Source organism: Sander lucioperca, chromosome 1 (genome assembly GCF_008315115.2).
Source record: "Sander lucioperca isolate FBNREF2018 chromosome 1, SLUC_FBN_1.2, whole genome shotgun sequence".
NCBI lineage: Eukaryota > Metazoa > Chordata > Actinopteri > Perciformes > Percidae > Sander > Sander lucioperca.
Window position 1 is genome coordinate 30,793,050 of NC_050173.1, and position 221,298 is coordinate 31,014,347.

Consider the following 221,298-nt stretch of genomic DNA (forward strand, 5'->3'; position numbering starts at 1 on the left):
TTTTTAAGCTAATTCATAAAGGCTGAGAGTCCAATACAAGTCTGATATATAATCTTCCTTTAGCTCTGTTTTTTGTTGTCTCCAACACCTCCTGAGAAAAATGTTCTCCCTCACAGCTCCATGCTCTACTTTGTTCACCAGTTAGTTGCTAACATTGTCTGCCATTTGATGCTGGTCAGGTACTATATAATGATTTTATCAAAAGCAAAAATAGCTGCCTGCTACACCTGGAAATGGGTTGTTGAGAGCAGTGAGAGTGAACCAAAACAGTAAAACTGCAGGCTATAAAATGAGCTAAAAGACACTAAAAATCTCTATATAGGGCTGAGCCGAACTGCAAAGAACTGCTGTATGGGTTCATCACTAAAATGAAAATGACTCATTTATTAAAAAATACTGTTTAAAAAAAGAGCATACAAAATCGAGTCAAATTGAGCTATATAAACAGAAAAACTGTAAGTTCATTATACATTAAATGGAGGAAAACTCTTGAAAAAAAACTGTGCATATGTTGATTTTCAGACCATCACGCCTGATTTTGCTCCTGATTATCTGATCTAACACCTTGATTTCTCTGTGACTCTCCCGTACCTGGTAGAAGGCTCTGATGTGTCGAGTTAATATCGAAAAGTTCTGGATTCTCAGCATGTGATCATCTCGCTTGCTGTCGTACAAGCGCTCCACCTTGGGGTTCGGGTCTCTGAACAGAACAGAAACAGAAAAGACATGACGATGTGTTTACTGCAGCTTGATCAAACAGTCCAGTACCACAACTCTCCAGATGAGAAATTCTCATGCAACAGTGCATTTAAGCAGAGTGGATCAAATTTTAATGAGCCCGAGAAGCAGGCTGTAAGAATCAACATGCAATTATTTGCTAAAATAACTTGGCTTAGGTCAGACCAAATTAATCAGCTGTTCGGCAAATACGATGAAGATCTTGTCTGGTGAGAGAGAAAAGGTTTTATTCTGCAGAAGAAGTAATTCAGCGGAGATGACTAAAAGGGTTGCAAGCCTCATTTAATTATTCACTGGAAATGGTTGGCAAATATAAATGGGTCCTACATTTATGCCATCCTGTCACACAGGTTGTAGAACAATGCCAGGTTACAAAAGGGAATGTGATGAATGTTACATCAAATCTTATGTGAAGAACAGAACTAAGAGGCTTTTAGCAGCTCTGTTAGGCTGTACTGGCTCAAGGCTAATGCTAACATACTGATGTTAAGAAGGTATAATGTTTGCTGATGAACAATAAACACAAAGTAAATGTTAGTTTTGAAGGTATTTGGTCATTAAACAAAGAATTGGACAAATAAAACGTTGACCTGATGATTACATGTCAGGGGATGACCAAAGTGATGTCTAGCAAACCATCCAATAGTTATCGAGACATTTCAGTAAAAAACACAAAAGTTAATCTCATAGTGGCGCTAGAGGAAAAATCAAGGTATCACCAAAGTCAGTAGGAACAAGGATGTCTGTAGGATGTAAGATTTCATGGCAATCTATCCAATAGACCTCAACAGTCCCGCCCACAGCCGACTCCGGAAGTAAAAATCCCATTGATTTTCTCCATAAGGATTTAGAATATTAGTCATAATGTCTAAACCATCCGAGGTAGACTGACCCCAAGCTACGTGGTTGTGAAACGAAGGTTTCTGCTCCTGTAGAAGCTAGAAGTCCGTATGAAATCAACCTTGTTTTAAGAAGTTTTAATTGAGAAAAACTACACTACCCACAATCTTAAGCGTAACAGCAACGTCTCTGATTGGTCCAACTCACTGTTACCATAGAAACGTTTACCGTACCCGCGAAACTCTCTAGTTGAAATATTTCAACATCCCTATCTAAACAGCAAGTCTTACTTCGTTATTTTAATTATGCAATAGTTAGTTCATGCAGGACACGGAAGTCATACGCCCGGTTTTCAGTGTCTTGCTTTGGGCCCACTCTTGTATACTGATTGGGGTTTTCTGCATTGCGCTCCCTGTTTCAGCTAAGCATGCTGCTTGGCTAATCCAGGGAGCATTATGAAGAGTGGAGCTATCAGCGCCAAGCATAACTGTATTTTCATCTGTTTCAATAAACGGTTAAATCTTAAATGGTGTTATGATCCTGTTTTTGGTTTTGTTGTTGGTTTTGTTGTGTTTGTTTTTCTCTTCTCTCCTTCTCCTCTGCAGAGCATGTGTGTGGCAGGGGGCGTGGCTGGCTTCTCCAGGCAGCAGACGAAGCACACCTGCTTCCATTCACCTCATCACCCACTCCATATAAGCCTGGTCTTCACTCCACCACTCTGCCAGATAATTCTGTCATGTTCAGTAGTGCGCGTCCTTCGCCTGATTTTCTACCAGCGAAAGGAATTTTTGCATCGGACCTCTGCCTTTTCCTGTCGACTTACTTGTAGTTGTTTTGTATACACAGCACTACAAGCGTGCCACGCTGTCGATCCTGTTCCTGTGTTTCCACACAGGTTTTTCCACTCTGCCTCCAAGAACATCTCCAGTCAGCCAGCTCCCTGCCACCTCTGCTCCTGCCAGCCAGGAGCAGAGGTGCCAACCAGCTCCCGTGCTCTGCTTTGTAGGGCTGTGTTCGATTGAAGAAATTCTTAGTCGACTAACACTCATTCAATTTTATCGACTAATCGATTAGTGATTTAATCGACAGATCTGTAAATCTGAGTTTCTCCGCAAAGAGTCATGCAAAAGCACCATTTTAATTCTTGTGTTTACCAGAGATGTGCTCGTATGTTTCTTGGAAATAAGTCATTCAGCATGAAAAAAGCATAAAACATGACTAATCGACTAAAGAAATCTTAGTTGACTAAGACCAAAACGATCGATTAGTCGACTAAGAGGGAGCAGCTCTACTGCTTTGGGGTCCAACACTTGTAACAAATGGTTCTTCACTGAAAATGTTTTTTAGTTTAATTGGAGGGGCCCATTTCTACATTTTTTTTTTAAACTTATTAAAAGCCAAGGCCAATTTCTGCAACTAACTGCAAGGTTACACACGTTTATTATTTCAGTTTTCTCCATTGGCTGGAATTTAGCACTGTTTTATTTTAATTTTACAATGAAGTTCAAATGGGCGTCTTGCGTTACAGATTGACTGGGAAATGTCCTCACATGTTCATCATATAAGTTCTTATTTTCCCTAGCAGTCTGCTTTATGGCTGCAAAGCAACGAAGCAAGAAAATCTTGATCAATCTTACATGACCCTCATGATCTCATTGAGGAAAATCCCATTGGTCAGCCTCATGTAACGATCCCGGACACTCTGGGAAATTGAGTTGACTTCCATGTACTGGCTGTAAAGCGGGAAGCCGTCCTCCCTCTCCACCATCTTTTCAAACAGCTGAACCTGTGAGAGACAGAGAGAGATTGTGTGTGTGTGTGTGTGTGTGTGTGTGTGTGTGTGTGTGTGTAGAATAGTGTGGAGAATAGTGTGGCCAATGAGTGTGTACCAGGACATGGACAAGGAAGACAGAAGCAGAGAGAGAGAGAGAGAGAGAGAGAGAGAAGGAGGGAGATGGAGAGGTGCAAACATTTTCACACAGGAAGCTGCTTGAGTCGGTGCACCTGTCTGGACAGGTGGGCTCTGTGCTCCCACACTGGGAAGCACTTCACAGTGACAGGCAGCCAAGCAGGATGGCAGCCAAGGTCTCTCTCTGCTAAGAAGAGCTGTGCCAATGCAAACTGCAATATAATGAGGTTTATTCCCACCTGCACCTTCTAAAAACTGCACTGTCGGTTAACAGAGTAACAAGCTCGAGTTGGATCAGCTGATAAGGTGAGGTAGAGCAGCTTGAGACGCTGTGCGACAGTGTGAACAGGGTGCGGATGTCCAACATATTGTGAAGCAGGGTGAAAGCTCAGTGATTAATCAACCTGCTGAAGTGCCCTTGAGCAAATAGTAAACCCCTGCCAGCTGCAGGCATCCTGATGAACCTGGCCACTGACTCCCTCTTTGGTGTAGGGCAACAACAAAGAAAATAACCCTTCAAGGTTCTGCACAGTATCACATTATATTGTAAATACTGTTCATTGACCAGAATGGGGGAAAATCTCCATGGGCTGATTGGTTTCCCATGTGGAAAACCCAGCTGGAAATTCAGTCTGTTACAAATACAACACATCTTCATCTGGATTTAGTGAGACTATATTCTCTTGAATACACAGTAGATAAAAGCCCAAGGACACGGAAGTATCAAGGCTTAGGAGAAGAAACAAAACTGGTCATTAAGAGGCAAGGGAAGCTGCCAAAAGGAGAAGTAGGGTGTTTGTTTTGCTGTAGCTACAAAACAGCCAGAAAGCAGTATCAAGGCTATGTTTTGCTGTTTATTCAACTCCTACTTTTACAGTTATTTGGGTGAATAGAAATGGAAAGCAGGCTTCTCTAAAAGATACAATGTCATAAGTATTTGTGACTGGAAATAATGTTTTATTGCATTGTCCAAAGCGGATTTCTACACAGTTTCCACAGAAGCCGCCTGTTTTATTCTCCTTTCTCTGCCTCTAGAAATGATGACCTTTTCTCTAACTGGAAGTGATAAATGATAAATGACGTACCCATTGCACCAACGCACTTTCCATGAATTCCTCTATTATCTCCATAATGTTAGAGTCCATTGTTATGTTACGAGAGCTGTGAAACACTACAGAAGACTAATTAAAAAGATGATCAACACTAAGTTCTAGAATCCATCTTGCTTCAAGTGAAGTAGGCTAGTTTGACGTTTCTGCGGCCCTTCCCCTCCCTCCACCTCGCTGTCTCTTCCTCTATGACTATGTGACAGTTTCATTGCAAAACCACACCGGAATTTTCAAAACGCACGTTGCTTCTTTTTTTCTTTTTCTTTTTTTGAGCCGACATCTTTACACGCCCTCCACACATTGGCTAACATACACAGATAATCTAATCTTGATTTGGACACTGGAGATTTAGGGCTCGTTTTATGTTGTATGCTTTAAAAACGATATGACAACATAACCAATTTTTCATATTTGACACATCTGAATGAATGCCATCTATTATTTCAAACGGCTATATGGTAATGTTGGCTTTTGTGTTATTTCTGCTCAATAACTTACAGGTTTTTCCGGTGAAAATGACGAAGGTTTTGACTGCAGTTAATACTTAAAGTTGTCAGAGCTGTAGTGTTGTCACTGTTGCTCCATGTCCACACAAATAACTTAAAAATGCAAGCCACATTTAAACACTGTGCAATAGCGAACCCTGGCGGTTTAAAATTAAAGTTCCTAATTGCCCATTTAAAAATGATGCATTACATCATTATTTCCATAACAAAATCGCTGGGAGGAAGTGTAACCAAGCAGCCCTACTTTTATTTAGGTGCTGCATTTCCTGTACTCTTCTTGCAGGTCTATGTCTGTATCTGCAGTAGCCTACAGTATGTGTCAATTTGCAGTGGTGGAATGTAACTAAGTACATTTGCTCAAGTATTTTACTTAAGTACACATTTGAGGTACTTGTACTTCACTTGAGTCTTTTCAGGCCACTTTCTACTTTCTACCCGAGGAAAATGCACTTTTTACTCCACTACATTAATCTGACAGCTTTTGTTAGCCTACTTGTTACTTTACAAATTAAGATTTTTGCATGTAAAACACATGTAGTTTATAAAATACAATGTTTTATTATATCCAACTGAAAGGCTTATCCGATTATACACTTAGTTGATTGACAGAACTGTTGTTGATTTTTCTGCATTAAGTACTTTTACTTTTAAAACTTTAAGTAGGCTACATTTTCCTGATGATACTTACTTTTACTTAAGTAATATTTTCAATTCAGGACTTTTACTTGTAACGGAGTATTTTTTACACTGTGGTATTAGGACTTTTCCTTAAGTAAAGGGTCTGAATACTTCTTCCACCACACTGTCAATTTGTAGAGACTCATTCTAGCTGTGATGTGGGTTTATTGTTGCCATGTAAACATCATTATGAATGTGGTATGTGTACACTTGTATGTTCTCCTTTGTATGTAGGCCTACACAAATGGTCCATAATATGTGTCATCTTTCACTTAATTACCCTCCTGGGAATTCTATTTTAATTTTATTTTTGGGGTTTTGTTTTCATTAATTCATTCACTTTGTTTTTTTCGTATTTGTCTAAGAAAACTACAGCAAGTAACCTTCTATCTCCCATTGTCCTGTACTGTAATGTTAATAGTTGGATTATTACAGGTAATATTTTTAAAAGATGTGACTAAGCCTGAAAACTTTCATCCGCACTCTTTTATCAGCTTCTGTTTTTTAATGAAAGAAATATGTATTTCTGCGACCACTTAAAGCATGTTTATCTGCTAAAATGAAACATTCATTAACCTTATTACGTGACAGTGTTTTATTTAAGAACACATTTGGATAGCTAGGGCAGATCACAATGTTATATTATTTGCAAAAAAAAAAAGCATTTACAAACGGTTTTGCTTTCAAAAATAACTTCCAACATGTTGCATCAGTGTGCTGTTTCTGTCCCTGTATGACAGAGTGTGTTCCTGTGTGCTGATGCTGCTTGTGCAGCAGTTTTGGGATTAACCACACCGGGATTATCAGATTGTTTCCGAGCTGTCACAATAGACAAGATGACAGTTTCATATAGGGCACCACACTCACACTCATGCACATATATACACACACACACACACACACACACTTAATCCAACTCTCCTTGCTGAACTCAGATAACCCATACTTAGGAAAAATTCCCTACTCTATTATATTACATGTAAAAAAGCCCACACTGCAAAACAGTTAAAACTTCTACCTTTAATATATAATTCATGTGCCATTTTAACAGCTTCCTAAGCATTTCATTGCAGTTCAGTACAAACACTACAGCCCTGGGATGAATATTACAGTGCACATGTGAGGACCTTAAGCATTGTGCGAATTGTGACTTTGCCAAATTAGAGCCAAATGTCAAAAAGTGTTAAATATGTGTCTGTTGGTGTGTGTGACAGCTACACCACTTTAAACTGAATGTTCTCTCTTCTAGTTACAACAAAAAGTAGCCTACTATCTCCTGAGCAGATTCTTTGATGGTTACACATTGATGAGGTCCTGCATAGAGGAGTTTGTTTTGGTGTCTGTGGAGGGCCTGATAAGATTCCCTATTTGTTGCCTTGTTTTGGCCATGTGCGAGACAGCTGTGGCTGCTGCATTGGTGAAGCGTAACTCAAACCTAACATGTCAAAACTCAACTGGTGTTGTACCTGCCACCTGCCAACTCACACAACTCACACAACTCACACAACCAAGAAATCTCAAACACATCCCCCCTGAATCCCTTTCACCACAGCTCTTATTTAAATAATGTCTCCCCTCTAACTGGCAGGAGTAGGGGACGCAGTCTTCTCAGCTTTCTCGGCATCTGCAGCCTCAGAGGACCCTTCGGCAGCGTTGGGGTCAACCTGCCCAAACTTTAGCATCTTCAGGGCATTGGCTTTGAGGTCCTCAATGGTTTCCTTCACACCCTTCTCCAGGAGATAACCCTCACTGTCGCCCTCTGGGTCCTCCAGAGCCATAGCTCCTTCCACGGCCGTCTGCAGGTACCGCAGGCTCAGACAAACGGACAGCTGGACAGAAAAAAAGCAATCAAGATCATGTAAAAGCTTCATTTCATTTGGTGTTTGTTACCTAATGAGATGGTCAAATGGTTTGATCGGATCACAAAAACTGATGTCCTAAGAATTAAAACGATCATATCAATGATTATGTTTTGCTGCAGGATTGCACGCATGAAGATTAGAATCAGTATTACAAACATTCACACTTTTATAGGATAATGGGTTAGGGACTGTACGAAAATTATTATTACTTTTATCTCATGCTTCCTCTTCCTTTTTGTTTGATCTTCCTTTTCACATGGCAGCCATCTACCCCTATCGTGTTGGACTAGAAAAATCCCATACTGAGCTGCTGCATTTAAAAGTATAGATTGTTTGGTTAGCTGTAGACGGTGTTTAATGATGCACTGTAAAACATGTGTATGGGTGTCCTGTTCCAGCCTGCAGTCTTGTTGGTTATTTGAAGAGAATGTGCCATCAATAAGCCTACTGTTATTTGGCAAAGGAGTGAAAGTACACGTTTGATTAAAAGACAGAAATCAATGTGTGTCAGAGTGGTGGATGTCATGGCAGTCACTGCGTTAAATAAAACCATTATTTAAAAATGTAGAGGAGCGTAGCATAACATTCTGGACAGCTTTCCACAGATAATCATTCTAGTATCTTTGTGTGTGTGTGTGTGTGTGTGTGTGTGTGTGTGTGTGTGTGTGTGTGTGTGTGTGTGTGCGTGTGTGTGTGTGTGTGTGTGTGTGTGTGTGTGTGTGTGTGTGTGCGTGTGTGTGTGTGTGTGTGTGTGTGTGCGTGTGTGTGTGTGTGTGTGTGTGTGTGTGTGTGTGTATGTAAATATTCAGTTAACGCTCTGTGCCTTGGTTAATTACTGTATTTCCTCTTTACCACAAATCACTGAATAATAGAAGTGTTTATGTTCATGCCATCATGTATCCTACCTGTATTAATACGACTGACAGCACACCAGGACCAGTTGAATTCATCAGCTCCATGAAGTAGTCAGTCAGAGCCTGCCTACAGCCGCGGCTGTACAGGTTGAGTTCCTCTGATTGGTACTCGTAGTTGTAGTGGGCGCTGTTATCGGTCAGTTGCAGCTGCAGGCAGGGGCGAGGGGAGGCGGGGTTACAGCAGCTGAAAGGAACGCCATCCAACAGGTAACGGCCGTCCACGTTACTCCGGATACGACTGGAGACAGAGAAGGGAGGGACAATGAGAAAACAGATGATGGAAACAGATTAAAAAAAAGACAGAAATGAGAGAAGAGGAGAGAGAAAGAAATGAGGTGAGGAAGTTAAAGGCCTGACTTTCAGGTCAATACATACTTAAAATTAGTGAGAAATGAGCAGTGCCTTTCTACAAGTCTTATCATGTCACAACCTTTCTATTTACTCATTCCTTTTCATTTATTTCATCTTTGACCCACGTTTCTATCCGTTTCTGTCATTTGCTTCAAAAGTAAAGGCCATATCTATTTTTAATACACTATTCTTCTACCTTCAAATCATTCCCTTTCTCCCTCCATCCCCTCTTTCTCCCCTCTAACAGTTTGTTTGACCTTTTTGGATGTGAAGTCTACTTATCTGCCATTCAACTAGATTTATCTGCTCTTTCCTGTATACCCCTCATCAGTCCAGTTTCTTCTCATTCATCCTCTCAATTCCCTGCATGGCATAACCTGCTGCTCCCTGTATTGTGATTCACTCACTCCTTGACGTCCTTGGAGGTGAAGTCTAGGTATCTGTTGTTGACCCACTGAACTTCAAACCAATCCTTGAAGTTGCTGTTCCCACAACAGCGAAACTCCATCTGCAGACGATCAATGGTCTCTTTCTGAAAACAGCGGCCTGGCACATCTGTGTCCTTGTAGAACCGAATACCATTCCTCAGGCCCACCTGACAGTGAAGACAGAAGAGTAAATGAGACAGAAGGGGGGGGGGGGGTTATCTGATGTTTTCGAGAATGGTTTTACCGTACTGTATGTCAAAGATGCAGCTGTTTTCTGTTTATGTCTGTTAAAAGATTTAACTAGGTCTAGGTATTTGAAACCTGTTTATATTAAATGCTGTCTGGTTTGTTGTTTAAATTCTTTCGCATTGCAACTTAATTAATTGACATCTCTTACAGATGTGAAAACTGTCTTTTTCTGGTCTCATTGCAACCTTTAACAAGAGTGAGACCTTTAATCATTCACTTTTTAATTGGTTTTAATTGATCAACTTGCAGGAATATGAGCCATTTTCTCTGTAGCCTTAACCCACTAAACTTTTCTTCTTCATCTTCACAGTTGGCAGTCTCTTTCAGACACAGCAGCTTAGGGGGGAGCAGGTTTGATTTTGTGTTTTGCTTGAGGATCAGAAAACACCATCCTGTTATGGGACCAATCGCTATAAGGCCATACTGACATCCAGGCCCACTGTCAGAGGGGGTCAAAGGGTACAGATGACCCCGGCCCCATGCCCAGGGGGGGCCCCATCTATGGTGCTGAAGTGGGTGTGGTTAAGGGGCCAAGTTTGGAATATGTTGCCTAACTGTCTATAATTCCTAATAGTTGGCATGCTAACACCTACTCTACCCCTTGACCTGTCACCCTCTGATCATTACTAGTGACCCCCACCTTCAGGGACTCCTCCAGGCTTCCCTGCAGGGCGTAGCTGAGCACCACAACAGCGATGAGCAAACAACAGAGCACTGCAGCTACAGCAAACCAAGCCAGCAGGAAAACTTTCCAACGTGGGAAGCGGGTTGCGTCCAAGGAGTCCTGACATGCGCGACTGGCAACCCAGTTGGTGCCGATGGAGGCCAGGCCCACCATCATCAGGATGTTGGGCACCACGTGGATCTCTGTGTTGTCCATCACCTCAAGAAAGGAAGAGCACAGTCAAAGATAATAGCAGCCACAAGAGCAGCAGCCAACTGTGGGTCACTTTGTCATTTCCTCTACACACTTTAGCAGGTAATAATCCTGCATTTGATTAGCCTTATCTATTCTAAAAATGACCTTGGCAGCCAAAAGATTCAATTAGCTGCTGATGTGCTGGATGCAAAGACTACTCTAGAAATATAATGACAAATTGAATTCATTGCCCTGGTCACAGCAAAAGTCAATTATAGACTGAGTTTACTATTGGCTGAGTTTTCAAAAGCCTGTCAGCCATAAAGCACCTCTGCCCCATTGTTGTATTAAAATTACCATTAATAAACTCAGCCCAGTACTGTCACCTTGTAAAATAATCATCCAATAATATCTATCCAGCCATATGTGAGTTTAGGACAAATGAGCTCAGCCTCTGGGTGTGGAATAACTAGTGTCTATTTGTCAATGATCTGTACACATTACGCAAGTTAAGTGCAAAACAAACTATAAAATAAAAAGACAAAATTTTGTCTAACAAGTATAAAAGAGGATTGCATTCTTGTGAAACTCATCTAAACCATATCGACACTAACTCAATAACACTTTGCTACAGAACTTAGAGGTTATGGAATCTCTCATTGGATATCAATAACTATCTGTAGGCATGTGTTCCTGGCCTATTCAAATCAATCAGCGATCAATCTAGCCCAATGACTACCTAGTAGAGCTCATAACCTTCGCCTGCTGGTCACGTTACCTAAATTCAACACACAGTGAACCCCAATTGCTTTGAATTTGTTTTTTGATACAGTGGTTTTAACATACAATGTCCTCACGACTTATCATGCATGAATGTGCCTGAGTGTCACTGTGTGCATGTTTACACTAGTATTGCATGTTTGTATTTGTGGATTAAACTGTAGAGCTAAGTTTAAATAAAGGTCCCCGATTAGCAGCAGCACAGCAGACTCGGTAAACAACCACGAGCAAAGGCAAAGGTCTATGTTTGTGTAACTTTGAATACATTCATGCCTGTGTTTTTAAACTTGGCCTTCTTGTCTTTAAGTTGACATTGAGCAACTCTCTCCCTACCTCGGCCCTACGGAGCAGCTCTGTCTTCAGGTAAACCCCCAGACAAAAGATGATGACCCCCCACATCACTGCCATCCAGGACAGCAGCCACAGGCCCTGGGCCAGGTGCACCCGCCGTTGCTGGGAGAACTTTATCTTCAACAGCATGGCTCACTACCATGCACCGATCAACGCAAAAGACAGGAGAGAAAAGTAAGAGAAGGGGAGCAGGAGAGAAGAGGAAGGAGTTCAGTCAATTCTGCTCAAAACTTGAGATCCAGAGAAGGCCAGCTGCATGTAAAGAGACAATCCCAACAGAGGTCACAAGATGGTGTTTTCAATGTTGCAGAAACACAGTGGCCAATACAGGCCTTGTGCTTGTTGTTTGATGAGTTATTAGCAGGTTGAGCTCATCTAAGTTATTCCAGGTAGAGGCGATAAGCAGGTAGATCCCTCAGATGATAAAGGACACAGTCGACCTCAGAGGATAATCCAAAAGCTTTCACTTGGATGCTGAAATTGTCCCAAAAAGATGATTTATAATCAAAATCAGTGCAGCAAAACTATGAAAAATATGAGATGATTGTCAAATAATGAATTGTGGAAGAAAAGATGTATTCCTTTCTCCTCAAGTTGATTGGTCACACCGCCGTAGCCCCCACTTCAAGCTGATTTCTTCCTCTTGATGTAATGTTGTCTTTTGATGGCGCCCCTCTGGGTCTGTGCATGTGCGGCGACCCCCTAAACCACTGTTCCCATGGTTGGAGAAAACAGAAACTGGCCAAAGTCGAGGGTTTGGAGCCGTAATCCTCCCAACAGAGTCCCTGGGATCCTATTAAAGTCCAGGGGCCAATGGGAAAGCAGGGCAGTGTCTGATCAGCAAACTTGTTCAGATAGACACTGATGGGAGGGACTATTATGACAGGTGGACTTACCTGAAACCCATCAGCACAACCTGGACACTATAGATGCCTCAGCGACAGAGTAGATATCATAGACGCAGTTAGCTGAGGCTAAATTGTAGCAATATCATGAGATGTGGGAGTGTGAGAAAATGAGCAGTCAAAATATTGAATGTTTTATTGTTTGATAAGGCAAAGATATGCATTCAGAGGAAAGAAGGATGAATTAAAAAGTCCCAGGTTTGACTTCAAACACTGGCAACTGTTTAGCGTTGGAAGAGTACAAGTACCAATACCACATTGTAAAAATACTCCAAGTAAATCAAAGTTCTACTTAAGTAAAAGTACAGAGGTTTTATCAGCTAAATGTTCCTAAAGTCTCACAAATAAAAGTATACCTTCTGCAGAAAAACGCCCCCTGGGACTGATTTATTATTATTTATGACATCATTAGATGTAAATACTGATGCATCAGTAAGCATCATGTTAATGGTGTAGCCATTGGTTGAGGTGAAGCTAGTTTTAACTACCTTATGTATAGTTAGGTATCTTAGTTCAGTGGTTCCCAACATGAGGGTCAGGCAGGCCCCTCCAAAGGGTCACAAGATAAAACTGAGGGGTTGTGAGATAAATAATGGGGTGGAGAATGTCAAATATGTGCAGTGGAGTTAAAAGTACAATATTTTCCTCTGAAATGTAGTGGAGTGGAAGTATAATGTAGCATAAGATGGAAATATTCAAAGCACTGTACAGATACCTCAAAATTGTACTTCAGTACTTCTTAGTTAATTTCCACTACTGCAAATGCTAGGTATTGTGAACTCCTTCACCCAATTAACTGACCTCAACCCAATTCCATTTGTTCCAAGTTAACAAAGGTGAAAACCTAAACTTACAGTATTTATGATGTGGCATTACAACGACACAAGACCCAACTGTATATAATGTATGAATAAATGGCAAAAAGAGAAAGACCAAATTAAGAACAATCAATTGAACAACTGAAATTAAGTGAATATTGATCCCAAAATGATCTTTGTGGAGGATGGTAACCGAGGCTCTTTCATGTAAAGTGAAAGTAAGACTATGGAGAGGAGACTTATGCTTGTATGGGATTATGTATACAGTGCAACACAGAGGGAGGTTAGTGGCGCTGAATCAATAGGATTAAACTGTTATTAAAAGTATTTATGACAGCTTGAGTCAGAGCTACAGTCAGGTTGAAGCCAGTCGTGTATTCCCCGCTCTTACAACACACCAAAACAGAAAACTAAATCAACCTCTCACATCATATCTATAACTTATCCATTAATATTCTTTAACCACATCTATCATTAATCAAATTTACAGTTAGTTAGTTAGTTAGTTAGTTAAGTAGTTAGTTAGTTCATACAGAAACATGTCATCAACAAATGTGAAAACTTGTTTTCACATGTGCTTTTTTCCTGTAAGAGTGTCTTTAAATAGTGAGTCTGCTGGTAATATATTGACATAATGAGGAAACTTGTGGAGCCCTCTAATGGTAGAGATGGCAAGAAGAGAAAAAAAAATCTAAACATTTTTTCTGGCACCAAATTAAGAACAAATATTACATATTTTTAGTACAGCAAGTATTAAAGGTCTAATAATAGCCAAGCTATCTCTGTGTTGTGTGTTATACAAAGAGAGATTGCTCCTTTACTAGTGATGTTTGAAGCTGACAAGAAGAAATTTAACAAGAAAGACGTCTGTAATCTGAGATGTTACATTCATTTAAGATGAGTATTTTTATTGGTAGAACAGCCATAATGACACAGTTACATATTTAATTGATGTAGACTAGCGGTATTCATAAATGCATGATTCAGAGGGTAAAGTGTACACTGATGAGAGATGGGGCTATACAGATTAAAATAAGATTAATATGTTGCTGCTGCACTCTATCTAAGTGATCTAAGTATCTACATTGTCACAATACTTCCACATAATTACTGTACAACGTTTCCATTTTTTTCTGCCCACCACATCAGCTTTAAACATCTACCACATATCATTTTAGATAGGAAGGGCCATCTCGTTTTATACACACAGTCAATGAATATATACAAATCTGTGCATGTACAGTAGTACATTTTTTTATTTCATACTAATTTAAAATTATATTTCACATAAATCAATGAATACATTTTAAAACTTTAACTTTGTATCAGTTTAACTGCAGTTTTCCTTAATCTGATCTTAATGTTACCAATCACCTTCCTAACAATGACTGAAATAACTGAACAATGGTAAGGAAACATGTGATTATTTCTGTGTTCAAGAGGTATTTCTGCCTGGTTGAATTATTATTAATACAATTGTACAACAGGCTTTTGTTGAAAATTACTATTCATCTCATCTGCTATATATAAAGCAGATGCTTTTCTTTAAGAGATAAGTGGGTTCATTCATCAGTCTTTGCCATTTATTCAGTTATATCAATTGATAGCATAGCCATCTTACATAAAATAAAAAAACTGATAAGAGGCTATAACACTGTTAACCTCAGACCTGTTACTCTTAAGAACAGATGTCCTTGATGTCTCTGACTTTTAAAAACCTTGTCTTCCATTGTACTAATAGGACAACTGTTAAGCTCACTACTGAAAGGAAGAGCTGCTTCTATCTAAAGGTATGGAGTATTTGTCTCTCTGTTAAATTTGGGGATTACAGGGCAACAGGCTAAGGGAAAACAGTACATTACATCTTATTAAATTAAGCACTTAAATTGAAATATATTTATAAAGCATACTTGTAAATAGTTTCCTATAATTGTATGTATTACTACATGTTCACATTTTTTAATATACATTTTGGTGTATATTAATTGCTCTGATGCTAATTTTTTTCAACGCCAAGCTTAAGAGTTTTTTATTTCTTTGAGTGCAAATTGGTTTCCCAATACAGTTCTTTTTGGTGTGTGTAGAAATCTTTGAATCTCCAAAATTGGCAACCATAAAATCCTAAGCCTAAAAGGACATTATATACAAGCCCAAAACAGATTTTCTGGTATTTTGGGGATACAATATACAATGCATTTGACAGCAATAACTTATATGAATAAATACACATTTCAATGCAATAAGATAAGAATGTACATTCATCCTGTCATGCTGTTGGATGACATTTTCATTCTGACATTTTCATTTGTTCCGCTCACCCCGCCCACTCCTGCCCGCCCTGCTGCTCCTTCCCTCCACCATGGGGCTGCAGCTGCTGCAGGAAATCATCCAGGATCTGCTGGGCTGACATGGAGGTCACATCCACAACGTCCTGCTCCAAAAGCGTTACCTTTACCCTGCCCTTACCACCCCAGCTGTCACCACCCACATCTGCCTGCTCAAGGTTTGGACGGGCGTCAGCGTGGTTAGTGCCCAGAGGAAGCTGCTGTTGGTTTTGGGGATAGAGAGGTTGTGGTCTGGCTGCATAACTGGCAGCCATTTTCTTATAGATAGAAGTGCTGATGTCAGTTGCAGAGAAAGGTGGGCTGTGGCTGGACTCATGCTGACCAGAGAGACTGCCTTCAGTTCCGATTGTTGGCACCCCCTGCTTAAAAGGTATGAAGGCTGTGACCCTCTGCGGACCGGCCTCTGATTTCGTCAACCAATCATGTGCTGCTTCCTCCACTTTAGGCATGTGGGATTGGCCTTCTGGTTGTGAAGAGGTGGAAGAATGGCTGATTGGGGCAGAGGTTGTCAGAAACTTCTGTATGGCCTCAGCTGAATCAAAGTGCTTCTCCAATAACTCCTTTATCAAGCACGGTACCTGAGGTTGAGACACACAAAAACAAACTCTGAATTCAATCCATGTAGCCATGTAAAAGAAGAAAAAACATCACTTTATAAATCTCTGAAAGCTTTCTATAATGGATATTCTCCTAATCTCTAGCTGAACAGTTTTGAATACTTGTTTGATCTATTTCAGTTGATTCAAGGGTGGAGTGTAATCTGAATTACAAAATTCAACACTGGACACAGGTTACACATTATGGGAAATATTTTCTTGCACACATGAACAGATTATGAGACAATGGACCCCTGGGTACAGAAATATGTAAGCCCCCCCTCCTACCTACCCCTGCCCTGCATCACTCCAGGTTGTCTTTCAGCATTTTGCAGGTTAACCATATGTAATGTTGTACTCAAGTACAATTTTGAGATACTTTACTTGGGTATTCCCATTTCATGCCATTTCATACTTCTACTTCACTTCATTTCAGAGGGAAATATTTTACTTTTTACTTCACTACATACAAAAATAGAGAAATAATAGCTTACATAAAAGGATTAGAGAATAAAACAGATTTTTGTTGCAGAACAGTTTTTTCTTCTTTCCTCTCAATTATAAAATATAGGGTAGAAACCATAGACTGTACAAAGGCAAAACCCCTTCAGATTGATCTTGTGAACCCCAGGTTCCTAAAATAAGCTACAGCTACAACAGTCACAGGGGACGTTTGACTGCAGAATGATCATGAGCAAAATAAATGTGATCAGGACATACCTTCTTTTGACTGCGCTCTTTGACTTTCCAATAAGAAATGTTAATAATTGCCTCTAAAAACAGCCACTGAAAATAGAATCTCTATTTTTGACTCACATTGCCCAATGGGCCCCTAGGCCCATTCAATGATTCATTTATGCTTTCACACACATTAGTAGAGAGTTGTGGCTGCACAAAAACATTTGATTTCATCGTGATTGCTACTTTATCATCTTAACTTGAGGCTCAAATTGAGATGAGGAGCAGAAGCAGGCTTAAACAAATGTGCTATTGCAAACATACATGTGTTTAAAACACAGGGTGATGTGGTCTTATAATATTACACTTCAAATGTTGGAATGACCCATCCAACCAAGGCTTAAAGAAGACTGATCCATCCCAATAATGTATTTAGTAAAATGGTTGCTATCTGAAGTGTGCATGGATGTCCAGTAGGGGACACTGTGCTTACATTAATGTTCTCCATGGCTGCAATGGTCTGGTGGGCATCCTCCAACTCTGAGCTCAGCTGTGACACACGGTTTTGCAGGTACTTCCTCTCACTGCTCAGGTTCTCTGACTGCACACACACACACACACACACACACACACACACACACACACACACACACACACCGTACAATACGGTGAGATTGACATGAAAGTTGCTCATGGTTTGTGAATGCAGTGAATCCCCTGGCTTCCCCAGTCTTTTCTCCTTGCAAGTTTTCTCACCGCTATATGCAGGTGTTCCCCCAGCAGGTTATTGGCCTGCTTGGTCCCAGTGTGTGTCTCTAAAAGGCTGCAAGACACAGAAAACCATAGAAAAAAGAAGAGAAGACAACCATTAAAAAATACCTATTATCAGTTTTATTTCTATACACACACACACACACACACACACACACACACACACACACACACACACACCACTTTATTACCATGTCATTATCTTCAGGCTAAAAGACAGTTGTTTGTCAGGCCAAATGGCAGCCACAAACTCTCCAAACAAATATCTAACAACTGACACCAAACTGGAGCCCAGTGTGAGGTGACCATTCACTCCAGTTGCTGCAGTCTGTTGAAGAATGTGTGGTATGTGCCTGGTAGGCCGCAGTGGTTGGTTGGTGATAGATACAGGCTCGACAGGGCTCGGGTCACAACAAGACTTTCACTGGTGAGTGTGAAGGGACATGACAGATGACTTGTGTCCCCCTGTCTCTGTTGGCTTTGGAAAACATGTCACTGCAGAACCAAAACACCCACAGAAATGCAAAGGGGTGAATGTATGTTCCATGGATCAATTCATCTATAAAAACTGTTATGTAAAGCTATAGGTTGGCCTGATGGATTTTGGCTCTGGAATCAATATGTGTGCCCTCATCACACCATTTCACTCTCATATGGAAACATGTTGTGCTTTATGTACTGCATCATCATACTACACATAGAAGAGATGTAATCTTATTTGTGCATTCAAATTATAGGGTATGCAATGTTAATTCATCATGCATGTTGAATTTTGTTCGGTTTATGATCGCAAACCTTTTATATTTTTCCTTGACGTGGCTGAGCTCGTCCCTGGTCCTCTGCAACTCCACCTCCAGGCTCTCAATGCAAACCACAGTCTGCAGCAAGTTCTGGTGAAGATCTGTATTCTCCTCCTGCAGTGCCCTGAACACAGAGGAATGAAGAATTAGAGGAGAGTGACTAGGCAAGGTGTGATTTCTGTTTCTGTTTATGCTTATTTGTTTGTTTTGGTTTCCTCGAGACCGCAGAGGGTGGGGGGTGGGAGAGGGTTTTTGATCTTGTTCAATTGTGTTTGTCTGTTCTGTATGTTTAAAAAAAAATTGATCTAAAAAAAAAAAGATCAATCTGTGCCTATTGTACAGTTTACACAAACTTCGAAATGATATGAGAGGAATAGTCAGGAACAGCCACAATGGAAATGTACATTATGTATTACATATAGGAGGGTGACATATTTTGGTATGAAAGCTAAGATTTTGTAGTTTAACTTTCATTTGGTGCTTTTGTTATTTTGTCCAACCTCTTTTAAACTTCTCTTTCACATATTCTTCTTTCTAACGACGTAGAGATGCATGGTTATATTAATCAGTTCCATAAATACCACGCCTCTTCCTCTTAAAACAGTGGAGGGAGAGAGGATGCTCATTAGTGTGATCAATAACCACTGACCCATCTCGAGATAGACAGAGAGAGAACAGTATTGGATAGAGAGAAATGTATGAAAAGCTGCACTCAAAGGTGAAGTGAGCAGACAGTAAGTATATTGCACACTTACTGGAGATGGTCGGCATCACACAGTGTGTCCTTGAAAAAGAATAAAAGAAGGATGAGAGAAAAAGATAAGATACAGGAGACATTAGGATGTAATACTAGCATAATTGACTTTTCCTTCGGTGGAAACATCCAAAACAATCCATAAGTGTTTGAACAGTCTTGTTTTGGCACTGTACTACAGCACATTGGATTGAAATGCAATTTGAGTGCTGTGTAACAACAGTAAACCTCTTTTGTACCTCAAAGAGCAAAATGGGTGACAAGTTCTTCACTGTTCACCCAATATCAATGTGAACACTCCATATGCACCCTTGCTGTAAGTCAGAACTTCAACCTCAACCTCAGTTATTGTTCATTTGAATTTCAGTGTGCTGGAGTAGAGCCAAAACAATGACAAACATATCACTGTCCAAATAAAACGTGCCCTGATATTTAAGCATGCAAACTGGAACTTTGGAAAAAAGCCATTTACAGGAAAAGATAAACAAATGAATAGATTCAAGTCCCTACGTCTGTAGGGCAACACGCAGTTCAGAACTGATTCCAGGCTATAGGTAAAAAAGCATAGGTAGCCTATATAAAGAAAAATAAGTAGTAAGAAAAATTACATCACATCCATCCATTCATTTTCTATATACACCAAGGGAGCTGGAGCCTGGCCCATGCACACATTGTGTTAAAGGCAGGAGGACACACCCGGGATGGGTCACCAGTCCATTACTGACTGTCATGTACAGATTGAATAAACTATTGAGTTATGGCAGACCTGCTCCCGGAAATGGAGCAGTAGAATTGATTTGTTCTTAGCCCCTTTGTATGGGTGTTTGTGTGAATTCACTGAACCTTAATTTGAAAAGACAAACTCAGTGAGACCAAATCCCACACAGCGACCAAATGGAAAATGTTATGTAATGTTGTGTGTGATTATCAGTACATAACAGTGTAAGCCTGCAGCAGATTCTAACATAAGAACAATGTGATCCTTTCTCTTATCCAACCAACCTCTCTCACATTTAACATAGTGCTAGCTGCTGCTATGTGAGCTAATGAGAGAGATTTGTCCCAGTGCATGTGTGATGTGTGTAATGTTACTTTCTATGCCTATACAGTCGATTCACAGAACATACAGTAGTTCAGGGCTGATCTTTGAAAACAAACAATTACACCATTTAAGGGCAGGAATGACGTGTAGGTATATTTATATGGACATGTACACAGTTAGAATCTTTAATAAACTTGTTTTTCTACTGTCGTTTGCCAATCTTTGAGGATCACAGTAGAGATAAATTATAATAAGTGACAAATAAGTAATGCGTTATCCCTAAGTAATATATCTCAGTCAGCTAATATAATTTATATATAATCATTTATATGACGTGGTAATTTTAAAACGTTCATTAAATAAAATCAATTTGAAAATCAAACAAAGGGATAGAGAAACCTTGGCATCACACCACAAATGGCCTTCAATTGGGGCATTTATGAGAAAATATATGAATCAAATTGTGTTATATTGTGTTGTCATGAGTCAGACTCCTGAAAAAGAAAGAAGAATCATGAGTCTGACTGTAAAACCAGTCAGCAATGAAGCTTCTGAAGGCATACTGCAATAAGGGGAGAATATATCTGCGTAGACAGAACAGAATGCAGTGTTGCTCCTCTCTTGCAGAGGCAGTATAGCTGAGTCACAGGCTGTGTAGGACGTGTCAAACACTACCGCACTGCAAGCTGAGTCATTCTTCAGCAATGCAGCAGATGCTAGTCTTGTACTTTCGGGGGAAACTCCATTTGATACTACCTGTTTTATCAATTTAAGAATGGCAAATGCCAGTATACAAGCTTATTTGTTAAAGAATGCAATTGTATAATATTATAATAATCACATATGCATATGTGTTATCAACCAAAATAAGTTTTCATTCATGTTTCCTTACTTTTCCAAACTGAAATAAGGTGTGTACACCATACAAGTAACATTTCACTTTAGATTCATGATCTGAGGGTTGAAATCTCCCTCCACTCCAGTCTCTCCTGTCTCATATTATTGTACCCTAATAAAAAGAGCAAAAATATTATCAAAATAAACTCACCCTGAGTTGTTTAGAATGCCCCATATGCTGTGACTGGTGTGGACCACTCTGCTCTGGGCTGTGGTTGGTACCTGTGGAGGCTGTGTCTCTGGCCCTGGGTGAATCAGATTTTGTGGATGAAGACTCAGATCCGAGGCCTGGCCCCACACACTTGGCTGAGGATGGAGGGGAGCTGGCGGGCCCTCTCTGCCCAGGGCCGGGGTGCACCTGTTGAGGCTGATGCTGAGGGAAGTGTTGGGTATGTTGACTGTGGGAGGCAGTGGGCTGCTGTTTGCGGTGGTGAAATTGTTTGGGTTGGCTGGGTTCTGGGCTGGTGCAATCTGTGAGCTGAGGGCCACCTCTACCATATCTGTCCCCTGACATGGAGGCCCCAGTGGGCAACGGCCTCCTGTCTTTACGGCTGCTTTCATGGTGAGTATTGTGGCTGGGAGAGTGGGGGTGGTGATGAGGCGGGGGGCTACCGTGATGCTTCCTAGCTGCATATGAGATCAGTTTGTCAGGATTGGAGGAGTCCGAGAGTTTCCGAGGGCTGCTGCAAGCTGCTTTCTCCTGTCTGCTGGGCTGTTTCAGGTGCTGCTCCCTGTCCTCCCCTGAGCTCTCTCTGTTCTTCTTTGGTGGGAGCTGAGGCTTGATTGGGCCAGGTGTTTGTGCTGGGGCATGTATCTTCCCAGTAGTTTTATTATTATTATTCACACCCAAGATGTTGAGAGCTGAGGGACTTATGACCTGTTTTGTAATCTCATCTAGAAAGGCTGAGAATTGCAACTTTCCCTGCACAAAATTTGCCCTGGTCTGCTCTATCTCAACTTGAGTTGCCCCTTTCCCTTTCTGTCCACTGGGATCTTGTCCTGAAACTCTTGGGGACAACACCTCCATCGACTTAGCCTTGCGGATGTCCGTATGAGGCTCCTTTTTTTTGAGGATGCCTTTGCTGGGTAGCTGAATGGAGGACACTGCTCTCTTGGGGGCCCTGGAGACCCCTAACAGAAAGTCCTCCTCATGGAAAGCCAGGCTTCGGTTCAAACTAGCTGCCTTATACAGCGGTCCATAGTTAATGTGCGGTACTCTGGATGGTTTTCCTCCAAGATCACTTTCATTGCCCTGCAGGAGGCCTTGTTCACTTCTGCTGTGACCTCGGTCAAGAGAAGCAAAACCACGCTTTCCCCTCTTTTGTGCACTCTTATGTATCTCATTACAAACACTGCCGTTCTTGTTGTGTTTGATGGTGGCAAGGACAATAGGCTCGCTGCTGTCATCCTCCTTGAAACCTCTGCGCACATCTGAGATGTTGGAGCAGGACAAGGAGTGCTGTGGCAGCTCAGCAAGACGAAGAGAAAACGGATCATTTGCACTTTCCTCTGTGTTCCATGAGGAAAAAGAGGAGGAGGAAGAGGATGAAGAGAGGGAAGAGGAAGAGGCCCGAGAGAGAGTAACAGGTGTATTGTGGTTGTAAAGTATCTCATCCTCTTCGCTGTGGTGAAATTGCTGTGTTTGATGGTGGGCATCGTGATGAGGGCAGTCATGGAGATAGCGACCATGTTGATGGTGACGGTGGTGTCCTTGGCTTTCATCTGTATTTCTGTCTGTGTCATTAAACGTTGTATACCTACAACACAAGGACACAGGAATATAAGCAACTTTAATGATGTCAGTTTTAGTTTGGCACATACATAAATGTATTGCATGATATAGTAATGATGCACAATTATAACTTAAAACTATTGCCAGAATATGTATATTTGATTCCAAAATGCAGATGCCTTCAAATGTAGCGTTTGCACTATAAAGGCAAATATGTAATTGTCTTTTTTCTTAATTCTCTTCCATTAGATGTAAATGTAAATCTGGCCGACTGGAATGAACCATCTTACCTGTGTGACTGAGGGTCTTGGTGATGGGGAAGGTGATGGTGGTGGTGGTGGTGCTTCCGCGGCTTGATCTCTTCCGGGCTAGAGGGGCTGTGAACAGGCTTAAAAAACTTCTCCATGACCCGTCTCTTCCCTGGTTGTAGGCTGTCGATGGTCCTGGTTGGGTTGACAAGGGGCACTGACGGTGATCTCTGTTGGTACTCAGCTGTTTCCACTAGTTTTTTTTTTCTTCTGACAAATCTCTGTCTCTATAAGACTATAGCTTGTCTGTCAATGTCAGCTGCAGAGATCATCACGTCAGACCATACAACAATCACAATTTTTGACAAAGTATTGTGAAAATTAAATCATATTCTAAACTAGCTAATAAGGAGTTCACTCCTCAAAAAGTAACTTTCTCAACACAGGATAATATCCAAGTGTTTCAGCAAAGCATCCAGTAGTGGGATTGTTTACCCATATGAATAAGTTTGTCTCCCTCAGCCGCTGGCTGCAGAATAATGAAATCACGCCTTGTGAACAGGAATGTATGAAATTCTGGATGGTGGCTTGATTTTGCTTCACGCCTGATGTAACAGCTGGGTGCTCATTGAACCAGCTGAAAGAGCAAGACCTTTGTCCTCATACAGGAGACAATCGAACCGAGCCCTGTGGAACAGGATCGATAACATGGTTCATTTAACCCACAGATATAACTTGCAGAAGCGCACTTAAACTTCATGTCTATATCCTATAATCTTGTGTGACATTTTTTTATTTTAATCTTTAATCTTTAAAGCTTTAATCTCTATTTCAAAAAAAACTTCTCAGTGATTATTACAATTGCAATACACTTCACAGCTTCTAACACAATCCCTGAGTCACTCAATGCAAATTGAGAACAACTCCTTCATAATGACTTTGATAAGCGAGTATCACACAAAGGTTTTGATGAGCCTACAGCTTTAAAGGCCTTGGTTATCACATGCAAGAAGATGCCTCTTTTTCTAACCTAACAACTATGAAAAAGATCAATTCATTGAGGTTGGGAGTGGCTGAAACTCATCCAGAGGATAACTCCCCACTGCTGCCGATCAATGTGATCCTTCACACTCTTTGAATTCACACTTTGAGCTTTTACTCATGAATAAGAGCAGTCAAAAAATACAATCATCTAGTCTTTCTTGCAAAATGCAATTATTATATATAATGAGTTTTCTGGTCAGGGTTTTATACAAAGTTACAGAAAGCAACAGAATATCAAAAGGCATTAATTCACAAAACTATCTGAGTACATTTACATAGACCCAATACTGTCTGCTCAAACTATTGAAAAGCGGTCCTTTGTTTAAATGAGGTGTGAACACACTGGAGTCAGTTTGGACGGTCCTTAATTTGAATAAGGTCGCACCAACAGTGACTTAAGTCAATGCTTTGTTTTAACACTAAGCTATTCAAAAGGCAGACAGACTTAAAAACTCTAAATTAATCCGAAATGTTGTTCAGAAAATAATAGGAACTTAATCAGTGATCAGGAAAGAGGATATGAAGATAAAATAAGACCAAAACTGTTAATTAATTGTATTCTACACAAGGAGGGAGTTGATCATACAAGGTACCCAATCTGGAAGTTGCTTATCACTCCCTCCCTCACAATATAGATTTGACATTTCTGAAAGTCTGCACCAATACATGTTGTTACATGCACAAATATTGTGTTTGAAAAGGAAGAAAACTTAGGGGCAACTAGGTAAATAATCCAAACAACTACAATATTTAAATTAATAAATGCTTGTGTTTTGACATTAATAATATTACAACGTTGTTTTCTGTAGAAAAAAAACTATTTGTCTCAAACTAAAGAAAATAAATTATGTTGGTATCTAAAAACGTCAATGACATGTATTTAGCCTACAGAGAGGTTGCCCAGACTTGTCCAAGAGAACTGTAATCATGTTGATAACGAGATTAGCAGAGACTGTACCCTCTGCTGGTGAACAAAAGTAACTCCCATCTTGGCCTTTCAGTACTGGTATTTTTCCACCCTGTCATAGCAACAAACCTGGCACTGGAAGTTTCTGGATATTTCTAGCTTTATCACGTACACTCTACAGCCAACATTAACGCTCTAAAATTGTATCACTAACGTTCAGGTTGAATTGGACATTAAAGCCTAGACTAGCACAAGTAAGGCTTTTACAAGTAGGTTTAAATGATACATGATACCACATCTGATGGAAAATACTGCAAGCTCCAACAGCTTTTAGGCAACTACTAAATCTACCACAAAGAAAAACACGTTATTGAACATAGGCCATCCAATAGAGGACATGAGTTAGCTGTTTTCTATTGTTCGTCAATCACAAATGGCATATCATTGCAGTAAAGGGGAAGGAGATCCGGCAATTCAACCATATTCCAGTTTGATCCGGTTTGTCGGACCGTTTTACACACAAATAAAGATTAATCCACGCAGACGTTCATGTGACGTCAGCTTTTTTGGCTGTAGTTATCATGGTGCAAAAGGTTTAAAAATGTGTCTTTGTTATTGTAAATTACTTCACTGTTTTGCGAATCTTGTTTTTCAAAAATACTGAATTCAACAGACAATCTTAACACAAACACATTATACTTTAGTGTTCAAGAATGCCCTATGTATCATTAATTTCCCCGCATTTATTCGTTTTCTTGATTGAACTTTCTGTTTTGAACTCGAATCTAAAGCCCCAGTGAACTTTTAAGCGTCTCTTTCGTGTGAATGTGGAACTACTTTTTTCACTGGATGAATACCTCCTCTTGTCGTAGCCGGATCACCCAAACAGTATAAATACGGTTAGTGACGCCTTCTCAATTCAGACTGCATTGATGCGAATTCGGCGTGGTTTGAGGCGTTGCAGGTTAAACCGATCTTGTTTATTTCCTTTTAATACTGAGTTTCGATCGTTAGAGATGGTAATATGTAGGTTTAATCTACCTTATTTGATATTTGTGTGTTTTGATTAGAGTCAGTAAGCGTTAGGTCCTGTCTAGAACGCTTAGCTAGCGAACATTAACATAGCTACGTTAACTTCAAGATTGAATTGTGCCTTCTAGTGTCTTTTTAAGCAAGCTTTCTGTTTGATTGTTACTATTCAGCGGGCAAAACTGTCAATGAAAATCCGCCATGATCCGAAACCTAAGCCTAATGTTTTTTGTCGACACTAGTAACGTTAACGTTAGCTATATATTGGCTAACGGCAGGCCTAGCGAGCCAAATATAGGCTGATTTCCATGCCAACGTTAGGGCGTTACTCTTTTCGTTTCTCGTCACGCTCGTCTTGTTGGCCTGACAAAATAACGTTAACTTTTTCCCAGTAACGTTAAATTTTTGTGAAAGGTTAACGTTAGTGTTTTTTTTCATTCGAATCCAAGTTAATGCTTTAATTGTAACGGTAGTTGGCTCAATATGGGAGCCGTGACGTAGCAGCCTGCAACGGCTATTGGTTGATTTGAATGACTCGTGACGCAACTAGAGATGGAAAGGGAGTGGTCTGGATTTTTACCAGCTGCGGGTCAGGGAATGTCCTCAAAGCTACAGAGAGACGAGTGACTTGTTTGTTAGCCGTAACAAAAGCCTTAAATAGTCATTTAATGATGGGCTGCGACGAGACTATTTTGAAAATACAAGACATTGAAGCGATATTAAGGGTTAAGACTTGCTCATAAACATATCTTGAAATAGAAAGTTATTGGATGGATAGAGAAGAAAAAAAAACTTAAAGCAGACTTCAACCTGTGAAGATTCCTTAAGAGTGCAGCTATAAATGGCAAGACTATCAAACATGCAAGTTATGGCATTATTTAAAAATTAGGTTACATCATATCTAAATATCAGTTAAGAACTTTTATAAGCTAAAATAGAAGAGGGCATTAATAATGAAATTGAGCCCAGTAAGCTTTCTGAATAGAATCAGATTTTTTTTTTTTCTTTCAAAGAACATGGTGGTTTTTAAACCAAAGAAGCATTTGAGACAATCACATTTATTTTTGTGTATTTAAAATGGGTAAAATGAGGCTGGGTCTCCAAGTCTGTGCCATTGTTTAGGCAATTATGCAGATTTTCTTTTTGATTCCTTAAGGTGCACTTTAGTGGCTCGGTCATTGCACTTTTCTTACAAGTGCTGTTTTTTTTTTTTTTTAAAGTTTGAAGTGATCGTTTGTATTTCACTTGACCAAAGAAATAACATGGGAAAATGGTTTTAAAGCAGCTTGCAAGGAATCAGAGCTTGTAAATCAAAGCTGTAGCTCAATGAATCTATATGGACTTTTTTTGAGTTGCCTAGAGAAGAAGATTTTTTTTTTTTTTTTTTTTTTTCCGGGGGAAAATGGACTGAGTTATCAAGGGGAGGAATGGACTTAGTTATTAAAGGAAGATCGCAGGACCAGCGCGGAGCGAGGCCACGGGGGACCAGAGTGTGGAGCCAGGCAGGACAGGACCAGGGGGCGTGGGAGGACCAGAGTGGTTCCAGGCAGGACTGTCAGGACAGGACCAGAGGGCATGGAGGGAAGAGCAGAGGGGTCCCGAGAGGGCAGGAAACAGCTGCTGCAGCTGTCGGCGAGTGTACACCAGAGGGAGCCAGAGGCGCAGTGCAGGGTAGCAGCAGCACAGAGGGGCCATCGCTGCAGCAGTTCCAGAGCAAGCCAGTGAGGGTGGGACAGGGCGCACAAGTGTCTTCTAGCTTCACAAGTTTAAAGCAAGGCGGTGGTTTGTATATTGGGTAGAGGTATCTCTGTAACATTCTCAGGCATTTAGTTTTATACTACTTTCCAGAAACGATTGTTGAACACAATTTCTCGCACAGATCTCTCTTCCTCTTTACAGGCAAGCTGTGTAAAGCGTTTTGTACCGTGGTCGTCCCTCCTGTTGTGCGCTGACATGAGTGTGGTGGTGTCTGCTGTGATGAATGCCTTGATAGTGTGCTGTCGAGAGGACCATCGTGTCGAACGTCTCTACCGCCTGCGATCACAAGTAGTTCCCCATGCCGGAGGGAGAGGCAGTCCTTTGTTGTTCAATAGGTCTTCCCCCAAAGAAGTTCTCATCATTGGAGTGTGAGAGTGGATGGTCTCCTGTGCGGCCGTTGAGTGTGTATACAGCAACCCTTCAGTGCTTCCCCTGCGCATCTTCAGTACAGATCAGCCGCATCTACCTCTTAACCTGAGCAGTGAGTTAATGCATGAAATGTACATGTGGGTGTAACTATCCTGTACATTAACTTATTGCCTATGCTGTCTAGTATACAGTCATTTTTTTTTTACATAAAGAAAAAAAAAAAGTATTTAAGTAGTTGATCCTGGTTAGTAAAGAAATATGGGTTAGGGGTAGCGTGGGGGGGGGTGTTTAAAACGTGTTTCGAGTTCTTCTTTTCACAGGCCTGGCCACCTAAAGCTGACCATCGACAGAATCCCCCTGTGTTAGCCGCTCGGTACAAGTTGAGCTCCTTATATACTATAGTGCTGTGGATCGGGATCATGCGCATCCACTGGGGTTTAAAGAGGTGTAGGAAGGTATTTGGTATTATTCAATAAATCCATTAGATTATTTATTCTACACTATTTCGACCGTGTTGTAAATTGGGTTTCATGCACATCTTTTGGGTAATGGGGAGGGTGGGGTTGTGGGGCGTTAATCAGTCTGTTCCCTAGACTTCACAGCTCCATGTTACCCAACGCAAAATGGCTTGACTAGGAAACATCCAGGTGCACCCAACAAGATTCAAGTGGACTCTTTGCCTCGCAGGATAGCAACTTCAAAACTAGTCTCCTGGTGTAGCAAGAATCTCCCTTTCCACAGGGAGTGCGGTAACAAGTTTCTTTACTAGAAGTCATTGTAATTCTGTACAGGCTTCAAGTTGCTTTGTGGGGTTTGGAGGGGCTTGTGTATTTGTGACTCTTGCAGATTAAGTTATATGGCCCGCCCTTCAAATCTACATTCAAGTCCACGTCTACAGTTCATAAGGAAGGAATCCCACGCGTTCAGGCCTGCGGTATTTAAATGTTCTTGTGGAAAATTGCTTCAATCTGTTTGTATTCATAGTCATACAGTTGTGTCCTTGCTAAGGGAGTACTGTAATGCTAGTAATTGTCTTGTAGTTCTGTACTGCATCATTGGAGGGGTATTGTGGGGAGAGAGGCTTTTTCCTTTTGCATTTTTCAGTGTGCAGTGTCCTGTGCGCTTTCCAATACCCGAGACCATCCGGATCTCTCCTAACTCATTGTTTGTACAAGTTTCCTTGCGCATCGAGCATCACGTAAGGTCACTAAATGTATTCACATTTCTCTTTAACATTCATTGTCTGGCTAAATGCCTCCATTGCAATTCCTTTGCAATTAGTTACTATGCCTTGTATTGACAATACAATGAGTGAACTATCTGTAAAGGATTTTCTTATTGCATAATAAATGCATAGCTTATTGTGATTGAATACAGTTTTGGTATGCATTTGTTCTTTTGGGGGGCTTGTGTGGGGGAGCTTTTCTTGTGCTTTTTCAGGTATGACTAAAGCTTGGAGTTTTGTAGAGCACGGATGTGACCTGGGCTCGAATGACATCCTTTTCAAAGTGGAAATTGAAGGCAGATAAGTTGAATCCATCAAATATTGATGTTGGAAAATTCTCAACCCTAGAGGTGTCACTTATCTTGACTGGGCTCAACTGCCCTCATTATTCTTGAAATGAAAGCAACTTGCTATACTTGACTGTAGAAATAGCACTGTTGTGCTTTCTTAACAAGAGTCGTGTGATAACGGGAAGATTTGATGTACCCTTATTGATTCTGACGTTATCTGCTGTAAAGCATTTGGGTAAGGATAACAATAGTCAGTTCTACGATACTGTGAGGGGGGCCATAGGGGTGTCTATTGTCTGCCTCTTTGATCTTACAGAACAGTCCAAAGGAAGAATGCAGTCTACCTAGGACGACACAGGAATCACCCTGCCCTTTGAAATCAACCGACACGCGGTTTGAACAAATGGAGTCAGGTTGTTTTCGATGTGTATAGATTTGAACGGTTAGTCCTCAGCTGCTGCCCTTGCGCAACTGTGCAAGTGGCAGGTTGGTCATAACATTATGCGCAACTGTGCAAGTTCTCAAAATTATAAGTAGCTGAGGAAAGCTGTGCGTTGTGCGGCTTTAATTTGGTCTAAAATGCAGCGCAAATGTGTTGCTTCAGTTTATATTGTGTTTTGGTTGGGTGTATCCCTACACTTCTCTTACAGAAATCAGAGTGCAAGACTGGTTCAAGCACGAGTGAAGTCCTCTAACCTGGAACATTAGTAAGATGTTGGCTTAACTTGTCAAAATAAACTTCTGCAATCTTGGAACTGGCTTTATGTTAACCTCAAATCATCAGTAACAATGCTTTACTAGCCTATTCCTCTTTGGCCACGGGGCCCTATTGCTTTGCATCTTAAACCATAAGATGAGTAGAACTCGAATCTTTGAGTATTGTGTGGTGGGTGTGTTGTGTAGATCACTCTTTGTTTCAGATCATTTTCGTCTGTCTGCTCCGATCTCGCCTGCCTCTGAATGCAAAGCCATCTGTGGAAGCTGTCGGCGAATATGAGTGTGGCCCCTGAATGAAGTACCAACCCCTTGTGCGCTTGAGCTTAAATCAGAACCCCCTCTGACGTCCTTCGCAGAAGCCCCGCTCTCTGTGTGTTTGTGTGTGCCTTTTTTCTTTTCCCTTTGGTTTCTCAGGTCAGATTGTCAGTCTTAATTTGTCATCTGGGATAGCCTAACCCGTGATGGAACACTGAGAATCCAGTCACTTTAAGATCAAGAGCTGCAAGTTTGTCTTCGCTAATACTGCATCACTTCAGTCTCATGGGTGTTAAGTTAAGTAATTTCGGTTCCCTTGATTTCTTTCTTTAACATGACCATGGCTTTAATGTGTAACTCAACATGTTGCATGCACATCAGCTCTGCATAACATTTTATTCCTAACACACAACATACTATTCATGAAGTCGTTGTCAAACATTGCAGTAGTGTCTGGTCAGGATTTGTTTGTTTTTTTTTTTTTTTGGCGGGGGGGGGTGGCAACATTCTTCTCTCCCTTTCAGATTTCTCGTTGAGTTTAACTTGAATCTGAGCCAGGTGACTTTAACCTCTGCTGGGAGTCGTGGGATGACTTGGTGCAGCCAGCCTCTAGGGTACAATCTTCAATACTTTAAGGAATTGAGCATCGCTGAGAGTATCTGTGGTAATTGCTGCTACGCCAGTCGCGGTAAACGATAACCGTATTGACAATTTGTCATATTGGATGAGGATTGGGAACAAGTGGGGTTTGTTTGTTTTGGGGGGGTGGGGGGCTTAAATTGTCTGTCTTTTTTTCCATTGCAGCTGTAAGCTTCACAGTACGTTGACCCGTGAGTCCAGCTGAATTGCAAAGGGGCAAATCGCTTTGAGTATCACCAGGGATGCTGGTATCGTGGCTTTGTTAATATGGAAATAAGGAATCATTCAACAATGCAGTGTTGTGGGGAATGCTGGGGATTGGGGAAACCAGTTGTCTTTCTTCTAGTTTCAGCTTCGTGACCAAGAGACATTCCTATGTGACAGGTGTTGAGGGGTTTTCTTTTACTGGAGGAACAAACTTCTTTGTTCCTCCAGGTTTTGCTTTTGCCTTTAATTACAGCAACAACAAAAAAGCAAAAGACTCCGGTGGTGGCACTCCTGACTCTGTCAGGACAGGGTTCAATCCCCTGCGGCGTCTTGCTCTTTTTAGTTTGCTGTGTGGGGGAAAACTTGGCCATTCAAGGATAACTTCACGTTGTATGGGTTTCTTGTAGGACAGTGACGATGCATTTGAGCAGAACAGTGAATGTTATTAAAACTGATTTTAAAAATGTTCTTGTGTCTCTGTGCAAGTATGTATATTTGAATGTCAAAGTAATTTTAAAAACATCTAAATGTGTGAATGAAACTGTCCTGTGTGTTACCCTGTGTTAATATTTTTTATTAAACTTATTTTTCAGTTTGAAATGTGAGATTTACTGTATTTGATCCTCTAGAGTCAAATAGGTTTGACATTTAGATTAGTTAGACTTAAAATTAGGCAGTCTGAAGTGTAGGAATGGAATAAATCAATTCTATTAAATAAAATTATCCTATTTCTATTGTCTGGAGTCTTGTTTATACATCAAGTGTTAAATTGTGTGCATAGTTTTATTTGAATATAACGGAGAGAAACTAATACAGCTTTTGTTTTTTGCGCTAGGAGATATTATGCCAGACAGTTTGTAATACTGCAAATGTACAAATATTCCAATACATCAATGGGTCATAGGCTCAATCACCATTGTTACCTCCTTCAACAGTAGTGACTTAACATTTATTTAGATGAAAATCTTTTACAGCTATTAGTCTTTCAAATTGAATCTACATATTTACCTGCTGCACTGTGAATGTCTAGAGTATTAAAAACAAACTAAGTGAGACTGGATTGCGCATAACATTAACTCAAGAGTTAATATAAACAACTAATAAAGGGAGCACATTTGTTGTCCTTGTCAACTTAGTATAAATATATACAGTCTATGGTTTTAATGGAACGTAGTTAAAGAGGTTTGGAGAAAACAACGTCCAGTACAGTGGTGTATTTTCCTGTCACAATACAATGTATGTAACTATTCCTGTTAGGTGTAACAGCAATTATGTACAAATGGCTGACAAGTAAAAAAACAAAATCAAGTTCCCTCCATGAGTCACTAGAACAGTTGGGTTTTACTGTTTTTTGTAAAGTTACAGAGTAAAGTAAACTATAAATACCATGAAATGCAAAACCATGACATGCAAATATGTTTTGCGTGTAACGGAAACAAACAATAAACGTTAACCTTATTCCCATGGTAGTTTTTTGATGTGCCAACGATGCATGAGAGATTACCAGTCAACAATAAAGGCCCATGCGTGTGATCCCCTGTTTGTGGTAATTTGGTTAAACACAAATTGTAGGTTTTATGATTCATGTATTTCTCCCTCTGAGTAAATATGACAGAAGGTTTTACCCATAGATAACTGTACAGTTGCATCCTCCCAAATAAATGTGTAATTAATCAAATCACCACACACCAGCCCAGGGACTGCTGATGAAATTTAGCGATTGAGCTAATTCTGGAACAGTCAATGTCCGTTGTCCCTGTTAAAAAAACAAATAAATAAAATCTTTGACTTGAACTTCCATAGTGTGTGGATATTTCTTGTGTTCATAAACACCATGACAAACACCCGTGTTCATTGCTACAAAGAAAAAATAATATTTATCTTAAAGAAACATTGGGTCATGTTAATTGGGATTCCAAAAAAAGAAGAAGCTTGGACAGAATTTCAGATTGTGACCAAGATATTGAGATGAATTTATCTAGGTTACAATGTATATATATGTTACTTATTATGTCATTTGTCATTAATATAAACAGGTGGACTGGCTGAGGCTGTCAAGCTATTGCGGAACCAATGTGCATAAACAAAGTTTACGCGGAGCCATTTTACTTCCGTGCCATTTGCTAGCTTCTAGCTAACATTAGCTGTTTAGTTCTGCTGTCGCCGTCTGTGTGTTTGATGAGGTGTGGAGGAAAGAGGAGATGTGGTCCTTTTTCGCTAGGGATCCTGTCAAAGACTTTGCTTATGAAATTCTGCCAGACAGCCAAGAGACGTCTGGAATATGGACTCTACATCGGGGGAAGCGAAAGGTAAAATACCTTTACCGATCCTTCGCTAGAGTTAGCTTCGTTATGGAGGCCTGTCACTTATATTAGCCGGCTAGCCACCGTTAGTGTCTGTTACTTTGATTTAGCCTTTAGATGCGCCCGGTGTTATGTTGGCGTGGTTACATGTCAGGTCTGTCCGTATCTTTTTCGCTGATTTAATGTCAGTGCTTATTTATTTTTAATGGTTGCTCTATGTATCTAACTTGGTGAGCTCAGGCTTTGTTTACTCCGAGAGACAGACACGTATTTCTCGCCACGTCACCCCGTTTTAGCCGAGTTAATAACTGTTACTGGAACCGTTTTCAAGCTAATGTTTTATCACAGAAATAAAGGTAGCGTCCCTCATCACTGACAGCACCTCACATAACCAAGTGTTCTCATTATTACCGTTGAGCAACTCAATCTGGACTGAGTGTCATCATCATCCCTGCAGGGCCAGATAATGACAACCAAGCACCTGCTTCCTGTGGTAGATAGATAGACACTATATTTTAAAAACGCAATCAAAAACAAAGTACTAAAATATGCCCTTTTAGACGTGCATGCATAGTGTGCAGATCGGATGTGCATTGCGTGTGCAAAATGAGGGTTATTAGAAATCATACTGTATGTACGAAAATATATATATTGCACTTTGTCAAAGTTGCAGATAATATAAATGGAAATGTGAGCCCAGTTACAGTGAGTGAGTCCAGAGCGACCTCAGCAGCCTCCCAGTCCACTGATGTCCATAATTTTCATCATGTTTATTGTAATTTATGTGGTGATATGATATACTGTATTTGATTTTTTTCCACTCCTGTTTGATGTGATGAGAAAGCATAATCTTGTAATGTTGTAAATATTACGTCAATTGTGTGAGTCATTTCACCCAACCTGTGTCCTCAGACCAATGGAGAGCCAGTGTCGGTGTTTCTGTACGAGGTAGCACAGGGAACAGAGCAGCAAACCCAGCTAGCCAAGGCTGCCTTCAAGCGTATGAAGACCCTGCGTCACCCTAACATCCTGGCTTATGTGGATGGATTGGAGGTATGTGTTTGTTTATTTTGCACCCATCTTTAGCTGTACACACAATGCCTTGTGTATGATGTTCAGAGGAAAATGTCATGCAGAATAGTGAGTGACCTTGTTTTGTGTATTGTAACTATCGTATGATCATCTCCACTATCTTGCTTTTCTCTGCATGTTAACGTTCAGACAGAGGTGAGTGAGAATATGCCACTTTAGGCCTTTTAATATTTGCACAATAGTTGTAGTGGACTACATAATAAAAGCAGATTCTTACTCCGTTTGATAAGTTTTGTCTGCTCAGCAAGGTCATAAAATATCCCAACTAATAGTTATGCTGTACTATTTCAACAATTACACACTTGAAATTGGTGCATCTGTTGGTGCATCTATTGCATGTCTTGCCAAAAGATGAATTGAAAATAAAATGTATCAAGGGAAATATACAGTTGATTGTCCAGGTTTGTTTGTTGCATAGTCATAATACTGAGGATTCTTACCACTCCTGAAATTGAGCAGCAACTGGAAAATTGCCAAACTCCTTAGCTTAGCTTAGTATAATTCCTACCATAACTTTCTTATAAGTGCTACTACTATATGTGTCCAAGGCTGTGCTGTGTTTCACGTACTCTAGTTTAGTAGGTCTGGGTAATAATTCAGTATTAACCTTTACTGCCTTTTAATAGAAATCTGTGGTGATGAAACAATAATGTTTATTATGAAACGTTGTTGTATAACATACAGTATATGGATAATAAACAGCAGAGTGCTTGTTAAAATATATCTAATCATTATTTTTTGTTATTGGGATAATATTTTTGCAGTGAACCTGGTGCAATAAAACATACACAATAGTTACATACACATAAAATAATGGTGGATTTTACTTGCGGTTGTTTTACAGACAGAGAAGAGCCTGTACCTGGTTACTGAGCAGGTGACACCCCTGGCAGTCCACCTGAAGGCCCAGGCAGAGAAGGGTGGATCTGGCGAACTGGAGGTCTCCTGGGGTCTGCACCAGATAGTTGTAAGGATAGGAGAGAGTGCCATGTGATACTTTTACGGGAGCCATTTCTCTGTAAGCCCTTACTCCACTTCTGCCATTTGCCTCTTCCCACAGAAAGCTCTGAGTTTCCTGGTAAACGACTGCCACCTACTTCATAACAACTTGGGGGTATCGGCTGTTTTTGTGGATCGAGCTGGGGAGTGGAAGCTGGGGGCCCTCGACCATGTGGCCCCTGAACAGGGTGACCCAAGTGGGGTCTCACTCCCTACCCCCAAGGCTGTTTACCCAGACATGGAGAGATATGACCCACCAGAGATGTCCAATAGCAGTGGGGAGAAATGGTAAGAGAGGTGTGGTTCAGAATAATAATAAAAACTAGGGCTGTTCGCTTGAGTGTCCTAGTTAACTCGCGATTAATCGTGAATTAATCGCACATTTTTTATCGGTTCTAAACGTACTTTAAAAGGGATATCTTTTTAAAGTTTTTTTTTAATGCTCAAGTGGTATTAAAGACTCGACTACTCCATTGGTAACTCAGTTCACATCAGCCGTACATGCAAATAACTTTAGTCTTGTGGAGAGGACCATCTGGAAGGGCTTTGAAACTCAACTTGCCATTCAAAAGACCCTTTTCTTTATACATTTCTGCTCAAGGAAATTTCTTTCTGCTTTTCCGCTTTTAAGACCCGCTCCCGTTTTGCGTCTCGTCTCATCTCCGCTGCATGCAGCCCACCCTTACTGACTGCCTGTGCTGTGCTGCTGCGCAAGAGATCAGTGGAGGAGAGACGTCAGCACTGTTTAGTGTTTAACCGAGGATCTGTGGACTGCATGCAATGAATGAATAGCATGAATAACACAACTTAACTTGTTATTAACGTGTTCATTTTGACAGCCTTAATAGTAACATGTTACACAGGAAGAAAAGGAGAGCAGCAATAAGAACATTTGGAGAGGACGATGTTCATAATTGAACTATTTAAAGATACCTGTAAAAGTGTTGATGAGATATTAAATCTGGTCTTGGGGGGTACTGCCTAATTTTCTGGAGAAACATTTGTATTGAACTGTGTGCCTGTTTGTTGCAGGGCAGGGGAGGTGTGGCGGCTAGGCTGCCTCATCTGGGAGGTGTTCAACGGGCCACTACCTCGCACATCCTCCCTTCGCTCGCTGGGAAAGGTAAGAGCTTTGTGTAATTACCACCCCATTGTAATTGATTCCATGGCATATTTACATTTTAATCTTCTACAGCAAAACATATTTTAGCCACCTTAAAAAAAGGACCAGCTAAAAAAATCCATTTAAGTTTACGCTAAGTTTTCATCGCTTTACCTTGTTGCAGACAGCTCTTTCTGACAGGGAACTGAAGTCGTTATGTCGCGCTCTTCAAATCCACCAGACTCTTTTGAGAAAAAACCTCGCAGAAAACAGTAGTTGCTGCTCGTCACTGCTGCCTAACGCGTCGTCCACAGTAGTATCAATACATTGCTTGGCTTCTGTGCCGTTATTCCGAAACTTAGCACAGCTAACATTGACTGAGCTAGTGCAAGCGTTCATATTATTTATAACCCTAGTGATTAGCTTACTGTGGTAACCAATGTCACTGCTTTTTGCTAAGGCTGAGTGGGTGAAAAACCTGGAAAGAAATGCAGATGGTCTCGGCCTTTAACCTACAATTGCTTCATGGTTTCAGTGACAGCTAAAAGGAATCTTTGTTTGTGACATGAAGAAGTGTTGTTCAGTCTTGTGTGTCTTCTTCGTGCCCACAGATCCCCAAGGCCCTGGTCCCTCATTACTGTGAGCTGGTGGGGGCCAACCCCCGAGCTCGGCCCAACCCAGCCAGCTTTCTCCAGAACTGTAGAGCCCCCGGGGGATTCCTCAGCAACAGCTTTGTTGAGAGCAACCTTTTCCTGGAGGAGATACAGGTCAGCAGAGTTGCATAAAGACATGTATAACAGTGGTGTTTGTGTTGGTGCTACAATCAAACCTCACTAGTAAACTCACAACGTAGACCATCAAGATAGAAACAGATCAAGTTCTAATGGACCTATCCTGTGGGGTGCATTGTTTGATTTTATTGAGCAATTACAAATGAGTAGCATTGGAAAGTGTATGATAGTATAATATTGAATAATAATAGGAAAAAGATTGTAATAATAGTGGAATTCAAACTTTCTCTCTCTCCAGATCAAGGAGCCAGCTGAGAAGCAGCAGTTCTTCCAGGATCTGAGTGACAATCTGGACTCCTTCCCGGAAGACTTCTGTAAACACAAGGTCCTGCCTCAGCTGCTCACCGCCTTCGAGTTTGGCAATGCAGGTGCCGTAGTCCTCACACCGCTTTTTAAGGTGAATCTTTTAACTTTCACACATTACTAAATATCACACAATATACAGAGCAGAACATAAACAAAACCTTCCGTCAAAGTAAGATATGGTTATACTAGTAATAATATATACTCATCTGGACGTTATACCTCTACTCACCTTTTTTATGTCCCTGATCTCATCTCCCTCTGTCTGTCTGCCAGGTGGGGAAGTTCCTGTCAGCAGAAGAGTACCAACAGAAGATCATCCCCGTTATAGTGAAGATGTTCTCCTCCACAGACAGAGCTATGAGGATACGACTGCTGCAGCAGGTATGTAAGGCCTGTTTTATTGAGCCACTGAGAATCTCTTGCAGTGATTCAGTGGACATGTGGGTTGTTTTTTTTATTTCATTTATTTTTTCTACGTAGCATCCAGCAAGAATGCTAAACTTTGCAGCTCTAGATCAAGGAATGAAAAGTTAAAAGTAGGATAAAATATTCTTTTTAAAAACAGCAGGAAATGATATCCCTGTTTGCTGTTTTTAAGGATAAAACATGTATTTGCTCTGAAATAGTTTCTTCTCTCTGTCTATGTCTCTTTGTCTCAGATGGAGCAGTTCATTCAGTATCTGAATGAGGCAGCAGTCAATTCCCAGATTTTCCCTCACGTTGTTCACGGCTTCACAGACACCAACCCTGCCATCAGAGAACAGACTGTTAAGGTAGTTTGCATGATTTAAACACAACCACAAACCAGGAGTTGTTATTCCATATTACTTGTGCACTGGATGTTGTCAGCCTCCTGTAGCTATAACTCTTCCACTCTATTCTATTTCTCCCTCTCACCCTCCAGTCTATGTTGCTGATGGCTCCCAAGCTAAATGAGACCAACCTGAACCAGGAGCTGATGCGTCACTTTGCCCGGCTGCAGGCCAGAGACGAACAAGGGCCAATCCGGTGCAACACCACCGTCTGCCTGGGCAAGATCGCCTCCTACCTCAATGCAGGGGTAAAGTACACCCACACCACTGTTCAACACTTAATTCATTTAATGCAACAAAAAAAAGAATCCGTTCGAATGCAAGAATTTGGTTATTACTCTCTTCACAGACTCGACAACGTGTTCTGATTTCTGCCTTCTCACGAGCAACTAAAGACCCCTTTCCAGCTTCACGCTCTGCCGGTGTACTTGGCTTTGCCGCCACACACAACTTCTACAGCTTAACAGAGATTGCTGCCCGCATCCTGCCCACCCTCTGTGCTGTTACTGTTGACCCTGATAAGAGCGTCAGGGACCAGGTACACATGACTAATGGGAATTTGTGACTACATGGTGTTTCTTATGACTTTTACACTTGACTGCTAAATCCTTGCTATGAAGATAACGAAACGGTTCGCCTCTGCCTTGCAATATAGCTACTCAAAATTGAATGTATTTATAGCAAGAGTATTTTGATTTTTATTTATCAGCAGCACATTGCCTCGTTGTCCTTATTAGATAGTAAAGATGGTAAGGAAATCAGACTCAGAAAAGATTTATTGCCATGTAAGTAACACTTACCACACCCCACAAATGTTGAGGGGTGTGCAAAAGTTTATCTCCTTGTCACATTTTTGCTATCATATATATATATATATATATATATATATATATATATCATACATTATTTAAAATAACATACATTATTTATATATATATATATATATAAATAAATAAATAAATAAATAAATAAATAAATAAATAAATAATGTATGTGTGCAGAGGACAGGATGGTGCTGAAGAGTATGCAACAGCCAGGCACAACTACAGTTATGTGTAGAAGCATCTGCCATCTTTTATGCTTTGAGTGGCAGAACAAGACAAGCCAGAATGAAAACAATGTTGGTTCTTTGAGATTCAGAGGCCAATTTATTCATTCTTCCTTCAGTGAGACAATCAGCAGTTGCTGCAGTCACATTGCAGAATAAGGGAGCACAGTGATGCCTGGGTCACTACGACCACAGCATATATTAGTGAAAATGTAGTCAAGATTATTTAAGAACAATATAATGGCAGATTCTTTGAACAAAAAGGCACACATATGTCAGCAACATGTCAACATTGTAGCTAAGAACATTAAGCTGGTTATTACTGACTCATGACTCAACAGCTAAGCAAGGTTTAGACATATCATCTCATATGACCCACACTGGTTTGACTATTTATTTTGAAACACAATGATCCCAGGTGAAATTGTTGGGTTAGGTGGAGACAAGATAGACTTGTAAACTTGTAAATGTTCTCTCCTGCCTGTCTCCCTCTGTCAGGCATTTAAAGCCATCAAGAGTTTCCTTTCCAAGCTGGAGACCGTGTCAGAAGACCCCACCAAGCTGGCTGATATGGGTATGTAACACTGCACTGAGCTTTAGAGTCTGCTGTCTAGTTTTATTTATCATTCAGCAATGAAACCATTTATTACATGTTACTATTTGTTTACATACTTTGCTCAATTTTCTGGGGAAAAGACAACAAATAATTCTGCTACTGGCTCAAATATCGGGAGCAGAATAAATAGACTAATTTCTTTCAGTTCTATATCTGAAATTGTAAAACTAAACACTTCCCTGTCCATCCTGCAGAAAAGGATGTAGCATCGTGTGCTCAGCCTGCAGGTGCCTCTTCCAGCTGGGCCGGCTGGGCCGTGACTGGCATGTCCACCATAACTTCTAAGCTGATCCGAAACGCTCCAGGGACAGAGGGGGGTGCAGCAGCCGATGGCAGCGAGCCTGCCAACACCCCCAGCCCTACCAGTGCCACTGACGGAGCACCTGCACCTGGTAGGGTTATCACAATTGATTTGCTTGACTCCTATTACATTGTTGGATTCACAATGGGCAGTTTTAAAAAGATGAAAATGGTTGCAGCACAATCAGAGATATTGTCTTTTTTATGCCAAACATTTGTTCCTTGTCAAAACCTGGCTCCTACATTACCCACAATGCAACTTGAGTGCCAACAGTTTGGTTTAGAGATTCAATTGAGTTATGCTGGTTGCAGCAAATGTAGTCTCTTTCTTTTCATTTTCAAACTTGTAGTCTTCAGCCCTAACCGACATTGAGTCAAGTCACATCACCTCAGCCAATTCATATCAGATTCTCTGCCACAAAAGGCTTCCTACAACCATTTTCACATATGCAGTACACCCTCAAGACACTTTGATTTGTGAAATCTGTTCCCCTTTTAAGAAGTCCTATGTATGCTCTCTGAACAATTTCTGCTGGGTTTTCTTTCTTTCGCAGGTTCTGAAGATAAAACTCCACAAGCCTCTGTGACTCGTCATGCTGCCACTAGTGGTGCCAACCAATCACAGACTCATGAAGTAACAAGCAACAATGATGAGCCAATAGGAGACCGCTGGGATGAGGAGGAGGACTGGGGAAGTTTGGAGGTAAGATATTACCACTTTAGACTAAGAGGAGAGGTTCCAAATAATAATTATTATTATTATTATTATTATTATTATTGAGATACACATGTCTATGTGAATTATGATTATGTTTAGTGTTATCTGTAATTGTTACTGTTGACTCTGTCTCATATAGGAGCCAGCGAAAGCTCACACTGAGCCAGATGACTGGAACACTGACTGGTCAGGAATGGCATCATCCAAAAAGAAGGCCAGTGGCCAGTGCATCCTTTAATTTGGATCTCTCCCTTTAGTGCTAATAACCTTACTTCTTATGCTACTAACACCACTGGTATTAGTATATAGTATAGTATATTGTATTGGTTTGATACTGGCCTGAAATAGTTTGAGGTAATGTTTTCTACACACCAAGAAAATTTTTTTTTATATATATATATATATATATATATATATATATATATATATATATATATTATTTTTTCTATGTGGATGTGAAAGAACCAAAACAATCCCCCACACTGTTGCTCACTTTTACTCACTTTATTAACCGTGTTTTGGTGCTCAGACCTTAATCATAAAAATTCATGAATTGTTCCAAATGTTTTTAATAAATTGAAAAAACATGAGCATCAGTGTACAGGATTTCTTTGGTTCTTTCACCGTCACAGTTTGTGATCTGACGCACCTGCCTGTAAGATTTTTAACTTTGTAGTCGGTGTTCTTTGTGTGGAAAAAATGTGAATGATACAAAGCTTTTTAATATTACTTCAAGGAGTCTCAATTTCAATCCACAATCTCTCCAATGTCTAGGTGGGCCGGTCGTCGTCCTCCATGGCAGTAAAGAAGCAGAGCGCTGACTGGAGCAGCTCAGGCTGGGATGCCGACGACAGCTGGTCCAACGACAAGGAGGGGCAGGGTCAGAGCTCGGCGGGCGAGGAAGGCTGGGGCAATGACTGGGGGGAGGAGGACACAGACACAACCTTGGCCAATACGACACTCCCCCTGCCCGAAGGGGTGCGGTTAGCCAGCGAGTACAACTGGGACAGCAGCAGCTCAGCCACCAAGGGGGCTAGTCAGAATGATCTGTTCGCCAGCGTGTCCCAGAGAAACCCAGCCGGCACTGCTGCCACCACGGTGAGGACGGAGGTAGAGCTGGGCAATATATCGATATTATATCGATATCGTGATATGAGACTAGATATCGTCTTAGATTTTGGAAATCGTAATATCGTATTATGGCATAAGTGTTGTCTTTTCCTGGTTTTAAAGGCTGCATTACAGTAAAGTGATGTCATTTTCTGAACTTACCAGACTGTTGTAACTGTTCTATTATTTGCCTTTACCTACTTAGTCATTATATCCACATTACTGATGATTATTTATCAAAAATCTAATTGTGTAAATATTTTCTGAAAGCACCAATAGTCAAAACTACAATATCGTTGCGGTATTGATATCGAGGTATTTGGTAAAAAATATCGTGATATTTGATTTTCTCCATATCGCCCAGCCCTAGACGGAAGGAGGGATGCAAAAACATAGGAGAGCAAGAGATAAACCGATTCAATTAGTGTCGATTAGATTTTGAATAATGTCAGAAATTGTGAGTTCTGAAAGTGATTAAACGGCACAAAATGCAACAAAACCTATTGTGCGTGCGTATGTGTCCTTTTGTCAGACTCGAGATGGCTGGACTGCAGAGGCAACAGGAGACTGGGGAGCTGAGGAGAGCTGGGAGTCAGTGGATGGGAACCAGGGTAAGTCTCAGTTGGCCCGCCCCTTATAAGAAATATGAACCTTTATCTGTCACATCACTGGAATGTTTTTACAAAATCTTCACTTAGTTGAACCTCTTCTTTATTCACACTAATGCTCAAGTATTCTTGTTAGATGACCATTAAGTCTCGCATTGCCAGGCCTTCCTCAGCGCTGCCGAGGAAGGTCTAGCTAGTCCTCACAGCATTCTGGGATGGGAGAAATGGGAGAAAAGCATTTCTTTATACCAATCCCACGTCATGGGCGGCGCTAAGCACCAGGAAAAGCCACGGTGCCGCTTGCAAAATAGCCTCGCGAAGGAGATTGATCTGGTGGAACATGTGTACGTTTAAAAGTTGTTTTCTTCATGCAACAGAAAACTCAGATTGGACAGATAGTCTATGGTCTGGATTTACCCTGCAGAGATCTGAGGAGCAGTTAACCATAGTCCTCATAAATCCACCGGAGTTTAAAATTCCAACACAAAGAAAGCCTAAGATAACAGACATCCAGGCAACAAAAATGGGTGAAATCCGGTGGAATTTCCGACGGCAACAGAGCAACACAGAAGTGGAACGTCTTGGATATAGACAAGATGACCATAAACTAACGTACTGTATGCCTGTGCATTAAACTTCTGGTCTTTATTGTCAACCAGGTCTCAGCAAGGCCGAGCTTTCCAAGAAAAAACGGGAAGAGAGGAGGAAAGAGCTGGAGGCAAAACGGGCGGAGCGCAAAGCTGCTAAAGGTCCTCTCAAACTGGGTGCACGCAAGCTGGACTGATGGGGATCTAAAGAAAGATTTGAGGGTGGGGATGTAGAGGGAGGAACCATGGACCACAGTGACTGGACCCAGAGCAGTAGATGGAGGCTTGACATTCCACAAACAAAGGACCAGAAAGAAGTTTCAGCAGTGAACGAAATACTGTGAACCGTAAGATGAAAACGTTACAGTTGGTCAGTAGATGACTCTCAACTTTGGGATTCTGTCTTTCTTCATTCTGGAACTGACAGATGGGTGAAAAGCCAACAATCTAGTGCTTTATGAATGCATTATTGTGGATGGCAGAGCTGAAACAAACACAGGGACAGGCAAGAGGAAGAGCAGCAGCAGCCCGAGTTGAACACACAAAATGCCCCCCCTTTTTTGTTTTTTTTCAACTCATTAAGTTGCAGTTGTAAAGTAAATGTATATAAACAGTGCATTTTGTCTTAAAATGACATGAGGAAATGACACTTTTTTTTTTAAGAATTGTTAAATATATATATATATATATATATATATATATATATATATATATAACAGAATTATCAGAATCAAACATGTATTATTAGACTGAATGTTTTTCAGTTCACACACACACACACACACATACAAGTGGATATGAATGTTTTAGTTCAGTTATCACTCATTTACAGATTTATGACATAACTCCATGCATGCACTTGTGTATTTGTGTGGCCTAACAAAAGTTTTCCTGGCCCAGAGTTTTCTTGGCACATTTAACACTGTATTTTACTGAACTGAACTGGACCGACAAGTGACACATTTGACTGATTTTAGATCTGTGAACGTGTCACATGCACTGCAGACACATGATGGCAATATAGTTAAATTGATGCTGGAGAACTGGTTGCAAGGGAAAATCAATGTATGTGTGTCCTAGTAGTGCTGTGGTGAAGGGTTTATGAAATCAAGAGGTATATTTTTCAAAATTCTTGATTACCTGAAGTTACCTGTGTAATCCTTCAGATCTCCCTAAACATTTATTTTACTCTTTTTATTTGTGCCTTTTATTCAATGAAAACAGAGCACTTCAACTTGAAATCTCTTTCCACCAGCAGATTTTGTGTTTTCATCAAACTTTACGGTGCAACCCCCATATCTTCTGCCTGTGTCGGATATGATATTGTTAGGTTTGGTGTTATTTATACAGGATGCTGTTTAGACACAATCAACAGCCGTCACCATTGGAGCTAATGTCCTGGTACTAAGCTGTGTTTAGTTGAGGCAGACTGGATGCAACCTTTTACTGAGAATCCAAATCATGTGGCATGTTAGCTGTTCTAAAAATAAATATAATTAAATATTAAGTAAAATAAATGTATGTTTCTTCTTTAAATTAATAGGCTGTAGTCATCTTCCTCCTCAGCTAATGTATGAGCCAAGAATTTAGTGAGTTGTCGTCATGAGGATGGGAGGGGTATCCATCTTTGAAATTCCTGCCTCCACCACAATACATGAGGTAAAAATGTCAACAGACCTCAATGTAGATTATTTCTTCGGTAGAAAATGTAGCTATAGGATTTATCGACATACTTCAGCTGATTATCCATTCACTTCCATTGTATTGGGCACTGAGTCTGGAGAGAGATACTGCTGCTGAAGCTTTTTTAATGATGTAAGCACCACAAATGAAATGTCATTGATTTGTATTAAGGTGCAGACCGGCCTCTCAGAGACCGATATCTTAAAGCCTGTACTAATAAAACCAAATCTATCTAGATAGATATAACTAGAGGGAACTGAGCAAGAAACACACCTCCAAAACACAATAGCCTATGCTGACAGTGGTATACTTTAAACTCAAGATAACCTGGACATGCATAATATGCTTATCCAACTTATGGTACAATAAAATGTGTTTTCATTGTGAGTACCTTTTGCCATATTTTCTGTAACGATTGGGGAGATTTCATGTAGTTTATGGAAACTCATCCATGCGCACAATAATGCCACCAATGCAATTGCATTTAAGCAGCAACACTAAAAGATCTCTGACATGATACACTTTATAAGATGGGGGAAAATATTTTGACCATCCAGAGGAAGCAAGAGCTCATGTACTGGATTAAGCCAGAAGATGAATTCAGTAAAATCACTAAAATCCACAGATGGTCTGGGATGAACAGCATGTAAAAATGTTAAAATATTTTAAATAAAAATTAGTATTCAGGCGTAAGATGAGGTGGCTTGTCTCTACAACACAGTAATATTGAAATAATACTGTACGCTGCTTCTAATTCAAATGCTTAGAGATTAAAATGAACAAAAGGCACCAAAGGAAATAAGCGAACAGGTAAAACCAAGATTAAATGCATTCAGGGCCCAGATGGTTTGGAGAACTGCGTGTGAGGGGACATCACGACACCATTCAGTATCACATCAATTATTTATTCAAAACAATTAAATGTAAGAGAAGACACTGTGTTATGAATTCTAGTTAACTTGTAGTGAACTCATTAGGAGATAGCATGTCATAAGAAAACTGCTGAATTAGATCCGTCCACATCCTCACTCCTTTCAGTTCATCAAGGTACTACTAGAATAAACAGTTGGCTGTAGTGAATTTGACATTACATGGTATTTTCTGTGAGATGTAACCACAATGTCATATTAGCTTAATTTTGATTATGTAAAATATTCTTGTATAAAGGCTTGACTTGGGTAGCTAATATTATTTCTTCATAAGCAACTACCACAACTTTGTTTTTATCAATAGAAAATACCCCCCTTCCCCCCATCTTATCCTTCACAATACAAACAATATATATATTGATCTGCTTAATCTTCAGTTCATATTAAAACATTGAAATATATTTTATCTTGGCAGCTTCATTAGTGGAAATTGTGCTTGATGTGCTGTCTGTAGAAATTTTAAAAAGTCCGAAAAATACAATCTTGATCCCGAACCCACCAGCTTTGCATTGTTATTCAAACCAACAAAGGCATGCGGGACATATGGAAGTAAAGTTGAGTAGAAATCAAATTTCTGGCTAAATCACAAATGTAAATTAACATTCTGTAAGCTAAAGCCTAGCTTATACACTAATCACGATCACACAGAAAACGTTGGTGATCTGTTCATCAAGTCCCTGAACAGGCGACCTGGTACTTGAATCACTGTGTGTTCTTGTTTTCTTTTTTGCTGCCTCCAAACAGAGCTCCTGCTAGAGCCACGATCCCCAGACCCACCATTGCAGCCACACCTGCAACCATGACTGTTTCTCCTGCCTTACGCACCTGCAGAGGGAAACAAACACCTTTTAGTTAGTTAGTTAGTGAGTTAGTGAGTCTTCTACACATTCAAAACTCCATTCAAATTGTCCACAACTCTGGGAAATATATCCCTCACATATTAAGACATTTTTCAGCTTATTGTTTTTTACCACTAAGATTCCTTTTACAATTATAATGTAATGGGTGGCAGAAATGTAGATTATGCTGTCAAATAGGTTTGAGAGGAATTTGTGGATGTAGTGATACTTTCTTTTGTCACTGACTGAAAATAGGTCTCTCTAAGGATCCATTGTAACTGACGTGATAACTTTTACCATGCCTGCTTACTGAAACTAAAATATAAATTGCTTATTATTATACATATGATTTGATTATTTTTTTCTTGAAATGTGTTTATAGCCCGAATATTGTTGTTTTTATCTCACCACTGGTGAGTCACCAGCACAAACTTTTTAACTCCTTTAATGAATTTTGTTTTTTTGTGTTTTGTCTTACAAAAAGGTACTTCTTTTCCGTTTTTCACCCCAGCCCCCAAAGAAAGTCTTGCATGCAACACGGGTCCACCGACCTGCCGGGACTCAGCTTTTCCGTAACGCAGCTCGTTTGCAAAGTGCTCACAGTTCCCCCTGAAGACGCAGTACGGCAGCTCATCGCCCACCTTCGCACAGGCCTCCCTCGCAATGACGTGAACTGGGCGGGGCTTGTACTCGTTGTCCAGGCTGTTGTTGATTTTCCACTTGTCGGTTCCCACCACGTCCCACAGCTCCTCTTTCTTCACAATGGCCTTCTCAGTTACGACAGACATTATGCTGCTGGCGCCTGCACCTGGGACCTCAGCTATGAATAAACAGAAATGACAGAAAGAGAGAGAAACAGACATAACTTGTGTGGGTTTATGCAAAATATTGCAACATATTTTGTGTTTTAGTTTATGAATTAGTTTGAAGGTATCTACATAAGAGTGACATGACACTAATGTCTGTTAAATACCAATAAACAGAACTTAAAAAAGAGTGATATGACAGTGTCATGAACACATGACACAGTCATGACACTTGAACCCTAATCCTAACCATAACCATAACTTGTCATGACAAAAACCGAATGACATGTCATAAACGCGTCATGTCATAAACGTTTATGACTTGTTTATAAACGTTTATGACACGTTCATGACAGTGTCATGTCACTCTTATGTAGATACCTTCAAGTAAAGTGTAACCCAAATTCTAAATCTGATATTCTGGTCTGAAGACCTTCATGTATGTGGGCAGTTTTATGTTCCAGAATGAGGTTTATTAGATTAGTATTTGGGAGAAGCTGTTGAGACAGTTGTGTATGGAAGGTGACTCACAGGGTGGTGCCAAGTGAACAATGAAGCCATCGCCAACATACACAGCCCAGTGCTGATAGGAGCCCCGGAAGATCTCAATCAAGTCCCCAAGCTCCGGTTTCTCATCATACTTGGATTAGAACACACAGGAACAAATGTTTCACTTTGCAACAGACTGTTTGGCAACAACTGCAATACTTTGACCTGACCGGACTCTCTGGGTTAAACACAGATAAGATAGGACTTGTAATGGGCTATATTAAAAAAAATAAAATAAATAAATACTTGACTTGAAAAGGTTTAAATTCAATTCAATGAAATGTTACATACAATAATACCTTGGACACAGGCTATAAAAGTTGCATAACAATATCATTGCTATAATAGAACACAAAAACAGCAACAACAAAAAAAACACTGGTATAATTTTCTATATTCTGATTAAGTGATAACTTCCTAACCAGTGTTGGGGCCATGTCAGGGTTTCTTTTGTCTGGTTTCGAATGGTTTGACTTTCCAGGTAACTTTCAGCACCTGAAGGAACAAAACATTTTATATACCAAATATTAGCACACAACATTGGATATGTAGAAAATTGAAAATAAAATACTAAAAATACAAAAACAAAATAGTGTACTATTTATTATTATCATCATCACTACTATTTACAACTGCCAAAACCCACATTGGGAGATACTGTCACTGCAGCTCATGCTTATTGATTATTGCTTATTGACCTTTCTTCATGAAGGTTAAAATCAGTTTTTGTTTAAACTGTTTTAGAGAGATGTTGATTCAACTTTATGATCATTTGAGGATGTAGGCTAGTACTGACTAAAAAGTAGAAAATCCTGTCAGTACAGCGCCATTCAATTCAACAGCACCACAAACTACAGCCTCCATGCAGTTTAATCAATACCTCTCTAAAGTGTATTATAGTATAACCTTCATGGAGGGAGGATTTATTGCAGGGCTGTTATACTGCAATATTTAATTGTCTTAATTGTCTTTTTATTCAGATAATTTACAGCACTTTTATACGTGGGTATGCTTTAATGAAGCTTCAATCATTTCAATTTCACGACCCGCTGCAATGTGGACAAAGTAGGTCATTCGGTTCAGTTTTAAAGTTAAACAATATTAAGCTACGTTCGATCGACGAAACTTGTAACGTTAGCCGGAAGCTAACGTTAGTGATTAGCTTGAACTGGTCCTTACATCACCAAATAGCCGCTGTTACAACAGCCATAAAACACTGAAACACCACGAAAACACGGCCCTCGGCTGACACACGGTCCAGTTTATGTAAATGTTTTACCCGTCTGTCCTCTTACCTTCAAAAGATAATGTCCACAGCTCTCTTTAATACCAGAGACGTCACCAAAGAGACCCACACCAAAACTCAGCTGTGAGCGATCAGCTGATTGTTGCTCTGTTTAGCCGGAGCACGTGACTGGCTGCTGTATCGAAATATTTGTAATAACGAAACTAAGACTAGCCTATCTGCCACTTTGACGAATACGTAGGCCTATGCATTAAATTATTTTGGTTAGATATGGAATATTTCTTAAAGATGTTGACTAGCTCAAATCTTCATTTAGAAAATAAAGCTGGGGTGGCAGTAGCTCAGTCAGTAGGGAGTTGGGTTGGTAACCACAGGGTTGTTGCTTCAAGTCCCCGGACCAAAGTATGGTGGTGGACTGGTAGCTGGAGAGGTGCTAGCTCACCTTCTGGGCACTGAACCCCCCCAATTGCTCGGCAGCTCCCTCACTCTGACTCTCCATTAGTGCATGTAGAGGTACTGAGCATGTGTGTGTAATTCAGGCCTGCCGCCTGTGTGTAATAACAACAGAGTGAAAACATTGTAATTTCCCCTTGTGGGATTAATAAAGTATAAATTATTATTTATTAAAAAAAGAGACATTATATGTTTTATGATAAGAATTATATTGATTTTAAAAGCTGTGTAACCTCTTTATTTTATATGGAAAATTCTACATTGACAAATGCAAAAGAAACACAGAAACACATACAATTCAAAATAGAAACCTGACACTGAAACATTACGCAGACTGAAGAATACTAAAGCAATGGAAACTGTAATGTGTAAATCCTTTGCGTAAAGTGCTGCAACCCAATTATGCTGTATTCTAAATTGAATTTGTATTTTGTCACTGATTTTTTTATTTATTTATTTATTCGTATTGTGCATGTGTGTGTGAAGCACTTTGTAACTGCAAGTGCTATATAAATAAAGTGTTACTTACTTACTTCTGTGTTTATATACTGTCTGTTTATATAATTGTGTTTATTGTTATTTATTGTTTTATTACTATTATTATTATAACTAATTCTATTTTTTCTATTTCTTATACTTTATGTATATTTTTTCTTCTATGTCTACTCAATATAATTGAATCGATTAAATATGACACGACCTTTACTATTTGTAACACAATCACATTCATTGTATCATCATAATCACTCTGCAGAATGATGGCATCACTGTGACAAATGTAAAAATTGATACCAGTGTTTGGTGATTGACACTCCTGCTCTGTTTGCCTGTATTTTTTCTTTACACTATCATTTTATTCACAGTGGTTTAAGAATAAACTGGAAGCCCTTACAGTCAGCCATAATATAGTGTACAACATTTGCACATTCTTTACTCAATATCTTCTTCATTTGAAAAACAACTTTACAGCTAGAATGTAAGCTATTTTATATATTTTAATTGTAAATGTCTTTTTTATATTATGACTATATTACGACTTGCGTTATGCACCACGACACCAAGGCAAACTGCTTGTGTGTGAAAACGTACTTGGCAATAAACCTGTTTTTTAATTGTAATTAATTTCACCTTTAGGTCATCAATAAAGTTTTATATTTTTTGTATATGATTTATGAGGAGACAGATCATGACATCAGCTAAAAAAAAAAAAAAAGAGGAAGAAAAAAACCGTTCACTACCACTAGGCGTCGCCAGTGACGTCAGCTCTCATTGTAACGATTTCCCTTTTTCTAACGACGAAGAAGTTCCAACTTCCGGTTTTTGGAGCGCCCTTCCGATGTATTTTTGTCCTGAAATTGGACAGGGAACACAACAAAAAGCTGCCATAATCGCTCACGTCGAAGCCCCGCAGCCGAGAGGAGGATTTGATGTGACGCTTTAATGTTAAAAGACCAAACGATGTCTGTGGTGTTGGACGGGAGTCCGCTGAAAGCGATGCAGAGCTCACACACTCACACACCGCAGCCTGCCCTTAGGTGAGTGGTGGTGGAGAGGAAGCGGCTGGTCTGACAGAACAAGTAGCCTACATTTAGCCTATAAAGTCAGTTTAGTACATTTTGTATTTAAGTTAACTGTACAAAGATTAGTGGTTCAGACCTTTTATATATTTTTACACTGTTCTATAGCGCCAGCTCATGGTGAAATTTACTGGATTAACAACACATAAGGGCTACATTGAATACTTCTCAGTTAATCGATTATGCATGTAACGTTACTCTATTAAAGGTGCAAAAAAGATACACATGAAAAGTTGTTGTAGCTCAAAATGTTGTTTTACAACGTTGATTTGTCCTGACCAACACCCCAAAATACTTGAAAACTAAAATACTAAAACTAAAATGATATCAGTTGGAGCAAAGCTAGTATTTGTAGAGCAGTATCCAGCAAATGTTGGATATATTTTTTATTTTCTACAAGATTTAAATAGTGCTGCAATGCAACTACAGATCATTTCCATTCGTAATAAGTTTGTTGTAGAGTGGATACGTCTAATAATCAATTAGTTGATCAAAAGAAAATTTATGTAACTTTTTTGATAATTGATGGATTTTTTTTTTTTTTTTTAAAGTCATGTAGACATCAATGGAAACAGTTTCAAGTTAGGCTACAGGTTCTTAATTATGAGGATTGCTGTTTCTATATGTGAAACATGCATTTGGACTAAGCAATTGATCATTACATTGGGAAATATATATATATATATATATATATATATATATATATATATATATATATATATATATATATATATATATATATATAGTTTTCTGTTGATTATTCTTCAATTCATTAATTAATCAGTCATTTAGTGTATCAGATGTGAAAAATGTCTACCACAACTTCCCATTGCCCAAAGTGACTTCCTTAAATTGCTTGCTTTTTCTGACTAACGACTAGTCAATCAAAAAGTTAATTGATAATGAAAATGATTGTTATTTTCAGCCTTAAAATATATCGTTCTCTTTCTTGTTATTAGAGATATATAGTTAGATTTGTATGGGTAGTCTGAAAGAACCTTCCCTTCTCACAAATACAGGCACACACCTCTTTTCATTCCCTTTCCTCATCACTTTCTGCTTGTGGATGCTAAACTCCCCACTTGGCCCATCATTTCATCATGTCCACTCTTCTCCTCTAGCGCCCAGGAACTCTCCCAGGAGATCAAGTCCTTCATCAGTGGCATTGACACCGTTCAAGGCCGAAAGCTCAGTGTCCGGGAACACGCCCGCTGTGCTGTGCGCCTGCTGCGCTCGGTCCCGGCCTGTCGAGGGGCGGTGCTGGAGCATCTGAGGGGCGTGTATGATGAGCACGTCTCTGCTTTCCTGCACAACCTGGAGACAGAGGGCGATGCCAGCTCCGGGGTCAGCTCCAACCTGGAGGACATTATACAGGTGCAGAAGGACACACATAGAACGTCTTAAAACTAGTAGCTTATCTTTCTTATATTGAGAGGTTTATTAAGATTACAACATAAAATTGGTTTTAGAGGCCCACAGGAGTAACGGATCCACACCCTGCCCAATCTCACTAGCCTAAATGTTTTCCTGCATTCATAAAAATATGACAATGGTTTGGGAAATTCCCCAGAAAATTAACTATTATTTCTGTTTGTCTGTAGGAGGTTCATGGCGTGCTGTCAGAGTTTATTCGTCTCAACCCCCGGGCCTGGGCCCCTCTGGTATCCGCCTGGGCTGTGGACCTGTTAGGCCAGCTGAGCAGCAAGCACGCCGGCCGCAGGGTGGCCCCCCACTCCTCCAGCCTCAACGAGCTGCTCCAGCTCTGGATGTCCTGTGCTGCCACCCGGTCCCTCATGGAGGCCTACTCCCAGTGTTTGGCTGCCATGCTGGCCTGGTGCCCTGATGCATGTGTGGATGCGCTGTTGGACACCTCAGTTCAGCACTCTCCGCATTTTGACTGGGTTGTGGCTCACATCGGCTCCGCCTTCCCGGGTACTATCATCAGCCGAGTCTTGGCATGTGGACTCAAGGACTTCTGCTCTCATGGCGCTAAGGAACAAGGGCTAATGGTGATGGGAGTGGATAAAGGCAGCAGAGTGCCAAAGATTGGCTCAGTGGTGGGAATCCTTGGACACCTTGCAGTGCACCACTCGGACAGCATCAGGAAGGAGCTTCTCAGGATGTTTCAGGAAAGCCTGAGTCCGTCAAGCCCTCTATCTCCCACTTCATCCTCAACATCTTGGGAGAGTTCCCCTCAACTCCGTCGTGCTGCAGTTCCATTTCTGTTGCAGCTGGCTGCAATGTCCCCCAACCTCTTTGGTGCGGTGTCTGCAGAGCTGGTGGAGCTGCTGCGCCCTCCTGTCCTGCTCCAGCTGCAGGCCTTGCTGCAGGGCCTCCCCAGAGAGGAACTGGATAACATGCTGGGGCTGGCTGTCCACCTTATTAGCCAGAGCCCATCAGGAGGGTCCAGGGTCCTCCGTTTTCTGGCAGACACAGCGACCCCGGCCTCAGTCATCATCTCCGGCCCTACACCCTCCCCTCATGAAGGTGTCAGAGAAGGTTGCGATCGCCTGCTCCAGATGCTGCTTCTGCATCTCCACAAACTGGTCTTCAACCGCTCAGATGGAGCTGAAGTCAACCCTCATCACCCTGCTTCCTCTCAACCCAAGAGGGTCATCCCCTTCTTGGAGGAGCTGCAGTCTCACGTAGGTGAGCTCTGTGCCGAGACACTGCGACTGGAAAGGAAGCGTCACCTCTGGCTGCATCAGCTGCTGTGTCTGCTGTCGGTGTATGGGGGTCCCAGCATTGCCACTGAGGCCCTCTGCCAGCTACTCACCCAGGCCCACAACCCAGAGGAGCTGGCTCTGGCCTGGCAGCTCCACACCACATTGTCCTCTTGCATGGTGGGACTCATTCATGCCGCTGTAGCTCGCTGTGTAGCCCAGATCCATGCACACACTCTGGGGCCCAAGCAGCTGAGGCAGCTGTTGCTTAACCTGGCTGCAGCCATCCAGAGTCAGGATGAGGAGAAAAGAGGAGCAGTAGGGGTTCAGTCCTCCATGGCCATCCAGGTGGGCTCAGCGGTCTCAGGACACCTCCATGATTTTGGCCCGCTCCTTCTCCACGGTGACCCTGCTGTATCTCATGCTACAGTGCGCCTCCTGTCCTGTAGCCCACTCCCTCGCACCTCCTCTCCAGCACACCTGCTCCTGCTCTCTCGTGCTGCCGTCACTCATTTCTTTCTAGCGCTGAGGAGAAGAGGAGAAAGTGGGAAGGTGGGGAGAGATGGGGGACAGGCAGTCGAGGCGGTGAACTGTTCAGTCCTGCTCCTGTCTCGTTTCGCAGCGTATTCTACGCTCACTCTCAAAGCGGTACTTCAGCAGCTGGTTGAGGGAGCACTACATAAAGGCAACGCTGGCCTGTTTGGAGGGCAGATCGCAGATATGTCTGGGGCCCCTTTGCCTTCCCCATCGGTGTCTCCTGACATTGGAGCCTCGTTGCTGGATATCAACTGTCGGTTCGGTACCACCGTCAATTTTTCTGGCAGCGTGTGGTCTGTGTTTCATGCCGGGGTGATTGGAAAGGGGCTGAAGGTCCGCACTGACACACAGCCGACTGACCCATTGGGGGTCATGCAGGTAATTTGCACAATTTAAGAAGTATAGTTTAGCACAGTTTCAAGCAAAATGTGGAGTAGATAAGCTAACGATAAGCTAATGTAAAACATTTGTTTACAAAAAATAAATCTTATTGGGTGGAGGTACATTTATGCGGGTGGCCCACCCTGGTAAATTTTGAATATTGCACACACTGCAAAGCTACAGAAATGGACACCTGAAAATCATTAAATATACTAGAATTGTACTTAACGTGTGTTTTGTGTTTGATGTGCTTCAGCAAAATGTGTCACCGTCACTTTCTTCTCTCTGTAGAACGTCCAGACTCTGCTGGCTGTGGTAATCCAGTGTTGCAGCTCCTCTGGTCTTAACGGCTCCATCACTGGCTCCCGACCACCATCTGACCCAGACGAGCCGCTGCCCATCAACGCAGAGGCAGCCAAGGTTGTTGCAGTTACTATGGTGGAAAACGTCTGTCCAGATGTGGCCAATGGTGAGCTGTCCTGGCCCCCAGAAGAGCACGCCCGCACCACGGTGGAGCGAGACATTCACATTCGACGTTGCTTTGAGGCCCACCCGGTGCTCTTCCCTCTGCTTCAGGTGGTGGCAGCTGGACGCCCGGCTCTCTGCTACTGCTCAGCTGTGCTCAGAGGCCTCCTGGCCACTCTGCTGGCCCACTGGGAGGCATCCCGCGAGGTGTTGTCCACAGACTCCCCGTGGCACCTCCAGGCCTCCTGCCTCCTGGTGTCCTGCATGGGAGAGGGCCAGCTCCTGCCTCCTGTGCTGGCCAATGTCCATGAAGCCTTCCCCCACCTCACTCCCTTCGAGGTGAGGCTGCTGCTCCTAGCGGTTTGGGAGTATGTGAGAGGCAATGGGCCAATGCCCCAGAAGTTTGTCTTTTGCTCAGAGAAGGGGCTGTTCTGCAGGGATTTCTCACGGGACGGTGACGTGGCAAGATACGTAGCACCGATTCACAGCGTCCTGCATAAAAACATTGATAGATTGGGACATCTGTGCTGGCGGTTCCAGCTTTAAAGGGTAATAGGGAACAAACAGTATAGAGCAGGTGACAAGGAATAAATAGAGACTGTAAAATAGATGGAATACTGTGTTACATTACTCTGAGAGTGGACTGCAAAGTTGCTTTTACTGTTCTTCAATTTCATACGTTTAGTATAGTATGTGTGTGTATCTTTTGTACAATATTATTGTTTCTGTGACAAAGACAAGGAGACAAGAGAAATGGCACACATGTATATTATTTTAATACAGAATTTGCTCCACACAAAACACAGCCTTAATGTGTCATTTTTGTTGGAAATTTATAGATTGTTTTGTATCATTTTCAGATTGTTAATGTTCTAAAATTGTGGCTACAAACATGCCTTGCATCTCTTGTTATATGCCAAAAGCTGTTGTTTCAACCACATTACAAAATAAATGATTTTGTCCTAGAATGTGTCATGAATTGATCGTCCTTGTTAATGCTAAAATGAGGGAATGAGTGAATGTTGTCACCCCTCAGATCTACCTTGGGGGATCCCCATGTTTGGAACCAGTGCTTGAATCAAAATTTAAACCAGGATTCATAAATTTAGGATTGGTTTTCAGGGGTGTTGTCGTGGATTAAATTAGACTGTACACGCGCGTTTCCACCACTTATACGTTGCATTGGTTGGAAATCAATCCAGCGCAAGCAGTGGGACAAATCCATGACAAGTGACTGTAGCCTGGAGATGACGTGTCTGTGCCTGAGAGGATGAATATGCAAACGAAGTTGACGTAACGATACATCCTCCTTTTATCGTCAGCCAGAAAAAAGATAAACTCCATAAAGTAAATATTGTAATATATACATTTAATTCGCATTATCTTTATTAGTTTAAAGAAGAAAAAGCATGAATATTTCAGTTATTGAGAATCGTACTTTTTAACGATCTTTGTTGCGGACTGGTGTGGGCGGAGTCAAGCGGAAGCAAAATCAAGATGGCCACCATCACTGAAAGGTAAGACAAAGCAGGTCCGCCGTTTCATCGTGAATTTATCATTCGTTCGATATATTATCAGCGCGCCGGAGGTCAGAAATTATCGCTGTGGGTGAACACTTTGTAGACGCGTGAGCAAACTACTAGTTACTACTGTTTTAGAGTTTAACGGCCGCCAGGGGAATTCATACGGGAAAAGGTCTCGATCCCATCAATTCAATAAGCGGATTGACCGGCTGTTAGCTGTTAGCAAGGTTAGCACGATATCCTGATCCAAAGTGATATTTAACGACAACACTGCTGTCAGACAACTAGGCGGTAGTCCGTCTGTAAAAGACCGATACAGTACTGTTGTCAAATTAGTATTTTGTGCCTGCTTTCTGATGTCTTTCTTTTCCATACAATCCGATTGAATGCTAGCTAAAATTAGCGCATTTTAGCTGATACGTTAGCTCATCATTTCAATCACATCACCCGGCTTTGACAGGAGTATGAGATTGAGAGGGCTGCAGGCTCAGGGTATAACATAAGAAACGGGATTTTGGATACTGTTATAAATGTAAATGTTTATGTATGTTAATGTGTAACTGTGTAGCTGCAGCAGGATGATGAAACGGGAAATGGGTTAGCTGCCTTTCACTTGAGGACACATTTTACCAGCACAGAGAGATCAAAGTCCGGGTGTGTGTGTTCTGTATAAGATCAACTCCGGTGTACGTACTGTAGTTTGGTTATGGTCATCATGGGTAGCTAATTACTTGGGCATTGTTCAACCACATGTATGTCAATGAATTTGTGAGGTGACCATCTAAAGTTTAGGTTGTCTCCTTGATTTTCTTTGAAGGATGGCGCCTGTCTTGGTGCTCTGGCTGGCCGTGTGCCTCAGTGTGACTTGGGCTGTGGACAGGGGCAACTTCAAGACCTGTGACCAGAGTGCCTTCTGCAAGTGAGTGCAAGATAGAACAATAATACATTTACTTACTTAAAGTTGCTTTAAGAAAAGCAGACAGATTCATCACCTGTGTCCACTCTTATTATTCAATTTTAAACAGGCGTCAGCGAGCGTTGAAGCCTGCTGAGTCTCCCTATCGAGCCCTGCTGGAGACCATGGAGCTGACCAACACCAGACTCACGCTGCAGCTCATCAATGATAACAATAAGGTAAATCACAAATTCAGATCCAGTTCACAATGTAGGAAATTATGGCTGCCAGAGGGAAAGGCACTAACTTTAATTCACGAGTGCCTCAGTTGAATTTTCCAGCACTTAACTAAAATGATAAATATGGCCATTTGTTAAAGCCGTTCTCAGATGGGGACATTTTCATGCTATTATGAAAGAACAATTCCCTTCTTTGTGGCATCAAAACCAAATGCCTAATAATGGCTAACTAAGTCTAATGCCGACTGAACCAGTTTGCCAACCTCTGCTGTAGTGTTTATGAAATGTTAATGCAATTTCTCTGTACCCTCTTTTGCTTCTCCTCTATCTCCCTCCTTCCCCTCTCAACCCCTCTATCTCTCTCTCTGCGTTTGTCTCTCAGGTGCGTCTGCTGCTTGAGCTCTACCGTCTCCAGGGAAACATGACAAGGGTGAAGATTAACGAGCTCAAGCCGCTTAAGCCTCGCTATGAGGTCCCAGATGTGCTCATCAGGGAGCCGCCTACTGAGCCGTAAGTCTTCCAAGGGTGTTACTGACTGTGTGGGGTGGGTGGTGCTTTTGATATGACAGAATCCAACTGAAAAAGCAAAATTGACACCTTTCTGTGTTCAGTCCTGCCATTGTCAATTTTATTAATTTAGCCCTAAATCTTAGTCTTACACGCTCTATTTTTCTATACAGAAATCTTACATCTTCCAGGATAGACAGTTACAATATAGATAAAGATAATGATAATATAGACCTTTTTGCACACAATGTCAGGGTAGGAAAAGCAAAGGTATAAATAATATTAATGATGGCTAAATTCCATTTTAGCTGCTTCAGCTTCAGGGTCCTGGTATTGTGCATGCTGGCTCACGTTTACACTGTCACGGCTAATAGGGATACTTGAATAGAACAGAGCCATTGTGAATGTTATGATTAACACCTGTACTTTTCAAAGTCAAACTACCTGCTGTGAAGAAAAAAAAAACAGTAAGTAAGTCTCCAAAGAAATGACTCATAGGTGTGTCTGATTTAAAAAAATAAAAATAAATAAATAAATAAATAAATAAATTAAAATATTAAGAACATTTTATTTGACTGCAAATATTTAAAGAATACAAAAACATCCTTGTGTTCTACTGTAGGTTGAGGCATTTTACCCATTGGCACAGACTCGATTAAAATTCTTCCAGGGAAACAAAAGAGCCCACTTGAGATAATTGCCTTCTGGCTTCATCTCTCATTCAGAATCTCATTTCAAATTTTCAACCTTGGAGTTTAGTTTTTTGCTTCACTAGCAAAGCAAATTAGGCAAACCTACAGCATTTAGATAGATGGTGAGTAGATAGTTAGGCTGTTGTGGCTCTGGTAGAGCGGTTGTCTACCAATTGGACTGTCGGTTGTTCAATCCCTGGCCCCTGCAGTCTACCTGTCAAAGTTTCCTTGGGCAAGACACTGAACCCTGAATTGCTCCTGATCGGTGTGTGTGAATGTGCATAAATGTTAAGCCCCCTGAGGCAAATTTGTGAAATTGGGTTATATAAATAAAATTGACTAGACTTTACTTTTCCTTTTTCTAAACCAAATCCTCTCTTTAACTTCACTTCCTCTCTCTCTCTCTCTCTCTCTCTCTCTCTCTCTCTCTCTCTCTCTCTCTCTCTCTCTCTCTCTCTCTGCCTCAGCCTGTCTCTCTTGTCTCAGGACGAGAATGGGGTCGTGCTGTCCCTGGGGGCGGAGTCTCAGAGGGTCATCGTCAGCGCCCGGCCCTTCCGATTGGACATCATGGAAGGGCGAGACGTGTTGATGTCGCTGAACTCGCGTGGCCTGCTGGCCTTTGAGCACCTGAGGATGCGCAAGGACACGTGAGAAACCCACGAATGCACACACATTTACAAATGCCAGCCCTCTTTTAATCCACGTCCTCACTCAGTGGATGATTTCGATTTTTGTTCCCATGAAATGGTTTTGTTTTTTGAGTATTGTCTCTGACTCGTTGTTCTGTCCTCTTTTCCCTATCATCCTAGTTTCTCCTATAAAGTAACTAGCACAGTGGCTAGCGTGTGGGATAATATCAAGAGGGTATTCTCTAGGTAAAGACCCTTAAGATTTGTAAGTGTGTATTCTGTTCCTTGTGCTAATGCTGCCAATAGTGACAAAAATCGTAGGGACTCCCATAACCGCAAGTACAGTGTGTTTACCCTCCAATAAATTTGACTGAGAGCGGTGTGGGTGAGTGTGTGCATGTCAGTGTTTAATTTTATCCATAATGTAGGGGTCAAACCAGCCCCCTGTTATCATTCTCCATATCTTTGAAGGATAATTAAAACTAATAATAACAATTGCCAGTTGTATATTGTTCTTCTCATTTCATGAAACAAAGAAAAATCATCCTAATCATGAAAAAGCACATTCACGTAAATGATGTAGGGTCTGACATGCCAACCAGTGATTTTACTGTCTTGTCAGATCAGTGTTCGATTAAATAAATCGTTTATGTAGAGTGTCACTTCAGCAGATCTAACGTTGTACCTGCATGACTGGCTGTGCAATGTTGACTGAAAGTAGTTTTCATGCTTGCTTAGCTCATGGTGAGAGCTAACTGTGATAGATGAGGTGTGGACCAGTTTAGAAGGCACATACAAGCACACACATGTAGTCTGAGTCACAACAGATAGTGTCTTATTTTCTGGTACCGCAGCCCAGTTCCCAAACCCAACAGCAACATCTCTCTTTGTGGTTATACTCTGAAGTTTGTATTTCAGTTAAAGGGGTTTCAAGTTCTCTTAATTGGGACATTTTCTGCAATTTTTTTTTTTCTGGCACAGTGCTTCTTTTGAGCTCTAAAGCCATACTCGCATTATTGCGGAAAAACAGCTTTTGTAGGCGCCTTCATCGTTGTTGTGTTTATGGTGTATTGTGAGGTCCAGCAGCGATGTATGAAGTGTGGTTGCAATTTAAGATGAAGATTAAGGAAAAAAAAAAAACTGAAAACGTTTGCAGGGTAAGATATCAGCCTTAAGATTTTGTTATCAGTTTTGTTACAAAAAATGCTGTTTAAGTCTCAGTACCGATCTAACTACGGTTAACGTTCACATTGTGACCTGATGGTCTTTCAGAAAGTCCATTTGCCTTGTATATTTGGAAACTAATGATGAATAGGAGCTCGGATTTTTACACATCAAAATCTGTTTGGGGAGAACTACTGCATATGTAAAAGAAACAAAAAACAATCCTTTTGTGGCTCCAGAGGGAGCTGTGTGAAGTCTGTTAAATGTTCTCACATGATGTCACTTGAGTCAGCATCAGTTGGGGTTGAAGACTACATGTTTGAAAATGAAATCTCAGGGTGTGGATTTAGAAAGAAGTGAGCTTAGCAGACCTCTGTAGCACACTCCTCATCACTGCTTAAGACTAGCAGCGCGAGGCTACATAAGCTGCTACTAGCATTACTCATCAGAATCACCATCTGTTGGCGGTTGAGTTGCATTGTGGGTAGGCGCCAGGTTCTCGGAGAGCCTTGCTTTTCCGCTGCAATGTGAATATGGCATAATAGGCTTTTAAGACACATTTTGGCAACACTGCCTCTGGCTTGTGCTGCAGATCATGCACATCAACAGCTGTGTGACTAACACATTTTTAGCAGTTCAGTTTTAGCCTTGTTTGATGGGGTCTTTAGGGCAATGCCATGGCCACGATCACACCATGGTAAACGGGGAATCCACTGGGTACCAGTTGGTTCTGTAAGGAGCCTTGTGGGTGATACATGCAGCAGCCTCTAGAGGTCCTGTCCCATAATGCTTAGCTTGAAATAGCCACAAGGTAGGGAGTTGCTCAGTCCCCTTTGCCATCAAAGTTAAGTCAATCAAGACCTTGAGTATGTTTTAGTTGTTATTGTGAAGTCAGGGCATTCACCAAACTCCCCAGTTTGTATGTCCTTTTCCTTTTTTATTATAGTTTAATTATGCTCTTATATATTGTCACTTGTCTCAAGATAGCATGATTTTGCCAAAGTGACACATTTTTCTTTTCCCTATATCCCCTTCCTCCACTCGTTGTGCCATGGAGCAGTCAGGTAGAGCCAGAGGCCGAGAAGAAAGAGGAGGGTGATCCGGCAAACCAGTCCGAGGTACTACACACTAAAATACACTTTATTTTCCGCTTCCTCTCTTTATTTTAAACGCACCATTTCTACACTGTATCTTCTCTTGTAAATTACATTACTGTTGTCCCTCTTTGCCGGCCAGACCACAAAAGAAGAGGAAGAGAAAGTAGAAGACGGGATGTGGGAGGAAACATTTAAATCACACTCAGACAGCAAACCAAATGGTAAGTTCTACTTGTATTTTCAGTTAGATAGTTAATTTAGCTTGATTATTATTGCCATACTATCTGCATGTACGTGTTATTGAGGGGGTTTCATGTTATATCTAAAATAAGTCTGGTGTATTGACTCTCCTCTAACTGATAATTGGTTGCTCTCGTCTCACAGGTCCATCTGCTGTTAGTTTAGACTTTTCGTTGCCGGGTGTGGAGCACGTCTACGGCATCCCAGAACACGCAGATACCCTCAGACTCAAAACAACGGAGTGAGTGTCAACAACAAGTCATATTTCAAACACAAAATTACAATGCAGTTTGAATTTTCTTTGATTTTGACTGGCACAGGCACAGTGGTCAGTGTAGTCTTCGCTGCATTGGATCAAGTCCGAGTGTGTGTTTTTTTTTTTTTGTTTTTTTTTCTGTTTCAGTAATGGAGATCCATATCGGCTTTATAACCTGGATGTGTTCCAGTACGAGCTGTATAACCCTATGGCCCTTTATGGCGCTGTCCCAGTCATGTTGGCCCACAACGCCCAGCGGACCACAGGCATCTTCTGGCTCAATGCCGCTGAGACCTGGGTGGATATTAGCTCCAACACAGCTGGAAAGGTATGTCCCTTTTTTATTTTTCCTTAGGTCCTGGGCCTGTTTTGGTCCAAAATAGCCAGTAATTAATGTCTGCTCCACCAAAGCCCAGTGCTTCACTTACTCACTTTTGTCTCTTTCCAGACTGTGTTTGGAAAAATGCTAGATTATGTTCAAGGCTCCAGTGAGACTCCACAGACAGACGTGCGTTGGATCTCTGAAAGCGGCATCATTGATGTCTTCATTATGCTTGGGCCAACACCCAACGATGTCTTCTCTCAGTATGCCTCCCTCACAGGTAAAGTAGGAAAATGAATGACTTGCATGAACTCTTACCGTACTACCTTATTTCCCATGTTTTCCCATGACTAAAGAGTGCTTCCTGTAGTTTATGCTGGGTGCACAAGTATCACTTTCAATACAGGTCCTGAATACTAAAATTAAAGAAACCGTTTTATCAGAAACAAGTCTACACTTTCCAGTTAGATCAACTACTTGATGCACAGATTAAAGAACGTTGACACTTTCGATAAAGAGACACAATTCATCGATTTAAACCATGCTGTTTCACTTAAACCAAGTTTGTAATTAATCATGAACAAAATTGAATTTTTCAATGGTTCAGACATTTAACACAAAGGCATTGGCTCAGTTTTTAGTCTCTGGAAAATCACCTTGTTATTTCACCTGGTATCCACTAACCCAAGATGACGTTTAGAGTTTGAAGTATGGGTGCCTGTGTTGCCAAATAAAAGATCTGACTGACCTCCTCAGTCTCAGTTCCCCTCCTCACATCTTCTAACTTCCTTCTCCTGTTGTTCATCAGGCACCCAGTCCTTCCCTCCCCTAGCTGCTGTGGGCTACCACCAGTGCCGCTGGAACTACAATGACCAGGAAGACGTGACTTCAGTGGATGCTGGCTTTGACGAGCACGACATCCCCTATGACTATATCTGGCTTGATATCGAGCACACGGATGGCAAGCGCTACTTCACCTGGGATCCACACAAGTTTGCGACACCAAAGGAAATGCTGCAGGGTCTCATGGACAAGAAACGCAAGGTACATACGACAAATAATCCAACATCACTGTACCAGCAGACGACGTTAGGATCCGTCTACTTTCCATCTAAAATAAATTATCTGCAGGCACTGTGATGACATGACTTACACATACACTTTCAAGACTTTGTGCTCAGTCTTCTTTAATTGTGTTTTTTATAGATGGTGGCCATTGTGGATCCTCATATCAAAGTAGACAGCAATTACAAGATCCATAATGAAATCCGCTCTCGGGGATTCTATATCAAGAATAAAGATGGTGGAGACTACGAGGGCTGGTGCTGGCCTGGTAAGAGATTGACAACTCTGCGTCAATCAGCAGAAAATGCATTTGTAAATATTCTTCATGAACTGAATCTTCACCGGGAAACATTGACATTTTATAGTGGCATGTTTCTCAGTGTGCAGATATTATTGCAATGAATATTTCTCACATTCTTTTCTGTATTTTGGCTGATGTCCTTTAGGTAGTGCCGGCTATCCAGATTTCACCCGTGCAGACATGAGAGAATGGTGGGCCAGCATGTTCGCCTACGATCAGTATGAGGTGAGTCTGAAGGACACTCGTCTCTCTGTCACTCAGTTAAAGACAAACCGTCAGTAATCTGCAACTAAGTGTGCAAGTGAGATACTAAAAATTTAGGCTGTTGCTGTGTGCTAGCTTTCTTTTTTTTTAGACCTTTATTTAACTGGGAAATTCTTCTGCAAAACCCAATGGCATATTCTCACATGGGAGCTGCCAATTACAACCTCATTTTTTTACTGTTGCTCACTGACTCTGAATATTTTTGGCATCTGAAAGGATTTTTCATTTTTTATTTCTGCGCCCAGGTTTATCGACTCCCACCTTTCCCATAATATGGTTTGTCTGTCCTCAAAACTTACATGCACAATCTCTGTTCACTCTCCAGGGTTCCATGGAGAATCTGTATACGTGGAACGACATGAATGAGCCGTCAGTCTTTAACGGGCCAGAGGTGACAATGCACAAGGACGCTGTGCACGGAGCCTGGGAGCACCGTGACGTGCACAACTTATATGGCTTCTATGTGGTGAGTGCACACAATTCGTCTTTAGCTTTTTGTGAAAGACTGAACCTTTCTGTTAAATATTTGATCCTCTTTATGTTTTTCAGTCTGGTTGAGTATTCATGCATTAATGTAACTACTGTTGCGTAGGCCACTGTAGTTGATTTATTGGAGAAAATGACAGTGGAACTTAATTTCCAGTGTGTGTCCAAGCAGGTAAAAAATGTCAGTACCACTCAGAAACCAGTGCTGAACACAAATCAGTGTTTTAGCTAAATAAAATAGCCATCAGACTTTGACAACATTGTGTGGGACATTATGATTTTAAAATAATTTTAGTGATACGACTTATACTATCATAGTTCACAAATCTGTTTGAAAAAGTACTAAATATAATGATGTTTTTGGGGGGGAAAAATAGCACTGATTATCCTGTGTACAACCTGCAGCAAATGGCCACAGCGGAGGGTCTGATCCAGAGGTCAGGAGGAGTTGAGCGACCCTTTGTTCTGACCAGAGCCTTCTTTGCCGGGTCGCAGCGCTACGGTAAGCCCTTTTTACTGCGTTTACTTTTCATTCTACCAGCTGGTGTTTATGATCCATACTGCTAACCTGTTTTTTGGCATTGCATATATTGTATATATTTTTGGATTTGCACCCAGGGCATGAAGTTAACTTTTTTGACCAGCCAGTTTTTTTTTTTTTTTTTGCCTCCATAAAGGTGAAAAACAGGAATTGCTGTGTCTCTATGATCCTATCCTGTCCTATTGATGGTAGCCTACTCGTGGACATTGCGCCGTCATCACGTGCTGTAGTAGGGGGGCCCGCCTTGATAATCCTGCATAGGGGCCCGCCGTTGGCTCGTTACGCCACTGCATATAAGAGATGAGATGATTGACAAAATCAGGAGTAGCCTACGCGCACCACAACAAAAAAAAACTGGTGAATGCGCACCATAACACATGTTGCAAAAAAGTTGCAATTTATTTTGTATAGTTCTTAAAAATAAAAAAATAAATAAAAAGAACTTGTTTTGGGGAGAATAATAATTATTACTATTAATTAATTACTCTGGGCTGAGATTTTCTAGGAACCTTACCAAAAAGGCTCAGGATGCTGCAAATGTTGGTATAATATGAAAACAGCTGGTGGATTTAAGACACAAAATAATAATTTATTGAATGAATCAAATATGAACATATCTGTCACTGTCAGTGGCTTGTTGATTTTACATTGTTAGTTAATTTCCTAACCTGGGCTGGGACACACATTCATACGGTTTGATAAAGTACTTATTGGACTTTAACTTATCATTGCGCTTACAGTAACGAGCGTAGCTGTCCTCAATTTAGGTCGTCTTGTACATCTCCTCTGCGTTTTTTTTCCTGCATCCACCATGTATGATTGTGTGTGTGTTTGCGCGTCAGTCGCGGGGGAAACGGAGCAACAGCCCCGCCCGCTGCAGAGAGCCGACAGGATTGAAACAGCAGCAGCTTTCAGCGACTTTAGAGTGTTAAAATGTGTACAGGTTGGCAGGACGGTCTGAAATGTTTTGCACGGTCTTTCGCTGTATGTTTTGTTGGTAATGTGAGATGTTCGAGTCACACACACGTCTCGTCTTCATATCAGATACTAGGAAATTAATTTTACCCGTTCTCACTCCCGCTTGGTCAGTGGCTGCACATGGGACTGCTGGGATTGTGTGAGTAATGAAAATGCGATAGAGGGCCCCGGCTATCAATCAATGTCTTCCAGTGATGCGGGCCCCTGATTGGACCAGGCCCATAAGCAACCGCGTACCCTGCTTACCGATAGTTACGCGTCTGAATCACTCAATTCTCATTGGCTACCTGCCAATGTGGCAGGTTGATTGACGGTGTTACCCGCCAATTGCAAAATTCGCCCGCATTTAGCGGGTGGTCGGGTGTTAATTCCATGCCCTGTTTGCACCTTATTTATCGTCATTTTAAATGTTTCTATTTGCACTCCTTCCTATTTTGTATTGCAACTGCTGCACAGCTGTTTTGCTCAATGATAAATAAAGTGCTGTCTTATCTAGAAACATGTTGTGTCGGGCTATTTTCGCACAGGACCTTGAGTGTTAAAGTGTGTTTGTTTCTGTAGGTGCTGTGTGGACAGGAGATAATGCTGCTGAGTGGGAGCATCTGAAGATCTCTATCCCCATGTGTCTGAGTCTGGGCCTGGTTGGAATCTCTTTCTGTGGTGGTAGGTATTATCAAGCTTCACAGTCTGCTGTTACACTGGTACTTTGTCCCGTTGGTCAGTGTAAAAAATAAAATACTTGGACTGCCTTCCAACATATTCAAAAGTATTCTGCATTTCTGCCCTTAAGAGTTTATATTTAACTATAATGAAGTGTTATAATAGACATGAGTCCCCTTATTAACAAAAGTTGCACACCACCCTAAAAGTCGGCTGCCACAGAGTCACCCACGGCTACAACAGTTATGCAGGATTGTGATACTAAAAAAAGAAATTACTTTAGTTAGAATCAGTTTTCTGAAGTAAATTTGACTTGGATTATCCTACAGTGTTTGTTAAAGTGCATGAGGCGTTACCATGGTGAGAGCACAGGTTCCCTGGGTAATCTAGCTGCAGTTATATATATATATATAGCAGTTGTGCTGGCTGTATGTATGAAGCTCGTATTTGTGATACGATCAGGTGTTTTATGTTATTGCACCTGTGTTAAAAAATAATTGATTTAGTACAAGAAAAACACACATACGGCTCCAGTTCCAGCCATAAGCTCCAAAAATAGAACATCTCTGGAGTCTTTGGACTGGAGTTTTGTTTCCCCAAGACACTTTATTTATATAATCCTCTGAACAGCCCAGATCCGACACTAACTCTGACCCCATCTGTCTCATAGCTGACGTTGGTGGTTTCTTCAAGTCTCCGAGCACTGAGCTGCTGGTGCGTTGGTACCAGACGGGGGCGTACCAGCCGTTCTTCAGGGCCCACGCCCACCTGGACACCCCCCGCCGCGAGCCCTGGCTGTTCGGTCCGGAAAACACGGCGCTGATCCGTGAAGCGGTGCGCCAGCGCTACGCCCTCCTGCCCTACTGGTACCAGCAGTTCTACCACGCACACCGCACTGGACAGCCCATCATGAGGTGAGGACAGGGCAGGAAGCATTGTTTGTGTTGGTGTCTGTTTCATGTCATCTTACCAGTAGTGGTGAGTTACAAAATAATCTCCAATCAGTTTATATTGGTACCTGCTTGTCCAGCTTGAGATCATCTCACTCTGGCTTTTACGAAACAAAAATGTGTCCCCTAATCTGAATTATAATTATGCATACAATCTCAATGCACAAAAATACATTGTATTGGGCGCCCGAGTAGCTCAGTTGGTAGAGCGGGCACCCATATATAGAGGTTTACTCCTCGACGCAGCGGGCCAGGGTTCAATTCCGCCCTGCGGCCCTTTGCTGCATGTCATTCCCCCCTCTCTCTCCCCTTTCATGTCTTCAGCTGTCCTGTCAAATAAAGGCCTAAAAATGTGGCTGGTTAGAGCGGGCGCACATATGCAGAGGTTTATTCCTCGATGCAGAAGGTCCAGGGTTCGAATCCGATCTGTGATGCTTTTCCTGCATGTCCCCCCCCCCTCTCTCCCCTTCCAAAAAATAATCTTAAAAAAAAAAATACATTGGTTTGAATTCACTGCAGATTTCAATAATATGCTTTGATGCAGATGAAAATCTTGAAATCACGTTACTCATCTCTATTTCAGACCACTTTGGGTGGAGTACCCTCAGGATCCAGCTACTTTCGCTCTGGATGACGAGTTCTTGATCGGTGAGACACAGAACACCAAATCTTCAATTTTCCTGTTAAAATACATCCATCAAAAGATCTCTTGATGATTTTAGTTTTCTTTCTTTTTTTTTTTAAATCGGTGTCTGATGTTCAAAGTTGTCTCCAATTATTGATCAATTTTAAATGCAGAATCTCTGCAGCTCAGTCCAAATCTGTACTGTTGTTATTGTGTTGAGTGTGGATCACTTCTGTTAAATACAGCCGAGGTACAAGAGGACAAAGTAGAATGAAAACTTGAAATCAATTCTAACAGTAAGGCAGACGTGGTTCAAAACAGTTATCAGATCCACTGATGTTACTTAACTCCGCTGCAGGTAGAGACCTGTTGGTGCACCCAGTTACTGAGGAGGGAGCCAGGGGAGTCACCGCCTACCTGCCTGGCAAAGGCGAGGTAAGAGGAAGAAGCACAGAGGCTTTAACACATCTTGCAGTTACTGTATGATTCTGGTGTCTTCAGGCTGAACTTTAGTGTTCCACTTGAGTGGTTCTCTCAAGAAAAGGTGATTCAGATTGAGGTGTTCTTGTTCCTCAGGTTTGGTTTGACGTTCAAACCTTCCAGAAGCACAACGGGGCCCAGAACCTTTACATCCCTGTCACCATGAGCTCTGTAAGATGCACAATTTCTACATTTCGAGGCCCTCCACATCCTTTAATAGTATTTTCCTCGTTTCCTCTGTAAATTGGAGCTTTCTGTCTTCTTTTCAGATTCCAGTGTTCCAGCGTGGCGGCTCCATTATTCCCAAGAAGATTCGAGTTCGCAGGGCCTCCTCATGCATGATGCACGATCCCTACACTTTATATGTGGCTCTTAACCCCCAGGTAACTCAGTTGCACATACCCTCAATGACAGCTGCCAACACACAACTGTTACCCACTGCTATTTTAAAACGTTGCATTGTCATACTTGATTTTTGACTTTTTCTTTGACAGAGAACTGCAGAGGGTAAGCTCTACATAGATGATGGCCACACCTTCAACTATGAAAAGAAGGAGTTCATCCACAGGAGGCTGTCCTTCACCAACAACATCCTCTCTTCTGTGTGAGTGATGAATATTCTCAGTTTCAGTCCGGTAGAAAACTGCTGAAAGCTTCTCTTTAAGCAAAAATCCACCTCAGATAGGCTCCTAGATATTTCAATTTAGATCTTTATTGTGTCCCAAACATACAATTATAAAACATTTATGATTTGTATTATAGGGGTTACTTTATAATTTTTGTGTTGTAAATATTAAATCCATGTCTCTGCTCGGTCAACAGTAACTTGGCTCCAGATGCCCAGTTTACCACCCAATCCTGGATTGAACGCATTGTCATACTGGGAGCCAGTAAGCCCAGCACGGTGACCCTGAAGACTGCTGGTGAGTGGCCATGATACAGCCGTTCTCCTGCGTGTTTATTCTCATTGGTTGATTCATTTAAAGTTATGGACTGTATGCTGACCAAAGGAATCAGCTGAAATGCCTCTCTTTCACAAGAGGCAGCGAAACATTTTTTTTAATAAGAGTTAGAGTAAGAGTTTAGTGATTAAAACCCAGTCCAGTACAGTGGTACAATCTTCCCACTAACCTTAAGTTAAATGAATGTGAACACCGTTTCCCTAAAGAGATGATCATTAAATAGTTTGCAACTTTCTCTCATAACTAAGGCATATGGCACTTAAAGAAATGAAGCCAAATGAAGAATTTGTTAATATAGGTGATTGAAAATTTGATTTGGAATTTTATGATTGATATTTATCAATATCATCTTGGCTAACCAGGTCTCTTATTTTTAGCTGTTAACTACTACAATACTCACTTCCTCAAATTATAATACCGAACGTTTTTCCTCAGTCTTGGAGCTCAAACACCATTTTGTGTGGACAACTTAATTTGTGTGCACTTGAACGTCTTCAGACAGAGGTCGGGAGAAGTTAGAGCTGTAATCAGGCCTTAAAAGTTAGGCCCGAAAAGGACCGAGCCCAACAAGTACATTTTGATTGACAGCTTTTTAAAAACCCGAACCCGTTTACAGCCCTACTGTACAAAAGGCCGTCTATCAGCAGTGATTAGAGTGCATGTCGGAGAATAGTGCGGACACGTGCTTCACACCGCGAGTGGGCACACGCACCACTCGGCGGAAAAGGGAGAGAAAGAAAAAAAGAGACTGCACCGCACGCACACAGCTCTTTTGTCTTTCATAAAGAATGAGTCATTTATACATTTGTTCATGACTAACGGAGGCTATAGGCCACTTGGAAGTTGGAACAAAGAAATAAAATAAGTCCTCCAGAGGCCAGCCTCCGTTTCACCTCCTCAGCATCCATTTTCACGCTAATCGAAACGCATCACCTGACCGCTCATTTACCACGCAACCCCATGGGCTGCCCATGTAAAATGGTAGAAATTATGACCGAATCTGACCCATCGGGTTTGGACAAAGATCTTCAGCTCTAGGAGAAGTGAAGTGTGAAAGTCTGTTAGAAAATGGCTGTAAAATGTTTTGCTGTGCTCACACTTCAGAACCGATTACACTCACTGAAACGGAGTGTGAAGGTTTTCAACTTGGGTGCAGTTTCCTGGAGCTGGGTGTTTTTTCAGCCAGTCATATTGCACCTCAGGATTACAAAGACTATTCGTTTGGCTCTGTGAGATTGACGTACCCTTTTCTCCCCAAAGTGTCTAATTAAACTTTCTTTTCTGTTTTGCAGATGGTAAGGAGAGCCAACTAGAGTTTGACTTTGACGCCTCCATGTCTGTGTTGACGCTCCGCAAGCCCGGCATGAACGCAGGGGTAGACTGGAACGTGATGCTTCAGTAACCATGGAGACAGGAAAGGAAGAGCAGGAGTAGAAAATGACTAAACTGGACTGAACAGGAGAGAGAGAGAGAGAGAGAGAGAGGGAGGAAGGAAAAGGCACAAGGCGCTGATGCTCATGACTAACTACAGCAAGACAACAGGATAGCCATCATGGAAAATAAAGGACGGACACACACACACACACACACACACACACACACACACACACGTAGACCTGTCAGTCAAACTGAGCCACGTAACATCGCTGCCATGTCCCTTATGTGTTCGGTCGCACTGTAATACCTAACAGAGGTTACTACTAGATAGATAATTGTTTGTCACATTTTTCAAATAGATAACAAATGAGAAAATGTTATCATTGTAATTAATATTTGGGCTAAAGAAAGAACACACTTTGTTGTCCATCCAGTCTGCTTCAGAAGAAAGATCACTATGGGGGGATTGTTTGCCATTTAAAATGAAGGTTCACACTTAAAGCACATGCTCTACCTGTTGGTGATTCCCTCTTATCTGTTTCTGACTCGATACTCAAATTCATTCCACCCCTCTTTTCAGCCAAGCACTTCAATCAGCTCAGAGTTCGACCTTCGTTACCCTTGCCACGTTTCATATATTTTGGGGAGGGCTTGCCAACAATCAGCTTTGTGGCTCTACACTTAAAGGTGGAGTCAACAGCCAAACAAATACATTCTTGTTCAATCTCTCCCTGAGCTTGTCCGTGATGAATTATTGTGTGTGCATGGAAATGATACATCATTGTCGCTTCATTACGGAAGTAATGGGGTCGTTCAACTGCTGCAGAGAGAGATTTTCAGCTGTTCTTTTGAACAAACTCAGCAGTGGGTATCGCTTCAGGGGGCTGAACCACTGATGTTTGCGGATCATCCTGTTGATGTGCTTTCTTTGTTTTATCGAGTTCTTTTCCCAGCGCTGTTTACGAAATTATTTTTAATGCACTTCAAGAAAAGTGAGAACTTTAAAGTTGTTTAGATTTTCATGTGGTACTAGGTGTCAGGACTGTCCAGGATTTCCAGTGTGTCATCTGGATCTTATTGAACAGGTCAAATCTAATCCTTGAAAGGTTTTACTAGCAAATGTTCATTTGATTCTCTGGAGACTCTAGATTGTATCCCGTCTAGTCAAATGATTGGACCATTTAGGAGTTTTGTTGTTCTATGAGTTTGTCTCTCCTTTGATTGTTTTTATGATCGTTAATGTACATGCTGCCGCAATTTTGTTGGTGATGGCTTGAATTGGTGGAAATGGAAGTGAAGGAACACTGTCAATTAAAGTTGTCAAATGTACTAAAAGATGAAAGACCAAGTGAAAATAAAGTTGACCAAATGTAAAAGAGTGTCTGTATTTTTTAGTTAACATTTCTGTAATTTAATTTGAGACATCATTTTTTTTGACAGAACTGGATCGTATTCATATTTATTTGGGGGGTTTTCAGAACAGTGGCCCAATGGTTGGCACCAGGGACGTCGTTAGGCCTATTTTAGGGGGGCTGAAGCTACCCCAAAATGTTCCTAAGCCCCCCCAAATAATAAGAAAAATAATTGGAATTTTTTTTTTTTTTTACAGTGCACTATATCACTCACTACGTGGAATCAATCTTCCTTCACCATTCATCTGTTGGTGTCGTCGTGCACTGCAGTCTGTTTTCTTTTTATTTCACGAACTGTCAACTGGTGGAAATGGCAGTGTTTTAGAGAGAGGCTTACGAGCGGCCGCTTGCACGTAACGGTATGTGGACGAGCGAGGTAGAGAGTTACTGAAGAGAGAGAGCGCCAGGCAGCATTAAAACAAAGCAGTAAATCAGAGAAATAAAATGCTTTCGCCGATTTATCACTCGAAATGCAACTGTAGCAAGTATCTCACTATCATTAACGTTATCCAAATTCATAATTAGAAACAACAAATAATATATCCAGCTACAAAAAAGTCGAAAGTTAGACAGAAGTACAAAGAGTCAATGGCTATAAGATGATCCACCGTCTCGTCTCTTCTCATTGGTTTAAACTGGCAGCTTTCAGAACGCTGAAAAGTGTTTTCAACCCTTTGTTGAACAGAGAGCGCCATCTAGTGAGCTCAGAAAATAAAGACAGTGGTTCGTGAAGCTTCATTTGACCATCACTAGTTGAAGTAGCTGCAGGATTTATCTCGTCTCGTCGCAAATCTTTGGTCTGGACTTGGTACCACACACACAGTGAATGATACAGAGTGAAACTAACTTGTTGTTAATGACTTTTACTTGCTTCACTTCAGCTACATAAAGGAATATTTTAGTTGGCTATAGAAAACATTAGTCTAGCTAGTGTAAACGAGTGAAATACAAGAAATAGCTTGCCTAGTAAGGTATCCGAAGCTCTCTATTCTTTACCATTAATATAGCCTGCTTTCTCTATAGTATTAAAAACAATATCAGTCCCTAAATATCATAGTGTCACTGTTAATGCTATTGTACCAGTATAACCTTCAATTCATTGAACAAATGGATACTGGAAGATATTTTAGGAGAGAGAGAGAGAGAGCCTAAACTAAATTATTTCATGATATTTATTATATATGCTTGATTCTGACCAACTTAACTTTCTGCATTCCTTTGCTGTAATAAATTAAACAAGTATGTAGATGTTGCCTAAATGTAGACTAGGCTATATATGAGCATACATAGATACATACGTATACATACATACTAGAACTTTTATTCATCTCGCCATCAGGTTATTAGTCAACCATATTGCAACGAGCTAGTTCAGCATATCATGCCTGACTGGAGTAGTGTGTTTTTCTTTAGGAGTGGGAAGGGCAGACAGCATGTTGCCTGTTTCGTCATTTGGGCTGCCTTGTTGAGTGCAGCGGCACTGAGAACATTATATTTCACACAATTTAAGCTCTTTTTTAAAAAATGAAATAGGATTAGTCCAACGAAACGTTCGGTTTGTATTGCGCACCTAACCGAAAGCCTCGTACCGAACGGTTCAATACGAATACATGTATCGTTACACCCCTAGTAATTAAATAGTCTTATTTTGACCTGCAACTTATCTAATAGAGAGAGGAATTAGGTATGGTATTACTTTACCACACATTTACACGGGCAGATAGATAGCGGTTAAGTTAAGTCTTAGCCTGAAGAAGAACTCAGCAGGAGCACAGTCTGGCCTAAGTAACCCCCCATGCAGCTTTGATGTATCTAAAAGCTAACTTTAGAGTTTGTAAGTAAGATTTTGCAAGGGAAAGTTTTAAGCCCCCCCTGTCTTTCAATCCTAGCGACGTCCCTGGTTGGCACTGTTGCCTCACAGCAAGAAGGGACCGGGTTCGAACCCCGGTCGTCCCGGGCTTTTGTGTGGAGTTTGCGTGGGTGTTCTCCGGATGCTCCGGTTTCCCCGTCCCTCTCTACCGAGCTAATGTGTGGTGAGCGTCTGGCATCGTTAGGCTGCCGTGCACCACCCAGGAGCGTGCTACACATTGGTGGTGTTAGAGAGTAGTCGCTACTTGGGGGGGCAGTAGTCGATATGAAGCTGCCAAATTTTGTTGAAGCAATATTAACATTTGCTTAGGTAGTAATACTTTCAGAGAGAAAAGTAAAGTAAAAATCATGATGCCAAATTTGAGAATAAGAAAGTACTTTATTTATTTAGATGTATTTGAAAAAATAATAAATTCACAATAAATTACTATATGCACAGGGGGCGAAAGAAATGGGTTATTGTTTTATAAATTAATATGGAATAAACCGTTGGTATTCGCAAAGTTTTTGCATTTTCTGAGAAATGATCAACCTTTATTGAAAGAACATTCAAATATACAAAATTTAGGACATGTACTCAACATAATGATACAGAGAAACAAGAATCTGATTGCACGTAAACAAATGTGTATATATAAAAATATTAATATAAAACATTATAACGGGGAGAAAAAAGCACACATTATTCTTCTTTGAAGAGTTCACCGTACAGGTCGGTACCGGTCGGTACCATAGACAGTATATAGTCGGTACAGGGCAGGTCCACAGCATAGACTGTTAATAATAATAATATACAGTCTAATGGTCCCATGGATGTATTAAGAGAACAGTTTTAGTTTATGACATGGAGGTATCTTGTCGTGCATGAATGACGTCATCGATACGTTTTCCATCATGGCGGCGGAAGGCTGTGAGGAGATGAGCGGCAACGGGGAGCTAGAAGAGTCTTCAGGTAACATTGATTAACATTACTGGATTTACAGTGCACAGTTTTGTTTTGTCTTTTCATACATATTAGTGGTCTTGGGTTGCATCGGCAAATGTGTTTGGGATAAAGGCTCCGATCGGACATAGTTAAAGGAGAAGCATGACAAGCTAGGCTAAGCTAACATGATTACAAGTAACCACATACCAGGAACCGGACAATGTTCTTCTGTTCACTAACTTACCTTCCCGTGGCTAACGAAGTGTTATCAATTATGAGTTGAATTATGTCCACGACAACCCAAAGGTACGTGGGTCAGCGCTGTAGTGGAGAACACACCCGTGTAAACTCAGTGCACTAAGGGTTTAATGAATGAAATGTGAAACATACCTCTGCAGGTGTTTCAAGAATAAAAGCTTAAAACCTTTGATTTAGTATTTTTTGGGGTGTTTTTTTTGTGTGTGGATCACAAGCTGCGGGCAGTAGTTTAGCTGCATAAGAGGTTTGACTGGTCAATGCAGTCTTTAAAGGTTTAGCTTTTACCTCTCAGGTTGTCTGGCACAGGTCTGCTTGTTGTCCCCAGAGTCAGAGCTAAACAGGGAGAAGCAGCGTTCAGCTTTATGCTCCACATATCTGGAACAAACTCCCAGAAAACAGCAGATCCACTGCAACTCTGTTCTTTTAAATCAAGGCTGAAGACTTTAGTTTGACGCTGCCTTTTATTTAATCTTTTCTTTTTTTTTTTTTTTTTTTTTTACACCACTGTTATTTATTCTTGTATTTTATACATGTCTTATTCTATTTTAGCTTGTTTTTATTTTCTGTTCTCTTTAATTAATGGGTTTAATTGTTTTTTGAAATGCTCTTTAATGCTTTATGTAAAACACTTAAAGTTGCCTTGCCTTTTATAAAATCAGTCACAATGCACCTTATTTGTCTTTCCAACGTTATCTGCTTAAAGTTTGTTGATTTGATTTATTTCTGGTTTATAATATTAATGACTGAAGCATGTGATTGTGGGCATTTCACACAATTGTTGTATTGTTGGAACACCTGTGGGTAGGAAAAGCGTAGCAAGGTTTAAGATGTTTCATCGTGCAGTGAGAGTACAGCAACATCAGAGCAAACTAATTGTTAATTTCGTAGTCATTTGTTGAGTGATATTGGTGTAGTTATCGATTTTTGTTTTGTTTTTGTTGATACACAGGTTTAGGGTTTGTTAAAATGGCTGGCTGTGACATTATTGTGTTTTTGTTTGGCCAGTAATCCATGGTGGTCGGTAGTGAAAACTACCTCAGTAGTGTGTGACTGATCAATTGAAAGAACTTTTTTCAGAGGTAGTGATTGTGGCCAAGGGGCCAAATTCAGGGCAAGGCTCTTACGCTAAATATTATGTTCCCAGTAGCTTCAGTAGTAGTATACCTGACCTGTATAATGCCCTTTATTTATGTAAATGGAGATTGTCTGACTTACTTACCTTTTGATCTACCCCCTCTTTAGACATGGAGGCTTCTGAGGTTCCTGCATCACCTCCGACTGAGTTGGCAGAGATGTCGGAAGAGAACGGCAGTCTCGCCATGGTCCCTGAGGCCCCCGTAGTAGGCCCCGACCCTGCTACCTTCTCAATGCCCCCAGCTTCAGAAGACGAGGAGGGAGAACTGCCCGCCGACTTTGAACGCCTGTGGAATTCCGCCCACGACAATCCTCAAGACTTCACCAGCTGGACTGACCTGCTGCAGTACTGTGAGCAAGAGGTGTGTGTTTGTACCAGAGAGACAGAGAAGAACCAACGGGGTTCAAAAAATTAGGAAACCATCATATTGTCCCTCACTAATGATAATAAGGCCACAAAACATATTTGACCTGGAGGCTTGCTGTATGTTTATTTGACATTTTGAACTTAATTTTTCTCTCTTCTTTCCAGAGTCACATGACAGCGTCACGCAGAGCGCTAGAGGCCTTCCTCACTCGCTACCCGCTCTGTTACGGCTACTGGAAGAAATTCACCGATCTGGAGCGCCGTGCTGGGTACAACAACAAAGCCGAGGAGGTAAAACAGGAGAGAGTTTACAATTCTGTGTTTCTTCTTCCCTTCCGCACCATTGTGAATAATGTGTGCGCGTAATGAATAATGTGGATAAAGTATTAAGAAAGTGTTTTTCACTGGTTCTTATGAGCTGGTTGTGGTGTGCTGTGTCAGGTGTGTGTTCAGGGTCTCCAGGCAATCCCTCTGAGTGTAGATCTGTGGATCCACTACATCAATCTGCTGCTGGGAACACTGGACATGAACCTGCCTGAGTCACCCACGCGGATTCGCAGGTAGTCTCATTTAAGACTTATATTTTATTGGTGTGTTTTATGCTGTTTGGCGTGCGCAGCACAGATGACAAAATAAATATTTAAGAGAAAGTATACATAAGGCAAATAAGCTGTTTGATGCGAAAGCTGTTTTTATATCTTAACTATTTTTCGACCTCAACACCTCAGTGTGTTCGAGGATGCGGTTGTGGCAGCAGGTCTGGACTTCCACTCAGACCGGCTTTGGGATCTTTATGTCGAGTGGGAGAAGGAGCAGGGCAACATGAAGAACGCATCAGCCGTCCTGGACAGAGTCCTTAAAGTCCCCACCCAGCTCTACAACACCCACTACGAGAAGTAAGACTACACACACGAGTTGTGTGTGCCAATCTAAGACAAAGATGCTTTATTGAAAAGATAAATAAATAGATAAAGATGTGTTATTGTCAGTACCAGGGTTACTATTATAATGATAAATATAATTTTCAATTTTTTTTAGATATTGAATGAATGTATCATGTTTATCATTTAACATTAAATTAGCATACTATTGTGATATTTCTATTATTCTCCCCTTACCTGAACACCTCCCTTTTTCACTCTTTTCCCATTAATATCATTTTGCGTCCTGCTCCGCCTTCCCCTCCTGCGCTCCGTCAGGTTCAAGGACCACCTGAACAGCCACGAGCCCAAAGAGGTGCTTTCCCCGGAGGAGTACGAGGAGCTGAGGACGTTGTGCCGTCAGAGTCAGAAGGCGGAGCGTGCCGAACAGGCCCAGGAGGAGGAGGAGGAGAGGCCGCCAGGGGAGGAAGAGCCTGCCACACCTGAGGGCAAAGACACAGTGAGTAACATCTGACTGCCTCGCAATCCATTTGAAAGTTTTAAACGTGTAAAATAGGGATTGATTAATTAATTCATTTGTTCTCTGTGTTCAGGAGGAATTGATGCAGAAGATTAGGGAACAAGTGCTGGTTCGCAGGGACAAAGTGTACCAGGACAACGAGGGAGAAGTTCGCAAGAGATGGCACTTTGAAGACGCTGTGAGTTTTTTCTCTCTCTCTCTGTCTGCTCCACTCTGTTAGTTTATTATTTCTCTTTTCTTCTTGGGCTTTTCCTCCCTTTCTCATTAATTCACTGTTTTTCTACTTCTTTTGGAAACCAAGGCTCGACAACACAATAACACACTTTGTTCTGAATCTCAGGCTGGGTATACTTTAATTATTTAATACCTGAGTTTTGGTTCCAGTAGAAAAAACACTATTTTTTGATATTGGTACATTACTGACACATTTTTCTACAAAAGCCTTTTTATCATTTGGTAAAAAAGAAAGCCAAACTGCAATGTTAAATGTCTAAAAACAGTCAATTGCACAAGAACTTTGTCAAAATTGAAATCTATAGATATTATTTTGAAACAGAAGCTTTTTTGATCAGACAATAAGTAAATTTGAACCGGAATTTAACGCCAGCTTTCAGTACTCAACATTTTCAATACTCTGTACAATACTGTACTACCGAAATATTTAGGTGGGTTTCAAAAACGTATTGAGGTTCAAGATTCGGACCTTTCTGAAAACCAAAACTAAAATTCTCAATAAAAAAGTCTGCCTCTGTGCTCACGGCCAAAAATGGCATTAATGCATACTATTCTTTCTAGTTAAATTGTCCACAGTATTATTATTTATAACTATTGTTTGCAGTTTTACATCAACATTTGATTTTCTTTCTGATAAATATTCTCTTGCCTTTTTTATTCATATTCATTACATTTTGATACACACTTTAGTCACTTGCCGATTTCTTTTTCTCTGGCCTTTAGATCAAACGGCCCTACTTCCACGTCAAGCCACTAGATCGCCTCCAGCTGCGGGCCTGGCACTCCTACCTGGACTGGGAGATCGCTCAGCTCAACAAGGACACCAAAGACTCCCAAGACGGCCAACAAGGTGACTACATAACCAACATACTGTCAGCTGTCACCTGTATCGTACAGTCTCAGCAATTTTACACATTTGTGTTAACATAAAGCATCCAGGGGTTTTGATGCCATTATCTCCTACCAGATCCAAACCAGGAAGCCATACAGGGGTCAGAGGTTGCTGCCCAGCCTCAGGACCAATCAGAGGATGCTGCGGTTGCCCATGATGACCTCAGGGTTCGCATCCTCTTCGAGCGCTGTCTGATCGCCTGCGCTCTGTATGAGGAGTTCTGGATCAGGGTGAGAAAGAAAAGTGTGTTTGTGTGTGACCTGCATTTAGAGAAAGAAAGCTGTGCGCGTGTATCTTTGTGAGCCTCAACACTAGATTAATAAGAGATGCGTGTGTGTATATATGATCTCTGTGTTATATGTTCTTGTATGTGTCGTTCAGTACGCTCAGTACCTGGAGTCGCAGAGTGTGGACGAGGCGCGGGCTGTTTTCAAACGAGCCTGTGAGATCCACCTGGCGTACAAACCCAACATCCACATGCAGTGGGCCACATTCGAGGAGAGGCACGGTACGACAAAGCATGAACACACACCAACACACTATACAAACCGCTTGGCTCTGTTCCTTTTACTTTTCTTTGAAATGTTAAATGTCTTAGGTAGGTCTTACTTTGTCCAGTATGCAGTCAGGACTATTCGTTTAAAGATACTTTGTGATGCAGTCAATGAAAGATTTAGTGAATGTCAGTCAAGCTTGTTAAAGGGATAGTTTGGATTTTTTGAAGTGAGGGTTGTGCGAGGTACTTAAAGCTTTAGTGCGTAACTTTTTGATATTAATGAGCGTTCGTTACATTCAAGCCATTGCCAAATGAGTTGCTACAAAGCTAATTAAGACTATCAGCTCCACACAACTCTCGCTGTATTTCTCAGTATGGCTATGTTTAGAAGATTGTGGCGTCCGGTGACTTTCCTGCGCAGAAACTCGAGTGAAGAGAATTACCTTCTGAAGATTCCATCATGTTTTTTTTTTTTTAATCCTCCGTGTCCTCCTTGGTTACAAGCAAATGTGTGAAGGGGGCGTGGGGGCGGTGCGCAACCACGTAAGGCTTGTATCATGTGGGGGCGCCAACAGTTTTGTTGTCATTACTTAGAATTCCTCCTGGGGCGGCAGAAACTACGCACTATATCTAATATCTAATCATAGTCAGTGTATTATCTACAGTAGATGGCCGTCGGCACGTCCCGAGTTTGGAGAAGCAGGCAGGAGTACCACGGCGGAACTGGGGACGTGCTGACCGCCATCTACTGTAGGTAAAACACTGACTATGGTTAAGTACCTCATACAACCCCACTTCAAAAAATCCAAACTATCCCTTTAAAACTAACGGGGCTGTAATAAGACACTTCCATAATTGTTTGTAGTTTCACCAAAGGATGTAAAAGGGACTAACATAAAGTTAATACAGAACAGGGCAGGGAACAACTTGTTGAATATGATCACAGGGTTCAATCATCATAACAGACATATACCTCAACTGTTATTTGCTTATTCTCCACAACTTTCATTGTTTACTGCATTATATACACTCATGAAAAGTCCCTCATCTTCCCTATCAGGTGACTTAACCAAGGCCCGGCGAGTGCTGGAGGCCCTGGAGAAAACTCTACCCGGGTTGGCAGTGGTCCGTCTTCGTAGGGCAGCTTTAGAGAGGCGAGCGGGCCAGCTGGACCAATCAGAGGCCTTGCTGCAAGAAGCAGTGGCCGAATCCAAAGAAAAGCCCACGTTACATGCTTTTTATTCTATTAAGCTGGCTCGCCTGCTGTTGAAACTGGGCAGGAACCCCAGCAGAGCCCGGAGAGTTTTACAGGAGGCACTGGAGATTAGTCCGGTAAGATATTTAGCAAACACCCACAAATATTTCAGCCATTAACACCATGACAGACTTTTGATCAATCTCCTCTTCCTCCCTTCATCCTGAAAAGATTAAGGAATGTCGATGTAGTTCTGCTGTAAGAAATTCTGCTCCACAACAATTTGCGTGTCAACCAGTCCACCAATTTATTTTATTTTTTTATGAATTTCTATGTTGTGGCAGCTTAAGCGTATACACAAAGCTGTCTGATAACTGAGTATGTGATGTGATAATGTAAAAATGCCATTTCCATATGATTTTAATACTGGATGGATTTGATTGGCCATTCCATGTAATGTTAATATTATTTCCACCCCTTAATCACATTTGCCACATATGTTGCACATTATGATTTACATGTCATATTCTTTCTGATGAGTACTTTGTGTGGTACCGGCAAAATGAGTACCTTCAAGCTTGTACCTTTTTAAGAAAGAAAAAGCAAAAACGTTGTACTTAAGTAACTCTAGTTTTTAATCGCCTCCGTCTTCCTCCTCCTCTCCAATGTGCCCTCCCTCAGGATAACGATAAGCTGCACCTGAACCTGTTGGAGCTGGAGGTATCGGGGGACCCCTGGGCCTCAGCTGAGGCAGTGCAGGAGTGTGTGACGCGAGCCCTGGCAGCTCCCCTCGCCCCACACACCAAGATCCTCTTCTCACAGAGAGGTCTGCAGTTCGCAGAGGACTACAGCAACTCTATCCAGAGGTCAGAGTTCAACATAAGTCTTCTGTAAACCCTGTTGCTACCACAAACCATTTGTCTTCTTTGACCTGAATGTAATTCCTTATTGTCTCTGTGTCTGTATATAAGGTTGTTTATTGTGTAAATACGGTTGTTTTCATTACTGTTATTATTATAACTAATTCTATTCTATTTTTCCATTCCCTGTACTCTATGTATATTTTTTTCTCCTAGGTCTACTTAATGTGTACTGTGTTATCCTGATGTGTACATTTTTCTTTTGAGCTGCTGTAGCACTAGAATATCCCCAGTGTGGGATTAATAAAGTCTATTTTATCTTATCTTATCTTATCTTGTCCTCTGCAGTGTGCTGTCTGTCTATGAAGAGCACCAGAAACTGCTGAAGGAGCTGGGTGGAACAAAGAGAGAAGCAGAGAACGGGTAAATTGATCAAAACATTTTTGTGGGAGTTGCAACTGGCAGTGGGGGAACTCCAGTTCGGGAAGTCCAATTATTTTGATGCCACATGAATGCACATGACAAATAAAATGTAAAGTCTGCTTATAAGTATATTAATAATATTTATTTTTTTTTGCTCCGTAAATAAGATGTGCAGAAATGATTTGTTTTTTAGGGATGAGGACCCAGAGAAGATGAGCAAAAGTGAGGACGGCTCTGCTGTTGCCGTGTCTGCATCAGTCCCACCTACCATGCCACATGTCCCCATCACCACACCCCCTCCTCCTGTGATGGGCGCCGACGCAAATGCACAGGCTGGCTACGGGGGATACAGCAACTGGTATCAGGTAGGATTGTATAACGAAATAGAAGATGATTGTTGGTATGAAAAACTATTTGGGAAATCTGTAAATGAACAAATGTGGCTTGACTGCCTTAAAGAGAGTTTATTTGCACAGAGGGCTTTACTGAGATGCAGGAAAACCACAGCCCATAAAATATAATGTGTCTAAAAATTGTTTATTTAGATGTAAACAGAATATCGTCGTAGGCTGTAGTTTGAGATGTTCTGTGTATGTTATAACCTGTTTGTTGTGATTCTTTTTCAGCAACCGCAGTACGCCGGCTACGGCTACCAGAACACCTGGAACTACAACCAAGGCTACTATCCTCCCAGCTAAAGGGGGCGACAGTGACACCAAGAAGCCACAGGAAATGGTTTCATCCAGAATGACTCGTTAGCTGAACAAAAAAACTCAACCACCCAGTCCTGCTGGTCCACCTGTTAAAATAATATCCCATCATCCTTTCCTTGCCGTCCTTCCTCTGAGTTACCTCACTGTCCTGGATTTGTTTAAATAAGGGGCAGGAGTTAAGCTCTTTTAGCATTTCGTGTCATATCAGTGTTGATTCTGAGGGACAGGTGGAAAGATGATGAAAGGAAACTGATGCTCCCATTCTCAGTACATCAGTGTCTCTCCATTTTAATCAGAAATATTTTTGTATTTGTTTGCAAGCCCAACCCCTTCGCTCCTGTTTTAAAGTCATCTAGTCTATCCAACTTTACAGGTGACATGATTGACATTTTGTACCATTCCAGTGAAGGCTATTTTGTTTTCTTCTTTTTTCTAATGTATATAAAGGTGTTTTATAGTGTGTCACAACAGAACTGTTTGTGTTGTCTGTTTGCTTAAGTACTTCCATAATGAGGGTGAAAAATTCACCGTCACTCACTCTAATTAGTTAGTTTGATAGTCACATAGCCAGCAGGTTTCAGAGGCTGTAATCTTCACCTCAATAATCTGAAAAAAAGAAGGAAGGAATAGGCTCCACTTGTTGCTTTTTATATTAAATCTCTTGAAGTCCTTTATGGTGCTACACTACCAGCTAAAAGCAAAAGTCCATAAAACTCACATTAAAGTAGGAAAAACACTCAAACTTCTTTCCTACAGGATCATTGGCAACAGTCCACTTGTGCACACAGACATTCAGGCCCTACTTATCTGAAAAGTTAATGGACTTGTTTTTTTTTTTGCCCATTAGATTACCAGACGTGTAAGTGAAGACCACAGCCTCTGAAATCTGCTGGCTGAATACACCAATAGGTCTTTATAACGGCAGACATTTTGACTTGTCAGAGCAGAAAAACTTTTATTTTGTTTGTCATGGAGTTCCAGTTCACTTGTTTTAAAAAGCAGCGGGCAGTCCTAAGTCCTTGTTAGTCTTTGGCCTATTGCAAATTTACACGGTTCAATAAAATGCCTGAAACGAACCATTTCACATAACTTTGGGAGAAGTCAATTATGATGAGAATTCAGTTTAATACGTTGCAAAACATTACAAACTTGTTAAATGTGCACTTGTTCAATTATCTGTAAGGATAAGAATGCTGATATTCTCGTTTTCTTACTGTCAAGAAATCACTCGGAAAGGCTAGAAGTGTTAATCTGTCTCAGTAGTTTCTAACTTCCCTACTGTGGCACTACCTAACCCTAAACCCATTTTTTTTCCTACCAAAGACTTAAATCTGTAACAATGGGTCACAAATATACAGTTTCATTTTTGTAAAAAGGCTCAATTTCCTAAAACAGCTGGACTTTGTAGTTTTTAGCAAACATTACTCAAATAGGAATTAATAGTGCATTTGGGGATTATTTTAAGCCACAGCTTTGGTGCTCTACAGCATCATGCTCATGGTAATAAAGGAACATCCTGTCACCCAGTGCAACAGTGTGGCTCACTGAATATGACACATCAAGCTTTGGCTCCACAAACGGAATTATGTTGGTTTTGGTTTTTTCTATGGTATTTTTTGACTTATTTTAAGAAAGGTTACACATACAATTGTTAGAAAATCCAGTCCACCACCATAGTTCTCTGAGTCAGCTTTATTTTAACTAGATTCTTGGTGATTATGCAGACATAATTGTCGATATATTTTAACTTATAAAAAAAAAAAACTGGCAAAGTAGAATGTCACAAAATCAGGAAGATCGTGGGGATTCAATTTAAGGCCCTTTCGGAACCAATCGAGTAGGTCTTGTGTGGTACTTTGCTTTGTTAAGGTCTGGTTAAAATTGAATTTTTATTAATGTGTTGTTGAGACCATGAAGCAGTATCAATCAGAAGCCAGCTATCTTTACTTTCTTCCTGAATAAGTAAAAGCCACTGTCCATCTCACTGCACACAAATCAGTCTATCAAGTGCAATCAATCAGTGAGTTAGCTGAAAACTGTTTTTCACTTTCCCTTCTTAAACTTCTTAAAAGTAGCTTCACACAATCTGATCACATCCTCGCGCTACATCTCTCTGCTTTAGTTCAGTTAGCTGGCTTACTGAGAGATACTAAAAAGGTGGTGGCTCTGTTCCCAGTTCAATCTGTTTCTGGTGCCTCTTGTGTTGGTGTAGTGGAAGTGGTGAGGTAGGCTCACAGAGCAGATCCTCCGTCCTGATCTCACTTTTTGATAACAACCAGCACAGCTGAAGGCACCAAACCTAAAAAGACAATGGAATAGAAGCAAACTTGCGTGATGAGCTGCTGAATGCAGTTTTACTTCCATGCAGAAGCTAAACCATAGACACTGAGAATTTGTTAAGGTATGTATATTACACTAAATGTACTCTATATTCAAATGCAGTTGCCAGCCCAGTGCTCACCCAGTTCTTTGAGGGGCTTCTCCATGTCCAGTTCGGTGTAGACGTGACGGGGGTAGGGCGAGAGCAGCGTGAAGTCCTGACCCTCAGGTGTGTTGCCATTCACCTGCACGTACACGCGCACTGCCGCCAGCGGCTCCTGGGCCTTGAAGACCGCCGTGATGGTTGAGCCGTCCAGCAGACGTACCTTTACCGCAAAGAAGCAGAAAAGCACGGGAGCAGCAGGCAAAGGAGGAGGCGAGTGTATCATTAAATTCAAACTTGATGGATCGTGAATATCGGTTCTGTTTTTAAATGGATAGATATAAATCTTTTCTAGTGAGGACCACTCATGTGTGCTCTGTGCTTAAGTGGTGTATGAGTGTAACTGAAGCCTGTACCTGTATCCTGGACTCATCATACTCCTTCTTAGTGGGTGGAGGGCCGTGACTGGTGGGTGACGAGGGGCTGGGTGGGGCAGGTTGGGACGTTGCCGCCGTGCTCGGGGGTGCACCACCTCCAAACTAAAAAAAAAACAAAAAAAAAAAACGATCATGTAATTTGTTATTGGTTCCAACAGAAGTGATAAGAAATATGAAGTGAACAGGAAAAAAGGACAATTTAAATTTGATAAGTAACTACATGAACAATGATTGGGTTACCTTTTGTGCTCTCTCCTCTCTGTCTCGTGCAATCTTATCTTTAACCCTTTGCCTGACAGGAATAAAGACAAGCAACACAATGACAGACATGAAAAAATGTACAGGAGTTCACAGTCGAACAAATTTGCTGACTTTGACAGTTGTAGAGTGTTGTAGTGTAGGATCACCACAGTTTGATGCTGACTTCAACTTAAAAGGCAACATGTCTGTTCGATTGCACATGAATATGAATTTGTCACTTATTTCTGGTCTTAGCTTTTGAGTTTCTTATCTTGTATTGGGTTGTGGCATTCCCTCCTGAACTTTCCCTGATTCCATTATTTCCACCCACTGTTTATTTCATGGACGAACAGGATGGCATTCAACCAAGTAGCTGCATTTCATTTTTGTTATAAAATGGCATTCAGCCATTGTTAATTTCCATTTTTACACTGTCAAACACTATTTTTTGAACAATTCATACGGAATAACGAAGAGATAAAATTGCATTTAGTAATTTACTTTATTTTGTAAAACTTTCCCTTTTCTTTATTGGAAGTCAAGTAAACATTTTTCGGGAAAGGAAAATATGGAGTGGAAATGTCTTTGGATGTTTAGGTACTTTTATTACGTCATCCTTGGTCAAACATGACAATTTGGTCCATAAAAAGTACCGATACTTTGCCTGATATCAGACAGAATTGTCAACTCGTAACACTCCGTTTCCATCTTCAGTCAACTCGTGGAGTGGGCAGATTCAAAGGTGTGAAACCAGGCAAACTGTTACTACTACCACCCAGTGCAATAGTCACTGACGTCATTATCTGAATAAATGGGTAATAATGAATACCTTACCTGGCCATTTTGTCCTCCATCTTCTCTTTTCTGCGCTGATCAGCGAGTTTTTTCATATCATCATCCTGCAGCTTTTGACGAATCTGCTGCAGCTCTTGGCCCTGTCTCCTTCGCTGCTTCTCCCGCTCCAACTCTTCTGCCCGCTCTCGCTCTCGTCTCTCTGCCTGCTTCACCCGCATCAGCTCCTCTAGCCTGAAAAACAACACACAGGCATTTGCCTCTCTTACACATTGAAGACGTTCAATCTCTCTAACAGGATGAGGAAAGAATGAACAGAATATTAAGTATTTACAAATTATGTTTGGCTCCTAAACTAATGGTCACAGATTATATTTTCAGTAATATATAAGTGTAGTAAAGTAACCCGGTTAAGTAAGGAGAAGAAGCTGTGAGTTGGACATATACAGTATTGCAGGGATTGTGTCAAGCGTGTGCAATCTGACCTTTTAACTTGTTCAAGTTTCTCCTCCTCTGACATTGGCATCTTTGCACTCTCTTCGTTATCATCGTAGCTGCCGTCTCCACCTGCTGTCCCTAAAGCCAAAACAAATGCACATTAGTAAGTGAATGAGGAAAAAAAAGAGAAAGAGATATGTATCGTGTGTTATTGAAATGTCTTCCCTGCCAATCACAATTCAAAGCAAAAAGTGCATGCTGACATAACAGGCTTACCTAACATACACACCTAACACCACAAACCTTAAACCCTTAGTGTGTGGACACAGAAAACCTCCACAACAAAACACTAACAGGGAGACAAACAAAGTGTACCGACCACTTCAACCACCTTGGTGGAGGTGATGGCAATGAGAAGAGAAAGCTTAAACTGAAGAAGAAAAACAATACACAGAGAGAAAGAGACAGAGAGACTAACCAACATATATCACATCATGTTCAGTATAAATTAACACTTAATTTACTAAAGCTAATTTAGAGTTTATACCTTGTTTATAGAAATACATGCTGTGGAACAAGTGACTATAGGAGTGGGTCATATGGATAAAATCCTCTGTCACATTATATGTAACTTTATATTCAGAATATCAATATATATCCTGATGTTGTAAATATTCTAGAACAATCATATACAAACTGTTTATGGATGAAATAACCAGATAGGAATGTCTGTTTTTGTCTAATCATGTGAATTAAATACCAAAAACCACTATTGCCCACAATGTCCTAATACACTCAAAGATATCAGAGCAAAAGCTACCATGGTGCAAACATTCGGACAAAAATATCTTACGGTAGACAAATTTATATTGCCCCATGGTATATATCGTTATATTGCACATCCCTAGGTGACTTTTATGGTGGTGTGTGGCATGCTTCCATTGCCCTGACCTTCAGCGGTGTCTGCTAGTGACGGCTGTTCTGTGGTGGACTGGCTGTCTGCGTCTCCTCCCAGGACGTTCCCCACAGGCGGCACATAGGGCTCATCAATGTCTGGGTCGTTCTCATGTTCCATTAACCTGGGGAAACCACATCACACAGGAGAGATGAGTGCTGCTGCTTTGTTGATTATGAGTATCCACATTATGCCGGGGAATCAGTAGCACAGGTAGGTTATGAGGGAGGGAGACATAAGAGTTTGACTTTCAGTGATGACAGAAGACCGTGTCCATCCAGTCGATTCAAAACTAGTATGTTAATGTCCGTCAGACTTACCAGTCCATGGCTTGTTCTATTCCCTGGTTCCCTGTGTGGGCCACTGCCTTTTCCCTGAAAGCACCAGATAAAGGACAGACAGGTTCTACTTTCACTTCTTTGAAAGCAGTCTCAAATCTAGGAACTATATTACCCAGGATGATTAACTGATTATTTTATTTATGGATATAGAAGACAAAAAAAAAATCCAAGAGATAACATGTAAAGTGTTAACACTTATTTTAAACAGGTCTCTGATGTCATGGAACAAACAGGACAGACAAACACACACATAACATACACAGAAATATGAATTTCAATTTTGGGATTTGGTGTCACTCACGCTCTGTTTCTGTCAAAGCCCATCTCCAGCAGGCTCTCTAGTGTTGTAAGCTCTGCCATTTTGACCTGAAACAGATTGTATGAATACCGGCACATTAACAGAGTCATCAACTTTCATTTGTTTATATTGTTACACTACGGTTATTTGCTGATAACAAAAAGTAAGTCACAATAATAAAAATAATAAAAAAAAATAAAAATTACTATTATTACTAGTCATTACAACAGCTCTGTGTGAAGGAGCTTCATTAACGTTACCGTTGTAGTCAGAATATAACACTGTGTGAACAAATAGTACACGTTACTTGACTAGCAGTCTGCAAAAATACGCGTTTAGTTCTAGTTGAAGTGATTTAATATCAAAACCATCGTTACGCTGAGTGCTAAAATTAGCATTAACGTAGCTAACGTTCAAATTGCGAAAGCTAGCTGAGAAGCCTCGCTGGTTAGCACGATTAAAAACGACCAGGAACTCTCATAAGCTCTCCATCACTTTCGCTATGAATGTTTGTTTGTATGCTACATGTAAAGGCAGGCAAACGTGTTATTTTATTTCTTAAAAAGGTAATATCAGTTAATATATTCATGAAGGCAACGTTTGTTAGCTACTCACACATCAGTCAACACCGCCTCAACAGTACGGGAAACCACATAGGTCAAACAGAACCAGTGAATAGCGATTTTTTTTGCCCCCCATACTTCGGGGCCTATTTCCGCCAAAATGTGATGGAAATCCAGATCCTGTAAGTCATTATAAGGAGAAACTCTAAACTCTAAACAATGACCTAGTAATGACCTAGTATCTCAAAATTATGACACGGTATCCCTAAATAATGAGAAACATATTTATCTTGAAAAAAATGACTTAGTATGCAAATAATGAGAAACTTTCAAAACAATGAATTTATCGCAAAATAATGAGAACATCTCTCGAAATTTGCATAGGCCTAGCTATGTGTTGTGTGTCCTTTCAGTTTCTTTCTCACAAGCTGCGTATAGATGTGTTCAATGTACTTCCTTCGCCTGGGTAATATCATGAAGGAGTCAAAAGAGTAGATGTCTCTATGTCTGTATTCATTATTTTACGAATTCATTATTATAAAAGTTACTAAACATTGGTGAAGGCTACAGGAAAAGACAAGTTAATTTACAAAGAAGAGAAAAGACATTGTTTCTAGACAGCATGCTGCATGAATTCTTGTCTTTATAGCATCTGCTTCAAAGTCCAGTTTGTATCTGTCTCTACATGTGTTATAAGCTACAACAATTACGACTGTAAATGCAACGGGAATGCAACCACTGCTAGTGCTATGGCATACATGTTTTGATAGTTATATCAGATATTGAAGGACCTTTAGTCTAAATTATGTAAACAATGTAAAACAAGCTCAACAGGTTCTTTGTTTACTGGAGAGAACGAAAGAAAATACTTTGACTTATGCCTTTTGAGTGCATCAGCTGTGATTAATTGTCTCCCGATTTAGTTATTTAATCAATTAATTATGCATGACGTATACATCTGAATTGTTTTGGGGAAATGTGAAAGCAGAGACAGGAAGCAATGACACAGTGTGAGGAGGCTGATTTGAAGTGCTTTAGGGCCGGATGGCGTCTCTTGGTTGCTCTCCATCTTGTATGATTTTATCCCATCCTCTTGTGTCTGTGGGTGTTCAATCAGAATGCAATTTGCTGACTTGAAGGTTGGGTCTGTTACATATTTACAGTGAGTGTAATGATTAATTTTTTCTCTCTCCCCCAAGCAGTCTTAAGCAGCCCTCATTCACGAGTCTGCCATTATGGACAGACTTATGCCTCAGCCTGCTCACTTCTATCTGACTTCTCTTCTTTTTTAAAAGCTCACCCTCTAACGGATTTTCTCTCTAGTTTACCATTTATTTGTTTGTTTACACTTTCATTTGATCTTTTTTTCTGTTTTCCACTTTTCTGACTTTTCTCTCATAATTATTGACTGAAATATTCCTCATTCACAGTATTTACTTGGTGAGTATGAGCTTTTTTTCGTACATTTAAATGTGGCTAAGAACTGAACATTACTAATCAAAGAAACAGTTTTATTTAATCATATATCAGTCACTCTACATTTAATGTATGGGGTATACTATAGCAATATATAGGATTGTTTGCATTTACACCAATATGATTATATTTTGTATGGATTAGATATTAACTGTGCATCCACTCTGCAAGCAACTTGAGCAACTTGTCACCTTTAGTGCATTGATTTTCTTTGATCAGTAAAACGTCAATCACAGATCATCTTTTGAGCATCTTACCGTCTCATTTGAAGTGAACTACATGGCTATAAAGACAGATCCAAATGGTTATTAAGGAAATTTTATGAAATTAGGGAAAACTGAATTAAACTCAACCCCACATTACAAAAGCCTTATTTTAAAATATGATACTTCTTCTCAAACTTGATTTCCTGTCACAGAACTGACCAGATCAAACTCTCTGTCCAGACTTTATCATTAACATATTCATTTTTATTTCAGTGCTGAAGATTCTCTTAAAGAACTACTAACACTTTCACAGTGGAATTATCTGGTAAAATATATAGCTGGGTGGGCAAAGTCGAAAGGAGACATCAGGGGTGAAGGTCTCTTTAGTCTACCCATAAATTGCTTTATGGCCCTGTTTTTCACAGAGGGAGAGGGTTAAAGGTCAGAGCTCAGTCGGGATAAGTTAAGAGAGATTCTGAGAAACTAAGGAGATGAGATGTACACGAGGAAATGATGCTCATATTTAGCCTACTACTTGTGTTCAAAGCCATACCAATTAATGTGTCTAAAAGATTAATTTTAAAGGTCTAAAGGCTAAAATTCATTTACTGGACATGGCACTCCTTCCTCGCTCCTATCACACTTTCATTGAGTAAGTGACCCTGATTTTATTGGTGTCATAAGGGTAACATGTTTCCTCAAAGCAGTAAAAACCAAGATCAAGAGATGTAAGACTATGCTGGATGATATTTGACTAACCTTTTATAAGGTGTGGGTGGTATTATCACATGAGGGCTCAGATAAAAATGTGCAGTAAAATGATTTGATTTTGTGTAGTCAGTGAGGTCTGACCATAAGAGGGCAGCATTATTTCATGTGTGAAACTTTTATCACACTGGTGATTATCACATGTTGTTCAAATAGTATTGTGAAATTCTCATCTTTGAACCGTTGTTCGAATCTGACAGTTTAAATCCAATAATCCTATTCTGAACCTGAACAATTCACACTTCATATAACACACACACACACACACACACACACACACACACACACACACACACACACACACACACACACACACACACAAACACAAAAAAGTTTTTTACAATCACACCTCATAATATTTGAACTCTGGTGTAACCTCCAACATTTGTTCAGAAAACTGTACAACCAATACTGTGGTGAAATGAATACCACCACCACTACCACATTCTCATGGTCTGCACATACTGTCAGCTGTGCTGTTTCTGTGGGTCTCACCAGCTGTAACAGCATCTCCATATGGAAAAACTCTGGCTTCCAGTGGAGCTGCTGTTATCTGTGGTGGAACACCTCTTGTCATCGGAAAGCTGCAGGGACTCTCTGTAGCTTACAGTTCACACATCTGATTTTCAAAAGTCAATGGGTTGTGTACACAAACATCTTCTTTTTGCTGTTTAACATGATGTGCCAGTTAGATGCTTATACTGTATCTGTGCAGGTTGCTCTTTGCAATAAAATTAAGTTGATCCCTAAAATCCTGTGTGTCTTTTTTTAATGTGCCATAGGTACAGAGAAAACATATATGACATATTGTGTGTGTGTGTGTGTGTGTGTGTGTGAGAGAGAGAGACAGAAAGAGAGAGAGCTTTATGCATGCACATTTCATATACAGTAGCTGTCTAAAATGAAAACAAAACTACATAAGCAACACTTAAATGGTAATATCACGTGTAAATCTGACAAATTAAACATAAAAGGCTTTCATATTGACATAATGGTGTCTCAAAGGACTGGAATAGAAGAATATTTTGAGTTTCAATGTTGAGAGTGAAAGGAGTAGAGGATATTTTGGATGAGATTTGAATGAATTGTACTGCTGTTATAACAGGTCAATTCAAGTGCTTATTAATACCTGCAAAACAAAATAATACATCAAAGTCTAACTAAAAATCTTTTTGAGGCACAAAATTCAAACTGAAAACTGAAAACGTTAAAAATAAAAAAATAAAAAATATACACCCAGTCTGAGTAATACACAATAAAAGTTTAAAAAAAAGTTTTATTGACCATATCTCTGTTCAATTAGATATAGCCATTTGAAATTATAACCAAAACCTCATGAATATGAAACCAAAATTGCTTGTAGGCTAAAAGGTAAAAAAGATGGAAGATTTACTGACATGAATGAATAAATGAATGAAAGAATAATTTAATTCATCAATTAATTAATGCTTACATTTGAGTGTCCATATGCTGTATAGATGAAGACATAGTATATCAGATACAAACTTAACAAATGAAACGCTGTCGTACTGACATAATGGCACCATAAAATAAAGGAATAAAATTATCTTTTCAATTCAGGGTAGAAAATAGTATTTGTAAGAGGATGTTTGTGTGAAAACTAATAATTGATACATAGTTATTTATGCTTCTATAATAACAGGTCAATCCATTTGTGTTCTGTTGATACCCACAAAACAAAACAACATTTGTTCTGCAGCAAAAAGAAAAAACTCCAAAACTAAAGAAATTGATACGAAAGAAATATACAATATCACTGTGTAAAATACAAACAACGCTGAAAATATATATATCACTATGGCCCTTTGGTGGGAGGAAAATTGCCAATACAGACAAAACTGATAAATTGGGGAATTTAAAGTTGGAAGCATAAAAATACCCCACCACTAATATTGGCATCGTTGACGCTTTTATTGTGAAATATGTGTATTTCCGGTATCCGCTGCAAGCGTGTCAGCCTTCTTTTTGAGGGGTTCACTGACAGCTGGTTGCTAAGCGAGTTAGCTAACTGCTAAGAGAGCTTGTAGCGGTTATACTGCCACATTTCTGTAGTATTAGACGAAATCTAGTTGCCTAACTATTTATGGTGGAGTGTAGTTGGCTATCTTACGTAAACCAACGTCAGCTGAAGAGGGAGTCCTCCCTGAATGACTGACTCGTAGTGTGTGGCTAGCTAGCGAAGAGGAGGGTGGGGACAAAACCTTTCAAGACCTCGCCCAGCCGTTGCTTCATTCCAGCGGGCAGCTACTCTCTTGACGGTGTGAGAGATCCACGCCACAAAACCAGATAATTATTCAAGGGGAGACTGACACAGTTGTGTCAACTAAGGGCAGAAATAAGTAATCATGTTCAGGAAAAACTTGAAGAAGGACCCCGAGCTGTTTCAGAACGTGTCGGAGGGGCTGCGGCGACTCTACCGGACCAAACTGTTCCCGCTAGAGGACACGTATCGATTCCACGACTTCCACTCCCCTGCACTCGAAGATGCCGACTTCGACAACAAGCCCATGGTCCTCCTTGTGGGGCAGTACTCCACCGGGAAGACCACCTTCATCCGGCACCTCATGGAACAGGACTTTCCCGGTATGCGCATTGGCCCCGAGCCGACAACTGACTCTTTCATCGCGGTGATGCACGGCGAACAGGAAGGGGTGATACCGGGTAATGCTCTGGTTGTCGACCCCAAGAAGCCCTTCCGCAAACTCAACGCCTTTGGCAACGCGTTTCTCAACAGGTAAAGCCAGTGCCAAGTCCCCAGACCACATTAAAGAGCTTACACTGAGCAATAATGTAATACACTAAGATTATAGGAATTTAGCAGTTAGAGCCCTACAGTTATTTATTAATGTGGGATTGAAATGAATATGTCATGTTAATGTCCTATTATTCTTGAAATGTCATTAGGTTATACAAATGTATGTTGAGAACCGTGTCAAAACAGCACATCACCCAATGATTTAAATGCCCTCCCGACATGTTCTTACATGTAAGGTACCACACAGGGGAATTCACAATATTCTGTTCCCAGCCGTCTCAGAGCCAAGTGTGTGAGAGTTCTCCCTCTTTCGTCATCTTGAGAAAATGCTGGTGTTTAGTGTCAATAGCTGTGTGGAAGAGCCACTCTGTGTATGGCAAAGCAAAGGACAGGGCGGTGCTTTCCAACACCTGATCCCATTGACAAGGAAGTCCTTTCACTTTGGATTAAATCCTGCCAGTTAACATTGCACCTTGCCCTTCTTCAGGCACTTCTTACTTGAAGCACCTGACAGAGCCACTGGTGACACATCGTTTTGTTCCAATGTCACAGCCTGGCCCCTTGAACATAGATATAGTTGTGGGTGTTGCTAGGCAACAAGCTGACCTTGTCCTGCCCTCGGATGTAGGTGCCATAAGTTTCGTACTCCTTGGTCATATAAGTGTTACCTCATCAGTAGAAGCCGACAAGCCAACTCCCTTATTCACTACCTGTGTGTAGGCTTTATGAAATCTTCTCACAAAGGTTTATAGCTTTTTGGTGTCAGTGTCTGTCTTCTTGTAGTATTGTTTCATTGAGTCAGCAGGTGTTTCTCTGAGACATTCAGCTCATTGGCGTTTGATCCACATGCCTGATGAACTAGAGGTTCTAAGAAAACACCCAGAGGACTTCCCAACGTTTTATGAATCACTCAGTGATACGTATTCCTGGTATTCAGCCTGATGTCAAAGTCTGATGTAAAACTGTCCTCAGGGCAAAAACTCACATGACTCAGAAGTATTGCACAGGTGGGGCTTTCACTCATTAATGCAAGATGAACATTTGGAAATGATAAAAAACAACAAAAGTGAAAAAAGAAGAGAAAGTGAAAACAAACAAATAGTTTAGAGAGAAATTCAGAGTGCCAGGTGAGACTGCACAAGCCAGGTACTCTGAGTCAGAGCCAGCATGACGATGCTTGGGGAAAACATCTTAATCCAATCTATTGTTTGTGGATTTGTGATGACATCTGATTGTAGATGTGTCACTTCCTGTAAAGGATGTGGGTATATCCCTTCTATTTTCAGTGGCCAGTGTGGTGGTGTGACCCTGCACAGAAAAAGCCAGCCAAACAGATGGACAAATAATACACAAATGACTAACTTGTCATGATTGTATTTCCCTTTTAGCTTCAGAGTATCAGTCGGGTTGTCTAGCCATATTTTGTATTAAACACTCTAGTTGACACTTCCCCAGATGTTCGGCCTATTCGCCTATTATCCCTTCCCTCAATTATGTGGAGTGTTTGTTTTATCTTGCATGAGAGCAAGCTTCTGGCAAACGGCATCAGTCAAACTCAGAAAAGTGAAGCATTTCAGATAACACTTTTAAAAGAGTGGGGGGGTGTTAGACCTCACAGGCCTTGATTGACCCTTCTGGAGTTTATTACAGACTTGAGGGGAAACCAGATAAGATCGTGTACAAACAATGGCTATTTTCCATCGTAGCATCATTTGTCAAACTGTTGGACGCAATCCTGTGATATCATGGGACTTGTGGTTCTCTCTGAATTCAGGCTTGAGTGGTCATTCATTGGCTTAGGGAAAACTCACATGATCATACATTATAGAATATTGTGTTTATGACCATAGCAGGTGCATGACCTGTTTGAACAGCTCTGTGTATGTGTAGGCCAAATACATAATTATTAAGTTGTGATGGCACACAGCCCAAAGCAGATCTACAGTTGATAAAAAAGTCTGTTAAGAACCAGATCCAGGCAAACATTTGGATCTGGGCTGCTTTTGGCTCAGACTGGGCCATTTTTCAACTTTCCTTTGAGAAGGCCAGAATTATTTGGATTGGCCTTCAGCTGCTGGTTGACTAAATGTGTTTTGTCTCATAGAAGTATTAAGTAGATAAAGATATCAAGGATCAGATTGTTAATTGACTGATTTTAAGGTGGAGGAGAAAATACCATGTCAGAGGAGCACACAAGGCCTTACTCAGCATTATGGCAATTTCACAGTGTAACCAAGCTCTTTAACCATAGTCCTTTAACCTGCAGATTAGCCTTTAACTACCAGCCTCAGATAGGACTTACCCCTCGATATAATCAGTTATTTATGAAGAGAGTAAACAGAAATCAGTCATGTGATCCACACACCTACAGTTTGCTCTCGGATTTGGCAAACCCTAAACTCTACTAGCTTGCCAATCTTTTGACAGTTTTCCCACTATTTCTTTTTTGAAGCAGCCTGGTTTCAGATTGTGCACTGATTTGTACTAAATCGCAATGTTTCTGTAAAAGTAGCCTAACTCCGGATAAACCTGCATATTTTTTAGCTTCTGCTTCCTTAGTTAAAATACCTCTGCAGTCAGAGGGCCTCCGTGTGTTTGTGCTCTCTGTAAGCCATTAGTCAGTAAAACCCGAGTCAGCAAAGTTTAAGTTCCGCACTGGCCAACCCTGTCCCGCTCCGTCCTGTCCTGCCCATGGCCTTTCATTCCAGGACACTGACTCTGCAGTTTACTCAGATAGGGGTTGACACATGCACAGCCTTACAGAGCACATAGCAAACAAATACAAATGAGGCCAGATGTGTAGATATAAATTATGATATATAAATAATTTACACACACACACACACACACACACACACACACACACACACACACACACACACACACACTAGATTTTAGAGGAAGCAAATGGAATAGTGACACAGTTGTAACCTCCCTGTCCACATCCCTAGTGACAGCCGCCCTATTTCCTCTTCTTTACGGGAAGTTGAGCTTGAGATTTGAGGGAAGGTCATAGATCAGGAGGTGGGGCAAGAGAGGAAGACCCTTTTTCATCAGCTGGAGCCAGACCCCCATAATATGAGAGGTCTGATGTGGAGTATTAACCCAGGCCTTCATGACAGGACCGCAGCCTTACAGAGAAGATGGGTTTCTCACTTTCTCGAGACATAATTGAACAGCGAAGGATCTCAGATAGTTTAAAGCTGTCGGGCCCACATCCCTGGTAGGGTCTACTGTTTCTAAGAATTCCAGCTCTAGTTCATCAGAGCATTTTTTCCAACAAGCTCTGTGTGGAGAATGTCGGGATAGATGGTTAAATGGAAAACCTGTGCCAAAATTCCAACTGGATATCATACGACATTAGCTATGAGAGGAAGTGGAAAGACCTGCATGTTTGTTATCTTTGGCAATCGCTGTTATTGTAATGTTATAGCATGCATAGGACCTCTATGCAAGAAGCCCAACACTCATATTTCTTTGACTTGTTCATTGTCCTTGGATTTTCCTTTTTCCTCCCTGTGTGTGTGTGTGTGTGTGTGTGTGTGTGTGTGTGTGTGTGTGTGTGTGTGTGTGTGTGTGTGTGTGTGTCCGTGTCCGCCCGCCCCATCAGTGTGGCTGCAGCAGGAATGTAAAAGCATGGTTCTCCTGGTCTTGTGACCCGGTGCCTCTGAGCTTATGTTGTGAGTATCGGTTCAGAATGAGGGAAAGGGCAGCAGAGCGAGAAGTAGTACTTTGAGCCTTGGGGTGTCATAACAATCCCCTTCTTTATTCTGAGTGGGACACCATATCTTTATGCAAAACCACTCATCCTCTAACATTTCATAGTGTGTATATCTGTCTGTGTTTATGTGAGTGTGTGCGTCTTGGCTCGATTTTTGTTGGAGAGCCGCACTCCCCTTTAAAGTTTAAACCCCAGTGTCCCAGCTTGAAGGAGACCATTGTGTAGCGTGTTATGTTGCGTTGGGAATGACTCAGGCCTACAATTAGGAACTTATAATGTATCGTCCCAGTGTTTCCCTAACATTCATACATCAATGGTAACCTCCTACAAGCAGCTCCCCCACTGTTTGAAAAATCAAAATGAGGTAGTCTCACTGTTTTTGCTGAAGAAAAAACTAAGATCCAAAGATCAAGAGTGTCAACTACAGCTGACACAATTGATTGATTAATCAATTAGATGAGCAACAGAAAATGGCACAAACTATTTGAAGATGTCCCCCTGGACAGACCAAATGATACAAAACTAATCTAGAAACCAATAGGCAGTTGAATCAATAATTAGAATTATTGTTAGTTGCAGTTGCAGCCCTAGTGTCAAGGTTGAACCAAACACCAGGCATAACATTGTGCTGTGTGGAAAAACTCTGGTACTTTTCCATTATTATGTTAAAATCTACCCACTATTTATCCACCCTCTGCTACTTTGTATTTTAGCTGTGTGTCTTTTTCAGTAAGGATATTCCACGAATGTTAGTGCCTCATAGCATGAAGGTTGCAGAATAATGTCTGTTTAATGTCAAGCTTATGTATAAACATTCTCACCCTACTTGTTTTTTGTGTCTCTCCCACCCTCCCTCTCTACCCCTATGCCTCATACTCTCTCAATCCTCCCTCTCTTTCTACTCTTTAACTTTCTTTTTCTCCCCTCTGTGCCCTGCACTGTCCACTCTCTCATTATTGTATTTTCTTGGCAGGTTCATGTGTGCCCAGATGCCGAACCCCGTCCTGGAGAGCATCAGTATCATCGATACTCCTGGAATCCTGTCCGGAGAGAAACAGAGGATAAGCAGAGGTCTGGCTGACATAAACACTCACACTTTACTCACTCTCTCACTCACCTACTCACTAGTACTACTGCTGTTTAACAGAGCCACACCCTCTCTGCTCTAAAACTCTGAAATACTGTAATCACATTATGCAAAATGAACCCACAGGAAGTCACAAGTTCAAATATGAAAAGGAACCCTGCTACATACCCGACCTACATACTCTTCCTTTCCCTAAGTCTCGCTCTGGTATTTCTTTTTGGCATGCGCTACACAAAGTCAGCTCTCTTGCTCGTAGTGCTCTCCAACCTGTATTTAACTCTTAAAGTCCTCAGGTCAAAGCCTAACCAAACAGGTTATGTCAATCTGATGGAGGCCTTCACAGCTTGATGGTAGCAAGGAGAGGACACAAACCACTGTGAAGTTAATTTCCTGTCTCTGTACCTGTGGTTTTGTACAGCACTATTCTTTCACATCCTTCCCTCTTTTTTGTTTATCTTTCTTTTTGTTTTCAGATGGGCCTGTAGCCAGGTTTATATTAGAAGATAGAATTAACAACAATAATCAAAATGATTTCCTCTATGCAGCTGCGTACCCTCTCTATTTGTCCTGTGCTGTATCATTTATCACTTTATATCTGAGTCATTTCCCTGTGCTCTGTGAAGATATATCATTTAATTTTTTTATCTAATTGTCCATGGGTCACTTCAGAATTGCCACATACACAGTTTTCCTTTTACTTTTGATGATCCTACATAACTCAAGCAGAGATAACAGTGCAGCTGAACACAGCTTCTGCCTTTTCTACCTGGTTTAAGCCCCTTTTTAAGAGGAAGCACACATACATAAGTTTTTTTGTGTACTCTAGGGAAAGGATGTGGAGTAAAATGGCAAACATAGCATAGAGTTTCCCAAGACTGCCCTCCTCCCACCACCACTGCCCCAGAGAGCTGTTACATAGTCAGTAAATCTGCTCTTTATTATTGAGTCGGATTTCCTATGACACACAGCACAAAGGAAAAGAGAGAAAATATTAAGACATAGTTTAAATGACAGTCAATCAACAGATTGATTCATCAATTAAACGGCTCATATTATGCTCATTTTTAGGTTCATAATTGTATTTTAGAGGTTGTACCAGAATAGGTTTACGTGTTTTAATTTTCAGAAAACACCATATATTTGTTGTACTGCACAGCTCCTCTTTTCACCCTTTGTGTTGAGCTCTCTGTTTTAGCTACAGAGTGAGGCATCTCACTTCTGTATCATCTTTGTTGGGAGTCGCGCATGTGCAGTAAGTACAGCTAGCTTGTCAGTTGCAGAGTATGAGGGTGCGCCATGCTAGCAGCTAGGTGAACATTATAACGTGTGTTACAAAGTGACGCACATTCATCACGGAAGTGAAGGCTGGACTACAACAGAGAAGTTTGGAGCAGTTTGTGAACAGTGTTTTCTTTCTGACTTTGGGCTTTTTCACTTTGTAAACCTATAACATGCACAAAAAGATATATAACACAATAAAGGACAGGGGAAAAGCCAAAAAGCATAATATGAGCACTTTAAGGCATTTTCCAAGCAGAAGTGCCAAACATTTTGGTTATAGCTTCTCCATATGAGGATTTGCTGCTTTTCTGTAGTATCTGTTTTTTGGACTGTTGGACACACATCAAGCAATTTGAAGACCTTACTTTGGGCATTTGTCACTGCTTTCTGACATTTCATATATCAAACGATTCATAAATTAATAGAATACGGAGGGTTGGCAAAGACACTGAAAAGGCCAAACGAGCAACTGTAAACATACAAGCGTAAATGTGTGCCATCTGAAAAGAAACTAAAGCAAGTGTCTGTATGAATGAAAAGACTGTCTCCTGTTGAGGTGACCCCATCCAAAAAGAGGAGGAGCAGACGAAATCTGATACCTCATTCCTCAGTTTTGTTTCTATACATACATACTTATACATTTGAGAACAGAACAGAAAGACACATTCACTTTCTCAAGCCCCACACAGACACATACACGTTATCCTCTTAACTGTTTCTATATAAACAAAGATAGAATACTGTACTACCCAGACATACTGTACTCGCTGTGTCATATATAAACAGGACTGATTGGATTGCGCAGCTGAAGTGTGAAGGGCATGTGTTTGTGCCGGTACAGCCAGCTTTACATTCAATTCAATTGTGTTGTCCATTCATGGACGCTTTGTCATTGCATAATGCTTTTTTTATTATTATGGAATCATTTTTGATGAGGTCAGCAAGTGTGGCTCAGAGCTTATACTTTAGTGAACCATAAAGTGTCGAAAACTATAACGAAACTATGATTTTGCAGAAGTGGTTGGCGGCTTTCCCATAGTTGCTGCTGATGACTTGACATGGATAATGGCACGTTTAATGCAATTTAGCAAATTTAGCTGACAGAAAAAAAAGATTTGTCAGAAGCTGAGTTGAAACTTTTAAAACTTGTGGCATTAACATATCCCTGTAGCTTTGGTTTAAGGTTTAGGTTGACATGATGGGAAACGCGCTTATTCACCTTTTCAGTTCAAGTTAGATTAGAAGATAAATACCACTCATGTCTGTACGCTAAATATGAAGCTACTTAGTAGAAAGGCAGGAAACAGGAGGAAAACAGCTAGCCGGGCTCTGTCAAAAGGTAAGAAAATCAAGTAACAATGAAGCCCACTAATCAACGCATTATATCTCGTATACTATGTATAAAAACTGAAGTGTTGAAACGACAAGTTGTGTTTTTACATGCGGGACTACTCCTTTTAGAGCTGAAACTATTGGACATTTAATTGATTAGTTGATCGAAAGGAAAATTAATCAGGAACTATTTAGACAGAGTTTAAGTCATTTTTCAAGCAAATATTCCAAAACGTTGATCTTATATTTGTTGCTTTTAATTGTCTTACATTATTGTTGGTCAAAAACAAATCAATGTGAAGTGATCACTTTGTGCTCTGGGAAACTGAGATGGACATTTTTCACTATTACTTGTTACTTTTTCTAGACCAAACAATTAATCGGAAAAAAGAATGCAGATTAAAATAGATGCAGCCCTAATTTATTTTTACACTTAGGTTTATGTATGGATTAAACAAACAAGATATTTGTGTTAATTAGTGCGCTTTTGAGGTGGTGGTGGTGGTGGTGGTGGTGGTAGGTAGATTTTGTTGCCCTTGGACCGAGCTAGCTGTTTCCCTCTATCTCCAGCCTTTATGCTAAGCTAAGCTAAGCTAAACTAACCAGCCCCTCGCTGTAGCTTCATATTTACCGTGCCGACATGATAGTGGTATTAATCGTCTCATCTAACTCTCAGCAAGAAAGTGAGTGTGTTTCCCAAAATGCCAAACTAGTATTTAATTATACTGTAGATTTGAATGATAATGCGTTTTCGAACAGATTTTAGACAAATAATTCTACAGCCAGGTCTTCTCCCATTTCTCTGCTCTCTGTCAGTGATTGGCACATATTTATGAGGCCTGCCTGAGTGCATGGGTGTATCCCTGCATGTCTATACACATAGTAGAGGCACAGCCGTTGCCGATGCTATGTGCTATAAGTAAATCTAAGCTTGAGCAGCTGTCTCTGTCTGATTCCCTGACACGTGTGTCAAAACCAGACTTGAGAAAGAATGAGCAAATGTCCTCGGCTGGCTCCCACAGGGATCGTGGACTTTAAATATTCCACTTTCATCCCCCTCTACTTTCACATGTCGTCATACACACAAACAGGCACAAACTCCTCTTTGTTGAAGGGGTTTTCCTGCATCCATCTCTTACTACGTCTCTGGTTTTCTTTTACTTTCACTTTTATTCACCCCCGTCTTTCTCTCTCTCCTTTTTTTATCTATCTATATCACAGTCTCATTCTGCCCATCTACTGCATCTCTCTGTCTCTCTTTTGTATACATGTGCCCAGACACACAAAAGCCAGCTATGTTGGAGTGCATGTGCAGCAGATCTACCCCTGATTGTGCGACAGCCAAGATGAGCTTTTAGAGCAACTGCATTCTTCTCTGATCAGATGACACACGGACTAATCAGAACCATAATTCTCTCTTCCTCCCTCCCTCCTCAGCTCCTCAAGGCAAAAGAAAGCTCTGAAAAAGGCCTTGGTTAGATAACCAAAGGAAGTAAATAGTTCTTCCTTTTTTGTTATTTCATTAATATCAAGCTTGTTTCTTATAAGGCACATTGCTGAAAACTGTCCCTGATAAAGGTCATTGCATTCCTAATACAACTCAGATTTTCCAAAAAGGATTTCAATATGTTTAAACTGTCTTTACCTTCATATGCCTCTCCTGCTGTCTCAGTAAAGCTAGTTAATAGGTAACCAGGGGAAACAGTCCTGTCTCTTTAAAGCCCTTATCTAAACATTACTGGATCAACAAGACTTGGAATATGAATATAGAACCCCCAATGAAACATGTGCCAACAGACAATTTATTGACTGATTGGAGCCATTGAGCTCTTTGTCATGTTAAACTCTTGTATTTCTCCACACCAGTATGCTATGTGTAAGCACAGTACTAGTGCAAAGGGTTAGGGTTATCTTATGCTGACATAAGTGGGGAAAACAAGACAATTACAATCTATTGTAAGTTAGTACACATGCTGGTAGGCTATCTCAGTGTGTCCATGTCCCTCCGTACCCAACCGTTTTGACTGGGTCTGTAACAGTTCTGATAAACTATAACGGCTCTGAATTGAATCTCACTCAGTTGATTATCAAACCAGTTTATTAAACCAACAACACATAATATAAGGATATTTTATATTGAATATTCTTTACAAGAATGCTGCAGTATTAGCATAAAATATCAGTGAACCCTGTGCAGTAATCTGTGTTAAGTAAACCAGAAGTATAACATGTGAAACCTGAATTATCAATCAAAGAAATGTCTGACAACAAAGAAACCGAGTAGTTGACATGATACGCAAAATCTGAATACTACCTGTCCTTACTCACAACGTGTTCTAGTAATGTAGCATTCTTTTGGAAAACTAATGTCAAATAGTTTCCAGCCTAAATACATATAATATTTAATGTTATTCTGACCTTGTGTCTAGGCATGGGCTGGTATGAGATTCTGACGGTATGATAACCTTCAGCAAAAATATCAAGGTTTCACGGTATTGCAATTACAGCTATAAATGTATTTTTTTTTATGTCTGGGTAAAAAAACACCAACCTTTTTTCCATTGAACACAAAGTATTTTATTTTGAAACGCACTGCTGCACGCTGGCAGGGAGACAAATTTCTAAACCCGCATTTTCTGTCTTTTAAGACTCATCAAAAACAGCTCATACCTTAGGAACGGTGTGTTTTAGTGGTTTTGAAACTGACTTTTTCAAACCGCGGTTTACCTTGAGACCGGTAACCGGCCCATGCCTACTTGTGTCAGTCAGGCAGTTTAGAGTGGTGGAAAAATCCAGTGAATCGACTGTAAACAAAGCCTTTAACAGGGCCAATTGTGAAAGTCATCAGGGGCACAACAGCGTCTGTGCAGATCCCATTTTAACCACACGGTTTCTTCTCCGTTTCTGTCTCCAGGTTACGACTTTGCCGCCGTGCTGGAGTGGTTTGCAGAGCGCGTGGACCGCATCATCCTCCTGTTCGACGCCCACAAGCTGGACATCTCGGACGAGTTCTCCGAGGTGATCCGAGCTCTGAAGAACCACGAGGACAAAATGCGTGTGGTGCTGAACAAGGCGGACCAGATCAGCACTCAGCAGCTGATGAGGGTCTACGGAGCACTGATGTGGTCTTTGGGAAAAATCATCAACACGCCTGAGGTACAAAGCATTAGTTTTTCACATGTGTGCTTTAGTCGCAATCCACAAATTTATTTGATTGGGAAAACGTTTCAATCTCAGTCGGATCTGGGAATGAAATGTTAATGTTTTGGGGGAACATGTAGCTATTTTAGGTACGTCTGGACAGAGGTTAGGTGACGGTGATTGAATAGTGACAGATTTTAAGAATATTTCAGCTAATGTTCTCAGTTTGTCATTGTAACAAAAGTGACAATAAAAAAAGTTGTGCTACCTGATATCGTGTGACCCAGCTTGTCTTGTGATTTTTTTTTCCCCTGACTGTTCAGTTAATATTTGATCCAGGGCCATATTCATAAACCGATCCCAGAGAAACCTTTGGAACATGTAGAGAATTATTCATTGACTTTGAGCTTCTCTAAAGGATGTGAAGCACTGAGCACATATGCTTAAAACTTTTATTGTTGCTTCACTGTCAACCTCACAGCCCTGTATTGCATTGGCACACATCCTGTATGTCTATTTTGAGTATGCACATTTATTTTTGTTTCTGTTTAAACTTTCTAGCCAGATTGCAGTGTCATGTTTGTGACTGGTGAAATGTTTTCCTCTTGTGTGGGTGTAGGCAGTAAAGTGTAACCTGATGATCAGTGGAGGTTATTGGAGGTTAACTTATTCAACTAACTTGATTTCAGGTGGTGCGTGTGTACATTGGGTCGTTCTGGGCCCAGCCCCTGTTGGTCCCAGACAACAGGAAGCTGTTTGAGGCAGAGGAGCAGGACCTGTTCTTAGATATCCAGTCGTTGCCACGGAACGCCGCTCTACGCAAACTCAATGACCTCATCAAACGAGCACGCCTTGCCAAGGTCAGTATAAACAAGACGACAGACAGACATTGCCATCTCTAGTGCAATGCAGCTAGAGTGGCTAGAAAACACCTGATTTAAAAAGCTGCGTCAACCCATCTTATTTTCGCTTTCATTCTTTCTCATTCTCTCATCACTGCCCCCTATCCTCAATCCCCAAAAGAGAGGGATCCTGTTTTATCTAACTTTGGTGTTTTCTTAACTAACCAAAGGCAGAAGTTAGTACAAGTATTACAGTAATTTGATAAACCAGAAGAGAAGAGGGATTATTTGTTATTTCTGCTTCTAGTGTATATGTATATATGAAAACATTCACAGCTTAAAAAAAACCCATTAAACAACACATGGAAATACTACAAAAAGTTTGATTGTTAAAATTGCATCTACATCTATTTCTTCTGCTTCATAAAAAGTCCAGCATCTATAAATACACAAAACATTTTTTCCTTTTCTAAAGGTGCCCTGCCACACAAAACACAAAAAATATGATAGGTCCATATGTGTTTGTGTTATGTTGTGAATGTGAAAATGAACTGCTACCTCCTCTGTCAGCTCTAGCCACTGAAAAGAAATAAGTGGAGAAATCAGGCCAATTACAAAAGCTGGTCAGTCTGACATGGTGTTGCCTGAGCTCTTAACTGCTGGACACAAGATGTCTCCTACTTCACTCAGTCCTCATTCTTGTGTTTGTGTTCTGGAGGTTTCAAGTTTCCACCTCACAATTGCATACTGGACCAGTTTGGCTTCCAGACTAGCTGTCACAAAATTGTACAAACACGTGTTAAACTTAGATTTAAGGTGAGTACAGAGAACTGTCCTCCTTCAGCAGATGACTGTGCAGGGATGCAAACAACTCGCTTTTCAGCAAATGTCGTTTTTTCCACGTCATTTTGGGTGACTTGTACCCCATATGCATACATTGCTATATACCGTAGGTACATTTAAAAACATTCCACAAAAAATATAACCAAATTGCTCTGCTGCACTGTGTTCTGCACTCTGACTTCAGGTAGCTCTCTCTTTTTTTCCATCATACATGTGTTTGCATCCCTGAATGTGAAAACAGACTTCTAGTGTTTTGATTGGAGGGGGACTTAAACGTTTTCTTGATAGCATCAGAAAGCCTCTGAGTTAGATGTTCATTTTGTGACGGTTTAACAGGGATTCAAGCCAGGTCTCTCTCATTGTACTTTATTACAGAGTCAACTCCCTATAGCATATGTTCCCTTGAACACCAAAATCTCAGTTCATAATCAGTTCATTGACTAGTTCAAAACTAAATACACTCAACTTTTGCTTTGGAGAAATAACTAAAAATGATTAGAATACATTATAAACAATCCAACCCCCCACGGTAATGACGAAAGTGCAGTTCAATAATCACCTAAATTAGTCTGTCCTATTTCTTTTATGGTGTGCAGGTACAGGCCTACATTATCAGCTCTCTGAAAAAGGACATGCCAAGTGTGTTTGGAAAGGACTCCAAGAAGAAGGAGCTGATAGCCAACCTGGGAGAAATCTACCATAAGATCGAGAAGGAGCACCAGATCTCACCTGGAGACTTCCCCAACCTCGCCAAGATGCAGGTGAGATTAAAGAAAAAGATCATTCCAGAGATGAATCCAGCCACCTACACAGTAGACCGATATGTACCATTCAGAGTTACATAAGCTACTTGATGAAATAACAACTTTGACTCTATTTCTGGCATGTTAATAAAGTGTTAGAAACAAACGGTTCAGAGTAGAATGACCTTCCAACCTTTACTCTCTTCACATCTTTGCCCTTCTTTCCTGCCCTTGCCCTCCAGGATGGGCCAGGGCGGGGATGAGATTTATTTTTCCTGGTTTGTCAGGAAATCCTGCTTCTTGCATGCTACACCCATTGGTAGCCATTGAAGACTGATCTATTTCTATCACAAATTCCTGTTTTCTCTCAACCCCCTATTCCCTTCAGGAGCTGCTGAATGGCCAGGACTTCTCTAAGTTTGCAGCGCTGAAGCCAAAGCTGCTGGAGGCGGTGGAGGACATGCTCGCCAACGACATTGCACGTCTCATGGCGATGGTGCGCCAGGAAGAAGCCGCCATGCCCAGCCAGTCCGTCAAGGGTGGCGCCTTTGAGGGAACCATGAATGGTCCCTTTGGTCATGGCTATGGAGAGGGTGCCAGCGAAGGCATCGATGAGCTGGAGTGGGTGGTGGGTCGCGACAAGCCTACATATGATGAGATCTTCTACACCCTCTCACCCATCAACGGAAAAGTGTCCGGCGCTGCAGCCAAGAAGGAGATGCTGAAGTCCAAGCTGCCCAACACGGTCCTGGGAAAAATCTGGAAGCTAGCAGACGTGGATAAAGATGGCCTCCTCGATGATGAGGAGTTCGCCCTGGCCAACCACCTGATCAAAGTGAAGCTGGAGGGTCACGAGTTGCCGACCGCGCTGCCTGAACACCTGGTGCCACCATCCAAACGCGGGACAGCCCTGGAGGCCTAGAGGAGGAGGAGGAGGAGAAGGAGGAGGAGGAGGGGCAGCCTGGAGACCAGCCATGTCAACGCTTTTGCATCATGTTCAGGACTCTTCAGACAAAAGTCCAACCACAAGCATGAACAGCATCATCCTCCATCAAGCTGTGAGTCACCAGGCTTCCTGACACACCATGAGGAGGTATCGCTGTGATCGTTTTCACCAGAGAGAGACTGGAGGGGTCGGGGGGGAGGGGGGAGGGTCCATCTTTTGTGCATTGGGAATAATATTTAGGTATCTGTTAGAAATAAATGAGTGAGGTTGATTTGCAAACGGATGAAAGGACATTACCTGATCATGAACTGATGGGTAGTTGGAAGTCGCATGATGGAGCTGAACATGGATTTGTGCATCCTGTGTAAAAGATGTCTTCTAAGTATACAGTCCATATTATTATATGTTGATCCAAAGAAATATAGTTTTTTTTTCCATTTGGAGAGAGAAAGAGGAAATAAATAAAAACAGCTATTAGAATTGTTTCATCTATATTTTTGTATTTCCTGACTGTTAACTTGGACTCTTTCCAAATGCTTCCCTTTTTATTATTTTGCCAGGTAAATAAAAAGGAATACTGTACCATCTGACTTGTGGATTTTCATTGAATATTTGATACATAACATTGATTTAAGTTATTCAGATGTTTGATTCACAGAACAAACTCTCACTGGAAGGAAATTGGGGTAATCATCGTTTTGTGGCTTTAATTTGTTGTCATTGGTCATATAGGGTCATGTCAATGACTGTGTCACCCAGAGGTCGTCAAGACACAGACTTTTTTATTTTGAAATGCCCCTATTTCAATAGTTCCAACGTAGTACAGTGCCCTCTGTAGGACAGAAAGAGTTGTCAGCACTGCCACAGGACATATAAGGCCATTTGCCCATGACACAAGTCGCCTCTCACTGCATATTTGTGAGGGCAAATTGAAACCAGCAATGGAGGCAGACATTTGAGACTTTCTCTGGAGCATTTTCAGGACACATGAAGACAATTTACACAACTAGAAATTCAGTCCAGGCTCAAGCAGACACGCACAAATCATAAAGCGAAAGACAGGAAGCTGTAGCTTTATTAAAGTCATATTGGGAGTCTGAATAGAAATTAAGCTGGCTGCTTATAACTTCGCTTTACATTCACTTCGTTAACTTGTACTATTATATAACCTGAGTTGGCAGGTGTGAATCTGCTCTGACTGGGTCTGTTTGCATAATGCAAATATAATGTAGGTATAACAAACGTAAATCAGATGCACCTCAGTTTTTGTTAGTAAATTTGAAGGAGTTATATTATTTTCCCCCAAGGTGAACCTTGTTAGTCAAGGCAGCAGCAGCCAGGTGATTGATGCAAGGCCAAGAATTATACAAACACGTTCCCATACTATTTCTTTCACTGCACGTATGTGCACATTTTTCCACATTTATTTATTCATTTATTTTTTTGGGGACTTTTCCTCCTTTAATTTGACAGGTCAGGTGAGAAAGGGGAGAGCGAGGGGGAAGACATGCAGGAAATCGTCACAGGTTGGATTCGATCCCTGGACCTCTGCGTTGAGGCATAAACCTCAAAGTATATGTGCGCCTGCTCTTCCCACTGATCCAACCTGGCCACATCAGTGCCTTATTTCACATCTATCATCCTCAACATCACCTGGCTGTTCTACAATTTTTGCGACGAGAGCAGAACACCAATTCTCCTCTGAGAAACAGTGTTACGTTTCATTTTCACATTGCACTCAGAGTCATGCGTCTCTCCCTCATCAGCACACCCTCCGTGGAGACTCATTGAAGTTCTGCACACCTATTCACTAGATTATCAGTCAGTGTTGCATACACATGATGCTCACCAGCTGTTTTTTTCCAAGAGTGGCAGATTTAATCTTTGATAAAGTCCAGAGGCGCTCTCTTGTGTCTTGATAAGTTATTACAGGTATTGTGTTTGGATAGACTCATATTAGGGCCAATTGTAACACTATGTATGGTTGTGTCCTTTCTTATTTTTTACTGGAGTGTCTCAGCCAAAAATAGCAGCAGCACTTACAACAGCGGTTCCCAACCTCTTTCAGTCGTGACCCCTTAAAAATATAGTTTGTCGCAGGTTATGGCCACGAGTTGTAAGCAGTTAAATCAAAGAGGGATTTCCCTTCTTGGATTGTTTCATTTGAAGGATTTGTGAGGCCTCAAGAGGTGAAAATATCTAGCATTTTTGCAAAAAAAGAGGTAAATTTGAGAACATTTTGAAAATAATGCATTATTTTGTATGAATCTGTACACCCCTTAATTTATCCTGTGTTCTTGATCTACAGGTTGGGACTCTGAACAAGACCAGACCATCGGTTATAAAACATGTAAGACAGACTTCTATGAAGAGAATAGTTAAAGATCAGAAGGATAAAATGGATCAAATAACAGCAATAAATATATCATAATAAGAAATGTGAAAACAGATACACAATACATTTTAAATCTTGTATATATTATATTCCAACCAAAATAAATGGTTTAGAAACTCAGACTTCCTTCTAAATCAGAGAGAAGAGGTAGAGACTGAAGCATTTTATGTATGGCATACATTTAAGAAAAAGAAGTTTCTTTTGGTTTCTGTCAAAATGTTGTAAAGCAGAGTGTCAGTTAATGTGGTGTAAATTGTATATTGTATTTTTCCAGCATTACTGTAGTTTACGTAAACTTACAAGTGGCTGGATCTTAGGTTTGGTCTCAAAACCAACAACTAAAGTGATGCATTGAAGTAACCTCATTTCTCTACTTGTAAAGTCAGATTCTAGACGATATGATCTATATTTACAGCATAATTCAACATTTCCAAAAAATTCTACTCTTTTTTATTAATAATAATAATAATAATAATAATAATCTATACTTTATTAATCCCGCAAGGGGAAATTACAATGTTCAGTAGGGACTTCTGCATGTTTCCAATTGCTTTTTGTAAAATCTTGTGGAAATAACCTGCTGCAGACTTTGTTTTATTGAGCATTAGTAGGCCTACTGACATGCATTAGATAATTTACAGCTTGCAGTAGCTTCAGGGTTGTTCTGGAATGATAATATATTGACAGAGAGCTGCTTGAATGCCCACAGTGATGTGAAGTGACTGTATGTCCCTGTGTGTTTGGATAGCTGTCTCACTCCCCCCACTGTATATCTCTACTATACAGTGTTTCCTTTTTCCTGTCCGTTCGGACCTCACTATCTTCCCCTCCATCTCCTTTTCCCTCTTCCCTCCTTTTCTTCCACATGTTTACGGAGAGCAGCTTTTCCCTGTTTTGCTGCTTCTTTGTTTTTCATCTGTAGTCCTGTCACTCCCCCCCCCCCGACTCTTTCTCTTACCCCCTCTCTCTCTCTCTCAGGGTTTTGGGTCACATTTGTCACTTCTACATCTAAAAATACCCCCCCCCCCCCCCCACCCTCTGACACACTGCCCCTGCAGATAGTTGATTGTGCAAGGCTTATATGACACAATCATGTGGAGGGAGTGCCGCTTCTGAGAGGCAGGTGAGGAATGAGGCACCCGGGAGCGTAACTACAGACAGTGCAGGCAGTGCAGTTGCACTGGGGCCTGTGTGGGGCCCCGTAGAGGGAGTCATTGTTTTAATTTGTTTTTGTAAAATAGTAGTAGCAATCTCAAAACTATTCATTGAAATAAATATATGATTTTATTTTCTTTGGTATTTTTGCCATGTACAGATATGCAATGATGATTGCTGGGTAATATGTATGTTGATGTTGACCAATGTCAAGTCTTTATTTGATCATGTGACAAGACGATGTATGGTAGCTGTTTGTTTTTTTTAAAGGGGAACTATGCAGATTTTTTAGCTTAATTTACCTTAACTGAACAGCTTTGGAGTCATTGGAATGGTTATATGACTTTTTTCGGGTTGAATGGTGGTCGTCTCGCTTCCCCCTAGCGCCTGTGAGCGTCATGGCTGAGCCGACAAAAAAGAAGCAGAAAGCTAGGAGGAACAGAGAAAGAGGAAACGGCAGACTGACCGAACGAGGAGTCAGACACCAGTAAACATCGGACCTGCGTTTTCAGAATGGGGAGAACTGAGACAAACAGAAGCCTGCGAATCCGATACTGACCTGGCGTTCTTGCTGTTGCACTTGTAAGTATCTTTGGGATAAACTCCGTTTAATCTTTGTATTTCTTGTTATTGTGACCTCAGGATGTTTGCTATTGTCTGTAAAGGTTTTTATTATGATCGCTGTCTGTTACAGGCTTACTAGCTGTCTACCTCAGTGGACATGGCTCTGTGCGTTCGCTGGCTTCTATGAAAACAAATGCACATGACCAGAGGGAGAAGATGGGAGGGGGGGAGAATCGCCAATGAGTTTTTACAACAGTGTTGCCAAATATCTTCTCCGAAGCTCTATAGAGAAACCTGCAAGCAAAATGTGAGAAAACAGCGAAGAAATTGCCAAAACTGCATAGCGCCCCTTTAAGATTATTTTTTGGGCATTTTAGGCCTTTATTTATAGGACAGCTGAATACATGAAAGGGGAGAGAGAGAGGGGGGGAATGACATGCAGGTTAGAGTCAAATACGCGGGAGTAAACCGCTATATATGGGCACGCGCTCTACCAGGTAAGCTACCCAGGCGCCCCTCTGGTAGCTAGTTTATGCGCAAAATCTGCTATCTGCAAGCCAAGCGAGCATGTCATGCCTTTCAAACATAAAAGTGGCAGATACTAGCGTGCACTAGGGCCTGCCTTAAGTACTTTACACCACTGGGGGCACTTGTATGTGTGTGTACAGTACATCTGAGTACAAGTAGTCTCGCTTTGCCAGACCTTCCTTCACAGCACTGCGGAGGAGGGTCTGGCTAGTCCACACAGCATTCCGGGATGGGAGAAAAACGTGCTCTGGTTTATTGCCATTTCTTTAAACCAATCACAATCGTCACTAAGCTCCGCACGGAGCTGCTGCAAAATAGCCTCAGGAAGGAACTTATTTTAGGGGAACGTGTACATTCAAAAGTTGTTTTCGTGCGAGAGAAAACTCAGATTGGGCAGATAGTCTAGCTCTCGATTTACCCTGCAGAGATCTGAGGAGCAGTTAACCATAGTCCTCATAAATCCACCAGAGTTTAAAATTCTAACACAAACAAAACGGAAGGTAACCGACATCTGGCTGAAAAGAGTGAAATCCGACAGAATTACAAGTGCACGGTAAAATCACTGGATTTCAAGTGTAACAACACCATAGCTTCAACAGTTAATGTAGTGAAGCCTTAACCACCCTAAAGAGCCCTAAGATGTTATGAAACAATGTCTACTTTTGATGCTTTAATTTAACTTGAAGGATTAAACAGCTTCTGTGTGGTATGACAAAATTCGAAACCCATTCAAACTCTATTCAATGACCTAAAACATCTGGAGTTCAAACTAAAACATTGACATTTTGAAAAGACCATCTTTTTCCTAGCAGCAAGCTAACTTTAAATATTTTATAAACTATAGGTAAATATCACACAAAGTCAATAAATTAAAATGATATTGATTTATTTTTTGCTCTACTGACAGCTGGATACAGAACTAATCATTCAGCATTCAAGTGACATCCAGGTTTTCAATGAGGGCCTCAAGAGTCCAGAGCATAGTTTCACATTTTTAAGGAAAGGACGAGGATGAAGTGGCAATCAAAGAAAGGAGAGGCGACAGGGGGAGATAAGTGCTAAAAAAAGGAGTCTGATTACATGCAAGACATTGACCCTGTTTGTGTAGAGTGGAGAAGGTGGTGGTTTTACACTAAACTGGAATTCCAGCAATGTATCTGAAGATATGAACATGTTTGACCAGCAAAGACATAGAACAGACCAAGAAAATCATCCCATTTTCTTTAACATTTTGGAGAACTATTGCATCTGTATTGAATCTAACAACCACTCTGTCTAAAACAAAGACATCATCATCAGGGTGAGTCTTGTCCAGGTGGCAGAGCATGAAGAAAAGAGTGATTTGCTGCATTTGAATGTCCAGAAAGTTTCATGAGGTAGGCTGCATTTCAGGGCTTAAAAGAACTGGACAAAAACAGTCTCTGCTTGGCTCTTTTTTCCTCCAGTTTGGTTATGTGGTGTCTCCACTATCGGTTCAGTTAATTGTATGTGCTTCAGGTTCAGCAGGGCGGTCTGGTTGCTGTTTGAGGTGCTCCGAACATCTCTTGCGAGGCGTAGGTGATGTAGAGGAAGCCGTCAGTGTCACTGTAGCGGGAATAAACCTCCCCCATACTGGAGGACATGCAGGACATGCTCTTCTCTGCCACTAGGAGGAACAGAGCCTGGGTTGAGTCCAGGGCAATCTTATTCCTGAAAGAAAGAGACAGTTAGAGAGGTGGATAAAGGATGGAAACAACAACAGATTTTTAGGACAAAAAAGAGAGTATGAGGGAGGCAGGAAGAGAATAATGGCACACCTGACAGCTTGGGGGAAAAAGTGGAGAGAAGGGAGGGTTGGCTTGAGAAGAAAAAGTCTAGAAAACTCCAAAACAAGCTGGTTGAGAAGTAAGGTCTATTGATTCTACGAGCACACAGTGTCACAAATTATTTACCTGAGCAGGCAGAGGAACTGACCCAAGGTGAGTTCGAAGGGAACCAGGAATTTAGTTTTGTCCAACAGGGGGAGAGTCTTTTCACGGAGGTAACGTTCAACAATGACCTGAACACAAAAAAACACATCTGGGGTAAGCTGCTGGTGCCATCACACACACACACACACACACACACACACACACACACACACACACACACACACACACACACACACACACACACACACACACACACACACACATAAAGTGTGATTAAATGTTTTATATTTGTATGGAAAATCAACTCACAGGCAATTTGTTGGGGAATTTTGTCCGAATGCTGCATACTTCATCTTTTCTTGTCTCTAAAAAGAAATATTTTATACACATTTCACACTTTTAACAAAAGCATCAATACAGTGTGAGCTCAATGTTTTAATGCAAGCAACAAAATGTGACTTACCAAGGCATTTCCTTTGCTTGAAGGGCATCATCTCCATAGATTTCTCAAAAGGAGCCATGTTTGTTTGTTACTTGGGGCAGTTTGCAGAGACCAGCGGTGATGGAGGCGGCGCAGTGGTCTTTCCCGGGCTGACAGTGAAGTCCCCTCGGGTGGAAGTCAACAAACCCCACTGAGCTGCTCTGACCGCTGGTGTTTTATAGAGAAGGAGCTGGGAGGAGCTGAAACGTGACACCAACAAACAAAGACACACTCCTGGTCCTGGTGGGCAGTGTAAATGCACATTCACACATACTGGTTATCTCACTGGGCATTCTCACATCTACTGGTGATATTGGGTGCTGCTGTGTAGACAGGAGTGTAATGAGGGCAGCCAACTATGTGAGGAGTACAAACACCACATGACATGATTCAGAGGAACCTGGTGCCACCACCTTTATCATGAGGTTTGAATGCTCTCCATTCAACTCTGACCTTTGACCTCAATGTTTGATAGCCATGCCGGCCACATTACAGTTGTTAACTCTTGTTTCAGAAATGTCTGAGAATGATCGTGATCAATAGTAACACTAAGTGGAGTGTTGACATGAAGGCATGGACGGATTATGCCCCTGTACACAGACATGCAAAAAGTCCTAACATCTTTACCAAGAGCCAGACTTTGTGATGCGTTTGCCTCTTTTTTGTTGTTTCCCATCTCTTTGTATTCATTACACATCTCTCTATGGTTTTGTGTCTTTTTGTGGTCATTTTGTGTTTCTTTGTGGTTGTTTTGCCCCCTTTTGTAGGTATTTTGTGTCTATTTGCAGTTGCTTTGCATCTTTTTGTAGTTGTTTAATGTATCTGTGGTCATTTTGCATCTCTTCGTGGTCGGTACTTGTCTCTGAGTGATATATTGCAGGCGAAGGCCAGGTGGGTGGGGCCCTGACACTTTGGGCCCCTGACACTAAAACATCAATTCGGTTTCAATACTGGGGCTCTCACAGGTGCCGTATCTCCTCCAAACTGTATTTCAGTATGATGATGATAATAATGATAATAATAATAATAATAATAATAATAATAATAATAATATTTCTGATGTAGATGTTTAAGGATATAATGCAGTAAGGACTAGAGTTTCACTATATACACTCAGTTAAGTTACTAAATCCTTCACGAAAGCTATAATGCTCAGTTTTGAACGGTGTGATCATTCTATGTTTCTAAGATGTTGTGCTCTCCACTGTCAATAAACCAGCAACTGAATGCACATAATAGTTTAACTTATATGAGCAAAACATTTTGAGCCAGCAGCCTGTGGAAACATAACCAGGGACGATGCTCTGTTGTGGATGAAGATCACCCTCTGCTGGTTGAAAGGTGGCACAAGAGCAAAGTGCACTGCACCTGTCTAACATGCAGAATAATACAGAAACATAATTGCCTAAATAATCCTCTCTTTTTTTTATTGAAGACTGTATGCTTTTTTTCTTACTTTTTTTTTTTTTTTTTTAATTTGTGGACAGTTTGATATTCATAAATGGTAGGACTTTAAAAGAAGATTTTAAAAGAATATAAATGCAGTTGCTACTGATTCACTGCCCTGTGTGCCAATTAGTTCATGGTAATTTGATTCATCACAATCACAACTTTATTTAGGATTATGCACCATTTGAACACAATGTAAACTAAAATAATAAAGTTTACATAAAACTACATTTTCACCCCATTCCCTTGAAAAAGACAGGGCCACGTAAATAAGGAAATTATTATATTGTATTTCTGTTGCAAACCTTTTTCACAGAAGACCTTATGTCTTGAAAAAGATTTGTTCCCTAACTAAAGTTGGGGTTTGGGGGGCCCCTGGGGGATCCTACTATAGCCTCCATTTTCACATTAAAACTATAGTATTGTGTACAAAATGATACTATAGCGTACTACAGAGCATGATGAGATCACTTTGTAACCTCACTATGGGGACACTGTAGGAATGTGAGCATTTGTCCACTGGCATCCTGAACAGTGAAGTTGGACACTCAGGGGGATTTTTGCATAGGCCTACGTCCATTCGAAAAACTTCCCTGTCCAATCGGTGTGCAGCTCTGGTGCAGCGGCTCCTCCTCTCCGCTGCCTGCTCCCACATGTAACGCTATCACCCTCCGTCTGTCTGTTGTTGCATTGTCTCATAGGGGACACAGCGTACAGGATAACAGCACCATGGTAACTCCGTTGGACCGAGAAGCTTATAAGTGACATTTAAAAAAGAGAGGATTGTGTCAACAGGAAATGAAGACATGGCTCGTTGATGTTCCCTCAGTGTACCGGTGGATTCATTAGTTCTAGTCTTGTGCCAGTCAGCAGGGCTGCCTGAAGCTGTAGGCTGTAGCTGCATGGCACGTTAGAGATGGTGATTATATTTCCCCTATCGCATTGATCCAAGCGGCTAAGTAGGCTACTATGTTGCTATCGGTCGTCCGGACCTGTGTTGCTCTACCTGGAGCTGCACCATAGCCAACTCGTTCATCTCGTCCATTGCACGGCAACTGAGCGGTGGTCAGCGGTGCGCCTTGGTTCCGCCTGCCGGGCACTCAGACAAGGATGGCCGGCCGCCGCGGCTGCGTGAACTCGCTCTGGTCGGGCACTGAGCGCGTCCGCATCGGAGAACGCCTCAACGCGACGCTGGCCGGGGTGCTGGAGCTGGAGCTGCTCAGGTGCAAACACCTGGAGATGGTGGACACCGCTCTGGAGCACCGAGCCTCCACTACCGCCAACGCCGAAGAGCCACGGGCAGAGGAGGGAAGCGGAACCCCGGAGAGCGCCGCCTCGGAAGCCAAGCATGGCCCTGCGACATCCCGCAGGCAACAGGTCAGTCAGTGAGTCTGTCACGGAGCTCTACATGACGAGATTATTAAATATGGATGCGGGGATGATAGTGATCTGCCAACAAGCCAGTCCATCTGCGCCTCAGTAGACAGATTTTATCGCTGCCTGGCGGGGCATGGCTGTGCCGAGGGCTGAACACCCAACTGAGTGAGATGATGCCAGGGATCATCCAAGCATGCCCGATAATTTTCCACATCAGCAGTGTGTGACCGTCACATGGAGCAAATGTCATGGAGGTCAGGGTACCAGGACCAGCTCCTGTCTGGCTGGCTCTGTGCCCTGCCTCAAGGTTAGAAAAGAGGATGTGGTGGGATAGGCGCTAAAATCAGGTGCAGGCATTATCACACAAGCCAGCAACCAGACACTGCTGCAGTTTTTTTGGCTCTGGCCGGTAAGCTCATCAGCTGTAAAGGTCACTTTGGCATCCAGTTTGCATTCAAATCACTCTGATCACAATATGAAGGTAGACTCCGTCACTAGGTCATCTGAGCTAAACTGTGCAATGTTGATCTTTTATTGTGAAATCCCTAATGCTCCAGTGAACTGTGACTTTCTTCACAAAGGTTAGGATGGGTGATCTTCAAACACACACATACAATTAACCCATTTCCAATCCTAGTGTTGAGAATGAGGAGAATGTGGGTTGACATGTAATACAGGAGGACAGGATGTGAACAGGTCCCATCCTGGAGGCCTGGATACTGGGGCTGTCTGGTCTCTTATTAGTGAACATGAACTACATTTGAACCAGTAAAGTCATCAAAAAAACAAAAAAAACAGTTGGAAATGAGAGGATAAAAATGCCTTAGAGTGCATCCAACAAGATTTTCCAGTTAGAAATGAGAGACTTAATACATGATCTAAAATGGTCATTGGCAAGACAATATTGAATCTATAGAGCTGAAAAATTAGAGGAGGTCAATTAGAGGATTGACAGCAACTATTTTGAAAATGAATATATTTTGGTTTAGGAGTGAGCAATCTGAAGCTGTCAGCTTGGGCACTGGGAAACTGTGATGGGCATTTTTCTTCATTTTTGACATTTTATTGGACAAACTCAAGAAAATAATGGTTAGTTTCAGCTTCAGGAAATACAACAGCCTGTTATGTCCTTTTTTTCAATCATAGGGCACCAATTTTAACAATAACTGCACCATTCCACCACATTGACAGCCTTTTCTATGAAATAATACTCCTTCAAGCAGTGAAATTGCTACTTAAGATCAAAATATCAACAAAAAAAATAATAGACTGACTTTTTTCTATGAACCTAATTCACTGCATTGTACGGAGAGTGCAGTTATGTTAGTCTGTCATGGATTATCTCTAGACCATTTCCAGATTTGATAAACCAGTGACAATGACAACATGACAGGTTCGTGTTGTGTTCAGGGTCTGCTGGTGTTGGTAGTTTTTCTACCTCAGATATTAAATTCTTGGCTGCATTAATATCCTTTTATTGTTTTTCTGAGAAAGTAACAATAAAAGGTAAGACACTTCATCCTGATCACTTTGCACACAGTGTATTTACACTGTGAATATGTGTGCCTGATACTACTGTAATGAGCCGTATTAGTCAACAGCTTGCAGCACATTAATACATGTACAAATGTTCTGTCTAAATCAGGCTACAGCTGAGGTCACCTTTTTGCAGAACAGTGTATTTATTTGACACAATAATTACAGGCTTGCACTAAAGGGAAGATAATAATAATATCTGTTTTCATCAGTGCAGGGACAGAAATGTCAGTCCCATCTGAGGGCATCTGCATGGAAGTGTGGCTCATAATGTGCCGCCTTCCTCACCACCCACCTCCCAACATCTCCTCTGTAGTTCCCCCCCGTGGTGCTGAGATATCCCGTTGAGAGGCCAAGCAGCATTGCTCATTCTCACCTCTGAAGGGAGCTGCCAGTGTAGCAGAGCAGGCTGGCACTCTGCCCTCTGCCCGGGCCGACCTCCGCCAACACAAAACACACAAAAGATGCATAAATGGAGACAAATAGTTGTTCTTGTTTTTGCAAAAGTGACCACATCTAGTTTAAACAGTGCAGCAGCTGGAAAGAGAACAAAGAAGAGAGAGCAGATGTTTATTTACTACCATCAATGGAGATGCTTACTGTAAAAATTTCATCCCCAAACACATTCTGTTCATTTGACCTGGAATTCATTACTTACTGCTTTGACAAACGCAGGATGTTCTGCTTTTCAAAATGTAACTATTTTTGTGAGCTGAGGATTAGATGACTCACAACATAATGTGCTCTACTTTAACACCAGCTTTGTTAATTTTTTTGTTTTGTTTTTGGAATTAAACTCTTGAAATGTGATTCACCTTTTCTCTCTAGTAGCAGAGAGAGGGTAGGAGTTATGACTGTGCAAATCCATATTTGGCAGGTCTGGATTATGGCTGTATGGAAGTGATGGAAAAATACAATTTAAAATTACATCTTTTCAACCTTGTGATGTGCTCCGACATTTGTGACGCATGCAGGTTTTTGAAAGAAATAATGACACCTCAAAAACAAGTGCTTCTTCAACATTGTTTGTGGAAAAGAAACACATTTAGTTTGTATGAATATGTTTCAATATCATAAATAATTCATAATATTCTACATGGTTTGTATAAACTAGAAGTAGACTACTTGTTTGTAACATTTTAATCTTGTCACACTTTTTAGCAACTCTTCTTGCCTTCAGAATTGGTGTCGAGGTCGAGTTGTTGAAACATTGATTCTTGCCGTTAAGTATTCAAAAATAAAAATCTCCTTACTGAAGAATGCACACAGAGGAAAGGAGTGGGGGAAGGCATGTGCTGCAGAGCTTCCCTTACTTCACATATACAGAAGAGCTGCAGCAATTAGTTGAAATAATTGATAGACATAAAATGAAGCAGCAACTCCTTTTTGTTAAGTGAAATATTTTCATGTTATATACCCAAATCTACTGGTTTCAGCTTCTCAATATTTAAAAATGAGTTGCCTTGTCATTTCTTGTTATCTTTGGGTTTTGGGCTGTTGATCGTACAAAACAAGGCATTTGATATCATTACCTTGATCATTTTCCACAGTGATTTTCTGCTGTTTTATAGACCAAATGTCTAATCAATTATTTAAGATAATCAGCAGATGAATCGATTCTAAAGAGAATTGATAGTTGCAGCCATAATACACAGTATGTGTATGTGTCTCTACACCATATGCAGTGTTGTGTGCACGATAACTGAAGGCAGCCTGTCTTGAAATTAGGTTTAGTATTGGAAAGCATACCCTGACTTGTGGAGTGAGACAGCTTTTGTCTCTTGGTTCTTGCCTCGGGATCCTTTTAAGCTCACCGGGAAAAAAAACAACTCTACTTTTTATGTGCAATGAAAGATTCACCTGAATGTTTCAGAAAAGCTGGAGAACATATCACTCCACTCGGCTGGCGAAGATGAAGATGCACAACGTGGGCTGTCTTTAAATTTCAAAACCACATTAATAATGCATGAAACAATAAACACTGCTGTGTAGAACAAGCAAGTACTTCTCACCAAACACTCGCTTCTGTTTGACCAAATGACTCTGCCTCAACATGGCAACCGCTGCCATTTGTCTCACTGTAATGACATAACGCACTTATTAAGAGGAGGTATGTTGCTTGTGCAGCTGCGATCGCTAGCATTATTGTCCAATCGACCCATACATTTTCTTCATATTGTTCCAGAGGGGCTGTGCTGCTCCCTCACATGAAGCAATATCATATTACAGAGCTCTGAGCAGACCCCCACCCACTTGTCTGTCCTATGATTTGATCATGCAGGTCTCTGTGTAACATTATATCCTGTAATGTGCAGTGCATTATATTGTTGGGGAATTATATTGAGGAGATGGACATTTTTGCAGACATATATATATATATATATATATATATATATATATATATATATATACACACACACACACATTCAAGGGACTTTTTAAAGGTTTAATTCATATCTTTAAATAGACTTAAGTTGAGGCCCATACAAGTGCAGAATGATAAACATATGTTCTTTTATGGCAGTAAGAAAAATTTACAGTGAGTGGGAATTAGCGGCAGAACAGACAACAGTTCATACATGCGAGCGAGAGTCACAACAAGCCTGTATTGTGTGTCTTCAGGCTGAGTTAAACATTTCGCCGAGCCTGTTGTAGTGTTGTGGTTCTGTGTGGGAGGAGAAGCGAGCGAGAGTTAGAGAGCGAGCAGCTGTAGCTATGGTGAGCACGGGGCAGCAGGCTCGAAGGATATTACAGAAGTGTGGGGGGGGGGGGATTATTTGTCAAGGGGAGTGTGGGGGAGGTGGGGGTCCTTCAAGATGCCCTTCTCTCTCACCCGGCAACCGCTCACCCACTCCCCACCTCACCCTCCCTTTACCGCCTTCACTCACTCAGTGACTCACTCTCTTATTTCTCTGTCTCTTTTTTGGTCCCTCTCACTCAATCTTTTTTTATTTTTTTGGTCACCCACTCGCCTCGACTCACTTTAAAATCCCTTGGAAGTAAAAAAACAAAACAAAAAAAGAAAGGAAAAAAAAACGGGACAGTAGTGAGTGGAAGCTCCTAATTCACACAGAAAAAGGGGATGAAAGGAAAAGAAGTGGGAGAAAGAGTTACAGACTTTGACCTGTTATAGGCTAAGTCTGTAACTCTTTCTCCCACTTCTTTTCCTTCCTTCCCTTTTTTCTCCTCACTCCATCCCCCTTCCCTTCTGCCGCTCCGGCTGCTCTTTGTTACGTCATCTGTCTTCTCCCATTATCTTCTGAATCCCACCCCTCTCTCCTGTCACCCCAGCAGTGACTCACTACCTGTATTGTTTCCTCAGTAACAAGAGGATTGATCAGTGCCACTCACAGTGTTCTGTTGTCTGGGCTCGATCAGTCAAATGCAGGGGCGCCTCTTGGCTGCTGTCCTGGAGGGGTAGGGGATTTGTAGGATAATTGGAGGAGGGGGGTTCCTCCACCAAGCACTTACTAATCTAGCAAATGGAGGCACTTTGCTTTACTTAACTGTGTGTGTGTGTGTGTGTGTGTGTGTGTGTGTGTGTGTGTGTCTGTGTTCCTGTAAGCGGTGTGACGTCACCAGAGCATGTCTGGTAAATGATATAATGGATGTACATACATGTCTTTTCAAACGGGTCTAACTGTGTCTCTGTGTACTCTCACAAAGACAAGCGGTGCCAAGGAGTTGTGGGTTTAAAGCAGTGGCTTTATTGTTAATGGTGTAATGTAACTTAGTACATTTACTTAAGTACTGTACTTAACTACAGTTTTGAGAAGTACTTGTACTTTACTTAAAGCTATAGTGTGTGGTTTCCGTCTCTGAGGAATTCTAAGTAATGACAACAACACTGTCGGCACATCCACATGACGCAAGCCTTCCGTGATTAAAAAAAACAACCCATGATGGACTCTTCAGAAGAGGTAATTCTCTTCACTCGAGTTTCTGCACGCGAAAGTCGCCGGATGACACAATCTTCTGAACATAGCCATACTGAGAAATACAGAGAGAGTTGTGTGGAGCTTTTTTCTGTGTGGTTGTAAATGCTAATTTGTTTCTGCACTTATTTGATTCTTGTAATTTGGTAAAATGATCTACACATGTTTTTATTTGGTTGGCCTTTTTATCCACATCACCAAACATTTTATTTCCCCAGACAAATATGTAATCATAGTTACAGTATTTAGATATTGTAGTCAAAGAAATTTTACTTAGTCAATATTGGTCAGCCCTCACCTGTCACATGTTTTGTTTTTATCAGGCGCCGTCTCCCTCAGATATAGTGGTATTGCCCTGTCAGAGCAGCTCAGAGTACTGTGGCAGTAATTCAGGGGATGGGACAGTCCACTCCTCATCTGGCAGGGGGAGTAACTCACGCTGGTCTACTCTGTCCTGGGACGCCCCCTCTGACCTGCTCTCTCCACCAACACCAGACCCCAGTGGAACGGTCCATCTGGACAGTGACTCCAGACCTAGTTCAGGTAAACACACACACACACACACACACACACACACACACACACACACACACACACACACAGTGTGTGGTCCACAGCACTGACCTGAACAGTGACCAACACAGTTTGTCACCGTCTGATATCACTACAGCTCACCTTGTGTAAGAGAAGCCCCATTAAACATTAACCGTGTTCTTTTTTACTTTTGTTTACTTGCTCTTACTCTGGGACTTGGCACTGACTCTCTTTTTCTCTCTCTTTCTCTGTCAACTTTTCAGCCTTTCTTGCCAAACTCTTATCCACTCCCATTGTAACTGTGGTCTCTGTATCACTGCACCCAACTCAGACATTCCTCTCCCTGCTATGCACTCATGTATGCCTTCTTTTATACTATTTTAAGTAATTCAACTCAAACCTGAAAGATTATTTTAGATTATTTTAGGTTTGAAGTTCGTTTCATGCCTTATATTTTTTCCTCCAAATCGCAAATTATAATGTAGATTTGAGTGATATTTTTTAAGCTACTGCAAGTGTTCACAGCTGTTTTTGCACTGCAGTACCTTCATGTTAGTTTTTAGTCAAACAGTGGATCCAGTACTGTGACGCCTTTTTCCTGGAATTTATGTTACTGAAGTTTGAGTTTCTGTAGGTGATGTCTTTGTTTAGCTAAGTAAGTTTTTACTGACCTTACTGTCTTTATATACATCCAAACAACACTAACCCTTTTGCTCCAGAAAACATAATTTCCTTTCTCAGGAAAGACCTACCAGACAAAGAGTTTATGAAACTGCAAGCAACATGTGTATGAAATTGTTGGATGTTTTTTTTTGTCACTGTTTTTTTAAATTAAATGTAACATAACAAGTAGTGAAAAAATAAATAATGTCAGTAACAGCACAAAATAGGAGTTGGCTAAGGAATAAGTACACCCCCTAATTTATAGAATTAATAAGAAATACAAATTAAACAATGGTCTTTAGGCACCCCTGTTTCCTGGCCTTCATCATTAGCTCCCCTGAGTATTATAGGAAATGATTGGAGATTGTCGCTTAGATGTTAGCATACGCATACATTCTGAATTTATTTTCCTCTCTTCCTCTCAAGGTTTCTATTCAGTAAGCGGGAGCTCGCTCTCAGACTCTTGCTACTCTGTGTCCAGTGACGCTGCTCAGGGAGGATCGGCGCCACCGGCCAGACCCCTGAAGCTGTGGGAGCAGGTCCCTCTGTCTGCTGACAACACTGACATCCTGTGGTCAGAAGGTGCAGTGCAGCAACAGCAGCCTGCACTGCAGAGCAGACAGGAAGATGCTGAACCAACAGAAGGGACACCAGCTTCAGGTGAGCTGGACAATAGATCCATATCATGTAATGGATCCATGTCATGTAAATCCATCCGTGTAAATATGACTTTGCAGCAGTCAGCTGAAGCTGGTTCAAAAAGGTCAACTGAAGACGGTTCAAAGCAGTGCTCTGGCTATAAACATCAGTGGAGCTCTGGAAAGAGATTAATGTATAAATATTATGGAATGATGACATAAAATAATAAAAAATGTTCTTCTTCTCTCGTCTCTTACAGTCCAAAGTGACATTGAAGTGGCCGGTCTGAGCTTTCTGTCTGACCTCTGCTCGGGACTCAGTGACTCCCTGATTTCTTCCCTCCTCCCGCTTTTCGACCCCACCTCCTCCCTCCATCCAAACCCCCAGCTGGACCCTCGCTACTGCACCGACCTGGTGTCCCGCCGGACCAAGGAGGTGTACCCCTACCCAAGCCCGCTGCATGCCGTCGCCCTCCAGAGCCCCCTCTTCACCTCCCAGAGCCAAGAGCAATCGGCCTCTCCGAGCCCTGAAGGACCCCAACTAGATGAACCACAAGAGTCCAATGCTGATCCAACTCTGCCTCACCAGCCTCAGCAGCCCCCTGGCCAAGCTTCTTTCACCCAGCTGGAGCAATACATCTCTCGACTGGCTCGCCAGTACCACAGCCGGGTAAGCTCCTCCACTTCCGATTTCACTTCAGCTGCCACTCCTGGTCAAGTCAGGCACAGAGGCCTTTGTACCCCTGGTAAAAATCACGGTTCGACCCAGTCCCTTTCTGCCTTTGAGAGCCGCAGTGCACCCTCCACCCTGCCAGGGGGCAGCATCACTCCCTGTAAGTCACTGCTGGGAAACTCTGCCAGAATCAGCCTCAGCACCACTGGGAAAAAAGCTACTAGAAATTCAATCAATCTGGGTAACCTTCCTTCAGCAACCGGAGAGGACTTGAACATAAATCTGCATCTCAACCTCAACTTGAACCTGACTCCTGGTTTAAATTCTAGCCGGGGACTGGTGGACAATCCCAAAAATGGCAGCTGTGGAGCTTTGAGGAGCGACATTTCTTCAACTTCAACGGCTTCTGCTACATCACTCTCCTCGACTACACCCACCCCAGCACTTAGGGCTCGCCCTCGCATTTCAACATGTCCAAGCAGCCTGAGCCACCGCAGTTCCCTGGAGGTCACTTCAGGGTCTGGACCCACTTCTGGATTTGGGTCATCTGTATTCTGTCGCTCAGTAGACTGGAGCAGCGGTGCTCCACCTGAGACTGGGCCATCAGTGTTTGGTTCAAACTCCGGATCAGCTCCAGGGTCTCAGCGCAGTAGTTTGATCCAAGAGTCCAGCTCCAGTCCCAAGCTGAGCGAAGACTCCCCCATGGTGGGGGAGATCTCACGCCTCTCTGGCCTCTCTAGGGCTGTTGTGGTGGGATTGATGGAACAAGGTGTGGAGCTGGATATTGACTGCTTCCAAACGGATCCTGCAGGTGAGGTGAGGGGTCAAAGTAAAACCCACCTGAAAGCCCAGACAGATCATTCACATGATTATACTAGACTAACCGACCTAAATCCCCAGAGACCCATACAGCTGTCTCTCAGTGTCACCCATTCTCCACAGTCTCAGTCTAGCCTCACCCCTCCTCTCTCACACTCCAGCAGCCCCATACACCCCTATCAGTCCATCCATATTCCCTCCTCCCACTACTCCTCACAATGTCACTACCAGCAGATCCCTTCCCCGTCTGACCTTCCCTCTTCCACTGCCTCCTCCCCTGCCTCCCACCCCACCACCAGGGGTCGTTCCCCTCCCCGGCCTCTCCAGCCATCTCCTCTGGGTGCCACCCCGCTCTCTGTTTTCCGTCGTGATGCGCCCTTCCAGTGCTCCCTGCCTCGCACCAATACAAGGAGCTCTCCTTTGGAGCATGGCGGTATCCAACCAAGGGGTGGATCACTTCGGCAGAGTGGGGGTAGTGGTGGGTGTAAGAGGGTGGAGGGGGAGGGGCTTTATAGAGGAAAGCATGCCTCCCACAAGCTGATCCGGGCAGCCACAGTAAGCAGCTATGCCAAGAGAGAGGACTATAGCTCTGTTTGGGCTGGGGAGCAGGAGAGGGAGCGATCAGCAGTCCAGACGCCCAGGAAGACCTCCAACAAACTCTGGAGGGGCTTTGAGGGACGCCTCTGGAGCAAAGAGTCCGAAAGCGAAAGAGAGGAGATGGACAGAGCTGAGTATGGCTACGGATGGAGGAGGAACAGCGTTGGAAGCTGGAGGAGGGAGCATCGAAGGATGAAGGCTTCATCTAGCAATAATGACAGAAGGCCAAAAGTAGAGAACTCCCCCATCTTCTCAAAGAAGAAGGGGAAGGAAGATGGGGAAAGACGCAGCACCAGCCTCAGGCTTTCCAGGAGGGCTTTGTTCAGGAGTGAGTCCCAAGGCTTGCTGGTGTCTCGTAACCACGGCGAGGAGCCCACAAAGCGGGCACACTGGGTCTCCTCATTAGATGTGGGGCAAAGTGGCATGGGCCACAGCAAAGACGAAGGCATCAGACTGCTGAGAGCAAAGGAGGAAGATAAACGCCTGTCCTCCACCGCCAGCCTCTTTAACCTCTCTCGCTCTCAGAGCCTGGAAGGCAGCTGCCATTCCCTCTCCCCTCTCTCCTCCCCTTCCTTCTCTCCATCCCCTCCTTCACGGATGTCCCTACAGCGCTCTCGATCACTGAGGGACTTGGGGAGGAGAGTGTTTGGCTCCATGAGGTCCCTGAGTCTCAAACGGAAGACATCCAAGAAGTGACACATGTACAATAAATAACCATCACAGTATATGCATCTTCCACGTGTTAAGTTCAAAACACCAATGATTGATGAGTGGTTGGTATTATATTTCATGTAAAAGGAAGTGCCATCATTTTAAACTTTCAAAGACTTAATGATTGATTAGACAGACACACTGGTTTTATAATACTGGCCATAAGATATCTGCCAGTCCTTTAATCCACTACCAATATGATCGAAGTTCTTCTCAGGCACATAGTTTGTGAAAAGCTATTCATTTTGCTCACATCATTCATCTTAGTAATGTTTTTGTACAGTTTTAAAGACAGACTCTTTTTACAGCCTCACAAAAAAACTACAAAATGTCTGTCGAATTTCTTCAAATAGGTTCTGCAGCATAATTACAGCGCGTTGCAGCCAATTGATTTCGCTGTCTCCCAAATTCTTTCCTCATTGACAGTGCATTAATTGTGCACCCTACAGTAGCAAGCAAGAGTGCTGCAGGGTGCAGCATGGCCCAGATAAATGTCAGTGAAGAAAACTTAGGTGACAACTTCATATAGGGGTGAATAATTCCTTTTAGGAGCTGGAAAGAACTACAAACATTTTAAAATGTTTATTAGTGTGGGTTTCAGGGGAGTTTTTCAGTGTGTGAATGCTGTTTCAAAGGATGCAACATCTCAACAGAACTCTATTCTAGGCTAAAAGTAGCCCAATTTAAAGATATTGAATATGAACTCATATTGGCTATAAGCAGAATCATCCTGTAACCATGAGTATGGATATGTATAATGTACACCCCCCTTCTGCATGCTGCTCTGTGACTTGTTCAGTGATTATAGCTATTGTGAGAATGTGATAATCCTCTGTTTATGGGCAACAGTGCCTCTGAAGTACAATCATATTGGCCAGATAATGACCAAAACCAAGCAAATACTCTTTAACTTGATATTGTGCTCAGGATTTTCAAATATTGAATGATTAAAATATTGAAGTTATTTGAGACAAAATGTGGCTTCTCATGGCTTACAATTAATAAAAGAAATATATGTATAACTAAACTTGTACTCTGCCTGAAATACCTGTATTATATATAAACTTTTACAATCAAATGAGTTTAAAAAGAGACATCAGAGCTTGGATGTTATTTATAAAAAAATATTTTACTTGAAAACTCACAAAATCAACATTCACAGCACTGACCAGACACCTGTAATCATGAAGGCATAATCAGAACTTTGAGTAGTGCATGACGAGTCTCACTTTAGCTTTCAGAGGCATTTCTCTGAAATATCCAAACTGAAATACAGCTCTGCTTCCATGTTGCTAGGAAACTAACTTCCCCATCCTCTTCTTTCTATTTTCAGCAGCGACATCTTTAGTTTCCTATTGACCGCTTCCCAGTAGTCTGTATACTTGCAGTTCTTACTTTCCTATGCTCACCTAAAGGAGACACAGCAACATTATTCAAGATGTGTCAACATTGTTCAGTTGGTTTGTGATCAGTTGAGGATGAACAGTCTCTCTCAGTTTGAGGCTTCATTTGGTGGGTTGAGATGGCAGGCTCAAACTCCTTCACCAGCTCTGTTGGTTTGGTTAATCCCTTCTCCGGAGCTGCTCTTCAGGCTGGTGGAAAACATGCCTCGGTACATGGCCCTCTCTTTTTGCAACTCTTGATTCAGTTTTTCCTCAGCCCTCTGCAGATGTTTCCTAACATTGGCATCTGAGACAGAATAATATAGAAGTTTTATTTTGGAAAGGCATACTTTCCTTTATCCCACAGGTGAATGTTAGGAGAGAATCTGCAGGATATATTAGATACTAGAGACAATACATTCTCACAAATTCTGTGACAGAGCCAGCTAACTCTTAGCAACAAAGCGAATTTCCCAAAATGTCAAACTATTTTAAGGTAATAAATAGCATTTCAAAGACAAAAGCATCTTGACAAATCTTTTTCTTCTTCTAAGGGCCTTTTACTATTTTAAGTGGTTATCAAATATGAAACAGAATATATACATTAACTGTCCACAGAGAAGGAAGTCTCACAAATAAGAACCAATGGGAACTACGTACTCATTGGAGATAAATAGCCATCTAAAATGATTTGTGAAAACATAACAGACATATTGGCCTAAGCCTGCTGTGGACGACCCTGATGTGCTGGCTCTTTTCTTACCATTAGGCTGCTCTCTGCAGGCCTGGGTGAGGTACTGTTTGGCAGTCTGTGCATCTCCCATCTCCAGAGTGGCTACTCCTGCCCTGTACATTGCTTTGACATCACCTGGTCGCCACTGCAGCACCCGCAGGCTGTAGTCCAGCACACGAGAATAGTCAACACTCTGTCTCTGCAGCAAACAGGCTGAAAGAGATAAGTTTGTACATTTATAATACTGTACATACTGTACCCAGCTGCCAATTTCCCTCATAATGCAATCAATGAAAAAGCTCTTGTTAAGGAAGTCACCTCTTTGGAGCGTCACTGAATTGCAGAGGGATTTGTTGGTTGGGCATTTTCACACTGAAATGATTATTAGTACTCCATATAAAACTAGTAACTACATGGAACAACTTAACTTATACTCTGAATAGTTTTTTGAAGAGCTACTACTTGAATAGATTGTAACAGATATATTTAAGTCAAAGCTAGTACTCTTTTCCCCCCTGGACTTTGCATAGTTGTGATTTTTTTTTTTTATCTACCAGCTAAGTTGTTGTAGCAATCCACTTGTGTATTTCTCAGAAAAGCCTCCTGTTCAGGTGCGAGAGCAGGTATCTCAGGTCCAAACCCTTTCACTGACGCCATCACATCAGAGTCGAGGCCTCTGAGGACCAGCAGAGCTCGGTGATAACGCCCGATGGCTGAGCGAACGTTTTTCTCCCTGTAGAGAGCATTCCCTTCTGTTTTCATTTGGGCTGCTTCCTCTAGCAAAGTCCAAACCGGCTTTGCAGAGGTCTGTTGGTGTCCAGAAAAGCTTGGTTCTGCTGCTGCAGCTGCTCCCTTCACATCCAGACTCTCATCTCCTCTCCCAGCCTCCATTTCTGCAGGAGAGCTAGCTAGTTAGCTGTTGAGATCAATATACAAATACTGGTTTAAGTGACCTTTATAATAGGCACTGGTTTTAAACGTCAAAGTCTCCCAACTTTATTAAAGTATAATACTAAACTGCTGGGATGCCCCTTTAAATTGGATTGGGTATCTGACAGATTGACCAATCCACATTAAATACCAAGTTAGTCATTGTCATTATGAAACAGATAACGTTACAGAACAAGTTAGCTCAAGAGTAAAATTCATTTTGGTGTAGACGTCTTCAATCCACATAATCAGTTCTACACTGTATGAGGTGTACGCTGGTTTCAGCAATTACCCTGAGTTTAATGGAAGACAAGGTAAGTGGGGTAACGTTACTAACTGACCATTTCCATGCTAACGTTAGATGACAAATCTCTGCGTCGACCGGCCTCTCTGGTGAGTTATGTTTCGTATTGATGTTTGAGAGAATTTCGTTAATATTGCAGGGTTTGTGTATCAGCACTTTGAGGACACTTAACGTTAAATGCTGCGCAGCGCTGGACATCGTTAGGTCTGCCAATGCGAAATTGTCATTAATGGCATTGCTAAGAAAAGTTAGCTTCTTTCGACACGCTTTGAGTCAAACCTCGGGTTCCGCTAGGAAGCAGACGTCATAATTAGAAAACGGCATTTTGTACATTTTAAACTGACTTTAACGAACGTCCAATACCGTTTCAGCAGATCGTTAACGGTTTGTAGCTTAACTTACAGCTAACCGAGCTAGCAAAGTTAATGTACCATGCTAACTTCACATACTCACACACTAGCTAACGCTCATTCTGTTCAATTGAAGATCTCTAGCTACACATTTTAACGGTTTGGTACATTAAAGCGCGATGGATAAATTGTTCACCTTATACGCCACTGATAAGATAATCAGCGGACAGCTACTTCTTGCAGTCGACAATCATTCTGCTGCTATAACGAACAGGCGCTTCCTTGTTTTCTTAAGAAGTGGTCAATACTTCAACTTAACGCAGCGTTACTGCCTCAACAAGGCCGAACCAGGAATTACCATTACATAAACACAAAATATGCTCTCTCTTTCCTTGGGTTATGCGCACTATAAACAAACTGAACTTTACGTTAGATGTTAAACACACCTTAGCTACTTGAAAACCTTATGTTAAGTGGGGCAACTACATACCCATTCAACTTATTTATTTTTATAAACCACGTTGAGGGTTTGGGATAGGATTTCTGTTGCTGGATGGGTGCTGAGAGTAACAGAACACACACAGGCATATTGGTATCTTGTATTAGTAACAGGTTTAAATGAGCACAATGTATGGCAAAAATAATGGTATGCAGGTGGACAAATACCTGCTTCCATCCAGCTAAATGCAGGCCCAGGGTGTAGATGTCACAACAAAAGGTAGGGCAGTGTATGGTCTATAGATTTATCCAACAATTGCATTCATCCCATATTTGACTGTATATTTATAGGAAGTTTCACATTTTAATTTATTTATCTTATTAGGGCATTTATTAATTGTAGTTCAACATAAAATCACACCAGTATCATGTCCCAGTAACAAAAGTAAACAGGCTCATTTAATCAAACCCCACTGAAATAGAAATTACATCAAAGCACAGTGGTGGAAGAAATAATCAAATATCTTACTAAAATAAAAGTAGCAATACCACACTCTGGAAATACTGTTACAGGTAAAAGACCTGTATTTAAAATGTTTCTTAAGTAAAAAAGTATTGGCAACAGGATATACAGAAAGTAACCAAAAGTAAGTCATCGACATGCAGAGTGGCCCATTTCAGAACAATGCATGTTTTATTATTGGATTCTATAATTGATGCATTGTGGCATCAGGTTAATGCTGCAGTTGGTAATTGGTAATTGTAATTACTTTATATGCTGCGTGTTAGCTTGTAAATTTACCATCGGAATCAATAAAGTCTAATCTTAACTTATATTAAAACATAATTATGTACAGTATTTGTTAATTATATTTTGTATTATTAAATAAATGAAATTGAGTAAAAAGTACAATATCACCCTCTGAAGTATAGTGGAGTAGAAGTATAACAGAAAATAGAAATACTCAATTAAAGAACAAGTACTTCAAAATTGTACCTAAGTACAGGACTTGAGTAAATATACTTAGTTACTTTCTACCATTGCCAAAGCAAGTATTATAAATTCACTACACATGCACTTGTTGCAAGAGATTAATTCTTACACCACCCTGTCACCAAGATTATCATTTTACAAAGAGAAAAGTATTTGGTATAAAAATAGAGACATGATAAAATATCACCATACAAAACACGTTAGCATCCCATTAAACCATTTTTCTTTCAATCCTGCTGATTTGTAGTAAACATTAATTCAGTCTCATTCTGATCTTCAGTTTTCTCCTCCTCATCTGTTTTGGTGGTACCATTGCTCATTAGCATTAAGTTCTGGGTTGGTTTGTGGGTTTTCACTTTAAATACGTCCCACCTCTCAGGAATCAGTCCTTTATTGAAGAGCAGTGAGGCCAGGGAGGAGAACAACAAAGTGGCAAACATGTTGGACAACATGCAGATCGTCTGAACAGGAGAGTGCTGGACATATATGCCATCCTCAAGAGTGCAATCTGGAAAGTGGAGAACAATAGGCAACCCTATCGATGGGTCGCCGCTCAGCACTCTCAGTAATACTCCTACTAGCAAGCCCATGACGGAGCCGTAGCCATTGGAGATGTTAAAGAAGAGGACGCAGACGAGTTGAGGGAACATGATGGTGTAGGTTATGCCTGAGCCCAGGATCCAGAAAACCATAATGCTGTTGTGTAGGAAGGTGAGCGCTGTACCAGCCAAGCCCACCAACACCACAGTGGCACGGATTACCCACTGGAGCTCCCTTTCTGATGCCTGCAGGGGGGAAAATGCCTGTAAGCTGAAACCGAAATAAAACCCACAAGCTTGCTCTTCTCCTCAGGTCTCCTCTTACCTCGTTCCTGAGGATGTTCTTATAGATGTTGGATGTGAAGATGGAGGCGGCTGACAATAAAGCCGAGTCCGTTGATGACATCACGGCAGCAGCTATAGCTCCAATACCAATGATGGAGATGTAGTGTGGTGTGAGGTGCTGCAGAGCAATGGGCAGAACCAGACCGGCCTCTCCACGCTCGTATGGGGACGGGGAGCCATACACAGTCGTGTTCCAGTCTGATACAAAAAATGCGGCATACATGAGCATAGTATCGCTTCTCTTTTCTAGTTAAATCCATTGTTGTACCTGTTGATGCTGCGACTGCTCCAATCAACACGGATGGGATTCCGAGTATGAGGATGAGGGGAGCTGCAATAAAGCAGGTGATCCTGGCTGTGGCTGATGAGGCAGCTGACAGGGTCCTCTGGTGGAAGTCCTGATATCCAAGGTTACCAAACGCCTTAGAAAAACAAACACTCTTACACTCTAGTGGCCTTTAAAGTGCCATCCACACCAAGAACAATAACTATAACGATGTGAGCATCCACACCACTGAACGATAATGTTCTATAAACAGCGGCGTAAAGCATTGCGCTGTTTGATCCTCTCTCTCTCTCTCTATATATATATATATATATATATATATATATATATATATATATATATATATAAAAAGGAACAAATATTCGTATTTAACAGCAAGATCCGATTCGACTGACAAAATTCTGAGTCGGGTACAGCCCTATTACACTCTGTACAATGAGGACAACAATGGAAATAGGTCTTGTGTGTGTCATCCTGACCATTAGTAGTTGTGTCACTTCACTGTTGTGTTACTTAACTTCTTTTTTAATGGCCACGTGACCAGAATCAGTGGGATTTCATATCACACAATGATGTCCTTCTCACTACTGTATGTCAGATAAACTGAACAGGAAGCCCCACAGGGCGCCCAAGGGTAAAGTTTTTTTATGCATCCTCCAACAGGCCGTTTTCACAGCAGATATTTTTGACTTGTCAAGGTATGGTCACATAACACTTCTATCCTATGACTATTTCCCATTCGTTTCAATTGAAGCCCTTCAGCAGATGTGCTCAGAAACACTGATGCACTGATTGGAATTGGAGAAGGTATTATTTTAGTATGTTTTATCACTATTTTTAGTAAAATGTCACACTATGCAATCACAAACTGTAACATCACTCTTATACACTGTTTATGATCATTTTGATCAATATTTATTTACTACCTGCACCAGAAATATGAAACCACATCCTTTTTCAGGGCACAATGTGGGTAAATTGTGGCTGTTTCCCTGATGCCCTCAAAGAGGCAAGAGTGACCCCACTGCTCAAAAAACCAACACTTGACTCCTCTGATGTAAATAACTATAGACCCGTCTCCCTTCTTCCATTTCTATCTAAAACTCTTGAGCGTGCCATTTATAATCAACTCTCCACCTATCTCCACCAGAACAATCTTCTTGATCCCCACCAGTCTGGCTTCAAGGCTGGTCACTCTACAGAAACTGCCCTCCTTGCTGTCACTGAGCAGCTTCACATCACTAGAACAACCTCTCTCTCTCTTCCATCATCATCCTTCTGGATCTTTCTGCTGCCTTTGCCACAGTGAACCACCAGATCCTCATTTCGACACTCCGAAATCTGGGTGTCTCAGGCTCTGCGCTCTCATTGCTCACATCTTACCTGGCCAACCGAACCTACCGGGTAACCTGGAGAGGGTCTAGCTCAGAACCTTGCCCACTCAAAACTGGCGTGCCTCAGGGATCAGTCCTGGGTCCCCTCCTCTTTTCTCTGTACACCAACTCTCTCGAGTCTGTCATTCAGTCGCACGGCTTTTCTTATCACAGCTACGCAGATGACACCCAACTAATTCTCTCTTTTCCGGAGTCTGAAACTCAAGTAGCAGCACGTATCTCGGCCTGTCTGACTGACATCTCTTCTTGGATGTCTACACACCATCTGAAACTCAACCTCAACAAGACTGAGCTCCTTTTCCTTCCAGGGAAGGGCATGCCTACCCAAGACCTGACTATAACAATTGACAACTCTGTGGTAGTCCCTACCAAGACTGCTAGAAATCACTTGACGACCAACTCTCCTTCACTGCTAACATTGCTGCAACCACCCGATGTAGATACATGCTGCATAACATCAGAAGGATACGTCCCCTTCTAACGCAGAAGGCGGCTCAGGTTCTGGTTCAGGCTCTAGTCATCTCACGTCTAGACTACTGCAACTCCCTCCTGATTGGCCTGCCTGCATGTACCATCCGACCCCTGCAGCTCATTCAGAACGCAGCAGCTCGGCTTGTCTTCAACCTCCCCAAGTTCTCTCACACTACACCGCTCCTCTGTTCTCTTCACTGGTTACCAATTGCGGCCCGCATCCGCTTCAAGACACTAGTACTTACATACAGGGCCACGAACGGATCAGCCCCAGCTTACATCCAGGACATGGTCAAACCATATACCCCAACCCGCCCACTTCGCTCTGCATCAGCAAAACTGCTGGCTGCCCCCTCACAGCCAGGGAGAACTAATCACTCAACGAAATCCTGACTGTTCACTGTCCTGGCTCCCAAATGGTGGAACGAGCTCCCCATCGATATCAGGATGGCCGAAAGCCTACACATCTTCCGCCGAAGGCTAAAAACACATCTCTTCCAACTACACCTAAACCTAACCGGATAAAAAAAAAACAAAAAAAAATTCTTGAACCTGCACTTTCATATGTCTCTTTGTAGCTTTGCTTATTTAAAGCTAATGTATTTGCACTTACTACTTGTTGTCTGGAGTTTGAACCTTCACAGTTGAAAGCACTTAATTGTAAGTGGCTTTGGATAAAAGCGTCAGCTAAATGACATGTAATGTAATGTAAATTATACTGAATAAAAACGTAATGTGACCGAACCTTTTATATATACTAATGGCCTTACCAATGGCTCTGTTCTACTCAAGTCCCAGTAAGCCATGACAGGGTGACAGTGAGCCAGCATGACCCTGAAACTGAAGCAGCTTAATGGAATTCAGCCATCATTCATTTTATTATTTACATTTGCTTTTCCTACTGTGTAATATCAAAATAGTCCTTACCAATAACAAGAAATTATCAATCCACCTCCATGCTCTTTCCTTATCCACTGAACCAATCCAGGGGGCCTGGTAGGTGAAGTTGAAAGCAGTCTTGGTGATGTCAGCTGAATGGGCATTCATAAGGATGAAGGGGACACATAACCACTGCAGAAGAGACAATGCACCACTGACTTAAACATTTTATAACATGCATATTCACCTGTTAAGTACTGTAGATATGTACTGTAGGTGTGACGAGCAGATGTTTAGAGACTTGGCAGAATGGCACCACAAGCTTTGCATAAGATAATCATAGGATGTTTTGTCCCTCGACGGAAAACTTTTCTCTTCCAACAACAGGGCAGGCTTTATCAAGCTTCAAAATGTTTCTGTCGAATTGTCTTATAATAAGCTTTTGGAAGAAATTCTTTTCTACGTAAGCGAGGAACTCACCAAACTGAAGAATATGAGGGTTAGCTGTATGATGTCGGTGTAGGCTACAGAGTAGAGGCCTCCCAGAAGTGTGTAGATGATGGCTACTGCGGCAGAGAGCCAAATGCAAACAGTATAGGGCAAATCCAGGATCACACTCATTGTTGCACCTATAAAAGTAACACAATCACATACATGCTGGCTCATATATAAATGTACTACATTTATAAAATACTGCTCTCTCTGTTTAGCATGATATCCACTGTGCAGTGTGCCCAATAGTATAATTACATTTTGATAAATGACATATAGCATTTTGCAGTTTCAGCGTGTAACTGACACGTGAAATACTTGAAACAGACTACACTAGCCTAACAAGTTGATCAATACAGGTGACGCAATTTTGTTTTTTCAGATGGAGCCCTACAGTCTCCCCTCACAATAAATAATCAATTTGACAGGTTGACAGGTGATTGGTTTACATCACACGTATTTGTTTTAATCCTGTTAGGTATTGAAACGTTTCAGCATTTTACCCGGTGATATACTGGTCCAAATACAAGAGCTTGTTTCTTTCCTGGGGGTTACATTGTTGCACAATACCAGGCTTGTTAGTTTATTGGTGTTGAGTTAAGGCATGTTTCACCACATGTTTAAAATTAAAAGAATATAATATATAATATAATATAATAATATATAAATAATTTTTTTTGGAAATTTTGTATGTTCATCACAGTGCAATAAATAAAAAATTGGTAGGAAGTACAAATTGTATCATTGCAAAATGTGACTTTTAGAGAAAACTGACATCAGTGTTGTCGTGGAATTTCCAGCCTACAAACTCAAGCTATTTAAGTTGAGACAGTGGTACCCCAGGTCTCATTCAGGTCAGTGTCCAACATAATGGCAGTATGTCATAATCGGTCTCAGGCAGAGTAGTAGTTCAACTCTATGTCTTCATAGATGTAACAGCTGTTTGATAAGACAGTGCTGCCTCAAGCATTCCCATCCCAGCTCTCAGTTTTCAGTCTGTGCTGATGTGTTTGGGTTCATGATTAAGGTAAGCATATGTGTTTACGGCGCCTGCAATATCTTTGTTTACATTGATGGTTCAGCTAAATTTAAAACCTCCGGACATGAATTGAAATACACCTTCAGGAAGACAGGAACTTCAGAAGTTGGGATGGCACTACACTGTACTGTTTAATTCTAAATTCTCCTTGATCAAGATTTCATTAAATAATTCTGTGTAAGTCATCTAAATTTTCCGAACCTTCTTTATGTGTATGAATATGAGTTGTGCTGCTTCTAAGTTTTTCCATAAGTGTGACTTACCTAAGCCAATTAGAGTCCCTGTAACCCAGATTATATCAGATATCAGTAGTGCCACAGACAGAACTCCACTTATTGCATTTCCATACTTGATCTGGAACGGGTCCATCATCGTTACATATTTTTTGTCTCTCATTGTCTTGGCGAAGAAAAGTCCACCTTAACAAATGAATCACAAAGGGAGACATTAGAAAAGTTAGACAAGCAGTCAGTACCTCCATATCAGGTACAGGATATGTGTTGTCCCTGTGTCCACATAAAACCAATTCAAATACCATGACACAATTTCATGTGACCAACCATAAAAACCTGGAGGACATTATACAACATCTGAAATCCTCCTCAAGCTGCCTTGGCATTCTGCCAAAAGGCTTTTAAAAAATTGTTTCAAATTGTTTGGCCTCAGATCTTCTACAGATTGTAAACACATATCCCCTTTTAGGTATCTTCCCAAAAGCCTTGAAAACTGCAGTCACCAAACTACTCCTAAAAAGAACAATCTAAACACATCACTAATGAGCAATATAGGTCGATATCAAAGACTTGGTAACTATTTCCAATATACACTCTTTTATATATTGTTTGAAATGGTTTTTAAACCCAGACAGCAATAACTAAGTTATGGGCTCTGAAAAAGGAGCGAAAAAGATCCGTCATCTGTAGCTGCTGTAATCCTGTAAAAACGCACCAATCACTGCCTCGTGGTCTGCTTGGAAAGTACCAATGAAATGCCTCCTTGCCCCACTGCGCGTTCTCTCAACAAATTCACTCCCATCGCATAAAATACGGATGTATGGTCAGCTGCCTTTGGTGTTGTTATTGATGCTAAAAGTCTCCTTTAGCAATTTAAACAAGCTTTATCTAAACACTCTTGGTCGGGACTATTGGTGTCACTTTTGACGCAGTTAGGTTTAGGAAAAGATTGTGGCTGGGCTTATAAAATGGTACGTTTCGTGACACGTGGGACAAGAACAGGACGTTGCGTTTAGGAAAAGAAGAACGGGACAAGAACGGGACAGTTGGGTTTAGGAAAAGAAGAAAGGGACAGTTGGGTTTAGGAAAAGAGACATGAACCCTGAGAACGGGGTTAAAGTCCAATGTTGTTTGACCCATCAACCACCCCAACCAACGTCCCTACGTGGCATTTCGGCCTTTCATACTACTCACTACCATTGCTGCTCTTAATACTACGCCATCTTCAAGCGCCGTGGAGCTGCTGCTCTGCCGGGTGCGTTTTACACACACACACACACACACTGAACGGTGCTTTTTGCGTTGTATCTGACGCTGAGAGCCACTGACCAAGCGTCCATATTTTACAAGTTGAGAGTGAGAACAGGTTGGTTCTCTACCCCTACTGTGTACGAGCCTGAGCTCAATGCGCTTCGTCGCCGCCAGAGTTTGTTAGGGGCTTGTTCTGACCCAGAACGCAGAGATTTCACACACAGACAAAGTGGGTAGTTTGTAAAGGTCTTTCATAAACAAAAATTTGTACTCAGAGAAACAGAGTGGGTCTTGTCTGGGCGGGGGAATCTCCTGGCGGGTCCGAGTTCCGAAGTGAGCCGAGAGAGAGGAATCCAGGATGTACGAGACCCGAGGCGGACAGGCAGGGATGAGTTCACAGTGGTTTCCACGGGTGGAGGATAGGCTGGACAGTGTGGCTGGAAGTTTGTAGGCACGGTGGAGAAAGCAGCTGGTCTGAACGGGCGCTGAACAGAAACAGAATTTAGGATTACTCAAAAGAACAAAGACAAGAACTAGAAAGTACTACTAACACGGGCACAAGTGAAGTTACTGAGATTCAGAGCCAAGTTACCACATGGGTGTAGACAACGAACTGGCGCCGAAGGGGTGATCAGCCCAGTCTTAAGTATTGCTGGGTGATTGTAGTAGATGAGCTGCAGCTGTGAGGAAAAGGGCTGTGCAGGTGAATCGGCCACGCCCCTTGACCTACTTCCTCCAGGACACGCCTCCAGCACTCCAGGTGGAAACACACAGCCACACACGGAGACACACAGACAAACAGAACAAAAACCCCCAACAAAGGGTGGAGAGGGAGCTACCCATAACAGGACCCCCGCCTCAACGGACGCCTCCTGGCGTCCCTCTAGGCCTTGGCTTGTCAGGGTGAGCTTGATGGAAGTCCCTGACCAGTTGAGGATCCAAAATAAAACTTCTGGGAATCCAGGACCGCTCCTCCGGCCCATAACCCTCCCAGTCGACGAGGTACTGGAGCCCCGCCGCCGAACATCCAAAAGCCCTTGGACTGTGTAGGTCGGGTGGTCGTCAATAATGCGTACAGGTGGTGGTGGATCCGCAGGTGGGCACAGAGGGCTGGACGAGACCGGTTTCAGTTGCGACACATGAAAGGTAGGATGACACCTCATAGTTCGTGGCAACTTTAACCGCACAGCAGAGGGATTGATAATAGAATCAATAACAAACGGCCCCAAAAACCGAGGTGCCAACTTGCGTGATTCAACCCGCAGGGGAATGTTCATGGAGGAAAGCCACACCTGTTGTCCGGGCTGGTACTGGGGGGCTGGGTTCCTGTGCCGGTCTGCCGAACTCTTGTTCTGCTCCGTGGTCCTGAGCAACGCTTCACACACACTTGGTGACAGCGACGCAGGTTCTCCTGAACAGAGGGAACAGCCAATTCCTTCTCCTGATCAGGAAACAGAGGAGGTTGGTACCCCAGCGACGCCTCGAAAGGGGACAGGCCGGTAGCAGAGGTGGTAAGGGAGTTGTGGGCATACTTGATCCAGGGAAGGTGTCTCGCCCAGGAAGCTGGATGCTGAGCTGCCACACAACGAAGGGATGCTTCCAGGTCCTGGTTGGCTCTTTCAGTCTGACCGTTAGATTGTGGGTGAAAACCAGAGGAGAGACTCACAGTCGCACCAAGGGCAGAGCAAAAATCTTTCCAGACTTGAGAAATGAACTGTGGGCCTCTGTCAGAAACTATGTCCACAGGTATTCCATGGGGACGGAATACATGTAAGACTAAGAGGTCCGCTGCCTCACTGGCAGTGGGTAATTTCGGTAATGCTACATAGTGAGCAGATTTAGAGAATCTGTCCACGATGGTGAGTATTGTATCATTACCTTTGGACACTGGGAGACCAGTGACAAAATCCAGGGCTATGTGTGACCAGGGACGACTCGGGACTGGCAGAGGTTGAAGCAGACCCGAGGGAGACTGGTGTGAGGCCTTCCCTCGGGCACAGATGGTACATGCCGCTACGAATGCCCGGACATCAGCTTCTGCTGAAGGCCACCAAAAATGTCTTCTTAGCAACGTAAGGGTACGTTGCATCCCCGGATAGCAGGCGAAACGGGAAGAATGGACCCACTGCAACACTTCAGACCGCACTGATACAGGAACGTAGAGCCGGCCAGATGGTCCATCTGCTGGTCCAGGGTCTGACGCTTGGGCCGTCTTAACCAGGGATTCGATCTTCCAGCGAACTGCAGCCACAACGCAGGTAGAGGGCAGGATGGACTCTGGTTCACTGGGCTCTTCAGAGATGGAAAACCGGCGGGACAAAGCATCAGGTTTTACATTGCGAGATCCAGGACGGTAAGTGAGAGTGAAGTTAAACCTACTGAAGAATATGGACCATCTGGCCTGGCGAGAGTTTAGTCTCTTAGACGACTGGATAAAGGCCAGGTTCTTGTGGTCGGTCCATACCACGAAAGGCTGTTCTGCCCCATCCAGCCAATGCCTCCATTCCTCCAGTGCCAGTTTCACGGCCAGCAATTCACGGTTTCCCACGTCGTAGAGTCTCTCTGCTGGCGATAATTTCTTGGAAAAGAAAGCACAAGGATGGAGTTTTTGATCTGTGAGGGAGCGTTGTGATAGAACCGCTCCAACACCGGAGTCTGAAGCATCCACTTCTACCACAAAAGGTAAGGAGGTATCGGGATGAATGAGCACAGGGGAGGTGGAAAACAGTCTTTTCAGGGTACTAAAAGCTAACTCAGCTTCAGGTGACCACACAAACGGAACTTTTGGGGAAGTGAGTTTGGTGAGGGGAGCTACCACCTGACTAAAGCCCTGAATGAATATTCTGTAAAAATTAGCGAACCCCAGAAAACGTTGTAGATGTTTGCGGGACTGGGCCATTCAGTAACTGCCTTAATCTTGTCGGGGTCAGCTGAAACCTGTCCCTTCTCGATAATAAATCGAAGGAATGGAACAGACTCACGGTGGAACTCACACTTCTCTGCTTTAACAAAAAGTTTGTTTTCCAACAGACATTGCAGAACGAGATGAACGTGGGAAACGTGTTCTTCAATGGACTTAGAAAAAAAATCAGAATGTCGTCCAGATAGACGAAAACAAAACGATTTAACATGTCTCTTAACACGTCATTGACCATAGTTTGGAATACAGCTGGTGCATTAGTGAGTCCAAAAGGCATTACCAGATATTCGAAGTATCCCAGTGGTGTGTTGAAGGCTGTTTTCCACTCGTCTCCTTGCCGAATCCTGACGAGATGATAGGCGTTGCGCAGATCCAGTTTAGAGAAGACGGTGGCGCCTTGAAAAGGTTCAAAAGCAGAATTGTCCAAAGGGTATTTATTCTTTACTGTAATGTTGTTCAAACTGCGAAAATCTATACAAGGGCGTAGTGTCTTGTCCTTTTTGTCCACAAAGAAGAACCCTGCCCCCACAGGTGATGTTAATGGACGAATGATTCCAGCGGCCAGGGATTCTCCGATATACTTTTCCATAGCCTCTCTCAGGTCTGGACAGGTTGTAGAGTCGGCTAGCAGGCAAGGGAGCTCGTGGAAACAACTCAATAGCACAGTCATAAGGTCTATGGGGTGGCAGAGATAATGCTTTCTCCTTGCTGAACACTTCTGCTAAATCTAGATATTCCTTAGGAACTGATGACAGATCGGGCAGTTTCTCTGGTACAGAAAGGGTGTTAACGTTGGGAGGAATAGCTGAGCCGAGACACGAGGAGTGACAAAAACTGCTCTAACTGCTGATGGTTTTGTGTTGCCAGTCAATCTGTGGGTTGTGTAGTCTGAGCCAAGGAAAACCGAGAATGAGAGGGGAAGAGGACGCTGACACTACTTTAAATGTGATTTCCTCACGATGGTTACCAGAGAGAACGAGTGTAACAGGGATGGTTTGTTGCGTAACTTTTGCCAGTAACTGACTGTCAATGGTTGTGACATTGATAGGGGCTGGGAGTGATCTGAGAGGGATGTCAGCCTGCATAGCCAGATTAAGGTCAATGAAGTTATCTTCAGCCCCCGAATCAATCAAGAGCTGATAATGGTAGAGACAGCGTACCCAATTGGAGCGTTGCAGAGAGCGACAGGTGAGGGGATGTGAGCTCAGATACAGGACTGGGGCTCGCTAGTGTACCCACTCTCACTAGCGAGCCTCCTCTTTTGGGCGTACAGGACACTTGGCGAGAAAATGGAGGAATTGCCACAGTACAGGCACTCACCTGCCTGTCGGCGGCGTAAGCGTTCAGCTGGGGAAAGCCGAGCTCTACCCAATTGCATGGGCTCCTCCTCCTCACTCGCAGCGCTGACAGGTGCAGCCGAGAGCTCACTACAGAGAGAACATGCACTGGTTCTGGGAGTCCTAGAAGCCCGGATGGAGACGGGTGCGGGTCCACTCCTCTCCCGTCTCCTCTCACGGATCCTGTTGTCAATCTTAATAGCCAAAGAAACAAGACTGTGCAGGTTAGTGGGTTCATCGCGAAGAGCGAGCTCATCTTTGACCATGTGATTCAGACCATGAACAAAAACTCCCTGTAGCGCCTCATCATTCCATTTGTAGTCAGCTGCAAATGTCCAAAAATCAACAGAATATTCAGCCACACTGTGTACCCTGTCTGAGATCCAACAATCTCTTGGAAGCATTTCCAACATGATCTGGGTGGTCAAAACGGTACACAAACGCGAGGAAAAATCAGAAAAGGTTAACCCGGAGAGATGTTGATTAGCGCACATAGCTTCTGCCCAAACTAGTGCCTTTCCCCTGAGTAGCCCCAGTGCGTAGTGTACCTTAGAAGATTCTGAGGCAAAAGACAGTGGCTTTTGTTGAAAAATTAACCCGCATTGAAGCAGGAAACCTCGACACTTCAATTCCCCAGAGAATGGTTCAGGAGATGTCACAGAGGGCTCCCGGAAGAATGGCGTAGATTCCATGGCAGGGGAAGCCGATTGCGTGGGAAGAGGAGCAGGGAGAGATGATGTACTAGGAGCACTGGGAAGAGACAGAGTAGATATTTGTGAAGACAGCTGAGTCACTTGATTGAATAATTGTTGGTTGGTCTCCAGTAATTTATGGATTAATTGATCATGTTGTCCCAACAGAGCTCCTTGATTTTTAATGGCTTGAAAAATGCCGTCTTCGTCTGATTGCTGTGAAATCTCTGCAGGGTCCATGGCCAGTTCGTTCTGTTAGGGGCTTGTTCTGACCCAGAACGCAGAGATTTCACAAACAGACAAAGTGGGTAGTTTGTAAAGGTCTTTAATAAACAAAAATGTGTACTCAGAGAAACAGAGTGGGTCTTGTCTGGGCGGGGGAATCTCCTGGCGGGTCCGAGTTCCGAAGTGAGCCGAGAGAGAGGAATCCAGGATGTACGAGACCCGAGGCGGACCGGCAGGGATGAATTCACAGTGGTTTCCACGGGTGGAGGATAGGCTGGACAGTGTGGCTGGAAGTTTGTAGGCACGGTGGAGAAAGCAGCTGGTCTGAACGGGCGCTGAACAGAAACACAGAATTTAGGATTACTCAAAAGAACAAAGACAAGAACTAGAAAGTACTACTAACACGGGCCCAACTGGAGTTACTGAGATTCAGAGCCAAGTTACCACATGGTTGTAGACAACGAACTGGCGCCGAAGGGGTGATCAGCCCAGTCTTAAGTATTGCTGGGTGATTGTAGTAGATGAGCTGCAGCTGTGAGGAAAAGGGCTGTGCAGGTGAATCGGCCACGCCCCTTGACCTACTTCCTCCAGGACACGCCTCCAGCACTCCAGGTGGAAACACACAGCCACACACACAGAGACACACAGACAAACAGAGAACAAAAAACCCCAACACAGGGTGGAGAGGGAGCTACCCATAACAGAGTTACTGCAAGTCTACTGGAGAATGAAGGAGAAAACTCAGCAAAAGTTGCCACTGCCACGGTTGAATGAGACATGAAGGAGTTTTGAAAAATCAACATTGAATCGGAAATACATATACAAGCCTACACATGATGCCATTTTTATGATGCCTGAAAAACTGTCTTACCAACAATGAAAGACATGGCTGCTGTTACTGGTATGACAGCCCAGGTCAGACCCATGGTTGGAGTGTACACTGCCTCTGTCATACCAACGATGAAGCCCCCTCCAACAAATGTAGCTGTAGGAAGCCCACACACACACACACACACACACACACACACACACACACACACACACACACACACACACACACACACCATCACTGATCACATTGTAACCCTGTTTAGGCTAATGGCCTACTATTATCAATTAGTTATTATCAATCAGTTATATTAATAACTCATTGTACATTTGAAACACCACATAAAACTATATGTACCATAAAAGAAATCAAAAATGAGTCTAAGATCAATAGTCATGTTTCCAAGTCAACGTATTTTTATGCAAATTTTGAAGTATCGCATTAGAAAATGTTGATGGAAAACTTCCTCAAATTCGCAAAAAAGTTTTTATGTTCGCTTGAGGTGGTTTTTTGCCTTTTTCGAAAAAAGAGTTTATGCACAAAATGGGAGGTGGAAACAGCTTTGTCGAATAAGTTGTGACGTAGCTAACATGTAACTCACATAACTATAGTCCCGGTGTCCACCGGATGGAGGAAGGATTGGGATATGGGTCCCATCCAGTGTGCCGTACACTTGTGGCACAAGGTGCGTAGTGGAGTTGCGGTGCGCTATAGCCTGTGCCTCAGCCACGTCGGGTAAATTGACGAATTGGTTCAACAGGTTGAAATTGTATGGCCCTGCACACCACATATACACAGCGGTGAATGGTTGTCTTACTGACACCAAATGTCTCTGCTACAACCCTGTATTCTGCACAGGTGGCCAACTTGTACAATGCTACCTCTCTCCATTTAGCCAAAGAACTTAGCTTCTAAACTCTTTGATTTAGCAAGCCGGTTTGTAATCTACAACCGTGCGTAACGTCAACTTGTGATGAAACTACGCTTTGCGTAGTAGGCCTGCACGATAAATCGTTATAAAATCGCGATCTCGATTCACACCTGTTCGGGATTTAATTTTTAAATGACTTCGATTTTTTTTTTCTCCTTCAATTAATTTATTGAAAGCATTTGATATTAACATTGACATGTTTTAATTATGTTAAGACATGTTCAAGGAGTTCAGATAGAGCCTGTATCAGGGCCATATTTAGTTCAATGTGGTATATGTCACTATTTTTGGTAGCCTACTGTACTTAAATGGCCAGTATGTACTTTATTTTCTTTATTCATTGAAGCCTCTATGTTTACAGGCTTGTGGTGATGCGCAATGTGCTATAGGTACCAAAAAAATCTATGTTTGGTACTGCCAATTTGTTTTGTTTTGTCATGGTTCATGTGTGCAATAAACATTACATTTCGTGAGAAAAAAATCGTGGCAGAGAATCGTGATATCAATTCTTCGTGATATGGAAATGGAAACGCTTCTAATTCTCTTTTTTTTCTTTTTTGCGACATTTTAAAAGTTTGCTTAAAATTCGCTTGACAATTAGATGGAAACATGACTACTGTTAACCCTCTGGCGTATAAGCCATTTTTTCCCAAATATTTGGATCGCCTGATTTCATTTTTTTTGTAATAATAATGCTTGTGTAACCTCAACCCTGTAATACACAATCAAGTTATAGACATAATTTTGTTTTCAGGACAACCTGGGCTATCAGGATATGTATGCTGCAGGCATGTCACATGAATGTATAAATTGATCAATGGATTCTATCCAGTGAAACATTTCTTACAAAACGATGTGTGTGCAACTGTAATAGTCACGTTGTTGTGATGTGTAGATGTGTTAGACTTACAATACTTAACCAACAAAAAACATTGACATCATGATAACACGATATATATAAGATCTATATAAATAAACCATAACTTGCATCACAGTGGAAATCAACATGCGCCTTATTGCGACGAAAAGCTTTAATTTAAAAAATGATGCTCACCTGTCATGGTGAAGACTCCCACCGCCATGCTGATCCCTCTGTTGCCCAGCAGGGTGATCTCTGTCCGGTCTGCCTGCATGCTCTTCTGCAGCCGCCTGGACTTCATGGAGGCCCAGATGCCGGTGCCCAGCACCAGCAGGTAGAAGAGCACCATCACTACCAATCCTGGGACGTTCAAGCTCATCGTGCAATGACTGACTGACTGACTCTCAGTGCCTCCCTTAAACCTAATTATTATGTGTTAAAACCAGTTGAAACAAGCAAAACAGGATTTCAGTTAGTCTGCACGATCAAAGCGTTGTCAAAAGCTGAGCAAAATAAAAACAAGCCTTTCAGGTGTTCAATCTATGAGGAGCAAATCGATATTTACACAGCAAAGTTGCTTTTTAATCAATTTCAATATAGGCTTATAAATGTGTAGGTTTAGTTGTAGATTAACTACTGTTATACTTATAGATTTCATCTTTTTACATTTTTTTATGATACAACAGACCAAACTATCAATTAAATTACTATAAGGCTGATGAGTCAAAACCAGTTGAAATCTGAAGACATAAATGAAATGTCAAATGTATTTATATTTATTTTCAGTGTATATGCATTTTATTAGTTGTTTTGCTTTTGCTGTAACCAATATAACCAACATACATACAGTAAATACATACATACTTGTGTGTGTGTGTGGAGTCAGTGAAACTGCTGTGGTTAACAGGTCAGACCAGGCGGAGAAACAGGCTCTCTCTCAGTGCGAGTAGATATAAAGAAGAACTTTTGTGGTGAATTTACAGTTTCAAAATACATATATGATTTTTGACATTCCCAACAGCACGAAATGGAATCATGTGCCCCCATGCCAAATGATGCAAATCCTGCATTCTGGTGTGACTTGTGTTCTGCGGACAGTAAGTGACCGTCACATCTGCTATGAATTTTGCACTAAAAAGACATTTCATGGCAACGCATTTTTAATCTTGTTTGACTGGACAGCTTCTTTTTTGACATAGCAGCGTTAAAACAATGTGTAAATTATAGCTTTAAATCAAAATGCTGGGCCCTTTCAGGAGGACTGCTATAGAATTTGAAATCCCTCCTCAGCCACATTATTTGTAACAAATTAAAGGCATTTTAAAACTTAAAACACACACACGCACGCACACACGCGCGCGCACACACACACACGCACGCGCACACACACACACACACACACACGCACGCACGCACGCACGCACACACACACACACACACACACACACACACACACACACAGAATTACTGGGTGAAGCACGTGCCACTGGAAAGGGATGGAAAAAGTGTTCAGATCCTTTAGTAAAAGTACCAATACCACAATGTAAAAACACTCAAGGTTATGCATTAAAATTTTTACTTAGTTAAAACAGAAGTTGTAACAGCAAACTGTACCTAAAGTATCATAAGTAAAGTTGTTACATATTGTGTATAAACAGCCTTTGAAGATGAGTCGAGGTAAGGCTATCTAATGTATTGGGTATTGTAATGTTCTGCAAAATAATTCACTGTATTTCACAGTCTTACTATACATTTTTAAAATATGCAATGTAGCAACTAAGTTATAGCTGTGTAAGAGTAAAAAGTTACAGTAGCCTACAATACTGACTGAAATGTAGTGGAGTTTAGGCTATAAAGAAGCACACAATTAAGTACAGTACACTTAAGTAGACTACAGTAAAGGTAGCCTACCTCACAAGTATGTAGGCTACTTAGGCCTAATTGTATTCCACTAGTTCTAACTGGGGTGTTATCTGCTGTTAACTGCTGCCCTGAACATGTTTGTCGTAGATTGTCAACAAACATTAGCTATATAGCAGTCTAAGTTCAATTCACGGTGAACGGCTAAGTTCAGCTGGAAATATAAATGTAGCCTAGATAGAAGCCGAGAGCTGGCTGTTAACTGTGACATGTTTTAATAAATCAACTGAATAAATTTCACTCTCTGTTTAACTCACTAGTCTGCTGAGCGTCTGTCGCCTGTCTATGGGAACAACCAAGCACGTTTACTTATAGCGCTATAGGAGACTTTTAGCGTCAATAAGAACGACAAAGGCACCTGACCAAGCGTCCGTATTTTACGAGATGAGTGTGAGAACCTGTTGATGGGAACGAGCATGGATTGATTCATCCAGCACTGTCTTTCTATCTGTCTGTCTCTGCCTGTCTGGTTAATCGTCCCCTTCTTAAACGGAGAGGGGTGAGTTTTGAGTAGACACTTGATAGCCCTACAATGACTTTTATATCTTGCTGCTTCCCCATAAACCGTGCCGACTAGGTTTAGGTATCAGTACGTCTCGCATTGTCAGACCTATCTCCACAGCGCTCTATGAGGGGGTAAAGTATTTGCATTTAGCTCTAAGCTCCTCAACTGTAACCAGTCTGTTGGCATATCAGAGATTCTCTGTGATTTCCTGAAACAGGCTACAGGGCTGTGGAGGAAGGTCTGGCAATGCGAGACTAGTAGAATCATGCCAAAACCTCACACACACACAAAACGTGTTTTACTCACGCCCAACGATTCACAAACAAACTCAGTGTGGGTTGCAAATACAAAACATCATTCACAAACTAATGCATTTTGTTCTGCAAATAAGAAACCTACCTATCAAACAAATACAGTGTGTTTTACACATACAAAGAAACGTATTTCTTCAATGACAAAAAATATCCTCCAAGTACAAACTAAAATCTTTCAAGTACAAAAAAAATCCTTCAAGTACAAAAAAAATTCTACAAGTACGAAAACTGTCACATGACTTTTGGCAGTAATTTTCCACCTTGCTGCTCCACCCAAGTGTATCTCGCTGCAATCTGCGGCATCAAGCCCCGCCCACATCCAAGTCAGCCATTTTTCTTTGCTTACGTCACTCCACCGTCACTGTCACTGTGTCACTAGTTGTTAACCAGCGTCGTGACACAGGTTATGCGGGACCGCGGTTGTTAGGTTAGGTGAAGCTGGGTAACTGAAAGAAATCCAGGCCATGTTGATCTTGCTTCGTAGTACAGGCTGCCGGTCTCACAGAATTTCGTGAAATGAACACGGCCCCTTAACTCAAAATCTGTGGCAGTTTCACAGATTACGCACAGATTCCCTGATCACAGCACGTTTCTTTCTGTACAGAGAAGCTGTATACAGCTTTGCTATTATTTTTAGCCCAATAACCGCTGTTTTAATCAACATTTATTCACCAGATCTTATGGTTTAATTGTATTTCTTTTAATGTTATTATTTCGGTCTGTTTTAGCCAGGGAAGCTGGATTGCTTTGTTGTTTATTGATATTTTTTAAACTATAATGCTACATATATGTAGATATTATCATAGTATGCATTTCTTTATTTTAATAATATTATTTTGGTCTTATTACCAGTGGAATATTACAGTATGCTGTAAGGCAGAACACGATATGATCAGAGCTGGGCGCATGCAAAGCCGATTTCCCACAATGCAATGCGGGCATTCATTTCAGAGAATCAGACAACGATCAGCGGGTCTTTAATGCCAGTATCGCTTCAATGTACATATATATAATCGGTGGTTTTGTCACCAGCAACAACACGTTGCTCAGCTTTGTTCCAGTAAGTTATGCACCGTAATAACGTTTTAAAAAATCTGCGTGTATATATCTATGGTCCTGGCCATGGATGTATTAGGAGAACTTTCAGACACGTTGCTCACGGCACATTTACGTCGTCTCTCTCAGTAGGAGGCTGCGCAGTAAAACTCAGCGCTCACCGGAAAAGTGCTTCTAACGGCCTTCACTCAAGCCCCCCGGAAGAGCGCCGAGTCTAAAGCCACCTTGGGCTTAGCGGATAATGGTGGTACTGCACCCCATGGCCCAGAAAGACTTTTCACATAGACTTTGCATGGCGAAAGAAACGTCTATATTTCAGCAGAGAATTTGTTTCTGGGTATATCAACTTACCAGCCCGAACACTGAAAGGGACCTTGTTTAAAACGTTAAGTTTTTAACATTTTTAACATTCACTAGAAGCGAATCCAGAATTATTAAATTTGGCATGATGAACGCGCATAGTGGACGCGAGCAGAGCCGCGGGACTGCGCCCGCCCACTCACATGACTGTTCTCCCGAGCTCATGTAGCTGGCTGTAATAATGGATATAGCTAATGGTTGTAATTCACCATGTTTTCTATTAATACGTCCATGGTATTATCTTATGAAGTTATGATACACCCTATGGATGTATGTAGCTATACTGTAAAGCCTGTTAGCTACGTGGATGTAACGTCATTAGCGTTTCCCAAACTGGCGGGCTATCGGCTAGCTAGCTAGTTGCTAACATCAGGGGTAGCTAGCATGGCTGTGTTAAGATCTATACATAGCCAGTTATATGCCTACATAACGTTACTACAGACATAGTGATTACATCGCCTTGGTTCTCTCTTATGATACATCCGAGGGCCGTATGCTGTAAAGCTTGTAACGTGGCTGAGAGCTGAAGTCACGAAAACTGCAGGCTAACTGCTAGCTAGCGCTAGTTAGTAGCTAGCTAGCTAGCTAGTAGCACAACATAATTATTAAATCTCCTTTGTTGTCTAGCTAAATACATCTATCGTTTATTTAGCTAAGCATGTAAACGATAGGGAACAACGAAAACACAATGTTTAACGTTAGTGAATATTTTAGACAATGAAAACGGCAAGTTCATGAGTTCGCCACTTGTAAGAGACACGAGAGAGAAGCTCATGAAAGCGCATGTTGCTACCGGTTGCTACGACAACGCAAACAAATTGTTGCTAGTGCGCATGCCCATCGTGAGCCAACCAGCGTTATGGGCCAACAATGTGGAAGAGCCGAGCTCCATGTTTGCTTTATGCGCTTTTGAGCACTCTCATTGGAACGTACGGGGCTTCCCGCCGAACACTGTATCCAGTGCATTGCGTGTATATATCTATGGCCAGGACCATAGATATATACACGCGGATCCTGGCAGGCTTAACTTGACTTAACAGCACCACCTGCTGTTGTTGAGTGCGAATTACAGGACATTTGTAGAAAGTTTACTGGCATTTGTGTGTGGATCTGAAGGCATTTGTGTCATGGATGTATTAAGAGAACTGGATACAGTGTTCGGCGGGAAGCCCCGTACGTTCCAATGAGAGTGCTCAAGTTTCTTTGTATGTGTAAAACATACTGTATTTGTTTGATAGGTAGGTTTCTTATTTGCAGAACAAAATGCATTAGTTTGTGAATGATGTTTTGTATTTGCAAACCACACTGAGTTTGTTTGTGAATCGTTGGGCGTGAGTAAAACACGTTTTGTGTGTGTATGTGTGTGTGTGAGGTTTTGGCATGATTCTAACTCCATAGACTAGCCACAGGGTGATGATTGGGTATTTGACCGTAATTTGAATGGTGTATTGACAAAATAAGGTAGCTGTAACTGTGATGTGCACAGTAGGTTTAGTGTAGCCTACTATAGGATACTAATAATAGTAGCCTAGTAGTAGCCTATCTCAGAAGACATTTAGTCAATTCTGAAGGTAAATCAACACGACACGTGCAGACACTTTTCCATTTTAAAAACTAACTAAACAGATGCTTGTTAAGTTTTAAATATTTGTGGTGTGTCAAATGGAAGACAATTTAATGACAACCATTTTTTAAATCTGAAGATTTTTTAAGGATATCCTCCAACTGCTGCATCATCAATTTATGACAAGATTCATTTCCAAATGTAGGAAGGAAGGTCAGATACATCAACACAAACCTGTCTGCTGCCTATACTGTAAATACACCAGTGTTTAAATGTGAATTATCTATGAAATGTAAAACGTTATTTGGCTTATGAAACTTTGATCTACAGTATCATATCATATCATATATAGCTTTCTATTTCTGGATTGTTTTTTGAAATGTGGACAGTAGCCTACACAATACAATGCTTTGTTTGGCAAATACAATGCGTTGGGTGGCAATGGGTCTGAAGAAGATAGAGAATAGACTAGAAAACAGACAGTAAAGTTGAAGCAGTGATAACTGACTTCTTTGACCAAAGGCATTGCTGCCACGATTTTCCACTTTAAAAAACAAATATAAAGGTTTTGTTAAAAATAAATATGATTTAAACGTATAAAATCAATTAATGGCTGAAGGTCTAATTTGGATTTAAGACATTTAGCATCTTTTAAGGACCTGCAGACATCCTGACTGCATTGTCAAAATATCCCAGTCAGTCTCATTTTTTTGTGAACTTTTTAGTGAACTGGAAATATCCCGTCATCTGGCTTCTTGTGAAATTTCAAATAGGTAGACTATGTATTTTGAACTTTGCATTATGTGAATGTTGGCCAAATGAACATCTCGCAAGCTCAGTTTTTGCCATAAGATTTAGGCTAAGTTTTAAAAAACATCCACTCGAGAGTTAATTCAACCCTGTCTGAAACATACTGGACCAATCAGGTCAGTACATATTTTGACCTCTTCAAAACTACAGACATTAACAATTAGGCAATGTTGATATTTAATGAAACAATCATGCAACTGCAGAACTTTTGAGGATAGTTTTGACACCAGTTGTAGCTGCCATATTTTTCCAGTTGTGGAAATTGGAAGCAAAGTTGACAGCCCACGTCGATAGTGGTATGTCTATCCAGTTAGCAAAGACTCATGATTATGTCTGGGTGAAAGACAAAACTGTACAGAAACTCTATTGTCCAGCCTAACATTACTTGAAATGGCATCAGTGTCGAGCTAATTTATCCGTGGCTGGAGGATTTGGTTAGTCATTTTGATGGGGTGTATAATATTACGCAATAATGCAGGACACAGTTGATGTTGTAAGGCAAGGCAAGGCAGCTTTATTTGTATAGCACATTTCAGCAAGAAGGCAATTCAAAGTGCTTTACATAAAACATTAAAGGTCCAATATGTAATATATTTACTGTAATAAATCCAAAAATGACCCCAATGCGTCATCAGATATTAAGGAAACATGCTAAGTTGAAATACTATCTTTTCTGACAACAATGCTAAAGCCAGTATTTTCTCCTTTTGAAATTTCCGTTCCGTGACGGAATTTCTGTTTGTGTTTTTGCCTGTGTGTTGTTATCAACTGCCCAGTTTGACAGCCAGGCCGGGTTGCCAGATATACCTGTAAAAACGTAAACCCAGCGCGCTACAGCTGTATGTTAGTACAGCCATGAAAACAGCAAACAAACGAACACAGCCAGTAAAGTGATCCTGACTGATCCTGGCTAATGCCGCCATGCTAACCCTGCTAACTGCTAATGGTACCGGAGGACCAGGCAAGTGGGCCGCAGCTGTTTACAACGTGTAGCGTGTTCAGCGGCCGGAGCCAACAACAGTGAGTTATTTTAAGCCAAGAGAGGGGGGCTGTAAATCGGAAAGAGAGGACCGTGAGTTTGCTGTGTGTTTAGCGATTGTTGCCGTGATTCTAAGCCAATAAAGTGTGTTCAGTTGGGTGGAGAGGATGGCAAGGTAGTGTTATTTTTAGCGGTTCTCACTGTAATTCTAAGCCGAGGAAGTGTGTCTGTCTGTCGGGTGGAGAGGACAGCGAGGTTGTTGTGTTTTTAGCAGTTCCTACCGTAATTCTAAGCCTAGGAAGTGTGTCTGTCCATTGGATGGAGAGGACAGTGAGGTTGTTGTGTTTTTTAAGCGGTTCCTACCATAATTCTAAGCCGAGGAAGTGTGTCTGTCCGTCGGGTGGAGAGGACGACGAGGTTGTTGTGTTCTAGCGGTTCCTACTGTAATTCTAAGCCGAGGAAGTGTGTCTGTCCATCGGGTGGAGAGGACGATGAGGTTGTTGTGTTCTAGCGGTTCCTACTGTAATTCTAAGCCGAGGAAGTGTGTCTGTCCGTCGGGTGGAGAGGACGACGAGGTTGTTGTGTTCTAGCGGTTCCTACTGTAATTCTAAGCCGAGGAAGTGTGTCTGTCCATCGGGTGGAGAGGACAGTGAGGTCGTTGTGTTTTTAGCGGTTCCTACCGTAATTCTAAGCCGAAAAAGTGTGCCTGTCAGTTGGCTATAGAGCTCCGCGTGAGCATGGGCTTTTATGACTGTCAATATAGCCAGCATCTAATGTTAGCTACTCCGCTGTGCTGTGAAGTAATGTCTGGCTATGTGAGACAAGCGTCTAGCAACATTGTTGTGGATGCTGCGGTCTCATAGTGGGGATCCATTTTCGCAACACGACTGTAGCGTGGTGTCGCGATGCCTCCCCTCGTTCAGACATGTGTGGGCATTTTATTTAAAATGTCAGTTTGCAGCTCATAGTCAGTTCGTTTTAACTTGTGTTAAGTGTTTCTCACAAATGTACAACCATTTTAGGAATGTATTTAACAGTATAAGAAAATATTAATAGCCTATACAAACAAAGCAAGCCATTTTGAAATCTTGTTTTATTTAAATTACTCAATGCAATCTCAAATCCTCACCAGAAACACCAACAGTCAATATCTTTCTCCAAATCCTAGTTTCGTTTGTTTTATGGACTACTAGGTGGTCATGGAAGAGATCGTTAAAACAATAAATTGTCTTGTAAGCGGAACCAAAGTTTCACAGGCACCGTTGTAGTACAACAAAGGACCTACAACCTTGTGCTTTCATTGGATAGTTGCGTCACGTTCAACGGATACATTTGCATAAAGATGGGCATCAGCCAGCTTTTTGACGCACAACATTTTTTCAAATGCAGCGCCGCCTTCCCGGGATGCTTTGCGGGCGCGTTAAAGTCGCTTGACGTCACCCATAGGAATAAAGTGGAGTGCGGCGCGACAGAAGCGTTTGCACAGCTCGGTGAATCTGCATGGTCAGCCTGGCAACCTCCGTGAACTTCGAGTCTGGGGAGGAGGGGGCGGGGGAGACGACTCTCTCCAGTATTTTGAATTTGTACTGCAGTAATTATTTTAAGCACTAGCTGTCAGTATTAATATTGCACCTTTAAAGAGCAGTTAAAAACTGTTAAAAATACAAAAACGAGAATAAAAGTTACAGTGCAGTATAAGAAATGAACAATTATTTCAAGAAAGGCAGCATCAAAAAGAAAGGTCTTCAGCCTTGATTGAAAAGAACTGAGAGTTGCAGTGGACCTGCAGTTTTCTGGTAGTTTGTTCCAGATATGTGGAGCATAAAGCTGAACGCTGCTTCTCCCTGTTTAGTTCTGACTCTGGGGACAGAAAGCAGACCTGTCCCAGACAACCTGAGAGGTCTGGGTGGTTCATAATGTAGCAGCAGAACAGAAATGTATTTTGGCCCTAAACCGTTCAGTGCTTTATTAACCAACAGAAGTATTTTGAAATCAATTCTTTGAGGGACAGAAAGCCAGTGTAAAGACTTCGGGGCTTAGTGAGGACTCAAGCAGCAGTGTTCTGAATCAGCTGCAGCTGTCTGATTGATTTCACAAGGAGACCTGTACAAGTTTTTCCAAATCCTGTTGACACATAGCCTAAGTCCTTTAACCCTTGATATATTCTTAAGGTGATATAGGTTGACTTTGTAATTGTCTTAATGTGGCTATTGAAATTCAGGTCTGAGTCCATGACTACATCAAGATTTCTGGCTTTGTCTGTTGTTTTTAACATTGTCGATTGAAGCTGAGCTTTTAATAGTTTATCTTTGGCTCCAAAAACAACCCCTCACTTTTTTCTTCATTTAATTTATGAAAGTTCTGGCACATCCAATTGTTGATTTGTTTAATGCACTTACTCAGTTTTGGATTGGACTATAGTCCCCTGGCGATAAGGTTATGTATATTAATGTGTTGTCCGCATAACTATGGTAACGTATTTAGTTGTTTTCCATAATCTGAGCCAGTGGAAGCATGTAAATGTTAAACAGACTAGAATGGAGCCTTGGGGAACTCCGCATATCATATATGTCCGCTCAGATGCGTAATTACCTATAGACACAAAGTAGTCCCTATTCTTTCTTTCGATTCAACCAGTTTAGTACTCTGCCAGAAAGTCCAACCCAGTTTTCCAATCTGTCTAGTAATATGTTGTAGTCGACCATGTCAAATGCAGCACTGAGATCAAGTAATACTAAGACTGACATTTTGCCACTGTCTGTGTTTAAGTGGATGTCATTAAAGACTTTAACAAGAGCCGTGAGATACTGTTGGAGGTGCTGCGGGAGTATGGGGTGAGGGGGTCCCTTCTCAGGGCCATCCAATCTCTGTACGACCAAAGCGAGAGCTGTGTCCGGGTTCTCGGCAGTAAGTCGGACTCGTTTCAGGTGAGAGTTGGCCTCCGCCAGGGCTGCGCTTTGTCACCAATCCTGTTTGTAGTATTTATGGACAGGATATTGAGGCGTAGTCGGGGTGGAGAGGGGTTGCAGTTTGGTGAGCTGGGGATCTCATCGCTGCTTTTTGCGGATGATGTGGTCCTGATGGCATCGTCGGCCTGTGACCTTCAGCACTCACTGGATCGGTTCGCAGCCGAGTGTGAAGCGGCTGGGATGAGGATCAGCACCTCTAAATCTGAGGCCATGGTTCTCAGCAGGAAACCGATGGAGTGCCTTCTCCAGGTAGGGAATGAGTCTTTACCCCAAGTGAAGGAGTTCAAGTACCTTGGGGTATTGTTCGCGAGTGAGGGGACAATGGAGTGGGAGATTGGTCGGAGAATCGGCGCAGCGGGTGCGGTATTACACTCAATTTATCGCACCGTTGTGACGAAAAGAGAGCTGAGCCAGAAGGCAAAGCTCTCAATCTACCGGTCAGTTTTCGTTCCTACCCTCACCTATGGTCATGAAGGCTGGGTCATGACCGAAAGAACGAGATCCAGGGTACAAGCGGCCGAAATGGGTTTCCTCAGGAGGGTGGCTGGCTTCTCCCTTAGAGATAGGGTGAGAAGCTCAGTCATCCGTGAGGAGCTTGGAGTAGAGCCGCTGCTCCTTCGCGTCGAAAGGAGCCAGTTGAGGTGGTTCGGGCATCTGGTAAGGATGCCCCCTGGGCGCCTCCCTAGGGAGGTGTTCCAGGCACGTCCAGCTGGGAGGAGGCCTCGGGGAAGACCCAGGACTAGGTGGAGGGATTATATCTCCAACCTGGCCTGGGAACGCCTCGGGATCCCCCAGTCGGAGCTGGTTAATGTGGCTCGGGAAAGGGAAGTTTGGGGTCCCTTGCTGGAGCTGCTACCCCCGCGACCCGTTACCGGATAAGCGGAAGAAGATGGATGGATGGATGGATGGACTGGCCTATTATTGCTCATTAGTGTCATGTCTAGATTGTTCTTTTTTAAGTGTGGCTTGATGACTGAAGTTTTCAGGGCCTGTGGGAAGATACCTGAAAGAAGATCTGTAGATGATCTGAAGCCAAACAATTTGAAACATTTTTCGAAAAGCTTGTTGGCAGAATACCAAGGCAGCAGGTTCAGATGTTGTATAATGTTGTATTGTATAAATAATAGAGACTGTGACAACACATATCCTGTACTTGATGTGGAGGCACTGACTGCTTGTCTAATTTTCTGAATTTTGTCAGGGAAGAAGGAGGTAAATTGCATGCTGAGTTAGTCCATAGTTATCAAAAACATAACACAGTTCTTTAGTCCCTCTGTCCTGGAGGCTGTCAACATGAATGTTAAAATCACCAGCAATAATTACACAGTCAAAGTTAATACATATTATAGACAGCAGTTGAGTAAAGTCATCAAAGAAGGTTGCATAGTATTTAGGTGGCCTGTAGATATAAAGAAATATAGATAGAGAGAAGGACCTCAGCATAAAGGTCCTATGACATGCTGCTTTTTGGATGCTTTTATATAGGCCTTAGTGGTCCCCTAATACTGTATCTGAAGTCTCTTTCCCAAAATTCAGCCTTGGTGCAGAATTACAGCCACTAGAGCCCGTCCCACAATGAGCTTTCCTTAGGATGTGCCATTTCTGTGTCTGTAGCTTTAAATGCTATTGAGGAGGAGAGGGAGGGGGGCAAGGTGGAGGATGGTGTGGCCTTGACCAAGGGGGTAAGCTTCTCCTCACAACGCGTACCTCCTATGGCTCCATTTTGATGCTAACAAGCACTCACCCGCCGTTAGCATTCCATTGACTGCCATTCATTTTGGTATCACTTTGACAGCGAATAACTTTACATCTGAAGTGTTTAAAGACTCTATTTGTCCATTGTTTATTTCTAAAGAAACACGACAATGTATAAAAGGCTCCATTACCTTGTACCTCATGTTATGGCTCCGTAGCAGACGTTTTTGTAAAAATAGGCTAACGATTGTGTCATAACCACGGGACTTACTGTCACATAGTAGAGGAATTACCGTATAGTACAGGAGAAGCTCGCAGGCAGTTTAGACTTACATTAGCTGTTTAAGTGTAATTACTAATGTTAACTAGCATTTTAGTTAGCAATAATTAGCCTGTGTCCATGTTATCTCCTTACATATACCTACGCTCTCTGTCTCTGCAATATTCTGAATGATTGAGATTTCTCTTGGCACAGCTACCAGAAGACTTACAACTTTCAGACAGGTTGCTCACGTCACATTTATGTTGTCTCTCTCAGTTGGAGGCTGCGCAGTAACGCTCAGCGCTCACAGAAAAGTGCTTCTAATAGCCTTCACTGGTCTCCGTCCAGAGCAACGGGATCTGTTGGTCCATTCTTATATACAGTCTATGGTCTTGACCAACTGCCACTTTGCTTGTTTTCAAGCCATGATGTCTCTCTCTTTCTCATGGGCGGGCCAAATTCTCTGGGCGGGCAAAGCAGAGAAAGGGGAGGTAACTTTCCTCCTTATGACCCCATAAGGAGGAGATTCCAGATCACCCCATCTGAGCTTTCATTTTCTCAAAGGCAGAGCAGGATACCCAGGGCTTGGTTTACACCTATCGCCATTTCTAGCCACTGGGGGACCATAGGCAGGCTGGGGGAACTCATATTAATGTTAAAAAAACTCATAAAGTGAAATTTTCATGCCATGGGACCTTTAAGAAAAGAAGCAAAATTGACATTAATTTCATTTGTGTACATTGGAATGAGTCATTAAAACAAAATTGCGACTTCACCTCCTTTCTTATTTACTCGTCTATTCTCACTCATAAAACTGAAGTTAGGAGGAGCTGACTCGATAAGAGCAGCAGCACTGTTATTATGGTTTAACCAAGTTTCAGTTAAAAACATAAAATCAAGATTGTGCTTAATAATAAAATCATTGATTAAAAAAGATTTTCCTGCCAAAGACGTTTATTAAGGCAACTATTAGTGTGTTAAAATGATTATCTGCCTCATTTTTTGGGACAGGCTATGGCTGACGAGGAATGATGCTAAATTTGCTAAATTTGTGTTGAGTGCTTCTTGTTACTTAGCGGATCCACCATTCTTTTCTTGAGGGGGAAAAGGCGCCTGGCGTTTTGTCTTTGGTGATTGTGTCAAAACGGGGGCAGGTGGATGCTGGGGGCGAATGATGGGAGAAGGGGGATACATTTGGTTCCAGCAATAACCAGCTCCTTCATCTGGTCAGTGAACTCCAACAGTACCCGACACATATCAATTAAAGCTGTACTGTAGTGGTGCATACATTTGCAAGTAATTAGGCCTAAATAACCAAAACAATAAACTGGGGGTTTTGGGGCAGTTGGTAATCCAGCCTTGACAATAGAAACGTTTGAATGGGATTGTTGGGTTATCGGGGAGGTGAAAGATGTGGGGGGAAAGTTGAGGTTGTTAAATATTGTTCGTCCCATCAAAATAATCTGTAATAAAAAAAGTGCTTTAGTGTCTGCTGCATTGATCCAACAGAATCATGCAGTGGCTGTTTGAAGTGCACTTCATGTTTTTCACCCTGTGAGGCAGTAACGGTCACAAACGTCTATGCGCAGGCGCAGTGGTACTTCACACAACCGCAATAAGCAAACATGGCGGCGGCCGTCGACAGTGTTGTGAAAGTGTAAGTTTACCTTTATTTATTGTAACAGTAAAACGAGCAGCCATACAAAGCTAAATGTATAATTGATTAATCATCATGTTACTATAGAGTGCTGAAAACGGTAAACATCGCATCTTCAATACAATATTTGTCCCAAGAGAATAACGTTATCCACTGAGCTAATGTTAGCTTGTTAGCTGTGGGCAAATATAAATGAGGCGAGCCCATTGTGGAGCTGTATTTTACCCACTACGTATAACTAACTTAGCTACTCATGGGTGTGTTTAAGGTGGTGTTACACACAGTGTATCCAAACTGTTATTAGTCAGCCGCCTGCAGATGAAGGAGAGAGTTAATAGTGTTAGTAACCTGTCAACTTGGCGGGTGCTTTGTTGTGAGGAGAGGCTTGCTAACAATCAACCTTTTGTTCTAAGGTCCCTCCATCGTTACTGTTCATGTTGTGAAGTTAGGCATTGTAATGAATTCAGGCTTGGTTATGTGGGTGCTCTTAATAAATGCAGAGATAGTGCAGTCAGAGCAACAGTCTGTGAGCAGGCTGCTGGAACAATGAAGCTGAGAATAAATACTGTAACGTTATTTGTGAGGAAGGGCACTCACTCGTGCACCATAGTGATTATTCGTTTTGGTTGCACCGAAAACGGCTGCGTATTATAATTGTGATTAGTTTAAGAAATACGAAAGAGTGAAGGAGAGAATTATGAATTACAGTGCAATATGCAAGCAAAGTAAGCAGTAGGTTGCACAGTAAGTGGTTGCACTGCTCCTTTTTATAGTGCAGTTCTAAAAAAAAAAAGCCAATTTATGTGTGATCATATTTTCGATACTGTGACTTCGATTCCGGTTCCAGAACAATACTTTTTTCAATACCAATTTTATAAAATCCATTTTCACAAAAAGTATTTACACATAACAGTACAAATCTTTATCTAATTTTTTATATTCTTTACACCTATGTGACGCTCACTGTATTAGAGCCTTTCAAAATACAACAACACACACGTGAGCCCTGTCTCTGCATAATGCAGAGTTTTTCCTACTACATGTAGACAGCCAATCACGAGCATTCATCTTGGTAGAAGCATGTTTCATGCTTATTGGCTCACTAACGCTAATGGAATTTAATCCTTATGTATTGAAATTTGGTATTGAATGACAAGGAGGCATTTTTCAATACTTGATCATATAGGCAAATAAGTCAGTACCTAAAAGTATTGAAAGCACCAGACAAGGCCAGTAAGTGGATAGTGGCACTAGTTAGAACTACTATTCACAGGTCAAGAATAAACTTTAAATGTTGCCAACAACTTCAACACAACAAGGACATTTTAAGAGTAAAAAATATGGAAATAGAGAGTGGATTAATTTGCATAAGTGTAATAATGCATATACAGTTACAGATTCAGATACCACTTGCATACATTAATAGCTTAACAGTGTTTGTTTTACAGTGTTTATTATTTTTAAAGCTTAATTTGCAACGTTCACCCATCAGTGATTATGAACATGCTATCCTGATCTTTGTTATTTGACCTGTCTGTGTCCAACTTTCACATTTCAGGCTGGGAGAGCAGTACTATAGAGATGCTATGGAGCAGTGTCATAGTTACAACGCTCGCTTATGTGCTGAGCGCAGCATCCTCATGCCTTTCTTGGACTCTCAGACTGGTGTAGCCCAGTCTAACTGTTACATCTGGATGGAGAAGAGACACCGGAGTGCAGGTATATAATAAGTGCTGAATGATAATTCAATATTATCATTAGTTCAGGGTTTTCCTGCCTTAGAATGGGCCTTTGGGGGGGCATTGTTAAGTGTGGGGTCTGGGGGTCCTCCCGCAGGAAGGTTTGAGCATGATGACTTTATTTCCTGCATTCTGATACATTATTGAATTTATGGGGAAAACGTCTTTGTTTATGTCAAGGAAAACACGAAATTCTTGTGGCAGGTAATAAATCAAAATATAAAAATATAATGGAATATAATTCAGTAAGGGGGCTTTCGCATCCGGGAACTGGGCCCGGATCTGACTACTCTTGACCCCAAAGTCCAGTTCGTTTAATTAATGTGAACAGGGCTTGACGGTACCTTTTTTCCCAAAGAGCACGTTTTGCTCTTAAGTTAAAAAATGTAGAAGTGACTTACACAAGGTAACTGCTATTACTGTTGTAGCTAATTTGTACAGTAATTCAATCATGTTATGAAAACAAAATAATAAGGTAATGTTTTCTATTTTGAAATACATTCTGCTTATAAATAAATTGTCAATGATGTTCAATATACAGTAGTAGTGTAATGCATGCATGTGAACCGCAGATTAATTGCAAAGTTGAACCTTCATAGTGTGAAATACAGTTTAACTGATGCTGTTATGTGAACGGGGCGCGGCAGAGAGACAGAGCGGGACGACGTCTCCTCTGCAGCTTGTTCAGGGAGTCAGGACAATGCTGATTAAGCGGTTGCAACTGTGGTTACACCTTTCATGCGTACTCTTGTACGTTTCGCATCAGGTGTTAAAACCAACTCTATCAAAACACAGAATTTAACTACTATTTAACGCGACTATGAAACGTTTTTAACCGGTTATGAAAGTGTTTCAATTTAATACTGATGGCATCAGACGGAAGCGCAGCCCGCCAAGTGCACAGACAGCAGTGGCTCCAGTTTCCCAGGGCAGCATAGTCACTGTGAGAGTCCTGTAAAGCCTGACTGCACGGTAAAACTGAGATCCCATTAGCGCTGTCTTCACAGTGGAGCATTCAGGTCCAGTCAAAACAATGCAGCTTAGCTGGTCTAGCAGCGCCAGCTGCATATGTAAGATATAGCAGCTGTGGATGAGAGGGAGGCTGACTGCTGAAAATCAGCCATTTTGGCGCTGGTGATTTTCTTTTGGCCTCTTTGGGGGGTGCCAATACTTTCTCTGTGCAGGAAAAACCCTTTCAGTTCATGTGGTATCCTGATAATAAAATCAAATAAAGGCATTTTACAACAGGGTTCGTACGGTGCTTGAAATCCTTTCAAGGTTTGAAAAGTGCTTACATTTTGGATAAAGTGCTTGAAAAGTGCTTGAATTTCACCTCGGAAAAGGTGTACGAACCCTGTACAAATACTCTGCAAACTAATGAAAAACTTAGAAAATTAGTTATAGAAGTTCTTGTTTTATGTGATTTTTATTTTAATTTGTACTGTGTAGCATGCCATCTGTACAAAAAATACACCTTTCATAATTGGAAATCTAATAAATGCCCACCCTTCAGGAGATGGGTGGGCATTTATAGATTTAGATCCAGGAAGTGCTATCTTTACTTCAGCTAGAAAAGATTAGACATATACTGAAAGGTTCTTGTGACACATTCAATAGAGTGTGGACTCCCTTCATCGAATATGTGAAGGAGTTGAATCTCTAACAGCTCATGTTATCTAAGCGCTCTCTTTAGTCAACTGTCTGACTAGCCCATTGATATACCTCTGTAGAATTGGATCTTGTTTTATTTTATTTATTTACTTATTTATTTATTTTTTGCACTCTTTGTTCTATGGGAGGGTGTATAGGGAGGGCACCAATGTGGGACTGTGTCTCGAGTTTGTTTGTGTATGTATGTATGCTCATTTCTGTATATTGAAAACGGCTAAAATAAAGTTATATATATATTAAAAAAAAATATATATATATATATATATATATATATATATATATATATATATACACCTTTCAAAACACAAATGGACCATTTATTTGGTGCAACAGAGCACACCAAAACCTACTCCACCTGCTGGTTCTTCTATACGTTCTGTTCTGTGTCTCATCAGGTGTAGCTCCAGGGCAGCTGTACACCTACCCAGCCCGTCGCTGGAGGAAGAAACGCCGTTCCCACCCCCCTGAGGACCCCCGCTTGGCCTTCCCCCCTCTCAAAGCAGGTATCACTTGTCTCCCATCACAAAAACAGTCAAGTAGGGTTCATTCATCAACCTTACCAGTAAAATGTGTAGATTTTGTAGATTACTCAATATCTTTATATTTAACGGTTGCAGGAGGAGGATGCCCTGTTCTGTTAATTAATTTTGGTATGTTTGTGTGTCTGTCTGTTTCTGTGTTCATGTCATGTCAATGCATGTGTTACCAATTTGCTTGGTGTGTATAGCAGATTTGGAGCTGGGTCTGAAGCGTGATGCTTTGGGGGCTGTGGATGGCAGCAGTCTGGAGGCCCTGCTGAAAGGGGAGCCCCTCGACAGGAGGAGCGGAGTGTCGGACCTCCGCAGCCCTGAAGATGACTCAGTAACTGTGGAGCCTCCTGCCACCTCAGCGGCCACTCACACGTCCTCTGGGCGTGTCCGCAAGGTGTGGCTCAAAGCTGGCTGAACACTCTTCCAATGCAACTGACATCTAGAGTCTCGCAGTACAACTAATGACATGCGAAAAAGCATTTAAAGGCAAATCCCTTTGAGCAGTTGCTCTCGACAGGTCAAAACAACCTTTCAGTCACTCTTAAAAAGTATTTCATTTAAGGACACGGGTCTTTTTTTGTGCGATGATATATACTAGAGCACAGGACAAAGAACAGGAATAGATTTAGATTGTATTACAATTGTCTGATATTAGATGCCTAATGTTTTCATTTAATTTCGTAATAAATCCTTAAAATTATTTTAGCTTTCAACTTGATCTTACCTTATTTCGTAGGCTGTGGTTTCTAAGGCAGGGCAAATTTCTTATGTCTTACCTTATGAGAAACTGTCTGCTTCTCCTACATGTTTTTGTTAAACATAGTTAACATGTTTTAAATGTTAAACTGAATGACAAAAATGAAGAAAACAGTCAAACAACTTTGAGGCATTTTTTTTTCTCAATCATCAAACTCTAAATGTAAGTAAAGTAAGGAAGAGTTCATACATTCAATACAGTGAGACCTAATCCAGAACCTCTCACTGCAGCGAGTCCTTGACCACGACGACTACTTGGACGACCTGGATGATGACGACTTTGAGGACGAGACCCCCAAGAGACGAGGCAAGAGCAAGTCCAAGGTGAGTACCACGTCGTCAGTTCCCTGTGGGATTGATCCTTCAGAAGTGTATGTGTCAACTGTTAAATGGGTTCTATAGGGTCGCAGTGACAAGAATGGCAAGAAAAAACAGGAGGCTGCAGCTGCAGCGCTGGAGGAGAGGGACAAACCTTACGCCTGCGACAGTGAGTAGAAGCTTCCTTTGCAACGTCCGTGTGTCATGCATGTCAGCAAGAGAGGCTTTTGCTTTCCCCCCCCTAAAAGACAAAACCAAGCCTTCTGCCATGCATGATGTGATCTGAAAGACCCCATCTGGAACTAAGTTTGATAGCTTAGAAATTTGAAAAGTTGCCCTTCCGAATGCGTTTCTTTCTTTCTTTCTTTGTTTTTTTCTGAAATGCCGCTTCGTTTGTGTTCTGTAACTTCCTGCTGGCCAAATGCTCACCTCCGCTGTATGAGTTTGCTACTAGCGCGTCAGCCAAATATTAACCATGTGAAAAATAAAGCTGGTTGTGGGGTGATGAACGGCGTATTTTTGTGGTTCCACCCTCGGCCTTTTTGGACCGTTAGAATTAGCCGCCATCACTTTAACACTTTTGTATGACCGTTTGTGTGTGTCAGTCTGTGGGAAGCGCTACAAGAACCGTCCTGGCCTGAGCTACCACTATACACACTCTCACCTGGCGGAGGAGGAGGGCGAGGACCGCGAGGAGATCGAGGCACCACCCACTCCTCGCCAGCCTGAGGAGCAGAAGAGTGAGTCACTCTCTAATGCTGAGAGAGAGACAGAGGGGGGAGGGGTCTCTCTCTCATTCATTTTTGCTCCTTTCATTTTTTGATTTTCATGACTTTGAATCCCAATTTTGGGATTAGACTCAATGTTCCTGACTGAAACATGCTTGCACAGTTGGGATTTATGGCATTTTTTAAGCATATCATCCATCTTTCCCCCCCCAACATATCCATTGCATTGCTGTTGTTTTCTTTTGTGCACGTGACACCGTGTTAGCAAATCCATTCACCAAGTGCGTTTTTGTCAGTTGTCACTCATTCATTAGTATGGATCATGAGTTACAGTAGATGCATAATCAGCCAGTTAGTGAGAAAAAAAGGTGGCATTTGTCTGATGTGGCATGAACATGTTTGTAAAACTGTGCTTCAAAGTTTAAATACTTCAAGTATTTGATTTAAACTGTATTTTACTACAGTTAGACAAATGGCAATATATTCATCTGGAAGAAGATAATGTTATTTAATTTATCCTCCTTGATAACTCAGTTTAAAGTGACAGTTTAATGTGCACTGAATGGTTTCTTCACTCATTCTCCTGCTCAGCAACTAAGAAGGGTCCCAATGGGCTGGCACTGCCCAACGATTACTGTGACTTCTGCCTTGGAGACTCCACTTTAAACCAGAAGACTGGCCAATCAGAAGAGCTGGTGTCCTGCTCAGACTGTGGACGCTCAGGTATGAACTTGTCGTGTCTCATTCATTACTAATTAACTCTTCACTAAGGCTGATGCCCCTTAGGGGGCTTTCACAGCTACCTCGTTTGGTCTGGACTTTCAGACTTTTTAGTTTAATCCGAACCAAAATTACAGGTGTGAAACCAGAGAGAGAATGCGAGAGGACAGTGAAGCGCGTCTACAAACCAATCAATTACAAGTATCGGGCGACGCAGCTCACGTATGGGACGACAACGGGACGTAGTTATGCCATGTATAGTTATTTAGCGCGCTTGCATAATTGCAGTGTGAAACCAAAACTAACCTGATCAAATGTATACAATGTAACAAAAACATGAACCTTGGTCCGGACCTTGGTTCGCACTTTATGAAAAGGCCCTTAGTTACTGTTGCTATGCCTGTCGAGCTTTCTGTTATCACATGGCACAATTTCTTTTTATCTTACTTGAAATCAACATTTCTAACACGTCCTCTCCTTCCTGCAGGCCATCCAACATGCCTGCAGTTCACACCAGTGATGATGGCTGCAGTGAAGACCTACCGCTGGCAGTGCATCGAGTGCAAGTGCTGCAACGTTTGCGGCACCTCAGAGAATGACGTGAGCCCTTTTATACATTGTTACTGACTGTACGCTATATATATATACAGTGAGGAAAATAAGTATTTGAACACCCTGCTATTTTGCAAGTTCTCCCACTTAGAAATCATGGAGGGGTCTGAAATTGTCATCGTAGGTGCATGTCCACTGTGAGAGACATAATCTAAAAAAAATAAATCCAGAAATCACAATGTTTGATTTTTTAACTATTTATTTGTATGATACAGCTGCAAATAAGTATTTGAACACCTGAGAAAATCAATGTTAATATTTGGTACAGTAGCCTTTGTTCGCAATTACAGAGGTCAAACGTTTCCTGTAGTTTTTCACCAGGTTTGCACACACTGCAGGAGGGATTTTGGCCCACTCCTCCACACAGATCTTCTCTAGATCAGTCAGGTTTCTGGGCTGTCGCTGAGAAACACGGAGTTTGAGCTCCCTCCAAAGATTCTCTATTGGGTTTAGGTCTGGAGACTGGCTAGGCCACGCCAGAACCTTGATATGCTTCTTACAGAGCCACTCCTTGGTTATCCTGGCTGTGTGCTTCGGGTCATTGTCATGTTGGAAGACCCAGCCTCGACCCATCTTCAATGCTCTAACTGAGGGAAGGAGGTTGTTCCCCAAATTCAGTCACCCTGTCCCATGTGCAGAAAAACACCCCCAAAGCATGATGCTACCACCCCCATGCTTCACAGTAGGGATGGTGTTCTTGGGATGGTACTCATCATTCTTCTTCCTCCAAACACGGTTAGTGGAATTATGACCAAAAAGTTCTATTTTGGTCTCATCTGACCACATGACTTTCTCCCATGACTCCTCTGGATCATCCAAATGGTCATTGGCAAACTTAAGACGGGCCTTGACATGTGCTGGTTTAAGCAGGGGAACCTTCCGTGCCATGCATGATTTCAAACCATGACGTCTTAGTGTATTACCAACAGTAACCTTGGAAACGGTGGTCCCAGCTCTTTTCAGGTCATTGACCAGCTCCTCCCGTGTAGTTCTGGGCTGATTTCGCACCTTTCTTAGGATCATTGAGACCCCACGAGGTGAGATCTTGCATGGAGCCCCAGTCCGTTTTTTTTTTTTTAGATTATGTCTCTCACAGTGGACATGCACCTACGATGTTAATTTCAGACCCCTCCATGATTTCTAAGTGGGAGAACTTGCAAAATAGCAGGGTGTTCAAATACTTATTTTCCTCACTGTGTATATATATATATATATATATATATATATATATACATATCACATCACATCACACTGGCTCCATATTCAACATTTACATTATTAAACCACAGTTCAGTCCCCTTTCTGCTCTCTGTAATGCCCTATACTGTAGTTTAATGCAGCCGTAGCATGTTCTAAATGTTGTAGACATACTTTTTTTATCTCTTTTTTTCCTTGTTTACTTATTTAGTTGTCGACAGTTTGCTGATTGTTTTTGTTGAATCAGTAGACTGAACATGATGTTGTGTTTTTATAGGACCAGCTGCTGTTCTGTGATGACTGTGACCGAGGCTATCACATGTACTGTCTAAGTCCCCCCATGACTGAACCACCAGAGGGTAAGCTGACACTGGACACTGCAGAAGTTAACAGACTCGAAAGACTGCGTGCATGTTGTTATTCATTCTGGATATCATCACTTTGTACTGGGTCAGAGGCACCTTATAGTAAGTTTCAGCTCATTGTTTAGCTGTCTGGCTGCAACTTTACTGTTTTGGTTCACTCTCACCGCTTCCATAGCTGTTTTTGAGGAAAAAGCTCTAAAAACCCACTGTACACTACCTGCTCAGCACATAACAGAAGACAAACAAAGTTACCCCCATTTTCCACTGGGCATGTCTGTGCAGCCTTCCGGTTTTGTTCCATCCTTCACCATGCGCCATAGGAGGGCCTCAGAAGTGGAGCACCTTTGCCTGCCCGACTCACAGATTTATATTGTCTCTACTTTGTACTTTTCAAAACAATAGCGTGTTTATTAAGCTAGTATCTACCTTCCACTCCAAGCACTCCTGTAATTAAACTCCATGCCAGGGGGCTCGCGTGAAAATATAGTCTTATATTTTTATATAAATAGTGATTAATGCCTATCAACTAATCAGTGAACTGACAATTTTTTTTTTTACATTTAGAGTTTCACAAAGTGTAATGTAATCATATGTTTTGACAACACAAATGTGACATCATTGTGTGTCCTTGTTTTAAAGGTATAGAGAGACATCTTGGTTAAGGAGATAATGAGATTTTAATGATTAGACAGTCCAGTTATCTTCCCTAAATTAGGTACTGTGTTGTGTGCTGTGATGTACAGATATGTAAATGAAGAATGCATATTCTTGTCTAAATGGAGACTAAACAAACAAATATGTCCTCCCAGTGATGCTTGACTAGCTGTGGTTCTTGAGCCCGGCCTCACTGTTTCTATGTGTTGTACAGGGAGCTGGAGCTGCCACCTGTGCCTGGCTCTGCTGAAGGATAAAGCCTCCATATACCAGCAGAACCAGAGCTCCGCCCCTGAGTGACATCATATCAACAAGTCCCGCCCCATCAGTAACGGGACCCGCCCCTGATGAAAACGTCAGACCTCCTCTCAGTCCGGAGCTCCAGGCTCTGTCCAGATGTAGCAGGGCCAGATTGCAGATCAGCTTTAGAAGTCTTAATATCTACAGCGTCAGTGGGGGGATCAGTCAACATGGGGATCAATCTATCACTACCAACCTGCCTGCAAAGCCCCCGAGGCTTGCCAACACCTACATATTGTGCGTATATACAGTATAGACACACACTCTCTCTCCCAGACTGTTACACACACTAGATACAGAGACAGAGAGCATGCAGTAACCATAGTAACTGCTCTCTCCGTGGGAGCTCCCATGAGCGAACGGATTAGCATCACAGCTAATTATCTGCACCCTTTCACACTCAAAGACACAGTTTGGACTGTTGAGACAACACAGTTTTTCTTTCTGCCAAATTATCTATTTTTACTCCCTGAATGTGGGAAAAAGGAGAAAAAAAATCACCATGTATATGGTCGAGGAATATTATTATTATTATTACTATTGTTATTGTTCTGGTTACTAGTGGACTTTTGTAGTGGCATTTGTCTGTGTACTTTTGTCTGATCCATCGAAGCGTTAATCTTTTGAAGAGGTTTCCCTGAGGGGAGCTAGTCAGTGCCAAGGCCCACCATCATGAAATACACACAACAATGACGGACCACGACCATGGAGCTTATCATAATTATGTCTACCATCTTTGTTTCATTTAAAATCAGAAGGACAACAAAAACCTGTCTTTGACTCATTAAGCTGTTAGCACAAAAGCTTTGACCTTGCTACTTTAGGATTGCACCAAAACCAACTTTTCATCTCTGATGTTACTGTTACTGGTTTGATCAGTTTTATCAAACACTATACAACAGAGCATATACTGTAAAGGTATGTGTCCACTGGCACAGTGGTCAGTAAGGAGAAACTGATAACTGCCAGTGGCAAGCTCATTGAGCGTCCAATGTTGGGAAGCGGGGTGATGCCTATGTGGACACGTACCATAAGTGGGACTCATGAGACAAAACATTTAGTATAATGCCTTTCTTCAATATTAATTCTCCATTAGACAGAGCTAACATTCTCTTATTCTGAAAAAACAGACTTTTGATAAGTCAGATAATGCTGTTCTTATCAGGGGAAACTGACCAATACATGGAACTAGTAACTAGTATTCTCCTCAAAGACGTTTGTGCTAGCTTTTTAGAAACACGTTATTTTTAAACTGCTGCTGTCAAACCGATGACACACAGAATCATTTACAAACTGTAGCTGCTTTTATCATTTGTCACACAGAGGCAGATTTGCATGCAGATTGCACCTGTCTAAATGCAGACACTCTCACACCACAAGTTTTTTTGTTTTGTATTGTTTTTTTGTTTTTTTTTACATTTTATATTACCTGATATTCCATTGGTACTGGGAGTTTTTCTAGTAGAATTTTGTAAAGTCTATGGTATAGCAAACACTTCAAGTATATAGCTCCTAATGCATTCTATGTACTGTATTGACTTTTTCTATTTTTGTTATGACTGTGACATGTTTGAATTTATTTGATTATTCTGATATGTCAGACCTCCATTATGAGTATTTGTAAAATTATGTACTTTGTTGTACTATTTTTATTTTTACATTGCTTTGGTATCAAAACCGATTTAGCCTGACAATAAAAATCACTTTGAATTACGTGTCCTTTGTAATTGCTTTAACTCAACTCTTTTAGCAGGTCTTAAGTATCTAGTCTGTTCACACTAGAAAAGTGACAAAAATGCACAAAGGAAATAAATGTGCTAGTCATAGCTGTAAAATTGTAAAACGGAAAGTAGATGGTAGAGTGGCAATCCCAAACCAAGCCATAAAATAGGCTTCAGAACTTTGACAGCTGCCTTTCTAAAGCCTGCTGAAGGCAGTGGAGCTGTCACTGGTACCAAAGTGCTGCAGGTAACAGCTCCATGTGACGCTGAACTACAGTACATTGCTATGTAAACAAAACATGTTAGTCAGGACACGTGATAAAAAAGTTATAGTATGGTATGTCAAAAAAATTATAAAAAGTCATAGTATAGTATGTCATAAGAAAGTCAAAGTAAAAAAAGTCATAGAATAATATATCAAAAAAGTTGTAAAAAGTCTTAGTATAGTATGTCATAAATAGTCAGAAGGCAAGGCAAGTGTATTTATATAGCACATTTCATGCCCGTGGCAATACAATGTGCTTCACACAAAACAAAAGCAAGGGTCAGTACATGATCATAAAAACAGTAAGAAATAAAAGCATGAGAACATTAAGGCATACAAACAGTAAAAGATAAAAGCATAAAATAAAGAAAAGAATAGTAAAAATCATTGATCTACTACAATAAGTAATAATGCTTCAGAGAAGCATTAGCAGAAGGCATCTGAAAAGAGTTTTGTCTTGGGTGTCAAACTGTCAAACTGTAACCCAGTTTTTCACCAAGAAAGGTGGGTACCTAGTCTGTGAGTGGTATTAACGTGTTGGCTTAATGTCCATAGTGAAATAAGCTAGCTAGCTACAGACTAGTGTTAGCCTACATTTAATCACCATTTAATCAGTGCAGGGAAACGTTTAGCAAGATATTCATATTAAATCATTGTCCCTGCCCCTTTTAGCAGACTTAACAACAGATGAGTCAGCAGCACCCCAGTCTCCCCCTAACTGTGCCCCTCCCTGTCCCAGTGAAGAAGGTGAGCAACATTGTGTTCAATGACATGCCAGTTAGCATCATTGCAGGGAGTCTGTGGGGATTTCTCTGGCTCTTTTTACCATTACAAAAAAGAAAATGAAATATTTATTAATGACAGAAATTCAAACACATTAATAACAATTATTTTCTCACATAATGATCATTATGAAATAAAATAAAAAACAACAACCTACTGTCTGTACTGGATGCTGGACAGTTGGAAACAGCGAATAGCTTACCTGAGCCTGCATGTAAGATACAGACAATATTAACTGTATTGAACTACAAGAAGCAAGACAGTTGCAAGCCTTTAATTAGAGTTATGTAAAGCTTTTGATGGGACAGTTAGGTCCTAGAGATGTGGTGACAACAGCTGCGCAGAGGGAGCCCAATTTGATTTTTTGTCATGGGGCCCAAAATTCCTGGCAGCGCCCCTGCCCATGGGCTCGAAGTAATCGATTCTTCCTATTTGTTGTCAGTACAGGAATGGGACAGCAGGGGGTGCTAGTACTAGGTGGTTGTTGCTGCAGTGAACTCCTAGATTCCACCGGAAGTGAGCATGGGTCAGAAGCAGAAGAAGGGTAGTCATTGACGACGGACCCGGCGACTGCATGTCACATACACTTTAAGCATCCTTGAGACAGGTAATCCATAACACTGAGCATTTCATGGGCTTCATTTTGTTGACAAAGTTCTATTATTATTATTGTGAGATAATGCAGCTGAAAACAAAGACAGCTCTGACAATTCTCCATGTTAGTGTCAGGGGTTTCTGGCTGAAAGAGATGTAAAGATGGCACCTCACCTACAACTTACTGACCCTTCAGTTAATCAATTTCTTTTTTTTTAAATGGGAAAATAACTAACTTACTCTGGAATGAAAAGGGTTAACAGGGTCAGGTTTAGATCATCTGTGGAGGGAGAACTCTGGTTTTTGTACAAAGGCACTTTAATATCAGAGATTTTAGTAAAAGCATTAAACACACCCTGAAGACTGCTGATAACTAAACAGACATAGTTAAAAAGAAATGTCTCAGTCATCAGTCAGCCGTCCCCATTGGAGTGTCCTTTATCTCCTGAACGTGGAAAGTTTCAGAAACAGTTCCAGCTTCCAACTGCATTACCACACACTGACAACACATCTTTGTGATAGTCTCTGCAAGTTTTTCATTGGGAACTGAAATGAATGAACAAATAATGGCTAAAAAGGAGGAGAAAAACCCGTAAAACTTAAAAAATGCCGTTGAAAAGATGGCACTACTGTAAAATACACTGGTGAAAATATCTTTAAGGACGATTTTTCACAAGTCTGAGCATACACACAGTACACATGCAGCATAACCCACCTTAATGTGTATGTGTTCTCTTCTCTTTCCAATGGCTTCATGTTTGTGTCTTTCTTTTTGTCTCTCTCTTTATCTTCAAGCCTGTGATCATTTGTCTCATTTTCCACATGTATGACTTGTGTCTTGTCTTTAATGACTGTGGCTCTTTTAAGGGGCTTCTGTTGCATGTGTGTGACTCCATGTGCATCATCATATACGTCTGTGTCTGTATGATGTTATGCCAGGTGATCTGGGCCTGTCTGCTCTGGTGTGTTTTCCTCTGTGTGGCATCGACCTGCTGTTCTTATGTGATCAGGCGTGTGTGTGTGCTGGAAGGTGGACTGGCTCGGCTCTGATGAACTGCGCGAGAGGATTTGATGTTCAGCCACTTCGTTCTGCAACACAAACAACCAAGCACACTTAAAATATACACAATATATCCAGGAGTTGTATAGAAAAACAGCACACTGGGACCTTTATCAATAGTAAGGTTGCATAAAGTTTCTAACGTTTTACAAACCAATGATTTTTCTCGTTTTCTGCTTTTGGGCTGCTCTCTGCAGGAATAAAAAGAAATGAATGAGCCGAGAGGAGCACATACTCAAAATATGGAGAGGTTTAACTCCAAATTAAAGTTTTTATAACTCCGATAATTGAACTGGCTCTCACTCAGTTTGACTTATTTGCCCTCTCTCTGATTCCGTGCTCTTTTTTTCTCCCAAACCCTTGGACACCTGAGCTCTGAAGGAGTTACAGTGTGCCACAATTATAGCCAATCAGAAAATTGGAGTAGATCATTTCTGATTGGTTGTTTTGTCTCCAATCCGATTGCTATTCAAATTATCTGTTACTAGGAAAGTAGGGAAGCAATGGAAAAATAGTAGTAGGCACACCGCAGCCATCCTCCCCAGCTCCGCCCTCTTGTCCAAATATGGTCACTTCTGGCTCCAAAATACTAAGATGGCGACGGCCAAAATGCAAACTCCGGGCTTTAAAGCTCCCATATTATGCTCATTTTCAGGTTCATAATTGCATTTTAAGGTTGTACCAGAATAGGTTTACATGGTTTAATTTTCAAAAAACACTGTATTTTTGTTGTACTGCACAGCTCTCTCACTGCTGCAGACCCTCTTTTCACTCTGTGTTCAGGTCTCTGTTTCAGCTACAGAGTGAGACATCTCTTCTTCTGTACTATCTTTGTTTGTAGTCACACATGCGCAGTAGCTAGGTAAGGATCGTGTTAGCTAGCTGTTTCCATAGACAGAAAAAGAAAGGCTGTTTCTCCAACTTCGGTCAATTAGCAACAGAATCTTTGTATTTGATCAACACTGACTAGGTGGACAGTTTGATCTGAGTTTCTCGAGCCCGGTGTGATGGACTGACTACTTTTGCATAAAGTTGAGTCGTGATTATGTAAAATCAGATATGACGAAGATTGTCAAAATAGAGATGGGATTTACGAACAACAATTTGAACATGGCTTTAAAAGGAAACTGGGTTAGTGTTACTACAAAACCACAGGTACTCCTCCGGTAGTGAAGAAGTACCCTTTCATGCTTCACACACACACACACACACACACACACACACACACACACACACACACACACACACACACACACACACACACACACACGTCTGCATTGGACTTTGTAATGGGAATTTTATTTTAACATTATAGTTTGATATCTTACAAGATTCTCTTATATACTTTACAGGGGTTTCCTAATAATCTTTAATTTTGTTATAGACTTAGAGACTCCAAGAGAAGAAGCAACTGGCATCGTAAACTCTGGCCTAGTTGAGAATATCCTTCTCTTTTTGGAACTCAGCGTTCCTACTGTTTACCTTTAGCAGATAAGGGGGAAAAGGGCCATAACATTTTGAACTGTATCTCCTTCTGTCTCTTGCTTTAACAGGTGTTTAGGCTAAGTAGAGAGCAGGGTCAGAGGGGAAAGGTAGTAAAGTCATTGTGACTGTTTGTGGTGTTTTTTCATCTGCGTAGCTGCTAAACTTATCCTAGAGGAGGGGTGGTTTAAGTGAGTTCTTACTATATAGATATATGGTTTTCTAGCTGGGTCAGAAGACCCTTTCAGATGTGCCATGAGTACTTGTGAAACAGTTTTCTCTGCATTTGCAAATGTAAATAAATACTCAAAGACCAAACTTTGGTTTAATCCACAAATCGTCCTTATTTGTTTCATCTGGTGTTTTTGATACGCACTCCTGCTGCTAACAAGAAAAACTTCCACTACAACTTGTATTTCTGTAGGCGCTTACCCAAACCTTAACCACAACCACTAAATCTCTTCCCACTTGTACTCTAACCCCCATCTTAACTACCAACACTAAAAACTCTCTCAGGCTCTAACTGTCCTAACAAGCCTAAATATTGAGGACAAACTCTGTATCCATGAATGAACTTTCAATCGAAACTTGTAAGCCAACATTGATGAGAAGTGCTAAAAAAAATATGAACATCTATACTTTTATTTTATTTTATTATTTTATTTTAACTGGGCAAACTCTACCGACTTTGTTGACAGACTATTGCCGTGATTCCACTGTATGGTACTGCTCTGCTCGACGCACTTTACTTTTTATTGTACCAGTACTTTTTTGTTTTGTTTTCAAATGCGGATATTTTAGGTGGGATTCTCAGCTGATCGTCAAAGAAACGGCGCTGCCGTGACATCATCTTCGCACTCGCTTAGTCCTTTCATCGACAACCAAACAGGAACGTTTTAACTCCGTCTTCTAGTATCGGCTCAGCTCCCTTGGTACCTCGACCGAGATGGTACCTAAAATAGTACTAGGTACTATCCACAACTTTTGCTAATGGAAAAACTAAAAAAGAGTGAGTCGAGTCGTACCATGCAGTGGAAAAGTGGCATAATTCTTTAAGAGTCTTTTGTGATTCTTGCACATCAATAAATCAGTACCATACTTATACTAAAACAGCAGTACAATCATTTACTGTAATTATACACTATATGTATTTGCTGTACTAGTATTGCTATGCTATACTATAATTACCACAAACATACAAGACTACCACCATAAATATCAGCCTTTACATTGGTTAGATATGATCTACTGGACCTAAAGAACATAACTGTAGAGACAGAAAAGGGGTGTTGTTATGTCAGAACCAGACCTAAAGATACCTGTCTTATTTTTTTATTTCCCATGCCTTATTGTTTCATGAAGGATATTGGTTTGTTGGTTGAAGGGAACAATGGGGACAATGACGGCCTGGGCCTTGATGTTTTCCAGGTAGGTCTGAGACAGCATTCCAACAGTCTGGCAGCCGCCGTTCTTGGTGAAGATGAGTGCGTCGCGGCCCAGACGCATGGAACCAGACTTGAAACCATTCCCATACACGCCGATGGCCGATGGTGAAATGTTTAGCATTTATCTTATTTATACACTTAAAGAATTAATAGATTATCAAACTTGTTGTCAATTAAATTCATGTCACTCTAGTAAAGAGCCAAAATACATGTCTGATATGCTGCTCTGTTACGAGCCACCCAGAGCTCTAAGATCACCTGGGACAAGCTTGCACACCGCCCACAGGGTCAGAACCAAACATGCTGAAGCAGCTTTCAGTTACTATGCCCCGCAGATCTGGAGTAAACGTCCAGAACACTTGAGATCTGCCCCAACCCTTTTAAATTGAGGCTTAAAACGTTTCTGTTTGCCATTGCTTACCCTAAAGTCATTCCTATACTTCTATGCTTTTGAAGTCTTTTAAATCTACTGTTTTGTTTGTTTTTCTCTCTCTTTTATGACCTGTCGTATTTTCTGTTTCAAATGTTTGTGCTTATGTATATCTCATTATGTATATGTTTATTTGTGCACTTTGAGTTGGGATTGTTTTCCCTTTATTTCAGAGTGACAGTGGATAGACAGGAAAGGTGGGAGAGAGATGGGGGATGACACGCAGCAAAGGGCCGCAGGTCGGATTCGAACCCGGGCCGCTGCAAAGCCCTCAGCCTAGATACGGCGCACGCGCTTACTGGGTGAGCTAGAGGTCCCCCCAGTGTTGTCTTTTGCCACGCTAGTCTATTCAGCTCAGATCCTGTGTGCTGGATTGTTTAACCCCCCTCACGCTTCTCTCTCTTCTCGTGAACCTGAAAACGTGTTCATGCTCTGTGGCTGAGGTAGCGTTCAGTGTGACTGATTCCCTCACTGTTGAGCGTGTGCAACAATCAATTTATTTCTTTGTCATGTGAAATCATATAATGATATAAATATTTACATATTAATGAACATGATGTCGAAACGAAAATATAAGTAAGAGTTTATAAATGTTGGCATTACCAAAGCCATTCGAAATGCAGAAGAGAGGTCTTAAAGGACAATTCCGACGCAAAACGAATCTAGGGGTTAATAACACGTGTACCGAGTCGACCGTTCTCTGGGACATGTTTTCATGCTAATCGAATGTGTTTGTAGCTTGAAACAAGCTAGCGTGAACCGCTGATTAGCTTACACCGCTTGTATTCGGGGCACTTGGAAAGTAAAAACATATCGCTATTTCTATACCATTAACAAAATAGCATCACACTTCCACAGTAGCATAATGAGGGTCCCTACATATAAACTGAAGCATTGAGAACTTTGTAAATGTACAGACAGTTTATTAAAAAGATAGTTTAGAAAGACAGTAGCATTCTCGTATACAGGCGGCCGCCATCTTGGGAATACAGTCATGAGCAGTCGAACGACGAATGCCGTGCAACCAGTAACCAAGAGGGTAAGCCTCTCCTCACAACGCGTAGCTCCTATGGCGCCATTTTGATGCTAACAACGCTTAGTTGCGCTGTTGTCAAAAGACTGCAAAATATCACAACATGATATGTGCATCTTTCTGCCCCCATGCCTGAACATTGCCTGAGCTTTCAACAAACAGCTAAATCCAACAAAGAAGAACAAACATATCTGCGACCAAAAGGCTGGTCCTTTAGCATTGTAGCAAAGAAAGTTTTCACCAGAATTGTCATTCCAAAGCTTCACAGACAGGAATGTTTGGACAATTAGATAATGGTAAACATTCAACAAGAGCATACAGGAATTCAACAGTTCTGTCTTGTGTGTTAATTAAAATGACAAATTTGGTAATTAGTTACATGTTTCAGAAGACACAAGCCTTATAATAAGGTCCTTTCTAGGTTTCCTGATAATTGCACTTCACAGAGGAGATTTATGCTGACACTTCATGAGCTCACAACACAAGTTTGACAGATTAATTAGGTAAGACAGGAGGACAGAATGTCCTGTTGAGCAGCCTGCCTGACGAGAAAGTGATTCCATCACTGTATGTAGGCCTTTTTTACACTGTGCGGCTGTGGCGGTGTGGTAGTCATGGAGCCAAACAGGTCAGGCAAGTTCTGAACCTTTTGACTCTGCTGGCAGACTAAATCGTTCCAGTAAACCAGTTCCTTTTCATTTTTCATATTTTGTGAGATGATGAATTTAGGGTGCTAATTTTGCAGTATATTCCTATAAGAACCAACTTAATTTTTATCAAAATAAGATATCTAAATGCTTTATCCTTTGTTACATCATATCAATAACATGTCAATATTGTAATACTGTGATCATGTTTTTAATTGCTGCTGTAACTTTCAGGTTTAACAAATGCTGCATGTTTTCTTCACAAATTACTTTTAATCATAAATGAAAAAATAAACCATATTTTTTTAAACAAACAATTCATCAGGCAAAAGCATCGACAATATGGAAATAAGGAAAGAAAAACTTTTTTCTTTTCTTTTATTGTCTTCTCAATTCTTAGTGCAATCACTCAATCCCTTGTCGCATAAAAGAGTCCCCATCGTTGGTCTCCACTGTTGGAACGTTCCAGTTTTTCACTCCATCCATTTACTATTGCAAAATAGTCCTCTTCAGAGAATTCCTGCAGAGGACAGAAACAGGTATGATGAGCACTCATCCAAAGAAGAGATAACTTTAGGTTCAGTTAGTGTCCTTAGGTTGAAAGGGTGTGCATGCTAACCTGAATGAATTCATCCTTGATGACTTCAGCTCTCTGCAGCTCTGTCTTTATCATCTGGATAAACTGGGCTGTCCGGTCTTCTGAGCAAACATTGCAGAAACCAGCATCCTGGAGGAACTACAGGAGAAGAGACAGAAGGGGTGAAGTAGAGTGGGAACAGCACCACAAGCTGATGGACAGTAGTAATACATTAGCAACACATCCACAGAGCGCACAGTCACACTTTTTGTACATTTGGGCTGTCTGTACAGAAGAGTTACCCAATAAGCAAATCTGGTTGTTTCACAAAGTCTTCACTGAAAAGCAGCAAACCCTTAACATATCTGTCTGGTGGGCAGACAAACATCTAAACATGACAGGCTTGTTTAGGGACTTGGTAGTCTCACTTTGCCAGACAAAGGCTAGTCTGGCTAGTCCACACAGCATTCCGGGATGGGAGAAAAATGTGCTCTGGTTTATTGGCATTTCTTCAAACCAATCACAATCGTCATGGGCGGCGCTAAGCTCCACATGGAGCCTCTGCAAAATAGCCTCGGGAAGGAACTTGTTTTGGTGGAACGTGTACGTTCAAAAGTTGTTTTAGTCGTGCAACAGAAAACTCAGATTGGACAGATAGTCTAGCTAGCTGTCTGAATTTACCCTGCAGAGATCTGAGGAGCAGTTAACCATAGTCCTCATAAATCCCCTGGAGTTTAAAATTCCAACACAAAGAAAGCGGAAGGAAACGACATCGGCGAAAAGACATGCACCCGCCGGAATTTCCTGCGGCTTGTTTTATGTACACCGGCCAAACAGTTAAAGGATCATTGTGCATTTTTTATTTAGGGAATTGTATGCATTTATTAGTAGTGTACAAAGATAACAGGAAATGAGGAAAAAAGAAACATGAGACATATCACTTAATTTGTATATTGGATGATACAGTGTACAAAGAGACACTGTGCTCGGCAATAATTTGTGTGCCAATCGCCTCGTCAGATATTGGTAAAGAGGACCAAAGGGTTTTAGCTCCCCATAGGGCAGTGTAGCCCTTTTACAAACTATTACATAAGTAGGGTCTACTGAATATTTACCTTGCCATACTGTGAGGGTGTATAGAGAACATAGCCTCTCTGTTTGACGTAGGCCTCAAACACCGGTGTCCAGGGCTTCTCCCCGCAGCAGTAATCACTGATGAGCAACTTTCCACCTGGCTTTAACCATGACTGGATACAAAGAACACGGAGAATGAAAAACAAGGCAGAAAAGTTAGACCGGATAAAGTCACTGAAAAGGCACAAGTTTCCCAATGAAATATGTACAGTATACTGTATGACATAAAAGTCTTTCTTTTCAGTTGTTTTTTGGAAATCAATGAAATGACTTAATGCCACGGGCCACTGGTGGAATTTATTTCAGGGGGGATATGACAAAAATTAAGCAGACTTTCTGCTGATAAACAATATAACCGGCAACACTGAAAAAAATGTGTGTTACTATAATGTACACAACAGCTCATATTGAACTGAACTAAACATACTCCCCCTCCCTAACTAAATTAAATTTGATGTAGAGCAGGAGGGGCATTGCCCTGGCACCTTCTATGGGCTAGCCACCACTGCGTAATGCTACCGTTTAAAGTATGAGAAAATGCTCACATGGAAGCGTTTGAAGAGGGCCAGTTTGTCATCTATGTGCAGGATTGTGTCTCTGCTGTAGATCACATCAAAGGAACCTTCTGGGAACGACCTCTTAGTGGCATCAGCCACCTCAAACTGGACCTGAGGTAGAGCGCATGCACATTATTTAAAACTGTTATCCGTGTATCCAGTATTTAAACTAATTGGACAAAGGAACATTTAGACATACTGATGGCAGCTTCTCCGTGATCGCCCTCTCCATGGCGATGTCCACCATGTTGTTTGACAAATCCAGGCCAAGCACCTCCACTCCAAAGGTCTGAAAAGTAACATAATCATCAGCTTCGCTGTAGTTTCAATCATTATAAAATCCCTCTATCATCATTATAAGCATCACCCTAACTACAGTATGTTAGATTCCTTGGCTCTTACCTTTGCCATGTAAAAGTCTCCTCCACCAATGCCACAGCCAACATCTAGAACCTTCTGTCCAGGCTTCAGGTTCAGCAGGTCCACAAACTCCTGTCAGCACAAAAAAAGGATACGAGTCATATGTCACTTTTCTTAGTCATGGAAATATGTAATATTTATGTTATATATATATATCAAATAATGTTGAATAAAACACTCTCAGGTCTGAAGTCTGTTTGGCACAAGTTTACTCATGTGGCATGGAGAGAGGGTGCATTATAGAAAGAAAGCACAGCTTCCCCAACAAAAAAATAGAACAGAAACATTTATCCCTGATAAAGCTGCTACAATAAAGGCCATTTGTTAGCAAGACTAAAGGCTTGATTATACTCCGGAACAGATGCGTACACGGCGGTCGCACAGTAGCTCTGTTTATACTATCTGCTTGGAGGACGCGTTCCACACATGCGCAGTAGATCGCTACGCTTCCACTTGTTGCAGAGTGTACAGGCACAAAAAAAGTGGCACAACGCAGACGTCCGCACAGAGCCTAGGCGCACACCCTCTGATGACGACATTAACGTCACGCAGATCCCAGCGGACAGTATAATTTCGGATTAGAGTCTACAGCCACACTTTCAACTCTTAGGCTGTGTTTAGGAACAGTGGGGCTTTCAGCTAAATGCTAATGTCATCATGCTACGGAAAATGCTAACATGCCGATGTTAAGCAGGTATAATGTTTATAACATGATCATCATCTTAGTTTAGCATGTTGGCATGCAAAAATTTCATACGACACAAAGTACAGCTGAGGATGATGGGAGTGCTATTATTAGTTTAGCTGGTAATTGTTCGTAAACCAAAGTATTGGACAAATTGGAATTTTGACTGATGGTGCCTCGAGATAAAGAGTTAACGGTTAAATTTCATGGCAATCCATCCAATAGTTTTTGAGATATTTCAATCGGGACCGGGATTTCAACTGGTGGACCTGAGTGGAAGTCATTTAGACATTTATTCTATCATCTGTTGCGAACATTATCAACTTCACATAAGTTATTTGCTTGCTTGTTTTTCACTTTACTCGCTTTGTTCAGTATTCTTATTGTATCCTTTTATAAGAAACATTTATTCATTGATTCCTTCCTTTATTCCTACCTTGGTGGTGCTGGGCCCCACTGTGCTGACGTAACCAGCCCCAAACATCTTCTCGTAGCGCAGGATGCCGCGGTTGGTGTACTGCTGGTTGTCCAGGAACTGCTGAAAGGTGTTGAATCCGTTCTGGGTGCTCGAGGAGCGGGGAACCTTCTCCAGAAGCCAGCAGATCTGATTCTGATTATTTTTCATCTGGAAAAGGAGGAGGACAAAAAGGATGGAGAAGTAGATGGAGGAGGGAAGAGACGAGACGGTTAACTACACATCCTTGCAGCTACATCTCACACTGCCATGTTCAATTGTATACCCAAGGTTCTACTAGAAGACTTAAATGCCTACCTCAACATAGGCCTGAACTTTCTTTTTCAACACAATGTCGAAACCAAACTTTTGGCCCCCCTCTGGCACCTCCACTTGTAGTGATGATACCAGGTGGCTGTATTGTGCCTCAGTGCGGTAGCAAGTGGGGTTAAAGTCCCTCTTGGAGTCACCTTGGTAGAACGTCGCAAGTTAAAACAAAATCCTTCACCATTTGCTTTTGAAAGAGATATTGGCTACTGTTGCTGAACATTCATAATCAACTGAGAAAGACAGAGCAAATGAGAAAGAAAGAGCAAATGTCCCTATTTACATTTCTTGAGTCAGATTCAGTTCTCATTAATGTGTAAACCATTATTATTCATAAGAGAGATGTAGACGTTTTATTGTTAGCTAAGTACCTGACCGGTGGTTGCAGGACTCTCTGAAGAAAAAGAAGCCACCGGGCCGCAGCCAGCCCAGTGTCTTCTCTATAAAGGACTTTAGCTCTGTGTCGCTCAGGTACATCAGCAGCCAGTTGGAAAAGACAAAGTCAATGCTGAGGGGAACAATGAATGGAAACATTAAAATATATTAAAAAGCTGAAATTGTTTAAATAAAGCCGGTCTGGTTTCAGCGCAGAGATTGGAAATATCCTATGTATGATCTGATAGCCAGTGGATCCTATGTTCATCATTCATCCTCCATCAGAATGCATGGCTTGCTGCCTGCTTTAATCCGACAACATGTAAAGCTGTGCACGTGGAGTGAGAGTCCACAACATTGTCATAGAATCTCACACCACGTGCACAGCTTCATACGTTGTGGAATTTTGTCGAAGCATTTCAGCAAAAATCACAAATGTCAACCTCATGGTGGCGCTACAGGAAAAGTCAGGGGACCATCAAAGTCTGTAGGCTTTATCGTCTGCTGACAATCAATGTCCGAACCAACTTGCAGTCCATCTAATAGTTGTTGAGAGTTTTCAGTCTGGTCCAAAGTGGTGGACTGACCAGTACTGCCATCCCTAGAGCACTGCATGGCTAAACATTGAAGATATAAAGTGTTTCTTAAAGAACAGATTATGTTGATTATGTTAGATCTAGTTATGCTGGAGCTCTCTACAGCAAGGATTAACAATGCCAAATCATCGACTATAGACTTATGGAAAAACGCAGCAGCACAAGTATCAGTCCTAATGACCTCAGCATCACAAGAATTAGAGGAGAGTGACTAGGTGTGATTTCTGTTTTAGTTTTTTGTTTATTTGTTTGTTTTTCTTTCCTCGAGACCGCAGAGGGTGGGGGGTGGGAGAGGGTTGTTTTTGTTCTTGTTCAATTGTGTTTGTCTGTTCTGTATGTTTAAAAATATAAAAAATTGATCTTAAAAAAAATGCCAACACAAAGGAAGCCCAAGGCAACGGACATCCGGCCTAAATGAGTGAAATCCCGTGGAATTTCCGTCGGCTACGAGCATCAATGTCTGTACCAAATTCCGTCCATTTGTTGAAGCATTTCAGCAAAAATCACAAATGTCAACCTCATGGTGGCGCTACAGGAAAAGTCAGGGGACCATCAAAGTCTGTAGGCTTTATCGTCTGCTGACAATCAATGTCCGAACCAACTTGCAGTCCATCTAATAGTTGTTGAGAGTTTTCAGTCTGGTCCAAAGTGGTGGACTGACCAGTACTGCCATCCCTAGAGCACTGCATGGCTAAACATTGAAGATATAAAGTGTTTCTTAAAGAACAGCTATCCTAACAGACCCAGATTTAAATTTTGAATATCACATGAGGGATTCATACTAAAATGGCCTTTTGTCACCAGAGAAATATTGTTGAAGTGCAGCCGTTTCTCTCCCAGGCAGATACTGAGAGACTCATGCATGCTTTTATCACCAACAGGCTTGATTACTGCAATGCTGTCCTCTCTGGTCTACCTAAGAAAGTTATAAATAAACTCAGGGTGGAACTTGTTTTGGTGGAACGTGTACATTCAAAAGTTGCTTTAGTCGTGCAACGGCAAACTCAGATTGGACAGATAGTCTAGCTAGCTGTCTGGATTTACCTTGCAGAGATTTGAGAAAAGGTTAACCATAGTCCTCATAAATCGACCGGAGTTTAAAATGCCAACACAAAGGAAGCCCAAGGCAACGGACAGCCGGCCTAAATGAGTGAAATCCGGCTGAATTTCCGTCAGCTACGGAGCAATCCCAGAGGTGGAACGTCAAGGATATAGACTACACCCCTCCTAAAGTCCCTTCATTGGCTGCATCTTAGTTTTAGAATAGACTTTAAGATCCTTCTTTGGTGTTTAAATCACTCAATGGACTAGCACCTGAATACCTGTCAGACATGCTCTCAACATATGCTCGCCTTAGATCACTCAGGTCCTCTGACATTAGCTCATTTAATTGTTCCCTGAGTGAGGACAAAGAACTACAGGCAGGCGGTATTTAGTGTCTATAGTCCTCGCCTCTGGAATACCCTACCAGAAGAACCGAGGGCGTCACAGTCTGTTAATACCTTTAAAAAGAACTTTAAAACTTACCTTTTTAGCTTAGCATTCTCTTAATCTTCATCAATTTGTTTTTATTTTAAATTTATTTGCATTGTATTGCTGTATTGTTCACCTTGTATTGCAATGTTGTACTAAGATAAGATAAGATAAGATAGACTTTATTAATCCCACACTGGGGAAATTCCTGTGTTACAGCAGCTCAAAAGAAAAAAAAGAAACAATGTACACACATCAGAATAACACAAATACACATTAAGTAGACATAGAAGAAAAATATATAAATATATATACATAAAGTATATGAACAAGAAAATTGAATCAGTTATACAGTCATGGCCAAAAGTGTTGTCACCCCTGAAATTTTTCCAGAAAATCAAGTATTTCTCACAGAAAAGTATTGCATTAACACATGTTTTGCTATACACATGTTTATTCCCTTTGTGTGTATTGGAACAAAACAAAAAAAAGAAGGAAAAAAAGCAAATTGGACATAATTGCACACAAAACTCCAAAAATGGGCTGGACAAAATTATTGGCACCCTTAACTTAATATTTGGTTGCACACCCTTTGGAAAAAATAACTGAAATCAATCGCTTCCTATAACCATCAGTAAGCTTCTTACACCTCTCACCTGGAATTTTGGACCACTCTTCCTTTGCAAACTGCTCCAGGTCTCTCATATTGGAAGGGCGCCTTTTCCCAACAGCAATTTTAAGATCTGTTCAATGGGATTTAGATCTGGACTCATTGCTGGCCACTTCAGAACTCTCCAGCGCTTTTTTGCCATCCATTTCTGTGTGCTTTTTGAAGTATGTTTGGGGTCATTGTCCTGCTGGAAGACCCACGATCTCGGACGCAAACCCAGCCAATGTAGGGCCCAGACACTGGGCCCTACATTGCGACCCAAAATCCTTTGGTAATCCTCAGATTTCATGATGCCTTGCACACAGTCAAGGCACCCAGTGCCAGAGGCAGCAAAACAACCCCAAAACATCTTTGAACCTCCACCATATTTGACTGTAGGTACTGTGTTCTTTTCTTTGTAGGCCTCATTCCGTTTTCGGTAAAGTAGAATGATGTGCTTTACCAAAAAGCTCTATCTTGGTCTCATCTGTCCACAAAACGTTTTCCCAGAAGGATTTTGGCTTACTCAAGTACATTTTGGCAAACTGTAGTCTTGCTTTTTTATGTCTCTGTGTCAGCAGTGGGGTCCTCCTGGGTCTCCTGCCATAGCGTTCCATTTCATTCAAATGTTGACGGATAGTTCATGCTGACACTGATGAACCCTGAGCCTGCAGGACAGCTTGAATTTCTTTGGAACTTGTTTGGGGCTGCTTATCCACCATCCGGACTATCCTGCGTTGCAACCTTTCCTCAATTTTTCTCTTCTGTCCACGTCCAGGGAGATTAGCTACAGTGCCATGGGTTGCAAACTTCTTGATAATGCTGCGCACTGTGGACAAAGGAACATCTAGATCTCTGGAGATGGACTTGTAAGCTTCAGATTGTTGATATTTTTCCACAATTTTGGTTCTCAAGTCCTCAGACAGTTCTCTTCTCCTCTTTCTGTTGTCCATGCTTAGTGTGGTACACACAGACACACAATGCACAGACTAAGTCAACTTCTCTCCTTTTTATCTGCTTTCAGGTGTGATTTTTATATTGCCCACACCTGTTACTTGCCCCAGGTGAGTTTAAAGGAGCATCACATGTTTGAAACAATCTTATTTATCCACAATTTTGAAAGGGTGCCAATAATTTTGTCCAGCCCATTTTTGGAGTTTTGTGTGCAATTATGTCCAATTTGCTTTTTTTCCTTCTTTTTTTTGTTTTGTTCCAATACACACAAAGAGAATAAACGTGTATAGCAAAACATGTGTTAATGCAATACTTTTCTGTGAGAAATACTTGATTTTCTGGAAAACTTTCAGGGGTGCCAACACTTTTGGCCATGACTGTATAACTGATTCAATTTTCTTGTTCATATACTTTATGTATATATATTTGTATATTTTTCTCCTATGTCTACTTAATGTGTATTTGTGTTATTCTGATGTGTGTACATTGTTGTAAACAGACAGTATATAAACATATAGACATATATACAGATGAGTAAGGTGCTGGTGAATAGATATGACATATTGCACAGAGTGATAAATAAATAAATACGCATAGTGCAGAATATTGTCCAGTGATGGCTCATATTGCAGAAACAGTTAGCAGTGCTACATTATGATGTTATATTAAAGAGTCTGACTGCTGCTGGAATGAAGGACCTGCGGTAGCACTCCTTCTTGCACTGAGGGTGCAGCAGTCTGCTGCTGAAGGAGCTGCTCAGAGAACTCACAGTCTCATGTAGGGGGTGAGAGGTGTTAAAAGGCGCTATATAAATACAGTTTAACACACACCTGTTTTGGGGGATATCCAGCTTTGTGACATCAGCTTGGATGAAGGTAGCGTTGCTATGGTGACCATTGTCCTGCCTGTTCCTCTCCACAAAGCTTTCCATGAAGTCCACAGCCGTCACATGGCCAGCCTTGGTCAGCAGGTGGCTGGTGAAACGACTGCAGAGACACACGTCAGTATAAATCTATCTAGTTTACTAGTTTAATTCTCCAACACAACATCAAAAACTTAATCTGATCCCCTGAATTTGAGTTGAATCTGCCTTTTGCTTCAGGCCCCTAAATTAAATGGAAATCCTGAACAAGCTGCTCACACACATCCACTACTACAGACAGTCTAATGCATGCTCACCCGATGCCAGCTCCCAGTTCCAGCACTCTGGATCCAGCCAGGCTGGGCAGTACGGACAGGATCTCGGGGAGCTCATGTTGGGTCAGCTCCCTGGCACGAGAGTCCAGCATCATCTCCTCCACTGTGGCAGCCTTGGAGTGCTCTTTCCAAAACTCATTCTGTGTTCTTCTATTGACTTGTGCTCTTGTGTCCCTGTGAAATGTCATCTCGTGTTGCCAAAGTACTGTCCCAATACACAAGCATTTCACCAAGAACAGTTAAGATTCCCGGAAATGTTCTTGACACGCCCATTTTACCAAGTATGCTGTCGGTACACATTCTGTGCTGCCTGTCAGTACACGATCTGTGCTGTCTGCACGATCCTCATGCGCATGCGCAAGACGTGCATGTGCATGACAGATTGTGCAGGCAGCACAGATCGTGTACAGTCATTGCCTGCACAATGCATTTTTTTTTTTAATTTATACATACAGATCATTACAGACAAATACAACACAAAATACACAGAACAAATGACATACAATTACATCAGATACACATACAGGGGTACAGCCACAGTCACAATAGGCCTAGTGGACAAGCTGGTAGGCAGAGAAAAAGTTTTAAAAAAATAAAAGAAAAAAACCCTTATTAATAAACCTTTGAGGTCACACACGACTCATATAGATCCAGAGTTCTTACGGCCTTAGTATTTTTTGAGTACTTAATTGAATCAATGCAATTTATAAACTCAGTCATAAAACCAGAAAAGAATGATTTAGAACCACTGAATTTGTTCCTATGGATGTGGTATTTAGCTTATAGATGCATGATGCATTGGTTGGTAACTTGTATGAACCATACAGTTAAAGAAATGGACCAAGTGATCCCACAGATTTCAACGGAGACCAGTGAAGTGAATTAGAAGCACTTTTGCGGTGAGGGCTGAGCACTCTGCCGCACTGCGCAGCCTCCAACTGAGCTTGAAGACATAGATGTGACGTGAGCAACTTGTCTGAAAGTTGTAAGTCTTCTGGTAGCTGTGCCAAGAGAAATCTCAATCATTCCGAATCTTGCAGAGACGGAGAGCGTAGGTATGTAAGGAGATAACATGGACACAGGCTAATTATTGCTAACTAAAATGCTAGTTAATATTAGTAATTAAACTTAAACAGCTAATGTAAGTCAAAACTGCCTGCGTGCTTCTCCTGTACTCTACGGTAATTCCTCTACTATGCGAAAGTCGCATGGTTATGACACAATCGTTAGCCTATTTTTATATACCTACGCTGGTAGGATGGTAGGGGAAGACTCATGAATATTCATTAGGGAACCCTGACATTCTTACCCTTACCATAACCAATCCCACTCCTCTTGCCTAAACATAACCAATCCCACCCAAGGGGGTAAGCTTCTCCTCACAACGCGTACCTCCTATGGCGCCATTTTAATGCTAACAAGCACTCACCCCCCATCCCATTGACTGCCATTCATTTTGACGTCACTTTGATAGCGAATAACTTTACATCTGAAGCGTTTAAATACTTTATTTGTCCATCGTTTATTTCTAAAGTAACGTTATGGCTCCGTAGCAGACATTTTTGTAAAAATAGGCTAACGATTGTGTCATAACCACGGGACTTACTGTCGCATAGTAGAGGAATTACCGTATAATACAGGAGAAGCTTGCAGGCAGTTTCGACTTACATTAGCTGTTTAAGTGTAATTACTAATGTTAACTAGCATTTTAGTTAGCAATAATTAGCCTGTGTCCATGTTATCTCCTTACATATACCTACGCTCTCCGTCTCTGCAAGATTGGGAATGATTGAGATTTCTCTTGGCACAGCTACCAGAACACTTACAACTTTCAGACAGGTTGCTCATGTCACATTTACGCTGTCTCTCTCAGTTGGAGGCTGCGCAGTAACGCTCGGCGCTCACCGGAAAAGTGCTTCTAATGGCCTTCACTGGTCTCCGCCAGAGCAACGGGATCTGTTGGTCCATTCTATATACAGTCTATGATCCCACCAGAGCAGGCAACGAGTACTAGCAGGCAATGAGTGCTAGCCGGGGCCTAGCTCATTGCTCGGACAGTCACGTTCGGAGACCCCGGCTGTAAGCTGGAGGTCTCTCAGACCGGTCTCGTAAATAAGAGGCTTTTATTTCGCCGTTGACGGATCGTTTGTTTAAATATCACAACACATGTCCATAAGATTAACGGGAACCTGTGGTTAACTGCCTTTTCGGAGTTAAACTCAACAAGCGGCGCCTGCGGGCTTGACAACCTCGCTGGCCGGCCGTCATACACACACACACACACACACACACACACACACGGCCACAGCGCAGCTTCTTTGCAGCTTGGTTGAGTAGTATAGATTCCTCAGGTGTTGTTGCCATGCTGAGTGTTGTATGACTAGTTATCCTAGAGTCCTAGAAGTCATAGTATAGTATGTGATAAAAAGTCATTAAAATAAGTCATAGTATATTATGTAAAAAAAAAGTCATAAAAAGTCTTAGTATAGTATGTCATAAAAAAGTTTTAAAAAATTAATAGAATAGTATATAGTTAAAAAAGTCAAAATATAGTATGTCATAAAAGTTGTAGCATAGTACGTCTTATAAAAGTCGTAAAAAGTTATAGTTTAGTATGTCATTAAAATATAAAAGGTATTGTAAAGTACAGTATGTCATAAAAAAGTCATAAAAAAGTCATAGTATAGTATGTCGGAAAAAGTCAGTATAGTATGTAAAAAAGTAAAAAGAAGTCATAGTATATTATATAGCGAAAAGTCATAGTATAGTATGTCGAAAAAGTCATAGTATAGTAGTATTTTGAAAAAAAGTCATAGTATAGTATGTCGAAAAAAGTAATAGTGTAGTACAGTATGTCGAAAAAAAAGTCATAGTATAGTATGTCGAAAAAAGTAGAAAAAAGTCATAGTATATAGTATGTCGAAAAAAGTTTAAAAGTCATACTATAGTCTGTCGAAAAAAGTAAGTATAGTACAGTATATCGAAAAAAGAGTCATAGTATAGTATGTCGAAAAAAGTAATAAAAAGTAATAGTATAGTATGTCGATACAAAGTAATAGTATAGTATGTCGAAAAAAGTAATAGTATAGTATGTCGATAAAAGTCATAGTATAGTATGTCATAAAATACCATAAGAAAGTCATAGTAAAAAAAGTCATAGTATAATATATCAAAAAAGTTATAAAAAGTCCTAGTATAGTATGTCATAAAATGTTTTGTTAAAAAAGTCATAATATTGTCTTCGCTTGGGATCAGCCCCAAGATATTATGGAGTGTCATAGGAGGGCAGTCTTGAGACGCACCCAATCATTGAATGGCTTGTTGATTCTCCTATGAGAGGATTAGTGTCCGGGATGGCCATGAAGGTGGTGGCTCGCTTTGTTTAAAGCGGTGGTTGGCGTGCTTCCTGGACGTGGTTGTGCTGGAGCTCTCTGCAGGTGTGGGGGGGCGCAGCAGCATGGGTGTTGGTCCTGGTGACCTCGGCACCACAGGAATTAGAGGAGAGCAACTAGGCAGGGTGTGATTTTTGTTTTGTTTTGTTTTCTTGTATATTGGTTTGTTTTGTTTTTCCCCGAGACCGCAGAGGGTGGGGGGTGGGAGAGGGTTTTGGTTCTTGTTTGATTGTAGTTGTTTGTTCTGTATGTTCTATGTTCAAAAATATAAAAATAATAAAAAATTTATCATAACAAAAAGTCATAATATAGTATGTCATGAAAAGTCATAGTATAGTATGTGATAACAAGTCATAGAAGTCATAGTATAGTATGTGATAAAAAGTCATTAAAATAAGTCATAGTATATTATGTAAAAAAAGTTTTAAAAAAACGTAGCATAATATATAGTTAAAAAAGTCAAAATATAGTATGTCATAAAAAGTCATTAAAAAGTCATAGTATAAGTATGTCATAAGAAGTCATAGAAGTCATAGTAGTATGTGATAAAAAGTCATTAAAAAAGTCACAGTATATTATGTCAAAAAAGTCATAAAAGTCTTAGTATAGTATGTCATAACATTTTTTTAAAAAAGTGATAATATAGTTGGCCTATGTAGTTAAAAAAGTCATAATATAGTATGTCATAATAAGTCATTACCTCTCCGGGAACCATCACCTTATCGTGGTGGAGAGGTTTGTGTGTCCCTATGAACCTGAGGGCTGTGTTGTCTGGAGCTTTGTGCTCCTGGTAGGGTCTCCCAAGGCAAAGTGGTCTCAGGTGAGGGGCCAGACAAAGAATGGTTCAAAAACCCTATGAGTGACCGAGGAAGAGATGGAGTGACCCTGCCCGGAGGAAGCCCGGGGCCCCCGTCTGGAGCCAGGCCCAGATGGAGGGCTCGTCAGCGAGCGTCTGGTGGCCGGGTTTGCCATGGAGCCCAGCCGGGCACAGCCCGAAAAAAGCTACGTGGCATCCATCTCTCCATCCCATGGGCCCACCACCTGTGGGAGGAACCGCTGGGGTCGGGTGCGCTGCCACATGGGTGGCAGTGAAGGTCATGGGCCTCGACGGACCAGACCCGGGCAGCAGACGCTGGCTCTGGGGACGTGGAATGTCACCTCTCTGTGGGGGAAGGAGCCGGAACTGGGGCGGGAGGTGGAGCGCTACCGGTTAGATCTGGTGGGGCTTACCTCTACGCACAGTCTCGGTTCTGGAACCATACTCCTGGATAGGGGTTGGACTCTTTTCTTCTCCGGAGTTGCCCAGGGTGTGAGGCGCCGGGCGGGTGTGGAGATACTCACAAGCCCCCGGCTGAGCACCGCTACGTTGGAGTTACCCCGGTGGACGAGAGGGTTGCCTCCCTACGCCTGCGGATTGTGGGGGGGAAAACTCTGACTGTTGTTTGTGCATATGCACCAAACAAGAGTTCGGAGTATTCGGCCTTCTTGGAGACCTTGAGTGGAGTCCTGTATGTGGCTCCAGTGGGGGACTCCATAGTTCTGCTGGGGGACTTCAACGCGCACGTGGGCAATGATGGAGACACATGGAGAGGCGTGATTGGGAGGAACGGCCTCCCTGATCTAAACCAGAGTGGTTGTTTGTTGTTGGACTTTGTGTTAGTCATGGATTGTCTATAACGAACACCATGTTCGAACATAGGGATGCTCATAAGTGTACTTGGTACCAGAGCACCCTATGCCAAAGGTCAATGATCGATTTTATAATCGTTTCATCTGATCTGAGGCCGTATGTTTTGGACACTCGGGTGAAGAGAGGGGCAGAGCTGTCAACCGATCACCATCTGGTGGTGAGTTGGGTCAGGGGGTGGGGGAAGACTCTGGACAGACCTGGTAAGCCCAAACGGGTAGTGCGGGTAAATTGGGAACATCTGGAGGAGGCCCCTGTCCGACAGACTTTCAACTCACACCTCCGGCGGAGCTTTTCGTGCATCCCTGTGTAGGCTGGGGGCATTGAACCCGAGTGGACAATGTTCAAAGTTTCCATTGCTGAAGCTGCGGCGAGGAGCTGTGGTCTTAGGGTCTTAGGTGCCTCAAGGGGCGGTAACCCACGAACACCGTGGTGGACACCGGTGGTCAGGGAAGCCGTCCGACTGAAGAAGGAGTCTTTCCGGGATATGTTATCCCAGAGGACTCCGGAGGCAGTGGCAAGGTACCGAAGGGCCTGAAGGGCTGCAGCCTCTGCCGTAAAAGAGGCAAAGCAGTGGGTGTGGGAAAAGTTCGGAGAAGACATGGAGAAGGACTTTCAGTCGGCACCAAGGTGCTTCTGGAAAACCGTTCGCCACCTCAGGAGGGGGAAGCGGGGAACCATCCAAGCTGTGTAAGGATGGGACGCTGTTGACCTCAACTGAGGAGGTAATAGGGCGGTGGAAGGAGCACTTTGAGGAACTCCTAAATCCGACTAATACGCCCTCTATGGTAGAGGCAGAGCTGGAGGATGATGGGGGATTGTCGTCAATTTCCCTGGTGGAAGTTGCTGAGGTAGTTAAACAACTCCACAGTGGCAAAGCCCCAGGGATTGATGAGATCCGTCCAGAAATGCTTAAAGCTCTGGGTGTGGAGGGGTTGTCTTGGTTGACACGCCTCTTCAACATTGCGTGGAAGTCTGGGACGGTGCCTAAGGAGTGGCAGACCGGGGTGGTGGTTCCCCTTTTCAAAAAGGGGGACCAGAGGGTGTGTGCCAATTATAGGGGTAACACACTTCTCAGCCTCCCTGGTAAAGTCTTCTCCAAGGTGCTGGAAAGGAGGGTTCGGTCGATAGTCGAACCTCAGGTTGAAGAGGAACAATGCGGATTCCGTCCTGGTCGTGGAACAACGGTCCAGATCTTTACTCTCGCAAGGATCCTGGAGGGAGCCTGGGAGTATGCCCAACCGGTCTACATGTGCTTTGTGGATCTGGAGAAGGCCTATGACCAGGTCCCCCGGGAGATATTGTGGGAGGTGCTGCGGGAGTATGGGGTGAGGGGGTCCCTTCTCAGGGCCATCTAATCTCTGTACAACCAAAGCGAGAGCTGTGTCCGGGTTCTCGGCAGTAAGTCGGACTCGTTTCAGGTGAGAGTTGGCCTCTGCCAGGGCTGCGCTTTGTCACCAATCCTGTTTGTAGTATTTATGGACAGGATATCGAGGCGTAGTCGGGGTGGAGAGGGGTTGCAGTTCGGTGGGCTGGGGATCTCATCGCTGCTTTTTGCAGATGATGTGGTCATGATGGCATCATCGGCCTGTGACCTTCAGCACTCACTGGATCGGTTCGCAGCCGAGTGTGAAGCGGCTGGGATGAGGATCAGCACCTCTAAATCGGAGGCCGTGGTTCTCAGCAGGAAACCGATGGAGTGCCTTCTCCAGGTAGGGAATGAGTCCTTACCCCAAGTGAAGGAGTTCAAGTACCTTGGAGTCTTGTTCGCGAGTGAGGGAACAATGGAGCGGGAGATTGGTCGGAGAATCGGCGCAGCGGGTGCGGTATTACATTCAATTTATCGCACCATTGTGACGAAAAGAGAGCTGAGCCAGAAAGCAAAGCTCTCGATCTACCGGTCAGTTTTCGTTCCTACCCTCACCTATGGTCATGAAGGTTGGGTCATGACCGAAAGAACGAGATCCAGGGTACAAGCGGCCGAAATGGGTTTCCTCAGGAGGGTGGCTGGTGTCTCCCTTAGAGATAGGGTGAGAAGCTCAGTCATCCGTGAGGAGCTCGGAGTAGAGCCGCTGCTCCTTCGCGTCGAAAGGAGCCAGTTGAGGTGGTTCGGGCATCTGGTAAGGATGCCCCCTGGGCGCCTCCCTAGGGAGGTGTTCCAGGCACGTCCAGCTGGGAGGAGGCCTCGGGGAAGACCCAGGACTAGGTGGAGGGATTATATCTCCAACCTGGCCTGGGAACGTCTCGGGATCCCCCAGTCGGAGCTGGTTAATGTGGCTCGGGAAAGGGAAGTTTGGGGTCCCCTGCTGGAGCTGCTACCCCCGCGACCCGAGACCGGATAAGCGGACGAAGATGGATGGATGGATGGATAATAAGTCATTAAAAAGTCATGGTATAGTATATCAAAAGAATCATAGCATTGTATGTCATAGAGTATGCATGTCATAAAACGTCATAGTATAGTATATCAAAATATTCATATGTCATAAAAAGTCATAGAAAAGTCATAGTATACTATGTCCTAAAACAGTCATAGTATACTGTAGTATGTTATAAAAAGTCGTAAAAAAAGTCATAGTATAGTATGTTGAAAATAGTCATAGTATAGTATGTCGAAAAAAGTCTTAGTATAGTATGTCGAAAAAGTCATAGTATAGTATGTTGAAAAAAAAGTCATAGTATAGTATGTATCAAAAAAAGTTTAAAAAGTCATAGTATAGTCTGTTGAAAAAAGTAGAAATATTTTATAGTATAGTATGTTGAAAAAGTCGTTGTATAGTATGTCAAAAAAAGTTGAAAAAAAGTAATAGTATAGTATCAAAAAAAGTCATAGTATAGTATCTCTAAAAAAGTACAAAAAAAGTCATAGTATAGTATGTTGAAAAAGTCATAGTATAGTATTTTGAAAAAAAAGTCATAGTATAGTATGTCGAAAAAAGTTTAAAAAAAAAGTTATAGTATAGTATGTTGAAAAAAGAGTCTTAGTATACGAAAAGTAAAAAAAATAGTCATAATATAGTATGTCGAAAAAGTCATAGTATAGTATGTCATAAAAAGTCCTAAAACAGTCATAGTATACTGTAGTATGTTATAAAAAGTCATAAAAAGTCATAGTATAGTATGTTGAAAAAAAGTCACAGTATAGTCTGTCGAAAAAAGTCATAAAAAAGTCATGGTATAGTATGTCAAAAAGTCAAAGTAGAGTATGTCGAAAAAAGTAGAAAAAAAGACGTAGTATAGTATGTTGAAAAAAGTAATAAAAAAGTAATAGTATAGTATGTCGAATAAGGTAAAAAAAAAGTAATTGTATAGGATGTCGCAAAAAGTCATATAATAGTATGTTGAAAAAAAGTCATAGTATGGTTTGTTGAAAAAAGTAGAAAAAAGTCATAGTATAGTATGTCGAAAAAGTAATAGTATAGTATGTTTAAAAAAAAGTCATTGTATGGTTTGTTGAAAAAAGTAGAAAAACGTCATAGCATAGTATGTCAAAAAAAAGTTTAAAAAGTGATAGTAGATACATTATGTTGAAAAAAAGTTTAAAAAAGTCATAGTAGATTATGTTTGAAAAATAATAAAAAAGGCATCGTATCGTATTGCGAAAAAAGTAAAAAGAAGTCATGTGTATGTCAAAAACAGTCAGAGTATAGCATGTTGAAAAAAAGTCATAATATATTATGTCGAAAAAAGTTCAAAAAAAGGGATAGTATAGTATGTCACAAAAAGACATAAAAACGTTATAGTATAGTATGTCATAAAAAGTAAAAAAAAAAAAAGTCATAGTAAAGTATGTCTTTAAGTCATAAAGAAGTCATAGTATGTCATAAAAGTCATAGCCTACTATGTCACAAAAATTCATAGTATAGTTTGTCATAAAAAGTAAAAAAGTCAAAGTATGTCATGAAGTCATAAAAAAGTCCTAGTATAGTATGTCACAAAAAGTCATCGTATATAGCATGTCATAAAAAAGTCATAGTATAGTTTGTCATAAAAATGTTACAGCATAGTTTGCCAAAAAAAATTTAAAAATACAATATAGTATGTCATAAAAATGACAAAAAGTCATAGTATAGTATGACAAAACATTTATAAAAATTTCAGTTCATTATGTCATTGTATAGTACATAGTTCATTCTTAATATGTTGCTCTAATTCTTGTTACATTTATTACAGTAATTTGTGAAACAAGTGAAGAAATTTACAAACGACAAAAGAGAAATCTCACAGAACAAAACATTTTATTGAACTTAACAACACACACTCAACGTCTCTCTCCAAACACAGACATTCAAAAACACCTTGTAGCATACAGTCGCCTTATTCCAGCACAAAAACACCACCTCTGTGCTGAGAAGCTTGGAGGAAAGGGGGGGGGGGGTGTTACGTTATGTACAAGGCCAAGACAACAGTGGCTCAGTGCAATTAACTGTAGCGTGATGATCAGCCATGCTTTGCTGTTTACAACTACAGATACAAAGGCGTGATGAAAACTCGACATAAAAATGTACATAAAATAACTTCACACAATGAGAAGCAACTATATAAACTTACATGTGTAATCATCTGGTCATTGACGTTACTCGTGGCAGTCATAAAGTATTAATAAGTAAATTAACCGACTTTAGGATTCCTTATACATTATTCTTTGTTTCAGAATACAAATTCAATACTTTGTAAATTTGTTGTGAAACATAATGCATAATCAGTTGGGTCTGATTTCACAAAATCTGGGCTGGAGGTACTCGGTACAAAACTATGTAAAATACTCGTTTATCAAAGGTAAACAACGTAGCTTTCAGGCAGCCAGTGTTGAAGTAACGCTGCTTAAACATGTACAGCCACCCTTAAAGTGAAATGAAAATTCATCTGTCTGTACATTTAATGAATAACGGCAGCACTGAATGTGGAAAACAAGTTGGACCATGACTCTGCGTGCATGTGTACAGGGAGTGTGAATGTCCTCTACAAACTCTCAAAGCCGATGGAGCAGAGGAGGAAGATGGCATAGAGCAGTATGAGACAGAGTCCCAGTCTGCGGTCCAACTTCCAGCAGTTCAGATGGACACACAGGACCTGAGGAGGGATGGATGGAAAGAGAGAACTTCATTTCCTGTTGCACTGCCCTAAATATAATTTCCTGAGTCTGGAAACAGAGACAAGGGCTCTCCTTGACAGGAAAAAGATAAGAGGAAAATCAGGCAGCTGATGTTGGTGCAGACTCATGTTACAATCTAAGAAATAACTATATGAATTAACAGATTTTTTAACAATAATGATCAGACAGAACTCACAGTGAGTATGACTGAGGCCAACAGAAGAATCACTGAGTACACCAGGCCTCTGCTGTTAATTGTCACCTAAAAGCCAGAGATGATAAAGCATTAACATGTTGAAACCACACAATGATAAATTCCATGTCTTACAAAGTTCATTCACGGTGTTGTACTATACTTAAATACAGTAATGTATTGTACATTCACATATAAAGACTTAATTTCTTCTTTTAAATGCGGAACAATATTCAGACTTAAAGGGGCTGTCTTCCATATTCAGAACTTTAATACAGACATAAACAATTATTTGCTATGTAAAGATATCGTGGAGTAATGGCGTCCTGGGCAGAGAATGAAGTCACACTCCCTCTATGTGTTGTAATCTGAGCTTCTCGGTTCTCTGCGTGTGCACGTGAGTGCATGTAGATGCCATGTGTATGGGATGAGAAAGCGCCAGAATTTGACAAGTTGTAAGAGCCGTGTGGAGGCAATCCCAGACCACTTTTTTTTGAATATCGAGTACAGCCCCTTCAAAGGCATAACAGGACGGTGTTATAAAACCTTAATAAGGCTAATAGAACATGGTATAGACTAATAAACAAATAATCCCTCTCAATCATCACTTGATGATGATCACTAGAAGTGTGTGGTGGTGTCTGTATCTGCAGAGACCCTGCCCTCTGCCTGTATTTTCTCTTTTCTTCTTATCTTTTGGTGTGCATGACGTTTATGGGCGTCAACAAAGTGCCTTGGGGCCCCACGTGAGTGTGTAACCCCAAGCCAATAACGCAGGTTGTACAGCCAATCTCAGCCAACGCAGCTTTGTCCCTCAGTGTCTCATATCGACGCACAACTCTAACCTACACACACACACACACACACACACACACACACACACACACACACACACACACACACACACACAGAAACAGACAGGATGAAGCTCTGCTTTTACTCATAATCCGACAAGGTGTGTTGCGTGTGTTTATATGTACTTTGGAACATAACAGCTGTGAAACAATCTGAAAACATATTTTTTTATTCCTCTGATTCACTGCTTTCTACGGCTCTCCCTCTCTTTATTCACTCTCTAGCTCGCTCGATCACCGCTGCGTTCTCTCTTTGGCTTTAGCGATACTCCCTTCGTATTCTACCTTCTACCTACAGAAGTATTTTAAAAGTATTTTAAAAGGGGGAGAGAGATGAGATAACCAGTGGGATATCGCTATGTTTTTAGGATCATAGGTCAAGCCAGCTGTACAAGATATCAGGTAGAGAAAACAGCTGGTGTTACCACTGATCCGTAGCTGACAATGAGAGTCCTCAGGGCCCAGGGGAAGCCCAGGCCCAGAAGCACATCAAAGATATTACTGCCAATGGAGTTGGAAACAGCCATGTCGCCCATCCCTGCAACATTTGACATACACACAATGAAATTTAGGTGTAAATATGTAGTTGGAAGACATTCAAATGACATTAGAAATCCAGTCAAACAGCTTGAGTTTTTTTATTTTTTGGTCAAGAATAAACTTGATTTAGTTTTGTAACATACCAAAATATGCAAAGTTGAAATGATTCAACAATGTAAAACACACACACACACGCACGCATGCACGCACACCTTGTCGAGCAACGATGAGGCTGGCCATGCAGTCAGGGACACTGGTGCCGGCTGCCAGAAAAGTAATGCCCATGATGACTTCTGGGATTCCAAGTGTGTAGCTGATTATGGTCACCTAGACAGAAACACAGAGGGAAGAGGCTGTATGTATTTATGTGTGTGTGCGTGTTTGTGTGTGTGCACGTGCAAGTGCATTAGTGCGTTTCGTACCATCCAGACCATGAGGTAGGAGAATAGGGCTATCCAGAGCGTGGAGGACAGGAAGGTGAGCAGGTACCAGCGCTCCCACCGCGGCAGGTTACAGTCGGGGACGGTGAAGTAAAGTAGGATGCTCACGGGCCAAGAGAGCAGCCACTTCAGACGCACACACCAACCATCTGAGGACATTATGAAAACACACGTGCACGCGCACACACGCACACACGCGCACACACACACACACACACACACACACACACACACACACACACACACACACACACACACACACACACACACGTTTCCCCACAGGGATCATTGCAGATTCATCTAAACTTCTAAATTATTAATGTGGCACGGCCTGTGAATCTTAGTATCATCTCTTTTTAATTAGCTCCATGATTAGCAATGAATCCATCTATAACACTGGAAGTATGTGAAAAAGCCAGAGGAAGCTTTCAGTGTGAACCTGAGAGATTTTCTAGCTTTAGTTTTATATTTGACACATGAAAAGATGCAAAGTGTGCATAACACTCACGTGGCAGGACGAAGGGTTTGAAAGGAGTGTTCTCCTCCTCTCCTTCCTCCTGCTCTTCATCCTCTTCCTCTTCCTCTTTAGGATGTGCTACCCCACCTGTCTCTCCCCCCGTCTCTTTACCCCTCTCCCTCTCTCCCTCAAGCGGCTGCTTGTCTCCCTCGGCCACCGTCCCGTTCTCCCTCCCCCACGACCCGTTAGGACCCAAGCCTTCCTCGCCCGAGGCTCCCCCTTCCTCTGGGCCACCCCGGGCCCGAATCAGCCTCTGCCTCTGTGGGTGGGGAGGGAGTGAGGGTGAAGTCAGAGAAAAGAAAGAAGGGAAAAAAGAAGAAAAGAAAATGACATGACAAACTACTTCATCTGACTGTAGCTAACAATATGAGACCTGGCAGCCAGGCATGTCTTCACCAGAGGGGGATTTGGAAAGCTTTGATCGGGGGCATGGTACAGAGCAGGGGCAGCAGTGGAAGTCACACTTTAATTTGGCACTGGAAATGGCAAGCACACATGCAGGAGAGCCGAGAGAGTGAGGAAGCAGATTTGAAGATTGAGTCTGCTTACTGTCTGCTTGTGTCTGGGATAATATTATGCACAAGGTGTGTGTGTGTGTGTGTGTGTGTGTGTGTGTGTGTGTTTGATATGCCATCAAAAATGTATCCCCCTCTTTTTTGTCTACCTGCAAAGCTCCTGTACAAACACTGCGCTGTGACTAGTATCTTTGCTATTGATAAATTGTTAACAAATTCAACAAATCAATATGGCAACTAAAAACATAATTATTACCAAAAACACCACCAGCAAACTTAAATGGACTTTTCTTCCAGTGCATATGGAGCTAAAGCTAAAAGATTTCTGGTAATGGCCGATTGTGGGAGGAATGAAAGAATATGACCTCTACGGTTCTGTACAGCAAAGTAAGCAACTATGAAAAAACAACTTTCTCACTGACGTTTTTCCAATAAATCCATATAATGCTGCACATTTTCTGCTATAGATACGCCATACCCTACGCTGTACCCTACGCCAGTCTTCGAACTATACTGTGGCCTTTGGTGCCATGTATATCGGCTCTTCCAGTCTCTCCACTGCTGGCTGTTCCAATTTAACAGGAGAGAGGAGCGAGAGGGGTTAGGATCGTGACCGGCCTGTGACGAGCTGTTACCACCACCATCTTCAGCCAGAGAGGACATTATTTCTTCAGCTTCTTCTTGCGTTGTCACCCCGGCGGGAGGTGTGCCAACAAGGCTTGGAGCAGGTGACCCGGTCGTGCTATTAACGTCATCACTACACAATTTCTTAGTAAAACCAAAATGAATTAAACTGCCTTGTTTTCTTTTTGCCATGGCTATATGATGCTAACTGCAGAATGGATTTCAACGACTTTGCGCGCCGATTAATGGCCTCCATCGTTTATATTTTTTCTACGAATCTTTGAGTTAACATGTACTAAACAAGAGTTGAATTTGCACCACAGCGCCGCCACGCCTTGATGCTCATGACAAGTATAGCATGTATAGTTATCTTTATTGAAGTGAATTAGGTTTAAATCGCCGTCATGCATGAATGAATGAATAATATTTTTGCAATTTTACACATAATAATCCACGATGATCAAATTACACAAAACTGAAATTGCAGGTCAAAATGACACACTGTCAATATTTTTAGAGACCCCCCCAAAATTTCACAAATCACGTTTTCATGGGAGCCCATGTCTTATTAAGGGGAGCAAAGCTCCCCCTAGCTCCCCCGTAGTTCGCACCCTGACCTACGCTGTACCCTACGCTGTACCCTACGCTGTACCCTATGCTGTACCCTACGCTGTACCCTACGCTATACCCTATGCTGCCTGACGTGCACCTCTCCAGAAATGTAACTACATGTCGCAGCGACGCAGACCGCAACAAATGTAGCTCAGTGTAAATTCTGTCAGGGAGACTTCTAATACGTTGTCTCTGTTCTCTTTAACTGATCAGCTGGGTGGTTTGGTTCTGTATACCAATTAGAATCGGGCACTTATGTTCTATCCAATCACAGCTTGACTACCTTGTTTTAAATATCTTCTCTCTCCCGTTTCTGTCAGTTGTATTTTCAGACGAGAGTGCGACCCGCCTCCTCCCCTTCTACCTCCAGGCATTTTCGACGGTGTATCGGTCTTCTCCCGGCGACGGCCCATTTAAGTTTCGGATTTTCTCACCACCACCACCAGTGTCTAGATTCCATTGGGGGATGTGTTTGGTTTTCCTAAACATTAGTTGTATAGATACCCCTTTACAATGGAGTCTAATCTCCAAATAATTATGTTTGTACTTGTTTGGTTATATGTTAGTAATAAATGTTTGCATATCTGCAACGAAGTCTCTCCTGATTGAACTACACCGATACTTTTTAATAATTAAGGATTCATCATCAAATTGCTAAATCTGAATAAATTCTCATGACCTTTAAGTGTTTTTGTGATTTTTCCTTTGGATTATTAATAAGTTAAACCCAGGACAGAATTTTCATATGCTTGTATAAATTTGTTGTGTTAACACTGTATCTTATAGCCCTTTTACAAATTATGCAGCTTGCCGTTGTTTCATTTTTGGCCTGAGACTACAGCCACAGAGTGCTCCTCTTCCTCTCTGCCATTCTTCTGCTCCATCTCTGTCCTGCTTGTGTGTGTGTGCTGCTGGCTGCTGCCGGGCCTGGCTGATTGCTTGCTTGTTCGCCGAGTCATGTGACGGTACAACATCAAATCACAAGAGGGGGGAGGAGGAGCAAAGTGTGCCTTTTCCGCGCTGTGACAGGAGCGGCATTTGAAAGCAACGGCACTTATACAGACACAGACAGCCAGGTCGCCTTTTTGATGAAACTGCAGCAGTGCATTATACTGGTATCAATACCAACGTTGGTATCGATATTATCAATATTTGGATCGATCTGCCCACCACTAATTTCCAGGTTCTCCTTCTCCGTGAACAACATGTAATTAATGAGAGGGTTAACTTTTCCTGCTACGGCTTTCCAACCGTGGTCAGAAAGCACAGGGGAGACACTTTGTTTCTCCATCTCCACTGCCGGAGTCTGTACTCGTTCCGAAGCTAATCCCTGTCACTCTCTCACTTGCTCTACCACACACTCCCCACGCGCACACACATACCGGCTCTGCTATTCTTTTAAAGAGATACGCTAGAACGACGCAGGCACACCAGCACAGAAGTATAAATCCTCACAACAGCGTAGGCCACTTACCTAGGCTACGTTGTAGGTTCTGCGTGGAGCCTACGTACAACCATAAATCCGCCTTAACTCTGAAACACACATTTCTCCATGTAAACATATACATAAAAAAAACTGCTTTTTTGGCAGTTAAGTTACAACTTGTGACGCTACAGTGACATCCATATGTTTTAATGGTGCAACACAATTCAATAAAAAAAACTAGCGAGTAGGTATTAAGAACTTAAGGAGGACTTTACAACACAAACCTAAGAACGGATTTACAAATACCTGGTGTAGTGCAGTGATCCTTCATTATATTTATGGTACGGTTTGACCAATATGACCATGTTAATTTGACAGTGACATATTGCTTCTTCTTTTTTTAAATGATGCACACGCACATTTAAATACCCACCAATCTAGCCGAAAAAACCCGGTGGAACTTGGACGTTATGTGCAGGGTGCGAGCACGTGTGGTGTACCTCGTTGATGACCATGCGTCCTGCCATGCGCAGGCGGGTGAAGGGGGGGAAATGCGGGGTAATGAGAAGGCGGAGGCTTGCCTCTGAGAAGGAGAGCTGGTGGGGGTGCAGGTTCAGCAGCTCATCCACCATCACCACCCCTGAGTCCTGGCCGGCCACCGCACATGAATCTGGGAAACGTGCAGGGAGATGGATGGAGGTTGGCAGGAGATATCAGTGGATAGGAGAGGATAGCTTAATAAGATAAACGATAGACAGCAGACAAACAGGAAGACAAAATAGACAGAGTGATAGAAAAAGTGGAGAACAAATCTAAGCGGTCTTGTTCTATTTCAGCCTGTTGGAATTCCACAGGGTTTGAAAGGCAGCCTTAACTGTGTCACTAGGTCTGTTGAACGCTGCTCTGAGAGAGACTGAGGGAAACTTTTTTAATGTTTTGGATGTACACATGCACGCATGCAAACACGAGCGGCTGCACCTGGCTTCAGCGGCACCATGTCGTTGTCACAGTCTCCAACGTTTCCGACAGCAGTCGTCCGTCGCAGGCGGCTCAGACACGGCTGACCTGCCCTGCTGCAGTGTCTCTCTGCCAGGCTGCGCAGAGATCTGTTGAACCTACACACACACACACACACACACCAAACACACACACACACAAAGATGTAGAGCGCGTGGTGGCTTGATACCAACAGGATAGAAATGTGAGAGGGAGGAAAAAAAGACACTCACTTCATGATGATTATGTAGATTCCGTACATAGAGATCAGGATGATGGTCTCCCACCTTAAAACATGCACACAAACACCAACAAAGATTCATTAATACTACATTCATCACAATGACAGTCTATCCTGCAACCTGATATTCAAACAACATAGGCTGCTGAATTATAATAGAGTTTAATTACACTCTTACCACATGACTTTTTCATCATAGATCACCTGGAAAATACAATGAAAATATACTTTAATTACACCATAAAAAATAAATCTTTTTACATGTCTTGTCAAAGGAACATAAAAAGGATTGATTAGCTAATATTGGCCAATATATTGACTCCTATTAGCTTGTCACATCTTGGTTACAATTCTAAAAACCAAACACTTTTAAGGGATGCTATTGAAAACATGTAATGTGCTAATAATATTAATTAATGACTGATAGGATAATGAATTAATATTGGCCTCAGAAATCCAGTATCGTCAAGCATAATAAAATATTGTATGACGTGAGTATTTTCTCTCTACTGGTAGCTATATATACTGTCGTTTCTGGAGGAATTAAATGGGGAGTTTCTCACCAGGATAAGCACCAGTATGGACAGGATGTAGAAGGCAGCATCACGAAACAAAGGCCACCAGCTCAGAGAGATGGTCTGGAAAGAGAAGACACACAGTAAAGTCAAGCAAATGTTGTAAGATGTAATGAAAAAAAAAAAAACTAAAATACAAAATACAGTTACTCTGCTTTTATGTTTAATGAGTTTTATTAGCTCGGAAAAGGTGAGATCAGTTCTCATTTTAGCTTAAGCTGGACCTGTCCAGAGAAGATGCCGCAGAGGCCGATGATGACCAGGATGTTAAAGACAGCTGATCCCACAATAGTTCCCACACCCACGTCTCCTTTTGTGATAAACACCCCTAAAAACACAGAACAGGAAAGAGCAAGCCATAAATCATCAGCAAAAACTAAAGTAATGTGGCAATCTGTAAGAAATGATGGATTGTATCTCTCTCCCATACATAAATGTGTAAAAAGTTAGGCTTAACATCTCTCTCCTCTAAACAGAAATATTACATATATACATAACCAAGGGGGCTGGGCAGATATCTTTTTATTTTATGCTATTTATATTGCCTAAAGTCACTTTAATACATGTAAAGGCCAGCCTATTTTTCATTTGAGAATAAAATAGATTATTTCAGAGGCAATATATGAGAAAATGTCCTTTAGCCACATGGATTTAGAAGCAAAGTTTTCATTCTTACAAATCAAAACAATACATCTGCTTCAATTTTATTAAACTGTATGTTATGCCTTCTAAAAAAGTAGCAGTGTCCAGGATAATCCCTATTATTACCACGACATGTGTACGATGGTTTCTGTATCTGTTTTATATCTGGGCCAAAGTTTCCAAACACTGTGAACAATGTCCTTATTTTGTCAAAATTTCACCATGGAAACTTTAATCTCATCGATGCCAATGCCTGGATCTTTTCTACCCAAAGTGTATTTTTTAATCTATGTCCATATTTACTGAAACCCTAATGATCTGTAGGGAAAAAAAACACTTAATAAATGTGCAGGTGAGCTGGTAAACCATCAAGCAAAAATGAAATGTGCTCTTCTCGCCGTCTTTGTCTACTTGAAATCAGTGCCGACATGAACTTGACTCCCCTCAGTCCTGATCAGGTGAAGATGTCTATGATTGCAGGTAATTGGAGCACTAATGGGGCAATCATTGGGCTAATCCCTGAGAGTGAGAAATCGATTAGACGAACACCCTACTGACCAATCAGAGAGGTGAAGAGCTCGGGGGCGGAGCTTCCAGCTGCCATGAAGGTTGCCCCGGCAACATCCTGACTGAGCTGAAGGTTCTGGAGGACAGAGGAAGACAAGTTTAATGATTGAAGGATGAGGCTGTTGATCCACAATTGACAAGTTTCCCCAGCAAATGCACTTGTACTCATGTTTGAGTAATGTTTGCTAAAAACTACAGTGCATAGATATTTGGAGAAAATGTTTAGCCTTTATATATATATATATATATATATATATATATATATATATATATATATATATATATAATCTTTCAATTAAAACAAATGTGCTTGGGGCTGGGTGATACAGGTGGGGAAGACATAAGTTTTGATATCTGGACTAATGCAGCATTTATCCTTTAAAGGTTTGGATGAAAATAAAATAAACAGATGCTTTGTAAAAATCCCAGTTAACACCTGAAAAACACAAAGACAACATCAACAATCTAACTGTAGACTCTAAACTAAACTAACTCTCTTTCTTGTTAAAAAAAACTCTACTATATGTCCTACATGATTTTATTTATTTATTACATATGTCTTTAGTTCATACCTCTGATACTTTTTCCAGTGATGGCACAAAGTAAACATCACACACGATGGCCAGTGCATGAAACATGTAGATTGCCTGTGAAATAGAGGAGAGACATTATTGGCCATATGGCTTATATAAGCGTTTCGGTTTGTGAGTTTAATGCAACAAAATGAAGCATCCATTTAGGAAGAGCCGATACTCACACAGAGAACATGAAGGACTACCGCTCCCTGTCTCTTCTGCTCCAGAGTGAAGAGGTCTTCAGGAAAATCACTGATAGCTGGAGAAGAGATGGACAGAGAGTAATCTAATGATGTGTAAAATGGGGGCACTTCCTGGACTAGAGCTGAAACAATTAGTGGATGGATTGATTAGTTGATCCACAGAAGAATCAGTCGACAAGTATTCTTAAAATCAACGAATCGTTATTTCAACAGCCCAAGTTCCCGCCTCTCAAATTAGAAGAGCTGTTGTTAATCTTTCTCTCCATTGACTCCCTGTCACTTTTAGGATTGCTTTTATTGATTTTTAACTTTTGAAATAAAAGGTATTCCATGGTCATGCACCTCTGTATTCAAAGGAGTTGTTGTGCCCTTTGACCTCTAAGAGGAGCCTCAGCAGGGATTTTTGGCTGTTGGGTCCAGGCTGAAAACTAAAGGTGATCATGGTTTTGCTATTCTTTGTCTTATGTGATTGTAAACAGAATATCTTGGGGTTTTGGACTGTTTAATGGAGAAAAAACAATCAGTAGATTAATTAATAATCAATGAAAATAATCGTAATTTGCAGTCACTTTTTTGTGAAATGTGTGGGTGTGTGTATGACTTTGTTGGATGTGTGTCCGGTTGTATCCCCTAGCAACAAGGGCTGAGACAGCTCGAGGTTAAAACGTTTGCCACACGACACCAGTTAAATTGCATTATAATTGAGTTTTCAGCCCTTTTTTTAATGGTTCATCGTGAGACTTCACACTGTCACTCATGTCATCTGCACCCAGGTTTCCAACTCTTTCAATAAAGCCAGCGATTCCTATGAAGTCAACCTTTAGAGGCATCAAATTTGGCTGTGTTAGACGACGCATCGCTACCACCCTCTTTCAAACTGTAAGGTTTCTGTAGTGTTTTGCTAGACTGCAACATCTTGCACATAAGCTCGATCTAATGCCACGACTCACTGCACCATAAAGAAGCTTTTATTATGAGGGAGCTCAAAATAACAATAAAGAAACCTCTCAAGTGACTTTCTGATTTATTTGTGAGTCAGGATTCATAAAACCTCCATTGAAGAGAAAGGTAACAAACGTGGGAAACAAGTGTGACTGAAGTGTCGAGATCCTGCACAGAGGCAACATTGTGCAGTTAGTCAGCGGCTAACATGCATCACATGTCGGGATAGAGACACAAATATGGTGTGTGATATTATGACAACCTGTCACATGATTTTGTTTAGACGCGGATCAAACCGTATATTTTTATCACCAACAAGATGGTGCTCTTGAAAATAGCAATTTGTTAATAGGAAGAACATGTCTTTGAGGCCTTGAAGTTAATCTGTACTGTTTCCCCTCAAGGCAGTTTTTCTAGCTCAATATATTCTCTGTAATTGGATACAAAATCTCTTCATCTCACATCAGACTGTAAGATGCCGTCACTGCTTCTCTCTCAGTCTTTCAAAACAGCCAATTAGATCCAAGCACACACACAAGCAAAGAGAGAACTGATGATGAGAGGCTACTAATCAGCAGGTCATGGCAGGCACTTTGAACAGCTCCAGATGCACAAGCTATCCAACCACAAATTCAGCATTCAGTTTCCTAGCAACTGGGTCCCCTCAAAGGCCTAACTGTTTAAACATCTAGATGTGCAGAGTTAGAAGCAATGAGGGATGAGGTGGAGGGAGAGGTAGATCGATGCACACACACACAAAAATGTCTCACCGGATCTAGAAATACTGTCATTTTCATTGTTGTCTTTCTCTTGCTGCATGAGCTCTTTCTTGGACAAGGAGATGTCGTGATCCACAGTGGGTGCATTGGAGCCTAAAAAGGATTGACATATAAATACAGTAAATTTACCCAACTTGTATTTATTTTGTCTACTGTGCTGCTAAAAACACTCGTTTAAGGTTATAATTATCTGTATTATTACTGCAATCTAACATTTAAATAATGTGAATTGCATGGTCATAGACAACACACGGATGTGTTTACTGTAGATGAAATCACGACATTTGCATGTGTAGTTTCCTTGAAAAGCACCTGTAACATCGTTGAAGTTAAAGATCCAGGCGGCTGCGAGCAGACCGACTGCACAGACGCAGAACCGGGGGAGGAGCCGCGTCTGCCTCGGTCTCCTCGGCGCCTTCATCCCGCCAGCCTCCGCCGCTCGCCGGCTCTCCGCTCAGAACATGTCCCTGCTGCCGACGCCGCCGCCACTCCTCCTCACACAGCCGGTGCGGTCCCCGTTATACAGACTGGATAAAAACTGGCCTTTGGCTCTCTTTTCCCGATTTATAGTCTTTCAGCTATTTAGCTTTGGGCTCCAACCACGACACAGGAGGATGCTTGATAGGTTTGGCCTGTCATTAGCATCTCAGCACGAGTCAGTCCCCACGCAGCATCCGCGAGCTCAAACTCCAGCACACACAAAATGAATCATCAGCCAGCTATGCTATAAAAAAACATCCCTCGATTCAGACCATCCTCTCGTCCCTCCTGTCCTACATTTGATCCCCCACTTTATGATTTTCCGTATGGGAGGGGGTGTTTTCCTATGTCACAGACAAGACCACCAGGGAGCGCCTTCAGCTGGGAGGGGCGACTGGAAGGCATAGATACACTTTTACTGGAGCACGTAATTCAAAATGTGAAAAGTAATTATTTATTAATGAATGTTGTAGTGTAACTGGGATACTAACCTGATAATAATAATAACAAACGGTCTTATAGTGGCAGACTGGACTGCTACTCTCGTCAAGAACTCATCTCTTTGGTTCACATGTATTCAAGCGTATCTTCATACCATACTCACATGGCCATGAATGAGTTATTGGCTGCTGTAACCCTTTCCCCATACTGACCACAAAGAGATCCCTTCGTAAAACTACTTTAATGTAAGTAAAATCCAAAGTACAAAATACAACCAAAGTACAAAATTCCCTTTGTATTTCAACGAAAGAAACAATACAGCAAACAAAAACTTCTACAATGTACATAAGAGCAGGTGAGTACGGTTTTAAGTCGATGTGTAGTGGCCAGGACTAAGAAAATATGAACTATTAAGCAATTTCTTTTTATATAAACATGGATTAGAGCAAGACATGTTTCAATAAAAACAAATTATTTCATACATCTCTTCTTCTAAATCAGTGCACAAACTCCTAATAAATGTGCAAAACGCACTGCACATTTCATGTAGGCTAGTATTTTTGCAAAAAATAAACTATTTAAAATAACATTAGCCTTATGATCTGTTTAGTAGAAAACATATTCAGCTACAAAAAACAACAACAATAAGCCAAAAATAGTTAACATGTTTATAAGCGGGAGTGTTTAAATCAAATAGGAGGTAAAGCCCCATATTGCACACTGCAGTAGGGCTGTAACATCAGGTGTGCACCACTCCACAAGGTGTTGATGGAAAAAAAGTTTCCTGTACAGCTTCCTGAAGCCACAAAGGCCAAAACGGTGAGAATGACAAACAGCAGAAAGAGTCTTACTCTCTGGACGGCTGTCTCCAAGACACCTGCACACCTTAGACAATGGAGAAACCAGAGGGACGATTATGAATGAAGTAACGAAATATGATTCAGAGCCATTTTATGATGTAAAGCTTAAGTACCTTTTGGTCTGAAGATCTACTGTGACACTTGGAGGCTTCGGCAGCTCTTCCGCCTCAGGTTCTTCCTGCACATACAGTACCAGACATCACTAATCCCCTCATTTCTACATCCACAGTCTTTGGATTGACAGTGGCACGCTCTAGTGGTCACTTGTGGAAGTACAGAATACTCTTAAATCTACACCCAGTTGCCACTTTATAGCACTTACTGCAAGACTGCATTAGTTTTATCCAGGTGAACAAAATAAACTGGCAACTGAGTGATTTTTACAATCTCTCAAGTTTAAAAGTCTATAAACAGGAGGGAGAGGTCATACATGTCTAAGATACGTGGAGTCTGACGTGTTGATTTCCACTTCAGCTGAAGAGGCCAGCAGATTCATTTCCTCTGCGAAGGACAAAGGGGGACTGAGCGATCCTTCCTTTTCTGCCATCAGGTCATTCACAAAAGCGCTAGAATCCAACAGCAGACACACAGTACAGTATGACTGCAAACAGACGACTCAGTGTACATCATGATATATTTAGAGCAAGAGGATATAATGTGTCAGAGTTACAATGAGGCCTCTTCCAGTCTGTTCTCCAACTGCTCACTCAGCTTCTGATTTGTCAGCCTGAGATCCTGGAGCAAAGAAACATGATCAGACACACTTCAACAGCTCATTCCGATAAGACTTAATCTAAAAGCGGTCGGTAGCTGAGGGAATACTTTTCTTTCTACTTTCTTAACTGAATAGAAACGGTTGAGAACATCTTTACCTTTATGATGTTGGAGCACTCTTCTATTGCCTCCTCCGAGTGCTTTAACTGCAAGTTTTTCTAAAACAAACACACATGAAGAAATGTGATGTTCAAATAATTAAAAAGACAAAGAACTGTCAAGATATTCATGTTGACGTCCTAAGCGAAAGATCAATCTTTATGAGAAAATCTTTGACTTTTTGGTCAGTCTAGTGCTGTTGTCTGTGTTCCTACCTGATGAATGACCTCATCCCTTTTAAGCAGCTCTAACTGAGCCTCTCCCATGCTACGCTGAAGAAACACACAACATGACAAATCAGAAGCGGTTTGACGATGTAACATGACTAATGCAAACACCGGTAGAATGAATGGAGAGAAAGAAATAATCAAACATCTCCAAGTTGAATCCATAGTGTTACCTCCAGGGTTTGAAGTGAAACCTTGAACCTGCTCAAGCCAATCTTGTCCTGGTCTCTCTCTTGCTGGAAGCTCTTGAGCTGAAAAAGTCAGAATGACATTTAAATGTGCCAAGTGTTTTGAAATGTCTGTACCTCTTCTAACTGTAGTATATGATGACAGATCATAGTGCTATGTGAAAAGTAACAGATATCATACCTCTGTAGTTAGCTTCTTATTCTGTTCCTTTATCGTGGTGTTTTCCTTCTCCTGCATAAAAACACAACAACATGAAGGGTTACCTGGATATATATGTAAAAAGAAAAAGCATAGCATTTGCATTGAATGTAATTAAGACTCAAAAATAGCCTGGAATTGTTTATAACATAGTAGGCGCAAGGCTTTGGAAGAAAAAATAACATATACCATTGATGCCAAACCTCCACAGGATGGCTGTTAAAGTGCTGTATAGTAATAAAACCCTAGCTGGTATTACCCTATTTTATGATTATAGATCAACACCATCACCTGAGCAGCGTCAAAAGGCAATTGTAGCATCCCTTTCCGTAGAACATCATTTGCCCAAACTGCATTTTCAGTAAAAGTGGCAAAATTATTGAACTTTCTGCCAGACCACTTGAAATGTATCCCAACATTAGCCACTTTTAAAAAAAATACCAAATTGTGGCTAATTCGGGAACAATCTTGCTCTCATATTTAGTTTTTTACACTGTGCTCTGATTGTATACATTTTCATTTCATTTCTTTTTATTTCATCTTTATTGTATTTTTGATAATAATGTAAATCTGTATTTTTATTTGTAACCAAAAGCCCTACTAGGGACAAGTGTCGAGAATTAGCTTCGGCTAAAAACACTATGATACATACATCAGATGACTGTTGAAGTTTATCTATGTTTTTTTTGTATCTGTCCCTATCTAAATAAACCTTTTAAAAAAAAAAAAAAAAAAAAAAAAAAACACACACACTTGCAATCCATTATTTTTTATTAAATGCATAGTAAAAATTACAAAAATCTGATTGATGAAATTTTAAAGAGGAATTATCCTTTTTCTTGTCAAAGGTTGCCTAAAAAGTAAAATCCTTGACATATACTTCTGAGGTTTACAAGTGAGATGCCACTGCAGTGAGGGCGGGCCTGAATACATCGACCTACGACCTGGATTAGACTACAGTAAAAGACACAAATGAACCATACGAGATATGAGGAAGCAAACTATGAGAATACAGTGGTTTCTAAAAGATTACACAAATCATTTGAATGTTAATTTAAGTTAGTAGCAGCTCAGAGCTCTGCCTGAAGCAACACTGGAATAGAGCTGGGCAGTTTATCACTGCAATGTACGACTAGATATCATCAAGGATGTTGCTTTGCCTTCTTATACTTCTGGTTACCCACCAATTTCTGAATCTTTTGTTCACTGCATCTCTTTGCATTGAGGTCATTGGACAGGAGGGAACTGCAAGGCTCTGCTTCAACCTGCTGTGCTTCACTGATGTTCTTCTCCAGGCTGCTGATACACAAACACATCTACCTACTGCTGACCGTTTTTTCACCATAATGTTAAAGCACTAGTTCAAAAGCACTAAGTAACAAAGATAACAGGGCTGGCGCAACAAAAACATTGAAAAAACAAAGACAAAACAGATATAAAATAAAAGCCATGTCAAAGGCAGCAGGAAAATCAAACAGATCATTAATATGCTAAAAGATAATTGCAGTGTTAAGTTTGATAATCATACGGCTCAGGAACCTTTCTGCTACTGAGTAGGGACAATTGTGTGTGACTAGTTACGCTTTCACTTGTTTTCTGAGGTTGACGTTCTCTGAGCGCAGCATTGCTATATCATCATCTGCAACATCCAGCAATTGCCTGATTTTAGCATTCAGGTCCCTCTGTTGGCTGTGAGCATAATCCAGCTCCGTTATTTTCTCAAGCATCTCCGTTGGTGTCCTGCGCGCGCACACACACACACACACACACACACAAGCTATGAGTGTATAAAAAGTACAAAGTGTATTCACGTACACTAGCATGTCCACATGCCAACACACACACGAGATCAAGTTCTATACAGTGCCATTGCAACATTTTTTCGTGTGTGGATTTATTCAGTGAACATCACTCACATGTTCTCCTCTGTGACATCCATCCTGCTGGCTTACTCCTCCCTGGTGCTTGTGATCGACAAAGGTCCACCAAACAAATTAACATAAGGAGCAAAACACGACTTGTAAGATATATTTTCCGTTTTCTTCCAGTCTTTATTTATTAAAAAAACAAATTAGTTTTGACATTTATGACTGTGGTCCACTGAATAGTGTTGACGGTGTGAATCTCTCAATGTACAACTTTTAAGGATGGACTAGACTGATCCAGTTAACTTATCTAACATTAACATTACTTGTATAACTAATTAATTAAGACACACTTTGCATAAAGCAGAAATCCCTGCAATGAGAAGCGCAAAAATATCTTAGCTATTTTCCAAGCTTTCAAGGCTGTTTTTACCTGACAAAAAAAGAAAGAAGAGAGATTCTGGGATTTGAAATGACTCCCAGTTTATTAGTGGGGGCACTTTGACAACATCTTTATTATATTTGAAAAAGGCTATTTTAAAAGTAGCTAACGTTAACTTTCTATAGCTAGCTAGAGTTATCCAACTTTGGTTACAGTCACATTTTTAAAAGAACTGAGGTAATGTTAGCTAAAACTCATCATTGATCAGCTAGTTTAGCTAAAATGCTAACTAGTCACATACATGTGAAAGTATCGTTACGTGTTGGAGAAAAGTATTAGTGTTTTTCAATCATCAATTCATTGATGTTTTACAGACTCAGTTAGCTAGTAACATTAGCTACATGCTACCTTTAGCTAGCTAAAGTTTGTCAGTTAGCTAGCATGATACCACCCGTAGATACAAGTTGACCAAATGTTTGCATACTACTAAAACTGCTAACGTTTTATACTTATATCCGCTTTAAAATGGACAACAAAAATGACTTACCACCGAGTAACTCCAAACTAATAAGGTTAAGCTAGAGACTGTGGTCTAAAGGACAGCAGCTAAATTGTAGTTCTGGCTGCTAAACCAAGCGCAGGAAACCTGCGTTGCCAGGTTACCATGCACCTGGCACTAACCTGGGTCGCCTTCAAGCCTTTATTTATTCTTCTTTATTTATTTTTTTTACAGTCACTGGTTCAGCCCAGTGCCTGTAAAAAGATTAAGCCCCAGCCCAGACAAAACGGTGGTGTATGCAGAGCACGTAGTTTCAATTCACACCATGGATGTAGTTTTAATATGTTTTACACCCTTTCGAGGAAACATGTCGTTGGAAAACCGTAGCAAAACGGTTTTTAAATTGAACGTGCCCCTGTTTAGAAACGAAATGTTTGCGAAGACAGGCTCTTGGTGATTAATTAAATGGTCTGTGTTGGGTTCTCTGCATTAGAATGAAATTTGAATAGGTAGATTTTACTCAAGCGTCCATGTTAAAAATTGTTGGAACTGCAAAAAACACGTTTCAAAGTCAAAATGTTACTATTACACCACGAAATACAAAAAATAAAATAATTAAATTAAACGTTTTTTCAATGGTTCCATACTTCCCTTGAAACAATTTATTTAAGCACTTTCAAATAGCAAAACCAAACATCAAACGATGTGACCCATATGATATAGCACACAAAAAGGTAGACATAATCAAACTATTAAAAAAATCTTTTTTCTGCAATGTAGTGTAATGTCTGCAGTGTAAGACAAAAGCTCATGTCAAAACAATGGCTTGTAAAAAAAGACGTAAGACGAGGCAACTAAAACGGCAAAGGCAAAAGTGCAAAAGAGGGGAAATTGTACTGAGGTAACAGAAGTCCATTTGGCATCAAGCTCTGTGGGACATGTTAGCTGTGTCCCAAATCCATACTATATACTAAATCAAAACAGGTTTTGAGTATGGAGTGTCTTCTACATACTCTAAACAGTGAGGTGGAACAGCTCTAGGAACACCTCAGAAAATAAAAATAACTATACATTTTTTTGAACATTTTCATTCTATTGTGTCAAACATATTGTATAAAAAGGTAATGATTTCCCGTATACCTACTGCAAAAACAGGATGTTGTAAAGATTAGTATACATTATATACTGTGTACAATTAGTATGTAGTAGGGAATTGGGACACAGCAGTCAAGTCAGTACACGTCATGTTACACTGTAGGTGTAGTTTATAGTAGTACATTACTGACTGAAACAGACAACGTAATGTGAAACA

At 41.5% G+C, this 221,298-nt stretch overlaps 18 protein-coding genes and 1 long non-coding RNA gene across 35 annotated transcripts in view; 8 read left to right on the forward strand and 11 right to left on the reverse strand.

Annotated features, from left to right (window-relative positions):
- Positions 1 to 5,116, reverse strand: part of ccdc88b (coiled-coil domain containing 88B) — a 45,898-nt gene extending 40,782 nt beyond the window's left edge. Inside the window, exons 1-3 of one of the 2 annotated variants that reach the window (XM_031303268.2) lie at positions 5,095 to 5,116; positions 3,216 to 3,364; positions 592 to 700 (exon numbers count right to left, since the gene is read on the reverse strand). In XM_031303268.2, the coding sequence (XP_031159128.1) occupies positions 592 to 700; positions 3,216 to 3,346 (240 nt within the window). In that variant the 5' untranslated portion in view covers positions 3,347 to 3,364; positions 5,095 to 5,116. Of the gene's footprint in view, positions 1 to 591; positions 701 to 3,215; positions 3,365 to 4,572; positions 4,808 to 5,094 lie in introns of those variants that run through there. The other variant, XM_031303267.2, reaches the window with a different exon arrangement.
- A 1,247-nt stretch (positions 5,117 to 6,363) lies between these two features.
- On the reverse strand, positions 6,364 to 12,339 carry rom1b (retinal outer segment membrane protein 1b). Its single transcript, XM_031303269.2, has 5 exons — positions 11,557 to 12,339; positions 10,225 to 10,467; positions 9,315 to 9,502; positions 8,548 to 8,794; positions 6,364 to 7,609 (listed from the first exon to the last, which is right to left on the reverse strand). Exons 1-5 carry the CDS (start codon positions 11,701 to 11,703, stop codon positions 7,358 to 7,360), a joined length of 1,077 nt encoding a protein of 358 aa, XP_031159129.1. The 5' UTR covers positions 11,704 to 12,339; the 3' UTR covers positions 6,364 to 7,357.
- A 1,845-nt stretch (positions 12,340 to 14,184) lies between these two features.
- On the reverse strand, positions 14,185 to 23,890 carry LOC116052663. The gene is made up of 7 exons (XM_031303476.2): positions 23,203 to 23,890; positions 21,332 to 22,937; positions 19,243 to 19,271; positions 18,483 to 18,611; positions 17,673 to 17,739; positions 17,410 to 17,517; positions 14,185 to 16,220 (listed from the first exon to the last, which is right to left on the reverse strand). The coding sequence occupies exons 1-7, from the start codon at positions 23,316 to 23,318 to the stop codon at positions 15,612 to 15,614; spliced, it is 2,664 nt and encodes an 887-aa protein (XP_031159336.1). The 5' UTR covers positions 23,319 to 23,890; the 3' UTR covers positions 14,185 to 15,611.
- Positions 23,891 to 33,669: 9,779 nt separating this feature from the next.
- scyl1 (SCY1-like, kinase-like 1) lies at positions 33,670 to 44,626 on the forward strand. 3 transcript variants are annotated; one of them, XM_036002156.1, is made up of 19 exons: positions 33,670 to 33,909; positions 34,816 to 34,956; positions 35,125 to 35,130; positions 35,840 to 35,962; positions 36,056 to 36,282; positions 37,027 to 37,117; positions 37,708 to 37,863; positions 38,126 to 38,284; positions 38,467 to 38,574; positions 38,853 to 38,966; positions 39,098 to 39,253; positions 39,355 to 39,543; positions 40,552 to 40,627; positions 40,864 to 41,061; positions 41,524 to 41,672; positions 41,827 to 41,901; positions 42,462 to 42,785; positions 43,330 to 43,408; positions 44,065 to 44,626. In XM_036002156.1, the coding sequence occupies exons 1-19, from the start codon at positions 33,802 to 33,804 to the stop codon at positions 44,187 to 44,189; spliced, it is 2,604 nt and encodes an 867-aa protein (XP_035858049.1). In that variant the 5' UTR covers positions 33,670 to 33,801; the 3' UTR covers positions 44,190 to 44,626. The 3 variants fall into 3 exon arrangements, with proteins under 3 accessions (XP_035858049.1, XP_031158893.1, XP_035858054.1); XM_031303033.2 differs by lacking the exon at positions 35,125 to 35,130; XM_036002161.1 differs by lacking the exons at positions 43,330 to 43,408; positions 44,065 to 44,626 and adding an exon at positions 43,174 to 43,297 and having other exon boundaries at positions 42,462 to 42,797.
- Positions 44,627 to 46,559: 1,933 nt separating this feature from the next.
- Positions 46,560 to 50,232, reverse strand: LOC116052377 (phospholipase A and acyltransferase 3-like). The gene is made up of 5 exons (XM_031303035.2): positions 50,094 to 50,232; positions 49,221 to 49,293; positions 48,781 to 48,889; positions 47,995 to 48,263; positions 46,560 to 47,429 (listed from the first exon to the last, which is right to left on the reverse strand). Exons 2-5 carry the CDS (start codon positions 49,233 to 49,235, stop codon positions 47,307 to 47,309), a joined length of 516 nt encoding a protein of 171 aa, XP_031158895.1. The 5' UTR covers positions 49,236 to 49,293; positions 50,094 to 50,232; the 3' UTR covers positions 46,560 to 47,306.
- Positions 50,233 to 51,762: 1,530 nt separating this feature from the next.
- Positions 51,763 to 57,085, forward strand: ints5 (integrator complex subunit 5). The gene is made up of 4 exons (XM_031303411.2): positions 51,763 to 52,032; positions 53,196 to 53,448; positions 53,676 to 55,652; positions 55,947 to 57,085. The coding sequence occupies exons 1-4, from the start codon at positions 51,938 to 51,940 to the stop codon at positions 56,664 to 56,666; spliced, it is 3,045 nt and encodes a 1,014-aa protein (XP_031159271.1). The 5' UTR covers positions 51,763 to 51,937; the 3' UTR covers positions 56,667 to 57,085.
- Positions 57,086 to 57,376: 291 nt separating this feature from the next.
- ganab (glucosidase, alpha; neutral AB) lies at positions 57,377 to 72,550 on the forward strand. Of its 5 annotated transcripts, none has more exons than XM_031303318.2 (25): positions 57,377 to 57,637; positions 58,461 to 58,562; positions 58,669 to 58,777; positions 59,160 to 59,287; positions 60,444 to 60,623; positions 60,786 to 60,851; positions 62,830 to 62,887; positions 63,006 to 63,087; positions 63,251 to 63,347; positions 63,510 to 63,690; positions 63,811 to 63,964; positions 64,493 to 64,728; positions 64,891 to 65,017; positions 65,196 to 65,275; positions 65,640 to 65,780; positions 66,206 to 66,302; positions 67,881 to 67,982; positions 68,650 to 68,893; positions 69,513 to 69,577; positions 69,913 to 69,989; positions 70,131 to 70,205; positions 70,304 to 70,417; positions 70,529 to 70,638; positions 70,857 to 70,957; positions 72,289 to 72,550. In XM_031303318.2, exons 1-25 carry the CDS (start codon positions 57,618 to 57,620, stop codon positions 72,396 to 72,398), a joined length of 2,856 nt encoding a protein of 951 aa, XP_031159178.1. In that variant the 5' UTR covers positions 57,377 to 57,617; the 3' UTR covers positions 72,399 to 72,550. The 5 variants fall into 5 exon arrangements, with proteins under 5 accessions (XP_031159178.1, XP_031159182.1, XP_031159179.1 ...); XM_031303319.2 differs by having other exon boundaries at positions 57,631 to 57,724; XM_031303320.2 differs by lacking the exon at positions 57,377 to 57,637 and adding an exon at positions 57,644 to 57,747.
- A 3,953-nt stretch (positions 72,551 to 76,503) lies between these two features.
- si:ch211-114c17.1 (pre-mRNA-processing factor 39) lies at positions 76,504 to 85,022 on the forward strand. Its single transcript, XM_031303306.2, has 15 exons — positions 76,504 to 76,606; positions 78,080 to 78,333; positions 78,504 to 78,629; positions 78,780 to 78,898; positions 79,067 to 79,234; positions 79,538 to 79,718; positions 79,813 to 79,917; positions 80,697 to 80,823; positions 80,941 to 81,095; positions 81,247 to 81,373; positions 82,422 to 82,693; positions 83,238 to 83,422; positions 83,765 to 83,839; positions 84,033 to 84,204; positions 84,466 to 85,022. The coding sequence occupies exons 1-15, from the start codon at positions 76,519 to 76,521 to the stop codon at positions 84,535 to 84,537; spliced, it is 2,226 nt and encodes a 741-aa protein (XP_031159166.1). The 5' UTR covers positions 76,504 to 76,518; the 3' UTR covers positions 84,538 to 85,022.
- Positions 85,023 to 86,224: 1,202 nt separating this feature from the next.
- ubxn1 (UBX domain protein 1) lies at positions 86,225 to 91,232 on the reverse strand. The gene is made up of 10 exons (XM_031303307.2): positions 91,091 to 91,232; positions 90,479 to 90,543; positions 90,157 to 90,210; positions 89,833 to 89,960; positions 88,929 to 89,019; positions 88,486 to 88,677; positions 87,652 to 87,703; positions 87,391 to 87,513; positions 87,014 to 87,197; positions 86,225 to 86,851 (listed from the first exon to the last, which is right to left on the reverse strand). Exons 2-10 carry the CDS (start codon positions 90,535 to 90,537, stop codon positions 86,811 to 86,813), a joined length of 924 nt encoding a protein of 307 aa, XP_031159167.1. The 5' UTR covers positions 90,538 to 90,543; positions 91,091 to 91,232; the 3' UTR covers positions 86,225 to 86,810.
- Positions 91,233 to 95,854: 4,622 nt separating this feature from the next.
- ehd1a (EH-domain containing 1a) lies at positions 95,855 to 110,790 on the forward strand. The gene is made up of 6 exons (XM_031303323.1): positions 95,855 to 96,243; positions 100,959 to 101,056; positions 106,600 to 106,841; positions 107,516 to 107,686; positions 109,108 to 109,272; positions 109,643 to 110,790. Exons 1-6 carry the CDS (start codon positions 95,855 to 95,857, stop codon positions 110,174 to 110,176), a joined length of 1,599 nt encoding a protein of 532 aa, XP_031159183.1. The 3' UTR covers positions 110,177 to 110,790.
- A 4,921-nt stretch (positions 110,791 to 115,711) lies between these two features.
- map1lc3cl (microtubule-associated protein 1 light chain 3 gamma, like) lies at positions 115,712 to 117,965 on the reverse strand. Its single transcript, XM_031303506.2, has 4 exons — positions 117,216 to 117,965; positions 117,062 to 117,117; positions 116,774 to 116,880; positions 115,712 to 116,531 (listed from the first exon to the last, which is right to left on the reverse strand). The coding sequence occupies exons 1-4, from the start codon at positions 117,271 to 117,273 to the stop codon at positions 116,342 to 116,344; spliced, it is 411 nt and encodes a 136-aa protein (XP_031159366.1). The 5' UTR covers positions 117,274 to 117,965; the 3' UTR covers positions 115,712 to 116,341.
- Positions 117,966 to 119,353: 1,388 nt separating this feature from the next.
- On the forward strand, positions 119,354 to 131,192 carry si:ch211-168f7.5. The gene is made up of 4 exons (XM_031303299.2): positions 119,354 to 120,059; positions 125,854 to 126,073; positions 127,154 to 127,387; positions 127,626 to 131,192. Exons 1-4 carry the CDS (start codon positions 119,793 to 119,795, stop codon positions 130,148 to 130,150), a joined length of 3,246 nt encoding a protein of 1,081 aa, XP_031159159.1. The 5' UTR covers positions 119,354 to 119,792; the 3' UTR covers positions 130,151 to 131,192.
- A 72-nt stretch (positions 131,193 to 131,264) lies between these two features.
- On the reverse strand, positions 131,265 to 134,275 carry ttc9c (tetratricopeptide repeat domain 9C). The gene is made up of 4 exons (XM_031303301.2): positions 134,061 to 134,275; positions 132,835 to 133,196; positions 132,311 to 132,493; positions 131,265 to 131,854 (listed from the first exon to the last, which is right to left on the reverse strand). Exons 2-4 carry the CDS (start codon positions 133,169 to 133,171, stop codon positions 131,697 to 131,699), a joined length of 678 nt encoding a protein of 225 aa, XP_031159161.1. The 5' UTR covers positions 133,172 to 133,196; positions 134,061 to 134,275; the 3' UTR covers positions 131,265 to 131,696.
- On the forward strand, positions 133,379 to 136,376 carry LOC116052534. The gene is made up of 2 exons (XR_004105604.2): positions 133,379 to 133,603; positions 135,676 to 136,376. It is a non-coding gene; the product is annotated as an uncharacterized LOC116052534 (long non-coding RNA).
- On the reverse strand, positions 134,594 to 152,516 carry LOC116052532 (high-affinity choline transporter 1-like). 3 transcript variants are annotated; one of them, XR_004897615.1, is made up of 11 exons: positions 152,346 to 152,516; positions 152,201 to 152,230; positions 150,214 to 150,428; positions 148,271 to 148,384; positions 141,005 to 141,160; positions 139,691 to 139,839; positions 139,259 to 139,402; positions 136,449 to 136,602; positions 136,161 to 136,378; positions 135,421 to 136,081; positions 134,594 to 135,175 (listed from the first exon to the last, which is right to left on the reverse strand). XR_004897615.1 is itself a non-coding variant. In XM_036002199.1 (10 exons), exons 1-10 carry the CDS (start codon positions 152,366 to 152,368, stop codon positions 135,524 to 135,526), a joined length of 1,761 nt encoding a protein of 586 aa, XP_035858092.1. In that variant the 5' UTR covers positions 152,369 to 152,516; the 3' UTR covers positions 134,594 to 135,523. The 3 variants fall into 3 exon arrangements, 2 of the variants coding, with proteins under 2 accessions (XP_035858092.1, XP_031159160.1); XM_036002199.1 differs by having other exon boundaries at positions 134,594 to 136,081; XM_031303300.2 differs by lacking the exons at positions 152,201 to 152,230; positions 152,346 to 152,516 and having other exon boundaries at positions 134,594 to 136,081; positions 150,214 to 150,467.
- An 11,473-nt stretch (positions 152,517 to 163,989) lies between these two features.
- LOC116052527 (zinc finger protein ubi-d4-like) lies at positions 163,990 to 175,409 on the forward strand. 4 transcript variants are annotated; one of them, XM_036002203.1, is made up of 11 exons: positions 163,990 to 164,109; positions 165,668 to 165,828; positions 167,915 to 168,022; positions 168,247 to 168,443; positions 169,037 to 169,129; positions 169,208 to 169,292; positions 169,729 to 169,863; positions 170,443 to 170,574; positions 171,059 to 171,171; positions 172,658 to 172,739; positions 173,614 to 175,409. In XM_036002203.1, exons 1-11 carry the CDS (start codon positions 164,078 to 164,080, stop codon positions 173,697 to 173,699), a joined length of 1,224 nt encoding a protein of 407 aa, XP_035858096.1. In that variant the 5' UTR covers positions 163,990 to 164,077; the 3' UTR covers positions 173,700 to 175,409. The 4 variants fall into 4 exon arrangements, with proteins under 4 accessions (XP_035858096.1, XP_035858098.1, XP_035858101.1 ...); XM_036002205.1 differs by having other exon boundaries at positions 168,250 to 168,443; XM_036002206.1 differs by lacking the exon at positions 163,990 to 164,109 and adding an exon at positions 164,191 to 164,209.
- Positions 175,410 to 183,502: 8,093 nt separating this feature from the next.
- On the reverse strand, positions 183,503 to 192,762 carry LOC116052526 (phosphoethanolamine N-methyltransferase 3-like). Its single transcript, XM_031303294.2, has 11 exons — positions 192,540 to 192,762; positions 192,191 to 192,346; positions 187,685 to 187,821; positions 187,305 to 187,456; positions 186,969 to 187,157; positions 185,830 to 185,919; positions 185,627 to 185,716; positions 185,416 to 185,538; positions 184,852 to 184,983; positions 183,779 to 183,895; positions 183,503 to 183,679 (listed from the first exon to the last, which is right to left on the reverse strand). Exons 1-11 carry the CDS (start codon positions 192,743 to 192,745, stop codon positions 183,569 to 183,571), a joined length of 1,503 nt encoding a protein of 500 aa, XP_031159154.1. The 5' UTR covers positions 192,746 to 192,762; the 3' UTR covers positions 183,503 to 183,568.
- A 9,095-nt stretch (positions 192,763 to 201,857) lies between these two features.
- Positions 201,858 to 214,878, reverse strand: slc24a6a (solute carrier family 24 member 6a). Of its 2 annotated transcripts, none has more exons than XM_031303432.2 (17): positions 214,285 to 214,878; positions 213,964 to 214,065; positions 212,231 to 212,307; positions 212,046 to 212,120; positions 211,465 to 211,549; positions 210,489 to 210,592; positions 210,253 to 210,327; positions 209,868 to 209,893; positions 209,682 to 209,735; positions 209,431 to 209,567; positions 208,953 to 209,122; positions 205,267 to 205,534; positions 204,741 to 204,907; positions 204,531 to 204,645; positions 204,204 to 204,316; positions 202,928 to 202,993; positions 201,858 to 202,709 (listed from the first exon to the last, which is right to left on the reverse strand). In XM_031303432.2, the coding sequence occupies exons 1-17, from the start codon at positions 214,391 to 214,393 to the stop codon at positions 202,599 to 202,601; spliced, it is 1,854 nt and encodes a 617-aa protein (XP_031159292.1). In that variant the 5' UTR covers positions 214,394 to 214,878; the 3' UTR covers positions 201,858 to 202,598. The 2 variants fall into 2 exon arrangements, with proteins under 2 accessions (XP_031159292.1, XP_031159293.1); XM_031303433.2 differs by having other exon boundaries at positions 209,034 to 209,122; positions 214,285 to 214,872.
- A 237-nt stretch (positions 214,879 to 215,115) lies between these two features.
- LOC116052605 lies at positions 215,116 to 220,211 on the reverse strand. 4 transcript variants are annotated; one of them, XM_036002234.1, is made up of 13 exons: positions 220,035 to 220,211; positions 219,253 to 219,289; positions 219,157 to 219,202; positions 218,822 to 218,980; positions 218,425 to 218,539; positions 217,223 to 217,273; positions 217,027 to 217,104; positions 216,842 to 216,898; positions 216,626 to 216,685; positions 216,424 to 216,488; positions 216,184 to 216,319; positions 215,867 to 215,931; positions 215,116 to 215,778 (listed from the first exon to the last, which is right to left on the reverse strand). In XM_036002234.1, exons 3-13 carry the CDS (start codon positions 219,177 to 219,179, stop codon positions 215,583 to 215,585), a joined length of 1,005 nt encoding a protein of 334 aa, XP_035858127.1. In that variant the 5' UTR covers positions 219,180 to 219,202; positions 219,253 to 219,289; positions 220,035 to 220,211; the 3' UTR covers positions 215,116 to 215,582. The 4 variants fall into 4 exon arrangements, with proteins under 4 accessions (XP_035858127.1, XP_035858130.1, XP_031159272.1 ...); XM_036002237.1 differs by having other exon boundaries at positions 218,425 to 218,536; positions 220,035 to 220,210; XM_031303412.2 differs by lacking the exon at positions 219,253 to 219,289 and having other exon boundaries at positions 219,157 to 219,204; positions 220,035 to 220,206.
- Between the last annotated feature and the right edge of the window lie 1,087 nt (positions 220,212 to 221,298).

Coding starts and splice junctions, on each gene's coding strand:
- rom1b (XM_031303269.2), bottom strand. CDS start 11,703: ATGCTGTTGAAGATAAAGTTCTCCCAGCAACGGCGGGTGCACCTGGCC. Junction 10,468..11,556: donor AGCTGCTCCGTAGGGCCGAG/GTAGGGAGAGAG, acceptor TCCTTTCTTGAG/GTGATGGACAACACAGAGAT. Junction 9,503..10,224: donor GCCTGGAGGAGTCCCTGAAG/GTGGGGGTCACT, acceptor CTTCACTGTCAG/GTGGGCCTGAGGAATGGTAT.
- LOC116052663 (XM_031303476.2), bottom strand. CDS start 23,318: ATGGAGAAGTTTTTTAAGCCTGTTCACAGCCCCTCTAGCCCGGAAGAG. Junction 19,272..21,331: donor GGCATTCTAAACAACTCAGG/GTGAGTTTATTT, acceptor TTCTTTTTCAAG/GACACACTGTGTGATGCCGA. Junction 18,612..19,242: donor TGTGATGCCGACCATCTCCA/GTAAGTGTGCAA, acceptor CTCTGTGTTCAG/GGCACTGCAGGAGGAGAATA.
- scyl1 (XM_036002156.1), top strand. CDS start 33,802: ATGTGGTCCTTTTTCGCTAGGGATCCTGTCAAAGACTTTGCTTATGAA. Junction 41,902..42,461: donor TGGCATCATCCAAAAAGAAG/GCCAGTGGCCAG, acceptor TCCAATGTCTAG/GTGGGCCGGTCGTCGTCCTC. Junction 42,786..43,329: donor CCGGCACTGCTGCCACCACG/GTGAGGACGGAG, acceptor TCCTTTTGTCAG/ACTCGAGATGGCTGGACTGC.
- LOC116052377 (XM_031303035.2), bottom strand. Junction 48,264..48,780: donor TGTTCACTTGGCACCACCCT/GTGAGTCACCTT, acceptor GTTTATTCATAG/CTGAGGTCCCAGGTGCAGGC. Junction 47,430..47,994: donor GAAAAGCTGAGTCCCGGCAG/GTCGGTGGACCC, acceptor TTCCCTCTGCAG/GTGCGTAAGGCAGGAGAAAC.
- ints5 (XM_031303411.2), top strand. CDS start 51,938: ATGTTAAAAGACCAAACGATGTCTGTGGTGTTGGACGGGAGTCCGCTG. Junction 52,033..53,195: donor ACACCGCAGCCTGCCCTTAG/GTGAGTGGTGGT, acceptor CTTCTCCTCTAG/CGCCCAGGAACTCTCCCAGG. Junction 53,449..53,675: donor ACCTGGAGGACATTATACAG/GTGCAGAAGGAC, acceptor GTTTGTCTGTAG/GAGGTTCATGGCGTGCTGTC.
- ganab (XM_031303318.2), top strand. CDS start 57,618: ATGGCCACCATCACTGAAAG. Junction 63,348..63,509: donor CTCAGACTCAAAACAACGGA/GTGAGTGTCAAC, acceptor TTTCTGTTTCAG/TAATGGAGATCCATATCGGC. Junction 68,894..69,512: donor ACTGGACAGCCCATCATGAG/GTGAGGACAGGG, acceptor TCTCTATTTCAG/ACCACTTTGGGTGGAGTACC.
- si:ch211-114c17.1 (XM_031303306.2), top strand. CDS start 76,519: ATGAATGACGTCATCGATACGTTTTCCATCATGGCGGCGGAAGGCTGT. Junction 81,096..81,246: donor ATGAGGAGTTCTGGATCAGG/GTGAGAAAGAAA, acceptor TGTGTCGTTCAG/TACGCTCAGTACCTGGAGTC. Junction 82,694..83,237: donor AGGCACTGGAGATTAGTCCG/GTAAGATATTTA, acceptor GCCCTCCCTCAG/GATAACGATAAGCTGCACCT.
- ubxn1 (XM_031303307.2), bottom strand. CDS start 90,537: ATGGCAGAGCTTACAACACTAGAGAGCCTGCTGGAGATGGGCTTTGAC. Junction 90,211..90,478: donor GGCTTTGACAGAAACAGAGC/GTGAGTGACACC, acceptor TGGTGCTTTCAG/GGAAAAGGCAGTGGCCCACA. Junction 89,961..90,156: donor ATAGAACAAGCCATGGACTG/GTAAGTCTGACG, acceptor TGGTTTCCCCAG/GTTAATGGAACATGAGAACG.
- ehd1a (XM_031303323.1), top strand. CDS start 95,855: ATGTTCAGGAAAAACTTGAAGAAGGACCCCGAGCTGTTTCAGAACGTG. Junction 107,687..109,107: donor AACGAGCACGCCTTGCCAAG/GTCAGTATAAAC, acceptor TATGGTGTGCAG/GTACAGGCCTACATTATCAG. Junction 109,273..109,642: donor CCAACCTCGCCAAGATGCAG/GTGAGATTAAAG, acceptor TATTCCCTTCAG/GAGCTGCTGAATGGCCAGGA.
- map1lc3cl (XM_031303506.2), bottom strand. CDS start 117,273: ATGGCTCCTTTTGAGAAATCTATGGAGATGATGCCCTTCAAGCAAAGG. Junction 117,118..117,215: donor CAAGCAAAGGAAATGCCTTG/GTAAGTCACATT, acceptor ATTTCTTTTTAG/AGACAAGAAAAGATGAAGTA. Junction 116,532..116,773: donor CAGTTCCTCTGCCTGCTCAG/GTAAATAATTTG, acceptor TCTTTCTTTCAG/GAATAAGATTGCCCTGGACT.
- si:ch211-168f7.5 (XM_031303299.2), top strand. CDS start 119,793: ATGGCCGGCCGCCGCGGCTGCGTGAACTCGCTCTGGTCGGGCACTGAG. Junction 120,060..125,853: donor CGACATCCCGCAGGCAACAG/GTCAGTCAGTGA, acceptor TGTTTTTATCAG/GCGCCGTCTCCCTCAGATAT. Junction 127,388..127,625: donor AGAAGGGACACCAGCTTCAG/GTGAGCTGGACA, acceptor CGTCTCTTACAG/TCCAAAGTGACATTGAAGTG.
- ttc9c (XM_031303301.2), bottom strand. CDS start 133,171: ATGGAGGCTGGGAGAGGAGATGAGAGTCTGGATGTGAAGGGAGCAGCT. Junction 132,494..132,834: donor TTGCTACAACAACTTAGCTG/GTAGATAAAAAA, acceptor TATCTCTTTCAG/CCTGTTTGCTGCAGAGACAG. Junction 131,855..132,310: donor CTGCAGAGAGCAGCCTAATG/GTAAGAAAAGAG, acceptor ATTCTGTCTCAG/ATGCCAATGTTAGGAAACAT.
- LOC116052532 (XM_036002199.1), bottom strand. CDS start 152,368: ATGAATCAATCCATGCTCGTTCC. Junction 136,603..139,258: donor TTGATAATTTCTTGTTATTG/GTAAGGACTATT, acceptor TGTTTTTCTAAG/GCGTTTGGTAACCTTGGATA. Junction 136,379..136,448: donor AGCAGTCGCAGCATCAACAG/GTACAACAATGG, acceptor TTTTTGTATCAG/ACTGGAACACGACTGTGTAT.
- LOC116052527 (XM_036002203.1), top strand. CDS start 164,078: ATGGCGGCGGCCGTCGACAGTGTTGTGAAAGT. Junction 169,864..170,442: donor CCAGCCTGAGGAGCAGAAGA/GTGAGTCACTCT, acceptor TCTCCTGCTCAG/CAACTAAGAAGGGTCCCAAT. Junction 171,172..172,657: donor GCGGCACCTCAGAGAATGAC/GTGAGCCCTTTT, acceptor GTGTTTTTATAG/GACCAGCTGCTGTTCTGTGA.
- LOC116052526 (XM_031303294.2), bottom strand. CDS start 192,745: ATGACATTTCACAGGGACACAAGAGCACAAGTCAATAGAAGAACACAG. Junction 192,347..192,539: donor GAACTGGGAGCTGGCATCGG/GTGAGCATGCAT, acceptor GTGTCTCTGCAG/TCGTTTCACCAGCCACCTGC. Junction 183,680..183,778: donor TCAAGGATGAATTCATTCAG/GTTAGCATGCAC, acceptor TGTCCTCTGCAG/GAATTCTCTGAAGAGGACTA.
- slc24a6a (XM_031303432.2), bottom strand. CDS start 214,393: ATGAAGGCGCCGAGGAGACCGAGGCAGACGCGGCTCCTCCCCCGGTTC. Junction 212,121..212,230: donor TAGTCCTTCATGTTCTCTGT/GTGAGTATCGGC, acceptor TCTATTTCACAG/GCAATCTACATGTTTCATGC. Junction 210,328..210,488: donor GCGGCATCTTCTCTGGACAG/GTCCAGCTTAAG, acceptor TTCTCTTTCCAG/ACCATCTCTCTGAGCTGGTG.
- LOC116052605 (XM_036002234.1), bottom strand. CDS start 219,179: ATGGATGTCACAGAGGAGAACAT. Junction 217,105..217,222: donor ATAAGAAGCTAACTACAGAG/GTATGATATCTG, acceptor TGACTTTTTCAG/CTCAAGAGCTTCCAGCAAGA. Junction 216,320..216,423: donor AGACTGGAAGAGGCCTCATT/GTAACTCTGACA, acceptor GTTGGATTCTAG/CGCTTTTGTGAATGACCTGA.